The following is a 233825-nucleotide window of genomic DNA, read 5'->3' as shown; positions in this document are numbered from 1 at the left end:
TGGGGAACGGACCGCCGCCCACAATCGGACGCCAACCATGATTTCACACTGGCTGGCCGTGAAAGGCTCAGCGCTGCCGGGGTGGGAGTGGGAGGAGGGCGAGCGCTGAAGTCAGCACAGGCACTGGGGGAGCGCAGAATGAAAGTTCCCTGAAGGCAGAGAGCTGCCTCAGGGAGCTGAAGAATTTAAATTCAATAAAAACACATTTAAAAATCCGGAAATAAATGCCCATGCATCACAATGAGTCATCTAAACGTAAGCATGCTGAAATTTGTGTCCAAGCATTTTTATATTTTTAAAAATTAATCTCAGAAACCTCATCCCGCTCTTGGATGAGGTTTCCTGAAAAATGCAAAGGCTGCCTGGCCAATTTGCCCGTCCGCCAACCGTAATGCTGGACGGGCAGCAAAAAATAATAGTTAATTGTGTCATTAATGGGCTTAATAGCCCTCTTAATTGTCAGTGGGCGTGCTGCTGACTCTCGCGTGTGTCCGCCAACCGAAATATCGCACGAGTGCACGATGATGTCAGGACTCTCACCCAATTCTTCACCTTGAACTTAATCTGCCACCTATCTGCCCATTCCACCAAATTATCTATGTCCTTCCTAAATTCTACAATGCCCTCCTCACAGTTTACAATGCTTCCAGGTTTTGTATCATTTGCAAATTTTGAAAATATTACCTGTACACCAAGGTCTAGATCATTAATATATATCAGGAAAAGCAAGGGTCCCAATACCAACCCCAGGGAGCTCCACTACAAACCTTCCTCCAGCCTACAAAACATTCATTAACCATTACTGTCTGTTTCCAGTCACTCGGCCAATGTATCCATGGGGAAAATTTTCGCCCTGTCAGACAGGCCGGTTGGGGGCGTGTGCGTGCGGAGCCAATCACCGCCATTTTACATGGTTGGGCCAATAAAGGCTTGTCCAGCGTGATGCACGGCCGGTAGCGCTCAGCGCCACCTGTGCAGGCGGGGTGGGGGGGGGGAGAGGGCAAGTCGGAACCTGCACTCTTTTGCGCATGCATGAGAAAGAGCGCAGAAATTTCCCTGAGGCGCGGAGTTACCTCAGGGAGATTAAGTTCATGTTGAAATATTGAAATAAAGAAAGGTAAAAATTATTTAGACATGTCCCCTCATGTGACAGTGTCACATGAGCTGGGACATGTTTATGAAATGTGAATAAATTATTTATAGCTTTTATTAAACCTTCAGGTTTCCTGAAAAACGCGAAAGGCCACTTGGGCTCTTCACCTGCCCACCGACCTTAAGGTTGGATAAGCAGCGATGATAATTAGTTTAATTGTTTTTTAGTGGCCTTAATAGGCCTTTGACAGTTTGGCGGGCACGCACCACGCATCATTTTACGCGTCAGCATGCAGGATCCGTCCCCACATGCCGACATGAAAATTCTCCCCCATGTTGGTACAGTTCCTTTTACTTCATAAACTATAACTTTTCACAGCCATGGCTCCCTAGTGGTGCTGCTGACTTATTATAGGCAGGTGAAGTCATTGGTTGGTGCAACTTCAGTGTTGTGAAATAAAGTCAGAGTCATTACAGAATAGAAAGAAGAATCGCTCCCTAGTGTCGCTGCTGCTTAGAAAGGCATGGAGTTATGAAGGACAGTCAGTATGGATGTGTTTAGGGATGATCATGTCTGACTAACTTAATTGAATTTTTTGAGGAGGTAACAAGGAGGATTGATGAGGGTAGTGCAGTTGATGTGGTTTACTTGGATTTTAGTAAGACTTTTGACAAGGTCCCACATGGCAGACTGGTTGAAAAAATAAAAGCCCATGGGATCCAGAGGAATGTAGCAAGCTGGATACAAAATTGGTTCAGTGGCAGAAAACAAAGGGTAATGGTTCACGGGTGTTTTTGCGACTGAAGATGGTTTCCAGTGGAGTTCTGCAGGGCTCAGTACTAGATCCCCTGCTTTTTGTGGTATAGATTGATGATTTGGACTTAAATAATGATCTCATAGTGAAGGCATCCCTAGATAGCAGCGACCATAATATGCTTGAATTTTACATTCAGCTTGAGGAACAGAGGAGTGAGTCCAAGACTATGTTTTTAAACTTAAATAAGGGCAATTATGAGGGCATGAAAGCAGAGCTAGCTAAAGTGAATTAGCAAATTAGGTTAAGAGACAGATCAATAGAGATGGAGTGGCAAACATTTAAGGGGATATTTCAGAATACACAGAATAGATACATTCCAACGAGTAAGAAAAAGTCTAAGGGACGGACACACCATCCGTGGTTAACTAGAAAGGTTAAAGATAGTATCAAACTTAAAGAAAAAGTATATCATTGTGCAAAGATCAGTGGAAGGCCAGAAGATTAGACAGAATATAAGGGACAGCAAAGGATGACTAAAAGGCTAATAAGGAGGGAAAAATTAGAGTACAAGAGAAAGCTAGCCAGGAATATAAAAACAGGTCATAAGAGTTCCTATAAATATTTTTAAAAGAAAGAAATTAACAAAGTGAGCATTGGTTCTATCAAAAGTGAGTCTGGGGAATTGATAATGGAAAACAAGGAAATGGCAAATGAATTGAACAAATATTTTGCATCAATCTTCACTATAGGGGATACAAATAACATCCCAGAAGCAGCTATAAATCAGGAAATGGAGGGGAGGGAGGAACTCAGGAAAATTACAATCACCAGAGAAGTGGTACTGAGTAAATTGTTGGACCTGCGGGCTGACAAGTGCCCGGATCCTTATGGACTTCATGTTAGGGTCTTAAAAGCTAGTGAGATAGTTGATGCATTGGTTTTGATTTTCCAAAACTCCCTAGATTCGAGAAAGGTTCTGTTAGATTGGAAGATAGCAAATGTAACTCCATTATTCAAAAAGGGAGGGAGACAGAAAGCAGGAAACTATAAGCCAGTTAACTTAACATCTGTGATAGGGAAAATAGAAGCTATTATTAAAGAAGCTATAGCAGGGCACTTGGATAAGTTCAAGGTAATCAGGCAGGATCAACATGGTTTTGTGAAAGGGAAATCATGTTTAACCAACATATTGGAGTTCTTTGAGGAAGTAACATGCTGTGGATAAAGGGGAACTGGTGGATGTACTGTACTTAGATTTCCAAAAGACATTTGATAAAGTGCCACATCAAAGGTCATTGCCGAAAATGTAAATGCATCGGAAGCAGTTCAGAGAAAGTTTACGAGACTAATACCTGGAATGGGCAGGATATCTTATGAGGAAAGGTTGGACAGACTAGGCTTGTACCCACTGGAGTTTAGGAGAGTAAGAGGTGACTTGATTGAAACATATAAGATCCTGAGGGGTCTTGACAGGGCGGATGTGGAGAGGATGTTTCCTTTTGTGGAAGAATCTTGAACTAGGGATCACTGTTTAAAAATAAGGGGTCGCCCATTTAAAACAGAGATGAGGTAAAAATTTTTCCTCTCAGAGGGTTGTGAGTCTTTGGAACTCTCTTCCTAAAAAGGAGGTGGAAGCAGAGTCTTTGAATATTTTAAAGTCAGAAGTGGATAGATTCTTGGTAAGCAAGGAGGGATGTAAGGTTATCTGAGGTAGGCGGGATGCAGATTTGAGGTTACGATCAGATCAGCCATGATTTTATTAAATGATGGGCAGGCTCGAGGGGCCAAATGGCCTACTCCTGCTCCTTGTTCATATGTTCGTATGTCCATGTGTTGGGGGCATGATCAAGATGTTTGCAGACGACACAAAAATTGGCCGCATGGTTGATGGTGAGGAGGGAGGCTGTAGACTGCAGGAAGATATCAATGGACTGGTCAGGTGGGCGGAAAAGTGGCAAATGGAATTCAACCCAAAGAAGTGTGAGGTGATGCATTTGGGAAGGCAAAACAAGGCAAAGTAATACACAATAAATGGGAGGATACTGAGAGGTGTAGGGGAAGTGAGGGATCTTGATGTGCATGTCCATAGATCCCTGAAGGTAGCAGGTCGATAAGTGGTTAAGAATATATGGAATACTTTCTTTTATTAGCCAAGGCACATAATGTAAGAGCAGGGAGGTTATGCTGGGGCTATATAAAACACTAGTTAGGCCACAGCTTGAGTACTGCATGCAATTTTGGTCAGCTGAAGGATGTAACTGCATTAGAGAGGGCACGGGTGAGATTTACGAGGATGTTGCAGCTATGAGGAAAGATTGGATAGGCTGAGGTTGTTTTCCTTGGAGCAGAAGAGGCTGAGGGGAGATTGGATTGAGGTGCATATTGTTGTTAAGGGCCTGGATAGAGTGGATGGGAAGGACTTATTTCCCTTAGCAGAGAGGTCAGTGTTTAGGGACCTAGATTTAAAATGATTGGTAGAAGGATAAAGGGGGGAGGTGGAAACGTTTTTTCACCCAGAGGGTGATAGGGGTCTGGAACTCACTGCCTGAAAGGATAGCAGAGGCAGAAACCCTCAACTCATTTGAAAGGTGTCTGGATATGCACCTGATGTTCCATAATCTAGAGGGCTATAGACTAAGAGCTGGAAAATGGGATTAAGCTGAGTGATCTTTCTTCAAGCAGTGCAGACACGATGGGCAGATTGGCCACCTTCTGTGTCGTAAGTTTTTCTACATTTTAAAAATTTTCTAAATACTTGAAAAGTAGAAATGTGCAGGGATGTGGGGAGAGGACGTAAGTGGCAGTATGTGAATTGCTCTTTAGGAGAGCCACCACAGGCATGATGGGCTGAATGGCCTTCTTCTGTGCTATAATGATTCCATGATTCTATGAAATAACCCATGTTGACATCGGCCGAGCGTGCCAACGTCAACGCGTACCCTCACAATATTTCACTCGGTGGGCGCACGCGAGAGGTGGAGGCATGCTTGCCATTAATTAAGAGGCCAGTTAAGGCCCTTGACGCATCAATTGTTGCCGATTTTATGTAGCCTATTCGATTTCACAGCCATCGCATGGGCAAAATGGGCAGGCCACAATTTGCAAAAGCTCATCCACTGGCGGGATAAGAAGGGTCAGCATGATTGTTAATGTGAGTAATGAGGAGTTTTGGAGATCGTGTGCTGTTGGTTGCTTATGTGAACTAGACAGCTTCATCTTGCTTCAGAGCTGCATTCTGATCATTCCTAGGCTTCATTTCAGGTCTCATTGGTGTCTTCCAGGCCCTGGAGGATTCAGACTCTGTGGGCCCTTCCACATATCAGACAGCCTTCCATAATCCTGGTAATGGGGATTGTGGTCTCTGCTGGAGGCACCTCCTCTGAAGAGGAGCAGAAGGGAGAGGAGGCCAGTTGTCCCATTGCAGTTTCCAAGGGAGCAACCTGTGGGAGGAGAGGCGCAAGCACGGGGGTGGGGCAGGGTTGGTGGGGGGGGGGGGGGGGGGGGGGGCAGCTGGTAGTCCAAGGCAGAAGGAGCAGCAGAAGATGGCTCTATCGCCCTGCCAGGGTTTACAGGCGGTGATGCAGCTACCTCAATATGTCTGAGTTGCAAAGCCAAAGGAGGCTCTGCCTCTCCAGGGAGACTGTCAACTCCATTTGTCAGATGATTGGGCCTGAGATCATCTCCGACTGTGTGGGTGGACACCCTATGCCAGTGGCTCTGAAGGTCATAATGGCCCTCAACTTCTATGCCCCCGGCTCTTTCCAGAGCTCAGTGGGGCATCTGTGTGGAGTCTCCCAACCAGCTGTCCACAATTGTCAAACTGGTGACAGACACTCTGTTCAGGCATGAATTGACTTTCATTCATTACCGTATGAACGAGGCCAGCCAGGCTGAGCGAGCCAGAGGCTTTGCAGCGATTGCTGGATTCCCCCGTGACCAGGATGCCATTTACTGCGCACATGTGGCCATCAAGGCGCCAGCGGGTGAGCCGGGTGCCTTCATCAACAGAAAGGGCTTCCACTCCATGAACGTGCAGATAGTGTGTGATCACAATATACAGATTCAGCAAGTCTTGCAAGGTACCCTGCAGCTCCCATGATGCTTACATCCTGAGACGCTCCCAGGTGCCAAGGCTCTTCAGTGCTCCAGCCCGTGGGTGACAAGGGCTATCCCCTGAAAAGGTGGCTCATGACGCCTCTCCGCCACCCAAGAACAGCGGTACAATAGGAGCCATGCCTCCACAAGGGCGGTGATAGAGAGGACAATTGGTCTTCTCAAGATGCGCTTCCGATGGCTGAACCATTCAGGGGGCGCACTCCAGTACCCCCCAGAGCGGGTGTCACTAATAGTGGTGGCATGCTGCGCTCTCCACAATCTGGCACTGGCAAGTGGAGGAAGAGGATCTTGACACAGCTGCATGGGCAACAGATGATGAGTCCAGTAGTGAGTCCGAGGATGAGCATGGTCAGGAGAATGCTGAGGGCGTGGACACAGACCTGGGTAACCTCCAGGGAGGCAGGCACACCCAGGACACATCCAACGCCCCTTCAGCTAGCCTACCATATAAGAACCACCACCACATGCTAGGGCTGCAGGCTCCATACTTGATCCCAGAGAAGACCATTTCCTTGGCCACCAACATACACTCTGTGCCTGTGCAATAAAGTTTCAGGAGACACACGTCCATCATTACATACTAGCCTATCCTGCACCCACAGAACAAATGAAGCACACTGAGGCCAATAGCACAAAATAAAACCACACTTAATGTTGCATGTGACACATCACTGAACTAAATATTAACTGGTGTTGTTTATCACAACATTAAGAAACTCAAAGCAAAATGAGAGAACAAAATATCACCCGTGATAAGCCCGTCTTGTGCTTAAGTTGCTTTAAATTTAAGTTTGCGGGTGCTATGTCTAAGTGCTCCCCCCTCGCTGGCACCGGCATTGGAGACAGGCTGCTCACCCTGCTGTCCTGTTGGCCTTGATGACCTTGGCTGGTGTCCTCTGGCCAGTGGAGCCTGTGCTGGCTCCGCCTGGAAGGGAGCGGCCTGTGCCACGACTGGCATCTCCCTAGTCGCTGCAGCCTCATCAGATGCAACGGTCACTGGCAGAGGGGTGGAGGAGCTGCTGCCGTCATCTGTCACTTGAGAGAAGCCCGCAGAGATGACAGGCAGCTCATGCACCAATGTGAGGTTGCTCCGGACTTCCCTGCTCACCATTGATCGACGGGCACCTAGCTGGGATACTGGGTGCCCAATCCATCTCTCACACACACACTGACCGCCTGAGGCCATTGCCGGTTTGTGGGCTTATGGGTCCGAGCGCATCCCCAGGGACCCTGATTCTGTACCTGGTGTAGCCTCTCCATGAGAGTTGCCACTCTCTCCATGAAGGAGGCATTGTGCTCGGCCATGAGGGTCAATGCAGTGTTTATGCTCCACAGGGACTCCTCCCAAACGGACATCATGGCACGCATTGCCTCATGTATCTCCATTAGATCCTCCTGCACATCCTGCTGGACATCCCACATCCAGCATCTGCTGCCTAATGGATAACTCCAGAGGCCCATCATCAGCCATCGACTGAGCATTGTCCTGGTCTCCAGCAGTCCTCTGACTGCCGGCACCCTGGGCACTCTCTGCCTCCGCCTGCACCTCAAGCGAGTGTGAAGTGCCCTCACCGCTGTGCACTGAGATACTAGATGGTGATCTAATGCCCACCGAGGTGCTGGTATCTGTGCTGGTGCCTGCTTGACAGAGCGGGTGTGACGCAAGAGTGTGGGGACCATGGTGGTCCTCCGGGGTCAGGGGTGGCCCTTCAGGGTCCTGAGTGCGAACGCTTGTTGGCGAACCAAAAAGGGAGATGAAGAACATGTCATTAGTGAGAGTCATCACACTGTCACTGTGTATGCCAGTACCCTGGTGAGACAACAGAAATCTGCATCATGATGCCCTCGTCTTTCGATTATCAATGGGGACTCCAGGTTCGAGGCTCACATCAATATAGAGACTACACTAGAATGTTTGCACTATCCGAAATTCTCACCTCAGCGCACTGCACTCTTACCTTCGTCTGACAACCCAACTTCTCCGTGGTCAGTTGATCGAGGTGTATGTCGCCTCTCGAGCTCCAGGGCCTCCTGCACATAGCGGGAGAGGATGATGAGGTGTGGGGGTCCCCTGCCAGTCCACGACCTCTCAATATTGTTATGGGATGTCTTCTCTTGAAAGGATAGAGGAGCATTAATTAGTCCACTCTCTACCCACAGCGCCATTGCAGCCTGGCCAACCCTACCTGAGGAGCACCTCGCATGTCACATCCAATCCGTGGTCCTCAACCCGCAAGGTGCTCAGTCCAAGCAGCCAGGGCTCACCCCCTTGGTGAGTTCTGGCGTTATTGACAGTTGCCACTCAGAGTCTTACACCTCTGAGCTCTAGGGTGTGGGCGGGGGGTGATGGCCAGCCCTTAACTGCTCTCCAGACTGACCCATGCCAACATGGTACTTACCCTTCCTGATCGCAGCAGATCTTTGAAGCGCCTCCGGCACTGCACCCATGTGCGCCTCACCACGCTGTGGCTGCTCACTCGGGATGCCACCTCCTCACATGTCTTCTTGGTGAGTTCCGGTGGCCTGATTCTCCTGTCTCCAGGGCAACAGCATCCCTCCTGGCAGCCATCTCCTCCGGGAGGGCTGCGAGGCACTCGTCGGAGAAACGCGGGGCCGACTGCCCCATCGACCTCACCTCCCGCATGGGTTCTCCTTCCTGGATCGCAGCCATGTCGCTGTTGCAACTTCCACTCAGGCAGCCTCCCTGGGGCTGCCTGCTCTGCTTTTGAATCGGCCACCTGGTTGCCATTGGACCCGGTGGACAACATGCCCCTGCCCTCGCCCGCCCCTTCTCAGAGCTACCCCAGCTGCTTTTCACACTAGGTGGACCTTAATTGGCCCACCAGCATGAAATCGCCTTCTGGCCCCGATCGCGGGCAGCAGTCGGCTTCCTTACAGCCCCTGCCCGAGCTCGTCCACCAAGGGCAAAGTTCTGCCCTATGACTTATTACATGCAAATGAGGTGCGACTTCATCATTATGAAATAGAGTCAGAGCCATTACAGCATGGAAAGATTTGGCCCACCGAGTCCATGCATGCCGTCTGTAGAACAATCCAGTCAGTACCCTTCTCCTACTCAATCCCCGCATTGCTGCAAGTTTATTTCCCTCCAATTTCCTTTTGAAATCATTGATTTTCTTCATTTCCACCATCCTCATCGGCAGCGAGTTCCAGGTCATTACCACTTGCTGCATTAAATAAAAAGCTCTTCCTGTATCTCTTGCCCAAAACCTCAAACCTGTGGTTCCTAGTTGCTGTGATATGATGTACAGATACCTTTAAGGTAGGATATCTTAAACTGTTGTCAATCACTGCCACCTCGACACAGGATGTGATTTAGCAGTCCCATGACTTGTATTCAATCCAAAACAGCAGCTTGTGGATGTCAGACATGTATATTCAGTCTCCCAGTTAATATTGTATGTATACTGTCTTTAAATCTTCAAATAAAGAACCCACATCATTGCTAATCAATCTTTGTCATCTGATTGGCTGTTTACATTGAATAGAAGAATGTAACAGTAGTCACCCCTTTTTTCCCCTCTCAATCTTTCCTGAATACATTGCAGCCAGGAGTATAAAGTGCCTATTGCTCCCCTTATTTAAGCCAGAGCGCCATTACTGACTCTTGCACATGATGCTGACAATAATCAAGAGATTGCGCTGTAAATTCCTCCCTAGCTCCTGACTCAACCCTTTTCCTATCATTGGTTCCAAGTTGCGGGGGGTTTAAAGTATTTATGAAATTGCAGTAATGTATATAATATCTTAGGATGTACCAAGCATGTTAAGAACTGAATTTTCATTTGTGGGTCGCTGTTGGTGGTTGGAAACCTGCACATGCAGGAGTTGGAACCAAAGGACGCTCCTTGAGGAAGCGACAAATTAAGTGCCAATTTCGCACCTGCCACTACCCCCATTATCTGTTTGTGTGCATTTGTGCCATACCAGCTTGTGTTACCCTTTCCAACTGCACATTAATACCCACCAACATGAGAGTATTGGCACTGGCGAATGGTGGGCTAGACTGATGTGACACTGTCCACACAGCGAATGGTTACAATCTGGAATGCATTGGAGACACAGTCCCACAACATTACAATCTTATAAACTTTGTGTTTATAACAAAACATTTAGCAAGTCAGGCTGCATCCGTGGAAAGAACATAAACATTGACATTTCAGGTGTTAACTCTCTGTCAAAACTGGAAGAAATTACAGATCAACAGCATTTGGAAAGGAATAGTAGAAGGAGAAGGCAATGAGGAAAAGAAACATAATAGAGTTTCCTGCATATAAAGTCCTACACGACCAAACCATCAAGGGAACTCGGGTTCTGTGCCTGTCAATTAGACAGCTCCTTTTCACAGAAGAAATCATGTGGTTGTTGCACTCAAGGGCTGATTTTCTTTTCATTCATTTAGGGATGTGGGCTTCGCTGGCCAGGCCAGCATTTATTGCCCATCCCTAGTTGCCCTTGAGAAGGTGGTGGTGAGCTGCCTTCTTGAACCACTGCAGTCCATGTGGTGTAGGTACACCCACAGTGCTGTCAGGAAGGGAGTTCCAGGATTTTTACCCAGTGACAGAGAAGGAATGGCAATATATTTCCAAGTCAGGATGGTGAGCGACTTGAAGGGGGCTTCTAGGTGGTGGTGTTCCCGTCTATCTGCTGCCCTTGTCCTTCTAGATGGTAGTGGGTCATGGGTTCGGAAAGTGCTGTCCAAGGAGCCTTGGTGACTTCCTACGGTGCATCTTGTAGATGGTACACACTGCTGCTACTGTGCGTTGGTGATGGAGGGATTGAATGTTTGTGGATGTGTGCCAATCAAGCAGGCTGCTTTGTCCTCGATGGTGTCAAGCTTCTTGAGTGTTGTGGGAGCTGCATTCATCCAACCAAGTAGGGAGTATTCCATCACACTCCTGACTTGTGCCTTGTAGATTGTGGACAGGCTTTGAGGAGTCAGGAAGTGAGTTACTCATCGCAGAATTCCTAGAGTCTGACCTGCTCTTATAGTCACAGTATTTCACAGTATGGTCCAGTTCAGTTTCTGGTCAATGGTAATGTTGATAGTGGGGGATTCAGTGATGGTAATGCCATTGAACATCAAGGGACAATGGTTTGATTATCTCTTGTTGGAGATGGTCATTGCCTGTCAATTGTGTGGCGTGAATGTTACCTGACACTTGTCAGTCCAGCCTGGATATTGTCCAGGTCTTGTTGCATTTGTGTATGGGCTGCTTCATTAATCTGAGGAGTCGCAAATGATGCTGAACATTGTGCAATCATCAGCAAACATCCCCACTTCTGACCTTATGATGGAAGGAAGGTCATTGATGAACCAGCTGAAGATGGTTGGGCCGAGGACACTACCCTGAGGAACTCCTGCAGTGATGTCCTGGAGTTGAGATGACTGATCTCCAACAACCACAACCATCTTCCTTTGTGCTAGGTATGACTCCAAGCAGTGGAGAGTTTTCCCCCGATTCCCAGTGACTCCAGTTTTGTTAGGGCTCCTTGATGCTACATTCAGTCAAATGTGGCCTTGATGTCAAGGGCAGTTGCTCTCACCTCACCCTGGGAGTTCAGCTCTTCTGTCCATGTTTGAACCAAGGCTGTAATGAGGTCAGGAGCTGAGTAGCCCTGGCAGAACCCAAACTGGGCGTCAGTGAGCAGGCTATTGCGAAAAAAATGCCACTTGATAGCACTGTTGATGACCCCTTCCAATACTTTACTGACGACCAAGAGTAGACCGATGGGCCTATAATTGGCCATGTTGGGTTTGTCCTGCTTTTTGTGTACAGGACATACCTGGGCAATTTTCACAAAGCCAGGTAGATGCCAGTGTTGTAGCTGTATTGGAACAGCTTGGCTAGGGGTGCGGCAAGTTCTGGAGCACAAGTCTTCAGTACTATTGCCGGAATATTGTCAGGGTCCATAGCCTTTGCAGTACTAAGTGCCTTCAGCCGTTTCTTGATATCACGTGGAGTGAATTGAATTGGCTGAAGACTGGCATCTGTGATGCTGGGGATCTCCGGAGGAGGATGAGATGGATCATCTACTTGGCATTTCTGGCTGAAGATTGTAGCAAATGCTTCAGCCTTATAACTTTTCAGCCAGACAAGTTATTGCTCATGGAATAAAAGGGACAGTAGCAAAGTGGATACAAAATTGGCTGAAAAATAGGAAGCAAAGCGTATTGGTCAATGGATATTTTTTGGGCTGGAGGAAGGTTTGTGGTGGAGTTCACCAGGGGTTGGTATTGGGATCCTTGCTTTTCCTGATATGTATTAATGATCTAGATCTCAGTGAGCAGGGGACAATTTCAAAATTTGCGGATGGTACAAAGCTTGGGAATGTTGTGAGCTGCAAGGAGGACGGTGTGGACCTTTAAGAGGACATAGGCAAGTTGGTGGAGTGGGCAGATAGGTGGCAGATAAAGTTCAATGCGGAGAAGTGTGAGGTGATGCATTTTTTGTAGGAAGAACATGGATAGACAACATAAAATAAGGGGAGAAATTTTGAAGAGGGTGCAGGAGCAGAAAGACTTGGGTGTATATGTGCATAGATCATTGAAGGTGGCAGGACAGCTGGAGAGAGCAGTTAATAAAGCATATAGTATCCTGGGCTTTATTAATAGGGGCATAGACTACAAGAGCATGGAGGTTATGCTGAATTTATGTAAGACACTTGTTAGACCTCAGCTGGAGTATTGTGTACAGTTGTGTGTGTCACATTATAGGAAGGATGTGAACACATTGGAGAGATTGCAGAAGAAGTTTACAAGAATGGTTCCAGGGATGAGAAAATTCAGCTATGAGAATAGATTGGAGAGGTTGGGACTGTTCTTGGAGAGAAGAAAGCTAAAAGGAGATTTGATAGCGAATTTCAAAGTCATGAGGGGGCTGGGCAAAGTAGGTAGGGAGAAGCTGTTCTTGCTCGTAAAAGGATCAAGAATGAGAGGGCACAGATTTAAAGTGATTTGCAAAAGAAGCAAATGTGATGTGAGAAAAAACTTTATTCACATAATGAGTGGTTCAGGTCTGGAATGCACTGCCTGGAAGTGTGTTGGAGGCAGGTTCAATCGAGGCATTTAAGAGGGCATTAGATGATTATTTGAATAGAAGCAATGCGCAAGGGCATGGGGAAAAGGCAGGGCAATGGCACTAGGTCATAATGCTCATTTGAAGAGCCGGTGCAGAGACAGTGGGCTGAATGGCCTCCTTCTGTGCCATTAAAATTCTGTGATTCTGTCACCTTTTGCACTGATGTGCTGGGCTCCTCCATCATTGAGGATGGGATATTTGTGGAGCCTCCTCCTCCAGTAAGTTGTTTAATTGTCCACCACCATTCACAACTGGATGTGGCAGGATTGCAGAGTTTAGATCTGATCCGGTAGTTGTGGGATTGCTTAGCTCTGTCTATCACTTGCTGCTTATGCTGTTTGGCATGCAAGTAGTCCTGTGTTATAGCTTCACCAGGTTGACACCTCATTTTTAGATATGTCTGGTGCTGCTCCTGGCATGCCCTCCTGCACTCTTCATTGAACCAGGGTTGATCGCCTGACTTCATAGTAATGGTAGAATGGGGTGTATACCATGAGGTTACAGATTATGTTTGAGAACAATTCTGCTGCTGCTGATGGCCCACAGCGCCTCATGGATGCCCGGACTTGAATTGCTAGATCTGTTCGAAATCTATCCCATTCAGCACGGTGGTAGTGCCACATAACATGATGGAGAGTGTCCTCAATATGAGGATGGGACTTCGTCTCCACAACAACTGTGCGGTGGTCACTCATACTGATACTGTCATGGACAGATGCATCTGCAGCAGGCAGGATGGTGAGGATGAGGTCAAGTGTGTTTTTCCCTCTTGTTGGTTCCTTCCTCACCTGCCACAGACCCAGTCTAGCAGCTATGCCACTTAGGACTCAGCCAGCTCAGTCAGTAGTGATGCTACCGAGCCACTCTTGGTGATGGACATTGAAGTCCCCTACCCAGAGTACATTCTGCGCCCTTGCCACCCTCAGCGCTTCCTCCAAGTGGTGTTCAACATGGAGGAGCACTGATTCATCAGCTGAGGGAAGGCGGTATGTGGTAATCAGCAGGAGGTTTCCTTGCCCATGTTTGACCTGATGCCATGAGACTTCATGGGGTCCGGAGTCAATGTTGAGGACTCCTATTGCAACTCCCTCCTGACTGTATGCCACTGCGCTGCCACCTCTGCTAGGCCTGTCCTGCCGGTAGGACAGGACATATTCAGTGATGGTGATGATGGTGTCTGGGACATTATCTGTAAGACATGACTCCGTGAGGATGTTGCTTGATTAGTCTGTGAGACATTATTTTGGCACTAGCCAGATGTTAGTAAGGAGGACTTTGGAGGGTTGACAGGGCTGAGTTGCCTTTATTGTTTCCAGTGCCTAGGTCTATGCCTTGTGGTCCATCCTTTTTTGAGAATTTGTAGCAGTTTGATACAACTGAGTGGCTTGCTGGGCATTTAAGAGTCAACCACAGCTATGTCTGGAGTCACATATCGGTTAGCCCAGCATTAGATGGGTTTTTAAAACAATTGACAATGGTTTCATGGTCATTATTAGACTTTTAATTCCAGATTTTTAATGAGTACAAATTCCATCATCTGCCATGTTGGGATTCAAACCCGGGTCTCCAGAGCTTTATCCTGGGTCTCTGGATTTCTAGTCCAGCAACAATACCACTATGCCATTGCCTCCCCCATCAGCAGCGAGGTAGGCTGTTGAAGTGGCTGCAGCAACTTTCTTCTGCTTTTCCATGATTAATCATTTTAACCTGCCCTTTTAAGCAGCCGAGAAGGGTACTTCCTGGAAGGCCATGGGGTTCTTCTTTAAATACACATATTGGGACCTGATGACATCATCATGGCCTGACTTTTAACTTGGGGAAGGGAAGTCATGAGGTTCTCTTATCTACCTAATCTGGCAGCAAGAGGAGTCAGTGTTAGAAGAGGCCCAGAAAAATAGGTTACTCTTTATTACCATCCAGCAGGATCAGAACTACCACAGGGAATCCTCTCCTGCCCCTGGCTTTTCCCTCACCTTCCTCTGATTCCCAAACTACCCTCCTTCCCATCATGTACCTGCATGCCGGGGACTATTTCTTTGCTCCCTGGCAGTGGCCCGCTGCTGTGCCAATTCCCGACCAAGAGTTCTTCCCACCCTTATTGAACATGAGATTGATGGGCTCTATGCATTTGAGGCCTGGTAGTTAAAATCACCAGGTGGTTTTCCTCTGTCTCACCTCCCCCCCCCCCGACTACGTGACTTCTGCCAGGGAGTTAAAATGAGGACTTTAGTGTTTTTTGCTCATGTGATACATGCACATGGGATTATATGTCCTCTTTGGAGGATTGGAAGAATGCAATGGTGTGCAACTTCATGCTGTGGCAACTTCTCCTCCTATGGTTAAAAACTGTCCTTGTTCCAGGTGTTGTCTGCAGGTTATTCAACAGCAATTATATAGCTCTGTTGTAGCCTGTCCTGTGAAGTGGAGGTAGTGACAAGTCTCCTTTTATATTTCCAGGTAAGATTGTGAGAAGTATACAAATGTGGATCGTGTGGTAATGATAGGTGTGAACTAAACAACTCAAGTGTCAAAGTAACTGCTTATTTTGCCCCTCATGAACTCTTCTGTGCAGAATACCTACTGTCAACCTTTATATATAGTGCAATTTAAATGGCAGCAACACAAAGGGCAGAATTTTGCCCTCGGTGAGAGGGCGGGCCCCACCGGCTCGGCAGCAGGTGGGCAGCTGACCCCCGCCGCCGAAACGGGGCCCACCGCCATTTTGAGTGGGCGGGCCAATTAAGGCCCGCCTGGCGGCCTGCCCGACAGGAAGCGCTATGCACTTCCTGTTCCGTGGGGGGGGAGGGATTCCCCATCTGTCAAAGTGCGCTCTTTCACGCATGCGCCCGAAAGAGCGCACTTCTCCCTGAGGCAAAGTCCTGTCTCAGGGAGATCACTGAAAGTTTTTTAAACATCAGGAATAGACAAATAAAAAATTTATTAACATGTCCCCCTCATGTAACGATGTCACACAAGATGGGACATGTTAATAAAAAGAACATAAAGTTTATTAAACATTTTTAAAACAGACATGAAACCTCATCCTGCCAGTGGTTTCATGTTTTTTCAGAAGCCCGCCAGGGCTCCTGGCCTGCCCGCCAGCATTAAGGTTGGACGGGCAGGTCTTTAATTATCTTAATTGCTCTGTCAATGGCCCCAATTAGCCATTGACAGGTCAGTGGGCGGACAGCTGATTTAGCTGTCCGCCCGCCTTCCTCAATATTTAAATGGACCGGGATGACGTCGGGGGTTCCTCCCGACATCATCCGCGTCAGTTTCGCGTCGGCGAGCGGGCCCCGCCCCCAACTCACTGACGGAAAAATTCTGGCCACGTTATTTAAAGTCAGCTGCCCAGAAAAAAAACAACTAATAATGGGGAGGGTTTTTCCCTTGTCGGGCAGGCTCGGTGGAGGCAGTCAGGAAGCCGACTGTTGCCCACGATCGGGGCCAGACTGCAATTTCATGCTGGCAGGCCAAATAAGGCCCGCCCAGCGTGAAACGCAAGCTGCAGCGCTCAGCGCTGGCTGTGTGGAGGGGGAGGAGGGCGAGTGTGAGCTTCACGCATGCGCGGGGGTGCGCGCTTGAAAATCTCCCTGAGGAACTGAACTGCCTCAGGTAGATGAACATTTTTCAAAATAAAAAAATAAAGATTTCTAAAATGTTATAAAACATGTCTCTCATGCACATGAGCAGGGACATGTTATAAGTAAAATTTAAAAATTTTTATTTTATTTTTATTTGCTGTTGGACACCTCATACAGCCCATGGATGAAGCTTCCTAAAAAATGCAAAGGCCGCTTGGTCTTTTCGCCCACCCGCCAACAGTGAAGTTGGACGTGCAGTGAAAAGTTTCTTTCAATTGCCTCTTTAATGGCCTTTTAATTGACAGTGGTCGCGCTGCCAACTCCAGCGCGCACCCACCGACCGAAATATTATGCAAGCGCACAAGACTTCGGGACGCTCGCCCGACATCGTCGTGCAGAATTTTATGCTTGTGACCGCCCAATGAGCTAAAAATTCTCCCCAACATAGCAAAATTATAAAAAAATGCAAAATAAAGCCCCCAAAATTCCTGGAGTTGGACAGGGCAGAAAGCCAGTTAGGGTAGAAACTGATGAACTCATGCCTTCGTTATCCCTAGAGTGAACTTTCCCAATACAGTCCTGATGATCTCCCACATTTGACCCATTCTATACTTGAGGTCATCCAAAACTCTGCTGCCCATATCTTAACTCACACCAAGACCCATTCACCTATTGCCCCTGTGCTCACTGACCTACATTGGTTCCTGGTCAAGCAACATCTTGATTTTGAAATTCTCATCCTTGGGTGGAATTTAATGCCTACGACCCCCATTCCTTCCAACCCCCTTTCCTGGAAGCGAGTTCAGGGATGGGGGTTGGGGGTGGGGGGAGCTGTGTGATCGGGTGGGAGGGTGTGGGGTGGCAATCCCACTACCTTCCAACCTCCCTCCGATTAAGTCTGAGGGCGGGAGACTTGCTGGCAGCCTTCCCATCCAGATGCCAATTGAGGCCCTTAAGTGGGCAGTTAAGGCCGTCATCCCGTTGCTGCTGGTATTCAACCAGTGGCTGGTGGGGGACTTGCCATGTGGTGAGATTGCCAAGCAAGTACTGTCGGTTTGTTTGCGCCCAGTTGAGGAGGGGGTCCATTCAAAGGCGCTCAGTGCCTGATCAAGGGACCCGGTATTGGGAAGGTGGGGGGCTACTATGCGGCACCCCACTGCCCTTTCCTCCAATCCTAGTCCCCCACTTCACTGGTAAACCCCTTCCCACGACCCCAATCCTGCCCACACTTTGCCTTTTCCAGGGATACCTGGTGAAGGTTCAAGTGAATAACCAGCAGCAGCCGGCACTCCCGGTGGTGTTGCTGGGAATGGAGAGCTGCTGGCCTCAATTTGGCCAGCAGCACACAAGGGTGGGATTTTTGCCCTACTCGGAGAAGTATTCAATATTCAATAGAACCATAGAACACTACATCACAGAAAACAGGCCATTCGGCCCTTCTAGTCTGTGCCAAAATATTATTCCGCTAATCCCATTGACCTGCACCCAGTCCATAACACTCCAGACCTCTCCCATCCATGTATCAATCCAATTTATTCTTAAAACTTAAGAGTGAGCCCGCATTTACCACGTCAGATGGCAGCTCGTTCCACACTCTCACCACTCTCTGAGTGAAGAAGTTCCCCTTATGTGCCCCCTAAACCTTTCCCCTTTCACCCTAAAGCCATGTCCTCTCGTGTTTATCTCTCTTAATCTCAGTGGAAAGAGCCCATTCGCATTTACTCTGTCTATACCCCTCATAATTTTGTAAACTTCTATCAAATCTCCCCTCATCCTTCTATGCTCCAAGGAATAAAGTCCTAACCTGTTTAATCTTTCCCTGTAACTCAACTCCTTAAGACCCGGCAACATCCTAGTAAATCTTCTTTGCACTCTTTCAACCTTACTGATATCCTTCCTGTAGTTAGGCAACCAGAACTGCACACAATACTCCGAAGTTGGTCTCACCAATGTCTTATACAACCTCACCATAACATCCCAACTCCTATACTCAATACTTTGATTTATGAAGGCCAGTATGCCAAAATCTTTCTTTATAACCCTGTCTACCTGTGATGCCACTTTCAGGGAATTATGTATCTGAACTCCCAGATCCCTTTGTTCCTCTGCACTCCTCAGTGCCCTACCAATTACCCTGTATGTCCTACCTTGGTTTGTCCTTCCAAAATGCAACACTTCACACTTTTCTGCATTAAATTCCATCTGCCATTTTCTGGCCCAATACTCAATTCATTTATATTGTCCTATTGGAAATTTGCCGCAGGCACAATATTGCTCATGCATAATCAAAAGAAAGAAAAGAGAATTACGTCAGCAATACCACAACCCATGTCACTACATTGCAGCACCGACATTACAGCTGAAATAGAACAAAGAGAGATGGGAAAATAGAGGTCTTCATGCTCCTTCCTTGGCACAGATACTACCAATGGATACACAATGTGCTGTGTCCCCCGGAATATCTCCTGTATAAGGCATCGGTGGTGTATTGAAGAGAATGGAGATGAGACAAAGTGCAGAATTTTGTGAAGCTCCCTGATCCCAGTAAGACATAGTCCATCAGTAGACATTCGGCCATCCTTGAAATCCTGTTATTCCTCTACTTTGGAAAGCTCCATGCCAAGGAGACCGGTTTTGCTGGCCGAGCCAGCCCTTGTGCAGAGGTATTCTGCCCCAGAAACCACCTGCTAACAGGCAGCGACTCCAACACAGTGACTCTCATCTCCTATGCCATGCGGTCACAGGTATGGTGCTGACCGAAGAACCGATCCATAGAACTGGGCGGGGAGGGTTAGGGAGATAATTAATTGGCACGCATGAGTCAAAGTTGATGTAACCAAGCTGAAAGCAGGCTGCTCCCGCAAGACTAATCATTGTTCCGGAAGTTTCATCTCCCTGTCCATGCAGAGCATTTTTTCAAATCTCCACCTTCTTAAAAAGTCCTGAAATTAAATGTCCCCCATGGAGCTGGGAGCCCTGAAGGCAGGGATTTAATTCCCTCAGGGTTCCCAAGGATCAGGTCAGCAGGGTGCAGCCAGTTTTGGTGATGGATGTCAGACCCCACCCACCACCCTCACTAAACTCCACCTCTAGTTTTCAAATCCCTCCATGGCCTCACCCCTCCTTATATATAATCTCCTCCAACCACATAACTCTGGGATATACGATCTTCTAATTCTGGCCTCTTGAACATCCCCAATTTTAGTGGCTCTACGTTGGGTGACTGCACCTTCAGTTGCCTATAGGCTCTAAGCACTGGAATTCCCTCTCTACACCTCTCTGTCTCTCTACCTCACTTTCCTATTTTAAGACAACCCTTAAAACTTATCTTTTTGACCAAGCTTTTGGCCATCTGACCTAATATCTCCTTATGTGGTTCAGTGTCATATTTGGTTTTAGAATGTTCTTATGAAGCACCATGGGATGTTTAATTACATTAAATATAAGTTGTTGTTGTTTGTCCTACTGGGATTCTATCCTGTTTGCACTGCCCCTTTAAATTCCAGTGGGAAAGCCACAGGTGGATCTTTTGCCTGCCACTCCCATGTCAAAGGGGCGTGTCTGGGGAATTCCCGAGTGGGCCCTCAGGAATTTCAAGTCTCAAGACTTCTCCTAGAAACTAAAGCTGTCAACCTTATTAACAGGGATGGTGTTAAGACTATGCGTTGGGCCACAAGCCATTTAGGGGTCTGAGGGATCCTGCGATAAGGTTAATGATCAAGCTTTATTGATGGCAATCGCTCCAAACCAAACCCTTGCACAGGGCCTCCACAAAGCAAATATTAATTTTGTCTTGTAAGAAGCCTACTTGGAGGAGGCCCAAACATGGGCAAGGTGCATGATATGAGTTGAACTTTACTCAGCGCCAGATTGGTCCACCTGAGGCCTGTTTTGAATTATTTAAACAAGACATATGCATTTCAACAGCACAGCCTCATTTTTTTGATCCCAAATTGCCCATCAGGAAATACTCTGAGACGCAACTGTTGCATTTCGGATTGGGACTGGTTTTTCTAAACCTGTGCCTGCTACCAGTGAGGTGCTGCACAACAGACAGACAGTTGGAATAATAGGGCTTTAATGTTTTCAGTTAATGAATAACAGGAAAGTTTTAAAATTGCAGCAGTTGACCCTTGGCAAGAAGATAGTAATCAAATTAGTTGACATTATGCCAATTTACTAAGTTTCATATGCTATGTGCAATATCTGCTGCTGCTTGTAGGAGCAGTAAGGTGCAAACTGATTGCTATAAGTTCTTGTTGCTTTTTGGCTCCAAGATGTTGTTAATAATGACAAGTTCGGTTTGTAAAGATCAGAAACCCCTTGGGCAGGATTTTCCGTCCTGCGGGCGGGCATACACCCTACCTGATCGGGCGTAAAATAGCGCGCGATGATGTCGGGCGAGTGTCCCAATGCCATCACGCACTCAAGCGATATTTCGGTTGGTGAGCACGTGCCGACAATTAAAAGGCCTAGTCAGGCCATTAATCATTAATTTAAAGCAATTTTTCACTGCCCATCCAACCTTACAGTTGGCAGGCGGGTGAATCAGCCATGTGGCCTTTGGATTTTTTAGGAAACCTCATCCACAGGTGGATGTAGTTTCCATAATTAAATTTTTAAAAAAAATTTGGGGGCAGAAGTTTGCAGATATACATGTTAAGCTGAGTGCATCCGCTGTGTGTACATTTTTTCCGGATTTTTAAAAACTTCATTCAGTGGTTGAAAAATCTTCAGCCCTCTGAAGCAGCTCCCTGCCAGTGCGCGCTCCCCCGTGCATATGCAGACTTTTGTGCTCGCACTCTTCCAGCCCCCAACCCGGCAGTGCTGAGTGTTTCAGTGCGTGTTTCACGCTGGCTGGCCGTTAATTGGCCAGCCAACATGTAATCACAGTCAGGGACTGATCGCGGGCGGTGGGCTGTTTCCTGGCCGCTCCTGGGCCTGCCCACTGCGCCCACCTAAAGACCCAAAAACCCTGCCCCTTATGTTTAATTTTCCATGCTGTCTAGATCAAAAGTGAAACCGGATTGAACTGCCTCTGCACACATCACTTCAGCCTCTATTGCGGCTGTGAAAAGTGGCCCCCTGGAACACTTACACATACCATCTTAGTTCCTAGCTTTTCATAGATATTTACAGATAATACAACAATATATAACTGATGTTGAGAAGGAAATATAGATATTTCACAAAATCTGAAATGGTTATTTATTTAATAAACTGGTTTATAAAAGGCAAAGATATATGGCAGGCTTGTCCAACGTTTTTGCATGTGGGGGCCACATTTTCATTTTTATCTCACTCAAGGGGCTGATGAGCAGATTTTGGAAAGATACATGAATTTCAAAAAAAAGAAGTATGATAAAAAGAAACAACTTGCTGAACAAAGTAAAGCAACATCAATGCAATAAATTAATTTTTTTAAAAAAAGAGTAATGAATACAATGGCCATTTGAAGTTTAAGAGGGTGAGAGTATGTGCGTCCAGCTCATTCCTAGCCCCAGTGTTTACTCACTCACCCTCACCCACTGTGAGAGTGGGTGAGAATATGTGTTGGAGTGTTGGGGTGAGGGTGACTGAGAATCCTGAGGCTGGGTAAGCCAGCCACACGCACACACATTCACACTCTCCCCACCAACCCCCCACCCCCCGCACACAGACACACTCACTCACTCTCTCCTATACATATTGACCACGGCACCTTCTCCCTCCCACCCTGAGCCCCTGCACTTTCTCTTCCTCTTGGGCTCGCTGCACTTTCTCCCCCCTCACCCACCCGGGCCTGCTACACTTCCTTCCCTATGCACACCACCCCCCTCCCCACCCCCCGCCAAGGCATGCTGCACTTTCTCTCCAGCCACCAGGCTCGCCACACCTTTGCACCCCGACCCCAGCAGCCTTCAGCACACTCACTGCCACTGGTGTTTTTCTGCTCCTCCAATAAGGGACTGTTTCTCTTCGTCATTTGCTGCTGGTAGGCTCATTAGTGATGAAAGGAACGGCATGTGATTGGAGGAACAGCCACGTGAAAAATCTTGAATTTCACTTACATGTCTTACTGGCATTTTGAACAGTGGCTCAGAGGCCATATAGAGGGGCTTTGTGGACTACAATGTGGCCCATGGGCCACCAGTTGGGCAAGCCTGATATAGGGATGCACTCATTGCTGTCTTGCCAAAGCGGGTGAATCATGATTTTGAAAAGGGAAATGCCAAGAATTCATTAAAATCACAGGATCCCAAAGGGCGGTAAGAACGAAAACTGGTCCTAAAGCATAAAATATCCAAAGCACACTAAGGTGTTTTTTCCTCTTCCATGCCTAAAGTGACATGTGAGGCAATCCATTTCCTTCACTGCCTTTTATATCTTGCATATCATGCATATTTCCACATCAAAGACTGTGGACAGGTTGCTAGCCCGATTCACCACCACCCTCCCCAACGCTCCATCAGGAAAACAACCTAGATGCAATTGAAGGGGTGACTCCACTGCCATTGGATGAGAGTACCCTGACTGGTGGTTCCGGTTGATCAAAAAAATGGTACTCGGCTGGTTTGAAGAAAATCAGCGATGTGCTATTGCAAATATTTTCTTTGGGAGCATCCATCATTCCCAGAATAACATTAGTCAGATCAGTTAAAATATACTTTTTTGTCAAACGATCATCTAGTTCCATAAAAATTCAATGGAAAGAATTGTGTGGTACACATACCTTAACAAGAATGGGAATTTGCAGCACTCCAGTCTGTACACAGAAAGTCAGTGGTAAATATTTCACAGTAGCATTTCACATGCATAATTACTGTACACGTTTTACGGTGCTTGCAACTGCCAGACACCATTTCTAGTCCATCAGTACTGATTCTTTTCCAGAGTATATGGGGACAAGAGGAGCGAAATGAAGTAGTGTGAATGGAGTGAATACCTGGGTTACTACAGGTTTATCTCAAGCGTCCGTCAGACCTCCCCCCTAGGCTGGAATTTCTGGTACCGCTGCCGTTCAGGTGGTGTGGCTATCTGGTGAAACAATTCCTGGTCCCTTTGGCTTCTTCAGAAAGCGAACTGATAGTATATACTTCTAATTATCTTAATTACCTTACACTAAGTGCTAAGGAGTTAGGGAAGAAGGAACTAACAATGTAGGAATTTCTCTTCCCCCATGGGCACCCAACAACAGGGTCTATGTTTCGGGCAGACGGAGTTTCCACCCCAGACTAACCCCACCCTCCCTCCCCACCGCCCCAAGAAGCTACCAGCAAAGTATAGGTCCTGACCTATTTCCCAAGCCTTCTGCTACATTCTTGAGTTTTCTGGCTCATTGTGTGATATCTTGCCTAAAAATTCATACTGCCCATCACAGTCTCAAAATAAGGATGTGTTCCCTTAGCTCTGCTGCATCCATCCATATACATCTCAGAAAACTGTTTTGAGGCAGAAGTCAGATCGATTCAGGTCATGAAGACTTTTTTAACCAAAGACAATAAAACCATGGATTGATAACCACTAGAGCAGTTTTATCCAATAGGATGTTGTTGCTCGTAAAACTTGTAGTCACCACAAGGTGCAAAATATATGCAATATTAATAAAACAAATATGCAATCTTTTGAAAATGGCTTTGAGGTTTTAAACCATCAGCAAAAAAGACTGATACTGTGAGAGTCAGGAGGGCAACTTCAAAAGGGTTTTGCAATCCAACTGTTCCACAAAACAAGCCTGCAGTACACACTCTCAAAGGATGATGACAATCTGTTAACTAAAGTGCTCTGTTTCTGACTAAGTGTGGCCAATTTATTTTAAAAAAACAACAAATTTCTTCAAGAGTAATTGCCTTTTTCCCCTGAGTTAATAGATTAGGAAACCTCGGGAGAGAAAAGACTCAACAATCTCCATGTATTGGCTTCCACGCTTTGACTCTTGCCTTGCTTACGCTCTGTTGCTTGCCATTTCTGAACACAGTATCTGGACATTTAATAGATGTTTAGTCATGGCCAACCTCCTGTAATCTCTCCTTTAATGCCCATAGCGCCCTATTCCTTTAAATTATTCATTTCAACAGATCTATTAAGATGAAGGCTGATCACATTTGGAGGTTGGTGCACCATCCCAGCTTGCCAATATTGCACATTTGAACCTTCATCTGACAGCCGTGCAGTGCTGCACATTGCTCATGCGCCTCAACTGTTTTACAAAAACCACCAATTACCAGCTAAGCAAATCCAACTTCTTCAGTTAATAGCCTTGGTGCCACTAGATTCCCTAAGAAAATTTCGAGAGCAATTGGACCACTGTCTTTATGATAGCGCTTTTCATTGTGGTTCACAGGACGATCCTGCACATCTAAATGTATCATCGTTTGGAGACAGCCAGAAAGAACAGAAACAGAAAAGTTAACAAACAGCGGATTATTTTCCTCGTTTCATTGAACAAGTGGCCCTTCAGCTTCCAGGTCACTAGAAACCGAACTACTGAACTATATTCTGATAAACGTAGGAGCAGTCTACCCAACTTGTGACTCTTGTCCAACAGCAACGAGCTTGATTCTTCCTTGAATAATTAGGGATGGACAACAAACAGTGGTCTAATGAGTGATTTCTGGTATCCAGCAACAGTGATGTCATCAAATAAGCTAAGCAGCCAATCACATTGAAGAATTTTCACCAACAGCAAACCAGGCAGTAACAAGCAGGTTTCATTGTTTACTTTTTATAAGTTTACAAAAAGTAAAGTAAAGATTGGGACATAGACATAGACAGTTGATGCTGCAATGTCATAAATAATGTATTTTTTAAACTAAATATCTATGGAATATTTAGCATGGAATAAAGAAAATTGACATTCCACAGATATAAAATTAATTATCCGCAATTGGTGGACACCGCGGGGGCTGGGGTGCATCATCACCACCAGTAGTGATATTTTGGTTTAATTGGTTAAGTTTCCTCTCACATTTTTGTTTTATTACAGTGCCCCACCAGGAGCTGTTACCCCCTCTAATTTATTGTTTTTTTTTGTTTTACTAAAACTGTATAAGATTAATTATTCAGGGCTAAAGAGATTGTTCAGACTTAGTATGCAGTTGAAAACCCAGTTACACCTCATTCAACAAGGCATAATGTTTATGAGTTTTTATAATGAAACTGATAGCATAAAACATGTAAGTTCAAATCAAATCGTTTAATTCTAATTGATTTCCACCTACAAAGAATTCCCTGTGGAGGAGCAGAAAATCATTGACAGCAACTTCTGGATTTCCATGTTTAACTGCACATGTGTGGGCACCAAAAGTTGTTGTCAGCGAATTGAGATCTGGTTGCTTATACTGCCTTCTGCTGTTTCTTCGGATAGATGTGCAACCAAAGCAGACAAGTATGATGCTGCAAACGTAGCTTTGCTTTTAGCCTCAGATTCAAGTCATTTTTTATGTACGAAACAGCAATGTCCTCAGCCCCGTGGCACTCTGCCTACTGAACCCATGGCATGTCCACACAATTCCATTCACAATCTTCCTTTGGTTTAGCCAATTTTTGAGACGCTAGAAAGGTGGAAATCTGTCATAATGGATGTCTGCCTATTTGTCTGGTGACACCCATTTTATGCCCAGTAAATGTCTATGGATAATAATGATTGCAGAGGAGGTACACTATTGATGTTTTGCAAGTCATTGACAGATCCCTGTCCCTTTTCTGCTTCACACACAATTCTAGGAATTTCCAGGTTCAGCGCTCTCATTTGGTATATGTGCAAGTTTTTAAATACTATTCTAACGCAACAGAACTGACATCATGATGCAACCTGCCTTATTTTACTGGGGCTCCACTTGGCAGAGGCTCAAACACAGTAATGCATTGCCCCATTGCTGTTTGTACAATCTTGCTGTGTGCTAATTGGCTGCTACAATAGTTAATACATTTCAAAAATACTCATGGCTGCAAAGCACTTGTGGATGGCCTGAGGTCATGCAAGATGCTACATAAGTGCAAGTTCTTTCTTTTTTTAAAACTAGCAGTGGAGCGCAATACAAATTTTATTTATTCTTTCAAGGGATGTGGGCGTCGCTAGCAAGGCCAGCATTTGTTGCCCATCCTAAATGCCCTCAAAAAGATGGTGGTGAGGCAGCTTCTTGAACCACTGCAGCCCGTTTGACTTTTCTTTGGCTAAGTGGCTTACTTGGCCATTTCGGAGGGCAGTTAGGAGTCAACCACATTGGTGTGGGTCTGGAGTCACATGTATACCAGACCAGGTAAGAACGGCAGATTTCCTTTCCTAAAGTACATCTGTGAACCAGAAGGACTTTGATGACAATCGATGTGACTTCATGGTTACCATCACTGAGATTAACTTTCAGTGGGAAATGTTCTCTGTGTGCTATGTGTAACAAAATAGGAAACTGTTCACAAACTTGCCACACCTAAGGCACATAGAAACCTGCCCCAATGTGTTCATCTGGGTAATATTCCAGACATAAAATTGAGCCAAATTCTATCCTTACCTGATGTCAAAATATATCCAGTTGCCTGCTAAGAGTCAAGGCCTGGCAACCTGGAGCAGTAACTCTGTAGCTCGTGATAAATGTCCCCACTGAATTTTCATGGTGCTGGAAATAACATGGAATGACAACAGCACAGTAGGCCATTCAGCCCATTGTGTCCATGTTGGCTCTCTGTAAGATCTATTTAGTTAATTCCACTTCCCTGCTTTTTCCCCATAGCCCTGGAACTTTTGCACCTCAGATAATTATCCAATTCTCTTTGGAAGCCATGATTGAATCTCCTCCACCACACTCTCAGGAAATGCATTCTAGATCCTAACCATTTGCTGTATGAAAAGGTTTTTCCTCATGTCACCTCAGGTTCCTTTGCCATTAACCTTGAATCAGAGTCCTCTGGTTTTCAACCCTTCGGCCAATGGGAAGTTTCTATCCACTCTGCTCATGATTTTGAACAACTCTATCAAATCTCCACTCAGCCTTCTCTTCTCCAAAGAGAACAACCCCAACTTCACCAATCTAGCCTTGCAACTGAATGCTCTCAGCCCCATTCTTGTACATCTTTCTTGCATCCCTGCTAAGGCCTTAACATCCTTCCTAAAATTGGACATAATGCTCCAGTTGAGCTCGAGCCAGTGTTTTATGGAGCTTCACCATAAAATTCTTGCTTTTGTACGCCATGCTTCTATATATAAAGCCCAAAATCCCCTATATCTTATTAACTGCTTCCTCAACCTGCACCGCCACCTTGAACGATTTGCGCACATATACCCAGCAGGTCCCTCTGTTCCTGCACCCACTTTAGCTTTGGATCCTTTATATTGCCTTTTCTAACTCTTCCTCTCAAAATGTATCACTTCACACTTCGCTGCATTAAATTTCATCTGCCACAAGTCCACCCATTCTACCAGCCTATGTCCTCTTTAAGTGTCTCAAAATCCTGCTCACACTTCACAATAAGTTTTATGTCATCTGCATATTTTGAAATTGTGTCCTGAACCTTCCTCCAGTCCGAGAAACAACCGTTCATTATTGCAGTTTTCTGTCACTCAGTCAACTTTATATCCCTGCTACCACTGCCCCTTTTATTTCATTAGCTTCAGCTTTGCTGACAAGCCTGTTATGTGGCACTTAGTCAAATGCCTTTTGGAAGTCCATGTACACCATGTCAACTGTATTACCCTCATCAACCTGTTCTTTTACTTCATTGAAAAGCTCAATCAAATTAGTTAAACTTGATTTGCCCTTAACAACAAATCTGTGCTGGTTTTCCTTAATTAATCCACATTTGTCCAAGTGGCTATTGCTTTAAAGCTTTCTCACCACCAAGGTTAAGCTATCCTGTAGTTGCTGTGCTTATCCTTACAACCATTGTTGAACAGGAAGGTAATATTCCCAATTCTTCAGTCCTCTTGAAGTACAGCCATTTTGAAATCAATTTTAATTGTTCCTATTTCCCTTTGCAGTTATCACAGTAAAGTCTAGTTGTTCAATTGAATCTGTGAAATATAGAAAGTAATCTTTGAAAATGTTATCCAAATAGTCCCACTTCTCTTTTCCCATTGTTCAGCAATTTTTTCCCCTTCAATGATACACTCAATTCCCTTTGAAAGTTACTATTGAATCTGCTTACACCCAATGTTCTCTTTAGGCCATGCAGCAACACAGAGGTTCCCACACAGGCTGAGCACAACTCAGCCTCTTTAATTGATTACTTGTACATGGCCATGCAAAGAAAAAAATTGAAGGGCATGCACATAATACTGTAGCTAAGTATTTTTGTTGAGTATTGAACAGAGATGTCTAGACTGAACTTCTATCTGTTGGTTTCTCAATCATGTAAATGAAGCACAATTTAAACCACTAGACCAGTTTTAAAAAAGTAAACCTTTTTATTTATATATATATATGTATATATATATAAAAGAAATACAAAATTTCAACAATTAAAATGTAATTATGGCATTTCAGTTTTTTCTGAGCCTTCGACCTGTGTCACTGCTTCAGGTACATTGGAAGTAAGTAATGTCCTTCTGTTGTAGTGTCCTTTAATTATGCCAGAGTTGTTGTTTTCATTCAGAATTTGTTTTTGCTTTTGTCTGTTTAAAGACTGTACAAGTCCGAGAACAACAGCAGCTAATGAGTATTGGCCGGTTAGCTTTCTTGGTTGCATTATAAGTGGATTTGGCTGAACTCTTCCCAGAAGAAAGTATGTTTTGATCTTCCCTTCTTGTTCACTTATCCCTTTGACATATATTTCACCTCTGTACCCAAAGGCAAATCCTTTGTCCTTCAGGATAAGGTATGTATCTTCAGGCACTTGAATTTTGCCACTAATGCCTGTGCTATCCATGCGGCTTGCTAAGTTTACGGTTTTACCCCAGATATCATATTGAGGTTTCTTAGCGCCAATAACCCCTGCAACGACTGAGCCATGGCTAATACCTGGAAATAAATGTGCATTACCAAGTAAATTATTTATATACTTAAATTCATTAACTCCCATAGAGGTGCCATTTAATGTCCTGGCAACATAATTACATTAATCACTAACCCACCCCTACACCCTTTCACCTGATGAAACGAAAATTCGCAGGAACTAGTAGTCCTCCAATAACTTTGTCAAAGTGTCTATTCGTCATGATCCAAGATAATGAACATTGGCAGGTTATTTGACCATGGAACACATTAGAGCTGAGCTCTACCTAGTCCTGACCTGATGCCGATGCACACGTGCTTTCCAGCAGAGGTCAATGAACAGTAATCATGAGTAGGAACGTTGGCTGATGTGTTTAGCCCCTTGTAGTCAGAGACTGAGTCCAATTACTGTCCCCTGAGATCAGTAAATTCAGCATGGGCCAGGGATTGAACATAGAACATTCTTGGATCTGTATTGCTCAATATCCGAGTACGATACTGGGATAATACCTGCACCGAGTCATCAGGGGAACTTATTAATCTCTACTTAAAGAGAAAAAGGGATACAAATAAACTCTCATCTACAAATTTCTAACTCAGTAACATTCTCAAGGCACTAACATGTTTAAACTTACAATGAAAATAAATAGGTGTTGGACAAAATAGAACCATTTTACTAAGAATCAATGATTAAACCTTTGCTCTAAAACACATAGTAAATGCCTTCGATGTATATATCAACATATGGATCTCAGAGCATAGAAAGAAATGAATTGAAATAATTTATAACACAGTATACCCATTAATTTGAATTTATATTATATTGGAAACTATTTCAGTAATTAGAGCAAATACCCTCTTAATTCTGACCAAAAAAAAACAAAGGACAATTTGCTTTAGAGGAACACCTTATTACTAGCAGACATCCATAAAGCTTCTCACTCTGGAAAAAGCTGCATAATGTTGTTGATGTGTAAAAACAGGCCAAGGAATAAAAATACAATTTTTATCAAGAGTCAGGCCTTGTGACTTGTTTATAGTAATTGAATATGACAGTCTAGTTAGAAACTCTTTTCTCCTGAGTTGAAAAGGCAGGTTTACATCTGATGGGCTCAATATAATTCAAGGAATAAACACTCAATTTCCTTGAAATCTATCTGCTATAATTTCAGCATTTATCATTGAAGAAAAGAGCTTCCTAACTACCAATCTGGTTCCATGACAAACTCTTTGTTTAGTATTCAAATTTAATTAAAAGCAACATTATAACTGCTCCTTTCTGGAGTCTAAATTTGTGTAATGGCATGCCCACTGAAGTTAGACTGGGTAGAAACTCTGGAGGATATACACTGTTATCCTCTGCTTTCTCTTTAGAATCAACAGTGATGTTTTTGTTTTAATTCACCTGACAGCTTGACTAAAACTTTTTCATTCAAATCTAGTGAATCTTCAAAGAAAAGCTTTCGAATAATTTGTCCCTGCCATTTTGCCACACTTAGCCAATTCCATCATCTCATCCAATCCTCCCATGCGACCCCTCTCATGCCATCCCTTCCTCCCATGCCATCCCGATCCCATGCCATTCCATCCTTCCCATGCTGTCCCTCTCATGCCATCACTATCCCATCCCATTCCTTCTATCCCCCTCATGCCATCTCCATCCTTAACTTGCCATTCCCATCCCTCCCATCAATTCCATCCCATCCCCCATGGAAGTAATCTCTGCAGTCAGGTTAACTTTGTTGTTGAGCTCTGGTTACCTTCCCATGTTTTAGTTCTCCACCAAAACCCATTCCATTGCTATGAACCTTCGGCAGCTGTGCATGCATCACAAGCTCCAGTCCTCCACATACCCCATGCGCCTCCGCATGCCAGTGAAATAAACCCACTGATAGACATGCTCCTTAAACTGACCAATCAAAACAGTCTGGACAGCCAAAAACTGATTATTATTATTATTATTATAGATTGTCAAAAAGACATTTAATGTGGTACATATTATCTGCCACTTGGTGTCCCTGTAATGCTTTATAAATGACAGTGCAGATTGCAAATAAGAATCAAATGTGTGAAAAAATTGACTTAAGAAAACATTGTAATGGTAAAATTAATGCTACTAACATGTTTATATGTATTACTAGTGTTTAGTTACGTGGAAGATCTAAAGTCTGAGCAGCCATTAAGCCACTGCATAATGCAAAGGACATAAATATTTATTTTAAATGATGATGGATTGAGATTGCATTCTGAAAAAAAATCAACGTGAGACAGTGGAACAGATACCAGTTCAAGTGGGCATTTAAGTGTATGAACATGACTTTCTACATGGAATAATTATTTGGTCAGAAGTGGCATTTGATTTTAATAGGCCAGGTCCTAGATGCTCTGTAGAGGGCGGTGTAGTTTTTATATGGTTAAATGACTAGAAATTCCATTGCAAAAACTCACATTAACCACTTAATGGGCTATATATTGCAATCAGCAGTGAACGAATGGTGCCAGCCATGCGTTACACTTGCACTTGCCCAAAAACTTTTTATGAGTTTTCTCACTGGAAGTTCCTGTCATCTAATCATCTAAAAAGCACAGTGCCCTGTACAGAGCATCTGGGACCTATGCAAATAGGGCAAGCAACTGTGTATCTCCTTAACCAAACAAATGGTTAATGAGCAACACAGTGTATGAACCAGGAAGTGTCAGTTAGAATATTTAATTAATTGGGAAATCAGCTACGGAAAGCAAAGTAAAGGGAAAGAAAGATAGGATTGAGAAAGAAATAAAAAAGAAAAAGTAAAAAAAAAAAAATTTTTTATTAATATTTTTACAATACTCAACAATGATTGAAATCTGAGGCAACTAGACTGCACACTTGTTAAAGTTAACTTTTGGTGGTAGAGCACTAATTGAGATTTATTGTGCCATTAAAAATACTTATACCAGGATGGACAAGCACTAACTACTATTTCTGGTGAATTTAATATATTGGTGGGGGTGGGGTGGGGGATGGTAGGGGTTAGGGGGCTTTAACATCTAAGAACAGATGAGTCAGTGGGTAGAGGGTTACATTTCTTTTGATTTTTACAGTGGGAACGAAACCCAGCTCCAACACACACACTTTGGGTTTAATGGAGGCACGTTTGAATGCTGACAAGAGACTTGCATATAAAGTTGTAGATTTAATTGTTGCAAAATGTTGGGTACTCATTGACAGAATTAATATCCTTGGGATATGTTAATGAGGTCTATTTCAAATTGTTTTTAACTTCTTCACCACAGGTTTCCTGAGGTTTGGGAAACTGACCAGGGAAATGGAGGTGAGTTTGAACAGCAGTTTGTGTTAGTATTTAAACTTGTCATTATCTCATCTGAAAACAAGCTCACTTATTGCAACTAATGTCTCAGTTCCCTCTGGCAAAGCTTTATCAGGGAGCTCTTGTGTGGATAAAGCTTTTTACAATCTTGGAGGTCAGACAAAATCAGAATGGAAGGTGTGTTTGATGTGTTTGACAGCACATCAGAAGAGAAAGACCATCACAATCCATAGCAGCAACAAAATGCTGTGGTGAGATCAGCACTTGCACAGAAGGGCGGATAACATCACAAAAGGTACTACCCAGGTCACAGGGTTTACAGACAGAGGCTCATCTTCCTTGACCTCTTGGAAAAGTAATACTTCCTCAGGTTGAGGTTGTCATATTCGGTGATGGCAGCTCACAGTCTCCCACAGATGATCTGTTCACTGTTGGACCGAGTAGCCACAAATTACCAGGAGCTGCAAATTGACCAATGCCCTCAAGTTTTTCTTCCAGAGCACTACTGTAGAGATATCCAGGATTTCCCAGTAAGCTCCGCATAAATGTATTTGGCAGATTTGCCCGGGCTAGCCATTTTGTAAATTTGCCTTGTGATGACATTAGTTATCTCTGGTTGGATTCCTATAGGTACAGGGTGTCTGCATATTTGCCTGCATATAATTGACTGCATACATGTGGCAATCTGAGCATCACCACAGTAACCAGGATTTTTTATAAAACACAAGGATTATTTGCCCATCAATGTGCAGCTGGTGTCACCCACAATAAGAGATTCATACAGTTGTGCACCAGGTTCATTAAGAGCTGGCACGTAGCTTTCAATCTGGAGCAGTCCAATGTTCCTGATCCTTGTGCTCCAAGAAGCAGACTTGATGGCTGGTTTGTGATCCTATGAGCAACTTGACCAATGAGGTGCTGAAGTGCTGTTACCAGAGCCACATGCTCACCAGGTGTGTCACAGAGCAAACCACTGGAATGCTGAAGATGTACTTTAGTTGCCTAGAAAGGTCTGGAGATACCCTTCCATACTCACCTACAAGAGACTGTCGAATGATAGAGGTGTGCTGCGACCTGCCCAAGATTGTACAACAGAGAGGACTGCAGGTGGAGGAGGACAAAGGGATCTATCACTCATCTTTGGATGAGGAAAACGTAGAGAGGGAGGAGGATGAAGATACTCTGGCCTTGCAGCATGTCACGGATTTCTGCTAAGTTAGTGTGTTGCAGAGTGGAGGGACTGATGGCCCACAAGAGGGATGAATGTGGAAGGGGGCATGAAAATGGGATCTCCCCTCAAAGTACTTCCACTTCTTCACTGAGGAAACAATGATTTACATTGCTGCCCAGGATACCAGGGTGTAGTAATTATGGTTCTATTTAGTGTATTATGTACCTTTAAGAATAATACATGTTAGGGAAGATCATAAGATCTGTAGTAACCAATAGGAGAGTAGCGCGGGCTACTCCACAGTTAGAGATAGAGTTGGAGTTGAAAGCACACGTGTAGTTGCTGCTGGGTATGTTGTAAATAAACTTTATGTTTCCACCTAAGAAGTGTCTGCAGATCAACTCTATCACTAATAGTACAACTCGGCCACCCTACAACACAGGGATTCCTTGGTGTTGCAAAGTTTCACCTAGTGTGAAATAAAGAAAATGAAATCTTGCTATCCATTCCAACCAGGACCATTACCTCCCCTCCCTTTGTACTAAACAATCCATCAGCCACTCATCCACATGTTTGCACATCTACACAATAGGTCCCATTGTGTATTGACATTCTCTTGTCTTTTTTTAATCAAACAGTGAGTTGGCACCCGGGTTGCAATAATGGACAAAATGCGGAATTGGGGCTAATCAATACATTTCATGTGGCATCATGTGGCAACACCCACGAGTATACCTTTGGTGAATTAAATTGTCTTCAACTTACACTACCTTCTACTTCAATGTGTGCACTCTCTGTGGCTTCAGCGTCAAGGCAGGCTGCTCATATCTCTGCTCTAACTGCTGAGATACTTTTGACCTATGCCTGCTGGGATTTGGAGCCTTTGTAGGCCATGTCAAAAATGAGGTATCATGTCAGGTGCTGATTGAGGACGAGAAGTGGGAGTGCTTTGAGTGGAGTTCCCTTTTCCATGTCTCCTTTTGCCATCATTCCTTTACTGGGTTAGCATCACATCACTCCTTCCATTCTCCTGCACACCAGCTTGGCGGAGGTCAGTGACACATTGTAACGCCAAGATATGTGTCATCCTGTTTAAGGCAGTAAACATCTACAAAGCCATAACCACTGGATGCATGAACTCATTTGAGAGCTGTTTTTGAAGCTCCATGGAGGTGGGGTCTCTCCATGGCAGGCATTTTCCCACTTCCGTGCACCACCAATTCACTAAAAATCAAGTTGGACTCTCCGAATCACAGAATTGTTACAGCACAGAAGCAGGCCATTTGGCCCATTGTGTCTGCACCTACTCTCTGAATGAACAATTTACCTAGTGCCATTCCCCTGCCTTCTCCCTGTAACGCTGCACATTCTTCCTTTTCAGATAACAGTCTAATTCCATTTTGAATGCCTCGATTGAACATGTTTCCACCACACTCTCAGGCACTGCATTCCAGACCTTGGCCACTTGCTGCATGAAAAAGATTTTCCTTATGTTGCTTTTGCTTCTTTGCCAATTACTTTAAAATCTGTGCCCTCTTGATCCTTTCACAAGTGGAAACATTTTCTCCCTATCTACTCTATCCAGACCCCTCATGGTTTTGAACACCCCTCTTCTCAGCCTACTTTTCTCCAAGGAAAACAGTCCCAATTTCTCCAATATATCTTCATAACTGAAGCTCATCCCTGGTACCATTCTCGTGAATCTCTTCTGCACTCTCTTCAATGCCTTCAGACCGTTCCTGAAGGGCGGCGCCCAGAACTGGACACAATACTCCAGCTGAGGCCAAACTAGTGCCTTACACAAGTTCAACATAATCTCCTTGCTCTTGTACTCTCTGCTCCTATTAATAAAGCCTCAGATATTGTATGCTAGGTCATTTCAGGGGGCAGTTAAGAGTCAACCACATTACTGTGGGTCTGGAGTCACATATAGGCCAGATTGGGTAAGGATGGCAGATTTCCTTCCCTAAAGGACAATAGTGAACCAGATGGATTTTTACAACAATCGATGATAGTTTCATGATCACCATTATTGACAGTAGCTTTATATTCCATATTTGTTAACTGAATTCAAATTCTATCAGCTGCTGTAGTGGGATTTGAACCCATGTCCCCAGGGTCTCTGGATTACTAGTTCAGTGACATTACCTGACAATCTGTCCTGCCACCTGCAATGAATTATACCCAAGTCCCACTTGCACCCACTTTAGAGTTGTACCCTTTATTTTATATTGTCCCTCCATGTTCTTCCTACCAAAATGAATCACTTCACATATCTCCATATTTAACTTCATCTCCCACTTGGCTGCCCATTCCACCAACTCCTCCATCTTCTCCGGTATTGTGGAGAGTGTGTGCATGGAATATCTATCAATACCTGACTAAGTTGCTGATGCACCTCTTGCATTTTTCTTCTCAACAATAGTCCTTGGTGTTCTGCATCTGTGCCCAGATGAGCAGAGCTTGGAGCAGATTGTGCTCCCTGACCTGGATTCTCCACAGCCCTCCCTGGCACCACTGTCTGCTCAAGCTCACTTGTGGGATGTGAATCACCAGGTGAAAACCCACTAACAGTGTAAGTGGAACAACTGAAGTGTGAGTATCTGCACCAGTGTGTGGTTGCACATCTTGTAATGGTGCACCCTCAGGCGGAATGAAGTCTTCTGAGGACTTGTCCTCATGGATGTCCCATGACGCTTTTTGTACATGTGAAGGTTCTGGAAGACATAGCAAAGTTTAGTTGTGGCAAAGTCACATTCCTGACAATCACCAATCAGGCTGCTGATGGTTCGGTCACTAATGTAATGAAGTCAGTAAATGAGTGTCAGAGTTATTGTAATATTGTCTCCAGCTATTTACAAGTTCTCTGTCTCTCCATCTCCAACTGAGAGATTGGTTTTTTCATTCATGGGATGTGGGCATCACTGGCTAGGCCACAATTTATTGCCCATCCCCAATTGCCCTTGAGAAGGTGATGTGCCACCTCCAGTCCTGTCCATCTTCTTTGCCTTTTACTTTTTCTTGCCTCTTGTAGGAGAAGACAACAGATCTATGAGTGAGTGAAGCTCAGGTATTCACCCAATGGATGCAGTGCGTTCAGTGAGAGTGACTATGAGACACATGCATCACATTCTGCAAGGACTGGGCTGAATAGCAGTAATGAATAGATAAGCGGGGTGGGGGGTGGGGGGAGGGGGGTGGCTGATGAAGTACATAGAAAGTGAGGGCTAGGTGCAGCTGAAATTTGAGTGGATGTGAGTGATGTGATGGAATATGCTTAATATGTCAGTGGGTGTGGAAGGGTGGGGGGAGCTTAGAACATAGGATATAGCCAAATCATCAAACATACTCACTTTTCCTGACCTGGTTCAGTCATTAAACTGCTTCCTACATTGCATCCATGGCCTGGGTACCATATTCCTGCTGCTCCTTCCAATCACGTCTTCTTGGTGACAGCAGCAGGTTTCTTCTTCCCATCATTTGGGAAAAGTATTTCCTTGCTGTTCCTGACCGCACCCAGCAGTCACTGAATTTGAATGCTGCCCTTGCTCTATATCTATCGTCAAAGCTGAACTCTTCTAATTTACATTCCTGCATTGTTCCTTTAAATACATTGAAGATTGTGTCATGCGGGTGTGAATCATGCTTGCTGCACAGCTTTGGTATACAAAGCCTGGATCTTAAAATTAATTGGTGTAATTGAGTTTAGATTCCAACCTGATCTTTTGACTTCAGGGTTTTGCCCAATTTGCTGTTCGGTCAATCTTTCAGCCACCATGTCAAACCACATGGTGACTGCTGGGCAACAAGGGCTATCTACTTTACACCTGGATAAGGATTCCCCTCTGAACCCCAACCACATGTGGCCAGAATGCATATAATGCAAGCCATAGTACCACAGGAAACACCATCAACAGGGGATGTGAAGCAATGCTTCTGTTGACCACTCTCGAGGAGCCCTTCAGCACTGACTGTAGTGGGTGTCCCGATTCGTGGTGGTCAGCTGCAGAATCCACAAACTGGCCATCATAAAGTCGTAGCTCTTGCCAATAGGGATTTTGTGAAAGGAGGGAGGAGTAGGCTGGCACAAACAAACTGCTCGGCTGGAAGATTGGGACAGCCTAATTTGATTCTGGTTCCCATGAAGACAACCTCAGATCCTCATTGTACAAGATTGTCGCACCTTATCATCCCTCTGTTAAGGACCATCACAGTGTCTTCTTGGTCACAATCCTAAAATAAAAGCCACCATAAAACAACTATTCCAAACCAACCTTGTCCAACAAAACATAGAGGGCAGGTTTTCCTAGTGGGTTTTGAAACTCGCCATCAGGGTCAAATGTGGGTTGGAGGCCCTCACTGGCTGGAATTTTACACTCCCTGGGGAGAGGTGGGGGGAAATGGCAGGCGAAAGGGAGTAAATGGGGTACCATGGCAGCAGTGCTGTGCCTGTCACTTGCCCCCCCCCGCCCACCCCATGGGTATTCGACCAACAGAGGGGGAGGTGTCAGGTGGCCTGCTTGCCCATGGGCCAACTGAAGCCATTAAGTGGCCAATGAATAATGGTTTCCTCCCATTGCCACTGGGATTTTGCCTGCAACGGTGGATGCCTGCTCAGTGAAACCTGGTGGACCAGTGGCTGGGTGCAGGGTACCCTCCAAATTATTCATCCCAGTGTGTTTCTGCTTCCACCCCCCCTCCACTGCAGTATCAGTCCCAGTCCCCCATCCGCTCAACAGGCCCAGCCAGCCTGGACCTGGTGAGACCCTGGGCTTGTTCGTAAGTTCTGGCTCCTTGCTGTTCTCTTTGGGGACTGCCTGCTGTTTCAGCAGTAGCCACTGCTCCCAGTGGCACTGCTGATATGTGAGCTGCCAGGTATTTGATTGGCTGGCAGCGTCCAGAAGCAGAACTTCCTCTCCGATGGGGCAGACGTTCCACTTCAATCCAATGAACAGCCCAATGTCCCTAAAATGGCTTTGGGCCAAGCCAGCCAAGCGCAGTGTGCTCTCCCCCTGTGAAAATTTCAGCTGGTGACTAGCCGCCTGGCTGTGATGTTCTCCGCATCGGCTAATTAATGGTCAGAGGGTGGGCTTGCCATCCAAGTAAGGGTGATGAGCAGGATCTTGAAGTTGAAGGCCAATCAGAGGTCTTCCAGCACTAAAGGAGGAGTAGGCTGCCCTTTCAAGTAAGTGTGAGAGAGGGCACCCCAAGATGTAGGTGCCCATTTTAAAACTTTTAAATTTAAAAATGCCCTTAGCCACCTGACCGCCAGTGTCGAGGGGAAACAATTAACAAGCTAAATTTGCTACTCATCACTTGCAGGCAGGAAGCCCTGTCGGCCCATCTCCTTACAGGAAAATTGCCCAGTGGGGGGACGGGAGGTGGAGCTAGCAAACTGGCAGGTTGGCCAGCGGTGCGAATTTACCCATCCGCCAGCTTCCACACGCCCCCATTGGGGCCTAAATGTTCAGCCCACAATATTCTGTATGAAACTCAACAAATCACCCTTATACATCTACAAGACTGCAGATGACCTTGCAGGACAACTTCGAGCCATTCTGGACCTTGAGGGCCAGTTGTTGGGCTGCACCACTCAGCATGGACAGCAGCATTTTGGGCTGGCTGGTTGAGAGGCAACAGCAAGGGTACCGGCAGTGTGGCAGTGGTAGGTGCACAAATGCTGTCATGCTCCATGGAAGCACTTCCACTTTCCTGGAATGGTGATCTGCAATCCTGATAATCTGCTGTTAGTACTGATTTCATGGACTGTCCTGAGATCCTGCAAACCCCTTTGAACCCTGGTATCTGCAGCCATGGCAGCAAGCCAAGATTTAATGATGTTAGTTTGAGCTTCCACTGTGCACTCAGACATTGGGTGGCCTCTGCTGGAGCAATGGTGGAAGCCGAGACGTTGACCATCAGATGCTGCATCATGGCTAGGTCCACAAGTTTGCTAATGGAGTTAACCATCAGTTCCACAATGGGATGGATGGGCTCCAAGCTCCGTGCAAAGCCCTGTGCCAAGTTGGTGCTGGAATCCTCTAGGCTCCTTGTCACTGACAGCAGGCTTTCTGGCTGCCAATGCACCAAACATTTCTAGCTGCATGTCCATCAGCTTTTTTCCATTCACTGCTCCATCAATGTCCTCATCTGAATCTTTTGCAACAGAACTCATGTGCAACTCTGGCCTCTGGCAAGTTGGCACCTGTGCTACCCTTTCCCCCTGCCCAAGCTGCAGCCCACTCATGCCCAGTGACTCACCATGTGTAAATCTCACTTCTATGCTACCCTCTAAAGTACATGCAGTGCCAATATCTGAGCTGGTGGCTGCCAGCATGAGATTTGAGTGATGGTGTTTCATTTAGCATCAGTGCCCTGCTCCTCTTGGCATTCACGCGCCTGCACCAGTGTCTGATCAGGTGGCAGTTTTTGGGCATCTGAAAAGAGAAAGGCACAAAGGTAGCTTCGCGGGGAAAGGGGAAAACAAGAGTTGCATGCTTATATCATCTGCAGCTTATCAGAATTTATTGTGGGATGAGAGGAAAGTGGAGGGTGAATTAGGTAGGCACACAGCATCGTCATCTATGTTCTCAACGCTATCATTGGCCATGGCCTCAGCAATGGCTGCTCCATTTATGGAAACCGCCTTCTCCTCCATGCCCAACCCCGCTGGTTAGCTCCTGCTGCCTCTAGTTGTGCACCACCTGTTTATTTAAGAGAAGTGTGTAAGTGTAGTGCAATCTGTTTGGGTGATGTGGCCGTTGTTGTTGAATAGCTGGCAGTGTGTGCAAATTGTGAGGTGAGGGTATGAGACTTGCAGCAGTTCTAAGTGTATGAGGATGAGGTGTACCTATGAATGTAAAGCATGAGTCATGGGCAGCTGAATGATGAGGCTGTACTGCATTGGGTAGTGTGTGTCGCTCGTGGCTCAGTTTTAAGGACATGGCATTGAAAATGAATTTACTGACCTTGACCATGCATGTGAGGTTATTTAACTCTTTCTGGCACTGGAGGCAACACTGTTCACATTGACCTCCATGGTTGCTCCCATTCTCTGCTAAGTGCTTGTTTGGAGGGCCTCCTGGACCCTTATGAGAAGAGGATCTCCCTCCTTTTATTCACCTTCAGCACTAGGGCCTTGAGTGTTGCATCAGAAAATCTGGAAGCCCACTCTGCTAAGTTGCACCATCTTTTCTCTTCTGTGGGCCAGAGATTCTTCCCCAGCCGCTTCCAGTACCTGCTGCAGCCAAAACGCATCTCCCCATTAAGAGGTGCAGAGTGGCTTTCAATAGTGCAGGCTAGATTAAATGGTGGTAGCCTTGAATAAACTTGGGCCCTTTGCTGAGGCATGTAGCCACTCAGCTGTATGTTTACTGCTCGGTGGCATGTCACTATTATTCAAATAAGCGGGCAGCACAAAGACTGCGTGCTGCCTGCATTACTTTGAGTGGGTGCAGATTACTCGCTCATCGCAATCAGGACTCCTGTTTTCAAGGTTATCCAATTTTTAGCATAACATATTTGACATTAATTGCATCACTATATCATAATGCTCAGCAAACAATAAAAAATGTACTAAAACTTCTCATGATGAAAAACTGCTATTTTAAAACAATATATGTTCCATTGTAAAGAATGTCCTGAGATTTGGTCTTAAGTTTTCAGGTTAACTGTGCTGGAGCTGACAGTTGACATGCTGTGAAATCTGCTATTTGATTAGCAACTGTTAAATGTGGCTGGATTTAACAGGGTGCATGGTTCCCACACCTACAACGAAAATGTTGGGAGTGAGTCCGCCCAGGTTCAGTGGCTTGCCACACAGATATTTAACGCTCGGAGGGGCATTAATTGGTTTAAGGTGGGACTTCTGCCCCTCTGACATTGCCAGCCATTCAAATGGCTGGCAGCTGTCTGGTCCCAGCAACGCTATTGGGAGCAGTGGCTATTGCTGGAACTACAGCAGTCCCAGACATGAAGGAGCTGGAGTTGGAGTGTAAAGTAAGTGAGATGGGGGCATTGCGAGGGCCAGGCTAGAAAGCCAGGGTGAGGGAAGATGAGAGTCTGTTGTAAATAGGGCAAGGGGGTAGAGCAACTGGGGGGTGGGGTTGGGTAGAAAACAGCCTGGGGGGGGGGGGGGGGGGTGGGTGTGCAGTTCTCCCTGCCCACCACCAGCCAGTTCAGTGAGAACTGTCAGGCTGAAAGCTTGGCGTGGGCCTCTCCTGCTGTCAGTTAAATCCCTGTGGCAAGTGGCTCAAGTAGCTAATTAATCGGCCACTTAAGGGCCTCAACTGGCCCACGATGGGCAGGCTACCTGATGCCATCCCTGCCACTGGTATAACTGCACGTGCTGTGATGAACCCAAAGGTAAAAGAGAAAAAAAAACTTAAACTTCCCTTTTAAAAATGGAGATCGGGCCTCAGAGTTTGGGAACTACAGTTCCCATCAGGCCTCAGTGGTCTCTGCACATGCGCCTGCCGTACAATGGCCACACATGTGCAGATTGTTCTTTTTTAATGATCTTTTTACAGAAAAAATATTAATAAGGGGTATTAATGGAATTTATGAACCAGTTCCTTTGTGTGAAGTCAATTTACGAAGTTACTTCATAAATGGAATTCTTAAGGCAGGAATTATTTCTAAATCACCTATTGAAGGGGTAGATTTTAATCTGGGTAATGATTTGACTAGCGGAGACAGTAATGTGGCAATGACTGTATTGCAGGCAGGTAGTTGATCATGCTGATCTTAGCCAACTACTCAGGCTTACTGTGGCCAAAAGAGATGCTTATTGCCGATAACAAGCAACTGAAGGAAAACCTGATCAATGTAGAGAACAAACTTTCACACACAAAAGAGGAGTTTGCTAATGAAAAATGAGAACTGGTGAGAACAACTGAGCATCAATCACTTGACTGAACACTTGAATTGTCTAAATGATAAACTTGTAGAAGCAAATTTGATAAAGGTCAATCTTCAGTTAAAACTTGATGAACTTCATGCATCAGAAGTCTCTATGAAGTATTGTGAAAAATGCCTTGAAAAGGAAATGGAATTATTAGTGAATCAGAACAGTTGGTTGAATACAGTGTTAAAAACCAAAAATAATGAGCTGTTAGAACTTCATTATGAAAAGAGAAATGCGGTTTTTGAATCTCAATGCAATCTGGACAAAATGAAAGAGGTGTGTGGTATGGAGTGTCACAGTTCCGAAGTTCCTGTGAATAAAAACTCCTCGCCAAATTGTGATCCAATTGAGCAAGGAACTAATCCAATTAACATTACTGATCTATAAACCTCAGTAATGGGCAGTATGGAAGGAGCTGAAGTGCCTGCAGAATTGGAAATTAAGAATTGTCAGCAAAAAGGACTGAAACCGCAAAATGATCTGGAAGGGTCAATGACCAGAGGCATTGATTTACAGGTGCTTGCCAGTGCCAACACACAAGATGCAACAGCTGGAATCCAGGCAAGTGGACAGTGTGCAAAAGACCATTTGAAACCTGCAGAGGAGTGGAATGATATAGTCTGTGAGCTATATAAAAGAGTTGAAGTATTAGAACGAACAATAATACTCCAGAGGGAGGAAATGATTGACATTGCTCAAAGAGAATTGGAAAAGACACGTTTGAAATGGGATTGGAAGAAATGACAAAGTCATAAAATGTCCAGAGATCAAACCAAGCAGGAGTATGGAACTTGTTTCTGTGAACATAAGAAGCATCTCAATAACATCCTTAAAAGACCTAAAAGAGATTTTGATCAGAGGAGAAATGAGTTGTTAACACAAAAAGATGCCATTCTGACATTATCTCAAAATGAAAATTTACCACCTGAGTTCGAAAAATGAACTTGAGGATGAAATTATGCCTACAGCGAACAAAAAGGATGATTGGACTGTGGGACTTAAGTGAAACATTCTTTGTTGAGTTAAAGACTGGGAATAAGAGAATAAAGAAGCAAAGGTTGAGTTATGATAATTCTGTGATGCACACATTCTGCTAATATTACTTGTTACATTTGTTGATTTTTGTTTTGGTTAAATCTTTGTAATTGTACGATATGAAATGAGATGAAAAGTTTATTAATAAGCTATTTGTTAGAAGTTCATGATGTTAAATTCTTGTAAAGAAACCTTCACTGTTGGTTTCTTTTGAGGGAAATGGTGTGATTAATCCAAAGGAAAAAGAGAAAAAAAACCTTAAACTTACCTTTTAAAAATGGAGACCGAGCCCCAGAGTTTGGGAGCTACAGTTCCCATGGGGCCCCGGCGATCTCTGCACATGCGCCGGCCGTGGAATGGCCGCAGATGTGTAGATCATTCTTTATTTACGAACTTTGGCTTCTGCACATGTGCTGGCCGGAGAATGGCTGCGCATGTGCTGGCCGGAGAATGGCTGCGCATGTGCTGGCCGGAGAATGGCTGCGCATGTGCTGGCCGGAGAATGGCTGCGCATGTGCTGGCCGGAGAATGGCTGCGCATGTGCTGGCCGGAGAATGGCTGCGCATGTGCTGGCCGGAGAATGGCTGCGCATGTGCTGGCCGGAGAATGGCTGCGCATGTGCTGGCCGGAGAATGGCTGCGCATGTGCTGGCCGGAGAATGGCTGCCCATGTGCTGGCCGGAGAATGGCTGCCCATGTGCTGGCCGGAGAATGGCTGCGCATGTGCTGGCCGGAGAATGGCTGCGCATGTGCTGGCCGGAGAATGGCTGCGCATGTGCTGGCCGGAGAATGGCTGCGCATGTGCTGGCCGGAGAATGGCTGCGCATGTGCTGGCCGGAGAATGGCTGCGCATGTGCTGGCCGGAGAATGGCTGCGCATGTGCTGGCCGGAGAATGGCTGCGCATGTGCTGGCCGGAGAATGGCTGCGCATGTGCTGGCCGGCGAATGGCTGCGCATGTGCTGGCCGGAGAATGGCTGCGCATGTGCTGGCCGGAGAATGGCTGCGCATGTGCTGGCCGGAGAATGGCTGCGCATGTGCTGGCCGGAGAATGGCTGCGCATGTGCTGGCCGGAGAATGGCTGCGCATGTGCAGTTGGTGCATTTTCTCAGTAACAGAGTGCAGTTTGTTTCTTTTGTTTTTCCAGCTGGAAACTGTTCCTGCACGCCTGCGCTGAAGGGAAAACCGAGGAAAAAGTGAAACAGCGGGAAAAGATGTGACCTAGAAGAGAACGCCATTCCACAGAAAGTGCGAGAAGAGGCAGGACAGGAGCTGCTGGGAGCAGGTCCCAAAGAAAAGAAGAAAATCCCAAAAACCAGGGAATGGGACAGAAAGAGGTCCCAAGAAGACAGTGAAGTTAAGGGACGAGGTCAAGAATCTGAAACAGATTCTGTTAAATGGAATTGAAAGTAAGGAGCGGAAGATAAGTCTCTGAATTAAAGAGACAGAGCTGTGGGGTGCAGACTTGGAACCAGGTGGGTTTTCAAAAAGTCAGAATATCCAAGGAGATGGCCGATGGTTGGTGACTCCTTACTATAGGCCTTTAGAGTAGTGGTGTTCTGCTTGGCATAGCTGAGTATCTGAGAGTGTGTGTGGAAGGTGCAACTTGATTGGAGATCCAGAGCAAGAGAACCTTGGATAGTGAGGTTGAAACACTGGAGATGGATCCTTGTTGAAGATGTCTGAGAGAAAGTGCCGTTTGGGAGAGAATTTCCAGAGCGAGTTCTTCAAGCATGGAATTTGGAAATCCTTGTGAGAAAGACAGAGTTTCAGTGAGACCAGTTGGCTCACGGTGTAATAAGCGTCTTGGAGTTGTGGTTGGGGGGGGGTGTGGAGGTGGGGCAGTTGATGAGAAGTCCATAGAAACTTCGTTTTGGAGTGTGGTGTCCGACCACAGTTTGCCTATTAGTTTACATGGACTGTATACTTAATGCGAACATTAGCATATAAGATAGATTTTTTAAACTTGTGTTATCTTTACAAATTTGTATATATCTGTAAAGGTATTTTTGGGGTGAAGGAGTAGTGTAATATAGTCATCTTTTCTCATTTAATAAATGTTTTATTCCGTTACTGAAAAAAGAGACATGTCAAAGCTTTTCGTCCTGCACTCCACAGGACACCGCAAGAATACCAATATAAGGGGAAAACAACAATCTATATTGAATGTGAAGAGAGTGCTGATTGGTTGGAAAGCGGACTCTGATTGGTAGAGGCGAAGCCTTGGACCATGCACCAGTGTTGGTGACTGGCAGTTAACTGCCAAGCATTGTTTGAAATTTAAACCAGGAAGCTTGTTCCTGATTGGTCAAGGCATTGTCCTGAGGAATGAGTCAGTGAATGGCTGTCACTTATTTTGTTTAGCTGAAACAGGCACAATGTGTGTACATGTTCTTGATCAAGTCCACTTGCCAACCAATCAGCACTCTTTCAAATACAGTATAAATTGTTGTTTTCCCCTTAAATTGGTATTCTTGCGAAGTGTCCTGAGGAGTGCAAAGCGAAACACTTCAACGTCTCTTTTTTCAGCAATACTCAAGTTCTGTACTACCAAACAACTATTTTATTCTGTTGCTAAAAGTTCAGCAGACTCCTGTGACTCTGTTCAGCAGCCGTCCTCCACAAAACATAAAAGTTAGCATCTATCAAGCCAGGTTCCACCCTGGTATCTGACTTGTCCAGTAGTAACATAACATTAGGCAGGGGCAGGTGGGCAGGTGGGTAGGTGGTGAGCACGGTGCCCATAGCATTTTATGGGCCCCCTGCCTGCAAACTCGCTGGCGGAGGTTTGTAAAATCCAGTCCATAAATTCAACATTTACAGGCTGATCTATCATGCCATGGCTTAGAAGGAGAAGTTTAGTAATGCACTGTTATATAAGAGGTAGGAGTATTAAATCATGTAACACACAATACATTATTCCACTGCTAAAGTGCAATTGCGTGTAACTTGAAATTTCTTTTCGGCCACAGCATCTAATTGTTGGTTTTATCGAGTGGATTAGACTAATCTGTTTTAGGCAGAACACTGGTCAATTAGAAATCAAAAGAAACCAGCATGAGTGTTTTTTTTCTGAACTTTCATTCAAGTGTGACACAAAGTGTTCATTTAACAGTGTGATATCTTAAGCATGATATTTATATAGCTAATGTTATGATCTGAATATTAGCTATCTGACATTATACTTTGTTATTGAAACTTCCACATTCCCCATACACAAAATTTAGTTTAACATATGCATAAGCAAAGTTCATTTTCTGTTAATGTGATAAGATAATCAACCCTCAAAAGTTCTCAGCCCATAAATGCTTTCGTCCTGAGTCTTACTTTTTGCATTTGCCCTTTCTTTAGGTCTTCCACCAATTTTCATGGGGAAAATATTATCCAAGTCTGATTTTCCACATAATTTCATGGAGAGTTAAAATATAACATCAGAGGCGTGGCTTAGTAGAAGAACATTTTGTGCCATTCAGAGGCTCAAGGGGTTAAAAAAAGTAACATCATTTTTATAGCTACATCCAAAGAGACAGAATGGATTTTGATTTTAAGAGTAAGTAAGTCTAATCCATAATAATTGAGCTAGGAGAGTGGAAAGAATCCAGCCTTATGGTGCTCATGGATTTATTTGATCACAATCATTTGAAAGAAGGTAGCAGAAAGCCTTCACAGCCACTGTAAATGCCATCCCTGTCTTGCTCTGAGGGTGCAGTTGTAGTTGCAGCAGCTGGAAGATTTCAGTGAGGATGTCCATAGTGAAGTGGAGATATCTGACACATTGGGCTGGATTTTCATGTTAGAGGCGGGTGGTCAGGAAATTTCCTGGCTCGGCACATCCGCCTTGGGAAAAAGTGCCTCAAAAGATGCAATTTCATTCTGGAGGTGAGGGTGGGGTGATGGGTGCATGGTGCAGTCGGGTCCACTACCTCCAGAAACAGTTTGGGAGTGGCCACAGGAGTACCGAGTGCCAAGGTGGGCTGGTTAAAAGGCCCACCTTGGGTTCTCTGGGACTTTGAATCTGTTGTTTTATTCAATTTTAAGCCGTCTAGCCCTCACCCCTCACTCCCCCTCACCCTCCACCCACTCCCCATGCCCCATCCATGCCAACCCATGTCCCTCCACCCACCCACAATGGCCCCTCATACCCTCCACACCAACCCATGTCCCTCCACCCACCCACAATGCTCCTCATACCCTCCATGCCAACTCATAACACTTCCATGCCTATTCATCCAGTTGTCAGGAAAATACAGTAATTTTCATAACGTTGTTGGAATTTATTGTAAAATAGTGGTCTGTATGTGTCTATGTGTGTGTGTGTGTGTTTGCGTGTGTGTGTGATTTAATTGGATTAAAGGTAGCTGGTCTGAGGGCTTTGATGTAAACATGGTAAACATGGGGGAAGTTTAGAATGTAAGGTGGAAAAGGACATTTGCATTTTTAAATAAACCAGACCAGATTGTTTTCAAAGGAGGGGTGAAATGTGAAACCTAGCCAAGTGAAGTTTAAAAACAATGTGTTTATTTTTTCCCAAAGATCACTGACAAAATTAGTACTATGGTAATTTTTTATGATCAGGAAGGCAGCTCACCATCACCTTCTCAAGAGCAATTAGGGATGGGCAATAGAATAAAAAAAGTAAAACACAATCTTCCCTTAAAATTAATCTGTGCTTGATTAATCTGTGTTTTTCCAAATGTCTATCAATACTGTCTCAGAATTTTTTCCAAAAGTTTGCCCACCTTTCAGGAAGGTATAATAATTCTCATAATGTTATTGGAATTTATTGTAAAATAATATTATCTGTGTCCATATGTGTGTATGTGTGTGTGTGTGTGTGTGTGTGTGACTTAATTGGATTAAAGACAGCTGGTCTGAAGGCTTTTATGTAAACATGGGGGAAGTTTAGAATGTAAGGTGGAAAAGGACATTTGCAGTTTTAAATAAACTAGACCAGATTGTTTTCAAAGGAGGGGTGAAATGTGTCACCTAGCCAAGTGAAGTTTAGAAACAATGTGTTTATTTTTCCCAAATATTACTGTTAAAACTTGGTGCTATGAGAGATTTTTATTATCAGAAAGATAAAGTCCAAAGACATAGTGAAACAATAGGTACTTGCATTCAAAGGGGAAAATATGTATAAAGGAGCGAAGGCTGAGAGTGAGGGGAGGCATTTTTAAGATCTAACAAGGGTGAAAAGCCTTCAGCATCAATGCCTCAAACTGCTGTTTTCAAAGAGCTGATGTTAAGAAAACTCACTCTGAATTCGGCTGGTTCAGGGTAGCATGTGTCACTTTGCCTGGGTCTTTTAAAATCTATGTGTCTTACTGTTGCCTTAATGAAAGTGTAACTGGGAGTCAGATTGATTAGGGGATTTAGAAGTTATCATAGTAGTAATTTGTAGATCTATGTATGTGTTTAAAATCATTTCTCTTATTAATAAATGTTTAATCTAGTTTTATAAAAACCTATAAGACTTGGTGGTCTTATTGCTACTGAATTCAGGGAAAGAAGCTTGAAATTTATACAAATTGTAAATCAGTTGTGGCAGTTGTTTCAAGTTTCCCTCTGGGATTTGGACAACTCAGCATTTATCATCAGCTGTGCCATAACACAGTATACACTCTGTACAGAACTAATTAACCCTATAGTACCAATTGCATGTGTGGAAACAGCCATTCATAACTCTCTTAAAAATTTGCTGGTACTCCAACCTTAGAAAGTGTAAATCAACCAGACCTTTAAAGTATCAATAGCAGAAACTACAAGCACTTGACACTGTTTTAATCTTATGTAAACTAATGGATATCTGGGCTCTCAGCCAAGCCTCATTATGTGTGCATGGCTGAGAGCTCAGATTTCCATTAGTGTGTTGAAACAGGTGCACACAGGAGAAAACATTGCTTGATTGACAGCTTTTTTTAGATCTCTTTTGTCAATGGCTCAATGTTTATTTACATAAGATGATGATGAGTCAAGTGCTTGTAATTTCTGCTGTTGGTACTTTAAAGGTCTGGTTGACTGACACTTTATAGGGTTGTAGTAACAGCAGTTTTTTAAAGACAGTTACCAATAGCTTTTTTTTAAGCCACCCCCATACCCTTGCTGCAAGTCCTGTTCCCACCCCACCCCGCCTAGCGACCCCCATCCCGTCATCACTCAACTGTGCCTGGGTCTCTCCTTGGTCTGAGGCATCAGATGGGTGTAGTACTAGCAGCAGCCACCTTCTCCTCAGTGGCGCTGCTGAGTACATGCAAGCTGCTGGCCTTTGTTTGGCCTGCAGCTCTTGGTGGGAGGGACTCCTCTCCCCAAGGTCTTTGATCCCAGGAGCAGGATTGCCGCTACCCTGTTAAGTGCCTGAATGGGACAGGATGTGGTGGGCCTTCTCAAAAAGAGGCAACTCGGGGCTCTTGCCGGCTCTCCAGCTGGTGGTTGAGACCCTCGATCGCCTCCACAAGATTCTGCCCTATATTTTAGCACTGAAATTGTAGTGAAGTATGCAGAATTTTCCAGAACAAGTTTAAGTGAGAATTAACATGAATATTCAAGATATACTTACCAACACGAAGTTCAAAGTTATTGAAAGAATGTTTGTTTATTTCCTGTATACTTTCATTCAAAGCAATGGTAAAGTCTGCCAGAGCACACAGATGGCCCCATTTTTCTTCACAGTGCTGTATAAATGGTAGATGATAAAAGTAAAGTTTGTTTTTCTTAATATATTCATATGCTATATGTAAGATGCAAAAAATTGTACAAACACAGTTTAAACTGTTTCCTTTTTTACCTGCTTCTCAGGAGACAATCCAGAGACAGCCATGTAAGTGCTTCCAATTGTTTTAATCTTTTCAATGTCCTGAAATCGCTCTTCAACCAGTAACTGCAAGAATTATCAAGAAAAGAAAACATTAAAATATCAAAGGGCAGATGTATCATGCCAAAAATTATATTTACACTGTTCTGAACAACTCCCTGAGGAGAATTTTCTCCCCATCGGGCGGGCTGATCGGGAGTGGGCACGGGCGGGTGCGGAGCCGATCGCCACCCGCGGTCAGCTGTGCGCCGCCATTTTACGTGGGCAGGCCAATTAAGGCCTGCCCAGCATGACGTGCACCCGGAAGCGCTCACTGCTACCTGTGGAGATGGGGGAAGGAGTGTCGGGACCTGCGCTCTTTCGCGCATATGTGTGAAAGAGCGCAGAAATCTCCCTGCGGCATGGAGCTGCCTCAGGGAGATTAATTTCAATATCAAAAATTGAAAAAAACAATAAATAAAATTATTCAGACATGTCCTCTCATGTGACATTGTCACATGAGCTGGGACATGTTTATGAATTTTTCTTGAAACATTTTATTAAATTAATAAACCCTTCATGAAACCTCATCTCGCCCGTGGATGAGGTTCCATGAAAAATGCGAAGGCCGCCTGGACTCTGACAATTACTTCAATTAGATCATTAACCGCCTTAACAGGCCTTATGACAGTTCGGCGTGTGCGCAGCCTACTCCAGTGCGCGCCTGCTGAACTGAAGATCGGAATGACGCGCAGTGATGTCGGGATACATGCCCGACGTCACCGTGTGTCATTTTACACATCGGCGTGTGGGCCCGCCCCTGCGCACCAAACAGAAGATTCCGGCCCCTATCTCTGTGAGTTCCTCAAGCCCGACAACTTTCCAAGGTCTTTGTGGTCCTCTAATTCTGGCCTCTTGCTCATCCCCACGATTTGCAACCATACTTCAGCTGAAGGAGAAACTGGAAGAAACTGCTTGAAAGGATGGTGGAAGCAGGTTCAATAATAATTTTCAAATTTACATTTTTAATGTACAATTACTTATTAACAATGTAAGTGTTTCTTTATTTCTTTTATATTAATGAATGAAGACCAGTTGTGGTGTAACCCTGTGTGTGGAATGTCTTATTGTGGTAACATGGAACATTGAGGTATAAGAAGAGCCAGATCGAAGAAGATATGTAAAGAACTGTACTGAACTGCAATATGGGCTCAAAACACAAAGCATGATGGTCAATTTAGCCAAATCAAAGCCTTGCCAGAATTAGCAAGGTGTGCAAAATGAATTAAATTGTGCAGGAGAACTGACCTCGACCAGGGTATTGTGTTAATTTGCTGGATGTGTTTAAAATTTAAAATCTATTTTTGGATCATTGCCTTAAAGGGGGTGTAACTGGGAGCCAGGTTAATTAGGGATTTTAGGAGTTATTATAGTAGTAATTTGTAGTTCTATGTATGTGCTTCAAATCTTATCTTTTGGTAATAAATATTTTAATTTAACTTTTTAAAAAATCTCTGAAAGTCTTGGTGAACTTATTACTTCTGAATTTAGGCCATGCATCTCGAAATAAATACAAATTGCAAAATTATTGCGATAGTGCGATCAAGTTTCCGTTGTGGATTTGATCCACCTGGCACACATCATTTGCCGCATTATAACAAATGAGGGCCTTTTGCAGGATATTTGAAATTTCTTGATTGGTTTGGAGTTGGTAAATCTTAAGGTCACAACAATGAGAAGCACTTTGAACTCAGGAGTTGGTGTGAGGGAATTTAAAGTGGTGAGACTGCTAAAATGGCTGTATCCAGCGCTAAAACTTTTTTAGAAATAGAAGATATAACTCTGATTGGGTTACGAAAAGTATTTAAGGGTAAGTTAACAGAGTTGGCGGATAAGTTGCGGTTGAGGTTACCTGTAGAGGCAGAGAAAGCAGACATATTTGAAGTGGTATCTGACACTACTGAATCACAGCTGGAGGTAGTGAGATTTCATGAAGAAGCTTGAGTTTGAACAAGCCATGGAAATGAAAAAGCTTGAACTAGAGGCAGCAGAAAAAGGAAGGGCAGAGAAAGAGAAAGAAAGGGAAGAGAGAGTATTTCAAAGAGAAATGGAAATGCAAAAAACTTGATCTCCAGAGGAAACAGTTAGTGATAGAGGAGAGGGTGAAGGAAAGAGACAGCAAGTACCAACTTAAAAAGCTTAAAAAAGAGACCTCAGATGCTAAGGAAGGTTCTGATGATGAAAAAACCTTCAACCTAAAATCCAGTGGGGTGATGTTTAAATTTGTGCAAGCTCTTCTGAAGTTTGAAGAAAGAGATGTGGAGGCGTTTTTTATTTAATTGAGAAGATAGCTAAACAGATGAATTGGCAACAAGAAAACTGGACATTGCTTTTACAGTCTAGGTTAGTGGGTAGAGCTCACGAGGTTTATGCTTCACTGACAGAATAAGTGTCAGTGGATTCTGATGTCGTTTAAAAAAAAGGCTATTTTGAGTGCATATGAGTTGGTTCCTAAGGCATACAGGCAGAAATTTAGGAATATAAGGAAACAGCCTGGGCAAACTTATACTGAGTTTTAAACAGTAAAACAAAGTAAATTTGACTGGTGGATTAAGGCATTAAAGGTAGAAACAACATATGCAGCTCTTAGAGAAGTAATTCTTTTGGAAGAATTTAAAGACTCATACCTTTGGTAGTGAGAACTCATGTGGAGAAACAGAGAGTTAAAATGGTAAGACAAGCAGCAGAGAGAGCTGATGATTATGAGCTAGTTCATAGATATAAACCTTTTTTTGTCACCTTTTTAAGTCAGAGAAGGATAGAAAGTGGGAAGGTGAAAGGAAGGTAGGTAGTCAGGGAAGAGGAGTAGGTAGAAATTGCCAAGTTTTTTTCTCAGACTAAAAAGGAAGGTGCTAAGGGTAGAAATGACACTTGAAAATTAAGGTATTTTCATTGTAATAAAATTAGGCACACAAAGTCAATATGCTGGGAATTATAGGGAAAATCTTTTGGAATTATTGGGATGCAGAAAACTTCTGGAAGTAAAAGTACTGTGGGTTCTGAGATTCAGGCACAGGAAAAACAATTGGTTTGTGTACAGGTAAAGCAGGAAGAATCAGTGAAAGGTAAAAAAGTGGGAATGTGTTCACACAAGGGAGTTCTGAGGAGCAGGTTGCAGAAACATTTAAAGATTTTGTATGTGAAGGGAAAGTCTTTTCATGTGTTCAGGGTGGAGCAGGTAAAGATATTAAAATTTTAAGAGACACAGGGGCTAGTCAATGCTTAATGTTATGGAATAATGATATTTGTTGTTCAGAGGAAGTATTGCAGGAACAGGTGGTAATAAGTGGGGTTCATGGAGATGTTAAACCTATTCCATTGTGGAAGGTTAATTTAAAGAGTAAGTGGAAAACAGGTGTGGTGATTGATGGAGTAGTGGAAAAATTGCCCATTACAGGGGTTCAATTTATTTTAGGTAATGATATAGCTGGCTCACAGATGAGGTTGATGCCTAAGGTAGTTGAGCAGCCTGTAGAGATGTTTTCAACAGAAGTGCTGTAGAAAGCGCATCCTGGATTGTTTCCAGATTTTGTGGTAATAAGATCACAGGTTGAAACAGGAAGAAGAGGAAGTTAATTTGCTGGATCTGCTTAAAGTCTATTTTTAGACATTTGCCTTAAATGGGGTGTAACTGGGAGCCAGGTTAATTAAGGATTTTAGGAGTTATTATAGTAGTAATTTTATACATGTGCTTGAAATCTTCTCTTTTGTTAATAAATATTTTAATTTAGTTTCTTCAAAAAATCTCTGAAAGTCTTGGTGGACTTGTTATTTCTGAATTCAGGACACGCATCCTGAAATAAATACAATTTGCAAAATCGTTGTGATAGCGCAATCAAATTTCCTTCGTGGATTTGATCCGCCTGGCACACATCAACTGCCATGTCATAACACTGTCAGAAAGATAGACCCTTTTTATGTTCGTTAGAGGTAGTAAGGATATATGTCTGTACCAGCCTGGGGATTGATAACAGTGTAAGGGATAACAAAGCGGAGTCAGGCTAGTTCTATTCCTTCAAGCATGACCTTGTGATAGGACCAGGACATAAGAACAAGGGAAAAGACACTGCTGAAATTGAAAACCAATTAAGCTAAAAGCAGGCTTGGCTTTATCTGGCACAGGGCCATAGCAAAGAAAGGTATAAAGAAAAAGTACCACAGAATCATTTCTACTGCATTGGTTAGAGCAATTTGGTCAGATGCTCAGAAGACCCGTATGGAGGATTCGTCATCAGATTGATCACCGAGATGGATTCTGGCTTGCAGGGAAGTAAAACAACAGGTATTATCATGAGTATGTACTATTGCTTAGTGGTTTAATAAAGGTGTATCATCTTTGGTGAAACTTCATCCAAGTTGTTGTGTGCTGTTGATATCCAAGACAAGGACCTTTAGGCCAGGGAGAGGGTCTTACAAAAAAGGAATTGGACAGATGCTTGAAAAGGAGAACTTGCTGGGATCTGGGGAAGGAGCAGGGGAGTGGAACGAGATAGCTCTTTAAAAGAGCCAGCATAGGCACAATAGGCCAAATGGCCACCTTCCTTGCTGTATTATTCTCTGATTCTATTCAACACTTTTGTGCAGCACCTTGGGGCATTAAAGGCACCACGTAAATGCAAGTTGATGTTTATTTTCAATTATATTAGCTCATGTATGTCCAAACTGCAGCCCACCTGTAACTCCCGAGCTTTGCCAATCTGACCCAAGAGGTGCAGACAACCGAGTTCTTATTTTCTGTTTTGTCCAGTTTGAATTATTTAGAGCTAGAGATTTGGAAAGAGCTAATCTTATGTCTCCTGCTCCAATTTAATCAGAAAACAATATTGATTATTATCAATAGGTTGAGATATTTAAAAATGCTTGAGAGTTTAGATTTAAACTTTTTGTGGCTCCTGCGGTTTTAATTTGGAATTTACCAATGCTCAGAAGATGGGCTGGGAAGTGGATGAGCTGGGAGGCGGGAGTGCAGGTTAAATGGTGGCAGGGGACCTAATGCTTTTCCGTCACCATGGGATAGTACCAGCGGTGGGAAGCTCTGTGGCCAATTAAGCCAGTTAAGTGCCCAATTAAGGGCCACTTCCTGCCTCTGCTTGGCATTTTACCAGCATTTGGAGGTGCCTCTGCCACATAGGGAGACTCATGCAAACCCTGACAGCCTCCTAGTAGGTTCCTGGGGGGCGGGGATTGTGGGGGAGAAGGCACTCCTTTACAGCCACTTCATGGCCCAAGCAGGGGAAACCCCCCACCCCACAGCTACTCACCACCGCTGGAGGGTTTACACCTCTGATTGCTGGGCCTTGCCTGCCTGGCCCCAGAACAGTATATAAAATCTCTTACCTGGTCCCAGCATGTAGACGCCCTCTGCTTCTTCCTACATCCTCAGCAGTGGCCACCTCTATAGGTGCTACTGCTGCTGCCGGCCATCTGATTGGGCTGGCACAGGTTGGTGGCCCCGGTGGAGGCCAAATGTCACCCAGGGTTCTGCTACCTGCCCACTTGAGGTTGCATCCTGCTTTCAGTTTCAGCAGCAGGACTACTTAACTGTTGAGAAAATTCTGGCCAATGAATAGGATTCCCTATCATTTTGTTTGGGTGAATGCAGTAGATGCACAATCTTCTCCCATTGTTCCACCAGTACCACTCTGGGTAGTATTCAGAGAGAGAGATATCTTGCATTTCTTAAGTGCCTTTCACAACCTCAGGATATCACAAAATGGTTACAACATTTGAAGTCCTTTTGAGTATAGTCACTTGTAACATAGGAAATTTAGATGGAATGGCACAGCAATGTAGGGGAGACTCCCTCTGATCTTTCCCCCACCCCCACTGTGCTGTGCTTGTGTCATTCAAAAAGTATAGTCCCTATGTAAAGTTGGGACAGCGCCAATTGTGAACATGGCAAAAATGATGCATAGCCATTGTCCTTTGTCAAAGCAACAAAGATTTGCTAAGTGCTTTGTTATAAAGACGATTTATCTTTATACTTCAAAAACCAACAGAAGAAATAAAAGCACAAGATTTTAAATTGTGTGTGGTTAAAACTTTAAGGTTACCTCATCAAAATCTGCAATAATTTCATTCAGCAAGCGTAAACATTCTACTCCTTGGTTATTCATCTCAGTTTGAGAATAGAAATCTGCAAATCCTGGAATTGAGGCGAACATCACAGCAACTGAATCATAAGACTGTGAATAAAGTTCCTGATGAGAAAATAACAGTAAGAGTAATAAAGTATCAATGAAAAATCAATCATCAACATGTCAGAGTTACAGCTCTGAAGAAGAGCCATACGGACTCGAAACATTAATGCTGTTTCTCTGTCCACAGATGTTGCCAGACCTGCTGAGTTTTTCCAGCATTTTCTGTTTGTATGTCAGAGTTACATGGGGAAGTTAGTTCAAAAAATTGAACTATCAGATAAAAGCAGCAAGTGTAAATTATCAGATAATTTGAATTGGCCAATTCTGAATTGAAAAGTATTTTATATATTAAATTTTCAAAAATCATTTCCAGATGTTGTGCTTATCATTTGTCTTCACTATGGTAAAAGGAATTAATGTGAAGGAAAAAAATCGATTCACAGCAGATTTCATAATGATTATCTCACAGCACTGACCAGCTTCTATTTTCTTGCCAAGGCTAGAGAGTGGACTGAATATTACATGCCCCGGTGGACATGTTTCCTGCGGGGGAGGGCATGTAAAATGGGGTGAGTGACCATCCCACCACCTTCCCGCCCACCCCCATAATACAGGGAGGAGGGGGTGGGGGGGCAGGCGCCAAAATCGGCAGCTTGTCCGCCATATTTAAATGAACAATTAAGGGTCAATTAGGCTTGTTATCAAACCAATTGACCCTGATAATATGCTGCCCATGTCATAAAACCAATTTTTAAACTGAAATGTTTAAAGGAAGGGGGGTTTGTTTTTTGGGGGCTACCCTTTGCCAATCGTGGGGTGGCTCCCCTTTGACTGAACACCCCCTTCCTTCCTACAGATTCCTTCCCTTAAACTCACCCCCTCTCCACCCCATTGCCCCTCTCCCTAACCTTCCCAAACCTACCCGGCCCAAGACCTTGGACTTACCTGCTCCAGGGATCCAAGGCCTTGGGGTCCTTTCTTCTCTGGCTGTCTCCGCTGCGGCCACTGACACCTTCCTGGTGCTGCCAGGACTGGTGGAGCTGCTGGTCAGCAGCTCCAGAGGGCGGGGCTTCTGCCCCATTGAGGGGCAGAAGTCCCACTCGGCCCTTGTTAATGATCCCCACAGCGCTTTATGGCTGCGTGACTGGCGTATTTTTTGGGAGGAAGGTGTGCCATCTGCCACCCCCCCCTCGTATTATTCTGCGCAGTCAGTCTATTCGGTACAGGTAATATTGCCATCAACACCAAAGCTTCCATTTTTGACCTACTGTCTTACCAGTGTATAATCACAGAATCAGTGACGACAGCATTTCTGGAAACAAACAATTCTTAATTGGCAAAGGTGTTTTCCAGAATCTTCTTCACTAATCTTAATTAATCCCATTCTCTTTCTGTATCAAGAATTCACAAAGGGTGTTGGGGGTGGGGGTTGTGGTGGAAATGGATTAGCGTCTGGGCAGTTGGCCAATCACCCAAAAGCTGCACTGAGAAACTCCGTCCTTTTTAAGGTCATGAGCATCCATGTGGACGGAAACTGCCCACATTATTCTTGTGGGGCATTCTTGCTTTCCTGGCCACAGGGAAATCATTTGATCTCTTTGGGCTTCTTTGTCTTTCCCTCCAGGTTTTACTGAGATGCTCTGCCCTGCAGGCTAATAAAAGTCAACATCAATGTTCTATTTCTTTAGGCCTCAATTTGATTCATGAAACTCCCACCTGATTTGCCTTAGGTACCCATGAAAACATCACACGGAATGTAACTGCAGATGAGAAGTGAGACAGTGGGCTGAATCTTGTGCCCTCCCCCCTGGCGGGAGTGGTCATTTAATTGGGCAGGAGATTGGTGGGGACACTGCCACCTTAAGTCTGGAGCAGGAAGGTCCGTGGACAGCTTTCCCGCTCTGCCGCCAATTGAGGCCCATTAAGTGACCAATTAATACCCATTTAAGGGCCTCATCCTGCCACCACTGGTCTTAACCCAGCTACAGGCGGGGTCTCGATATGCAGGGAGTACGACAAGCAAACCTGTGTGGCATTGCTTGCTGGCACCTGGGGGTGAAGAGGAGGCCCTCGTTCAAAGGCGCTCAGTGCCTGATCGAATGTCCCAGCATTGGGAAAGGGGGAGGCTCATTGAGAGGCAACCCCCTGCCCTTGCTGCTGACTCCTCAAACCCCTGACCCCATGACACCCAACCCGCGAACCCCCTCCCGCTGTCACTCGCCTGTGCCTGGGTCCCTCCTGGGGCTTCGGGTGTGGCGCTGAGTACAGGAGAGCTGCCGGCCTCTGATTGGCCAGCAACTCTCAGCAAGCAGGACTTCCATCCCTGGAGCCCTTGACCATGGGGTCCCCCATGGGTGGAGTGGGGAGGCCCGCCACAGGCTTGTCGAATGCCTGAGTGGCACAAGATGCAACGGGGCTTCTTGAAAAGAGGCAATGTGTGCGCCTCACTGAATCTCCAGCCAGCGGCTCAGATCCCCCTTGCCTCCATAAAATCCCACTCCGTAAGTCCACTGCTACGATTTTAACTCTATTGCACGGATTCCACCACGTGGAGGGAATTAAAATTGCTCCGACATAATTGACCCTAGATGATTAATGCCACATTGATATTGATGGTATTGGAATTATAAAGGATTCTCATTTTTATTCTATGGAAAAGTTTTTAATTGACAAGTGTAGTGGTCGTATAGATATTTTTAAGAAATGTTAAGCAGAAAATCATAGACTGGTGAACACAAAAGTGGAAAACCTTAACTATAGATTCAATTAGTTTTAAATTTAATGTAATTTAGTGAACTTACATCATTGTCTCTATCCTTTTCCAAGAAATGGCGTGCAACGTGACTTGGTAGAATGTTTCGAAGCATATTTTCATTATGCTCTCGTAGCTCCCTCATTTCATTAACTTCCTCTTTTGCCTGGACACGCCATAGGAAGTCCAGTCTTGCAGTGTATTCCAGCTGAACAGTTTTATTAAAAATGAAAGGTTTTTTTCATGTAGGTTTTCTTGAAAAATTCAAAATTTCCCTCATGCTTTGTCCGATTCAATTTATACATTTTTCGCTTCACAGAATCTCTCCTTCAACCCCATCGCAGCATCCAAGAGAGCTTAATGCCATCATGTTTATTTCCTATCTTATTATGTTGTCCAAACCAATAGAATTGTAGAAATGTACACCATTAAAGAATTACAAATACATCAACTCTTGGAAACAACTAATTGAACACAAATATTTTCTTAAAAGGCAGCCCAGTCTTTTATTATATAGGACGTTTTTTTTTCCATTGTTCATGAGGTTGCTAGCAAGGCCAGCATTTATTGTCCATCCTGACTTGCCCTTGAGAAGATGGTGGGGAACTTTTGGAATAGAACTGAATGGCTTGTTAGGCCATTGCAGAGGGCAGTTAATCCCATTGCTGTGAGTCTGGTTACATACAGGCTAAACCATATAAGAATGCAGGTTTCCTTCCCCAAATGACATTAGTGAACCAGTTAGGTACATACAACAATTTGGTAGTTCTACGGTTACTATTACAGAAAATTAATTTTTTATTCCAGGTATATTTAATTAACTGAATTTAAATTCTCCAACTACCATGGCAGGCTTTGAACTCATATCTCCAGATCAATAGTCCAGGCTTCTGGGTGGCTAGTCCAGTAATTTGACCACTATGCTACAGTACCTGAAAATGCCTTCCTTTCTTTATTTGCTCTCCAAGAATATACATTTCCTTATGTTAGAAGGAGGATAGATGTGTCAAATGCTTTTTTGCAAAGACCTTCAAATCTTTTCTTGGGAGTTGAAAGGAAATCATTCCCCTCATTTACAAGTAGGAAAACAATTCAATAGATATTTACCTAGATACCAGTGTAACCGATTCACAGTCCTCATGATTTGCCAGCTATTCCTATGAATGGATATAATGTCATGCCGGCTGTGAATCAGCTGTGCTAACCTTCATGTCTGAACAGCGAATGCTGGCAGAAAATAATGCTCAACTGTGCAAGCCACCAAAATCAAACATGATCCTTTTCTCATCTGACACAATGCATTACAAGCAGGAGGTCCTGGATAGTTATCAGAAGTCAACGTGAGAACATAAGAAATAGGAGCATGAATAGACAATATGGCCCATTGAGCCTGCTCTGCCATTCAATATCATCATGAGAGGTCTTGGACTTCAGCTCTATTTTCCCACCTGCCACCCATATGCCTTAATTCCCTGAGACACCAAAAATCTGCCTCTCCCAGCCTTGAATGTATTCAACAATAGAGCATCCACAACCCTTTGGGGTAGAGAATTTTAAAGATTCACAACCCTTTGAGTGAAGTGATTTCTCCTCATCTCAGTCCTAAATGTTTGGCCCCTTATCCTGAGACCATGACCCCGTGTCTTAGATTCCCTGACCAGCAGATACAATCTCTCAGCGTCTACCCTAAACAGAAAGTTTGGCCAGATGACACTGAAATCAATTGCAGCACTCCACCATAGAATTACTGAACGGTTATGGCACAGAAGGAGGCTATTCAGCCCATTAAATCTGTGTTGTCTCTCTGCAAGAGCAATTTAGCTAGTCCCATTAGCCCACCCATTCCCTGCAGCTCTGAAAATTTTCTCTTCAAGGACTTATCCAATTCTCCTTTAAAAGCCACAATTTAAACTGCCTCCATCACACTTGTAGGCAGTACATTCTAGATCTTAACCACTTGCTGCATAAAAGGTTTTTCCTCATGTTGCCTTTGGTTCTCTTGCCAATCACCTTAAATTGCTGTCCTCTGCACCAATGAGAACAGTTTCTCTCTATCTACTATACCTAGGCCCCGAGGTTGCAGATGGCCCTCTTGCCCACAGGCCAATTGAGCCACTTAAGTAGCCAATTAAGGGACTCTTCCCACCACCTTAATTCCCATTTTCTAATGGTGGTGGGGTGGGACCTTCTCCCATATGGAGAAATCACCAGGTAAACACTGGAGGCCTCTCAGTGGGTTCATGGGGAGGGGATGGTGTAGTGGTATTGTCGCTGGGCTAGTAATCCTAGGGGAATGCTCTAGGGACCTGGGTTTGAATTCCGCCACAGCAGATTTGTCCTCCATAAAAATCTAGAATTAACGTCTAATGATGACCATGAAACCATTGTTGACTGTTGTAAAAACCGATCTATTCACTAATGTCCTTTAGGGAGGGAAATCTGCCATCCTTACCTGGTCTGGCCTACATGTGACTCCGGACCCACAGCAATGTGGTTGGCTCTTAAATGCCTTCTGAAATGGCCTAGCAAGCCACTCAGTTGTATCAAACCGCTACAAAGTCTCAAAAAAGGAATGAAACCAGATGGACCCCCAGCATTGACCAAGGCACTGGAAATGACAACAGCAAACTTAGCCCTGTCGACCCTGCAAAGTCCTCCTTACTAACATCTGGGGCTAGTGGGGAGAGCTGTCTCACACACTAGTCAAGCAACAGCCTGACACAGTCACCCTCACAGAATCATATCTTACAAAGAATGTCCCAGACACCACCATCACCATCCCTGGATCTACCCAGCCGGTGGGGCAGGACATAGCAGAGGTGGTGGCACAGTCAGAAGGGAATTGCCCTGGGAGTCCTCAACATCGACTCCGGACCCCATGAAGATTCATGGCATCAGGTCAAACATGGGCAAGGAAACCTCCTGCTGATTACCACATACCGTCCTCCCTCAGCTGATGAATCAATGCTCTTCCATGTTGAACATCTCTTGGAGGGAGCACTGAGGGTGGCAAGGGTGCAGAATGTACTCTGGGTGGGGGACTTCAATGTCCATCACCAAGAGTGGCTCGGTAACACCACTACTGACCGAGCTGGCCGAGTCTCAAAGGACACAGCCGCCAGAGTAGGTCTGCAGCAGGTGGTAAGGGAACCAACAAGAGGGAAAAACATACTTGACCTCATCTTTGTCCACCTGGCTGCCGCAGATGCATCTGTCCATGACAATGTCGGTAGGAGTAACCACTGCACAGTCGTTGTGGAGATGAAGTCCCGCCCTCACATTGAGGATACCCTCCATTGTGTTGTGTGGCACTACCACTGTGCTAAATGGGATAATTTCGAACAAATCTAGCAACTCAAGACTGGGCATCCATGAGGCACTGTGGGCCATCAGCAGCAGCAGAATTGTACTCAAATACAATCTGTAACCTCATGGCCCGGCATGACCCTCAATCTACCATTACCATCAGCTATAACACAGGACTATTTGCATGCCAAACAGCTTAAGCAGCAAGTGAGAGACAGAGCTAAGCAATCCCACAACCAATGGATCAGATCTAAGCTCTGCAGTCCTGCCACATCCAGTTGTGAACGGTGGTGGACAATTAAACAACTCACTGGAGGAGGAGGCTCAATAAATATCCCCATCCTGAATGATAGGGGAGCCCAGCACATCAGTGCATAAGATAAGCATTTGCTACAATCTTCAGCCAGAGGTGCCGAGTGGATGTTCCATCTCGGCCTACTCCGGAGGACCCCAGCATCACAGGTGCCAGTCTTCAGCCAATTCGATTCACTCCACGTGATATCAAGAAATGGCTGAAGGAACTGGATAGTGCAAAGACTATGGGCCCTAACAATATTCCAGCAATAATACTGAAGACTTGTGCTCCAGAACTTGCTGTGCCCCTAGCCAAGCTGTTCCAGAACAGCTACAACACTGGCATCTATCCGGCTATGTGGAAAATTGCCCAGGTATTTCCTGTACACAAAAAGCAGGACAATTCCAACCAGGCCAATTACCAACCCATCAGTCTACTCTCAATCATCAGTAAACTAATGGAAGGGGTCATCAACAGTGCTATCAAGTGGCTCTTGCTTAGCAATAGCCTGATCACTGATGCCCAGTTTGCATTCTGCTAAGGCCACTCAGCTCCTGACCTCATTACAGCCTTGGTTCAAACATGAACAAAAGAGCTGAACTCCCAAGGTGAGGTGAGTGACTGCCCTTGACATCATGGCCGTATTTGACCAAGTGTGGCATCAAGGAGCCCTAGCAAAACTGGAGTCAATGGGAATCAGGGAGAAAACTCTCCACTGGTTGGAGTCATACCTAGCACAAAGGAAGATGGTTGTGCTTGTTGGAGGTCAGTCATCTTAGCTCCAGGACATCACTGCAAGAGTTCCTCAGGTTAGTTTCCTCAGCCCAACCATCTTCAGCTGCTTCATCAATGACCTTCCTTCCATCATAAGGTCAGAAGTGGGGATGTTTGCTGATGATTGCACAATGTTCAGCACCATTTGTGACTCCTCAGATTAATGAAGCAGCCCATACACAAATGCAGCAAGACCTGGACAAAATCCAGGCTTGGGCTGACATGTGGCAACTAAATTCGCACCACACAAGTGCCAGGGCAATGACCATCTCCAACAAGAGAGAATCTTACCATTGCCCCTTGATGTTTAGTGGCATTGCCATCACTGAATCCCCCACTATCAATATCCTGGGGGTTACCATTGACCAGAAGCTGAGCTGGACTAACTACATACATACTGTGGGTACAGGAGCAGGACAGAGGCTAGGAATTCTGCAATGAGTAACTCACCTCCTGACTCCCCAAAGCCTGTCCAACATCTACAAAGCACATGCCAGAGTGTGATGGAATACTCCCCACTTGCCTGGATGAGTGCAGCTCCCACAACACTCAAGAAGTTTGACATCACCCAGGACAAAGCAGCCCACTTGATTGGCACCACATCCACAAACATTCACTCCCTTCACCACTGATGCACAGTAGCAGCAGTGTGTACCATCTACAAAACGCACTGCAGGAATTCGCCAAGGCTCCTTAGACAGCACCTTCTGAACCCACGACCACAACTATCTAGAAGGACAAGGGCAGCAGACAGATGGGAACACTGCCACCTGGAAGTTCCCCTCCAAGTCCCTCACCATCCTGACTTGGAAATATATCGCTGTTCCTTCACTGTCACTGGGTCAAAATCCTGGAACTCCCTTCCTATCAGCACTGTGGGTGTACCTATGCCACATGGACTGCAACGGTTCAAGAAGGCAGCTCACCACCATCTTCTCAAGGGCAACTAGGGATGGGCAAAAAATGCTGGCCCGGCCAATGAAGCCCACATCCCGTGAGTGAATAAAAAATAAATCCATCTTATTGGGCATTCTTTTGTCCTTGGAGGGGCCACCAGTAACAGTGGCCTCCCACCATGGCAAAGGTGCTGTCTATCCTCATCAACCCCCCCATCCCTTCCTGGGGCCTGCTCGACTGTCCCCGGCATCTCCAGATCCCATTTACCTATTTAGGGGGGCACCGTCCTTCTATGGCATCCTCTTCTTCCAAGTGCTGTCCCAACACTGGCCACCAGTCCTGTTGGCGGTGCTGAGCTGCCTGCCTGCAAATTGGTCGGCAGCTCCTGGTGATGTGGGCTTGTCCCTGCCAATTAGTTGCCTGTCGCCCATAAAATGTGGCATGAGGGATCTCAGAAGGGCTGTAGGAGGGTTGTCCAATCACAGGGCAGGCGGTTGGGTGAAACAGGTAAACTGGATCCAGCAGATAAGTGGAATGACCAATTCGCTTGCTTTGAGTAGGTTGGTTGCCCGTCCACTGTCCCGCCTCCGTTAAAACAGGAAGTGGGCAGGTTGGAGGCATGTTAGGGTCGGATTGCAGATTTATTTCAATTTTGAATACCACCCTCCCCAAACCCACCCATTTTAGGATTTAAAATTTGCCCCATCATTTATTTGACAGCAGACTGCTCCACTTGTACATTGGAAATGGGAGCCAGGAGTTATACCTCCCTGCTATCCACATAGTCACCTTGGTCTGAGCACAAAGAAGCACTGACATTGCAGCAACTACTGTGTTTCTATGGAGGGAATATGCTGATGGTCAGGTAAACCATAAAGAGAATATAGGTAAGGAATAAAATAATTGCACAATTCTTTGCAAATTATTTGCTTATAAATTAATTCACAGTAATCTCACAGTTAGGGAACCTTTACCTGTTGTCCGTGATAAAAAACAGCTAAAAGAAACATTGCCATTAGCAGCAAGGAGGTCTCCTTCGTGCTTAGGAAGTCTCTCCTACAAAAGAACAAATAGGAGCATTCATTAGCATTATAGACTAACACTACAGAAGTCTCAGTCTTACAGCTATTGACTTTGTAGCCACTTTACACATTTTGTGTAAAAAAAAGCAATGTAAATTCAGATGACAGCAAAAGAAGTCAACAAAAACAAACTTTCATGAATCAAGTTTGAGGAAATTCTTTCCTTTGCCTGCCAAAACTCCGTGGAAGGCTGAGGGGAAAAGTGGTGAAGATCCATTTGCTTGCCATGTGAAGGTCAGAGCCTCCAACTGCCCCTTACAGGGAAGGAGCCAGGGGAAGTGATTCACTGTGCTGTGACTTCATGCTCCATTGGCTCAGTCAAGGCCTGTCATATCTGAGCAGGCCAGTACTTTCATTAAGATGTACCATGTGTGGCCCTTACCTGTAGGGTCCAGGCCAGGAAAACATGAGTACCAGGATTGTGACATAAGGAATTTTGGCTTTTATCTCTTTAGAACCTACTCTTATTTCCAAGTTGGCAATCCATTCCCACGCAAAAAGTCTTGGAGGATAATTTTTGAATCCCACAACACCACTGTTTTTGGATTTTTAAAAATCTATTCTTTCATGGGATGTGGGTATCATTGGCAAAGGCAGCATTTGTTGCCCAACTCTAATTTCCCTTGAACTGAGCGGCTTGCTAGACCATTGTAGAGGGAAGTTAAAAGTCAACCACATTGTTGTGGGTCTGGAGTCACAGGCAGGCCAGACTAGGTAAGGATGACAGATTTTCTTCCCTAAAGGACATTAACAGACCAGATGGGTTTTAAACAACAATTGACAATAGTTTCATGAACTAGTTTATAACTCCTTATTTTATTGATTGAATTTAAATTCCATCAGCTGCCATAGTGGGACTTAAACACATGTTCCCAGAGGATTAGCTTGGGCCTCTGGATTACAAGTGCAGTGACATTACCGCTACGCCACCATCTCTCCCATAAAATGAGATGCACACTGCACCCGTCTGTGCCTAAAAATTACAAACAAGGTCCCACAGTTGGTGGCACACCCTGATTTGTGTAAACAGTCTCCCACAGGAAGCAAGCTGGCAGGCAGTGTGTTTGCCTGACAATTGCACCAGGCAGGCCTTGAGTGTTAACATCCACTAACACCCCCTACAATTTTCAATTGCCAAACACCCATTTTAAGGTGTGAAATGGAAAGCCTGCTGTTGAAAAATCAACCTCTTAATCTTTGTTTCTGTTAGTCAGGAATATCTATAATCAATAACTATTTCTTAGAAGAATATAGAATCAGGAAACAGTTGCTTCCTCTGTTAATACATTAAATTATATATTGTAGGGTCCCTGAAAACTCTGATTCTGTAACCAGATTTTTAAAAAAAAATCAGTCTCTTCTTGGGTCTCCTGATGAATCAGTAACTACACCATGATTCCAGATTCGATCCCTGTTTGGTGCCGAGTTACCTAAAGTTTCTTTTTATTTATATGTTATTTTTGTAATACTCTCTTTTTCTGTAATTTTTTTCCATTCTTCTTCATTTACCCAGCCTGCTACCTCTGTAACAGAGAGCCCACTCTCAGGTTGCTGCCAGTGCCTCCTGCAACTGAATGCTCAGAGTACCAGAGGTTATTCACATATGACTACCCCCTTCAAATTCTTCTATAGCCTGCTGGACCATGCTTTGGACACGGCTTGGGCCCTCGCTATGCATTGAGGCTCAGGGGAGTCAGATTCATACTGTATCTATTCCTGCTCCTGGCACTGGACATTACCGTGTTACAGGTCAATGCTACGTCCTACCACAAGTCTAAGTCATACAGTTAGTACTGAGTGAGGTAGAACATTAAAGACTTACGCTCCATTTTGACGGAAGCTGTCGTATCTAACAAAGAGCGAGCTGTAGATTGTTTCAGTCAGCAGTGAGTAAACTGCAATCATTATCAACAGCACGGCAAGTTTCAAGATGGAATTCAGACGGAGAAACACTGCACAAGTCACCATCGCTAGCACCCCAGTAAACACAAAATACTGAACAGATAACACACAAGGGTTAGGTTACACAGCTTCAACTGCATAATGGGCAGAGATTCAGGCTTTCTGCAAATTTATTACAAGAGTTTAACCTACTTAGTTATTGTAGCAACTATTCTCTTCATTTTTACTTCAGTCCTTCCTTTTAGCTCTCCCTATACAAAACAGTGTCCTCTGTTTAATAGAGCCAACATGCCACCTTGCCCTCTGCCATGGTCATGCAGCTGACCTCAGTGAGCTGCATAAATTATCTGGGATGCCTCAGTGCAATTTGCTTTCATTCCAGTTGATGAGCACCCAATTTCATCTCCGCACTTACTCTCTAAATGTACCATTGAGATAATGGAGTGGCTGTATGAGGGATCAGGGCACCATGTGCGTTTTCCATGATTCAGAATGTTGGTGCACCAACGCATTATGCACCAGGCTGCGAGTCATGCTATGCAAATCATAAATAATCAGAATTGTGCATCCTATTTCATTTCAGTGAAATAATTCAATAGCAATCCCAAAGCTAGCATGTAAAATCTTGTTTGAAATCTCAGATAATAAAAATAAAATCAATGAGCCTGGGGCAGCATGTTTGAGATACCTGTTTCTGGCACACTGAGCAGAACACCTGAAAATAGTTCAAGTACATTTATAGGACATGTTGAGTTCTCTTTACTAAATCTTAAAAGTCTTTTTCCTTCCTTCAAAAAGAAATGATTCAAATACTTGAGAGAGGCAGAATAGAAATTTACTGCACTAAAAAAAAAAGCTTGCGTTTACAGAAAGAAAAGAAAGACTTGTATTTATACAAAATTAGAACAGAAAATGCTGGAAGTATTCAGCAGGTCAGGCAGCATCTATGGAGAAAAAACAGAGTTCATGATTCAAGTAAACGGCCTTTCATCATTTGCTCTGTATTTATACAAAACTTTTCACACCCGCAGCATGTTCCAAAGTACTTCACAGCCAACAAAGTACTTTTGAAGTGCACTGTTGCATTATAGCAAATTATCATACTCGGGATACTCAAAAGCATCTTACAACTTTTTTCTTGGCTGTTCCTGGGCCAATCTTTTCTCCTCTCTATCACCAGGCTATACCATCTTTCATTTCTTCTCTCAGGTACATTGATTTCTCCCTCCTCGACCGTTACTACTTTTCTGTCTCCCTAGTGTTCCACCACTGTCCATGGTTTGAATCCCCTTGAATAAGCCTAAGCTTCCCTCTGTACCTCTCAATATTCCCTGATGGGCCTATTGAAAGTGCTCCCTTATGAACAGTAACCCCTGCTCCCATTCTCTTCCTGAACCTCCTGCCAAATATATTCAGTGGAGTTAACCTCACAACCTCCTTCCCACTCCATCTATCCCATCCACCGCCTCCTACTGAGCTCGGCCGCACCTCTCTACATTTTCCTTCAGAATGTTCATTCACTCATGAACAAAGTACTTGCCATCCAGGATCTGGATTGCAGTAACATCCTGGCTTTGACTCAAAAGTAGCTCTCAACATATCCCGCCGCTGTTCTTCTTTATGCAATTATGGTGGTGTGTGTTTTGTTTAGCACACTCAATTTTCCAGACTGGTCTATAAAACTGGTGTTAGGCTCTGATTTGCATTTGTAGGGTGACTAAAGATTGGTTTTAGGCAGTCACCAAGGAGGCCTGAAAACTTGAATGACCTAATATGGGGTCAAACATGTTTCAGGCAACCTTGGCACACAGGGCATTGCCTCCAGAAACTGATAACGTTTATGCCCATTTACTAGCTGCAACAAGGACTAATTTCATCCACTCTGACTCAGAAACAAGACTGCTAACAAGTGATCTAAACTTACGCGTACACCAATTCCACAAGATAACGTATCACTGCTATGTGAAACCTCAGCATAGGCATGTGTGTATTTACAGTTACTTTTCTTTCCTGAGGAAGGGCAGCAAGCATATTATCAAGGATGAAATGCTCCTATTGGCTCTAACAGGTTCCACACAATCAGGGGAAACATCTGCAAAGTGAATAGTTGGTTTTTTATTGTTCATTCATGGGGTGTGGGCTTCGCTGGCCGGGCCAGCATTTATTGCCCATCCCTAGCTGATCTTGAGAAGGTGGTGGTGAGCTACTTTCTTGAACCATTGCAGTCCACGTGGTGTGGGTACACCCACGGTGCTGTTAGGGAAGGAGTTCCAGCATTTTGGCCCGGTGAAGGAACCGCAATATATTTCCAAGTCAGGATGGTGAGTGACTTGGAGGGGAACTTCCAGGTGGTGGTGTTCCCATCTATCTGCCCTTGTCCTTCTAGGTGGTAGTGGTTGTGGGTTTGGAAGGTGCTGTCTCAGGAGCCTTGGTGAATTCCTGCAGTGCACCTTATAGATGGTACACACTGCTGCTACTGTGTGTTGGTGGTGGAGGGCGTGAATGTTTGTTGATGTGATGCCAATCAAGCAGGCTGCTTTGTCCTGGATGGTGTCAAGCTTCTTTATATACATATTTTTAAAAACAAGGGTCACCAGGAGCACTGCATTGGCATTGCAAGACCAACATGCTGTGCCAAGCTAAAGCACAAGTTTACTGCCAAAGTTACCCATTAATAAAATAGAAATGAATTAATACTGCTTTGTGATTCTTTTATTAACCACAGAACTTGAATGGTATTGTTGCCAATTGTGACATGGTGCACTTGGGACCGAATAAACTTTACCCATGCAGTTCTGAAGCGAACAGATTCATTTCAATTACCTTGGGAGTTGCTGCAGCAGTGACCGCGTATAAAATCTGCATCACAGTCATTAGTAAACCGTATTAAAGTACATTTTTATTGGCTGAAAAGTGCTTTGAGAGGTCATGAGGGCACAATAAAGTGCTTATAAATACAATTTCTTTTAAAGTAGTATGTTTCTGTTGCATCTCTCTAGAGACCCTCAATTTATTTTAGGTGTAATTTTTTCAAAATCTGAAGATAGAAAGACCTCCCAATTTTGTAAAGAAAACTCAGTGAACAAATGTAATATTCAGAGATCATTGCATTATGCAAAGGTAATGGATCAGTTCCATTGGCTTTGAATATTACAGTCTGGAAAGGACTGTGAATATTATGATATGCTCACTTAATGCACTTGCATCAAATTCCTCTTTTTAAATAATTAGTGCCTCATTAAAATATAGGAGAGAAGAATTTGAAGTCCATGCTTTAACTGGGAGTAATTTCCAGGTTTATTTAAAGTTAAGTAATTTATTCGAAAGAAGAAAGTGGTTTGAAGTTTATTTCAGGGCGGAGAGATGCATCTGGCAGGTTGGCTGATTTTGCTGAACTGCTCAAACATTGATGTCATGGTTGTCATAATCATCAGAATCCCTCAACCAGCTCTGTAGCACACTGCCAGCTATCTATGTTTTGAATGGTTTGGGAATAATTAAAGCATCCTCAGTAGTGATAATTTATCCCCCCTGGAATGCAAACAATAATCATATAGGCCCATAACTTCCGAGCTCCCCAGCATTGGATTTGGGGGCTACCCCAAAGATGCGCTGGGGATTCCTTCTGGGAAGTTCCCAGGTAAGGGTTTGCATGGCAATTGCCCAGAAGTGCACGCTTCCTCTCGACAATTGCGCCCTGCTGGGAACCATCCGAAAAGCGGTTTAAATCGCAAACTTCAGGTGGTTCCGCCTGGGTTATACCAATAGTTACCCAGAAAAAGCTAGAAGAATAAAAACATCTTCTAACTTCTGAGTAGCTATTGTAAAGACCCAGACCGACCCCACAGGACACCATCCCCCCACCACACCCCCAACCCACCCCAGTGCTGTAAAAAAGGGGCGTGGCCTCCTTGAATACACTGTAGCTAGACTTCGCTGGGGCCTGCGAGGAGTCTTTCAATGCAGGCCCCAAGCAACTCTGGCGAGTGGAAGTAACAACGTAATTTTTAAGACCAGGTAAGTAGGTTTATTATTTCTTCTAATTCCTGTGGGCCAGCACTTTCCGATGCTAGTTGGAAGCTAGAGCCCATAAATGACAGAGGTATTGAAAGTTTGATTCTGCCAACTATATTGGTCTGATCTGTATTAAGTTTGGGTAGCTTCAATCCAGTTGCTAACCGATTTGAGTCTAAATCACATTGGCCAGGATTTGTCGCTCTGGGCCGTCCTGTGGCGGGGTTGGGAAGCGTGAGTGTTGTCTGCTCAGTGGGAAATCGCGCCGAATCGCATGATGCTGGCCTCATTAATTATGCAGGCGGGGGTTTCCTGATATTGTTTGCAGCGGGATAGGCAGGAAGTTGCACGCCTCACTGTCATTTCCGGTCACCTAATTTAAAAGGCGCCAGGACAGATACTGCTTTATTGCGCTCTCAACTACAGACCAGGAAATGGAACGCAGAGCCCAAGGAGAACCGACACCCAAATTCAATGATGCTTCGCTGGAAGTGCTGCTGAGTGCAGTGGAGGAGCAAAGGGACATTCTCTACCAAAGGGATGGAAGGAGGAGTCTGCAGGGTAGAGAGGCGACTGCAGGTCTTTAACTGTGCCACAAAGAGAGCTCATATTGTGTGGGGGGACTGGGGGGCACGGTTGGTGTAGAGGACAGATGACAGATGCATTAGCTGCTGATGCCATGCCTTTGTTGCCTTATCCTTCTATCTGTATGAGCTCACTGCTCTGGAGGGTGCTGCCAAAGAACCCTTGTGGACTAGCTGCAGTGCATCCTTCATATGGCACACGTAGCCAGTGGGTCGCTACTGAAAATGGATCATTGCTCTCAAATCACTTTCCCTCCTTGTACAGGACAAGTTAACGCACAAGTGCGAGAGAGAGAGGACAGGAGGGGGCCCTCTGGCACCTCACACTATTCAAAGAGCAGGCTGCCGAGCTGGCAGGGGAGGTTTGGGACCGTGATTGTGCAGATGGCATCGTCGGCGTCCAGCTTCCATCCAGTAAGGTACCATGCTTACTGTTCTGACAAAGAATCCTAAGGGTCATGCTCGGTGCCGTGTTGGAGGCAGCCCGTGCAGTCACTCACTCTCTCCTCCTTTGATTACAGGTGGGGCAAGAAGCCTGACCCCGAAACCGAGTCCAGCACAAGCTCCAGCATGCAGAGGACCGAGGAGGTTGAGGAAGATGAAGACATTGCACCTATAGAGCTGTCACCGCAGTCACCTGCACCCTCCACCAGTCCAGAGACACACACATCGGTGGGAAATAGATCAAGTTCAGGCAGGATCTCACACTCCGATGTCACCTCACTGACATGTGACCGCAGCAGGAGGAGGTAGGGACAGCCAAGGTCACCGGCATTCGGAGAATTGCTGGGGGAGAGGCTTCAGCTAAGTCTGAGCCAGATGATGACCCTCTGGGAGCAGTCCCAGACAAGATGCTGGAGATTCAACGAGAGGTGGGGGACCATCAGGTAGAGATGTTGGAGGCCCTCAACAGAGTGGCATGTGAGGTGGAGGAGTCCATCTGCCTGCTCTCTGATGAAGTAGTACTGACATGTATACGCATCGAGGTCTCCATGGGGAGGGTGACAGATGTCATGGAGACCCTGGTCTAGCAGAACGCCCAGTTTCTGCTGGAGATGTGCGCAGACCTGCACTCCTTTGCCGGAGCCATGAGCAAGCATTTGCAGTGGCTACATGAGAGGGAGATAGGGCATCTTGACCTCCCTCCAGGTGCCCGTTTCCCTCAAGGAGTCAGGGTGGAGCCCTCGGGCACCCAAAGGGAAGAGGACCATCGGTGTGACAACCCTGGGACTTTCACCCAGGACTCTTCAAGAGTGCCTGGCCATTCCAATTGCCTTTGTATGGGACCCCATCAGCTCTGGCCTCTGGGAGCACAGAGGGTGCACCCGCCCCAGAGCAGTAGACCCAAACTATGCTGGGGTTCTCCAGGCTTTGAGGCTCCAGATGACACCCACTAAAGCCATCAAAGACAACTGAGCGTAGTGGAGAGCAGGCTGCCTCCACCCGTGCTGTGGATGTCGGCGGAGCACATAGACACAGTTGCAGGAAATGTAAATTAAGAAGTACTGATCTCACTATGGTGGCATTGGTGCAACAACATTGCTGATTGTTTTTGCAAGCTAGTTAATATATGTATACAGTTACACTTTAAGTAGGTCTGCTGTCTTTTCATTGTGTCTGTTCACTTTAATGTCTGTGTGCACCCCCTATATTCAAGAGGACAACCCTGCCTAGGTCTGTGTCCCTCTGGAATCATGTGTGCGCAGGGAGGCATCGATTTTTGCCAGGGCTCTTATGAGCCTTGGGTGAGAAGCCTCCCACGCACGCTGCTTCTTGGCCCTTCACAGCCTTTTCGATGCAATTGCCTTTGCCTGGTCAGAACGACATGTTGGGGTTCTCCTTTAGTTGTCCAGTTGAGCTGACCTGCAGCTCCACCCATCCGATGACTCTACTTCCATCCAGAATTTCCATAGCTGGACTTTGAGGCTCTGGGTAAGTCTGGAAAAGCCATGGTGCGTGTTAGCTCCGAGGCTCACATAAATACCTTTTACCCTTCCACTGTTACCGACACCATCCTCCCCCATCATCACTAACACCCCTCCGGTGTCACCGTCAACCTCCCCACTTGAACCCCCCCACCCCAAATCATCCTTCAAGCCATTACAGTGTAAGTCCACGTCCCCTTCCTCCCCTAAGAGCCCACCTCAGTCACCGTTCCAATGCCCTCCCTTATTGTTCCCAGCCCAAGGATCCATGTTTCTTTTTGTCCACCCTCCAACAACTTTAACCACCATTGCAGGACCCTCACCCTCCCACCCTACCGCATACCACTGCCACCTTTAACTGTAACTATTCCATCATACCGCCAATTCCCTCGCTTAGCCCACCAGGATTCTTCAACTGATACCACAGACCCCCTCCCTCTGAACCCTCCCCACCTCTTCCCCTTGCAACATCCCCTCATGATTCTTCCCTGCCCTACCCCCAACTCACAGTCCCATTCTTCCCCCCCCCCCCACCACCCGAGTCCCCCCACCCACTCACGGTCCCATTCTTCCCCCTGAACACCCATATTCATGGTCCCATTCCTCCCCCTGCACACCGCCCCCCCCCACAACTCATAGTCCCATTCTTCCCCCCGAGTCCCCCCACCCACTCACGGTCCCATTCTTCCCCCTAAACACCCATATTCATGGTCCCATTCCTCCTCCTGCACACCCCCCACCAACTCATGGTCCTATTCTTCCCCATCCAACCCCTGCCCTCATGGGGTGGAATTTTACGGCAGCAGGATTTTACGTTCCCGCCGAAGTCAATGGAGTTTAGAATGCTGCGCTGCATTTAAAGACGCCGTCCCAGCCACGATGGGGCCGTAAAATTCCGGCCATGGTCTCATTTTCCCCCATTGCCCATCCTTCTCTCCCGCTCCATTTCCCCACTGTACCCATCCAAGACCCCCACATGACATCCATCTCCCCGCCCCTCCTCCACTTCTGGCATCCAAACCCACCCCACCTTTGTGCCTCTCTTCCCCGTCTTCTTCCACCCTCCACCCAACCCCCAAAGGCCCTCGTCGCGCACTAATACCTGCTGCAGATGTACACCCATTGCTGGACGATCCACTTGGTCGAGGCTCCACTGGCTGCGCGAGGCTCCACCTGCAGCTCCTGCCCGGACATCGCGAGGCTCCACCTGCAGCTCCTGCCCGGACATCGCGAGGCTCCACCTGCAGCTCCTGCCAGGACATCGCGGGGCTCCACCTGCAGCTCCTGCCCCGACATCGCGAGGCTCCACCTGCAGCTCCTGCCAGGACATCGCGAGGCTCCACCTGCAGCTCCTGCCCCGACATCGCGAGGCTCCACCTGCAGCTCCTGCCAGGACATCGCGAGGCTCCACCTGCAGCTCCTGCCAGGACATCGCGAGGCTCCACCTGCAGCTCCTGCCAGGACATCGCGAGGCTCCACCTGCAGCTCCTGCCAGGACATCGCGAGGCTCCACCTGCAGCTCCTGCCCCGACATCGCGAGGCTCCACCTGCAGCTCCTGCCAGGACATCGCAAGGCTCCACCTGCAGCTCCTGCCCCGACATCGCGAGGCTCCATGTTCCACTAGTTGCTCCAGGCATCCTTCCAGGTGCACGCCGTGGTTGTCCAGATGTGCTATGGACTGGCTTGAAATTCCGTAACAAAAACAGAATTACCTGGAAAAACTCAGCAGGTCTGGCAGCATCGGTGGAGAAGAGTTGACGTTTCGAGTCCTCATGACCCTTCAACAGAGTCATGTGGACTCGAAACGTCAACTCTTTTCTTCTCCACCGATGCTGCCAGACCTGCTGATTTTTTCCAGGTAATTCTGTTTTTGTTTTGGATTTCCAGCATCCGCAGTAGTTTTTTGTTTTTATCTCTGTGTTGAAATTCCGTTGGTGGGACGGTTGATTGGATGGGAGGAAAATTCCAATCGGACGTTCATTTGAATCCTGACCGTGAGATGCAAACCGGCTTCCCGATGGCCTCTGGCGGGAATAGCGACTCGCCATTATCCCCTCTCCCCCCCCCCCCCCATGACTATCAGGACTGCAAGTTCCTCCTGTCATTTCAAGCCGTCGGGGAACCGATTTTTCAGCTCCCGACGTATTGCCCTTCCCCGCCCACCACGAATCTCGCCACTGGAAAATCCTGACCATTGCTACGAATAGAAAATCTCACTCAGAAAGCCCAGAAGGTCGACTGGTTTTGGAAAAATTGATACTTGTAAATTGAGATGCTCTTTGATGTTAAAGGTTGAGGCAGAATAAAGGGAGCTTTGCCCTGTATCAGGCTGTCATTGCAGGAAGGCATAATGGCCCAGATCTTCCGAGCAGAGGCAATGATCATCGGCTTGCCACTGTGCTCCTAAATTCCGACTCCACGCTGCTACGCATTTCTATCTGAGTCTTTCAATCACAGCTGTCACAGAAATGCACAGCAGTGTCCCCCGGGGAACTCTACCGGAGTGGAGTAGAGTCGGGGAAGACAGGACATGCCCCCTTTTTACGGCACTAGCTGCTGTATAATAAGTTTAAATGTCCAGTTTGAATGATGAATGAATGGGTGAGTGCATAGGTGAGTTGGGTGGGTGAGGTGGGTAAGTGGGCAGTCCAGTTGGGTCTGCTTGGGAGGTTAGTTGGGTTGGGTCAGGAGTTGTCAGGTTGGGGGAGGTTGTCAGGTTGGGGGAGGTTGTCAGGGATATTTTAGGGGATCAGAGTGGAGTAGGCCGGTCTGGTTGGGGGGGGATTAAATGGATGGTCGTGATGGCTGAGTGGGATGTTGGGTGTATAGTTGTTAGATGTTAGACTAGTTTTTAACCTGTCCAACATTTCCTAGGTTACCATCCAGGTAGGTCGTGTGGGACTATCCCAAGTTTTCAACTCTAGAGACATTCCGAGATTTAAACTTCCTGAACCATTCCCACATAGGTCCGCACATCAGGACTTCCATAGGATCCTGACATGCATCCTCAGTTATACGTCCAGTCTCCGATAATCCGGAGACTGGGAGATTTGGCTCAGTTTAGCAGAATGGGCCAATAGGTGGCAGATACAGCTCAATGCAGGAAATATGAGCAAATATGTTTTGGCAGTAAACAGCAAAAGGAAATATACGCTAAAAGGTAATGTGCTTACCAAAATGGAGCTGCACCCATATAGCTCTTTAAAGGTGAAAATGCAGGTAGAAAAATTAAGTAGAAAAGTACATAAGAGACTCTGGTTCTATATCTAGAGGTTTTAAATACAAAAGCAAGGAAGTGATGTTAAATTTGTGCAAGATGTTGGTCAAGTCGCAGTTTGTGTGTTGTGAACATTTCTGGGCTCTCATTAAAGGAAGGACATTATTGCCACGGAAAAGGTGCAGCAAAGATTCACCAGTACGGGGTTATAGTTATGAAGGAAAGCTCAATAGTGCTTTTCTTTTCACTGCAGTGCAGAATATTGAGGAGGATTTAACAAGTTTTCAAAGTTACGAAAAGTTTTGAGAGGACAGATAGTAAAAGCTTGTTTCCAATGGTTGACAAATCGGTAACCAGTGGGGATTAGCAACAACACGTTGTATTTATACAGCATTTTTAAGATAGCAAAACACCCCGTGGCACTTACCAAGAGCGTAATCAATAAAAATGTTGATAATGAGACACAAGGAATTATCAGGACATATGAACAAAAGTTTGGTCAAAGAGGTAGGTTTTAAAGTGCATCTAAAAGGAGGAGAAAGAGGTAGAGAGGCAAAAAAGTTTAGGGAGAAAATGCCATTGGCTTGAGGCGAAGGCAGCTGAAACCATGGCTGCCAATGGTGGAGTAATTAAAATCGGGAATGCGCAAGATACCAGAATTGGAGGAGTGCAGAGATACCAAAAGCTTGTTGGGCTGGAGGGGGTTTACAGAATTTGGGAGTGATGAGGTTATGAAGGTATTTGAAAACAAGGATGAGAATCTTAAAATTGAGGTGTTATAGGTTAGAAAGCCCAGGGGTGATGGATGAATGGGACTTCCTGTGAGTGAAGATATGGGCAACAGAGCTTTGAATGAGCATAAGTTTATCTCGGGTAGAAGATGAGAGGCCGGCCAAGACGATATTGGAATTGTTAAGCCTAGATGTAAAAATGGTGTAGATGAAGGTTTCAGCAGCAGATGCGTTGAATCATGGTTAGAGATAGGTAACATTACAGAGATGGCAGAGGTGCATTGGAGGGGGTGTGGTGGATGTGGTGAGATGGTGGCCAGGGATCAAGATATTAGTGAATGGGTGAGATGGTGGTTGGGGGACATGGATGGTCATCAGGTGGTAAGATAGTGGTTGAGACGGGTGAGGTTGGGGGTGGGAAGATGGTGGTTGGGGGGTGGGGCAGATGGTGACTGGAGGGGAGATCATTGGGAAGGCAGCAACTGTAGAGCTCAAAGCGGGTCGGGCTGGAAGGAAGCTATCCTGCTCCTCCTGGCCCACAAGCAGCGTTATAAAGACACTTACATAATGGATCCAGTACTTCTTGCTTCCTTTTACCTAAAGGGTGAAAAAAGCTTGTAAAAAAAAAGAGGTGCATACCAACTGACCTACCTCCTATGGCAAAAACAGAAAACGCTGGAAAAACTCAGCAAGTCTGGCAGCATCTGTAGAGAGAGAAACAGAGTTAATGTTTCAAGGCTGTATGATCTTTCTTCAGAACTGAAGAGGGGTCATATGGACTCAAAACATTAACTCTGTTTCTCTCTCCAGAGATGCTGCCAAACTTGCTGAGTTTTTCCAGCATTTTCTGTTTTTATTTCAGATTTCCATCATCTGTAATATTTTGCTTTGACCTACCTCTTAGGCTGGTTGCCTGCCCTTTGACTTGCCTCTATTAAAACCAGAGGTGGAAGAGTTTGAGGCCGATTAGATCAGGACTGAAATTTTTTTAATTTTAATTTATTTTCCATCCAAAACCCATGTAAGCTTGGGAATAAAAATTAACACTCTGCTTTCTTCTAACTCTCGCCTCTTGTTAATGCCCCAGTTCCTTCATCAGCCCAACATAGGTGGCCATGCCTTCAGCCACCTCCATACTATGTTCTTGAATTCCCTTCCTAAACCTTTACATCTCTCTATCACCCTCTCCTCCTTTAGGACACTCCTTAATATTCACCTCTTAGACAAAGCTTATAGTCACCCCAGTTATTATGTCCTTTGGTTCTGTATCCATTTTTATCTGATTACACTTCTGTGGATACCTTGGAATGTTTTTCAACATAAAAGGCACGCTGTAAATACAAGTTATTATTATTGTTAATCTGCACGTGCTCAATGCTGACTTCTGAAGGCAAAGTTGGCAAAGAAGTGTTCCATTTCCTGGTACTGACATTATTCACTTTGATGAAAGCATAAAGTCACCCAAAGTGGTCTAGGTGGATTTAATTCAAGCTAAAAGGTCCAACTAGAACAACCTCACAACTGAAGACCATGTTCAATCTTCACGAGAAAGATCTTGGTAGTTTATATGACCACGGCAACTAGTGAGTTACTGCATGTGTCTGTGGGTGTAACAGGCTTAGATGCATGTGCTTTTTCATTCATACTGTATTTAGTCAGACTGGTGATACTTATCAAAAATATATCTGGCATACTTAGATGGTGATTAAACAAAGACACACATGCTGAAAATAGTATTTAAATACCTCTGGATAGAAGCATATGTCTGTACACTTGTCAGTGGAGTTGAATGTCTGATTCTTTACGGTTGTCGATTTTTCTGAATCACACCAAAACTGAAAAAAGAAGCTCAAGTGTTAGGTAGGATATACATAATAGTTACATTCACAAATCCCAACTCTACTAATTTTGAAATGGATTTGATCTAAATATTTAGGGAAGGTATCAAGATGTCAAAGCACATATTTAAAAAGCAATCTGCTAAATTACAGGTGTGTATTTTAATCTCTCAAAATAGGCATTATTGCATGATCATCTGCCTTTTGTGTAGATAAAAATAATCTCTGTCAAATATCTAAAGCAGTACTCTTCACTACAATACTTTTTTAACTTATAGATTTCACCATAATAATGACTAAATGGAAGAATTTGAAGTACATAGTTTGATATTTCCCATGTAAACAATGGGAGGGTGGAGTTAACAATACATAAGAATGAGGCTGGAATTTTCTCATAGCACTCCATCTATTTTTGCTGGAACTGCACCTTAGACCCTGTTTACATGTATAAATAAACCCCATTTCCAACAGAGTTATGACAGTGGAGCAGGGGCCATTCTGAGGAAATTCCCATCCCTAATCTTACTGGTCTTTGGTACCAGGACAGGCTCAAGTAACCGGAGAATTTTGTCATTGGAAAAGAATAGGCTTCGAGGGGAAATGACAGCTCTTTAAAATGATGAAGGGAATAGACACTGTTCAGTTTAATATGTTGTTTGAGCTACATGGGGCGGGGGGGGGTGGTGCGGAGGTGCAGGGAAGACTAGGGATCATAAGAAAACATAGATTGGAATTTTATGGCCTCGTCACAGCAAGGGTAGGGCCATAAAATGTGGTGAGCCATTCTAAACTTCATTGACTTCGGCGGGAATGTAAAATCCTGCTGCCGTAAAATTCCACCCATAGTGTTAGGTTAGATGCCAGTAAGTGCTTCTTTTTTTGATCTCTGGAATAAGTTGCCACTACATGCGGTGAGCGTGGATTTGCTACAGATCTTCAAAAGGGAGCTGGATGAATTCCTACATGTGGAAAACATCTTGAGCTAAAAGATAAGCAGGGGTGAGAGGTCACTAATGTTATTAGTTACTGCAGTGTCCTGGAGACCTGCTTCATCGCATTTGGAGGTCAGAGAGGAAATTTTCAGAGCTTTCGCCTTAGGAATATCATTCTCATTTTAAAAATTTTGCCTCTCCCAGGAGAAGGTGTGCCTTTGAGGATGTATGTTTAAGAATTTTTCCCTGAAACTCTCATTGAAACTAGAAGTTTAACATCAAATTTTACCCAAATGACATAACAAAGTAATGAGATTACATAAATTAGAATTATGGTATATTTAATTATGAAAGAGTTGGTTTTAAGTCTTATTTCATTGTATGTGACTAATAGCCTAACGTTCTTCAGAAATTTTGATGGCAAGCTATAGTTTTTCTGCCTTTGTAAACATTTGCTTTGGTTTTCTGAATATCAAAATATATCTGACTGAGAAATCATTGAACCTGTAGTTCTATGAAGTTTGGTACTAGATTGCAGTATGTTCAATAGGACTTTCAATACTTCAAAAGACATGGAGCCCAATAGCCTTCTACTTAAACCTGCATTGAAGTTACTTTAGACATACCTCACCAAAAACAGCACAATAATGATTTAATACGTACTATATTTATTATAGCACCAAGAAAGTTTATCATAATGGAGGCAAATATGATGACATTCCTTGCGAAATGCGTTTCGTTGATCCAGCAGCATGATTTCCGAAGCACTAAAGGCAGACATTTATAATCCTCTGCAGTAGTAAATAGTACCAGTGCAGCATGCAACATAATCAGAATGGTAAACTGGATCACCATTGGCACTGTTCTAAAGAGAAAACATAGTAAGGTGATTTTGTTTAACCATATACAGTCACTCAAAATAACATTGCATTTGAAAAACTTTTCAAGATAAGATCACATATTCTATGAACTGTACTTGTCTGGCCAAACACTGAACCACGATAGATTGAATTTTCACTACACAGGTTTTTCACTGGTAGAAAAAAAATAAAAAAATGCTGGGGCCAAATTTCCCACCTCCATTATTTGGTAACAGGATGGTAGCTTCCAGAATTCAGGAGGTTGATATGACCATTCTTGTTTCTGATCATTAGCCATTATTTTGTTTGCGGACTTCACATAGGTGACCCTGGGTGCTTGCCTGTTTAAGGTAAGAATGTACTTGTAACTTGAAAGTCAGAGTCCTTTGACAGACTATGGGGCTCCAGCGTAATTTTATAACACCAATGGATAGCTATGACAAGGGCCAGTTCTTTCAAAGATTGTTGTACAAGAGGAGCATGAATGCTCCTGACACCATAAAAATCTTCCCATATGTTGCTGCTGCTCCAGGACCACCTCCTGCAATTGCCATCCCCCACTACCCCACTTTAAGTTATTTCTTCAGCCTCAGCTCTGTGTAGAAGCTACAATCTCTCCTGCCCCTGTTGTTGAGCTACCTTTGAGCACTAGATCAGTGCCTGCAACAAGCCATGCATACTGAAATGAGGTCTAACCATTAAATTACTTCAGGCTCTTGGCAAGGACATTAGGCAGCCTGCCTGATGTCCACCCAAAGTTAAAATTGGCCCTATATTTTCATGTTTCAACAATGCCAACAAAATCACAATATTCAAATGGCTACTGAACAGACTGTGCATTGAGGTTGCTAGTTCATGGTTAGTCTTAGATGAGCTGCCCACTTGAGGAGTTAAATTCATCAATGAATTGAAAATCAGGTAGCTTCCATAACACATGGGCAAACTGATCAGTCCATTTAATGAAGATGAAAATTTACCCCATTTGTGGTCCTTTTACTGTTAATGTGGACTCTTAGAATGTGCTAGGCTTCCTTTCCTTTGTATTAGTGATACAGAACCAAATGCTATCACCAAATGTTTGAACTATTTTTAAGCTATTGTCCACCAATGTTTCAAGATAATTGACAAGCTGCCAGTTGGTAAAATTCACATAATTTGGAAGGGGACAAGTGTACTCATGAAAACTAATGATCAGCTCTTGTTCCTGATTCTCTAGAGTTTCTGCTTGTGTCAATTAATCTTTGGCATGTTCTTATTTTATGGCTATTAATGTCTTGACAACTCTTTGTCCTGTTCATAGTGTTTACATCATCATTTTAATACTGTGCAAATACATCTTAGTGCAGCCAGTAGTGGTGCTGGTTTAAGATGATGGATAATGAGTCCAGTAGCAGGTGTGCCAATCAAGCAAACTTCTCTTTCCCAGATGGTATTGGAGCTTCCTGAGTCTTGTTGCAGTAGTAACCATCAAGACAAGTGATGAGTATTCCATCATATTTCTGACTACAGCCTTGTAGATGGTGAAGAGACTGAGGAAATGAGGCAGGAGAGCAGTCGTTGGGTGGAATCTTTCGCTCTGGAGTATAAATTGAGTGGTGGGAGCAGAAATGAGAATGACTTCTGCTGTGGGGGATGAGGGAGGAACGCTGGCCCCCTGTCATCGCGCACTGTTCAGCTCATTACGTATACATGCGCAAGGAGCACGGCGAATCCTGCGACAGGAAGTTGCTGTCCCTGCCCTTACCTCAGGGGGTCGATGGTCCTGGAGCCATATTTAAGGGGTACCGGACAGAGAAGACAATGTGTGGCCCCACAGTTCGGCGAAGCCTCCCTGCAGGTTCTCCTCTAGGCCACCCAGGAAATGCAGGAGGTGCTGTTTCCCAGGGATGGATGCAGGAGGCCCTCCTGCCTGACCATGGCAACCTGGGCAGAGATTGCAGCAGAAGTTAGCGCCCATGGGGCCCACAAAAGAACAGGCGGGCAGTGCTGAAAAAGGATGAATGATCTGCTGTGCTGTGCCAAGGTAAGTGGCACTTTGTGCTCACTTCAAAGTGACATTCATAAGGGCATCAGGCAGTGTAAATGTGTGAGTGCGCAGGGATGTCAGACAGGAGTTTGGATTGCAGGACTCCAGCAGATGGACATGTGCACTGAATGTGTGCCAGACACTTCACACTCAATGTTCTATCAGTGCAGGACTTCCTGCTTGTTATTCATTTACTGAGGGCTCAGGAACTGGCATAGGCATGCATGCTCCTAAACTGCTCATGTTCTCATTAGGATGGCACTTAATCCTTCTGTCTGTCAGCAGGACAAGAACATTCACGACAGGAGGCAGCATGCCAGATATTAGAGTCTTCACCACTTTTGAGGAGGAGGCCGCACAACTAGCTGGGCAGATCAGGGACTATGCCTGCACTGAAGGCGAGACAGAACTCCCGCATGCAGGCTGTGAGGATGCCTCCTGTTGGCAGTTGTCAGATTCTGTTCACAGAGTGAGATATTGGGCGGAGTTGTCCCAGATTTGCACTAAGTGCAGTAGCAGGTGGAAAAATTATGTCCTACCTGCCGGCCACAATGATGGCTTCTCACGCCATATCATCCCAATCCCGCCGCATTAATTATGCATTCCTGGGAAACACGCTCTGATTCGTCTGCCACACCATCACCTCGCAGCTTTATCACGCCGGGCGCCACATTTAAAGTACAGCCGCGTGCACACCTCTCAGTGCTTCCAGCCCAGGACTGTTGCACAGAAGACACGACCTCAAAAGGCAAGTAGACTGCGACCCTTGAACACCTTTTGGATGCCGTGGAGCCCCGCTGTGATGTCCTCTACTCCTGCTCTGGCTGCAGCAACATTACCACTCCAGCTTGGTAGGCGATGGCAATGATGATCAGTGCCAATGCTGCACAAAAGAGGCTGGCCATCCAATGCAGATAGAGGATGAATGATCTCACCCATGCAGCCAGGGTAAGGCAACCATCTCATTACTCTAAACTCACACACTCAAGCCCATCACACATTCACTGGCATCTCACTCTCACTGCCAGCTCAAGGGACATCACCACCCATTCTCACACACATACCCTCACATGTCCATCTGGCCCTATCTCCTCTGGAGACTGCCTCCTCAGCCCTCACCATCTTGAGGCCATTTGGATAGATGACCATGTGCCCCCACACACACCCTGGGATACCCTCCTTCCCCAGTACAGCCCTCACCCTGCAGCCTCTTCCCTTGCCTGAGGCCACTTCTCCCCCTTCCCCAAACAAGCCCTAGCCCTGCAGTCATTGAAAAGCCACCCCCACGTTCTGGTAGGTAGAGCTGCCCATGGAGCCCTCCTAAAAGTGATGTCTTTGAAGTCCTGAGCGAAGTGCAGCCCACCAACTGCACCCCTTATATGTGCTGTTGTGAAACACACGGTGGGCGATCACGGTAATGTACTCGGATGATCCAGCGTGGGGGTGGGGGTGGTGGTGGATGATTCTGGCGGGCTGGGCTAATAATGATATGCAGATACATTACAATGAGGTTCTTGATGTCTGCCAGCAGGAAACATGGCCCGCCATTGACAAGCAGAGCGGACGATTGCAAACTGGTTTCACAACGTCGTGAAACCAATTTTTGGACTTCTTGCCATATTGTCCACTCATGCCGCCAACACACCTGATGCCAGTGGGCATGGGAAATTCTGCACTATTTTTAATAAAGGAGCATGCTTAAGCATCCACTAAATCTTTCTCTTGTCCACTCCAGGCACCAGCAAGAAAAGAGGGAGGAAAAGAAATCAGCCAACACAGAACTCCAGCTCCTGCTCCGCCAGCACCTCTGAGGATGACGACTCAGAATCCTCAGAAGATGCACTGTCACGGCATTCACCTGCACTCTCCACCAGCACAGAGACATTCACATCAGTAGGTGCACGTTCTAGAGTAGGGTCAGGGTCAAAAGCTGGCGAGTACATCACAGAAACAAGTCCACAGCTGACAGAGGGAGTGACAGCTGAGGTCTCTGACACTTGAAGGACTGCTGGATACCAGACCCCTACTCAGCCCCATGCAGACGATGAGCCTCTGGGCTCGGCCCTAAGAGACATGTTGGAGGTACAGAGAGAGGCAGGGGAACATCAGGCAGAGATGCCAGGCGCCATGCTCAGGCTGGGCTCAGTCCTAGTGGAGTCCGTCCACATTCTGTCTGCTGTCATGGCTCCGCCAAGTGAATGTTTGGCTGCCTCCATAGAAAAAGAGGCGGCCGCCTTGGAGACCCAGTTCCAGCAGGATGCACAGCGGCTGTCGGATATGCACTCAGACCTGCACTCCATCGCTCTAGTCATGAGTCCAGTGCAGCAGTGGCTATGCGAGAGGAGGACGGGGCACCTTGATCTCCCTCCAGGTTCACCTTCTCCTCAATGAGTCAGGGAGGTGCCACAGCACACTGACAGGGAGGTGGTGAGCCAGCAAAGCACCCCAGGGGCTGCAGCCCAGGACACTCCAAAGGTGGCCCAATTGCTTCCCAGCAGGTTAGGGTGAGGAGGGTGCACTGAATAGTGACCCTTAGCAGGCCGGAGTCCTCTAAGCTTCGAGCCACCAGAGGATGTCCGCCAAAGTCATAACAGTCAACAAGGGTCCCACGCTCACTTTAGCCACTCTCTTTTTATATACCCATAGAAGCTCTTGCTGTTTGTTTTTATATTTCTTGCCAATTTACTTCTGTAATCAATTTTCTCCCTCTTTATTAGCTTTTTAGCCATCCGCTACTGGTTCCTAAAAAACTCCCAATCTTCTGGCCTACCACTAGTTTTCGCCACATTGTATGCCTTAGTTTTTCATTGGATACTCTCCTTGACGACCTTTGTTAACCTCCGGTGTTTCATCCTTCTCATCGAGTCCTTTTAACCGGGATAAATTTTTGCTGAGCATTATGAAATATCTGCTTAAATGTCTGCCACTGCTCATCCACTGACATTCCCCTTAGTCTATTTTCCCAGCCCACTTTAGCTCTTTCTTCATACCTCTGTATTTGCCCTTATTTAAGTTGAGGACATTGGTTTGAGACCCGAGTTGCTCGCCCTCAAACCGAATTTGAAATTCTACCATATTGTGATCGCTATCCCCTAGAGGATCCTTAACTATGGGATCACTTATTAATCCCACCTCATTACACATTACTGGATCAAAAAAAGCCTGTTCCTGGTAGGTTCTGATGCACTCTACAAATTCGTCTTCCATATTACCCCTGCCAATCTGATTTGTCCAGTCAATTTGCGGATTAAAATCACCCATGACAATTGTAGTGCCCTTCTCACACACCTCCATTATTTCCCGATTTATACTTTATCCCACAGTGAGGTAACTCTTTGGGGGCCTGTACACAACTCCCACCCATGAATTCTTCCCTTGCTAATCCTTACCCAAACTAATTCCACATCACGATCTATTGCACCTATATCACTACTCACCACCGTATTGATACCTTTCTTTATTAACAGTGCTACCCTGCCTCCTTTTCCTTTTTTCCTATTTTTCTGGAACATCAAATACCCTTGAATATTGAGTTCCCAGTCTTGGTCACCCTGCAACCACGTCTCTGTAATAGCTATCAAGTCATATTCATTTATTTCTATTTGTGCCGTCAACTCATCTACACTTTGATTATTGTTTGCCTCTTCACTACCCTGCACCTCTGCTCTCTTGTTTCTTTTTGTTTTTTTAAACTTCCCTCCAATTGAGCCCTCCCCCCAACTAAATAGGTTAAAGTCCTATCTCCAACCCTAGTTATACAATTTGCCAGGACACTGGTCCCAGCATGATTCAAATGAAGCATGTCCCAACGGAACAGCTCTCTCCTTCCCCAGTACTGGTCCCAGTTCCCCATGATGCGGAATCCATTTCTCCCACACCAATCTTTGAGCCACACATTTACCTCTCTAATCTTATTTACCCTATGCCAATTTGCACATGGCTCAGGTAGTGACCTGGAGCGTATTACCTTTGTGGCTCTGCTTTTTAATTTAGCCCCAAGCTGCTCATAGACCCTCAGCAGAACCTCTTTCTAGTTCAAAAACAGAATTACCTGGGAAAAACTCAGCAGGTCTGGCAGCATCGGCGGAGAAGAAAAGAGTTGACATTTCAAGTCCTCATGACCCTTCAGCAGAACTGAGTATAGTTAGGAGAGGGGTGAAATATAAGCTGGTTTAAGGTTGGGGGGGTGGGTGGGGAGAGAGAAGTTGGGGCGGTGGGGGGGGTGGGGGGGTGGGGGAAGGGGGTGGTTGTAGGGACAAGCAGGCAGTGATAGGAGCAGATATTCAAAAGATGTCACAGACAAAAGGAACAAAGAGCTGGTGATATTATCTAAGAAAATGTGCTAATTAAGAATGGATGAATGGATAATATCACCACCTTCAACACCTCTTTGTTCCTTTTGTCTGTGACATCTTTTGATTATCTGCTCCTATCACTGCTTGCTTGTCCCTACAACCACCCCCCCGACAACTTCTCTCCCCCCACCACCCCCCATCCCCCCACCTTAAACCAGCTTATATTTCACCCCTCTCCTAACTATACTCAGTTCTGCTGAAGGGTCATGAGGACTCAAAACGTCAACTCTTTTCTTCTCCGCCGATGCTGCCAGACCTGCTGAGTTTTTCCAGGTAATTCTGTTTTTGTTTTGGATTTCCAGCATCCGCAGTAGTTTTTTGTTTTTACCTCTTTCTAGTTGTTGATACCTATATGGACCATGACAACTGGATCCTTCCCCTCCCATTCCAAGTTCCTCTCCAGCCCAGACCGGATGTCCTTAACCTTGGCACCAGGTAGGCAACACAGCCTTTGGGACTCTCTGTCTTTGCTGCAGTGAACAGTATCTATTCCCCTAACTATGCTAACCCCTATTACCACTACATTTCTCTTTTCTCGCCCCACTTGAATGGCATTCTGTATCATGGTGCAGTGGTCAGTTTGCTCATTGTCCCTACAGTCTGTGCCCTTGTTCACACCGGGAGCAAGAACCTCGTACCTATTGGACAAGGGCACTGGCTGAGGCTCCTCCAAAGCTAAATTCTGATTCCCGTACCTGCCTCACTTGCAGGCACATCCTCCTGCCCCTGACCATGGTCCAAATTTGATGTAATTAATCTAAGGGGTGTGACTGTCTCCTGAAACACAGTGTCCAGGTCACTCTCCCTCCACTGAGGCTAGCTTTATATTCCAGATTTACTAACCAGCTGCCATGGTGGGATCTGAACCCATGTCCCCAGAGCATTAGCCTGGGTCTCAGCGATATTACACCATCATCTCCCTGGTGTTCTGAAGAAGTGTCATATTGAACTCAAAATATTAACTCTGTTTCTCCCTCCATAGATGCTGCCAGTCCTGCTGAGATTTCCCAGCACAAAGACACATTTCAGATCTCCAGAATCCGCTGTATTTTGCTTTTATTTTCATATAGGACTGAGGTTTGTAGGACTCTATACAATAGGAGGGTGGTGAGTGGTTGGACCTCCACACCCCATAGTGCAGTTAAGACATTGTCATCGAGTGGACTCCAAAGTTACTTTGATACTTTTCTGGATGATAAAGATGTCAAGGGATATGGGGTTACTGAGGGTGATTAGCGATCAGGGACCAGTTACAAGAACTCCCCTGATCAACGTGCATGGAAGAGCAATCTCGAGGGGCCAAATGGTCTACTCATGCTGTTCTTCCATGCGCACCCATGTTTCTGGTTCTGCCTGAAACAGCTCTCTGCAAGTCTACCCCCCATTGGAAGCAGGTGTGAGGATGACATGCGTGCATCCCTGCCAAGGTAAGATTTCATGTTGCTTTCAATGTGCCATGCATACATACGGACTTTATGAGGGCATGGGAAAAATCTCATTTCTACTTACAGGTGCCTGTGGTGGCAGGAGAACAGAGTGGTGCGCAGGTTCTGGTGTGCGCATTTGGCACAAGGGGTCTGTATGCAAAGCATCACAACAGCAGGGCAGGCGTTTAGTGGTGCAACTTACTTCAGCTGTTATAAATCAAGGTATACGAGAATAAACTGCAATGTGTGTTACAAACAAGAAGCTGCGGCCTGCCAGCCAGCAGAAGATTTTTTAAAAAGGTAAAGACTAAGTATCAACAGCTAATTTTGCCTGGAATCTGTTAGCTATTATATTGTCATAGGCCTGTTGACTGCATTGTACCCTTTCAATGTCCTCTGCACGTGCCTCCCCGTCATCACCATTGCCTTCAACATCCTCATCATTGGAGGAGACATCTCAGTCCTCCATGTCTCCCTCTGCCTAGACATCCCAGCTTTGTTTCATGAGGTTGTGCAGGGCGCAGCAGACAACAATGATTCGCCACTCTGTGGGGAATATTGGAGACCTCCGCCTGAACAGTCCAAACATCTGAACCTCATCTTTAAGAAGCCTATCATCTGCTCATTGGTGGGCCTTGCAGAGGCACGTGCAGCATTGTAGCTCTCCTCAGCACACTCTGCGGAGGACGAACTAACATTTTCAGCCAGGTTTTCTGAGGAATCGCTTGTCCTCAAGGAGCTAGCCCTGCAATCACCAAGGTCCCACAAGGATTTGTGGCACCTGGGAATGTTTCAGCATATAGGCATTGTGAGAGCTCCCTGGGAACCGTGCACAAACATGTACGATTTGTCTGGTGTGATCACATATCAGCCACACATTCAAAGAGTGGAAACCTTTCCTATTGATGAATGTAATTGGCTGTTGCCAGGGAGCTCTCAGGAAGCAGTCAATAGCCTCTTGCACTTGCAGGAATCCTGAGATCGCTGCAAAAACCTCTTGTAGCCTGGCTTCGGGATTGAAGTGGAATTGGACAAATTGGTGTGCTCTCCTGAAGATGCAATCTGTCATCTGTTGCTGACTGGGACATGCTGCACAAGTCCCCATTGGAGCCCTGGATGGAGCCTCTGGGTAAAGAAATTTAGGGTGGCAGTGACCTTTAATGCCACCAGCCATGGGATTGCCTCCAAGTCCTTGTGGACACACCTCTTCATGGAGCAGCTAGCATTTGTGAGCAACCACATTTTGGGATATCCTAAAGAACCTCCGGCATTGCCTTTTGCTCATCTGTAGATAAGTGATATACGCAAATTTGGGCAAATTCTTGCCATAGCACTGGCCTCTGGTCGCATCTTGACCTTCCTGAGGCCCCACTGCCTCTTGCTTCTCCGGCCATTGCTCCTCCTGGCCCTGGGCTAACCTGCATCAGTTCCCCCTCATCTGGATGAGAGCCAGTAGAAAGGCAGTGTTGCCTGGAGACTCCATCATCTATGCCTGAGTGGATTTGTGAACAAATTGCAGTGATCCATCTAGTTAGCATTTTCTTTGCATATTTGCCACCATCTCTGAGCCTTTAAACCAATGCTAAGCCTTGTGCCTGGCATCTGTCTAGACATGGACTCCCCACCCTATGGTGAAGGATTTCCCGGAGGACCACAGATGAATGTTCTTCACCTTTCATACCTCAATGTGGATGGAGATATTGCACATTGACCGAGACCCCTCCATCAGACACGATTCCACTTGCCTCCATTACCCTCGAGACTCTATAGAGAGACCATTGCCTTGGCATCATAGAAAGATTTACTACATAAGCCTTTGTCAGACATGACCATTTACCTGGGATAATAGAGGTTTGGAGTCAAGACTTTGCTGCCATCCATCACCCGTGCCCCTTGGAGGCATCCACCTCCTTCCCTCCCTTCATCCCTGCCTCTGACAGCAGCAGATGCCAATCAGCACACAATGTACAGCAGCTCCAGACTTTGATGGGTTCTGGCTGGAATGCGATCCATTAATCATGGAGCAATGCTGGTTTATTGGGAGTTGGAACCATTGGAGGAGATCTCGGCTGAGCCTGGTTCTCCATGGAGTGGAATAATTAATAGGGTGCACCTTTCCTCAGCCCAAAAAATGAAGCATTACTTCCTCCCTGAAAAGAGACTCCTCCCATATCGAATGCTTGAGAGGTCTTATGAAATGCGCAACAACCTTGAGAGCTTCAGCATGGTGCGTGTGAGGTTTGCCAGTGTGTCAAGCACCTTCTACCCTCCCTCTTAACCCACCAAAATGCTCCCATCCTCCTACACAATCACTGCCTTGGTTATTCCCCTCTCTCCTGTAACTCTTCAAGCTCCTCCCCATTACCGTGGACCCTATTGTTATCTATGTGGACATTCTTGCTCCCTCCCTGAGCCCACAATCGTCGACGTGCCCTGACCCCTCCTGTTCTCGAGGCCAAGTGCACCGTGACTTTCCACGACCCCCCCATGAGACCATCCACTATCCGCACTCCCACCCTACCTGATCCAACTCTCCCCACTGACTGTGACTGTACCCTCTGCCTCCCTGTACCTAATTTAAACCCCTATAACCAAACTCTTGAGATCACCGACCCTACCCTTTAGACCCATCTCTCCACGATGTCCACTGCCCTGAGGGGCCATCCACTGCCCTACAACGAGACCAAAGCAAGACATGCTTATCCTCCTAACAAGCCCCGAACAGTCTGGCTTCTGACCCCAGTTACCCTCCACCATCCCCCACTGATCCTGCTTCCCTTGTCCAGCCCCAGCACAGCTTGGACTATTGACATCCAATCTCAATTAATAGGTTGACAATTACAAGTGGTCCCCAAGAAGGGCAAAGCAGTAGCTACTCACTCCAAAGTTAGAATTCTACCTTATCTCGCCAGGTGTACACCATTTATATGCAGTTTGTAAATCTGAACGTGTGAGCTTCTCATTAGCGGAGAACTTAATTTGGAAGGGGCACTTAATTTTGGTGAGCTGGCCTTTTAATGAGCATTCATGACATGCTAATGCATGCAAAAAGGCTTCCTGACATTTTTTGTCGAGAAGCTCAACCCACCTTTAAAGTTCAGAGAACATAATTGCAAAAGTTCATCCCACTGTCGGGAAACTTATTTTTGGCCTCCTGTTAAAGTTCCCCTGCCCGCCAAGCTTCCTGCCGCAGGTGGGACCAGAAAATTCCATTCATTATATTACAAAGAACAAAGAACAAAGAAAAGTACAGCACAGGAACAGGCCCATTGGCCCTCCAAGCCTGCGCCGATCATATTGCCCGTCAACTAAAACATTTTGCACTTCCGGGGTCCGTATCCCTTTAATCCCATTCTATTCATGTATTTGTCAAGCTGCCTCTTAAACACCACTATCGTACCTGCTTCCACCACCTCCTCTGGCAGCGAATTCCAGACACTTACTACCCTCTGCGTAAAAAACTTGCCCCGCACATCTCCTGTATAGTTTTCTCCTCTCACCTTAAATCTATGTCCCCTAGTAATTGACTCTTCCACTCTGGGAAAAAGCTTCTGACTATCTACTCGGTCCATACCACTCATAATTTTGTAAACTTCTATCAAGTCGCCCCTCAATCTCCGTCGCTCTAGTGAGAACAATCAGAGTTTCTCCAACCTCTCCTCATAGCTAGTAACCTCCAGACCATATTGATAGAACTTGTCCATTATGGTTCTGGTCAGTGGTGACACTGAACATATTGATCAATGATAATTGGCAATGATAGTATAATTGATGATCAGAGGGTGGTGGTTGAGTTTTCTCTTGCTTGAGGAGATGGGCACTGTGATGTGAATGCTGCCTGCCATGTCAGTCCAAGGCTGAATGATGCTCACAGCCCATTATAGGTTGGCATGGCCTGCTGGATTATTGGAGGAGCTGTGAATGCAACTGAAAATTGTGGAATCATCAGTGATCAGCCCGACTGCTAGTCAGGGTTGAGGATGCTTTCCTGAGGTACTTTCCAGTATTTTCCAGGAGCTGTGATGATTAGTTTAGGAAAATCACAACTTTGTGAAAGAAATTAATCCAGAAACTGATTTTCCCTTTGACCTCAGCTTTGTTTGGATGATGTGGTTCTTCGCTTGGTTGAATGTTGCTTTGCTGTCGAGGGCAGCGGATCTCATTCCTCTTAAGGTATTCAGCTCTTGTATTCACACCCGGATTAGGTGTGATGAGACCTAGACATAAGTATGAGTGTCATAGCTCAACTGGAGCAACTTGATTAGGGGACTAGCTAGCTCTCTTGCACAGATTTTGAACATCACCACTGGAATGAGGGCCCATAGCCTTCATTGTGGCCAATGCACTCAGCTGCTTCTTAATATCACATGGAATGGACCAAATTGACAACATTGGCTCCTATGATGCTATGGACCATGGACCTTAAGAGGAAACTGAATTGGATCGTTCACCTGACAAATTTTGACTGAACTTACTTGCAAGTACTTCAGCCCTGTCTTTAACATGTTGGGCTTCACGCACAGTTGAGAAAGGGGAGGCACATGAAGCCTTCTCCTCCTTAACTAGTTCTCCACCAGTATTCTTGACGGGATATGGTAGAGCTACCGAGCTTTGCTATGATCTGTTGGTTCTATAGCCGTACCATATTACATCAAGGATGATGGATGGATTTAGCCCTAATTTTGCCTAATGCTTTTGGTTTTTACCATGCAGGTACTCTGTCATAGTTTCATTAGACTGATGCCACATTCTAAGTGTCATGAAAATATAATCATTTTCATAATATTATTGTGACTTATTGTAAAGGTAGGTTAATAGCTGGGTTTGGTTAGTTTCTCTGTGTAGATGTGTGTGTGGGGGATTTAATTGAATTGGAGGCAGTTGGTCTGGAGCTTTAGAGATATCAAAAGGGAAGTTCAGTTTGAAATTCTAAATACATAAACGTGGATGAAGTTTGAGAGTGTTAAGTGTGAGGAAAATTTGCATTTTTAGATAAATTAGGTTAGTTTGAATTTCAAAGAAATAGTAAGATGTTACACCTAGCCATAAGAAGCTAAGCCAAACAGTGTGTTTATTTTTCCCAAAGGTTACTGATAAGATGAGTACTATGAAAGATTTATATTATGAGAGAAGTAAAGTTGCAAAGACATATTGGAACAATGGAATTTACATTAAAAAGGAAGAAACGTGTATAAAGGAGATGAGGTTATGTGTAAGCAGGAAGGCATTCTAAGATCTAATACCAAGTGTGAAAAGCCTCGAGCCTCTATGCATCAAGTTGCTGTCTACAGGAACCAAAGCTAAGAAAACTCATTTTGAATATCACTGTCCAGGGTATTGTGTGTTTTGCCTGGGTCTGTTGAAATTTATTCATTCTTACTGTTGCCTTAACGGAGGTGTAATTCAGATTAATTAGGGGATTTAGGAGTTTATAGTAATAATTTGTAGACCTATGTATGTGCTTAAAATCTTTTCTTTTATTAATAAAATTTACTGGAACTCAGTGGGCTTATTACTGCTGAATTTAAGGCACACATCTCGAAATAAAATACAAATTGCAAAACAGTTGTGGCAGATGTTTCAAGTTTCCCTCTGGGATTTGACCAGCTCGGCATTTACCATTCGCTGTGCCATAACATAAGGTATAGCTGGTGTCACTCCTGCTGCCCTTCCAGAGCACCCATTGAACCAGGCTTAGTCTCCTGGTTAGGTGCAAATGGATGTGAGATTGGGATGTGCCAGGTCAAAATGTTACATGTTATGGTATACAAGTCCACTGCTTGTGATGGCCCATAGTGTCTCACAAATGGCCATTTTTGAGTTGTTAGATTTGTCCTTAGTCTATCCCAGTTATCACGATGGTAGTGCAATACTACACTAATTTTTTTTCTTCATACGTACCAGGATTTCTTTTGTTTTTCACTTTCCTCCATATCTCTTCCTCTTTCCCTTTTCGATTTTTGCTGTATGCTTATCTGGTTTTTGAGGCCTTATCATTATACTAGGCTTGGCTTGAAAAAAATGTTAAATGTATTTGCAAAGACGCTTTTTAGCTACTGAATAATACTAAGATAAATGAATGACAATGCTGCCCCCTAAAAGCTATGGAATCTAAAATAAAAAAGTTTCATGTTACGCCACACCAAGCAGGAAAAAAATACACAATTCATCATTCAAGAGCGGATGGCAAGGTATATTTACCTTGATGTAGGAAGTAAACTTTGTATTGCTGTGATAAATATAAGAACAATGAAAGCACACACCAGATTTGACTTGAAAACTTCATCTCGCATCTGTGAATACTGGAAGAAAGAAGCACAAAACATTAACAGACTATGTGTTGCATATTCCACAGTGCTTTGCAGTGATTTATCTGTCTCTATGGGGGTTCTGGGAAATTAGCAAGATTATATCCTACCAGAAGGATGGGCTGTGTCAATTAAAAAAAAACAATACTAAATTTCTAATGATATTGTCAGGGTTACTTTACAGGGAGTTTTTAAAAAATGATCTAAGTAACCAAATCCAACGGATGAACTATTAAAATAACCAGTCTTGATTAACACATTAAAATTACCTTTCTCTTTTAACTATCTTTCCTTTCACAGTTTTAATCATGTCTCTATTCATTTTATCAACCACTTTAAAACTTTCTAGTGTGAAAGATATGCAATAATAGAAATGTTTACTTTTCAAATTTAAAATTTTGTGATGGAATCTTTTTCCCTTAAAGCTTTTACATCTTTGCTTCCACTTAAAGTGTCCTATTTGCTAAGGCTGCCAAAATGTGTATTTGTGGGCCAGCTACCTTTTCCTCCAGGCTGGAGTCTTTAAACATCAGTGAGAAAGGCTTGATATGCTCTCTTCTTAATTTATCCCCACTCCTTAAGTCGATGGTATGTTCTATTCGCTTGTTAATTTCCTCAGGCCCAGACTGGACATGCAAAGCTTGTGCAAGGTGGTTTGGAAGCAGATTTATTGAATTTCTTGTTAGGGCAGCCAGAGTCTAGGGAAAGCACATGCAAACAGAATAAACCCCGCTAGACCTCTGTTCAATTGCATTAAGAGTGAATAGTTAAAGGACATGTGACAAGGTGGAGATGATCTCTTACTGAGACAAGAATTTGTTTTCACTACAAGCTCCCTGTTCTACAGGCATTGCATCCTCAATATTTTGGATTAATCACTTGCACAGCATGTCTGCAATTTATCCGCCAAACCACATAAACAACATACCATTTTGTCAAAGCTGCCTTCATGATCCCTGTAGGTTATGTTAATGTGTCAGGGCAGCTGTAAGATTTCAATGCCTCTAATTTTATCTTCCAATATTTATTATCCAAATTTACAGAAATAACTTTTGCCAAACTTTAATGGCCGAACACATTACGTTGTTTTGAAATGGTGTCTCTCAAAACTCAAAAGCATTAAAGGTTAAAAGACCAAGTTGGGGCAGGGTGGGGGGTGGAGGGGGGGTGGGGGTGGGGGGGGGGGTGGTGGCAGGGGAGGGTGTGGGTTATATAGTCTTATCTGAAAAATTAAAAATAAGATAAAACAAATGACACTTATACATTTTTTAAAATTATAGTTTGATTTGATGCAAATTACATGTGTATCAATCAGACTGATTAAACTTTTTTCCCAGCAGCTTACTAACTGAAGAAGCCAGTGACTGAAATGCGGTAGAATATCTTAACAACGGTCATTATCTGTTTGCAATCAGTGTTGTTCAATATATTTATAGAGACTGAAATTAATCTTTGGTGAAAGTACAAAATGGCCATCCGTTTAACACTGCCTTCCATTTTCTTTTCCATTGAGTCATTGTGTTCTTGGGTTTCATTTCTTGCACATTGCTCTGCATTATTTGCAAAAAAGATGGCAAAGCAGACATAGAGTACATCCATTTTTCCAGATTAGAAAGGGAAATTAATGACTGATCCACCGTCTTCAAAATGAACCGGGCAATATTAAGCGCACTTCTCCTCCCCGACTAGGAGAAACTGTGCCAAATAATGGTATTTTAATTTCAAATTTTATTATTTTAATTAACTACTCATAATTCTTCAGTCGATTGCTTTTTGAGTGGTCCAGAACAGTGGCTTTAATTTATCACTATCAATAAAGCTAAAAGGTTATTATTCCATATTTTTACCAGCAAGGAGTTAAAGCTTTGGGAATATACAGCACTAGCCATGACCTCAATGGAGCATCAGGGAAAGCAAATATAACTAAACGTATTGACAATTTTTCTTACTTTAGAGATAGTTTTGCTTATTTCATGGTTGAGAGGATAAAATGTATACACACCAGCCATTTAAATTAACCAGTGGAAAACCTTGTCAAATGACCTTTAAGCATGTTACAATGCTTAGTAAACGTGCACTTTACAAACTCAGTCATGTCTTCAAACTGTAATTTGTGAAACATACACTAAAGATTGAAGCTGCAATATCCCTTTTCATAGGTTTGTTGAAATGGTTTGCTGTTGAAATCTTTTACAGTACCTAATCTATAGTATAACAAACGTCGCCATTTCAAAAGGCTGATAGCTCAACATATAATCATTTCATCTCTAGGCCTTGTGTTTGAACCCAATTACGATGGAGGTTTTAGACAGACCGTTCCCTTTGACTGCTGTGGGTAGTCCCAAAATGAGTCAAACTGAGACCCAGTAGACATAAACCCACAATACAGAAATGGTTTCAAATCTGGCGTTGATTTATTTTGATCTAGTGATCTTGTTCGGAAGCTGTAAGAACAGAGAGAGAGTATGGGAATGGAAATGTGACACTACTGGAGCAAAAGACTTTCTGAAGTTGGGATTGTGGCATATTATTAGATGGAAGGAGGAAGCTATGCATTGTGGCCATTTAGCCTGTGACCTTGCAGCATGACGTATTGAGTGCAAAGTTGAAGTCTCAAGCCACTCGACTGGGGAGCACAGAAATAAAAGGATAATTAAAGCAACAGAAAACTTACCAAAGTGGAATAAAGCTCCAGTAGTGAAGTCATTCCTTTTATTAAAATACTCGCGTTGCTCTCCATTTGATTATTGTGAATGTTTCTCAGCTGCTTCTTATCCTTCAGATAGATGCATTGTGTGACCACTTATTTAGGTTACCTGCATTTCTAGGACATTGCTTTCCTGCTATGGACTATGGTTAAGTCACACAACAGCTCCTGTGTAAAGTCAGAACGACATCACTTTAATCACTTAAATAAGAATAAATCCATGGGGCAGGGATTCCGCAGGAGATTGAAGTCCACTGTGTTATAAAATGCCAATAACGGGCAATTCACAGTTCATAAGTAGGGTGATTTCCCATGTCAAACCCAAATCAGTACGATGAAAGGAAGATGTGATCCGGCAGTCCGTACTATCAGTTTTTTTTTAATAAAAAGTATTAGAATAATTTCAAGTTTGTGTGGAATTATGTGACCAAAAGAGTACTAAATAGCTGAGAAATATTCACAACAATTATAAAGGAGAGAACTACTTCACCCCAGGGATATAAGTTCCATTTTTTTCAAAAAATGTATGAGCAAGAAGTCTACGTAATCAAATAAGAGTTTTATACAGTGATTATCGTAAACCACTTTGCAAACAGCAACAAAATGAGATAATGCAGTTATTTACATTGTTAAAGAACTTTTTAAAAAGAAACGTAATGCCTATAATAACAAGCCAACTTAAAATTTGGAGCGGATACTATTATGTCAGTTATAGTTAATACATAATGTTGTTCTTTGAATAAAAGCCTTTGAACATGCATGGCTATTTTTACTGTTGTAATAATTGACTGCAAAATTGAACATTGAAATTGAACATTGTCAGGCACTGTAATATAAATAATTAACTGAAAGGCATGCAGAATTTAGAAACAATGCAGATGTTTCATTCATTGTAATGTAGTTAAGCATGATCATTAGGTGACTATTGACCAACTATATCTACTGAAAATGTTGCAAGCATGGTTCCATGTTACAAATGCAGGAGCTGTTTATTCAGTTCTATCCCTTCAGTGCTGGACAGCAATATCATCAGTATCCAGGTTCATTGCCAGAGCCCAGCTATACCTCCACAGGCACTATCAATACTGCCTTTTGATCAAGCTGTCGTGAGCAACATTGCAAGGAATTCTACTTCCTTATCAATTTTCTCTCCCTTTCCTCTCTTATTCTCAAATTAACCAGCCATCACTAGCAGGACTGTTCTTTCTTTTCAGAAGCTCACAAAACATCACTTTCTATTACACATTTTGATATCACACAATGACTATTTCTCTCTCATTAATAAAAGCAGTTTGCATTGTAACACACTTCTTGCACCATTCTGCAACATGTTGGTTTTAATCGCCTGTAAAGACAGCCCTACAGCAAGGTTTTACTAGATCAGATTATGACCAGCCTTCAAATCTTTTTTTTCCCTCTTTCAGATGCTGACTGCTCTCAATAGATTCTAGTTATATTTCAGATTGCTAGCATTTTCAGTTTTCCTTTCTATTTTACCATATCATGATACTTTTGAAATTAATGTTAATTTGAATTAATTTACCTTTAACAGCAATTGAATAGTGAGTGAATAACTGGGTCCATGAGCAATAATCAAATCATTATTAGAATAGCTTTCAGAAACAGTGTCCCAGGATAGAACAATAAAAGGCACTTATCCTTTGATACCATGCATCGAAGACAATTCTCTTTTGACCTGCTTATGGCATGCTGACAGTATAATCAATTTGATTACATGCAGATAAATGACAAGGTCAATGTAATAACAAAAGAACCACTGATTGTAGTTTTAACAAAAGGTTAAATCATTTTTCCCCCCTCTTTCCTGGTTTGCACACACAGCTGTCACTGTAAAACATTTCTGTAAATCAATCTGGCAGAAGAACCAGGGCACTATCAGCAATTATTTAAAAATTTTATCCTAACAGCATATGGGTCCCTCAGATTCTGCAACGCTCTAGATGCTGAAACTTTGGCCTTAGCCAAAATGGTGCCGAAACCCCAAATCCAAAAGTCATGCCCCCATAACCGGCACCCGTTATTTTCACCAGTGGGGGATGGGGGCAGGTGTGGTGGAGATGGGGGACAGGGGCAGTGGAGATGGGGGACAGGGGCACAGCCATGGTTCATGGAGGCAGTGGCACATTTAAAAGTGCAGCTGTCTTCACTCAGAAGCAATCTTTTGTCACCCAGGTTTCTGAAGCACAACCAATGAGCTTTAGAGATTTGAGGATAAGGTCTAAATTTCTTTGGAGAGGTCAGGTACTCTTGAGATTAAGAGTAGACGTTAATGTGCATAAAAGGTGAATACGGTCTGTAGAACTGTCAGGTTGTCAGCTAATTTAAATCCCCTGCCCGTTAAATTTTGAAAAGAATAGCCTACTGTATCTCTCAGTTGAAAGAAAATGGTGCTTGCAATTTCAAAAGCTGCTTGTTGACATTAACTTGAGGGTTATCATTGTACTCTTAGTCCTGCTTGACCACTTCTACAACCACTCCAAGTGATTAGAAAAGGATTTAATATGGGGCTATGAATACAAATGTTTGTTGTAGAAATGATTAAGTACTTGAAGTGATTTATGGGCTTTTATCAATGAGTTTTTTTTATATAGTGATGTCTTTAAGAGATACTTAGAACATTTTTTATTTCATCTCATTATGGCTTCTGACGTCTGCCCATGGTGGATACTGGGTGAGTTGGTTTGGTGGGTGTAAGGGAAAAGGGTGGTGGGGGAGCATGGATTGGCATGAGTTGGCACTAAGTTGGCATAGGGACTGTAAGGGGACATGGGGATGTGGAGGGTCATGCATTGGCATGAGTTAGCACTACATTGGCATAGGGGCCCATAAGGTGGCATGGGTGGTGGGATATAGGTTGACATGGAGGGTATGAGGGACCATGAGGGTGGGAAAGGGGCATAGACTGGCATAGAGGGTGTGAGGGCCAATGGGGGGGTGGGGGATTGACATGGCATGAACTAACATGCATGGGGCATGGGGAGCATGTGGGGGTGAGGAGGTATGAATAGTGAGGGCAAGAGGGGCATACTGTCTTTATTATAACTGGGAGAAAGTCCCAGAGCACCAAGGTGGGCCTTTTCACCAGCCCACCTTGGCACTTGGCAGCCCTTGTGGCTGCCTCTGAACTCTTTCTGGGAGCAGCGGGCCTGACTCCAGTTAACACCCGCAACACCCCCGGCCCCATCCAGAACGGAAATTTGACCATTTGGAGAAGTTTTTCCTATGTCAGGTTTGGAGAGTTGAGAATGAAAGAGGGAGAGAGAGGGGGGAAGAGAATTGGGAGAAAAGTAAGGGGATGAGGATGATAAGGGGATGTTGTAAGGAGGGTAGGGTGAAATGGAGAAAGGAGAGGAGGGAGGGAGGCAAAGGAGAGTGCTTAATCAGCAGCACCTCATCTATCAACTTAAACATTTACTCCCCCTACCACTGGTGTACTGTGGCAGCAGTGTGTGTCATCTACAAGATGGACTGCAGTAACTCACCAAGCGAGTTGGAATATCAGATCAGCCATGATCTTATTGAATGGTGGAGCGGACTCAATGGGCCGAATGGCCTACTTCTGCTCCTATGTCTTATGGTCTAAGCCTCCTTCAACAGCACTTTCCAAACTCACAACATCTAGCTGCTAGAAGCAAAGCAGCAGCAGGCGTATTGGGAACACCATCACATGCAAGTTCCCCTCCAATTCACATCCTAACCTGGAACTATATCACCGTTCCTTCACGGCTGCTGGACCAAAATCCTGGAACTCCCACTCGAACAGCACTGTAGGTGTACCTACAACAGATGGACTACAGCAGTTCAAGGTGGCTCACCACCTCTTCAAGAGCAACTGAAGGTGGGCAATAAATACAGGGCTTGTCAACAGGGAGGGGAACAGGGAAAGAGGCGCAGTGGAGAGGGAGGGAAATGGAGAAGGGATAGCAAGGCTGGCCCACCCACCTTTGTCTCAATTGAGACCTTTCAGCGGGCAATTAAGGATCGCTTGAGGATCGTTTCCTGCCTGGCCTCAATTCTGAGGCTGGCAGGATTTCAGGGGTAGGGGGAAACCTGGTAAGCCACCCTGCTCAGGCCTCGATGGTGGGGGGGTGGGAGGCACCTCCTTCAATGGCCTCCTTTCCACATCGGGCATCCCTCGTCACAAGGTCTGGTCCCCCATGGGTGCTCCCTCCCCCTGAGTCTCTCCATCAAGACCCACACCTCTCTCTCCCCACCTCCCCAGGTATCACCTCCCCACCCCGCCGTGAGACCACTGGGTTTAACTCGTCCTGGGCTCCTGGACTTTGAACCTGGAGACTGCTTGCTGTTCCAGTCCTTGCCACTGCTGTTATTGGCATTGTTGGGATTACAGAGTTGCCATTCAATCAGACTGACCAACGTCATTTTAAGGCGGGACTTCATCCTGAGTGAGGGACACAAGTTCCATTTCCAGCAAATTGGCTGCGGGGCAGCTGGTACTGGCAGGGATGTGTTCCCCGCTGACTCTGGATGGCAGGCAGGAAAGCCTGCAATCCAAAAAATCCTGGCCCAGATGGCTACTGTTGTCTTCATAAAGGGGTTTAAAATGTGAGTCCCAGATCAAAGAAATGTTTGAAAGCAAAGGGTAAACAAGAAGAGCTCTTAAAGTATCTATATACTTTCAGATCAAAGGACAAGTTTAGGAATTCAAGTCGGTTGAAATCTCTATCTGGCACATCCTAGGTGTGCCATGTTACCATGTGGATAGATTGCAGGGAGGCCGTCTGTATTGGGTTTATCCGAGTCCTTTTCACACAGAAACACCAGTCCACTTGGAAGACTGTGACAAGACAGTTGTGTATCTGCCAGCAGCCAGAACAAGGAGTATAGCGACCGTTAGGAACCAGGGATGTTCCTGAGATAGAGCCACTAAGCAGGAATCACATTAGGGCTCATGGTTGGAATGAAAAGTCCAAATTCATGAGGAATTTAAATTGTCATATCTGTCTTGTAAAACTAATGGAAGAGACAGACAATGGAAAATCCTTGCAAGAGAGAGCGCAAGCTCTGGAAGTCTAAGTGCCAGACTGGGATTTGGATTTTTGCTGAGTCCGGATGACTCAGGAGCCATTTAAAAAGAGTGTACCGGTCTGATTCTGGGATTCCCAACCCTATTCCTGGGATTTCCAATTTTCACCAGGGCCTTTTGAGTGTGTGGGCTGATTCAGGTTGGTCCATGGCACCTCAGAGGTGTCATTAACCATAGTCTACATGAGTAAACCTGTTGAAAAGTTGAAAAATCCTCCTCATGCCGCTTATGCCAAGCTATGCCACTCTAACCACCCCCCTCATTTCTATAATGCCTCCTATGCTAAGATGTGGCACTTCTATGCCCATTGACCCATACACCATTTAAAATTCTATAGTGACAATAGGATGTGTAAAAAATAGCTTTAAGAAAGTCATTCATTCATAACTTTCCACTATGTTAAAAATGTCTTTTTACTACAGGGCAATAAAAGTGTCAATCATCCTGACCCTTTAAAGTATCAATAGCAGAAACTGCAAGCACTTGAACCATCTTAACCTTGAGTAAATAAACATTGTGCAATTGACAGCAGAGATCAGAGAGCCAGAGCTATCAATCAGCAATGTTTTTCCTGGGACGCAGGTGTTTCACCAGGCTAATGGATTTCCACTACTGGAAAAAGAAGCCAAGAAAACGGCTCAGGATGAAGCATCAGCAGACAATGAGCCCAAGACCTGGCTTCAGGCAGAATACCAATGACATGATAAACCAGAGATATCCTCTGCAGCACCACTAGATAGCAGGTATGTACAACAAAACATTTGGTACAATATAAATCCGAATTGAACAGGTTATTGAGATACTGAAATCCTGCTTCAGGTGTCTGGATAAATTTGGAAAAGCACTGCAGGACAGCTTTTCCAGCATTCAAGAATCATAGTGACATAGAACTTGCTGCATGATTTTGCAATTTGCAAAAATTTTATTTTTTCCTTTGCGAATGGGGAGGAGAAAGAAAGATAAGGAAGAAAAAGGAGGCACTGACTGCCTTGTCACCTCTTTCCATTATCTACATTATCTTCTTGTTAGGCTTTCTATTCTCTGTTACCAGGAGCCAGTCTTACCTTACCCTTCTATCTGCTGGAAGAACTTCCATTTAGACATCAATAATTTTTTTCAGGGCACCAGAAATTGCTCCTTCTTCAGACTTTGCTGCAGTTTAAATATGTCCATTGATAGGTTTTCCAACAGCCCCCTTTTCCCTTAAAGCAGCAGCTATGATTTATATGCTGCTGTTACGCTACAACTCAATATCAGTTGGCCCTTATCAACAGAAACACGTCCCTCAGCCTTCCTTAAATATTAAGTTGGCCCTGCCCTATGGAAATAAGCTGCAACAGGATAATATCAGTGGATGGAAATTCCACCCAGTCACCAATTCCAGTGGGAAAATCAGAGTTGGAAGAAAATTCAGGCCCTATTCTTTGGGCAGAATTTTATCCTTGACGTGTGGGTGTGCCCCCGACACGCCTGTGCGTGAAATAAAGCGTGCTGACGTTGGATGAGGATCCCGGTGTCAAAGCGCACTCTCGTGATAGTTAGGTTGGCGGACGTGCACCGGAGCCGGCAGCGTGCCCACCGACAATTAAAAGGTCTATTAAGGCCATTAAGATAACAATTGTCCTGAATTTTTCACTGTCCATTCAACGTAATGGTTGACGGGCAGGCGAAAAGTCAAGCAGCCTTTGCATTTTTTAGGAAACTTCATCCATGGGCGGGATGAGGTTTCCAAAAGCAAATGAAAATAAAATAAAAATTTAACACTTGAATTAAAATCATGTCCCTGCTCATGTGACAGGGTCACATGAGGGGACATGCTTTATGAAATTTTTATTTTGTGCATTAGTTTTGTTAAACTAATCAAAGCACTTTTTCTCGCGCATGCGCAAACTGTGCACTAGGCCCGCTCACCCTACCCCCACCGCCTGCACAAGCAGCACTGAGCACTGCCGCTGGCATTTCATGCTGGGCAGGTCTTAATTAGCCCTCCCACGTAAAATCACAGTATGGTGGTCAGGACCGAGCACCCCTGAAAAGGGCAAAATTCTGCCTTTCCATTTCATTGATCGCTGCTCTGCAGTAATTGGATACATTCAACCAAAACCCCTCAACTGCTTTCATTTCCTTAGTCGTTTCAATATTATTTATAGAACGTTTCCATCAGAATTTTTTTCTTCCTGTATTCAATACCTTCCATTTGTGTAAATTTAATGTTGTTTGTGCATTTATGCGTGTAACTTATTTTGTGATTCCAATTTACCTCTTCAGCTTCAACCAAGCCTCATAGCTTGATATTATTTCTGGATTTCAGCATTGAACCTAAACTGATATCATAGATCGGAGACAGAGCATGTCAAGGATTTATCTGTAGGTTAGTGCAACACAAAATTGGAACATTTCTAACTGTTACTGTTGTTCATGTTTCCTAATCCTGTCATTCCCTTGAAGGAATTTTTGCTCTTCCTGCCATTGTCCTGTGTGACTTCCAAAATCTGCCTAGTTGATTACCTAAGGAACTATTCAAACACAAAGTCTACAGGTCTATAATCTGGTATAAATTCATTCAGGAAAGCAACAATTTCAATGTTCATTGCTTATGATACATTTAACAAATGGATCTTTAAATATGATGAGTCATTTTCTCAGCTATTAAATTAAATGTAAAAGCAATTTAATCATTAAATGTAGTCAATAATATAGTTATGAAATTCAGTGATTTATATTAATGAATTAATTACTTTAAATAATGATAACATTTAATAATTTTAAAAAATTATCAAATAAAATGAATAACTTAGTTCTAAAATGGAAATAATTCCTTTTCCTCTCCCTGCCTCCTTTGACATCATGGACCATGCTTGAGACTGATAACAGTTCTGTCCCAACCCATTCCTGATAGTAGCTGACATCTAGGGTATGTCAGTCCTGATTTCCATGATGCTATGCTGCACTCCTGATCAACCTATGCTACGACTTGACACTAGCCCAATAGAAATTCATGGCATTATTGACTTGGACAATCAATGAATAATTTGAGTAGGTACAGGAGGGCAAATTATGCCAATGCGAGATAGAACCTAAGCCAAGCAAAGAGTTAACACCTTTAGGAGAAGGTAGGCAGAGAATTGTCAGTGAAAGGACAAATGGAAGGAAAAAAGATGACTTTATGTTAAAAGTAATTGATCCTAGATTACAAAGGACTCATAGGGTGGATTTTGTGGTCCCAAAACAGAACCAAATGAAGGTGGAATGGCAAAAAAAAAATGGTTGCCAAGTATGACCGCCAGAAATCCTGCCTCCATTTCCAACCAGCTCCATTTTGTGTGGCATGGACGGAAACCAGACCCCACCTATCAATGACCCACTTAACATTGTTGTGGGCTCATTAAGGTAAGTTTTGACATTTTGATCAATGCTTCTGGATAAAAGTCCATGGGAATCATGGCAGCCAGAAGGAGGTGGACACTTTCAAATGGTAAGTGAAAATGGCCTTTTCTGTTTAAAGGGCTTAGCTATTTTGTGATTTTTGTACAAGAACAACCATATCCCTCTGTACTGCAGTATTCTGCAGTCTCTCCATTTAAACAATATACTCTTTCACATTTCCCCACATTATACTCCATCTGCCAAATTTTTGCCCATTCATTTAACCTATTTATATTCCTTTGCAAACTATTTGCTCCCTCCTCACAACTTGCTTTCCTACCTATCTTTGTATTGTCAGCAAATTTGGCTGGAAATCAATCAGTTCCTTCATCCAGTCATTAATACAGGTTGTAAATAGTTGAGGCCCCAGCACTGATCCCTGTGATACTCCACTAGTTACTGTTTGCCAATCTGAAAATGACCCATTTATCCCAGCTCTCTGTTTCCTGTCCATGTTAAAATATCACCCTCAAACTTTTACATGACGCCTTATCAAATGCCTTTTGAAAGTGCAAATGTATTATATCTACTGGTTCCGCTTTATCCACCTTGTTTGTTACATCGTCAAAGAACTCTAATGAATTGTCAAATATGATTTCCCTCTCACAAAACCATGTTGACTCTGCCTGGAAGTATTATGATTGTCTAAGTGTCCTCCTACTACCTTATTAAAATGGATTCTAGCATTCTCTCAATGACGGATGTTAGGCCAACTGGCCTATAGTTTCCTGTTTTCTGTCTCCCTCCTTTCTTGATCAGAGGTGTCAAATTTGCAGTGTTTGCAGTTTGCCAGAATCTAGGGAATTTTGGAAGATTACAACCAATGTATCCACAATCCCAGCAGCCATTTCTTTGAAGACTTGAGGGCACAGGCCATCAGGTCCAGCCTCCTGTCCTCCACTTGTCAGCCTTTAGTCCCATTATTTTTTCTCTAATGATGGTGATTGTTTTAAGTTCCCCCCTTCCTTTTGCATCTTGATTTTCTACTATTCTTGGAATGCTTTTTCTGTCTTCTACTGTGAAGACAGATACAAAATACTTGTTCAAAGCATCTGCCATTTCCTTATTTCTCATTATTAATTCCCCAGTCTCACCCTCTAAGGGACCAATGCTCACTTTAGCTACTCTTTTCCTTTTTATACGCTTGTAGAAGTTTCTATTGTCTGTTTTTATATTTCTTTCTAGTTTTCTCTCATACTCCAATTTCTCCCTCTTTTTTTTTAGTATTCTTTGCTAATTTCTAAAGCTTTCCCAAACTTCTGGCCTACCACTAATCTTTGCAGCATCGTATTCCTTTTCTTTCAATATGATACCACCCTTAACTTCCATACTTAGCCTCGGATGGTGCATCCTTCTTCTTCAATGAATTTATCCTTGTTGAGAGTTATGAAATATCTCCTTAAATGTCTGTTGCTGCCTCCCTACTGACTTTACTTTTAATCTATTTACCCAGGCCACTTTAGCCAACTCTGTCTTCTTACACTTCTAATTGCTTTATTTAAGTTTAGAGCACAAGTTATGGACCTACATTTCTCACTCTCAACCTGGATGTGAAATTCCATCATGTTATGATCACTCTTGCCTAGAGGATCTTTTACCAAGAGGTATTTAATTAATCCAGCCTCATTACACATGACCAATTCCAAAATAGACTGGTCCCTGGTAGGTTCCAGAAAGTAATGTTCTAAGAAACTGTCCCAAATACACACTACAAACGCATCCTCCAGGCTACCTTTGATAATTTAATTTGTCCAATCAATGTGAAGATTAAAATCACCCATGATTATTGCAGTACGTTTCTTGAAAGCCTCGTTATTTCTTGATGCATATCTGTCCTATTGTGTAGCTACTCTTAGGAGCCGAATAAATTACTCCCACCAGTGACTTCTTTCCTTTGCTTTTTCTTATCTCCATCTGAACTAATTCTACACCTTGATCTTCTGACCAAGATCACTTCTCACTATTGTACTGATCTCATCCTTTATTAACAAAACTATCCCATTTCCCTTTACTTTCCTCCGGTCCTTCCAAAATGCTAAATACACTTTAATATTCTGATCCCAGCCTTGGTCATTTTGCAACCACACTCTGCAATGGTTATTATACCATACTCATTTATTTCTATTTGAGCTAACCATTCATCTGCCTTGTTATGAATGCTGTGTGCATTCAGATAAAAAAGCCTTTAATTCTGTCTTTTTACTGTTTTTTTGCCCACTCTGTCTTAATTTGCTGGTGCACTCTTATGTTTGTATGCTCTGACCCTAACTCAACACCTACCATAGTCCAAGTTACCACCCCACCCTGCAAACTGCCATAGCCCAGCATTCCACTACGATCCCTGCCAGACTCTTGTTCTCAGCACTGTCAAACATCATCACCATTATTTCCAGTGTTTCTACTTCTCATGCTCAATGCATCCAAATCCAGGTTCTGGAGACTTGGGAGAGATATGATGGTATGTGGAACCATTAGGGAGTGCATTGTTGGCTGTAAGTTTCCAGGGAGAAGAGTTTCAGGGTGCCAGTGATGATGGCAATTTCTCAAGGGCATGTTAACAGTGTAAATACATGAAGGTTTGGTCTTCTAGGGTTTAAGACATTGTTCTCTAGAAAATTTCAGGAGTGGACGCTATGCCAAATAGTAATCTATTGAAAAAATAATGACCGAATCGTATTATAAAAGTGGACAGCAATCTGGATTCTTTGTCCAGAGGCAACTGCCAAAATCCACTGTTTGCATCCAATTTAGTGAATAGAGTACTCTTGGCTAGTTTGGCAAGACTCTCATCCACTGAAGCCATTGGGTGGATCTCACATTCCACTTTTGTCTCACATTCCACTGATTTGTTTAGTTGAGTTAAATCCTCGCAGATTCTTAGACAGCCTCTAGACTTTGGGACCGTAATCATTCCTGGACACCTTTTTGTTGGCATGGTGACCGGTGAGATAACCCCTGCTGTTGCATCTTTTCAATTTCATCCTTCACTTTGTCCAAAAGTGGGTGAGAGGCTTTCCTTGGTGTTAAGAGGCAAATTGGTTTAGGATCAGCTCGTAGGGTGATATGGTACTCAGTGTTTAGTTTCCCTAGGCCTGTAAATAATTTTGGAAATTCATTCTTGAATGTACTGCTGCAGTTCTCATCAGCAACTTTACCCACTTTATAGATTAGCTCAAATTTTAAACATACCTTTCTGCTTAGTAGAGAGCACGCTTGATTTTGAAAGAGATAGAAAGGTTTAACAATTTCCCTATCTTTATACTCATTTTAGCCATGAATTAGCCTTTGACTTTCAATGTAGTCCCATCAGGACCCTGTACTTTGATAGATGAGGGTTGCAATGTAATCTGCTTGAGCTATTTGACTTCACCTGATAAAACAGAAACCTCTGTTCCTGTGTCTAATTTTTAAACCCTGTGTTCTGTCCATCCACTTTGCAGTATGATTTACCTCTTTTAGGAAGGTTGCTTCCTTTGTTTGTGGTACTTCCACTTCTCGTATGTGGCTTTGGTTAAAAATGTTCTCCCTCTACTCACAGGTTGTCAGCATTTTTCAACGACAATTTTGAAGTGACCTATTCTTCCACAGTTGTGAGACTCTGCATATTCTTCTCACTTGTGCAGATATTCCTGCCACACTGCTGACATTTCAAGATGGCAGCTGATTTGCTATTCCCCGTTTTTGTGGGCTTAGGCTTTGGCGTGCTTTCTTTCTTATGGCCTACGTACTGAATGGTCTTGCTCAATCTTCTCCACAGGACCTCTCCCTCTTCGAGAACAAACGCCCAATTTTGTCTTCTAAGTTCAGTTTGCCTCGTGATTTGTACTGCTTTTGTTAATGTTAAATACTCTCTTGTCTGTAAGAGATCCAACTAATGCTTCATCAAAAACTCCTGCAATGATTCTGTTATGAATCAATTCGCTCCTTAAGGTACTGTAAGGTGCCTGCCTACATAGATCTTTGATGGACGAATCGATGCTTTCACCTAGTCTTTGCTTTCTCTTGTTACAATTAGCTCTTTGAAATATTAGGTTCCAGTAGATTTTCAAATATGAATCAATAGCTTGCAGGACTTCTTCTAAGAAGTTGAAGTCTCATCAACCCCTTGCTTTGCTATGAAGTCATCAGCAACAGATCCAACTACATAAAGCAATGCACTGACCTGGTCTGTTTGATCTTTATTGTGTAAGCCACAAGTGGTTCTGTACCTTTTTTTGTTCATTCATGGGATGTGGGCTTCGCTGGCTGGGCCAGCATTTATTGCCCATCCCTAGTTGCCCTTGAGAAGGTGGTGATGAGCTGCCATCTTGAACTGCTACAGTCCATGTGGTGTGGGTACACCTTGTAAACCATTTTCTCCAGTTGACTCATTTCTGGGCCTATCAAGTGCCTTCAGAGTTCCAAAATGGTTCTGGAAGTGGTAGTATGGATTCCATGCTTCTAAAGCACCCTGGAATTGTTTCTGCTTCTGTGCTGCTGTTTGCTGCTTCAGGCCTGTGCTCACTGTTGTCTGGACTCCAGATCTGCATCTCAGCTTGAATCTGCTGCACACATGATGCTCCAACTCCCTGATGAGTGTCAAATTTGTTCCTTTTGTCGTTCTTTCTAGGACTTCTTGACTTACCAGGTGTGTAGTTTTTTTCTTGAGGTTTGCTGGGTCCGTTACTCGTTGTCTACAGCCACCATGTTTTGTCATGTGTTCATGGTCTAGACGGGGTCCTTCGGGGCTTGTCAATTCGCCCAAAGTAAGTTGCTCGAGACTGTAGTTTGTTAAAACCATTACTCTTCATTTACAGCTATTATGTACATAATGGGACCTCTGCATGAGGCTGGGATGTCTGGTCCTTCCAGATCTCTATCTCTCACTCATGTGATGTTACATCATCATTACATCGCATCATGTGCTTCTGATGTTAATCCTTTACTCTACATTTTTATACTCAATACATCTATTTCTGAAGCTCAAGATCCTTTGCAAACTACTCTCTCAATCTGTCCTGCCACCTTCAAAGGTCGATGCACATGAACTCCCATGTAACTCTATCCCTGTATACTTTCAGAATTGTGCCATTAAGTCGACATTGCCTCTCCCTATCCCTTCTGCATATCCCTCACACTTATCTGTAGTAAATTCCATCTGCTATTTGTCTGCCATTCTGATAGTATATGTCATGTTGCAGGCATTGGGTATCATCCTCACTGTTTGCCATACCCCCAATTTTGGTATCATCAGTGAATTTTGAAAATTTACTCCATATTCCAATATCCAAGTCATGTATAAATTTAAAAAAAGTGGTCCTAGCACTGGTGGGAACAACAGTCTACCATCCTCCAGTCTGAAAAACAACCATTTCCCACAACTCATTTTCTGCCCTTAAGCCATTTATTTTTACCCAAGCTGACACTGATCCTCCTGTTCCATGAGCCTCAATTTTGTTAACCAACCTTTTACGTGGTACCTTGTCAAACGCATTCTTAAAATCCATTTTGACAACATCTATTTGCCTGTCTTAATTAACTCAAACCTCTCCGAATGTCTGTTGATTTTTTTTCCCTTAGCATTGTTGCTAAAACTTTACACACCACTGATGTTAAACTGACCAGCCTTAGCTACTAAGAATGTCCTTATGCCTTTTCTTGAATAAGTGTCACATTTGCCACTCGCCCATTCTCTGGCACCTCCCCCTCTATCAAGAGAAAATTGGAAGATTATGGCAAGCCCTTCTGCTGTCTCTGCTCCCGCTTCCTTAGCCACCCAGACCAGGTGGTTTATATCACTCTAACCCAACTGTTCCCCCACAGACACTTAGCACACTTGGCTCACCTCATTTCCCAGCACCACATCCAGCAATGTCTCCTTTCTAGTTGGACCAAGTGTGATGAAATATAGATAACAGTTAAGTGGAATAGAGATATAATTAGGTGGAATATAGATAATTAGGTTGAATTCATACATAATTAGAACATTACATTATAGTTAAAACAAATTTATTGAATAAGTGATCATTCTCTTTTAAGAAATAGAAAAAGGTTAAAGTTTTCACCCAGGCATCTTTGCACATGTAGGTACATCCCTGATCCTGACTTAGAACATATGGCCATTACTTAATGATCTCAGAATTCACTGGGATTTCTTTAAAAGCCTTTTTTGAATGCAGGTACCAGATACAGGCTCATCGACTCAGATGTTTACAGCACAGAAGGAGGCCATTCAGCCCATTGTGTCCGTGCTGGTCAACAAAGATCTGACTACACTAATCCCATTTTCCAGCGCTTGGCCCACAGCCCTGGAGGCTATGACAACACAAGTGAATATCTAGGCAGAATTTTTCAGTCGACGTGTGGGGGCGGGTCCGACACGCCGATGCATAAAATGATGTGTGATGATGTTGGGCTTGTGTCCTGACGTCATCGCGCTGAGTTGCGATGTTTCGTTTGGCGGGTGCGCCCCGGAGTCGGCTGCGCGCCCGCCAATATGTAAACGGCCTGTTAAGGCCATTAAGGATTTAATTAAGGTTATTGCGAATGCTGCCCGTCCAACCTTAAGGTTGGTGGGCAGGCGAAAAGGCCAAATGGCCTTCGGGTTTTTTTAGGAAACCTCATCTACAAGCAGGATGAAGTTTCCTAAAGCTTTTATTAAATGAATTTTAAAAAAATCACACATATAAAAACATGTCCCATCTCATGTGACACAGTCACAAGAGGGGACATATTTAAATAAATTTTTAAACCTTTCATTTTATAATTTCGGAAGCCCTTCAATTTCCTTGAGGCAGCTCAGTGCCTCAGGGAGATTGAAACGTTCTTTCACATGCATGTACGAAAGAGCGCTGGCCCTCGCTCTCCCTCCTCCCCCGGCCTGCACAGGTAGCGCTGAGTGCTACCGGTCGCATCTTATGCTGGGTGGGCTTTAATTGGCTGGCCTGTGTTAAATGGCGGTGCGGAGCTAATCGCAGGTGGCGATTGGCTCCACGACCGCCCCCACCGAGACCGACTGAAAAATTCAGGCCTCTAAATACTTCTTAAATGTTACAAGAGTTTCTGACACAACCACCCTTTCAGGCAGTGAGTCCCAGACTCCCACCACCATCTGGGTGAAAAAAATTCTCCTCAACTCCCCTCTTAGCCTTCAATCTCTTACCTTAAACTTATACCTCCTGGTTATTGACCCCCCTACTAATGGAAAAATTGCCTTCCTATCCACCCTATCTCTGCCCCTCATAATCTTATACACCTCTATGATGTCCCCTCTCAACCTTCGCTGCTCCAAGGAAAACAACCCCAGCCTATCCAATCATTTCTCATAGCTCAGACCTTCCTGCCAAGGCAGCATCCTTGTAAATCTCCTCTGCACCCTCTCCAGTGCAATCACATCCTTCCTATAAAGTGGTGACCAGAATTGCACACAATACTCCAGTTGTGGCCTAACCAGTGTTTTATAAAATTCCAGCATAAACTCCCTGCTCTTGTATTCTACACCTCGGCTAATAAAGGCAAGTATCCCATATGCCTTCTTAACTACCTTACCTACCTGCCCTGCTACCTTCAGGGATTTGTGGATATGCACACCAAGGACCCTCTGATCTTCAATACTTTCCAGAGTCCTACCATTCATAGTGTAACCCCTTGCCTTGTTAGCCTTCCCCAAGTGCATTATCTCACACTTTTCCAGGTTTAATTGCATTTGCCACTGCTCTGCTCACCTGACCAGTCCATTGATAATCTCCTGCAGTTTATGGCTATACTCCTCACTATTTACCACCCTACTAATTTTCGTGTCATCTGCGAACTTCTTGATCATACTCCCTACATTTAAGTCGAAATCATTTATGTACACCACAAACAGCAAGGGCCCCAGCACCGAGCCCTGCAGAACCCCACTGGAAATGGACTTTCAGTCATAGAAACATCCCTCTACCATCACCCTCTGCTTCTTGCCTCTCAGCCAATTGTGCATCCAACGTGCCACTTTGCCTTGGATCCCATGGGCTCTTACTTTCTTGACTAGTCTGTCATGAGGGACCTTATCAAAAGCTTTGCTAAAGTCCATTGTAGACCACATCAAATGCATTACCCTCATCAACACTCCTGGTTACCTCCTCAAAAATTTGATCAAATTTGTCAAACGTGACCTTCCCTCAACAAATCCATTTTATGATCCCTGATTAATCTGCTTCTCTCCAAGTGCAGATATATTCTGTCCCTCAGAATTCTTTCTAGTAACTTCCCCACCACCAAGGTTAGGCTGACTGGTCTGTAATTTCCTGGTCTATGCCTTCCTTCATTTTTTAATAATGGGACAACTTTAGCAGTCTTCTGGTATCTCACCTGTGGTCAGAGAGGATTTGAAAAATACTGCTAGGGTCCCTGATATCTCTCCCCATGCCTCCCTCAACAGTGTGGGATACATCTCATCCAGCCCTGCGAATTTATCCACTTTTAAGGCTGCTAAACCCACTAGTACCTCCTCTCTCTCTATGTTAATTTCCTCTAATATTTCACAGTCCTCCGCCCTGATGTCTATACCTGCATCGTTCTTTTCCATTGTGAAGACTGACGCAAAGTATTCATTGAGGACGGCACCCACATCTTCCAGGTCCACATACAGATTACCTCTATGGTCCCAAATTGGCTCTACTCTTTCCCTAGTTATTCTCTTGCTCTTTATATTTTTTAAAAATCCCTTTGCATTTTCCTTTATTCTACCCACCAATGCTTTCTCGTGCAGTCTCTTAGTTTTCCTAATTTCCTTTTTAATTTCCCCCCTGCACTTCTTATACTCCTCTAGGGGCTCTGCTTTATTGAGCTCTCGGTATCTGCCATAAGATTCTCTTTTTTTCTTAATCCTAATCTTAATGCCCTTTGATATTCAAGATTCTCCGGGCTTGGTCTCTCCCTTTGACTTTACGGGAACATATTGGCCCTGTACTCTCGCTATTTCCTCTTTGAGTGCCTCTCACTCCTCTGACACAGTTTTTATCCGCAAGTAGCTGTTCCCAGTTCACTTGGGCCAAATCGTATCTCATCTTAGCGAAATTAGCCTTTCCCCAGTTTAGAACTTTTATTCCTGGCCCAACCTTATCCTTTTCCATAACTATCCTAAATCTAACTGAGTTATGGTCACTATCTCCAAAATGCTCTCCTACTGATACGCCTTCTACCTGCCTGGGCTCAATTCCGAATATTAGGTCCAGAACTGTCCCCTCCCTTGTTGGGCTTTCTACGTACTGGCTAAAAAAGTTCTCCTGGTTGCAACTTAAGAATTTAGCTCCCTCCCTACCTTGCACACTAAAACTATCCCAGTTAATATTTGGGTAGTCAAAATCCCCTACTATTACTGCTTTATTATTCTTACACTTCTCTGAAATTTGATTACATATTTGATCCTCTATTGCTCCCTGACTGTTTTGGGGCCTATAGTACACACCCAACAGCGTGTTTTCCCCTTTTGTGTTTTTGACTTCTACCCATATGGCCTCATTTGATGAACCTTCCAAGATATCATCCCCTCTCACTGCTATAATTGATTACTTGATCAATATTGCAACTATTGCATTCTATAAAGCATTCTATACCCCTCTCTATTTCATCTGAATACCCTATAACCAGGAATGTTGAACTGCCAATTCTGACCTTTTAGTCAAGTCTCGGTCATAGCTATGATATCATACTCTCATGTGCCTATCTGTGCCCTCAGCTCATCTATCTTATTCCTCAGGCTGCTTGCATTAAAATATATTCCATTTAGCCTTGCTAAACTCACTTCTTTCTTATCTTTGCCTTCCAGACTCACTTACTAGCCTTTTAACTTCTAATTCCATCTCAGCTTATCTCCCCTCTGAACTACTTTTCAGGATCCCATCCCCTTGCCAATTTAGTTTAAATTCGCCCCAGCAGCATTAGCAAACCTCCCCGTGAGGATGTTGGTCTTGTTCCTGTTCAGATGTAACACGTCCAACTTGTATAGGTCCCACCTCACCCAGAAATGGTCCCAATGCCCCGGGAATCTAAAGCCCTCCCTCCTGCACCATCTCTCCAGCCACGCATTCATCTGCTCTATCATTCTGTTCCAATACTCACTACTGCGTGGCAACGGGAGTATTCCGGAGATTACTACCTTTGAAGTCCTGCTTTTTAAATCCTACCTAACTCCCTAAAGTCTGCTTGCAGAACCTCATTTCTCTTTCTTCCTATGTAATTGGTCCCAACATGGACCACGACCTCTGGCTGTTCACCCTCCCCCTTCAGAATACCCGGCAGCCGTTCCTATTACAAGGCTATTACAAGAAAAACAGAATAATCCTAATTATATCTCTTTTAGCAAAAGGAATGTTAAAAGAGTATTAATATTTACCAATATCAATTTTGTCTGTAATATGGCGGCATGTTTTAAGTTTGAAGAAGGAATTCTTAAAAGTGCTAGGTATCACGGATGCCTTATGGACTCTTATCAATCAAATTAAACAGAAATGGAACATTACATATCACCCTTACAAAAGAACAGGTCCTATGGGGATATAGCCTTTGGATGACCTGATATAAAAAATGAAGGAACTTTTTTAACTACTCTTTGAAGAAGTTTAAAAACCTTTTTATAAAATATAATTCTAATTTTAAGAAACAAGTAAATAGAAGTTACACGAATTGCTGTTGTAAGGCACTACAAGCATTTATTGACCAGAAAAAGCTCACACCTCATAAGATATTTCTCAACAATTAAATAATTTATCAACAATAAGGAATGATACAGCTTTATAAGGATAATAAAATGAAACTTGCACAAAGAGGCAACACCCACATTTGCAAAAGATGATCTAATCCAATTAGAAACAGCATAAAGATAGGAGCTTCACCACTGAAAACGCAGAAGTGTTGAAATTTTCATTTCAATGCTTCTCATTAAAGCCAACTGCATAGTTGGACACTTCTAATCTTAAATGAGGAGAGGTGTCTTGCTAAGCAGGCAGCTTGCTGCTTGGGGCATTTACGGTAATATTTTACTTTAGATTTTCTTGGATATTCCAAGATATTTTTGACTGTAGCATTATAGAGGTTTAACTTTTGGATTCGATATTAGAACAAAGAATATGTTTTCCATCTTTTTATAATATTTCATGTTGCGATGCACTTGGCCACTTAAAGTGTATTGCATCCTCGGTTATTTAATAAATTTTTAAATAAGTTAGCAAAATATAATGTCTTACGTAATATTCTGTATACAGCTCCAAAGAACCCCTCTCTGTATACTCCAAAGTGGGGAAATGCATTTTTTTGAAGAGACCCTCCAAACCCTTATAATATCCAGGTAATTGTAACCCAGCTGATGCTTATTAAAGATGGCTATCGGGAAGAAGCTAAAAATTGTCCTCCATGAGGGAGAAACAGATCATCTCTTCAGACCCAAACTAGTGTCTGTGAGGGCTGGTTGTTTTAAACTCAGTGAGGGTGATTATGAAGAAAGTGCTCACCATCGAGAAAGCTCCAAAAGGGGTTAAGGTTACAATCCACTTCACAAGAACATACTGGTCAAGGAAGTTCTTCTGAACACATTTCATAAATTCCTCCCCCCGCCTTACCCTTTACTCTAACACTAACCCAATCGATATTTGGGTCATTCCCACAATATCATCACTCTTTAGTTTTTGCGCATCTCTGTGATTTCCTTGCAGATTTTCTCCTCTCTCTCTCACTTTTTGGAGGCCTGTAGAATACTCCCAGTAGCATGTTCATTTCCTTTTTGTTTCTCAACTCTAACGAAATGGATTCTGTTTTTGCCCCCTCTAGGATATCCTCTCAATCCGAAATTACATTGTCTTCCCTCATCAGTACTGCCAACCCATTTCTCATTTTTCCTTTCCTATCTTTTCTGAACACTTTGTGTCCTTGAATATTAGGTGCCCAGCCCACATAATTTTAAACTACATTTCCGTTATTGCCACTGTATCATATATCCACATGATTATTTGTTCACCACACACCACACCACATTTTGTGGATTTACATACATGTATTCTAAACCTGCCTTGCATTCCTCGTAGTTCTTCTTAGCCAAGTCCTATCTAACATGGTACTACTTCCTTCTCCAGTACCAACCAAAAACTCTCACACTCCTTTATGTACCTTATTCCTCTTTTCTACTTCTACACATTGGTTCTGTAAGAATATGCTTAAGAATTCCTGTATAAGTTCGCTTAAAAGCATGTCTGAGATTTGCTGTTTAAAAATTTATTGAAGGAGCTTGCTGTAACTCTTTTCGAGTCAAAACAATAAACTAAATTAACAAAAACAAGGGAGAAATCAAGCACAGCCCCTAAGTCAGGTCAGCTGTAAAATCAAGGAAAAACTTTAAAGGAACCTTACAAACATCAAACTAAGATGTGATTAAAGGGGTCAACAAAACACCCCAGTCCCCACGGTGCCCACTGGGCACGGAAGGAGGAGCTTGCTGTAACTCTTTTGAGTCAAAACAATAAACTAAATTAACAAAAACAAGGGAGAAATCAAGCACAGCCCCTAAGTCAGGTCAGCTGTAAAATCAAGGAAAAACTTTAAAGGAACCTTACAAACATCAAACTAAGATGTGATTAAAGGGGTCAACAAAACACCCCAGTCCCCGCGGTGCCCACCGGGCACGGAAGGAGGAGCTTGCTGTAGTTGTATTTACCTTTCATATATGCAGATATCTCATGACTCATGGGTGGGCACACAACCACTTGCAAAAACAAATAAGACTTTGAAGTAACAACAGATGGAAAACCAGACATCCAGTGGCTAAACAATTACATGTAGGAGGGTCACGCGATAAAACAAATTATATGCACTAAATCCAGTGGGACATAGACCAATCAAAGATTGATCACTCAACCTGGAAACCAACGTGGACCAATCACAGACTGATCATGCCCCCAGGAGACCAATCGACTGGCTCAGAAGGATCAGGTGCTCTGCAGTCAAATTATAAAATTAGGTTGAAAGCCCTCATCAATACATTGTTGTCGGTAACAAGATCATTAACAGGTGAAGTGCTGGAAATGGAATGGTCCTTGTCAGATCAGATCCAATCGGCCTGTCGTCAAAACTCTTGTCTGACTAACTGGGGGTAACTGTACGTTTTAAATCACTCTGCATTGTTTTCTAGTTTAAGTTTTTTTGCCAGGAAAGCTGTTGGGTTTGTGGTGAAATTGTCAGTTGTGATTCTCAATCTCTTGGATGTTACATGCCCATGCCCCTGCCAATTTAGTTTAAACCTTCCTGTTGAGGTGCAAACCCACCTTTTTGAATAGGCTCCTGGCCCAGAACTGGTCCCAATGCCCCAAGAATCTGAAGCCCTCCCTCCTGCACCAAAGCCTTGCATTGAGCCTCTGTATTTTCCTATTTCTACTCACCAGTGTGGTATGTAATAGCACTGCCACTGGCTGGAAAGTGTAATTACAGCATGTTTACATAGACACTTTCCATTCTGAATGTGAACACAGGAATTTATAACGGGAAATCACGGTAGGAAGCACATAGTGGTAGATTTTTGAAAAATAAATATTTAGAAAGTAAAACAGATCTCCCATTGATCACAGTTAGCCTGGGATCTGGGTAATGATAGTGCTGCTTAGCTGATATTCAGCCCTGTTCCTGTGAAAATCCAGGTAATTATTGCTGTTTGTAATTGTAACTAATTATAGCTGAGGTCAATTAGAGGTCAATAAATTGCTTGTAAATTTTAGGCTCCAGGTCAAAAGCTGGCTTTCTTTTCATAATGATTATTTTGCAACTGTAACAAAGTGAGATCCTTTGAAGTGTATTTCTGGTGTGTAACATCTGGAGAGGGAGGGACACTGATTGGCCTTAACACACAATTAATGAAAGGCCTTGCGAAATACACTGTAGCTCCAAAAAGCAAAACTCTTTTATAATAAAAACCTTATTTTCAAGGCCATATTATCCATTGAGATACATCAGGTTAACCCCATGTTGCTAAATCTGCCCTGTCATCGATAACAGATTAACTCCTAGTATAGCAGCTACACTATCACAGTATTACAGATGGTGAAATAATTAAATGTCTTATCAGAATTGATCCAAGTACCAGTGAAGTTTACTGATTTGGAACGGACCCTTTAAGTACCATAAAGATTTAATTTAAGTAAGTTCATTAATATGAAGCATTTCATTCCTAATGCTACAATTCATAGAATCAGACGGTCATAGAATGGTTACAGCACAGGAGGTCATTCGGCCTGTCGTGTCTATGCTGGCTCTTGGCATAAGCAATTCACCTAATGCCACTCCCCTGTCTTTTCCCCGTAGTCCTGTAAATGTTTCCTTTTCAGGTAATGATCCAGTTCCCTTTTGAATGCCATGATGCAGCATTCTTCAGAAAGTACACCAACATCTGTTGGTCAATGGAAGCCTTATTATTATAAAATGGAGGAAGTCAGAATTCCATACATTTACATGGTAACATGTGAAGGGTGCTGCGGGAAAGCTTCTCACTGCAGCTGATGTTTTATTCAGTGACTACTGACTACAGGCGGGACGATCTAGTTCAGTCCTTCGAAAACTATATTGGTTTGGAATTTGGAAAACTTTAAAGCAATCATGTTTGAGAAATGAGCTTCATACCAGCTGTAGCTATATCACACTAGAACAAGACTATCTGTTGGACATAATCTCAGTCATGCTGATCCCAAACCACTGGTTTACTGACCGTCTGGCACCAGCAGTCAAAATGTTGACCTCTGCCATATATGTAGCATAATTGCAGTGCACGCTTTAACAAATGTACTGTAAAAGCATGAGAAATTGTATATCATGGCTCACTTTGACCATCTAAATATCAGAAGTTTAAATCCTGAAAGATCATGGAGATATTTGCCTCCAATCCTGCAATGATTAGACCATTTTAGATCATTAGCACCTTGAGTTGTTACAGGGTTGTTTATTTGTCACTGTTATATAACAAACGTGTCCCAAAACACTGCAGATATCTTAAATGTAGTTAGGTATTATCCTCGGGTGGCAGACTCTGGATTTCTGTGAAAGAATTAGCTAGATGGAGCAAATGGACCCCCAGGCCTGTACTAATTTTTGAATCATTTTATTATCTGAATGTAATCTTTGTGATATATATACATAATTTAGATCCTTACAGGTTGTACATCACCAATTTAATATTAATGTCATATCTGTAAAAATCCTTCCATGCTTTCAATTCAATTGTCATGGGATAAACTGTCTTCAGTGTGGTTCCTGAGGCTTTGATGAAATAATTTCTGTTCTATTGCAGATGCTATGTTCAGGCTGTTTGCAAATATTGAGACAGCCTCCATTTTGTTTCAAATTAAACCATCTCCCCAGGAGATCAACTTGAATGTGAATTACTCTTTTCTGCTAACTCCATTTTTGTTTTTTCTCTTGTATAAGTGCTTTCTCTTCACCAACTTATTCCCTGTGACCATCTTAGCTTCTTTGCTGGATTGTGCATTTCCAAGGAATGGGCATCAGAGTTCCTCCATTGCTAATCTGCCAGGAGGCACACTGAGATGTAGGATAAGACCCATTTGTCGCCCACTTTGCTTTCACCCCCAGGTAATTTGGCTGAGAAATACTGATTCCCTTACAGGATCCCAAGAACTGGATTTAAATGTTAGTCTCTTCACAGACATGCCAGCGCACTCCATATCACTATTGAAGTTGATTGGACACATCCCAGTTATCTAGAATAAAATGCTTATTATTGATTTTACAATATAGCCTTAAGAAAGCTGAAATATGGCCTATCAACAATTATCAAGCATGTCTACAAAAATCCGTACAACAATATTGAGGGGAATGTCAACCCAGCAAAAACAGTTTGGTCTGGTTCAGGTGGAATATTAAAATGTTAAAAGTTACAAAACCGAATCAAACTAACTTCGAACCCACCCGCCCCCAGGTCTAACAAGGACAAGATAGGGTTGGAAGTGAGGATGGGATTGGGGAAGTGGAAGGGGTTGGGTGACCAATCCACCGGCTGGAGGTGGGCCACTCTTTAATATTTTAATTAGGCTCCCTTTGTTCTCCATTTTAAATTTAACCCTGTTCAGCCAGGTCTCCTAGACCTCAGGAAAGCTGACAGCTAGAGGATGACGAGGACTGGTGTGTGGAAGAGTAAAGTGTCATCTCAGCACTGCTTGTGAGCAAGGGAGAGCTGGAGTGCTTCCCCTCAGTCCACCAAGCTAATCTACCTCCACCCTGACCTGGCCTTTCTGATTCCATCCCCCTTCTCCCAGTCTTACCAATCCCTATCCTTCCCTCCTCTGAGCTCCCCAGCTGCGGCTTCCAATAACCCCCAGACTTTCCTGATTTACCCCCACTGTCACCAGCCGCTGCTGCTCCTCCCTGTAAATATTGGAGCCACAAGATGGAAATGGAAAATAAACTGGTTAATCTGCACAGTCCTTTACTGCTTTATTATGCCTCCAATTATAAAATTGCTGGGTCATATTTTCATAAAAACAAGAAAAACCATTTCAGTTAGTTAATCATTTTCATGTCATAGACCTCCAATATACTTCACTTTGGTTGCAGCCCTTTTTTATATTGTTGTGATGTTTACTCCCGAGTACGTAGGGAGAAATGAGCCTGTGCATGTAATAGGTGTCTCATTTTCATAGAGGTGCCTCAGTATAGGGGTCCCCAGTGAAACTTTGCACTATAAGCCTGCCCCAAGCTGTAAGGGGAAAATGAAACATCCAAAAATATAACAATAATGGATAGGACAAGATGCACTGGCCCATCCAGCATGTCCAACATAACTACAATGCCTTGTGCATCACAACATATCCACTCCATACATGCTACCCAAATGCCATGTAATAAAAGGTTTGCAGAAAGTGAATGAGGACAAACTGCTTTGCACAGGTAAAGCCAGATGACAATCTGAAAGCACTGAGACTTACTGAGGAAACAATCATTGTACCATTGTGTCAACTATTACATATGTGCAAGACTTAAAGGGTATGATTTTAGAAAGTGAATGCATGATGATAGCAGCAGGATTTCACGGGAAGATTATCATTTCTAATGACCAGTAAACAACTACCTTACATGAATTACACTAATTTAAGAACACCTGAGAAGGTGGATCAGATAAAAGTTGTCTTACGTTCTGCTTTCCAACAATATTATCAAATGGAAGTTCAGGACTCCAGGAACCTTCAGTAAATGTTGTGGCACTATTATTTCTGTCACAAGTTGTACTGGATTCTTTCATAATGTCTTCAGGCAAAGTCAAAAAGCTTTCTTCTGGTTGCTTTATCAGATACGTTTCAATGTTGTGCTTTCTCAGAAACTCATTTCTCTCTTTTCCATGCCCTTCTTCTACTTCATAATCACCATTTAGGCAATCCAGCGTTGCCTTAGAAATATGAATCCTCCTGCAAACAAACAGATGAAAGGAAACACATTCAGATCCCAGCAAGAAACCATCCCTCCCACAAACCTTAATAACAAGAGCATTTATTTTAAATTTATTATTAGAGGAAGAATAAATTGCTTATGGCTTGTGTAAATGTCATGGTATCTACCCAGGGATTCCGCCAGACTCCAGTTTGTTTGCAATATCAACATCCCAGGACCAGACGTCAAATTGCCATTTCCGAAGCCCAAGCACTCCACAAAGCACAGATCCGGAGTGTATTCCTATACGCATATCAATCTCATGTTTCGTATGGACTCTCACATATCTACCCAAACAAAAAGAAACAAAAATTACAGAAATTTTCAATCATTAAAAGAAGCAAGCTGCTGTAACCTTAAAATGATGTTTATGCAAATACAAATGGGGTTAACACCTTCATTAAGACAGCTGTCAGAACAATATGTTAAATCTTCATGTGCTAATATTCACAGCATAATTTTGACACCATCCTAATTAAGAGTCAATCTACAAGTGCATAAAAGCAAAATATTGCGGATGCTGGAAATCTGAAACAAAGACAGAAAATGCTGGGAAAACTCAGTAGGTCTAACAGCATCTATGGAGAGAAAAACAGAGTTAATGTTTCAAGTCCTCTTCCTCCTCGTGCCCGCCCTCCCTCTGAAGAAGAGTCATGCAGACTTTTTCTCTCAACAGATGCTGTTAGACCTGCTGAGTTTTCCCAGCATTTTCTGTTTTTGTTCCTACTTGCGCACCCTACTTTAAAATCATAGGCTACACACTAGCAGAAAATGCACCTTGTAATCTCTCTGCACAGACCCTGCCTGACCTGCTGAGTATTTCCAGCATTTTCTGTTTTATTTCAGATTTCCAGCATCTGCGGTATTCTGCTTTTCCTTTTAATCTCAAATATTTAAGAGTTTAGGCTTGCCTTTTATAAAATTTGCTTCAAAAGTGCTGTTAACAAAGTGCTGAATATTTACCGCAGAAAATTTATGAATTTCTGAACATTCAGTGTCCTCTTAAACGTTCCTGATGTCTTAACTGCAGTACCTTGCTGCACCATTCCAGACAGCACAAGCTCATAAGGTTTTGAAGACGCAAGAGGGTTTTGAATCAGCAAATCATTACAATAACAAAAATGCTTAACCAGTTGCATGTGCCATTTAAAATATAATGGTGACATTTTGTTTCATTTAAGCACCAGTTCTTTTCTTAAGGTTAAGAAGAACCTTAAGGTTAAATGTCAAAACAATGACAAGATTAAATGTCAAACAATGAATCTTATGAAAAGATCTTGAGGCAACTGTCATCCCCTAATCTAATAGCCACAGACCTGAGAACAGAATTTGCAGGTCTTGGTAAGGTGATAATGATGTGTCTCATCTTGGTGGAAGCTCGCATTCATATAGCTCACCTTGTCATCTCTGCAAACACATCTGTTGTCTGAACTTGGAAAACCATTAGCAAAAATTTTGGCAACATTTGGAGACTGGACTATAGCATGTTTTTATCTGAATAATGCACATAAATAAGGCTTTGACATATAGCACCAGAAGGGGAACAGCTGGAAATAAGGAAGAAATATAAATATTTTAAGTATTCCAACATGCTTTTTTTTGTCTAATCTAGTCCTTTCAAATCTATGCACTAAAATAATATATCCATACTGGGATCATTTTCAACTTCATTGTTTGGGTGGTAACCTGGCACAGCAGATCATTTGCTCATTATAGAATCAGTCTGACTTGATTCTGTTTATGTCACACCTTTAATATCAAAAGTATTCATGGTGAAGGAGAGAAATAGACATGGTGCTAAAAATTGGCATTTATCACGTTTTGGGGTCTCAATTTGCAACTTGTTCATACTAGTTCTGCTGGAGGTGGGCAAAGGATATAACTTTGGTGCTGCTGTCCCATTATCTTGATTATAGCACAAAGCTTAGTGTCTGAAATGCTGCTAGCTGGCTCTGCACTCTATAGAGGGCTGTGCATGGCTGATGTGCTAAAGCATGTGGTGCAACCAGCCTTCTGTTCTTAAAGGCAGTCTGTCCCCTTTAAAGGGAAGCAGCACAGAATACTATTGCTGCAACTTAAAACAAGAACAATGAAAAACCAGGGCAGAGAGAAGTTTGCAATGTAACAGTTGTTGCAGTGGAGGTATTAATAGAAGTGGGCAGAAGGAGATACACCATGGTTCCATGGCAGGCTGGGAATCCCTTGTGAACCACTCCAGAAGGGATTGGAAGCAGGTGTACAGGGAGGTCAACTCACAGCATCTGCACCTGAGAACCTGGCAGCAGTGCCACACAGTCCAATGACCTCACATGGGTGGTCAAGGTCAGTGAATGCATCTTCATTTGACATCTCCTACCCACTACAACACTGACCTTTCATGCTTCGTAATGTACACAACCCATGACTCACTCATTCGCTGCTCCCAATGCGGTCTCCTCCACATTGGGGAAGACCAAATGCAGACTGGGTGATCGCTTTGCGGGACACCTTAGGTCTGTCCGTAAGCATGACCCAGACCTCCCTGTTACTTGCCATTTCAACACACCATCCTGCTCTCATGCCCGCATGTCCATCCTTGGCCTGCTGCAATGTTCCAGTGAAGCCCAACGCAAACTGGAGGAACAGCACCTCATCTTCCAATTAGGCACTTTACAGACTTCCAGCCTTAACATTGAGTTCAACAACTTCAGACCATGAACTCTCTCCTCTATCTTCACCTCTTTTTTTTAACCCGTTTTAAAAAAAATTTATTCAGTTATTTTTATTCATTTATTGTTTTATCCCCTTTTCTATCCTTTCTATATCCCTTTTTCCTCAACCACCACTCCCTCCTCCCACCCCACACCCAAAAGGGCCATCTGTTACTTGCTCCATGTTGTTCTTTCACAGAGTGCTGACCCTTGTTCTGCTATTCACACATTCTGCTTTTTTACCTTTTATGCCACTATCAGCATCTTCTTCAGCCCTTTCCACTACCATTAACACTCTCTTTGTCTTGTGTCCATGACATCTTTGTCAATCTCTCCTTAGCCCCCACCTATCACTGACCTTCTATCCAGCCTCACCTGCTCCACCCTCCTTAAACAGAATAAATTTCATCACATTTCTACTTCTCTTTATCTCTGAAGAAGAGTCATATGGACTTAGAACGTTAACTCTGTTTCTCTCTCCACAGATGCTGTCAGACCTGTTGAGTTTTTCCAGCATTTTCTGTTTTTATTTCAGATTTTCAGCATCCACAGTATTTTGATTTTAACTCACTCATTGGCATTCCCTGGCAGCCAGGGCACATGCCTAACATCCAAATACTCCACCCTACCCTCACAAACTTACCAATGCAGTCAGACTCACACTTAAAAGTCACTGGCTCCACGTGCTTCCAGCTATTGAGCCATGTTCAGTACATCACCCAAACACAGTGCAACATCATCACTAACATTCTTCGCTCTCTCTTGCAGCACAATGTGGCACACAATGGGAAGAAGCAGAGCAGAACCAATGGAGGACAAGAATGCCTGCAACTCCTGAGTCCAACAGAAGAGATGGCTCTCCGCATCATGGGGCTCACTACGACAGAACTTGTGTCATCTGGTATTGCTGAGATCATTATGAATGGCGGCATGTTTCAGTCTTATGCCCCTTCTCAACTCCCAACTAACTCTTATCCTGAGATCTGATTTGATGAGCAAACTGCTGATGGTATGACCATGGGCCTCTTGCTATCCGCTGCACCCCTCTTCCTTCACACTAACCTATCCCTTTTTATTTTTTGTTTTCAGATACTCAGGCACAGTAGCCCCAGGAGGGAGAGAGAGAACAACAGCACAGAATTGAGAAAGAGGCCCTTTCACTTTACACTATCCCCCAAGCTGGTGATTAGGTTGAGTTGGAATCTGCACATGGTGAATCATCCAGGCATGAGTGGGCTGCAGTTCACAGGATGAAGGGGTCGCTGATGAGTTCTGCTGCAGAGGACTCAGATGAGGACCTCGATGGGGCAGCACACAGAGGTGAAAGTGGCCGAAGACAAAAAGGTCTGAAAATTATTGACCAAAGAAAATGTTTTGTGACAAGGAATCATGTATTTACAGCACTTTTTATCTGTAGAGAAATGCAAATGCTTCTGGGCAACTTCAAATAGGTGGATTATTAGACTTCAAGTAGGTAGAAACATTAGTTTTCCCTTGTTTATTTGTTATTACTGTCAAGACTGTGGAGCAGTGCCCTTGTATCAAATCACTTAAGTGATCTCAACATTTCAACATTCAATACAGTTAGTGCATGTAATACAGAATGAAGTCCATACTAACAGAACATTGTTGTATTTCTTTGTTTGCTTTACACAAACTTACCAACCTCATACAGGACTGGTAAACTAAGTGTAGGTTCTGTTTATTTAGCTCCAACAGCTATTACTCACAAGGATGGCACAGCTGCAATTCTTACACCACACACTGCATGTATGACTAGTTGCTGGTCACACGCTACTCTCCATCCTGGCTACTTGCTCATTTGCATTTTCCCATAAAGTGGTGTCACAACAAACGTGACCATGTTGGATTATACACTTGTGAAGTGAAACAAAGGACTATAGCAGTGCTTTGCAAAGTAGTTCCTAATGTAAGCCCATTTTAATTCACCACCAACCTCTCAAGGGCAATTAGGGCTGAGTGACAAATGCTGGCCTTGCCAATCACTGGATCACACCCACACCCACACCCCATGAATATATATATAAAAAAAAAGCTCTTGAAAATTAATTTGATCCCAGACATCAGTAAAAACAAAATAGCACTGAAGCATGCACAGTAACTTTCAGCAGATAATTATTAAAGTTTGTATATTATAGATCAACATATAAACATGAAAATTGTGTTTTAAAGCACATTGTAAAAATTATATTATTTTATGAACTCATATGTTTCAGCTAAGCTCTCTGTATTCCCTGCTGATAGAGCACTTAGGGCAGAATTGTCCCAGATTTGCACAAAGTGGGCAGGAAAAAATAAAATCGATTTACCAGCCGGCCGCAATGGTGGGTTTTTGTGCTGTATTGTCCCTTTCCCACCTCATTAATTATTCACTCATGCAGAGCACGCCATTTTGCTGGTGGGTGGCCTCTGATTCGCCTACTATGCCGTCACCTCGCCGCTTCCTCACGCCGGCAGCCATATTTAAACCACAGCCACGCGCACATCTCTCAGTGCTCCTAGCCCAGGACTGCTGCACAGAAGACATGGCCCTGAAAGGCAAGAAGACTGCAGCCCCCCAATTCAGTGATACATCCTGAAATATGTTTTGGATGTTGTGGAGGTCTGCCATGATGTCCTGTACCCCGCTCTGGCTGCAGGAGGGTCAGCAATATCACCAATCCAGGTTGGGAGGCGGTGGCAGCAGTGGTCAGTGCCAACGCTGATGAAGGATCTCACCTATGCTGCCAGGATAAGTCAACCATCTCATCACTCTAAACTCACACATTGACAAGCCCATTACACATTCACTGGCATCTCAATCACTGCCAGCTCAAGGGACATCACCACTCACTCTCTCACACACACCCTCACATCTCCAATAGGCCTTATCTCCTCTGGAGAATGCTTCCTCATTCCATCCGTGCCTTCACTAAGCACACACGTGCACAGCTAGCATCATTCTCACTTGGCCTGGCATGTGCCTTGGTCACACTCTCTCCATCTGTCTTTACGCCAGACAAGATCGTGCACAATAAAAGGGAGAAATTGCAGACCTGGGGTGGAGTGCGGACATCAAGGTCCTCTCTCCCTTTGAAGACCTCATATTAGAGGCTGGCCGGAGACTATGTGCTCCGTTCCTGTGGCAACTACAAGTCAACGCCAAGCATACAAGTGAGGATCATGCACCAGATCATCCCTCTGGCAACTCAACTGTGAATCCACTGTTCTGTGTACCATGATGGCCATGCGCAAATAATCCCCACGTTCTCTCATGGGCACATCTGCCATGTCACCCTCAGGCAACCTTGACCCAGACTCAGCATCGACAGCACCCTCGAAGGCCCATCACAGCGCTCACCCACACCCTCCTCGAGCGCAGCGACAAACACCTCGATGGGACCTACACGTACAGCAGGCTCGGGTTCACTATCTGGTGAGCACAGCACATAATCTGTCCCACAGGAGGCGGAGGCACGGAGACCGAGGTCACCGGCACTCGGAGGACTGCTGGAGGCAAGGGATCCGTTGAGTCCGAGTCAGGTGATGAGCCTCTGGACCCAGTCCTCAGTCAGTCGTTGGAGTTGCAGCGACAGTCACGGGAACATCAGCAAGCGATGACAGCTGCTCTCCTCAGATTGCAATGTAAGATGTAGGTGTCTGTCTGCCTTCAGTCCGAGGTGATCACGCTGTCATGCCAAAGCACAGAGGTCAACATTGGCAGAATGGCGGCCATCATGGCAACCTTGGTCCAGGACATCAGTCCTGCTCTGCTGCGTGGGCTCAACTCCATCGCTGATGCCATAGTTGGCCTCTAACAGTATCAACATGAGACAGGTGTGGGGCAGCTCGATCACAATCCAGCTTCTCCTTCCCCTTAGGAACTCAGCCAGGGGCTGTTGGCAACTCGAGGGGAGGAGGAATGGCAGCTCAACATCCCGGGGCCATCCAATCACATGACTCTGGGAATGTCCACCAATCCAACTTCCCTCTTCCTGCGACCCCCATCAGCTCCAGCTCCACAGGCTGAGGAGGGTGCACCTGCCACACAGAAGGAGACCCAAAGCAGGCCTGGGCCCTCTACATCTTGGCCTTCCAGACGGCACCCACCAAGGTCATCACAGACCTGTAGCAGTCAGCAGGCTCCATCTCGCTGTGGATGTCTGGGAAGCACCAGGATGTAGCGGCAGGGTTAGGACGATTAAGGAAATGTAGTTTCACTGCATGAGCACTTGTACATAACATTGACTGTTGTAAATAAACTCCCAAGAATGTCACCCGTCTATTGCTCCTTGTTATGATGAGCAGAGTTCATGTCAGTCTGAAGTGAAAGCTTTCTGTTCCTGCACAAGATAAAGGCAGGTGTCTCAGTGCAGGGCTTCCTTCCTGTGCTCTGTGCAGCCTTCCCAGCACACTGATGATGCGTCTTCACTTTCACTGGACACATCAATCATGCCTGCACCTCGATGGGGTTTATTAACGCTGCCAGAATATCCTGGGCCAGCGGCACAGAGTTCTGTCATTCTCTCTGTTTGATCTCAGCACCTTTTGAGGTGCGGCTGACCCCCCATCTCATCAGCATTTGTGTCCGGTGACAGTGTGGTCCTGAAGGGTTCCGCTCACAAAGGATGCCATAGGATCAGGAGAAGTTAAAGTTTCCCCGCTGCATCTCCATGATATGACCCTGTTCACCGAGCACATACGAGGTGCCATCAGCCAGACAGGAGTCAAACATTCACATAAGCTATGTGAGGATCTATGGATTGTTCCCACTGCATGTCGTCATCATCATCCTCCTGTAATATAGTTAGGGAGTATAGGCACCTGCTGTGTCTCCATGACAGGAGCCTTATCACAGAGGCTAAGTTCCCTGCCATCAGCGACACAGGAGCCAAACGTTCATAGCTGCAATGTGAGGATTTATCGATTGTCCTCACTGCCTGTCGTCATTAACCTCCACAAATCTAGGTGCTATGAGGGACACCCAGCCATGCCTGCCTCGCCTGGACAACGTAATGGCCTCATCGCCTTCGAGGACCTCATCACCTTCATCCCTGTCAACTTCCTCCTCATCAGAGGAGATGTGCACTTCCTTCATCTCCTCCTCAGATAGCTCCCCTCCCTGTTGCAGTGCCAGGTTGTGAAGGGTGCAGTAGGCAGCCTCTGTGGACTGTATTGCAGGGCTCCACCAGGCCGATCCAGGCACCAGAACCTCATTTTCAACATTCTGATGGTTTGTTCCTCCAAGTTGCGAGCTGCAGCATGAGTCTCGTTGATCATGAGCTAGCTGAAGCCATGTGTCGGCAGTGAAAGGAGCGCGTGACAACCCAGGCACCCCACCCACCTGTTCCCCCTATCACCATCTGCCCCACCTGTGACAGCGACTGTAGGTTGCGTATTGGGCTCTTCAGTTATCTGAAAACTCATTTTTAGTGTGAAAGCAAGTCATCCCCAACCCCGAGGGACAGCCTAAGAAGAAGATCCTCATTGTACCTTCTCTCTGCTGCACTCTGAGGTTGCTGCACGGGTGTCATGAGCCACATCCTCTGTGGGTAGCCCTTGTACCTGAGGAGCCAACCCTGTAGCCTCTCTGGACCCTGGGAGATGTCAGGAATCTGAGACCTACTGAGAACGTAGGAGTCGTGGACAGTCCCTGGGAATCGCGTGCAGACCTGAAGGATGTGTTTGCCATGGTTGCAGACCAGCTGAACATTCAGTGAGTGGAAGCCCTTGCAGTTCACATACTGCACTACTTGTTGTCATGGAGATCTAGGCGCCATGTGAGTGCAGTTGATGGCACCCTGCATCCATGGAAAACCAGAGGTCTGTGCAAATCCCAGTGCTCTTGCTTCCCGGCTTGCCTGATCCTGGTCAAAATGCACAAAGTTGTGTGCCTTCACGAATATGGCATCCATGACCTCTTGGATGCACTTGTGTGTGGAGGCTTGTGGGATCCCACAGAGGTCACCTGTGGAGCTCTGGAAGGAGCCACAGCCACTGGCAGCGGGTGTCCTTCATGCCCCCATGCGCCAAATCCTGCAGCCAGTGGCATATGTGACCGACCAGTTCCCTGGACATGCACAGTCTTTGATGACACTGGTTCTCGGTCATCTGCAGGAATGACAAGCACTGTCAGTAGAACCTGGATCTAGCTAGGTGCCGACCCGCAACAGCTCACTGTGGCTCCTCAGTGGCATGCGAAGGAGCCCCAGCCACCCCTTCCTCTTGAGGGTGCTGCTCCTCCCTCTGCCCAGCTAGGCATATTCGTCACTGTCTTCTCCTTTGTCTCCGCTCTCTGTAAGCTATGAGCTATACAGCTAGGTCACAAGGCTCCCTGCTCCTGATGTACTCCTCCTGCAGAATGAAAGAGAGAGAGACATGTGGGTTAGCTTGGGTGTTCTAAGAATCTCTCTTGGTTAAGTTGAAGGCCCCTTAAAGCATCCCGGAGAATGTTGGCCACTACTTGGATGGCCAGAGTTTAGTGCGCTGCATGGCTGCCTAAAACCCCACCCATCACTGCCCCTCTCCACCTGACCAATTGGCAGCAGCTTTCCCAACTCGACTGCATGCTGAGGTCTCAGATCAGGTGCAGGCATTCTCCTAACCTGCATTGCAAGGCTGCACTGTTAGCTTAAACCATGGAGGAGACTGGTCTAAACTGAGATGATGACATTGCAAGGGGCTGTGAGCACCTCCACCAGTGAGCGCTTCATGGACAGCTTTAGCAAGGAGATTGTACAACGTGTCCAGTCATCCAATTGTTCTGCAATCCACTAAAACGCCCATTAATCTGCAGTCTGCGCCTGAGGGGTGAAAAGCTCAGGAGCTTTTGGCAGTACTTTCATGCCTCTGCATTGCTTGAGTGGGTAGGTAAGTTAGAGGCCCGACTCCAATCATACCAATGCGGCTGTGCCTGAACTGTCTCAGCTGTAAAAGAATGCTCACCTTATACAAGGCTTCCCTAATGCGTGGCCACTTCCCTCCACCCAGCATGTGCTTGTGCACTACCATCAGATAGTGCTGCCTTGCCCCCCGCCCCTCACCCTAACCACAGGGCAGCCCTTGCACCGCATTGCCAGCCAGCTGGGAAAAAGCGACTCGCCTGTGCCCTCGCCTGAATGCACGGCACCTCTTCCTTGAAGTGGAACGGGTGATCCTTGCAAACGCTGCGCAACATCAGTGTCCACTCACCTCTGAGTTCCCCTTGAAGTTCAGCTCACCAGGTGCACGCCTTATAAATGCTGTTGTGAATCATGTCGTTCTGAAGACATGCGACATGGGAGGTAAGTGTGACGTGGGGGTTTGATTCCGGAGGGCAAGCAAGATGATGAGATGCAAATGCATTGAAATAACGTTCCTGACATTGGACAGCAGGAAAGGCGGCCTGACATTGACAGGCGGAGCAGACAATGGTTAACTGGTTTAACGACAACGGTTTTTAGTCATCTCACCATATTGAACCCCACCTGTCATGATGCCTGCCACTATTGGGAGAAGATGATTCTGCCCTTAGTGAAACCCCTCTTCACACACACACATACACACACACAGACACCTCCACCCCAGTCACTTGCTCAACAGCCCCTCTTCCCCAAGCATGGCTTTATATTTGTGTCTGCTCTGTAGTTATATTTTCACAGTGTAAACTTTGGATTGCTCTAAGCCAGATGCTATCACAAGCTCTATTATTCAGTCGGCTAGCTCTACTGCTGTGAAGTTGCAATTCCTGCATCTACGTAAGAATTGGTCAATGGTCTCTGTCGGAGGACATGAATCCCAGTTGGTATATTCTGAAGTTAAGCCTCACTCGTAATTGATCTTCAAGTGTTGACCATATTTTTTCTGGATTCTTAAGATGGTCATTGGATAACCTAATGTGCTTGTCTGTGCAGGCCTTCACTGCCTAGAGCAATTTTAATTTCAATGGCTTGTTTGCCTGGTTTGGAAATATTGAGGTCCAGAATGCGTTGTCAGAACAAAGTAAACTCTGACAGCAGATTTGTTGCCTTCCAATTCCGTGTTGGAAATTTTGTGGTCATCTTTGAGATTTTTGCAGCATTTTTAATGCTTTTGGAAGTTTTGACATCTATGCAAGTTTCTTCCAGCTCTTTTAGAGCTTAAGGCAGTGCCTTTAGTAGCCACTGCTTTAGCTAATTATAGGTTACTGCTTGACCTCAAATGGTGGCGCAGTTGAGCTCTTTCTGATTTTTCCCAGTTTTAGCTCTAAGCTCCACCCATAAAGCAGTAATTTTGGGAGGAACATGGCTGCAGCTTCACAAGTGAAAGCAACCAGAGAAAAAAGCTTTTGTACAGGCTTCTTTTAGCTGTTGGAAGCTGTTACTGGATAGGTTCTTCTTCCCAATCCAGTCTGCAGTATTTAGCTTCAGCAGTTTCGAATTCTCCTGTCTATGGAATTCTACCTGTGGTGAAACCACCTGCAGTCTGCTGTTTAATTTCTGTTCCTGCTTAAACTTGCTGCAGTTAGACTTTTACGATTGAAGCTCTCCCAAATTTGAACAATCTGACCACTTTCCAGTTTCAGCTGCCCGGAGCAAGGTGTGATCCCAGAATGAAGGTAGGGCGTGTTGTATGTAGAATTCTTACAAAGCTGCAGAACCCTTACACGCGGTGAGTCTTGATTGTCATGCCATGCCCAGTACAGGCATGAAAATATTATAAACTTGAAAGCTATATTTTTAAAAGTGGACACCAAAAGCTGTTTGAGGTGGCTGCACATATCATGTGACTTGGCAGCATTCAGCTACAGAGAGTCCTGAAACTCAAGCACATGCCTAATTAAAATAGAGACAATCACAGCCTCTTGTGAGATTCACACATCTCATTATTTAAAGGGTTTGCAAACAACTCGTCTCCATGTTTTACTCGGGCCATTGAAACCCAATGGGTGGTAGGCGTGAAATGGATCTCATCATCCTTTCACTGTATTGTGATGGCTCCTCATCCCAACCAGAATGACTTTGGCTGTCTGAAACTTTCTGGATGTGAAAAGCCACAACACAGAGTGTTTGGAAAGGGCTAGGAATCTAACTTCAAGCACATCATATAAAGGGACGACAATGAGAAAGGGGACGGGAAATACAGGACTGACGGTGTTGTATCTGAATGCACGCAGTATACGAAATAAGGTAAATGAGCTTGTGACGCAGATTGAAATTGGCAGGTATGATGTGGGCACCACGGAGACATGGCTGCAAGGGGATCAGGACTGGGAGCTGAATATCCAAGGATATACATCCTATCGAAAAGAAAGGCAGGTTGGCAGAGGGGGTGGGGTTGCTTTGTTAGTAAGAAATGAAATTAAATCGATAGCAAGAAATGACGTAGGGTCAGATGATGTAGAATCTGTGTGGGTAGAGTTGAGGAACCGCAAAGGTAAAAAAACCATGATGGGCATTATGTACAGGCCTCTGAACAGTAGTCAGGATGTGGGGCACAAGATACACCAGGAGATAGGAAAGGCGTGTAAGAAAGGCAAGGTTACAGTGATCATGGGGGATTTCAATATGCAGATAGACTGGGAAAATCAGGTTGGTAGTGGATCCCAAGAAAAGGAATTTGTGGAATGTCTACGAGATGGCTTTTTGGAGCAGCTTGTGGTGGAGCCCATTAGGGAACAGGCAATTTTAGATTTAGTGATGTGTAATGAGGCAGATTTGATAAGGGAGCTTAAGGTGAAGGAACCCTTAGGAGGAAGTGACCATAATATGATAGAATTTACCCTGCAATTTGAGAGGAAAAAGCTGGAATCAGATGTAACGGTATTACAGTTGAATAAAGGCAACTACAGAGGCATGAGGGAGGAGCTGGCCAGAATTGACTGGGAGATGAGCCTAACAGGAAAGACAGTGGAACAGCAATGGCAGGAGTTTCTGGGAGTAATTTGGGAGACACAGCAAAAATTCATCCCTAGGAAGAAGAAGCATACTAAAGGGAGGCAACCATGGCTGATGAGGGAAGTCAGGGACAGCATAAAAGCTAAAGAGAAAGCATACAATGCGGCGAAGAGCAGTGGGAAACCAGGGGATTGGCAAGCTTACAAAGACCAAGAGAGGACAACTAAAAAAGAAATAAGAAGGGAGAAGATTAAATATGAGGGTAAACTAGCCAGTAATATAAAAAAAGATTGCAAGAGTTTTTTTTGATATATAAAGGGTAAGAGAGAGGCAAAAGTGGACATTGGGCCGCTGGAAAATGACGCTGGAGAAGTAGTAGTGGGGAACAAAGAAATGGCGGAGGAACTGAATAGGTACTTTGCGTCAGTCTTCACGGTGGAAGACATGAGTAACATCCCCAAAGTTCAAGAGAGTCGGGGGTCAGAGGTGAGTATGGTGGCCATTACCAGGGAGAAGGTGCTAGGAAAACTGAAAGGTCTGAAGGTGGATAAATCACCTGGACCAGATGGATTACACCCCAGAGTTCTGAAGGAGATAGCTGAAGAGATAGTGGAGGCATTAATGGTGATCTTTCAGGAATCACTGGAGTCAGGGAGGGTCCCAGAGGACTGGAAAATCGTTAATGTAACCCCCCTGTTTAAGAAGGGAGTGAGGCAAAAGACGGGAAATTACAGGCCGATTAGCCTGACCTCGGTCGTTGGTAAGATTTTAGAGTCCATTATTAAGGATGAGATTTCAGAATACTTGGAAGTGCATGTTAAATAGGGCAAAATCATCATGGTTTCATCAAGGGGAGGTCATGCCTGACAAATCTGTTAGAATTCTTTGAGGAGATAACGAGTAGGTTAGACAAAGGAGAGCCAATAGATGTTTTCTACTTGGACTTCCAGAAGGCCTTTGGTAAGGTGCCGCACAGGAGGCTGCTCAGTAAGATAAGAGCCCATGGTGTTAGAGGCAAGGTACTAGCATGGATAGAAGATTGGCTGTCTGGCAGGAGGCAGAGAGTGGGGATAAGGGGCTCCTTCTCAGGATGGCGGCCGGTGACTAGTGGAGTTCCGCAGGGGTCAGTGTTAGGACCATAACTTTTCACTTTATACATTAATGATTTAGATGAAGGAACTGAGGGCATCCTGGCTAAGTTTGCAGATGATACAAAGATAGGTGGAGGGACAGGTAGTATTGAGGAGGTGGGGAGGCTGCAGAAGGATTTGGACAGGTTAGGAGAATGGGCAAAGAAGCGGTAGATGGAATACAACATGGGGAAGTGTGAGGTCATGCACTTTGGTAGGAAGAATAGAGGCATAGACTATTTTCTAAATGGGGAGAGAATTCAGAAATCTGGAGAGCAAAGGGACTTGGGAGTCCTAGTCCAGGATTCTCTTAAGGTTAACTTGCAGGTTGAGTCGGTAGTTAGGAAGGCAAATGCCATGTTGGCATTTATTTCGAGAAGACTAGAATATAAAAGCAGGGATGTGCTGCTGAGGCTTTATAAGGCTCTGGTCAGACCACATTTAGAATATTGTGAGCAATTTTGGGCCCCATATCTCAGGAAGGATGTTCTGGCCCTGGAGAGGGTCCAGAGGAGGTTCACGAGAATGATCCCAGGAATGAAAGGCTTAACATATGAGGAACGTTTGAGGACTCTGGGTCTACACTCGATGGAGTTTAGAAGGATGAGGGGGGATCTGATTGAAACTTACAGAATACTGAAAGGCCTGGATAGAGTGGACGTGAGGAAGATGTTTCCATTAGGAGGAGAGACTAGGACCCGAGGGCACAGCCTCAGAGTAAAGGGAAGACCTTTTAGAACAGAGATGAGGAGAAACTTCTTTAGCCAGAGAGTGGTGAATCTATAGAATTCATTGCCACAGAAGGCTGTGGAAGCCAGGTTATTGAGTGTATTTAAGACCGAGATAGATAGATAGGTTCTTGATTGGTAAGGGGATCAAAGGTTTACGGGAGAAGGCGGGAGAATGGGGTTGAGAAACTTATCAGCCATGATTGAATGGCGGAGCAGACTTGATGGGCCGAATGGCCTAATTTCTGCTCCTATGTCTTATGGTCTTATGGTCTAACACAGTTTATCAGAATAACACATCACCTTATTTGGAAAAGGACTTTGGACTTGAAACATGTTACATGGTAAAGCTGCCATGTTTGTTACCTGCTTTTAAAATATAACAGCAAAGCTGTTAAAAGACAGATGCCATCAGAAACACCATTCTAAGATACCAAACCAGCTGCAGGACAACTATGCAGCCAAGGTATTAAGTGGGAGAAGTGTCTCCTCCCCAAACTCTTTCCAACTAAAAGTTCACCTAAGAGCTGACCTTCTGGCAATTCAAATACAAGAAACCTCACAGCTTACTGAGAATCCTCTGCTTTTACAAGACCTCCACTACAGCTAAAGCATCAACTCATCCAAGAAACTACAGGCCTACTATAAATAGACTAAAATAATTCCAGATTGCAAACATATCATTTTTTCTTCATCTGTATCTAACCTTTATGTGTGTGATAGCGTGTATACGATTTCACATTTAAACCTCCGGGGCAAGTATTTGCTAATTAATAATTTTGTTTATTTTTAAATTCACAAAAGCTTACTTCTGGAACTCATTGGGACAAATCACTCTGGGGATAAGAAAACACACTAACCTCACACATTAAAACACTTTGATCATGGTCAACAATAAAACATATAAACTCAGTTCATGGCAGTTCTTTCACTTTCACACCAGCGCTTTCTTTTTCTGGAGGGGTTGAGGCTTGTATTCAGCTCAGTCAAATCTTCAAACCGTACTACCACCCTGCCACTATTTTACATTATTCTTCTGTTCAATGTAAACGTACCAACCATACACAGATTGGTGAAACAATAATGTGTGTTTTTTAAAAGCAAAAAAACTGCAGATGCTGGAAATCCAAAACAAAAACAAAAATTCCTGGAAAAACTCAGCAAGTCTGACAGCATCTGCGGACAGGAACACAGTTAACATTTCGAGTCCGAATGACCCTTCATCAGAACTAAGGAAAAATAGAAGAGGTGAAATATAAGCTGGTTTAAGGGTGGGTGGGACAAGTAGAGCTGGATAGAAGGCCAGTGATAGGTGGAGATTGCCAAAAGATGTCATAGACGAAAGGACACAGAGGTGTTGACGGTGGTGATATTAGCTAAGAAATGTGCTAATGGTGACATTAAAGGTAGAAAGCAGGACGAGCAAGTTACAGATAGCCCTAGTGTGGGTGGGGTGGGGGGAAGGGATCAAAATAGGCTAAAAGGTGGAGATAAAACAATGGATGGAAATACATTTAAACATAATTTTGTTTTTTAATAATAATGTTTTTTATTTGAAGATAAAACTTAATACATATAGATTTACTAGGAGGCTAAGTTTGGTATATCTGATCTCTACCCTGCTGCTTGCAGACTGCCTACAGTCCTGGGACTAATACATCACAACCTGTTTTGATGTGGTAGTGATTGACAGTAGTTTAAGATACACTTTATTAAAGGTTCATGCACATCATATCACAACAGTATTCTGAAATCGAAAACAGAAAATGCTGGAAAGACTAAGCAGACCTGGCTGCTCTGCCACTGGTACTGGGTTCGGAGGATTCATGCAAGGCAAAAGGGTAGTTTCCATATGTGGCTTGACAAATTTATTTGAATTAACAATAAGTTATATTTGATTGACACACTCTTGGATATGCATTTACAAACAGGAGTAGCTGCATTGAGCCTCACTCTGAAAGCTCAACTAGAGCAACTATTCCTCAAAATTACTACTTTTTTGTTGTTGTTTATACTTTCAGATAATTCAATGCCGTTCCATGGCAGATCTGAAATGGTTCGCAAAGCCAAGAACCCTTGTTCTGTGGTGCCAGCAAATCTGTGCTGAGACAACTGATAGTGTGGGCAGGCTTGGGTCAAGAGTATGGAAGGATGGCCATGCCTGATTTTGTGGCCAGTGACCTCTATTAATTTTAATAGGCTCCTTGTAAGTAAAATTGCAGCTACATGCAAAAGTACTGCATTAATAAAAGAAGTAACTGAAACTCTTATACTGCAAAAAAAATGACTTTCCCTAGCAATAAGATTTATGCATAAATCAATAGGCAGAACAAACTAAGTATTTTTAAAAATCAAATTTTGCAACCAATATTCAAAACCACTATACAATTTAAAAAGCTTACGTAAGCTAAGATAGCAAAATATGAAATCTTACCAGTTTTGTTCACATCCCCAATGAAGCTTCACAAAATTGTGAAGAAATTACATATGAACATATGAACTAGGAGCAGGAGTAGGCCACTCGGCCCTTCAAGCCTGCTCTGCCATTCAATAAGATCATGGCTAATCTGATTGTAACCTCCCACCTACCCTTGATAACGTTTCACCCCCTTGTTAAGCAAGAATCTATCTAGCTCTGCCTTGAAAATATCCAAAGACTCTGCTTCCACCGCCTTTTGAGGAAGAGAGTTCCAAAGACTCACTACCCTCTGAGAGAAAAAAATTCTCCTCACCTCTGTCTTAAATAAGCGACCCCCTATTGTTAAACAGTGACCCCAAGTTCTAGATTCTCCCACAAGAGGAAACATCCTCTCCACTTCCACTCTGTCAAGACCCCTCAGGATCGTAAAGGTTTTGAACAAGTCACCTCTTACTCTTCTAAACTCCAATAGATACAAGTCCAACCTGTCCAACCTAAGACAACCTGCCCATTCCAGGTATTAGTCTCGTAAACTTTCTCTGAACTGCTTCTTATGCATTTACATACTTCCTTAAATAAGGAAACCAATACTGTATACAGTACTCCAGATGTAGTTTCACCAGTGCCCTGTTCAACTGAAGCACAACCTCCTGACTTCAGGATTCAATTTCCCTCAAAATAATTAAAAAATAAATAAAAATAAATAGTGCTGTTTGTGACCTCAGGATGTCACAAAATGCTTCACAGCCAATGGAGCTGATACCTTTGTGCTATTCTCATTGATGCAATATACAGACATGTGGCAGCCACCTTGTGCATAGCAAGGCCCCACCAATAACAATGGGGTAAATGACCAGAGACTCTGTTATTTGTGATGTTGGTTGAGAGATAAATATTGGCTAGGATATCAGAACTCCCCAGCTCTTTTTCGCATAGCACCATTTTGCGTCAACTTGAGGGGACAAATAGGGCCTCATTTAACATCTCATCTAAAAGCCCCACCTGTGGCAGTGCAGCACCACCCCAGTACTGCACTGATATATGAGTCTAGTTTATATGCTTAAATTTCTGGAGTAGGGCTTGAATCCCTGATTTTTTAACTTAGAAGCAAAGGCACCACCACCGAGCCAAGACTGACAATTGCTAATAGCTCTAAATATATCTAAATGAGCTGAATATATCTAAATGAGAAGAATCACAGAATTATTACAGTGCAGAAGGAGGCTATTTGGCCCATCATGTCTGCACCAGTTCTCTGAATGAGCAATTCACTTAGTGTCATTCTCTGGTGGTAAGCAAAATAGATGTTTTATCAATTGAATGTGCTTGTCTAATATAAAAAGTATCTCAATGTTGCATAATTTAACAAGAGGAATTTCCACTAAATCCACAACTAGAATTCTCTGGCTAGAAAATGTAAATCAAAAGAACATTTATTCCGGATTTATTGTTGACTGCACATTTAATCAGTACTCCCTACCATCTTTATCATTACAACCTTACTTTGATATTAAATTGATGTTCAGTCCAGTGAAAATCTAAAATCTATTTAAATCCCCAGCAAAAACCTATATTTAGTATGTTTAATCACTTCAGTAATAATCACTATTAAACTCACAATTTCCAGTGCATTATAACAAAAGAAAGTCTTGTATTTATACAGCACTGTTCATGACCTCAGGACATCCCAGCCTGCTTTACAGCCACTGAGGTATTTTTGAAGTTTAGTCACTGTTGCAATGTAGCAAACAAAGTGGCCAGTTTACACATAAACTCTCACAGACAGCAATGTGATAACAACCTGATAATTTTTTCTGTGATGTTGACTGAGGGTTAAGTGTTGGCCAGGGACACCAGGCATAACCTCCTTGCTCTTCTGTGAAATAGTTCTTTAAAATGGGATCTTTTGCATCCACCAAGAGGGCAGTAGGGTTTAACGTCTCATCTGAAAACAGCATCTCTGACAGTGCAGCTCTGACTCAGTACTGCGCTGGATGTATCAAACCTTGATTTTGTGCTCAAGTCCTGGTGAAGGACTTGAACCCACAGCCTTCTGTCTTAGAGGTAAGACAGCTACCAACTGGGCCACGACGGACATTATTTAAGTTTATTATATTATGTATTTATGATGAAAGTTTACTACTTTAAAGCTATACTTTAATGAGCGTAAAGAAACTTGTATAATTGTGATGAAATTACCTTATTGCCTTGATCATGTTAAGACCCATTTCCACACAGCAGTGTGCGTGGTCTTGACGTGGCTCAGGGAGTCCAGATACACAGTAATAACAATCTCCAAGGATCTTAATTCGAAGACAGTGATGTTCCTAAAACGTTATTAGAAATGCATTATTTTAATTAATATACTACACTGCACAATTGTGTTAGTGGAACTCTTTGCATGCACACTATAACAAGAAATATTCATTGTCTTACAGTACACTTGTCAAAGTTGCTACTAAATATGCATTTACTGCGAAGAGAATATTGTTGCACATTTTCATACTTTTGCATTTATATTGCCTTCTGATGGCTATATTTGCTGAGAGAAAAAACAGAAAACAGTCATTCCTCTTTAGTGATTACACCTATCAGAAGAATAGGAGTCTGGGAAAAGCACTCCAGGCACTTTACAAAGTGCTCAAACGTAACACCTTATTTAGAGTGACCAGGCTACATGGAGTTTCTATAAATGTATTTAAATTTAAATAAGTTAAATGTTTTCTTTTACTAAACACTGTGACACAATGCCACAGGTCAGATAATAATAATGTATTATCCTGTTTAGAAAATATTATATAAAATTGCAAGTAATATGTAATGTAAATAACTCTTTAAGCTAATTGATGAGTTCCGAGGGGCTGTGACCTATTCTAATTAGCATTAGCTCTCTGGGGTATTATATTTCTGTGCCAATTTCATTATAAAACACAGTGCGGATAAAGTTAGTCTTTGCCAGTAACATAAGATGGACTCAAAGCAAGTTGGCATCAAAGAAAAAAATGTGATTTGTAATGCGCTCATCAGCTGAAATATTTATCGATATCATAAACAACTGTTATCTTAAACAACATGCCAGCATAAAACTAGAGCTAAATAGTCACTTGGACAGCAGTGGTCATAATATTATTAGAATTAATTTGATCAACCAAATCAAGAAAATGTACCAGATGGCAAATGACATGAGTAAAATTCATTAAGAGGTTCTACTGAAGAAACATTGAAAACAAATGGAAAACTTGTAGAACCATCCTCATACTTAAGGAAGCAATGCAAGTCTCCAGGATTAAAAGCAATCCCAATAGTAAAATGAAACTAAATTGGTTAACTGGATATGTCCAAAGATGAATTATAGTTTAAGGAAAATAACTCACAGGGTAACAGGAATAGGTATTAAACTCAGTTGAGGGCAACAGAAGCTGCTACCAGACCAGCCAACAGGATGTTGGCAAAGAGGATAATATATTAAGTGCTAGCAATAACAAAGCCTTTTTTTTTCAATCATGTTAACCAGAGGATTCTATAGAGCCACTGAAGGATTTCACAGGGCAAATTCAGACGGACCCCTAAACTTTAGCTGAGATTTTAAATGGTTGCTTTGCATCAGTCTACATTAATGAAGAAAGTGCTGTGTTATCATTAATATAGAATAGGGTTGATATTGTAATTGAATGTATTAAATTAGATGTGCATATAGCCCTAGCTAGAACTAGGTTTTTCAAAATAGATTGGGGATTGGGTTTCTCACTCAAGGGCGCTCAAAGAAATGGGAGCTGCACTTTGTGAGTGTCTTGCTTATATTTTTCATAGCTTACTGAAGAGTTTGGGATCATTCCCAAGGACTGGAAAAAGGCTGGCGGTAAGTCAGAACCATAAGTTTGACTTTGTTCCGAGGCATTGCTAAAGGGATTGCTGGAGCTGCTGAGGTTACACTGTATCCATTGACAGAAGTGCCTTGACAGAGAAAGACTTATTCAAGAGCCTTAACATGATCGCTGGAAAAAATCTCTCACAAACCTGGTTGAATATTTCTGAGGAATTCAAAAAGCTGGTGGAGCAGAACTCAGCTTCAGAGCACCAGTGGCTTCAGCGTTACAGCAATCAGCTGAGTTTAAAAATAGGAAGGTGGAGATGTTTTGGGGGGTGGGGGGGCGCATGGGGTTGCTGCTTTCCTGACCTCATCTAGTGTGGTCTGTGCCGATCATCACATTATAGAGGATGATAGCAAGGGTATTCTGTGCATATATCCAGAAGTATGAAAGTGGACAGATTGTGACATCAGTCAGCACCCAATGCTCATTTGACACCCACCTGCCATTTGGACCCCTCCGCTCTAGTTAACATGCTCTCTTAAACATGCATAGCCGAACATATGCACGAGGGACCCTCAACCAGAGCTATTTAAAGGCATCAGCATCCAACTTGCGGGTGAGTTGACAATCGACTTGCTGTTGCAGAGTTAGTAGAAGTACTGGGTTGTTGAAGGAGTTCTGAAATGTTGGTTAAAGTCAGCATGGAGTGGTGCTGGATGTTTGAAAGGAGTTGTGTGATTCAAAAAGGCTTCTTGAGTTCAGCACCTGCCCCCAGTTATGGGGGCTTTATTGTGGGTCCACTTGGGGTGCAGCATCAGAGGGAAATGGAGCAGAAGCAGCAGAGAAGACAAGATGCTCACAGAGTGAGGGAAGAAGAGTTCTCAGCAGGAAGCCTTACCTACCTAGGGTCTTCAGGAGCACTTGTCCTAACTGCAGAGAGAGAGAGAGAGAGAGAGAGAGAAACCGGAATTGGAGCCACCAGGAGGAGACCACCAGTGGGAACTGGGAAGAGGAGCAAAGAAAGAGGCTCCATGCAGTAAAAGTGCTGTGGTTGACAGGCTTCAAGTAGTGAGGGCTCAGAAGAATCCCTGGAGAGCTCAAAAGGCAGTGGAAACTTGGTGACTCAATGCTGCAGGCCATTGCGGCAAAGGTAATCCTTTGGTGGCTGAAGAGCTGAAGTTGAGCCTGTGAGTTGGTGCTGGAGTGCAGACTCGGGAATCCAGGGGAACGTAGTTTCGGGAGATGACATTGAAGCCCTGCAAGGTGAGCTGTCATTGAGGCCATCCAAGTTGGAACAACCTTTGGAAGGATTCTGAGGCTACATCTTCAAAAGGGAAGAGTGAAGACTTGCAACCCCTCATAAGTGAGACAGAGTTTAACTGAGATTGTGTAACTCATAATGAATTTGGCTTTTGGGTGGGCTACTGAGAAGTTCATGGAATTTGTCTTGGTCGTATCTGACATTATTTGTGCAGTGTAGTGTGTTCAGCCACAGTTCACCTGTTAATTTACATGTACCTTATGTTAATTCTGAATGTTAGAGTATAAGATAGATATTGGAAATTGTTTTACTTTATGACTTTGTATAGTAAGGTTTATTTTGTATGTTCAGAAACTGAGGAATCTTGTGGCTTTATTCTCTTAGTGAGTACCTTGGATCTCAAACGTTGTCTACTTGAAACAAAAAGTTACTGGTCCCTAACCGGATCATACCAAAAGCTTAGCGTTCCGGTCCAGGATCATAACAAGTGAAACTCACCTCCCCTTGGCAGTTAAATTTCTCCACATTATAGATAAACATAGCGTTATGAATTTGGGTAGTTGCAGCATAAAGCATATATACATCCGGCTGAATGGTAGTGCTCAAAGTTGTTGGACAGGGCAACAACCACAGTTTAGGCAGCATGAGCCATTAAAGGTCCATGACCAGTGCCAAGAAGCTATTATAAATGTAAGTTGGATATTAGGATGTCTTGCCAGGATAGTTAAATACAAAACAAGAAATATTAACCTTTTGTTGTGTGAGGCCTTGGTCAGGTCACACCTAGATACTGTGTCCAGTTTTGGTCTCTTCACATGGTAGGTGATATAGAGGCAATGGAACGGGCACAGAGGGTTTTGCTAGGTTGATACCTAGTATAAGTGCTTTCACTGAATTGAAAAATAATGAAAGAATAGACTAGTTGAACTAGAAAGGGTTGTGAGGGAACATGCATAATTTATGAAAACTTAAAAATAGGCTAGAGGTTTGGAAGTATTTCTCTTGACAGGAATAACCTCTGGAATAATTTGCACATGAAGTGAGTGCAGATTCACTGTAAGTATTCAAAAGTGAGCTGGTGAGTTCCCTAGAGTGACGATCGTGTCTATATGTAGAAGGCAAATGAGTCTCTGGGGTTGTGTCGCATATTTATTGTGTTTCCAGAAACTGGTTGATCAGCTTCAGAGGTCAGAAATTAATTTCACAGAGATTTTTCCTGGATCGGTCAAAGATTTTTTTTTTGGCCTTTCCATTGGATTGCATGCTTGTCGTGGTGCATGTTGGGATTGGGGGTGGAGCCGTCTGTGCCTGCTGGCGTCTTGTGTGCTTGGCAGTGTGAGTGGACAATATGGTGAGAAGGCCAAAACTCAGTTTCATAATGTCATGAAACCAGTTTGCAAGCGTCCACTCAGCCCATCAATGGCGGGCCGCGTTTCCCGCCATCGAACATTGGGAACCTCATTGTAATACCTCTGCATATCATTGTAAGTCTAGCCCGCCGGACTCACCCCCTATGCTAGATCGTCCACCCACATCAGCGTGATTGCATGCCGATGTGTTTCACAAATGCACATAAATGACATATACCTGGCGAGCTGCACTTCGCTTGGGGCTTCGAGGTTTGCTTACCTATCTTGCTTCGTGCAGCACTCACATTATCAATACCAGGTCTTGCACACAGCACCACAGCACATCCAGGGGGGCTCATGGGCAGGTCTCTACCTACCAGACCACCCATAAGGTAGGAGTGGCTTTGTATGGTTGCAGGGCTAGAGCTTGCTTGGGGAAGGGGGTGAAGTGGCCTTAGGTAAGGGAAGAGTGCTGCAGGGTGAGGACTGTACTGGGGAAGGGGGTAACCCAGGGTGTGTGTGGGGGCACATGTTGATCTGTGCAAGTGGCTGCAAGATGGTGAGGGCTGAGGAGGCAGTCTCCAGAGGAGTAAGGCCAGATGGAGATGTGAGAGTGTGAGTGGTGATGTCCCTTAAACTGGTTGTGAGAGTGAGATGCCTGTGAATGTGTGATGGGCTTGAGTGTGGTTAGAATAATGAGATAGCTGCCATACATGGCGGCATGAATGAGATCATTCATCCTGTATCTGCATTGGATGGCAAACCTCTTCTGTGCAGCATTGGCACTTATCACCACTGCCATCGCCTACCAAGCTGCGGTGGTAATGTTGCTGCAGCCAGAGCGGGGGTAGAGAACATCACGGCGGGCCTCCATGGCATCCAAAAGGCGCTCGAGGGACAGGTCGCTAAACCTGGGGGCTGCACTTTTCTTGCCTTTTGGGGCCATGTCTTATTTGCAGCAGTCCTGGGCTGGAAGCACTGAGAGGTGTGCACACAGCTGTACTTTAAATGTGGTGCCTGTCGTGATGAAGCAGTTTGGTGATGCCGTGTTGGGCGAATGGGAGCTGGCCTGCCATGGAAACGACGTGTTTCCTGGGAATGCATAATTAGTGCGGCGGGTTTGGGACGATACGGTGTGAGAAGCCGCCATTGCAGTCAGTGGTTAAACATCGTTTTACCCGCCTGCTACTGCACTTAGTGCAAATCTGGGATGATTCCGCCCTGGGGGTAGAGGGTGGGAGGTGGGGATGGTTTTCAGAAATTACACCATGTCTAGATAGGACTTGTTTGACGGACCAGTTGGTTTTTGTCATTTCCTCTGGTATCTCCTTATGTGGCTTGGTGTCAAATTTTGTTTGTGAAGCACCTTGGAACATTTTACTACTTTAAAGGTGCTAAATAAATGCAAGTTGTTGTTGTTGTTTGCAAATACCCAGCAGTCTATTTCTTTAGTAATACATGAATTTCAGCTGATGAATATACACTTTGTCATGTTTAGCTGTAAGTGTTAATTGCTAGTAACTACTTAAAATTAACTTAGCTTTCATCATTTTTCAAAGCAGTTGTTACATTATAGCCACATTCTTTGGCTTTTAAGTCATCCACCTGGCTGTTTTGATTATAAATTCAGATTATTAGAGGACCCTGACTGATTCTGAGAAGAACCTCTTAAACAGGCCCTTCCTTATTATGATGCCATGATCAACAGATAAACTGATATCATTTAACCCTTTAAGCACTGACATCATCAAAGTGCTAATGTTAATTTTGTAGCCCTCTAATGAACGCTTTACAATAACATGATATCACTTTGGAAATAGGGTTTTAAAAGTGGACACAAGTGATGGAACTTTCAACTTTGGCACGATCTAAACAGATGATATCTGATCAGCTGCTCTGCCCAACCGATTTTCATTTCCATTTCCATCAAAGTCAGTGAAGAAAATTGGGCAGGGCTTCCAATGGGTGGCCAACTGGATATCACCCATTTTACAGCCCATGGAAGGTAAAAGTTCTACCCAGTGTCAATGTCTTATCAATTACATGGTTAAGATTGTTAATGTCAATTACATTGTTAAGGGAAACAGGTGATGGGTATTTGAACACATATGAATAGAGGACAGCTGGGACACTGGGTGTATGTGAGGAGTGTTGACACTGAACAAATCCAATAAACTCATTCAGCAAGGAAAGGCTCTGTGTCTTGGTTTTTGACTTCACCAACCGGTGTGGATCCTATTAACGTCCACTAATCCAGATGCAGTCTCACCAAGGAAATGGAATATTTTAAAATAACCTGCTTCAATTTATATATATCCTTTGCTATATAGTCAAACCATGTTGTCTATTTTCTTTGCAACCTGGGAATACTAGACATTGCTGAGCTGTTCCAATATTCCGCAATGCCCCTCTGGCTCTGATCCCTTTACTATGTTCCCACTGAGTATATGTCTCATATCCCATTTTTTGCCAGATCATACCACTTTACATTTACCTACAGTAAATACGTTTGCCATTTTTCTGTGCATAAAGCAATCAACTTTCTGAATTTATGAACGGTGATTCTTAATACTTGCCACTGTTCCTAATTTGGTGTCATTCTCAAACTTAGACAACTTTGAACTGATTCAGGTCTCTAGATCATCTATGGAATTGACAAACTGCAGTGCTGAAACAATATTAAAAATATATTTGAATAATGAAAAACATTAAAAGACGCAGCTGTTCCAGCATGGCAACAACACTGACATCTACCTGGCAATGTGGAAAATTGTCCAGGTATGTCCTGTCCACAAAAAGCAGGACAAAGCAAAGCTGTCCAATTACTGCCCCATCTATCTACTCTCGACCATCAGCAAAGTGATGGAAGATGCCATCGACAGTGCTATCAAGCAACACTTACTCAGCAATAACATTGTTCACTGGCACTTAGTTTGGGTTCCACCAGGGCCACTCAGCTCCTAACCTCATTACAGGCTTGGTCAAACATAGGCAAAAGAGTTGAGCTCAAGAGGTAGGGGTTGGGTACTGGAGGGGGAGGAGGTAAGCATATGTAAGGCTCACACAGCAACTATTTGTACCTGAAAATTGCAATCAGGGTCCTAAATTCAGAGTAGGCTGCTAATTTACATATTTAAGTAGCCTGTTTCAGGTGGGCAATGTAGGCTGCTCACCCACGTATAGACCCATCTGAAAATTGTGTTAGGCAAACCATGGACATAAGTGGGACAACAGTGCTTCCCTAATTTTCCAGCCTTTTGTTTTTAGGTGAGGAACAGGCAACCAGTAGTTGAAAATTGCCCCCATATTCTTTGTTCTCAGACACTGAAATGATGAATAAAAGCTCATCAGTATTTTGAGAATTTTATTGGTAAATGGAACACTTTTATTTCTATCAAATACTAAATCCAAGCAGATTATGGGTATGACTCCCTCATTATATTTAATTAAAACATTAAGTTATGAATTTATAAAGCAACGGAGGCAGGTAAGCACGCTGGGTGAATTTACAAAGCAGCACAATTTGTGGACATCCCACAGCGTTTATCATTTTAATTTATCTGTCAAATGAGAGAAAGTTGTAACAAATTGAAGACAAAAAGCAATAAAAATGAAAAAAATGAAAGTTATTGAAACAATAATCAGAATTTAGACAATTGCATCTGTCAAAGTAAAATAATTGACTTAAACCCTCAAGATCCTTTTTGGACTCAGCATAGTACCAGATTTTACATATCGAATTCAGTTATAAAGTCCATCCACTGCATTTATGTTTAATTGAACTTACATGTGCAAGTCGATCAAATCTTGCAAACAGTTCATTCAGCATCCTCACCAGTTCCTGTGCAGACAGGGTTGTAGAGAGGTTGGTAAAACCTTTCACGTCCGCAAAGAGAATGCTAAATAAAACATGGAAAATATTGTATTAACATTTCCTTGTTTGGTAAATAAGGTAGCTATATTTCAATGCTTAATACAATCAATTCAGATTATTTTATTCACATTTTGTTACCATCAGGTAGCTTTTCAGTTTTACTGGATGTCCATTTCAAAATTTGCATCCATTTCAAAATTTGCTTCTTCCTTATTTCTGGAGCTTTCTATCTCTACTGCTGTGAACATGCAGCTGGGAGAGCAGGTAATTGGGTCTGTACTCTTTATCATGGATTGCATAATTAAAATGTTGAGGACAAAGGCCAAACATCTCTATTCCTCACAGCCAGCCATCAATGGTGACAGGCCTACTTCACTAACTGTTTAAGCAAGTCTAGTAGCTGAAAAGACTATGCAAACCTCAATAATGTGATAGACAGATATTAAGAGTCTAATCATTTTCAATGCATTTTATCTCCTTTGTAACTAATATGCTGGATCATTTTAAAAAGGAAAATAAAGGAAAACTGTTGGTTATGATCCTGTATGGAAGATTTGATCTCTTTGGGTAAAATCTATTTAAATCACATAAAAAGCACTAAAAGCAAACAAATTTCTTACCTCACATTTTCATAGCGATGTATGTAGATTTTATGAAACTGGTGCTGTAAATGTTCATCTTCCACGTTTGACATGTCATTAATCATCTCCAATACAACAAATTGTGGCAAAACTGAAAGAACCAGCCTCTCCTTAATTATGTAAAAAAAATACGCACACATGGATATCATTAGCAATTATAGGCAGTATTTTCACAGAGGATTCTTTAGATTTGGAAGAAATGTAGTTAATACATCCATAACTATTCTTCTCCAGTCTCTCAATTCTGGCTGTAAAGATTAGACCACCTTTTCATTAACTTTCATATAGTGGTTTAAATTCTGCTTTTCTTCTACTCAATACACTCTTGTAAAATTAATCAATATAATAATTGACCCCTTTTGAATCTTCCCATATTTTAAAAAAATTGTTGAATCCTCTCACTTTCTTTCAGCATCCCAGCCTGTGTTTCCAGTGACTGAGGGTCATTTTTCTCTCTTTTTACGGGGAAGCCCTTGACATCCACTCAATATCTTTTTTTGGATGATGGTGTAAAATGCAAGTGGGGGGTCATATGAAATTAGATGCTCATTATGCACTGCCCCATTGAAGTCAATTGAAAATTGATTGGGGAATATAATGGGCAGCAATTTGAGACTGCCCATTGAGCCTCAGTGTTTTCTCCAGACAATATAATCAAGGTAAGAAACTCACAGGTTGCAGGGGAGAGAGGTGGAGTAATTATAACCTTGGGGAAATTGTGTCAAATGGGCAATATTGACTTAATAGTCCTTTAGAGGTCTCTTCTTGATTTTGAGTTCCAGGGAAATGAAAATTGAGAGAGATGTATAGCACATTTATTTGCTTAAAAACCTTGTCTCTAACTTTTCCCAATTCTGGCGAAAGGTCATCAACCTGAAACTTCAGGCTGGAATTTCTTGACCCCATGGATATAGGGTTTGAGGTGGGGGTGGTGGGTGTGAGTCAAAGAAAATGAGAGGGAACCATGTTGGGGTGGCTCCCCAAAACATTCCTGACACTGGACTGGGAACAGAGAGACAGACTGAGAACAGGGTTGGCTGTCCCCTGCACAAAGGCAGGAAACAAATTAGTCCAACTGAGATGAGAGTGACTGCCCTTGGCATCAAGGCAGCATTTGACCGAGAGTGGTATCAAAGAGCCGCCTTAATAAAACTGGAGTCAGTGGGAATCAGGGAAAATTCTCCACTGGTTGGAGTCATACCTAGCATAAAGGAAGATGGTTGTGGCTGTTGGAGGTCAATCATCTCAGTTCCAGGTCATTACTGCAGGAGTTCCTCAGTGTAGTGTCCCAGGCCCAACCATCTTCAGCTGCTTCATCAATGACCTTCCTTCCATCATAAGGTCAGAAGTGGGGATGTTTGCTGATGATTGCGCAATTTTCAGCACCATTCGCAACTCCTCAGAAACTGAAGCAGTCCATGTCCAAATGCAGCAAGACCTGGATAATATCCAGGCTTGGACTGAGAAGTGGCAAGTAACATTTGCGCCACACAAGTGCCAGGCAATGACCATCTCGAACAAGAGAGAATCCAACCACCGCCTCTTGACATTCAGTGGCATTACCATTGCTGAATCCCCCACTATCAACATCCTGGGGGTTAATATTGACCAGAAACTGAACTGGACTAACCATATAAACACTGTGGCTACAAGAGCAGGTCAGAGGCTAGGATTCCTGTGACGAGTAACTCACCTCCTGACTCCCCAAAGCCTGCCCACCATCGACAAGGCACAAGTCTGGAGTGTGATGGAATACTCTCCACTTGCCTGGATGAATGCAGCTCCAAAAACACTCAAGAAGTTTGACACTTTCCAGGACAAAGCAGGCCGCTTAATTGGCACCACATCCACAATATTTACTCTCTCCACCACTGACATAAAGTGGCAGCAGTGTGACCGTCTACAAGATGCACTGCAGGAACTCACCAAGGCTCCTTAGACAGCACCTTCCAAACCCACGACCGCTACCATCTAGAAGGACAAGGGAAGCAGACGCATAGAAACATTGCAAGTTCCCCTTCAAGACACTCACCATCCTGACTTGGAAGTATATCGCCGCTCCTTCATTGTCGCTGGGTCAAAATCCTGGAACTTCCTTCCTAACAGCACTGTGGGTGTAGCTATACCACATGGACTGCAGAGGTTCAAAAAGGCAGCTCACCACCACTTTCTCAAGGGCAATTAGGGATAGGCACTAAATGCTGGCCCAGCCAGTGATGCCCATATCCCGTGAATGAATTTGAAAAAAATTAAGGCCCCACCTTTTGCACAGGTGCCTGTACTTTACCAATGTCAGAGTGGCCCCCATCATTTGTGGAGGCTGCTATTGAATCACACCCCTATAATGGGGCCAAGGGGATAAATTGCTGTAGCTCTGTCCATCACTAGCCCTGCAGAGAGGTTTCCTCTCTACCCTGATGTGTCTATCGGCTTTGGGTCTCTCTATTTGATGACTTCAGTGCAGGCAACCAAGGGTGCCTCCATCTTGAGATGCCATGGTGCTTGGCTGCTTGACTTGCCTGTTGGGCTGTTAGCCTGACATTGCTGTGAGTCCTCTGACTGGGCCTGTAGCCTCAGGAGCCAACTGTTGGCCTCAATGAAAAGGTGAATACGGAAGCGAGCAATTTGGAAGCCACTTCCTGGCAGTGCATTGATGGCAGCACTGATATGATGGGTGGGCTGGGGGTCCCCATATGGGCCAGAAGTCAAGGTCCCAATCCTTGGTGGAAAATTCAGCCCATTTACTCTGTTTCTCCCTACATGAATGCTTCCAAATCTGCTGAGTATCTCTAGCATTTTCTGTTTTTATTTCAGATTTCCTGCATTCGCAGTATTGTGCTTTTGGCTGAATCAATATTGTCTGTTATACATTATTGCTCAGAGCTAAAGTTAGTGAGGGTTCACTGTGTGTAAAACAAAGCAATGAATGTCCAGTTCTTTTTTTTATTCATTCTTTCATGGGACGTGGGCATAGCAGGTAAGGCCAGCATTTGTTCCGCATTCCTAATTGCCCTTCAACTCAGTGGCTTGTTTGGCTATTTCAGAGGGCAGTTAAGAGTCATGCACATTGCTGTGCATCTGGAGTCACATGTAGGCCAGACTAGGTGAGGAGGGCAGATTTCCTTCCCTAAAAGACATTAGTGAACCAGCAATTGAACATGGTTTCATGGCCACCATTACTAAGATGAGCTTTTACTTCCAGATTTATTAATTTTTTCATAGAGCTCTTAACCTTGTGGCAAAGGTGAGCCTTATATTATTCAGCTTTGACAATTATTATGAGTTCTGCATATTTTGGGCAAGTATTCTCTGTTTTGCCAATTTCAGCTGCTTGAAACACCATTCTGTTATGTTCTCATCAAGAATTGTTTGTAACTGATGCATTTTAGGCCTCATAGTTCCTATGTGGGATCAGCACTGTCATTGACCTTTGTAAGTTTTATTACTAAAGGAGAATACTGTATATGAGCTAAGTTGAATTGCTCACTGATGTCACTTACTTAACATTCTCAGGAGAAAGTAAAAACGGACCTAATGCAAATCTTGGCTGTCTAAATAATTGAGGACAGAAGATTTTGCATGAACAAATAAGAAATAGATGAGGAATATTTACAATAACTAAAATGAAAAGGTTATTAAAAAAGAAAACAAAAGGAATGGAGTTGCCACTGAAATGTAGTTTCCCATTAATAATGTTCTTAATAGATCAACATGCATATGAATTTGCATTTCAAAGTAAGGACAGTATTGACTGCCTTCAGCTAAATAATTCTTGTTCTATTATAGATTAAATGAGAAGCAAAGCTGAGGTGCACCTCTACTAAAAATGTAGAATTCTTATCCTTACATATCTCTGCAATTTTAATTGAAGACAAAATAAATTGAGCAGAATGCCTCATTAACCTTGGTAATGTGATGCATGTACATCAGGTATGATTGGAGAGAAGGGTACATGAGTTATCAGTGATTTTACTTCCTTGGCTACAGCATGTTAACAGATACCCTTTCATCTGACCTTCACAAATTACATATAGCTTTAAAGAAGTTTCTACCTGCATGTTATCAGTGAATGAATATTAGCATACCAATTTTCCTCATTAGTTTGCAATTGAAAATATCAACATTTGAATAATACTCTTGAATGTTCACCCTCCCAACACTTCATGGAATAGGCAATTTAAAAAAAATCAGTTTGAATAAAAATTGTGTCAGACAATATTTGGAGTGGGGGGACACAATGCATTCGAAGATTATGGTATCACATTGTCTTGAATGATTGTGCAAAACAGACAATAGCAAATTCCAGCCATTTCGCACATTGCTGGATTTGTGTTTCCAGTGATTTCAATGCAAATGATAATTGGATAAAGTGCTATCACCAATTTACACTACAGCCCAATATGAATTTATACCCCCAATGATCTAATGTATATCACTGTATTTGGAACATGGCTTTGAATCAAGATGAAACAGATGTGATCAAAACCTCCGCTTTCTAATATCGAAATAAAATATAATTTAAAATATAATAAAAGAAACTTAAGATCTCATTGCCAAAAAACAAAACAATCCTTCCCTTGAATTTTTGTGCCATGAGTCACTTTCTAGGGTAGAATTTTAGGAGATGTTGTGATTACAACTCCACACTCGGCAAATTCCTGTGGGAAGTGAAACATATTTCATATTTGAGCCCTGCACACACACCTTTCATAAGTTGTGATCAGCAGAAGCCTGTGAGCACTTTGTGCATTCACCCTTTCAGCCAGGGAACAGTTCATGTTATAGGATAGGGGTAAAATAAAAGTGAACAAAAATGTAAAAAAGCTTAAGAAATAGCAGGTTAGTTATTATTACTTGAACAGGGATATACTGTTAAAGGAGCTTTGCAAAACATTGCATGGTAATTGCACCACATTATAGGAGTGATCACAAATCCACCATGTGTATTTTCTCCTACGTATGCGAAGGAAGTATAATGTAATATGTGGGCACATACAATTAGGGAAACAGCTTTAAGGTTACACTGAAATGGTCATGAACTTTTGCTTCCATCACCACACAGATTGCAAACACACATAAGCACTGAATCATATCAAGACACCACAAGCAGATTGTGAAAGTTTGTATTCCTTCAATACATCAATCATTTGGTTCTGAAAAGCACAAAATGATGCTTTGAAAGACAGCTTCAACCAAAGAAAGGACAAATTGTTTACTATTTGTGACACTAGACTTTTCAACATAATCAGTATTTGGTTATGCTCCAGTATCATTTTAAAAACAGATATCCTTTTTGTAACACTGTGAAAGGTCCTGTTAAAATGTTTCCAGGAAGTTCTATGTATCACTGGAATACTATATTTACTAAATAAGTGCTGTTATATTTAATGGATCTATTCCAAATGCTTGAAGTGCTGAGCTATTAATGCAAACAACAATATACCGCTGGAGAAGTAGTCATGTATATTCTATTAGTATTGGTAAACAGTAGCTGCTTTCCCTACTAGTGGCATAAGGGCATAGTTAAACAGCATCTGGACATTCAGGAACATGATCTGTTCAACTCCAAATTCAGAAAATTTACCTTTGAAGTGATAATATTTCCAAATAGTCAAATGAAAGGTGATATTTTAAACCTCACTTCAGTGATTCATCTTCTTAAGCTGATGCATACATGGTAAGTCAGGAAATAATAATTACATATATGATGCATGTGTAAAATGCATAGTATTCCCATTTGAGTGGCGAAAAGTCATGAAGTCATTCAAATAACTAGGGTCATTACAACACAGAAAGAGGCCATTTGGCCCATCGATTCCATGCTGGATAATAGCTAATATGAATCTAGTCAAGTATGCTACTAATTTCAGAACTAATCTTCATCTTTATAGGTGCCATGTTCAGTAAGCCCTCATCTTAAACTATTTAGTGTCGTTTAGTTTCATGTCGTTGGGAATGGTTAAAATCTGATACACGGACCTTAACTCACCATTTGACTTACTGCTGACAAGAGCTCCACCAAACAAAACTTTGACTTGGTCACAAAAGAACATTCTAATGGTGTTCATACCCCAAGAGGGAGCTTTAACTTGTAACAACTGTGAAATTACTACAGGTTAACCGGAGTGCACAAATACTGAATAGAAAATCGAGGCAGTTTTTATCATTACACAGGCTTACTGTCTGCTGAGCCTTTACTGATTCTTTATGTGTGATCTCTTTTCAAACACAATTGGAATTATTCATCACCGCTGCTTAATGTGAGAAATGGACTCGGAATTCCTTCTGCTTGAAGTACAAACCCCAGCATGATTTAAAATGAAAGCATTGGTTATTGATATCATACAGTTGAAAATATAAATTAAAAAGTAACCCGCAGTAATGCAGCAAATTACATGCACTTTTTTATTTGTTTCTACCGCAAACTTTTAGAATATATTTATTAGACATTATATTAATGTTAGATTTTGTGGTTATGCGTACAATAAGTCAAGCCAATTGCGCCTATTTCTCTGATTCCGCTCTTACCTGTCTTTGATTCTCTGTTTCCAACCGAAGTCTGGCTTCTATACATCGCCTGGTTTCCAGGAAAGCCTGGCGCTGAGCTCGGTCCGCCAGGTAACTGATAAATATCCCGGCCGTGTTCATACACATGAACAACACTGACTGGGCTATCACCTGAAACGGCAAAAAAACCAATGCACTTCATTCTTCCACAGAAATAGTTCTTTCCTTCGGCGCCATCTCGCCTCCTCAAAAGAATAGCAAGGCACAAAGCTGGTCAATACTATCACTCTGTTTCATTTGTAGTGAAGTGAATATTGATTCTCATTACTGTTACTAGCACAGAAATATATGAAAACATGCCGAAGATAAATAGTAAGTCAGTCAGCATCTGTAAAGAGAAAGAACAGGTTAATACCTTGAGAATAAAAGCCTTCCTCAAAATTACCGCTGGTACTGATGGGTACATGTCTTCTGAAAATCTTAACAGATAATGCCTCCACTAATTTATTGCATATTACTGATTCACTTTAAAGTGTTGCAATTATCCAAACGTTGCTGTTAATTGAAAAAAGATGTAGAATGGTATATCTTAATTTCTCATTAAACGCGAGGGCACAGTGTGGCGAAATGTTAAGCATTTGATCGAGTTAAACGGCTTCAAGTTACAATAAAAGCGGTGAAATCAGATTTATCGTGCTGTTGATAGCCACCGTATTCTGATCTGACCTGCCGAGGCGGTTTCTATCCGGCTCCTCTTATGAAGAGCCGAATACTCATCTCGGAGAATGTTACTGCCAATACTATAATATAAACAGAGAGAGAGAGCAGCTTGGATTCGGAACAATTTACTCTGACTCTACAGGAACAGGACACAATTGTTATTGGGTTAAGGATTAAACCTAATCTCCAGCAGTTAGTCCACATCCAGAAAAGATTGAACCTTCGATGGGTTGTAGGAGATACATTTTTATAGATATTTTAAATACATTACAAAATAAGTCTCACTGATACGTCTACTTAATAATTATTTATTTAAACCGGATTCAACATTATTCCTATGGTTGATAAACACCTATTTTAGACCGTTTAAAGTGCTGGAACATTTGAAATGTAATATTGCCATCGCTAGAGGGAGTGTGGTCTGACCTCTCCGATCAATAGACTCAGTCCCAAGGCTGAGCTCCAACTCCAAATTGGTGAAAGGACAAACATAGGGAAAGGGGAGCTACAGTGATTGCTTCTGGCTTTCGAGAGATCCTTATTTATCCTCATAAAAATAACCACGCCGCAAAGCTGTGCTTTCTTTTTGGTAGTAACAATGTTATTTTTCAACAATGTGCAAATGTCATGAAGATCCTATTTACTGACCGAGCAACTTTGGACTGGGTAATGTGAGCCCACCATCCCGCTATGCACTTGTCCAGTGTGAGGCGGGCGGTGCTAACACAGTGACACACCCCTCTCTGCATATAACAAAAAACTTGGTGTGCGTTGGTTATCGACAGATTATCTGATGCCAGACCATTGCCAAAGACATGTTCCCCATTGTTGATGGTCAGCAAGATTTGCGTGTACATCTTCAGCCCATCAGAGCTGGTGTAGCACGAAACACTAGGCAACATTCTAACAACAAACCCAACCTACTGTACATTAACATTAACATTCATCAGACATAAATAGTTAGATATCAGCGCTGGCTTAGACAGAGGGGAGGACGGAGTGTAGAAAGATGAGACAATGCGGGATCTGAACAGTTTCATTTCATTTCCCAATTGCACAGATACAGCTGGGTAAATATCCCAATTACAAAGACAGAAAAAACATGCCTGGCAAATGGTATAGATTGACGAGCTAGGCCAAAGCTAAATAAATAATTTTCTGGCTACATGTATATTGCAAATCGCTGTGTTTCGTTCCTCTGGGCCGTATTGCACGAGTATACGCCGCTTGTATAAAGTGTAAGGGAACTAATAAAAACAGTAAGTGCTGGAAATACTCAGCAGGTCTGGCAGCATCTGTGGAGAGAGGAACAGAGAGGTCATGACCTGAAACGTTAACTTGGTTTCTTTCTCCACACCTGCTGAGTGTTTGCAGCACTTTCTGATGTGAGTTCAGATTTCCAGCTTGCAGTATGTTGTTTTTGGATGTATGACAGCTACCTGGTTTGTGGTTGGGACTGAAGCTCGGGGGATGAGTAATTGGAGCACAAGGTGAAGCACGGAGGTCAATAGGCCAGCCAAGATCGCCCAGGTTAAGGGCAGAGGAAGCATGCTGTATGTGGCAAAGAGGGTGAACAGCACATAACCGATGCCGCCTCCCAACAGTCCGTAGCCGAGGCCGGTGGCCAGAATCTGGGTGATCATAACCACCCAGGTCACCAAGCCGCTGTACTGCAGGTAACTGTGCGAAGTTGTGTCCTTCTTCACCACCACCAAGGCACAGATAACCACCTCGATGCCAGTGAAAAATCCCAACAGGATGCCTTTGACTGGGTCCATGGGGGTCGAGGCCAGGGTTAGGTGAAGAATCAGGACAGTCAGTTTGGTCAACACATCCAAGATGTTCATCACCACCACTGACTTGCGCCTCTGACCCAGGAAGTAGCGCTGGTAGAGTCTCTCCAGATCTCTGGATTTGAAGGAGTTCTTCAGAGTTGGAAAGATGACCCCCCGGTAGGTGTAGCCCCAGTTGAGAAAGAAGTCGGAATTACTGGGGGCGCAGTCCAGTTGCAGGAAGCCCAGATCATTGCTTGTGCGCTCAGGGAAAACCTTGGTGCTGCCGTTGTTGTGTCCGCTTATGGACATCCTCCCCGCAGACTGCTTCCTTCGGCTGGGACTCCATGAGTCTTCGGAAGATGAGATGGTTTTGGCTTTGCTTTGCTCGTTTATGAACCTCTGTTCGGTGATGTGGCGAACAGCATTTTGCCAAAGCAGTCTTTTGGGTCTGGTCCCTGGGGTCCTGTTGATGGTGTAGAGTTCGTCGCTTGGGCTGGAGCATCTAACATCAGATAATTCCATGATTTTTATTTCCTTATTAGCAATACACACTACAAAATGACCTCGAGCGTCCTTTCATTGCCCATATTTCGCCAAGTAGACTTTGTAACAGATTAGCGAGTGCTCAAACCTCACACGCTCGGTCCCAATGATCATACTCACGAGAGCTGCTTCCCCCCCATTGAATTATCGCATGTTTTAATCGGGGAAGCCCAAGTATCTCTAACCTGCCGATCTTTCATCCCGTCTTCAATACAAAGGTCGAGTCTGGTGGTGGTGGGGGGGGCACGGTACGAGCTTCACTTCCCCGGTTGTCGCCTCCTCTCGGCTGCGGATCACAAGCAATAAATGGATTCGGGTCAGAAAGAGCGTCGAACATCCCACCAAGTGAAAAGGCTGGTGAAAGTGTTCAGGGCCAAGTGTTTTTCTGCTGGAGACTGGAAGGCGGGTGGGTGCAGAGCCATGGAAGCAGATTAAAGCCCCACTGAGAGTCGGTGCCGAGAAGAGCGAGTAAGCCCAGGCAGCGCACAGCTCCCGGCTTCTCTCGGAGTCTTGCTGCTGGCATTAATGCTGCTGCTGGCGTCTCAGTGCTGGCTAAGGAATGGATTAAAACACGAACAGGCTCTGAAACGCCGAGGGTGGGGGTGTTGACGTCAAGTGCTCTCAGCAAATATGCATAGGGAGGGTTTAGAGAGAGAGAGACAGAAAAGGATACAAGTAGAGGGAGTCAGAGGGATGTAAAGACAAAGATGTTATCAGAAACGAATGGGCAGATCGGCAGACATAAACGGGACGGAAACAGATTGAGACAAATACAGATAGTGACTGGAGGGAAGGATAGAGAAACAGACAACGGGGAGAAGAGAGGAACAGCGAAAAGGGCAGAGGGAACAAAGAGACCAAACCACTGCAAGTTAAAGATGGGGATAGAGAAAGGCAAACCAGCGAAAGTCATCGGCAAACAGTTCACAGCTCTGACTGTAAACCTCGAGCTCTGATTGAAAAGGATAAAGATCAGAGTGGAAGACAATACCAGGAGAGAGAGAGAGCGAGGGGCTGAAGAAAAAATAGGATGAGTGTTGTGGACACAGTCTGATTGAGGCAGTGGGGATACCATAGATAAGGACAGATTACCAGAGAAAAGGGACTCTAAATCACACGAGGGGGGTAAATGGAGAGGTGATGGTGATGGAGAAAAAGTTAAAGGGAAGAAGAAACAGGGACAGAAGTGAGACATGTAAGAATGAAAAGGAGGAGGACAGATTGAAAATGCGAGATAAAAGCGCAAGTATCAACCAGAAATATGACACGGAAAGACATTGAGAGAAAGGACATATGAAGAAAGCTACAGAGAGAAGAGGCTTGCATTTTAATTAGTTTAACTAGGTTTTGTGTATATACCGTGCATATATTTATTGATAAGCACAATGCCCACATATTTATGGGTAAAATATATCCTTAGTGCATATACTAAATAGTTCTATGTATAAACTGTGTGCTCACGTGTAATCCTATATATTCTAACTGTTTTACATATGCATGCATACATTATACATGTAAACACGGTATTTGTATATTTCCTTCATACACAAACATTTATGCAGCCTCCATAACATATTTGTACAGAGAGAAGACAGTATTGTGCATGGTTTATGTATCGTAAATATATACATTCACATTCACATTCGTCTATAGCTGTTTGTAATTACAATATATATGTACATTTGTACATCTGCTCTCTGTATATATTGGTATGAAGTCAGCATATGTATTTATGCATTATGGATCTGCACTTTATTCACGCGCTTGCTTTTACACTGTGTAAGTCATTAATGTACTCCAATCCTCAGGTTTCATTAAGCAGCGCGACAATGCCTTTATTAATCGCACTTGTTCGGGCTCACTTCTTCCTCTATTTCTAATAAAATACTGGCGGCCTCATACAGTGGGGGCCATTTAACCAGGTTACTGGATCATTCTAATCATGGGAAACAGCGTTCAAGGCGCCGCTACCTTTTGCTATCATCTCCATAAAGTGTGACAACTACACGGGTTCATGTTTTAAATCCTCTATATAGATCATGCATTAAAAGCGACAATGAACAGGTCTATCGAAGAATGGGTGGCGATAGCCATAAATATTTTCTAAAGTCCGATAACTGATCCCGTAAAGTGGCTCAGCAACTGGATCTCTAAGCCTCCTGTACATATTAGCTGTCCCTTTACCAACTCAGCAGCAAAGGTCCAATAAAATCTTCGCAAATTCAATTAAGGATTTCATCAGAAGAAGTCCAGCCCAAAGAATGATGATGAAAAGATTTAATTGATGGCTGACTTCGGACCCTCTATCGCTTGGCTCTCTAACTTCCAAAAATGACCCAGATTAACTCTTTGGTGGGTTGCATTTTCATTACTACGTAGATAGAAACTTAATATCGCTCAAAATCGATTATTCTCTAAAAAAAAATTAGCTGACTTACAACTCTGCAACAATTCTTCTTCCAATCTCTGCAGCAAACCTGGTTCTATAAGACGGGAGACTAATGGCTCCATGTGCAGTGAAACATTGGGACGTCACATCAAATCTTGGTACTGTTCAATTCACGTACACATTCCTGCAGTTCAGTTCTATTGATTGAACCATTTGTTAGTGACCTCCTGTTCTGAGTGTAACTGTGACATACATTGTGTTGTAATTCTGCGGGAAAAGAAAACCTTGCATTTATTTAGCACCTTTCACACCTCCCACCACCCCAAAGCATTTTACAGCCGACAAAGTATTTTTGAGGCTGTCGCTGGTGTGGGAATCACACCAAGGCCCGACAAACAGCAATGTGACATTGATCGGAGGGGATTGAGCTGGACATGGAATCTTTTAAACCTGAGAGGGCAGGCGGGGCCTCGGTTTTATATCTAATCTAAAAGGGCAGCAGTTGTTCAGTACTGCACAGGAAGGCCTGCCTAGATTTTGTTTCCATCTGTTGTTGTCATGCAAGAACTTGGATTTATACAATCGCACAAGCTCCAACATTCCTTATTGTGATTATACCACATCAAGCCAAAAGACTTGAAAATGCCAGGTGTAAAATTCGATTTTTTACTGAGCTACTGCTATACTTTGCAACTAAATGGTTTTGCAATAAATATTTAGGTAAGAGATGTTAGTGCTGGGAGTGGAACACCTCCATTTATCATCTCAAGCTTTCATAGTGAGACTGAATGTAGAGCAGGTCACTATATTCTTTTACTATAATGTACTTTATCGCTAGCTTCATTTGCGTCATCCCTCCCCTGGTCCCAGTTTATTCTGATTTTGCTCTCTTATGATTTCTCTGGGCGAAATTGTCAAATTAATGTCAGTCTGCACCAAATTAGAAGGACTCCAGTACTCTGGAGCATGTCCATTAGGAACTAAATCTTGTCAGCCATTAAGCACTAAATGATATGCTAGAACACTTACTATCAGACAACCTGCATAAATCAAGCAACTATATTATCCTCATCACTCTTTTCTCACCAATTCCACCGATGCTTTCTGTCTTTATCACCCAGTTCAATCTTCGGTGGCACTACACTTCTACTAGTTCTGTATTGGATTCAGTCCACCTGCAGTAATGCCAAACTGTTGTTGAGATATTGCAAACTTCCTCAAATTTGAAAATCTGGTAACACATTTCTCTTACATAGAGAAAAATATACATTTATTGTCAAGGAGATATATGTGCATTTTAACTACTTGATTTTGATTTAAAAAACCTAATTAATTTAGTTACAAGAATACAGAGAGCATTTTTATTAATTGAATTTAAATTTCACCAGCTGCTGTGGTGGGATTTGAACCCCTGTCCCCAGAGTATTTGCCTGGGCATCTGGATTACTAGTCCAGTGACATTATCATTATGCCACCATCTCACCAAATTAGCAAGTCATGCCAAAGTTTATTGAACATAATCAAAATAAACAATACACTTATCAATTAACTAATTAAAGAAAACAAAAGTATACTTATAAATTAAACACTACAGACTCAATCCCTATGCTAACAGGAAAGTGCCCCTGTCCCTGGAGACCTGTCAATATCAATTATCTTGACCCTTCGCCTCCCACAGTTATTCATCTCCACGTCCGAAGGAAACTGCACTATCCAGGGTCCATGCTGACAGGAATTCTGCCTCTGTCCCTGGGCCCAATGCTACACTCACAATCCCCACGCTGACAGGAAAACTCCTCTGTTCCCAAAGATCAAATCGGTTTCCCTTTACTTGGTGTACACAAACAAAATGGCTCCTGAAACCCTCTCTTATACCTGATCCTGGTATTACTCAGCCCACATTTGTTGTTAATGGCCAATTGGTCAATAATGTTGTCAGGGTTAATTTCATTGATTCTAGCTATTTGCGCATGTTGCCTTAAACATAAAACAATGGATTATTTCAAGATGCATCCTTTATCGCAATACCACACAAATGTCCCATTCATGACCAGCACTGAGCCAGTCAAGGCCGTTGTGTACTTGATAGGGGTGCATAATGGGTATTTCTGATTCCCTCTCTCACATCTCCTTTAACAGCACTTTTAATCCTAACATAGGAGGCATGAGTAGAAAATATAGAAATGAATATAATTTGACTCTTATTAAGTATCTGATTATTAATTACTTATCCTTCAATTACAGGCTAGTTGAGGTACTTCTATTAAAATTATCTGTTGCTGGTTGGTCACTATTTCACAGTGCTATATTAAATTAGCTTGTTGTCTAAGGTTAACAACATGCCTTATTTTCTAATCACAGTACAAAATGGCGACTTGATCTAGTTAGTTCATTGCAGAATATGTGTTTGTAAAAAGCCTTTAATAAAAAAATGGTCAAGTTAAGCAAGCACACTAAATCTCACTAAAATAAAATCTAAAATCTAGGCCAGTTTACAGGAAGATTCTCCTACCTGAACCTGGTGAGGATCAGTGTTTCAGATATCTCCACTTCACTAAGGGGGGGGGGTCTTCATTCAAATCTGCCAGTTGCTGTAAGCCACAATGCCAGCTTTAGAGCAGACTGGGTAGCTGGCAGTGTGTAGCTGTGACTCTGGGTGAGTTGAGAGATGTGAGTGTGAGGCTTGCAGCAGTACTAATGGTGTGAGGGTGAGGTAAAGCAATGAATGTGATATGAGTTGTGACTTGTAGAGATTGTTGGTAGGTAAATGTTAGAAATGTGGTGCATTGAACAGTGTGAGAGGCTGGTGGCGCAGTTACTGTGATATGGAATTTGAAGATAAATTCACTGTCCTTTACCATTCCTGGGAGATGATTGAACATCTTTGGGCACTGCATCCAGGTTCTCTGTACTTGACTCCTGGCATGGACCAGTATGGCTATCTGCCCTCAATGACGGCACACACTTTTTGTGGAGGACCTCCAGGCCCCTTATAGATGGAGGACCATTCTCATGCTGTCCATCCCCTGCACTAAGGAGTTCAACGCAGCATTAGAGAACTGTAGAGCTTGTTCTCTGCTCTGTTTTGGCATAATTCAGTCTGCACCTGTCCAGCCAGGGTGCACCTCGCTTTTAAGAGATGCAGGCTCATTTTAATGTCCCATCTGAAATACGGCTTCTTCGATAATGCAACTCTCCCTCAGTACTGTACTAAAATGTCAACCTAGATTATGTGCTCCGAAGTGGGACCTTGAACCCATGATGTTCTGACTCAGAAGTGAGGGTACTGCCACTGAACTGTGCCTGATACAGGCCAGTTTTGTGTAGTGCAGACTAGCTTTAAGTGGTGGTAACCGTTGCACCAACTTAAGTCCCCTGCTGAAGTTTAAAGGTACAAGCACTACTAATTCAATAAACATTTAGTTCACTTGTTGCTCTTTGCACAATCCCAGCAATATAAGGGTCTCACAGATTTCAAATGTTTCTTAGATCTAGCAGAGTGTTGTTAGTGACCCTGAGAGAACAGCAACTACCTGGGATGGGTCATATATGGACAGTAGCATCAGTGTAAGGGTTAAAAGGGTTTTAAACAGCTTTTCAGGATTTGTAAAATGCTGTCAGTGATCTACTGTGCTTAGAATTTGAAAAGCCTGCTGTCTGGATCAGGAGATGACATTTGATATGAAATTTAGCAATCTAATCTGTCAATGTTTCATTTTATTTTTAATGGTGTGGAGTGGTTGCATTTCTGATTGTTTCCCATTATCTCACCCCACCATCATGTTCCAAGAACTAATTAAACAAAATATTTCTTTTCTATTTGTGGAATGTTGCAGAAGAGTTGCTATCTTTGCTTATGAAGCACTGTCACAGCATTTTAAAAAGTAATTATATATGTGAAGAGCATTAAGATTTTTCAACATAATAAGATCTTATGCAAAATTCAAGTAAAATGGATATGAAATTTCCAGAGAACCCACAAACCAGGAATCCTTCACACTCAGCAGTAGAACGGTTTTTGATTCTCTAGTTCCCTGACTGTTCCGTTATATGGGTTTTTGCGTAGAATGTGAATAATTATAGAATTTAAAATGCAGCTGATGGGCATGTGCTGCAGGTGGCCCAAGATCATATGATGCTATTGGCAATGCTTCTGAATTCTCAAATAAAAGAAAATGGATCGTGCGTTATCAGAGGGCACAATGAGAGTATGCCACACAAGAGTATGGCACTTGCTCTAGAGATGACACTTCAAACCTACATTGGACAACAGCTTGGTCATTTAAAATATTTGATAAATAAGCCTTAATCAAAAATATTAATGAATTATTAAAGGGATCACTTTGAGCTATTGCAAAGCACTTAAATTAGCTTGAGCTCAGGTGCAGAATATTACAGAGATTACCAGCTAAAATAAGCAAAAACTAATTTGTACTGGAGTCTTCAGTGTTAGTATCAGTGCAGCGAGATTCTCTGGTACACAACCCCGAAAATAAGCAAAACAAGAATAGAATCCAAAAACCAGCCTGCCTCACATATTTTCCTGTTATATTTAGCTCCCCTAAGTTACAATCATGTCATAGGATAGATCTATTTGCAAAATAGCTGAAAGGCTGCCCTTACCAACTACAAAATCCAGAGAAGAGTTACTTTGACAAACTTTTTCTCCCTCACCAGTTTTCATTATTTCATCGGCCCTCTTCTCTTGATGGGATATTGAGTTGGAAGAAAACTCATCAGAAAGGCCACTTCTTATTATGGTATTGTTGCATGAGTCTCAGTGGCAGAGAAGGGGAAGAGAGATGAATTAGGAAATGCCATGCCAATTAGTCTAAAGTCAGTTCTGGGAGAGTTACTGGAATTTGTTACTGGGGATAAAGGGGCTGAGCCAGTATGAGCTGGTCAGGTTAGCCAGCATTGATTTATAAAGGGTCAGGCATGTCCAAAAAACTTAGTTGAATTTTTTTGGGAAGGAAACAAGGCAGATAAGGAAGTGTCTATGGATCTTTTTTGGATAGACTTCCAGAAGGCATTTAACAAGACTTTACATAAGAGGGGGCAGAAGTTTATGAGCTTTCCTGCCCTGCCACTCAAAGAGTCACGGGGAATGGATCCCTGCCAATGCCAGCTGCCCCGAAATCATTTAACACTCCAAGGACCATTAATTGGCTGAAGGCAAAACTTCCACCCCTCACTTGGGAGGAAACATTGCCTCAGAGAATTGCCGGTCAGTCAGATTGTCCGGCAGCTCTATTGTCCCCAGATTCTACGCCCTGCAGCTAGGTTGGGAGTAAATGTGGGGTCTTGCAGTGGGGACAGCAAGGGAGGCCTGGGGCTTGGGGGGGGGATGGGGTGGGGGGTGGTGCAGAGGGGGTGGTGGGTGGTTGTGATGGATTGGCCAGGTGGAAGATCTTGGAGGAGGGCACATTTTTTAAAAATTCATTCATGAGATGTGGGCTTCACTGGCTGGGCCAGCATTTATTACCCATCCCTCATTGCCCTTGAGAAGGTGGTGGTGAGCTACCTTCTTGAACTGCCGCAGTCCATGTGATATAGATACACCCACAGTACTGTTAGGGAGGGGGTTCCAGGATTTTGATCCATTGAACCATAGAAAAGTTACAGCACAGAAGGAGGCCTTTCGGCCCATCTTGTCCATGACAGTGAAGGAATGGCAATATATTTTCAAGTCAGGATGGTGAGTGACTTGGAGGGGAACTTACAGGTGGTGGTGTTCCCATATATCTGCTGCTCTTGTCCTTCTAGATGGCAGTGGTCATGGGTTTGGAAGGTGCTGTCTAAGGAGCCTTGGTGAATTCCTGCAGGGCATCTTGTAGATGGTACACACTGCTGCTACTGTGCATCAGTGGTGGAGGGAGTGAATGTTTGTGGATGTGGTGCCAATCAAGGGGGCTGCTTTGTCCTGGACAGTGTCAAGCTTCTTCAGTGTTGTGGGAACTGCATACATCCAGACAAATGGGGAGTATTCTATCACACTTCTGAGTTGTGCCTTGTAGATAGTGAGCAGGCTTTGGGGAGTCAGGAGGTGAGTTACTTGCCGCAGGATTCCTAGTCTCTGACCTGTTTTTTTAGCCACAGTATTTATATGGCTAGTCCAGTTCAGTTTCTGGTCAATGGTAATCCCCAGGACGTTGATAGTGGGGGATTCAGTGATGGTAATGCTATTGAACATCAAGGGGCGATGGTTAGATTCCTTCTTGTTGGAGAAGGTCATTGTCTGGCACTTGTGTGGTGTGAATATTACTTGCCACCTAACAGCCCAAGCCTGGATATTGTTGCTGCAGTTGGACATGGACTGCTTCAGAATCTGAGGATTTGTGAACAGTGCTGAACATTGTGCAATCATCAGCAAACATCCCCACTTCTGAGCTTATGATGGAAGGAAGGTCATTGATGAGGCAGCTGAAGATGGTTGGGCCTAGGACACTACCCTGAGGAACTCCTTCAGTGATGCCCTGGGGCTGAGATGACTGACCTCCAGCAACTACAACCATCTTCCTTTGTGCTAGGTATGACTCCAACCAGGGGAGAGTTTTCCCCCTGATTCCCATTGACTCCAGTTTTGCTAGAGCTCCTTGATGCCACACTCAGTCAAATGCAGCCTTTAGTCAAGGGCAGTCACTCTCACATCACCTCCGGAGTTCAACTCTTTTGTCCATGTTTGACCCAAGGCTGTAATGAGGTCAGGAGCTGAGTAGACTTGGCGGAACCCAAACAGGGTGTCAGTGAGCAGGTTGTTGCTAAGCAAGTGCCGCTTGATAACACTGTTGATAACCCTTTCCATTACTTTACTGATGATGGAGAGTAGACTGATGGGGCGGTAATTGGCCAGGTTGGAATTGCCCTCCTTTTTGTGTACAGGACGTACCTGGGCAATTTTCCACATAGCCGGGTAGATGCCAGTGTTGAGGCTGTACTGGAACAGCTTGGGGTTAGGGGCACGGCAAGTTCTGGAGCACAAGTCTTTAGTACCATTGCCAGAATATTATCATGGTGTGGAAAGGGGGCTTCTACTCCATGCCCATCCTTCTGGCCCAAGGTACAGCAGGGTGACCTGCTGGGCTTCCCCTCATTCCTGACCACCTCCTGCCGTCCTCAACATTTCCCACCCTGTAAAATTGAAGACAGTTTGGGGCGGGCAGGTGGATTTTGGGAAAGCAACTCAGGGAATTTTACCAGCTTTCCTGTCCGCAAACTTGCTGATGGGGTCCTGTAAAACTCTGCCTGATATTGCTAATGAAAATGAGAGCGCATGGGATTGGAGGCGACCTGTTGACTTGGATAGGAAATGGGTTAAGAGATAGGAGACAGGGAGTAGGGATAATGGATATGTACTCAGATTGATAGATCTTGACCAATGGTATTTTCCAGGGATTTGCACTGAGGCCTCAGCTTTTCACTATTTCTCAATGATTTGGATGAAGAAATCAAGAATTGTATATCTAAGTTTGCTGATGACACTAAGTTAGGCAGCACAGTAAATAGTGCAGAATCTTGCAGAGGATGTTGGTAGATTAAGTGATTGAACAAAACTGTGGCAGATGCAATTTGACATGCATAAGAAAGAATACTTTAGAAATGTTGTGTAGTTAAGAACTGAGGGCAGAGAGATCAAAGAGTTCCAGTACAGTAATCACTGAAAACTAATGGTCAGGTAAAAAAATAATTTATAAAGCTAATGAAATGTTGACATTTCTCTCAAGAAGTATTGGCATACAAAGTGTTGGAAGTTATGGTCCAACTGTACAGGGCTCTGGATAGACCACCCTCTGGATGACTGCATTCAATTCTGGGCATTACAATTCAAGAAAGATACATAAACCTTAGATGGGGTGAGCACAGATTCACCTGAATGATACTTGTGTAGAAAGTTTGAAATATGAGGAGAGGTTATGTAGACTGAACCCATACCCTTGAGTATTAAGGGGTGTTCTAATTGAAGTGTTTAAGATGATCAAAGAAGTTGATAGGGTCGATAAAGAGAAACTATTTCCTCTGGTGGAGGAGTCCAGAATAAGGATCCATTACCCCCTAAAACTAGAGCAAGTTCATTCAGGGGTAATGTCAGAAAACACTTCTTTACACAAAGGGTAGTGGAAATCTGGAACTCTCTCCTCCAAAGGCTGCTGACACCAGTCAATGGAAAGTTTCAAAGCAAGGATGATATATTTTTGTTAGATATGGAAACAAGGTAGATAGATAGTGTTAAGATAATTTCAGCTATGATCTAATTAAATGTCAGAATGGGCTGAAGGGGTTAAATGCCCTAATCCCATTCCTATTCTACTGAAGTCATCTAATTCTGCCCCACATTAGACAGGAGAGACTAGGAATCCTAACTAATTTCCTCCCCCAGTCCAGCAACATTGAGGCCAATATGAACAGCCATTCTCACGCTTGGTAATTACTGAGACCAGTTAACTCATCTCAGATGATATCAATTGTGGGATGTTCCTGCTTTGTATGTCACTCACTGGATAGACATGCTGACTCATCAAGGCTTTAGAAGGAGCATTCAAAGTAAGCAGTTGCGTTCATATTTCTTTTTCAGGGCAATGTGCTGTGACTGTAACTGTGGTCTGACTGCACTGGGCTTTTCAACAGATCTAAGCTGTTTGCCTCCTAAGATTTCATTGCTGTCTCAGTAGTGAGTAGAAAATCAATTAAGAGTATTGCTCATTCTCATGCAGGAGGCATCATTTTGCTTGTTTATGTAGATAGAATTTTTAAAACTCTTAATCAGGTTGAACACAGGTTTATGCAGAGATTGAAAGTGAGCCAGCTATGCCTGGCACTCCAGCAGCAGCGCCTCGGCACAGGGTTCTTGACAATGAAACAAAAACAGAAAATGCTGGAAAAACTCAGCAAGTCTGGCAGCATCTGTGGAGAGAGAAACAGGGTTAATGTTTTGAGTCCGTATGGCTCTTCTTCAGAGCTGAAGAGAAGTGATGAAATTTATACTGTTTAAAGGGGGTGGGACAGGTGGAGCTGGATAGAAGGCCAGCGATAAGTGGGGACAAAGGAGGGATTGACAAAGATGTCATGAACTAAAGGACAAAGGGAGTGTTAATGATATTGGTTAGTGCTAAAAAGGTGTTGATAGTAGCATAAAGGTAAGAAAGCAGAATGTGACAATAGCAGGACAAGGGTAGCATTATGTGAAAGAACAACGTGGAACAAGTGACAGATGGTCCTGTAGGGGATGGGGTGGGGGGGAGGGGGCGGTGGTGGGGGAAAAAATGATAGAAAATGGGATAGAAGGGGGGATAAAAAGGGGTATTCTCCAGTATTCTCCCTCCCTCCTTCTCTTGCCTCTTACCTGCTCTTGACCTTTTCATTGAGAATTGTCTGTGTGACATCGGCTGTTTCAATTTCTCTGCTCCTCTCACCCACTCTAACCTGTCTTCTTCTGAACTTGCTGCACCCTTGGGTCCAACCCTGACTTTGTTATCAAACCTGTTGACAAGGGTGGAGCTGTTCTTGTCTGGCGCACTGACCTCTACCTTGCAGAGGCTGTGCGCCAACTCAGACACTTCCTCTTACCTCTCCCTGGACCATGACCCCACCACCGAACATCAAGCCATTGTTTCCAGGACTGTCACTGACCTCATTGCCTCTGGAGATTTTCCCTCCACAGCTTCCAACCTCATGGTCTCCCATCCTCAGACAGCCTGCTTCTACCTCCTTCCCAAAATCCACAAACAGGACTGTCCTGGTAGACCAATCGTGTCAGCCTGTTCCTGCCCCATGGAACTCATTTCTTCCTATCTTGACTCTGTTCTCTATCCCCTTGTCCAGTCTCTTCCCACGTACATCTATGATTCCTCTGCTGCCCTATGTCATATCAGCAATTTTCAGTTCCCTGGCCCCAACCGCCTCCTCTTCACCATGGGCGTCCAAACGCTCTACATCTCCACCCCCCCACCAGGATGGTCTGATGGCTCTCCGCTTCTTCCTCGAACAGAAGCCCGAACAATCCCCATCTACCACCACTCTCCTCCATCTGGCTGAACTTGTTCTCTCATTGAACAATTTCTCCTTAAACTTGTCTCACTTCCTTCAAATAAAAGGTGCGGCTATGGGTACCTGCATGGGTCCCAGTTATGCCTGTCTCTTTATGGGTTATGTGGAACATTCCTTGTTCCAGTCCTACTTATCCAACAACTCTTTTTTTGGTACATCTATGACTGTTTCAGTGCCGCTTCATGCTCTCGTCTGGAAAAATTTATCAATTTTGCTTCCGATTTCCATCGCCCTATCACCTTCACATGGTCCACCTCTGACACTTCCCTCTCCTTCCTTGACCTCTCTGTCTCCATTTCCGGTGATAGACTGTCCACCAATACTCATTACAAGCCCACCGACTCCCACAGCTACCTCGACTACAGCTCCTCACATCCTGCTTCCTGTAAGGACTCCATCCCATTCTCTCAGTTCCTTCGCCTCCGTCGCATCTGTTCTGATGATGCCACTTTCCAAAACAATGCTTCTGACATGTCTTCTTTCTTCCTTAACTGAGGTTTCCCCCCCACCGTGGTTGACAGGGCCCTCAGCCCTGTCCGATCCATCTCCCACGCCTCTGCCCACACACCTTCCTTTCCCTCCCAGAACCATGATAGGGTCCCCTTTGTCCTCACTTTTCACCCCACCATCCTCCGCATTCAAAGGATCATCCACCGCCATTTCCGCCAACTCCAGCATGATGCCACAACCAAACACATCTTCCCCTTACCTCCCCTGTCAACATTCCATAGGGACTGTTCCCTCCGGGACACCCTGGTCCACTCCTCCATCACCCCTAACACCTTATCCCCCTCCCACGTCACCTTCCCATGCACTCACAGAAGGGGCAATACCTATCCCTTTACCTCCTCCCTCCTCACCGTCCAAGGGCCCAAACACTCCTTTCAAGTGAAGCAGCGCTTCACTTGTGCCTGCTTCAAATTGCTCTGCTGCATCCACTACTCCCAATGTGGCCTCCTGTACATTGGGGAGACCAAACACAGACTGGGTGACCGTTTTGTGGAACACCTCCGGTCTGTCCGCAAGCATGACCCAGACCTTCCGGTCGCTTGCCATTTCAACACACCACCCTGCTCTCATGCCCACATATCCGTCCTTGGCCTGCTGCAATGTTCCAGTGAAACCCAACACCAACTAGAGGAACAGCACCTCATCTTCCGATTAGGCATTTCACAGCCTTCTGGGATTAACATTGAGTTCAACAACTTCAGGCCATGAGCTCTCTGCTCCATCCTCACCCCCTTTTTCTAATCCCCTTTTCTCTACATTCATTTTTAGCTTTTATCCACTTATTTTTATTTTTATTTTTATTCATTTATCTGTGGTTTCATCCCCCTTTTTATCCACCCTTCTATCCCATTTTCTATCCCTTTTTTTCCCACTACCGCAGCCTCCCCCCACCCAATCCCCTGCAGGGCCATCTGTTACTTGTTCCATGTTGTTCTTTCACATAATGCTACCCTTGTTCTGCTCTTATCACATTTTGCTTTCTTACTTTTATGTCACTATGAGCACCTTTTTTAACACTAACCACTACTATTAACACTCCCTTTGTCCTTTAGTTCATGACAACCTTTGTCCCCACCTATCACTGGCCTTCTATCCAGCTCCACCTGCCCTACCCCCTTTAAACAGTATAAATTTCATCACATTTTCACTTCTCTTTATCTCTGAAGAAGAGTCATACGGACTCGAAGCATTAACTCTGTTTCTCTCTCCACAGATGCTGCTGAGTTTTTGCAGCATTTTCTGTTTTTGTTTCAGATTTCCAGCATCCGCAGTATTTTGCTTTTATCTTAGTACGTGTTAGTGAGTTGGTCCTGTGGCTCCAGGAATCATTGAGTAACAGGCAAAACAGTGAGGTAAGCCAGAAATGAAGTGTGACTTAGCGGAGCTGCCAAAGACAATGGTATCTTGGCTGAAGACGAACCTGAGATCAGCGGGTTGGTCATCTCAGGGAGAGGGGATCCTGACCTTCTGAGACTAAGGATAATTAACAGTCCAAAGAGATGCAAGAGGAGGGAGAAGAAAAAAAGGAAGCAGACACTAAATCAACAAATAAACTATATTACAAAGGAAAAACAGAATTACCTGGAAAAACTCAGCAGGTATGGCAGCATCGGCGGAGAAGAAAAGAGTTGACGTTTCGAGTCCTCATGACCCTTCAACAGAACTGAGCAAAATTAGGAGAGGGGTGGTTTAAGCTGGTTTAATGTGGGGGTGGTGGGGGAGGCGGGGTGGGGGGAGAGAAGGTGGGGGCTGGTGGTTGTAGGGACAAGCAAGCAGTGATAGGAGCAGATAATTAAAAGATGTCAAAAACAAAGGAACAAAGATGTGTTAAAGGTGGTGATATTATCTAAGAGAATGTGCTAATTAAGATTGGATGGCAGGACACTCAAGGTACAGCTCTAGTGGGGGTGGAGTGGAAAGACTGACAGGGCATTACAGGTATAGATTTAAAAATAATGGAAATAGGTGGGAAAAGAAAAATCTATATAAATTATTGGAAAAAACAAAAGGGAGGCGGAAGAAACGGAAAGTGGGTGGGGATGGAGGAGGGAGTTCAAGATCTAAAGTTGTTGAATTCAATATTCAGTCCGGAAGGCTGTAAAGTGCCTAGTCGGAAGATGAGGTGCTGCTCCTCCAGTTTGCGTTGGGCTTCATTGGAACAATGCAGCAAGCCAAGGACAGACATGTGGGCAAGAGAGCAGGGGTGGAGTGTTAAAATGGCAAGCGACAGGGAGGTTTGGGTCTTTCTTGCGGACAGACCGCAGGTGTTCTGCAAAGCGGTCGCCCAGTTTACGTTTGGTCTCTCCAATGTAAAGGAGACCGCTTTGGGAGCAATGAATGCAGTAGACTAAGTTAGGGGAAATGCAAGTGAAATGCTGCTTCACTTGAAAGGAATGTTTGGGCCCTTGGACAGTGAGGAGAGAGGAAGTGAAGGGGCAGGTGTTGCATCTTCTGCGTGGGCATGGGGAGGTGCCATAGGTGGGGGTTGAGGAGTAGGGGGTGATGGAGGAGTGGACCAGGGTGTCCCGGAGGGAATGATCCCTACGGAATGCCGCCGGGGGGGGTGAAGGGAAGATGTGTTTGGTGGTGGAATCATGCTGGAGTTGGCGGAAATGGCGGAGGATGATCCTTTGAATGCGGAGGCTGGTGGGATGTTAAGTGAGGACAAGGGGGACCCTATCATGTTTCTGGGAGGGAGGAGAAGGCGTGAGGGCGGATGCGCGGGGAGATGGGCCGGACACGGTTGAGGGCCCTGTCAACGACCGTGGGTGGAAAACCTCGGTTAAGGAAGAAGGAGGACATGTCAGAGGAACTGTTTTTGAAGGTAGCATCATCAGAACAGATGCGACGGAGGCGAAGGAACTGAGAGAATGGGATGGAGTCCTTACAGGAAGCGGGGTGTGAGGAGCTGTAGTCGAGGTAGCTGTGGGAGTCGGTAGGCTTGTAATGGATATTGGTGGACAGTCTATCATCAGAAATTGAGACAGAGAGGTCAAGGAAGGGAAGGGAAGTGTCAGAGATGGACCATGTGAAAATGATGGAGGGGTGGAGATTGGAAGCAAAATTAATAAATTTTTCCAGGTCCCGATGAGAGCATGAAGCAGCACTGAAGTAGTCATTGATGTACTGGAGAAAGAGTTGTGGGAGGGGGCCGGAGTAGGACTGGAACAAGGAATGTTCCACATACCCTGTAAAGAGACAGGCATAGCTGGGGCCCATGCTGGGAGATATTACAAAGGAAATTGACAAGTAAATAAGCACAAAAGAAAACAGAACGAATATCTCAATGATATAAGCAAAATGATAACCCTATCACTACTTCATAAGACCATAAGACCATAAGACATAGGAGCAGAAGTTAGGCCATTCGGCCCATCGAGTCTGCTCTGCCATTCAATCATGGCTGATAAGTTTCTCAACCCCATTCTCCCGCCTTCTCCCCGTAACCTTTGATCCCCTTACCAATCAAGAACCTATCTATCTCGGTCTTAAATACACTCAATAACCTGGCCTCCACAGCCTTCTGTGGCAATGAATTCCAGAGATTCACCACTCTCTGGCTAAAGAAGTTTCTCCACATCTCTGTTCTAAAAGGTCTTCCCTTTACTCTGAGGCTGTGCCCTCGGGTCCTAGTCTCTCCTACTAATGGAAACATCTTCCCCACGTCCACTCTATCCAGGCCTTTCAGTATTCTGTAAGTTTCAATCAGATCCCCCCTCATCCTTCTAACCTCCATCGAGTATAGACCCAGAGTCCTCAAACGTTCCTCATATGTTCAGCCTTTCATTCCTGGGATCATTCTCGTGAACCTCCTCTGGACCCTCTCCAGGGCCAGAACATCCTTCCTGAGATATGGGGCCCAAAATTGCTCACAATATTCTAAATGTGGTCTGACCAGTGCCTTATAAAGCCTCAGCAGCACATCCCTGCTTTTATATTCTAGTCCTCTTGAAATAAATGCCAACATTGCATTTGCCTTCCTAATTACCGACTCAACCTGCAAGTTAACCTTAAGAGAATCCTGGACTAGGACTCCCAAGTCCCTTTGCACTCCAGATTTCTGAATTCTCTTCCCATTTAGAAAATAGTCTATGCCTCTATTCTTCCTACCAAAGTGCATGACCTCACACTTCCCCATGTTGTATTCCATCTGCCACTTCTTTGCCCATTCTCCTAACCTGTCCAAATCCTTCTGCAGCCTCCCCGCCACCTCAATAATACCTGTCCCTCCACCTATCTTTGTATCATCTGCAAACTTAGCCAGGATGCCCTCAGTTCCTTCATCTAGATCATTAATGTATAAAGTGAAAAGTTGTGGTCCCAACACTGACCCCTGCGGAACTCCACTAATCACTGGCCACCATCCTGAGAAGGACCCCCTTATCCCCACTCTCTGCCTCCTGCCAGACAGCCAATCTTCTATCCATGCTAGTACCTTGCTTCTAACACCATGGGCTCTTATCTTACTGAGCAGCCTCTTGTGCGGCACCTTGTCAAAAGCCTTCTGGAAGTCCAAGTAGATAACATCTATTGGCTCTCCTTTGTCTAACCTACTTGTTAACTCCTCAAAGAATTCTAATAGATTTGTCAGGCATGACCTCCCCTTGATGAAACCATGATGATTTTGCCCTATTTTACCATGCACTTCCAAGTATTCTGAAATCTCATCCTTAATAATGGACTCTAAAATCTTACCAACGACCGAGGTCAGGCTAATCGGCCTGTAATTTCCCGTCTTTTGCCTCACTCCCTTCTTAAACAGGGGGGTTACATTAGCGATTTTCCAGTCCTCTGGGACCCTCCCTGACTCCAGTGATTCCTGAAAGATCACCACTAATGCCTCCACTATCTCTTCAGCTATCTCCTTCAGAACTCTGGGGTGTAATCCATCTGGAGGGGTTCAGAGTGGAGGAGGCAACAAAGAGAAGGGTGCTTTGGAACTGCAAAGAGCTGTGATGGTAAAGAAGGCTGTCAGTTGGAGACTGGAGAAATATAATACCCCCACACCAATGGACCAAAGAAAAAAAAAAATCAAGTGATAAATATTAGGGAGCCAGCAAGAAGGACAAAGCAAGGAAGTGATCCAGCAACAGCCCAGCAGATGGAGTGCTTTTTAAATTTTAAACAATATGAAGTAAGTGGCACTTGATGAGTAAACATCCATTGGCTAGTACCATCCTGTACAGTTATAACTAAAGCATAATGGTAGGTGTATGAAGAGATGAAAATTTCATATCAAACGTCCAACACTATAATTATAGATTTATCCTTCCAAACTTAGGCTGTCTCTGAATTTTTGCACCCTGGGACTGTATTTCAAACTATGTAATACTACCTAATACTAGGGTCAAGAACCAATGATTGCAGGTCTGAAGAAGAGTCATACAGACTCGAAACATTGTCCCTGTCTCTCTCTCCACAGAGGCTGTCAGGCCTGCTGAGTTTTTCTAGCATATTTTGTTTTCATTACAAGTCTGCCATTGGTAGGGTAGCAGCGGCAACAATTTAATCAGCACTCAAGAAATGTATTCTATTGGTATGTACCCATGGAGGTGCTCTTAAAGTGATATACCTCCTATAGCCATACAGGTTATAGCTCACACTGGGGTGACTATAGGTTAGTCACAGTTCTGTGGAATCTAGTTTAGCCTTCATTATGGGTGTGTTGCATTTTCTGTGATGTTGTTTATTCGGGGAAGAGTATTGCATGTACCAACTGTTCTGATACACTCCACTTAGTAAAGCAGACACTTCCTGGAACACTGAAAGGACAGGTCATGTGCCTGTCTACTCGAGTTCATTATTGAAAGGCATTGATTCCTTATATTGTTTGATTCACATACTTTTAAAAAAATTTATCCTGCAGGTTTTAGGAAGGAACCAGATTTTGTAGAACTTGGCAATAAAGTCAGTGAGGAGGAAACAATTCTGAAATTTAAAAAAAAATTGTCCAAGACTTCTAAGCAACCTCGGAATAAAAATTAATGAGGGAGGCACTGGAGTAGTGGTAGTGCCACCGGACTAGTAATCCAGAGGCCCAGGCTAATTTGCGGGGGCATGGGTTTGAATCCCACCCTGGCAGCTGGTAGAATTTGAATTTGATTAATACATCTGGAATTCAAAGCTGGTCCCAGTAAATTTTTCTATATTCATTTAGGGGATGTGGGCTTCGCTGGCTGGGCCAGCATTTATGTCCCATCTCTAATTGCCCTTGAGAAGGTGGTGGTAAGCTGCCTTCTTGAACCACTGCAGTCCTTGTGGTGTAGGCATAATGGGGAGGGAGTTACAGGATTTTGACCCAGTGACAGTGAAGGAACGGCGATATATTTCCAAGTCAGGATGGTGAGTGGCCTGGAGGGCAACTTCCAGGTGGTGGTGTTCCCATCCATCTGCTGCCCTTGTCCTTCTAGATGGCAGTGTTTGTTGGCTTGGCAAGTGCTGCCCTAGGAGTCTTGGTAAATTCCTGCAGTGCATCTTGTAGATGGTACACACTGCTGGCACTGTTCGTCACTGGTGAAGGGAGTGAATGTTTGTGGATGGGCTGTTAATCAAGCAGCTGCTTTGTCCTGGACGGTGTCAAGCTTCTTGAGTGTTGTTGAAGTTGCACTCATCCAGGCAAGTGGGGAGTATTCCATCACACTCCTGACTTGTGCCTTATAGATGGTGGACAGGCTTTGGGAAGTCAGGAGATAAGTTACTTTCTGCAGAAATCCCAACCTCTGACCTGGCCTTATAACCACAGTATTTTTTTGGCTGGTCCAGTTCAGTTTCTGTTCAATGGTAACCCCTAAGATGTTGATAGTGGGAGATTCAGCAATTGTAATGCCTTTGAATGTCAAAGAGCGATGGTTAGATTCTCCTTTCTTGGAGACGGTCATTGCCTGGCACTTCTGTGGTGTGAATGTTATTTGCCACTTGTCAATCCAAGCCTAGATATTGTCCAGGTCTTGCTGCATTTGGACATGGACTGCTTCAGCATCTGAAGAGTCATGAATGGTGCTGAACATTGTGCAATCATCGGTGAACATCCCCACTTCTGACCTTATGGTGGAAGGAAGGTCATTGATGAAGCAGCTAAAGATGGTTGGGCCGAGGACACTACCCTGAAGAACTCCTGCAGTGATGTCCTAGAGCTGAGATGATTGACCTCCAACAGCCACAACCATCTTCCTTTGTGCTAGGTATGACTCCAACCAGCGAAGAGTTTTCCCCCTGATTCCCATGAAACCACTGTCAATTGATGTAAAAATCCATCTGGTTCATGATTGTAATTTAGGGAAGGAAATCTGCCGTCCTTACCTGGTCCAGCCTACATGTGACTCCAGACACCCACAGCAATATGGTGGACTCTTAAAAGTCCTCTGAAATGGCTAGCAAGCCACTTAAACTGCTATGAAGTCTAAAAGGAATGAAACCAGATGGATCACCCAGCATCATCCTAGGCACCGTAAAAGACAATAGCAAACCCAGCCATGTTGACCCAAATCCTCCTTACTAATATCTGGGGGCTTGTGTCAAAATTAGGAGAGCTGTCTCACAGACTAGCCAAGCAACAGCTTGACATAGTCATCCTCACAGAATCATATCTTACAGATAATGTCCCAGATACCACCATCACCATCTCTAGGTATGTCCTGTCCCACCGGCAGGACAAACTCACCAGAGGTGGGAGCACAGTGGTATACAGTCATGAGGGAGTTGCCCTGGGAGTCCTCAACATTGACTCCGGACCTCATGAAGTTTCATGGCATCAGGTCAAACATGGGCAAGGAAGCCTCCTGCTAATTACCATGTACAGCTCTTCCTCAACTGATGAATCAGCGCTCCTCCATGTTGAACACCCATTGAAAGAAGCACTGAGGGTGGCAAGGGGGCAGGATATACTCTCAGTACTCTGAATGGGGGAGTTCAATGTTTATCACCAGGAGTGGCTCAGTAGCACCACTATTGACCGAGCTGGCCGAGTCCTAAAGGGCATAGCTGCTAGACTGGGTCTGCGGCAGGTGGTGGGGGAACCAATAAGAGGGACTCAACTATCTGACCTCGTCCTCACCCATCTACCTGTCGCAGATGCATCTGTCTATGACAGTATTTGTAAGAGTGACCATTGCACAGTCCTTGTGGAGACAAAGTCCCATGTTCACATTGAGATCACCCTCCATCATGTGTGGCACTACCACTGTGCTGGATGGGATAGATTTTGAACAGATCCAGCAACTCAAGACTGGGCATCCATGAGGCACTGTGGGCCATCAGCGGCAGCAGAATCATACTCAACCACAATCTGTAACCTCATGGCATGGCATATCCCCCACTCTACCATTACCATCAAGCCAAGGGATCAACCCTGGTTCAATGAAGAGTGCAGGAAAGCATGCCAGGATAAGCATCAAGCATACCTAAAAATGAGGTGTCAACCTGGTGAAGCTACAACACAAGACTGCTATGCATACTAAACAGCATAAGTAGCAAGCGACAGACAGAGCTAACCAACAGATCAGATCTAAGCTCTGCTGTCCTGCCACATCCTGTCGTGAATGATGGTGAACAATTAATCAACTCACTGGAGGAGGAGATTCTGCAAATATCCTCATCCTCAATGATGGGGGAGCCCAGAACACCAGTGCAAATGACAAGGCTGAAGAATTTGTAACCATCTTTAGCCAGAAGTGCTGAGTGGATGATCCACCTTGGCAACCTGCAGAGGTCCCCAGTATCACAGATGCCAGTCTTCAGCCAATTCGATTCAGTCCATGTGATATTAAGAAATGGCTGAAGGCTCTGGATACTGCAAAGGCTATGGGCCCAGACAATATCTGGCAATAGTACTGAAGACTTTTGGTCCAAACTAGCCGTGCCCCTAGCCAAACTGTTCCAGTTCAGCTACAATACTGGCATCTGCCTGGCAATGTGGAAAATTTCCAGATGTGTCGTGTCCACAAGAAGCAGGACAAGTCAAACCCGGCCAATTACCGCCCCATCAGTCTACTCTTGATTTTCAGCAAAGTGATGGAATGTGTCATCGACAGTGCTATCAAATGCAATTACTCACCAATAACCTGTTTACTGATGCTCAGTTTTGGTTCTGCCAGAGCTACTCAGCTCCTGACCTTGTTACAGCTTTAGTCAAAACATAGTCAACAGAGCTGAACTCAAGAGGTGAGGTGAGAGGTGAATGCCCTTGACATCAAGGCTGCATTTGACTGAGTGTGGTATCTAGATGTTCTAGCAAAACTGGAGTCAATGGGAATCAGGGGGAAAACTCTCCGCTGGTTGGAGTCATACCTAGCACAAAGGAAGATGGAATAAAAACAGAAAATGCTGGAAAAACTCAGGTTTGGCAGCATCTGTGGAGAGAGAAACAGAGTTAACGTTTCAAGTCCATATGACTCTTCTTCAGAGCTTAAGAGTAGAAATGTGATGAAATTTATACTGTTTAAGGGGGTTGGAGAAATTGAAGCTGGGTAGAAGGTCAGTGATAGGTGGGGGCTAAGGAGAGATTGACAAAGATGTCATGGGCACAAGACAAAGGGAGTGTTAATGGTAGTGGAAAGGGCTGAAGGTGCTAATAGTGAAATAAAGATAAGAACACAGAATGTGTGAATAGCTGTTCCTCCAGTTTGTGTTGGGCTTCACTGAAACATTGCAGCAGACCAAGGATGGACATTGGACATGAGAGCAGGATGGTGCGTTGAAATGGCAAGCGACAGGAAGGTCTGGATCATGCTTGCGGACAGACCAAAGGTGTTCCGCAAAGTGGTCACCCAGTCTGCATTTGGTCTCTCCAATGTAGAAGAGACCACATTAGGAGCAACGAATGCAGTAGACCAAATTGAAGGAGGTGCAAGTGAAATGCTGCTTCTCTTGAAAGGAGTGTTTGGGCCCTTGGACGGTGAGGAGGGAGGAGGTAAAGGGGCAGGTGTTGCATCGTCTGCGATTGCATGGGAAGGTGCCATGGAAGGCGGATGAGGTGTTGGGGATGATGGAGGAGTGGACCAGGGTGTCCCGGAGGGAATGGACCCTACAGAATGCTGACAGGGGTGAGGGGGTTAGTGGTGAGGGGAAGATGTGTTTGGTGGTGGCATCATGCTGGAGTTGGCGGAAATGGTGGAGGATGATCCTTTGAATGTGGAGGCTGGTGGGATGCAAAGTGAAGATAAGGGGGTCCCTATCATGTGTCTAGGAGAGAGTGGAAGGTTTGAAGGCAGAGGCGTGGGACATAGGTCAGACATGGCTGAGGGCCCTGTCAACCACAGTTGGGGGGGAAACCTCAGTTAAGGAAGAAGGAGGACATGTCAAAAGCACTGTTTTGGAAGTTGGCATCGTCAGAACAGATGTGACTGAGGCAAAGGAGCTGAGAGAACGGGATGGAGTCCTTCCAGGAAGCGGGGTGTGAGGAGCTGTAGTCGAGGTAGCTGTGGGAGTCAATGGGCTTGTAATGAATATTGGTGGACAGTCTATCACCAGGAATGGAGACAGAGAAGTCAGGGAAGGGAAGGGAATTGATGGAGATGGACCATGTGAAGGTAATAGAGGAGTGGAAATTGGAAGAAAAAAGGAAGATGGTTGTGGTTGTTGGACATCAAATATCTCAGCCTCAGGACATCATGCAGGAGTTCCTCAGGCTAGTGTCCTATACCCAACCATCTTCAGCTGCTTCATCAATGACCTTCTTTCCATCATAATGAGAACCCTCTCCACATCCACCTTGTTAAGACCCTCAGGATCTTGTGTTTCAATCAAGTCGCCTCTTACTCTTCTAAACTCCAGCAGATATAAGCATAGTCTGTCTAACTTTTCCTCATAAGACAGCCGTCCATTCCAGGTATTAGTCTGGTAAACCTTCTCTGAACTGCTTCCAACGTATTTACATAGGTGACCAATACTGTACACAGTGCTCCAAATGTGGTCTCACCAGTGACCTGTGCAACTGAAGTATAACCTTCCTACCTTTGTATTCAATTCTCCTTGCAATAAATGATAACATTCTATTAGCCTTCCTAATTACTTGCTGTACCTGTATACTAACCTTTTGTAATTCATGCACTAAGACACCCTGATCCCTCTGCACCTCAGAGCTCTACAATCTCTCACCATTTAGATAATATGCTTCTCTTTTATTCTTCCTGCCAAAATGGACAATTTCACATTTTCTCATATTATACTCAATTTGCCAGATCTTTGCCCACTCACTTAACCTATCTTATTTCTTTTTGTAGCCTCCTTAAGTCCTCTTCACGACTTACTTTCCTCCTTATCTTTGTGTAATCAGCAAATTTGGCAACCATCCCATCCATACCTTCATCCAAGTCATTTATATATACGTAAACAGTTGAGGTCCCAGCACTGATCCCTGCGGCACACTACTCGTTATATCCTGCCAACCTGAAAAAGACCTATTTATGCCTACTTTCTACTTCCTGTTAGCCAGCCAATCTTCTATCCATGTTAATATGTTATCCCCTATACCATAAGCTTTTATTTTCCGCAATAACCTTTGATGTGGCACTCTATCAAATGTCTTCTGGAAATCTAAGTACAGTACGTCCACTGGTTCCCCTTTATTCACAGCACCTGTTACTTCCTTAACCAATAAATTGGTTAAACACGATTTCTCTTTCACAAAACCATATTGACTCTGCATGATGACCTTGCGCTTATCTAAGTGCCCTGCTGTAACTTCTTTAACAATAGCTTCTAACATTTTCCCTACGACAGATGTTAAGCTAACTGACCTGTAGTTTCTCACTTTCTGTCTCCCTCCCTTTTTGAATAGTGGAGTTACATTTGCTATATGGAAATATATTGCCATATATTGGAAATATATGTTGGAAATATATTACCGTTCCTTCACTGCCGCTGGGTCAAAATCTTGGAACTCCCTTCCTAACAGCACTATGGATGTTCCAACAACACATGGACAGCAGCAGTTCAAATAGGCAGCTCACCACCACCTTCTCAAGGGCAATTACGGATGGGCAATAAATGCTGGCCTGACCAGTGACACCCACATCCCATGAATGAATTTTTAAAAAACCCTACAACTAGCACTACTTAGAGTAATCACAGCCCGACAAAGCTAGTCATGATGCCCATTAGCTGTAAACACATGCCAATAAGGTTTTTTGTCATTAGAAGGGTTGTGATGGTGGATAGATATTCTAGAGAAGTGAATCATATTGTTAATTATAGAAATTAAGGGTAAGGATAAACAAGTGGAGGGCATTCATTATCTGAGCACAGATAAAGAGACACTTATGAGGGGGTCGTCTGGCCTGACTGACTTCCTCTCATCCGTGGCTAAGTTCATGGCTGGGTGGCCCTGGACAGGGAGTACATGGAGTGCACTTGTATGCTTGAGGCCTACCATGACTGGGTGGGCACTGTAGGGACTGAATCCACCGTCAGCCCTGGAAACACTATTTCAATTTAATTAGTTAAGTTTGCTTTGAAAGTTTTATTTTTGTTACAGTGCCCCATTAGGGGCTGTCAACTCTTTTATTTATTTATTGTATTGATTTATTTTTTTTTGGAAGATCATATAAAGAGACACTTACTGATACTGGGCTGGTGAGTAACATGAGGGGCTATACACTTGTTTCAATTTGTGAATAAATCTAAAACTGAGTAAAAATTGACTCCGGGCCTTCTCCTCCACCAAATGGCTATTGTAAGTTTAACATGGTAGCAGAGAATGGTTGCCTAAAGGTGGAAGTTGGAAAATAAGAAAAAGAATTGAAGTCAGAAGATTATAATCTGAGCAGCTTTTGTGAAGAATGGCTAAAAGCAAATGTAAATTGTCTTGTGATTTAAGACATTACATTATGATTACCCGCCGATGTTCTCAGAGTCCAAACCTCATAACCAGTGAAATAATGAAGTGGAAATGTGGACACAGGTTAAGTTCCTACCAAAGACAAAATAAGTTATGGCCTTGGCATTGGTATTCTTGCGAATTGTCCTGATGAGTGAAGACAAAAAGCTTTGACAAAAATGTCTCTTTTTACAGCAATAGTCAAGTTCTGTACCAGCAGAAGATTGCAGAAATTAAATTTGGAGATTCCTTGTTCGGTGCTGTGATTAAGTTTCTGGATTGTGCTAAGGTGTAGCATGTGGACAGGCTATTGGCCTTAACTGGTGTTTGGTTCTCGAAAAGATTTCCTTAGGAGTCTGTTGCCTTGAAAAAAATCCCTGGGAAAGCAATCATTTTCAGCAGCCTTGATTTCACAAAGGATGGAAGACTCGATTGTGGCATTGAGATTACCCAGATACTGGACACATTACAAAGGAAGAGTAACAGAAAGAAGGAATGAGGATCAAAGCACTTTTAGCAGATCCAAATACCACAGCAAATGACAGGATTGAAGCAGCAATAGTAGGCGCATGAACGCTGTAAGGCATTTTGATATTTTGTGTATTTCTGTGATGCTGTGAGGCCTCCCTTTTGTTTATTTTTAATAAGTATTATCTCTATACTTGTGTCAAAGTAGTGAGGTGGACCAACATCCTGAGCTCATAACCAGGTGGTAGGAACATGGAGTACAGAGGGGATCGGACGAAGGGAGACATCAACTCTGGAACTTTAAAAAAAATAAAGACTGGACAAGGATACACAGGCATAGACATGTCAAGGCATGCCACCAGGCGGTGGCTAACCACCCGACACCCTGATTACAGAAATGGACCTAGCCTATCGGATATGTGTGAGTGGCTTTCTTCCTGCCTTACCAAGATACAGAAATCACGTCCATTGCTGGCAGTTACCTGGAGACACCTGCTAAGAGCAGGAAATTACCACATGCAGGTTGTCTTTGCATGGCCAGGGTGGGATTGATAATCCGATCAGATGACTCGATTTAAGACATTACATTATATGCTGAGGAACCAGGGTCAGGAAAGGGTATAAAGCCATAGCTCCCAAGGACATTGGGGCTGCAACCAGGAAGTGTGATTTGGTCAGTCACGGAAAGTTGTGTGGAGGAATTTGTTCAGCGTATCGACCACCTGGGAATGAACTCCTGTCTGCGAGTCACACTAAGCAACTGTTGTTGTAAGTATATACTATTGCTTAGTGGGTTAATAAAGGTTTTCCACATAAAGTGGAAATTGTATCCATAGTTTGTTTCATGTCATTGATATAAGTACAGAGTGAGGACCTTAGAGGGTAGTGAGACCTCTGGTTAAGAGTCTAACAACCCAGGAATGCCTGTGGAAGAATTAACAGGTACTTCAGGTGTGACTCAAAATATCACTAGGTGATGAACTGCCCAAAGTGGAAAATCAGGGTTCTTGAAGAGACAAATGACACAGTATTCGGAGGTTGAAGATCATAATCAGTCTAAAGGAATTGTACTAGTTACAAAAAGCTTTAGTCCGCTGATGAATGTACTGGTCATGGATTCATTTTAACTGTATGGTGTCAGGTAATGGTTGCACATCAATAATGTGCAGAACAGATTAGCTCAAATGTTATCTAGATTCACTCAGTATTGAGGATTGATGTAAGGTTGGGAGTATGAAAGTTCTATTTGTTTTAGGTTCGTGGATAAGATATTGAGGTCACTAAAACGAGTGGTGGTTACATACAAAATAGCTGGATCATGCCATGTTAATACTACTGATGTAGCCTCTAGTAAGGTACCTTTGCTGTGAAGGAAGCCTTCCGTGAAAAAGGCACAATGAAACTGGACATGGAGCATGATTGGATAAACCACTGACTTTCCAAAAACAATCAGGCATTATTGCATCCCCTTAACAAAACCTGATGCTAGAGAAGTATCAATGGCATCAGGTGATACGAATCAGAGAGGAAAAAAACAAATCATCTTAAAGCTGCACAAGATAATTTGCTCACCCTTCTTGTCAAAGATCAAAAATCCTGCTAAAGGATGCAGGTGAGGTTAGTAAGGTAATAGGATGTGATGGTAAGACATTGGTTATCCAACATGGTAATCAAACTATTAAGGTTCATTCTTAGCAGTTAATCAAATTGATTGCAAACTCTCAGAATATGAGCAGCTACTTCATCAATGACCTTCCCTCTATCATAAAGACCGAAGTGGGAATTTTTGCTGATGAATGCACAATGTTCAGTACCATTCATAACTGTTCAGGTACTGAGGCAGTCAGTGTCGATATGCAGCAAGACCTGGACAATATTTAGACTTGGGCTGACAAGTGGCAAGTAACATTTTTGCCACACAAGTGTCACGCAATGACCATCTCCAACAAGAGAGAATCTAACCATCTTCCATTGGCATTCAATGGCATTACCATCACTGAATCCCCCATGATCAACATCCTGGTGTTTACCATTGACCAGAAACTGAACTGGGCTAGCCAAATAAATACTGTGGCTGCAAGAGCAGGTCAGAGGCTAGGAATTGTGGCGAGTAACTCACCACCTGACTCCGCAAAGCCTGTCCACCATCTACAAGGCACAAGTCAGGAGCGTAAAGAAATACACTTTACTTGCCTGGATGTCTGCATCTGCAACAACGCTCAAGAAACTCAACACCATCCAGGACAAAGCAGCCTGATTAATTGGCATTCACTACCTTAAACAGTCACTCCCTCCACCACTGGCACACAGTGGCAGCAGTGTGTACCATCTACAAGTACCTTCGAAACCCACAACCGCTATCATCTTGAAGGATGAGGGTAGCAGTCCATCTATCTCCTGACCCAACCCAAATACCAATCCTGACCTGAACCGTCTACCTCCTTTGACCTTCCAATTACCCTGCTGAACAACTCCTGACCCAATCCAACTACTCTTCCTGGCCATGCTAACCCCTGACCTCCCGAACTGACCCAACTACCCCCGACCAGATCGCTACCTCCCTCCACCCAACTCCACCCCCACCCGACCCAACCTGACTAACCACCAACCTGATGACCCCTCCTGAGCTGACTAGACTAACCTCTACCATCTACTCACCTCACCCACTTACCCATCTACCTCTCTGCCCACCTGTCACCCTGCCCATTTAACTCACCCGCCCTACCCACTTACCCACCCACCTACCTACCATACCACCCTACCCATTCACTCATTCATCTACTCACCCATTCACATGTTCACTAACATTCATCTATTCACCCATTCACAAACATTCACTCGGGACAGTTAAACTTACTATATGGTACCTGGTGCCATTAAAAAGGGGGTTTGTCCAGTCTTTCCCCTAATGTTACTCCATTGTGATGGGATTCTCTGATGGACTGTATGCTCCACATTTCTGGAGAAGCTGGGCTTAGAAGAGCTGACCAGAAATGAGCAGCTGTGTCGGGTGCAGAGAAGTCCGGTCAGAGCAGCAATCCGACGATTACCGCTTCACGGAAGAGCCGGCCCACAGCTCTTGTGGAAGCCGTGGATACGGGATTCTATTTGTCAACTATTTTAGGGGAAATTCTGCACAATTCTACATAGTTTATCTGTTGATTGTTACATTGATTATTGTTCCTTGTGGAATAACGTTCATTCGACAAAAACTGTAAGTGAAAAAAAAACATTAAGCATAGACCCTGCTAGCATAAAACAAATATTAGAGAGAAAAGAAATCTCCAAGATCAAGATGGTTGTTGCAAGTCATCAATTATCTGATTGTTTTGCGAACAGGAGTGCTCGTACCAAGCTATTGAGGGTCCTAGAAGGACATCTTGTAATGTAATAGTTTATATATAGAATATGGAAAATCATTATTTTCTTTCTTTCTTGAATTGTTTTGAAATACAATTGTGAACATTAACTGTTACATTTCACTTAAGGAAAAGAAAGGGATCTGATAATTGTATAAACTAAGGGTAAGGATAAACAGATTGAGGGCATTCATTTTTGAGCACATATAAAGAGACACTTATTGACACTTGGCTGGTGAGCAGGGTGAAGAGCCATACGCTTGTAATGTTTCACTTTGTGCATAAATCTAAAACTGAGTAAAGATTGACTTCTGGTCTCCACCTCTACCAAATGACTGTTAGAAGTTTAACACATACTGCAGGTAAATTTGTGACAAGTCCTGACAAAACAATAGCTGGCTTGGAATCCATTGTTGGGGAAGTCATATCTGAAATCCTATCCACGAAACTGTTCTTTTTTTCCCCCCGGAACACAGCAAGATAAGAAAGGTATTAGATTTTTGTAACCATATTGTCATACTGAGGTAGAAGTTTGAATTTCTTATCCACCCAAGGTAATAGGAAAATAACAATATTATGGGAACCCAGAAATAGGAGTAGGCTATTTTACCCCTGAGGCTGCTCCATCAATCGTTTTCCGTCAAGTTCTGCTGGTTTCCACTTGGCCTTTGCTGGACTTTCCCAGTTACGGAGAGAAACTGATGGAATCTTTGGGGATGTTTTATTTAAATTGCTCACTCTGTCTCCGTGTGTCTTCACATATTTCAGTGATGATCCCAGTAATGAGTCATGCCTGTTGGGAGTGTATTTTGAGAATTTTTGGCATACGGTTTTCCAGGATATTCCAGCTATTAATTTAAAAAACAAAATCTACGGGGTTACAAAGACTGTTTTGAAGAATTTTGCCACTGGGGACCAAGCAAGCGGAAGAGCATAAATGCAGCTTGGCCCTATGACAAAGATAGTCATTTTTACATTTGACCTCCTTTCATTGCCCTATATTAATGGATACTGAAAGAGCGGAGTGCTGCTCAGTCACATCAGGCGTCCTTTTTAAAATACAGTTTGCGGAATCAGTGGAACAACACCTAATTTGTAGAGGGCGGGCAAATGGAAATGTCACTTGTGCACATCTCTGTATTCACCTGCCCCATGCAGCTGGAAAATACGATGTCTAAACCTAAAGAAATGTTAGCCAGCCTTCACCCCATCCCTAACCCAACCATGACCCCATGTCATAGGGCACTCAGAAGCATGACCCTACAGCAACCATCATAACCATTGCCGGTTTGGCATTTTGTGCTAATGTTCAATGAAGTTCACGTTACAGTTCAATGTAATTGATACAGCTGTCTGTTGCTTTCTATTTTATAAAGAGGGTTAGTTAGGACTGTGTCTACAGTCTGTCATTGTTTTTGTTCACATCCATTTATTATTTAGTAAATCTGTCTGCAGTTTTTAGCCTAGACCGCAGTCTGGCAATGTGTTTACTCCACCACTATACAATGTCAAGGAAAATCATGTAAAGGCACGTGATATAACCAGCTGCTGAAATACAGTGACTAAGATTTTACCCTTCAAATTACTACAAATTACTTAGATATCGAGCAGAAAAAGATACACTCCGGGTCAATGAGAACTTGCTTATAGGAATGGATTAAGGTGCTGAATCTGAGAAAATATCTTCAGCCAAGCTACAGAAATATAACACTACAGTCTTCATTAATGAAAATAGATTCCATTGCATGAATATGCAGCAGCCCTATACTGAATTTTGCATATGAATCCTCACCATCCAAGCATTTGCCATAATACAGTTTATGCCAGCCCATACCACCACCAGCATATTGGGATGAGGAAGAATGTGTAATTGCTGAAGGAGCAGGGCTCTCCACTACAGACATGACTACTTGTTTTTTTAAGCAACCCAAGGACAAGACCTTGTCTAATGAGGTCCATGCTGCTAATCGAGTCTTGGTGAAGCAAAGGTTCAGTTGACTGGACTGATTATGCTGCAGTCCAGGCATTCAAAATTATTGTTTCCTGTAACGTACACAACATCAGACTACCACATGCTATAAGCAGGAGAGGACAAGCAGCAGCAACCAGGGGCAGAAGACAATCTGAACCAAGATCAGCTACAGCAGTATGTGTCCAGTCCAACAAGAAAGGATGCACTGCTAGACCTGGTTCTTGGAAATGAGGTCGGCCAAGTAGATCAAGTGTCAGTGGGGGAATATTTTAGGAGACAGTGATCATTATATCATAAGGTTTAGGATGATGGTAGAAAAGGACAATGGGTAATCCAGAGTAAGAATGATTAACTGGGGGAGAGCCGACTTCAATGGGGCAAGAACGGAGCTGGGCCAGATAGACTGGTACCAAAGGATGGTGGGAAAATCTGTATCTGTACAATGAGCTACCTTCAAAGAAGATATGGTTTGGACACAGTCAAGGTATATTGCCTCAAAAAGGAAATGTAGGGCAAACAAATCTAGAGCTCCCTGGATGAAAAAGGAGATAGAAATTAAAATAAAGAAGAAAAAGTGTGCGTATGACAGGTATCAGGTAGAAAATACAATTAAGAACCAAGAGGAATACAGAAGGTTCAAAGGAGAGGTGAATAAGCAAATAAGTGAAGAGGGATTATGAGAAAAGACTGGCAGCCAACATAAAGGGGAATCCTAATGTCTTCTATCGGCACATTAATAGTAAAAGGGCGGTAAAGGGAGGAGTAGGGCCGATTAGGGACTAAAAAGGGAAATTACACATGGAGGCAGGGAGCATGGCTGAGGTGTTAAATGAATACTTTGCATCTGTCTTTACCAAGGAAGCAGATGCTACCGAGGCCACGGTGACAATGGAGGAAACTCTGTCACTAGAAGGGTTCAAAATTGATAAGGAGGAGGTATTGGATAAACTGTCGGCACTTAAAGTTGACAAGGCACCGGGACTGGATGAGACGCATCCAAGGATATTGAAGGAAGTGAGAGTGGAAATTGCAGTGCTCTGGCCATAATCTTTTGGTCTTCCCTAGAATCAGGGGAGGTTTCAGAGGACTGGATAATTGCAAACGTTACTCCCTTGTTCAAAAAAGGTTGTAAGGACAAGCCCAGCAATTACGGACCAGTCAGTTGAACTTTGGTGATGAGGAAGCTTCTAGAAACAATTATTCGGGATAGAATTAATAGTCACATGGAAAAATGTGGGTTGATTAGGAAGAGTCAGTATGGATTTCTAAAGGGGAAATCATGTTTAACTAACTTGCTGGAGTGTTTTGAAGAGGTAACAAAGAAAGTTGATGAAGGTAATGCTGTTGATGTGATGTACGTGGACTTTCAAAAGGTATTTGATAAAGTGCCGCACAACAGACTTGTCAGAAAAGTTATAGCTCATGGAATAAGAAGGACAGCAGCAACGTGGATACAAAACTGGCCGAGTAATAGGAAAAAGAGGGTAGTAGTTAATCGGTATTTTTCGGGCTGGAGGAAGGTTTGTGGTGGAGTTCCCCAGGGGTCGGTATTCTGACCCTTGCTTTTCCTGATTAATGATCTAGATCTTGGTGTGCTGGGGACAATTTCAAAGTTTGCAGTTGACACAAAATTCGGAAGCATTGTGAACTGTGAGGAGGACAGTGTAGAACTTCAAAGGGACATAGACAAGTGGTGGAGTGGGCAGATGGGTGGTTTGAAGTTCAGTGCGGAGAAGTGTGAGGTGATTAATTTTGTAAGGAAGAACATGCAGAGACAACTTAAAATAAGGGGTGCAATCAGCAGGAACAGAGAGACCTGGGTGTATATGTGCATAAGTCATCAACGATAGCAGGACAGGTGGAGAGAGACATTAATAAAGAACAAACTATCCTAGACTTTATTAATAGGGGGATAGAGTACAAGAGCAAGGAGGTTATGCAGAACTTGTGTAAGACACTAGGTAGATCTCAGCTGGAGTATTGTGTATAGTTCTGGGTGCCACACTTTGGGAAGGATGTGAATGCAGGAGAGAGTGCAAAAGAAATCCAAAAATGGCTCCAGGGATGAGAAACTTCAGTTATGAAGATAAATTGAAGAAGTTGTGGCTATTCTCCTTGGAAAGGAGAAAGCTAAGAGGAGATTTGATAGAGGTGTTCAAAATCATGAGGGGGCTGGGCATAGTAGATAGGAAGAAACTGTTCCCACTCGTAAAAGGACCGAGAGTGAGAGGGCACAGATTTAAAGTGATTGCAAAAGAAGCAAATGTGATGTGAGTTAAAACTTTTTCACACAGTGAGCGGTTCGGGTCTGGAATTCACTGCCTGGAATTGTTGTGGAACTAGGTACAGTTGAAGCATTCAAGAGGGCATTGGAGGGTTATTTAAATAGAAACAATGTGCAGGGTTACAGAGAAAAGGCAGGAGAATGGCACTCAGTCATAATGCTCATTTGGAGGGCCGGTGCAGACACAATCAGCCGAATGGCCTCCTTCAGCACCGTAACAATTCTGTGATTCTGTGTAGAGTTAAAAGACATGTCTCCACAGGGAAAAGGCCACTCAGAAGGTGTCAGAGACACATGGAAAACATATTGAGACTGCGAACCTGTGGATCTTCATGTTCACCACCTCCAACACTCTGGCTGGAGTCTGGCACAAGGGCTGGAAACTTAGCCTGGATCTATCTCTCTCAAAACCATGATGACTGTTAACATATAGGGCAGAATTTTTCCCCCCGTTGTGGGGAAGTTTAGGAATGGACGTGTGGAGGTGCGCCTCCCAGGCCCTCTGCCATTTTACGCGGGCAAGCCAATTAAGGCCTGCCCAGTGTGGCATCTGCAAGGAAGCGCTATGCGCTCCCTGTGGCGGGCGCGGGGGGATAATTCCCTGAGCCGAGAGTGCGCTCTTTCACACATGCGCACGGAAGAGCACACTCATCTCCCTGAGGCTAAGTGCTGCCTCAGGGAGATCGGCTCCACAATAAAAAATCTTAAAAATAGAAAAAACAAAATCCCTGACATGCCCGCTCATGTGACACTGTCATGTGAGTTGGGACATGTCCACCACTTTCAAATACACTTTTATTACATTTTTAAAAACCTACATGAAACCTCATCCCACCCGTGGATGAGGTTTCATGCTTTTTCTAATGCCCGCAGGGCTTCTGACCTTAAGGTTGGACGGGCAGGTCCACTAATTACTTTAGTGACTCTGTCAAGGGCCTCAATTGGCCATTGACAGGTCGGCAGGTACACAGCTGATTCTGCTGAGCCCCCATCTACCTGAAAATGGAAATGATGCAGGGTGACGTCGGGAGTTCTGCCTGACATCATCCTGCATCATTTTACACGTTGCCGAGCGGGCCCCGCCCCCCCCGCTCGCCAACTGGGAAATCCTGGCCGTAAACATACGAATTAGGAGCAGGAGTAGGCCATTTGGCCCCTCAAGAATGCTCCGCCAATCAACAAGATCATGGCTGATCTGATTATGGCCTCAACTCTACATTCCCACCTACCCCCAATAACTTTTGACTCCCTATCTACCTCTGCCTTAAAAATATTCAATGACCCAGCCTCCTCCAATCTCTGAGGAAGAGAGTTCCAAAGACTTATCCTCTCTGAGAGAAAAAACATTCTCCTCATCTCTGTCTTAAATGGGAGCTCCCTTATTTTTAAACCCCTTATTTTTATTTTGCATCCCCTAGTTCTATCTCTTCCACAAGGGAAAATATCCTTTCAGCATCCACCCTTTGAAGTCCCCTCAGGATCCTATATGTTTCAATAAGACCACCTCTCTATTCTTAATTGGCTTACACTTTCCTAAATTCTCCCTTATTCTGTCCCCAAAAATATATTCTAGTAATTTTCTTATTACTACCGGTTGTTATTGGCTTGTAGTTACTTCATTTGTCTCTTCCTTTTTTAAAATAAAAGTATAATGCTTGCTATTAGGTACTATCCAGTGATTTGAATGAGTCTTACTAAAGTATTAGCTATAGACATTTAAATACAAATTTGTCATTTATTCCAGCTATATATTGTCTGATCCCAGAATGATTAATGAGAGATGCATTGGATTCAAGAAAGGTGAGGATGATGCAACCAATGCATACGTTTTTCTGTTTGTGAAGGGAAGCCAAAACAATATTAGCTCAAATTTTGTTATTTCCAGTGAAGTTGTGGGAACTCACCGCGGATGTTGAAGAAAGCTGGCCACCAAAGATTTAGCAGGCTCCAGAATGTTGGTGTCCCCTGTTTCAAAGTGATGGTAAGTCTAGCACCATCTCTAGGGGATCTGTGGCGTCCAGCAGCAGTGAAGTCATTAAATAGAGTGATCATTAATTCTCATAGACAGCAAATCAGGAAGTTAAAAAGCATGGATTATAATTAACTTCTTAATCGTTTTTACAGAAAGTGAAATAATGATTGGGATATACACATGAGTAAAGTGAAATATCATAGACAAACTTTAAAAATAGAATTTTTAAAATTATTTTAGAAATCATGGAATTTTTAAACGTTAATTGAGGGAGTGAGACTCACTTGTGAAATTAATTGACAAGGGGCAGAGAGATGATTTGGTGGTAATTATGACATAGTGTGCTGTTAAAAACTAAGTTCTACCCCATTCAACAAGGCTTAACATTTTCAATGGCTTTTTACAGTGAGTATAGTGCATATAAAGTTGAAGTTCGTGTCAAATTACTAATTACGTGTTGATTGCATCTGCAAAGTGTGCAACAGCGTATCCTATGGAGGAGCGGAACATCTCCAGCAGCAACTTCCGTATTTCTGTCTTTAACTACGCATATGTGGATGCCAGAAGTTGCTGTCAGTTTTACACAGTAACAATGACAAATGCTGACATTTTCACCATCATTACAACCACAAATTCTGGGCTATTATAAACTCGGTCTCGGTATGACAAGAAGGCGGAAAAATGGACGCGAGCTTCCTTTTGCAGAATTGTGAATAACATCATGAAATGTTGGAGGAAAAATATTGCATTATGAGAAAAACATAACAGTTTTGGAAATTTTGGTTTTCATTCATAGCACACAACTGAAATGGATTCTATTAAAATCGTGATCTGTTTGCTCTGCGTTATGAGGTGACTGGTCAGGTTGAAATACATGGAAGTTTTTATGATGGCTGTCTAAACTGTTTTTGTGGTAATTATTAACTTGTGTATAGGAAAGAACTCCATGCAAGGACACGCAATGACAAAGCTATGGAGTTCAGCCACACATCCCGAGAGACCATTTTTGCTAAGCTGATTACCCCAATACTGCAATTTTCTAGTCACAAGAAAAGTAAGCAAATGTTTTTGAAAATTCCAACAAGATCACTGTTGTGCTAAAATTTTCTATCAATCAGTGCAATGTCTTTTCAAAACAATAAGAATTCAACTATCCTAGCTCTCAGTGAATATGATGATGAACCTTCACCAAACCTCACCTCCTCCAACAGGAAGCATCAGATAATCAGCCACACAGATCCCCTCTGAAAAATTAAGGCAAATACCTAGTGACTGTCAATTAATTGGGGAGAAATGCAAAGTTTGATGATGATGCAGAAAGATTTCTGTGTTCAATCATAATATTTGTATGACCTTATGTTATGTAAGTTATATTCTGTCCTTCACTAAACCCTGCATCTCTGCATATGGATATTGACTATGTTCAAGTTGTAGTGCTCTTCTGCACAAAGAGCAGCATTTTACTGCACTGTATTGCCATTATTGAATGAACCAATAAAGAGTCAGAAATTATGCAAGTTGAAGAGAAATGCAACAATGATAGCAATGGCTAATTCCAAATATTAGAGTCATTTCAGGACCATGTTATTTCATAAAAACATATTTTTGCCGATATTTGTTGAATGTCAGCCATGGTTGTTTCAATCAACTGCGGTTTCTTCAAGGTGAAGGCAGCAATTCTGAGCTCTGTGGTACTTATATTGGTAACTCCAATAGCTTTGAAGAGTTTGACACAGCTGTGGAAATGGAATGCAAGGTGGATCAGTGCTCCCATGGAAGATCATCCAGAGACAGTACTATTATTTTGATATTACTACACTTGAATTTAGTTTTATATATTACATAAATGCTATTGTGTCAGAACTATCGGAGTATGCTGCCAAAAAACTTAGTAATATGTTTTTCTCTTATCTGAATAATCCTGAAGCTCACTGGAAAGATCAGCCCAATGATTCCACTGCCTGGGCTGGTCTGAGGGTTTCCTACCATACAGAGCTGAGAAAGTGTCATGGATAATGCTGGTGTGCTGCTTCCTACATAACCTTGTCCTGTAGAGGGGGGAGGTACTATTGGGAACAGACGAAGAGTAGTAAGCTGATGAATTGGAGGATCCAGCACTGACAGGAGGTCTGTATCATTAGCCTAGAACCAGAGCTGTACACCAGCCAGAGCTACACTGCACTGAAGTACCAGCCTAGATGTGTTCAAGTTTCTAGAGTGGAACTTGAATCCACATTCTTCTGACTCAGAGGTGAAAGTGCTACCACTGTGCCAAGGCTGACAGCTTGGGTGAGGAAGAAACAAGAATTCGTGAATATGATGGGAATGTGGTAGTGAGGAAAAAAGGGACATTAGTGTGAATTGTGAAAACAGCAGAAGAGTGCAACACGTTCCAGTTGCTATCAGGTAAAAACAAAATGCAGAATTTAAATCAGTTGATTAAAATTGGGTGGATCTATAGTGATTTGCTCTGCCAGATTACTGCCTAGGTGGTGAAGAAAAAAGGATATCCCTATATTTCATATATCCAAAAAAGATTAATAAAAACATCAGTGATAAGGACCAGTTATTGGAAGAATATTGTAATGTATTGATAAACTCTTTGGAGCTGGGAGTCCCTTTCCCTCATGCTTACAACATGTAAAATTGGCCATTGAATTGATTATACTGCCTACAGACAATTTCAATTTATGACACTGTTGAAGAGAGGATTTTATACAACAATTCTGCTTGAAAGCATGCCCTGATTGTGGTTTTAAAAGATAAAACACAAGTTACAAAGGAAGGATTATGGTAAAAGTGCATTTTTATATGGCAACTCAGATGACATAATCAACTGACATAATCAATGTACAGGGTGAGAGGGCAGTGTCTCAAACTTTAATCCTTTGAACCACATTAAATTACAAACTTGAATTGTGCAAACTGGTATTGTACAATCTTGGAAATGGTGCAAAAAAACAATAAATCTCACATATGCCAATGTATGCCAGGTGACTCATTTGCCTTGTCTGGACAAATTCCAGTATTAATGTTTGGAAAATGTGGGCTTTTAAGAGGCTTTGATAACTTCTTAGCAGGGTCTGTTTTCACCAGAATATTTGTGGTAGGAGCACTGGGAACAGCCTGAGATTTGTGGGGTTAAAGTATTTTAATCTTGAGCCCAGAACATTGCTGCACTGTGAAATTTACCTCTTAGCTTAATATAGTAACAATTTTGTTTTTCATAAGAACATTAGGAAACATGAAATGAAAAAGGCTCATCACCCTATTTAGCCCACCTTCTCTTCTGGTATCGTATAATCTGCTCTATCTACCCTACTCCTTTTAATCTCCTGAGGGAAAGTTCTGTATAAATATTTCCTGAGCCCCAGTGATAATTATGTATAATTCTAGAATAGGCATATTCTAGCACACTCCTGCTATTCACCATTGTAACTAAACAACATTCTCTCCCTTACCACTTCCCAGCTGCAAAAGTTGTAGACGTAAGCATTCAGTAAACATCCCTAAAATCTCCAGCCGATCTATTTCATTACATTATACTTCTAAAAAAGGAATCATCGCAGGGTACAACCTCCAGATCAGATGAACTCAAAAGACTAAGAAAGATGAGATAGAGAAATGACGATAAACTTGCTTGCAGACAAGATCCCAAGTTCAATTCCCAGCCTGTGTTGAGATTGATGATCTGAGTCTGGGTGGAAGTGGGGCTGCTGTAAATAACCTCTGTATCCCTGAGTTAGGCACAGGAAAGTCAGACAGGATTCATACTCCAGATCACTAATTCTGCAGGAAATATGCATATGGGGGATGCTGGCAAGAATAGCTATCAGCTTGACCTTGACAAATCCCACATTTGAAGAGTCTGCTGATATTCATTGTCAAGGCTCGTACTCAGGCTAAATACTGGAGAACAAATAGCCATGTGGTACTATCCCCCAGGAATGGGTTAACATCTTTAGGAGAAAATCAGGGAAGAAAAGAAAAACAAAACCTGAGATTTAATTGTACTTTTACTCTCCTGTTGCTACATCAATCATTGTATTATTATTAGATTTTTAATACAACATAGCAGATGGTACAACATAATTTGTGCATCCTGACAACTGTAATGAAACATTCTGTGGATCTGGTTTAACCTTTCTAAAGCTGAGCTGATTGGGATTGTTCAAACCCATTCATTAGTGCAGATGCTGGCATTTGTGTAGCTGCTGATTGATGAGCTGATTTCATTTTGCTATTTGATTTCATAGTCTTACGTCAGACTCCCATCAATCAGGGTTTTAAAGCTGAAGCCATGTGGTATTTTTCTAGAATTTTATCTTTATGGGGCATGTTATTGTTAGGAAATAAAAATGAAAAACTTTTACGTCGAATTGGTTAGAATGTACAACACTGAAACAGGCGGTCTCCTCTACATTGAGGAGACTAAACGCAGACTGGGTGACCGCTTTGCACAACACCTTTGTTCTGCCCACAAGCATGACCCAGACCTTTCTGTCACTTGCAATTTCAACACACCATCCTGCTCTCATGCCCACATGTCCGTCCTTGACCTGCTGCAATGTTCCAGTGAAGCCCAACACAAACTGGAGGAACAGCACCTCATTTTCTGATTAGGCACCTTACAGCCTTCTGGACTTAACATTGAGTTCAACAACTTCAGACCATGAATTCGCTCCTCCATCTTGACCCCTTTTTAAAATCCAATTTTTTTCCCCCAACCCCTCCGCCCCCCCACAGGGCCATCTGTCACTTGTTCTTATGTTTTGCTTTCACAGAGTGCTGACCCTTGTTCTGCTATTAATACATTCTGTTATCTTACTATTATGCTACTATCCACACCTTCCTTAGCCTTTAACACTACCACTAACACTCTCTTTGTCTAGTGTCCATGACATCTTTGTCAAATCTTTCCTTAGCTCCCTCCTTTCCCTGACTTTCTATTTTGCTCCACCTCCTCTTAAACAGTATAAAATCTGTTACATTCCTACCTCTCTTTAGCACTGAAGAGTCATATGGACTCAAAATGTTAACTGTTTCTCTCTCCACAGATGCTGCCAGACCTGCTGAGTTTTTGCGGCATTTTCTATTTTTATTACAGAAACGGGCCCTATGCTCCAAGTAGCCTACACCAGTGTTTATGCTTCCACCCTAATTCATCTAATCCTATCTTCATATCTTTTTTTTTCCTTTCTCCCTTGTATGTTTACCTAGATTCCCCTTAAAGGCATTGTGCTATTTCTCCCAACTACTCCTCATGGTGGTGTTGGGCCACCATGAGAGTGCGTCAGGGAAATTGATAATGGAAAGTAGGGAGATGGCGGATGAATTAAACATGTATTTTGCTCCGGTCTTCATTATAGAGGACACAAGTAACATTCCGGAAATAGCTGTAAGTTAGGAAATGGAAGGGAGGGAGGAACTCGCAAGTGGTATTAAGCAAATTGTTGGGGCTGCGGGCTGATAAATCCCTAGGCCCGGATGGACTTCTCTCTAAGGTCTTGAAAGAAGTGGCTAGTGAAATAGTTGATGCACTGGTTCTACTTTTCCAAAATTCCCTAGATTCGGGGAAAGTTCCATTAGATTGGAAAATAGCAAATGTAACTCCATTATTCAAAAAGGAAGTGAGACAGAAAGTGGGAAACTACAGGCCAGTTAACCTAACATCTGTCATAGGAAAAATGTTAGAAGCTATTATTAAAGATGTTATAGCAGGGCACTTAGAGAAATTCAAGACAATCAGGCAGAATCAACATGGTTTTGTAAAAGGGAAATCATGTTTAACCAGTTTAATGAAGTTCTTTGAAGAAGTCACATGTGCTGTGGTTAAAGGGGAACTGGTGGATGTACTGTACTTAGATTTCCAGAAGGCATTTGATAAAGTTCCACGTCAAAGGTTATTGCAGAAAATAAAAGCTCATGATGTAGTGGGTAACATATCGGCATGGTTAAAAGATTGGCTAGCTAATAGGAAACAGAGAGTAGGCATAAATGGGTCTTTTTCAGGTTGGCAGGATATGGTGACTGGTGTGCCACAGGGATCAGTGCTGGGGTCTCAACTTTTTACAACTTATATAAATGACTTGGATGAAGAGACCGAAGGAATGGTTGCTCAATTTGCTGAGGACAAAGATAGGTAGGGAAGTAAATTGTGAAGAGGACGTAAGGAGGCTACAAAGTGACATAGATAAGTTAAGTGAGTAGGCAAAGATCTGGCAAATTGAGTATAATGTGGGCAAATGTTACATCATTTATTTTGGCAGAAGGAATAAAAAAGAAGCTCATAATCTTAAATGCTGAGAGATTGCAGAACTCTGAGATTCAGAGGGATCTGGGTGCATGAATCACAGAAGGTTAGTATAGAAACATGGAAACTAGGAGCAGGAGTAGGCCATTTGGCCCTTCGGGCCTGCTCCGCCATTCATTATGATCATGACTGATCATCCAACTCAATAGCCTGCTCCCGCTTTCTCCCCATACCCTTTGATCCCTTTCGCCCCAAGAGCTATATCTACCCCCTTCTTGAAAACATACAATGTTTTGGTCTCAACTACTTTCTGTGGTAACGAATTCCACAGGCTCACCACTCTCTGGGTGAAGAAATTTCTCCTCATCTCAGTCCTAAATGGTCTACCCCATATCCTCAGACTGTGACCCCTGGTTCTGGACTCCCCCATTATCAGGAACATCCTTCCTGCATCTACCCTGTCTAGTCCTGCTAGAATTTTATAGGTTTCTATGAGATCACCCCTCATTCTTCTGAACTCCAGCGAATATATTCCTAATCGACTCAATCTCTCCTCATTTTTCAGTCCCACCATCTCAGGGATCAGTTGGGTAAACCTTCGCTGCACTCCCTCTATAGCAAGTATACCCTTCCTCAGATAAGGAGACCAAAACTGCACACAATATTCCAGGTGTGGTCTCACCAAGCCCCTGTATAATTGCAGCAAGACATCCCTGTTCCTGTACTTGAATCCTCTGGCTATGAAGGCCAACATACCATTTGTCTTCTTTACTGCCTGCTGCACCTGCATGCTTACCTTCAGTGACTGGTGTACAAGGACACCCAGGTCTCGTTGCACATTCCCCTCTCTCAATTTATAGCCATTCAGATAATAATCTGCCTTCCTGTTTTTGCTAGCAAAATGGATAACCTCACATTTATCCACATTATACTACATCTGCCATGCATCTGCCCACTCACTCAGCTTGTCCAAATCACACTGAAGCATCTCTGCATCCTCCTCACTGCTCACCCTCCCACCCAGCTTTGTGTCATCCGCAAATTTGGAGATGTTACATTTAATTCCCTCATCTAAATCATTAATATATATTGTGAATAACTGGGGTCCCAGCACCAATCCCTGCGGTACCCCACTAGTCACTTCCTGCCATCTGGAAAAAGACCCGTTTATTCCTACTCTTTGTTTCCTGTCTGCCAACCAGTTTTCTATCCATCTCAATACACTATCCCCAATCGCATGTACTTTAATTTTACACGCCAATCTCTTATGTGGGACTTTGTCGAAAGCCTTCTGAAAGTCCAAATAAACCACATCCACTGGCTCCCCCTCATCAACTCTACCAGTTACACCCTCGAAAAATTCCAGTAGATTTGTCAAGCATGATTTCCCTTTCATAAATCCATGCTGACTCTGTCTGATTCTGCCACTGTTTTCCACATGCTCAGCTAATTAAATATTTTATAATGGACTCTGGAATTTTCCCCACTACCGACATCAGGCTGACTGGTCTATAATTCCCTGTTTTCTCTCTGCCTCCCTTTTCAAATAGTGGGGTTACATTAGCCACCCTCCAATCTCTAGGAACTGTTTCAGAATCTATAGAATCTCGGAAGATGACCACCAATGCATCCACTATTTCTAGGGCCACTTCCTTAAGTACTCTGGGATGTAGATTATCAGGCTTCGGGGATTTATCGGCCTTCAATCCCATCAATTTCTCCAACGCCATTTCCCTACTAATACTGATTTCTTTCAGTTCCTCCCTCTCACTAAACCCTGTGTTCCTCAACATTTCTGGTATGTTATTAGTGTCCTCCTTTGTAAAGACAGAACCAAAGTATGTATTTAGTTGGTCAGCCATTTCTTTGTTCCCCATTGTAAATTCCCCTGTTTCTGACTGTAAGGGACCTACATTTGGCTTCACCAATCTTTTTCTCTTCACATACGTATAGAAACTTTTACAGTCAGTTTTTATGTTCTCTGCATGCTTACTCTCGTACTCTATTTTCCCCTTCTTAATCAATCCCTTGGTCCTCCTTTGCTGAATTCTAAACTGCTCCCAATCCTCAAGCCTATTGTTTTATCTGACCAATTTGTATGCCTCTTCCGTCCATCTAATATTATCTCTAATTTCCCTTGTAAGCCATGGTTTGGCCACCTTTCCTGTTTTACTTTTGCGCCAGACAGGAATAAACAATTATAAAAATACCTGGAAAAACTCAGCAGGTCTGGCAGCATCTGCGGAGAGGAACACAGTTAACGTTTCGAGTCCATATGACTCTTCAACAGAACTAAGTAAAAATAGAAGAGAGGTGAAATATAAGCTGGTTTAAGGGGAGGGGCGGGGGGGCGGGGGGTGGGACAGGTAGAGCTGGATAGAGGGCCAGTGATAGGTGGAGAAAACCAAAAGATGTCACAGACAAAAGAACAAAGAGGTGTTGAAGGTGGTGATATTATCTTAAGGAATGTGCTAATTAAGGGTAGAAAGCAGGATGAGCAAGGTACAGATAATCCTAGTGGGGGTGGGGTGGGGTGAAGGAATTGAAATAGGCTAAAAGGCAGAGATAAAACAATGGATGGAAATACATTTAAAAATAATGGAAAAAAGGTGGAAAAAGAAAAATCTATATAAATTATTGGAGAAAAAAAAAGAAAAAAGGGGGGGATCGGAAAGGGGGTGGGGATGGAGGAGACAGTTCATGATCTAAAATTGTTGAACTCAATATTCAGTCCAGAAGGCTGTAAAGTGCCTAGTCGGAAGATGAGGTGCTGTTCCTCCAGTTTGCGTTGAGCTTCACTGGAACAATGCTGCAGGCCAAGGTCGGACATGTGGGCATGAGAGCAGGGTGGGGTGTTGAAATTGCAAGCGACAGGGAGGTCTGGGTCATGCTTGCGGACAGACTGAAGGTGTTCTGCAAAGCGATCACCCAGTCTGCGTTTGGAATAAACAATTGTTGCAGTTCATCCATGCGCTCTTTGAATGTTTGCCATTGCCTATCCACTGTCATCCCTTTAAGTAATGTTTCCCAATCCATCATAGCCAACTCGCGCCTCATACCATCATAGTTTCCTTTATTAAGATTCAGGACCCAAGTCACTCTCCATCTTGATGAAGAATTCTATCATATTATGGTCGCTCATCCCCAAGGGGCCTCGCACAACTAGATTGCCAATTATTCCTTTTTCATTACACAATACCCAGTCAAAGATGGCCTGTTCTCTCATTGGTTCCTCAATGTATTGGTCCAGAAATACATCCCGTATACACTCCAGGAATTCCTCCTCTACAGTATTGTTACTAATTTGATTTGCCCAATCTGTATGCATATTAAAGTCACCCATAATTACAGATGTTCCTTTATTACATTCGTCTCTAATTTCCTTTTTAATGCCATTCCCAACATCACCACTACAGTTTGGGGGTCTATATACAACCCCCACTAACGTTTTTTGCCCCTTAGTGTTTCTCAGCTCTACCCATACAGATTCCACATCGTCGGAGCTAATATCTTTCCTCACTATTGCATTAATTTTCTCTTTAACCAGCAACGTAACTCCACCACCTTTCTCTTTTTGTCTGTCCTTCCTAAATACTGAATACCCCTGGATGTTAAGGTACAGCAGGAAATTAGGAAAGCTAATAGAATGTTATCATTCTAGGGCATTGATGAGACCACATCTGGAGTAGTGTGTACAGTGTTAGTCTCCTTATCTAAAGAAAGATGTAAATGCGTTAGAAGCAGGTCAGAGACGGTTTACTAGACTAATACCAGGAATGGGCGAGTTGTCTTATGAAGAAAGGCTGGACAGGTTAGGTTTGTATCCATTGGAATTTAGAAGAGTAAGAGGTGACTTAATTGAAACCTTTAAGATCCTGAGGGGTCTTGACAGTGTGAATGTGGAGAGAATGTTTCCTCTTGTGGGGGAATCTAGAACTAGGGGTCACTGTTTAAAAATAAGGGGTTGCTCATTTAAGACAGAGATGTGGAGAAGTGTTTTTCTTCAGGGGGTTGTGAGTCTTTGGAACTCTCTTCTTCAAAAGGCGGTGGAAGCAGAGTCTTTGAATTTTTTTAAGGCAAAGCTAGATAGATTCTTGATTAACAAGGGGGTGACAGATTATCAGGGGTAGGCAGGAATATGGGGTTGAGGTTACATTCAGATCAGCCAAGATCTTATTGAGGGGTGGAGCATGCTCGAAGGGTCAAGTGGCCTATTCCTGCTCCTAATTCATTTGTTTATATGTGTGTTCCACGTTCTAACCATTCTCTGGGTAAAGACGTTTCTCCTGAATTCTTTATTGGATGTAACAGCAACTCTTTTATAGTTATGGCTCTTAGTTTTGGACTCCCCCACTGGTGGAAACATCAATACATCTACCCTATCAAACCCTTTAATAGCTTTAAACACCTCCATCCTATAAGGAGAGATTAGCGAGTATAGACCCAGCCTGTTTAGTTCAAAAGAATGAGAAGTGACCTCATTGAAGCATACAAAATTCTTACAGAGCTCTACAGGGTAGCTGAAGGAAGGATGTTTCTCCTGGCTGGGGTGAGGGGGTGGGTCTCAAACTAGGGGACACAGTCTCAGAATAAGATGCTATTTAGGATTGAGATGAGGAGGAATTTCTTTACTCAGGGTGGTGAATCTTTGCAATTCTCTACTCCAGAGAGCTGTGGAGGATCAGTCATTGTGTATGTTCAAGACAAAGATCAATAGATTTCTAGATATTAAAGATATCAAGGGATATGGGGATAGAGCATATCAGCCATGATCTAGTTGAATGGCAAAGCAGGCTCGAGGGGCCAAACCACCTACTCCGGCTATTTCCTATGTTCATATTAGGTAACCCCTTAGCCTTCTCTTTTCTAGAGAAAACAGACCCAGCGTATTCTGCCTTTCCTGGATCGTTGTACCCTCTCAGTTCTGATACCATTCTCATAATTTTTTTGCACCTCCTTAAGTGCTTCTATATCCTTTTTGTAATATGGTGACCAGAATTGTAGCCACTACTTTAAGTGTGGTCTAATCAAAGATCTATTATACAAGTTTAAATTAACCTCCCTGCTGTTCAATTCTATTTTTCCAGAAACACACATTTATATGGAACTTTTCATGTCCCTAGGGCATTTCAAAGCACTTCACAGCCAATGAATGACATTTGATGTCATTTGTTATGTTGGCAAATATGGGAGTGAATTTGCACGCAGCAAGATCCCATAACCAGCAATGAGATTAATGACTGGTGAATCTATTTTGATGGTATTGATTGAGGAATATATTTTGGACAGCGCACTGGGGGAATTCCTCTGCTCTTCTACATATGGTTTTATTTTAATATAGAGATATGCGAGACAATTTTACAAAGTCATGTTTCATTTTAATGGACAAAAAAATCTTGGGATGGGTATCTGAAATTCTGAAATGCACCCATGGTAAATGAGACCCAGCAGAAATATGATTTCATTAAATGACCCTTCTGGGTTCAATGCTACTGAGTTGGTTGTGTTGAATTTTTAAACTACATTTGCTGATAATTCTCAAACCCTATAGTAAAAAAGATTTTGCAATAATTTTGTCATCTCCCCACAGAATTTCATCGTATTACCTCACTCATGTGTTGTTTCAAAAATTAGCTCTATCACAAATCACAGCACTAGCTTCAGTTGTTTGCGACCTCTAGTGAAATAGTCATTAAGAAATAGATAGGGTGGCAACTGCATGACCTAAATTCACACATTCACACTTTACAATTGTTGAATAATGATCAACTGAAGGAATTCTGGCTGAGATTAGGTATTTCACAGTAGACTGGGAATTAAACCTTGAACTTTCTGGGTCTGTGTGTTCCAGTATTACACTATGTATTTATCAGTTAGTTATCAGTAAGTATGTTATTTACTGTTCCTGGTGCCCAGCGATGCTAGACCATTAGAGACAGTTTAAATTTTTTAAGAAGTGTTTCCTTTCTGTAAATGGGTAATTTTGTTTCTTTAAATCTCAGATTGGCCAATTTACCTTGCAGCCAAGTCTTGTTAATTTGATGACCTCCCTGAGCAGGTAGGCTAGTTGTTGGTAGAGCATTTAATGGCAAATGCTCCTTCTTGGGCTTGTAATTTGGCACAGGCTTAGGGATGTATCCATGGTGTGAATGAAGGTTCTGCACCATGCCAGACCTACTCCAAAAGCTTCCACTGGAAGTTCAGCCCCATAGTCCAGGCATGTTAAGGGTACATTTACATAGTAACAGACATATATACCCATCTGTAGGATATCTTTGAGCTTAGCATCATAGAACTAGGTTGAGCTACAATGATTTAATGTATGAAGATTTTTGAAGATGTGAGGATGACTAGACTTCACAATTGCAGCTTGAATATGCATCTGTTGGAATATGGGATGCTTGTGTCAAAAGGAGAATAGGCACATTGACTTTCCATATGAATTTAGTCAGTTCATAAAGACACTCAGCCTTAGAACATTTTGAGACAGAGCTGTACTGGAATAAAGGCAATGGGGCAGAACCCACATCTGGCCTTGTCCAATGCTTGAATCCCTCTCCCAATTTCCAAAGATGAGGTCATGTGCAAATCTGGGCCATCACCATCTGCCTCAGTTGTGTCTGCTTCACCTTACAAGGCAAAATGCTGCCTTATTGCTGACTCAGATCCCCTTGAGGCCTAAGTGGATTGAAGAAAAAGTGTTTTTTTAATCTTTGACTCCTACTGGGGCAATTTGATTAGTAAAGGTAATTTAATCCTTTTTATTTAGTTGGAATGTGCATCTCTATTAAGGTCTGTGCATGCATTTGAAATATCTCTGTAACTTTAATAGGCTCTATATGCAGAACCATGATGTGTAAAAGGACAGCTCAGTGAAACAGAAATGGCTGCCCAGTTCTCCTTCTTAACCAAGTGGGTCCTAATGTAACTTTGTGCTTTGTAATTTCTGGGAATAGACAAATTAATGCAGGCTGAGAAATGGCCATTCATGTTTCTGCAGAAGCACAAGGTTCATCCCCTCTTGTGGTGAGAAACTCTGATGTAGTCAAGAGCGAATGATCTACTGGAGCACAAAAAAATGGACTTTTATGAGGTGCTTCAATCCCTCCTGCAAGCTCTGCGCTTGTCACGGAAAATCAGCCATCAGCCACATTCCCCATTAATGGGCTCCTGATTTCTTAGTGATTAACACTAATCATTAGAAAACATGAGGTGCTGAGACTCGAACATGATGACCTCCACACCTGCTGATACCTTCTGTTGAGCAAGGTTCCACACCAGGACCCTTGCATTATAAAATTGATGCTATGGCTGGAATTTTCAGCTCACGTTGGCATCAGGCATCACAGTGGGCATGGGGAACAATATGGCAAGAAGGCCAAAAATTGATTTACGCCATTGTAAAACGAATTTGCGATCATCCGCTTCACTATCAATGGCAGGCCTTGTTTCCTGCCACCGCTTGCCGGTAACCTAATTTCGATACTTTAGCATCTCATTATAAGCCCTGCTCACTGGAATCATCCCCCTCATGTCAAATTTACTGGCCATGTCGGTGTGACTTCAGAACTGCCTTTAAAAGGTGTGCACCTGGTAACCTGAACTTCGAGGAGAACTTGGAGGTGAGTTCACACAACCTTGCGCAGGGCTCGCGAGCATTGCCCATAGGACTTCAAGAAAGAGGTGCCGGGCATTCGGGAGGGGCACAGGCAAGTTGCTTTCTCTGGCTGGCTTTCAGTGCAGTGCCAGAGCAAGGTGGTTGGGGTTTCAGATAGCCAATGAGCGCACTATGCACTGGCCATCCAAGTGGTGGCCAGCACTCTCCTGCACGTGTGAAGGGGCCTTCAGACTTAACCAAGAGAGGTTCTTAGGACATATATGTTAACCCACTCGTCTCTCTCTTTGATCCTGCAGGAAAAGCACATCAGGATCACGAAGCCTGGTGATTTAGTGGTATGCCTCAAGGCTTAAAGGGAGTGGAGACGAAGAAGAGAGCGGCAGAGGTGCTGGCTCTGCAAAGGGAGGAGCACTTTCCTCAAGATGAAGGGGTGGCTTGGCCTGCTATGCATGCAGCTGAAGTTCCACAGAGAACCATTGCTAGTAGGCATCTTGCTAGACCCAAGGTCTATAGACGGCACCTGTCATTCCTGCTGAAAACCAGTGTCGTCGAAGACTGCACATGTCCAGACAATTGATCAGTCACATAAGCCACCTGCTGCAGGATTTGGCGCCACCGGGACATGGAAGGTATCCACTGCCAGTGGCCGTAAAAGTGACCGCGGTGCTCAATTTTTATGTCAGTGGCTCCTTTCAGGGCTCTACACGTGACCGGTGCGGGATCTCACAAGCCTCCATACACAAGTGTATCCAGGAGGTCACATATGCCATATTTGGGAAAGCACACAACTTTGTGCATTTTGTCTGGGATCAGGCAAGCCAGGAAGCAAGAGCGTTAGGATTTGTGCAGATCTCAGGTTTCCCGCAGGTGCAGGGGGCCATGGACTTCACTCATGCGGAGCTTAGATCTTCGTGGCAACAAGCGGTCAACTACGTCAATCACAAGGGATTCCGCTCGCTGAATGTTTAGCTGGTGTGCAACCACCACAAACACATCCTACAGGTCTGCGCATGATTCCCATGGAGCATCCATGATTCCTACATCCTTAGCAGGTCTCAGATCCCTGATAACTTCCAGGGTCCAAACAGGCTGCAGGGTTGGCTCCTCAGGGACAAGGACTACCCACAGAGGACATGGCCGATCATGGTCGTGAGGCAGCCTCAGAGTGAAGCAGAGCAACTCTATGAGGCTCATGTCGTGACCTGGACTTTGGTGGAGCAAACGATAGGCATTTTGAAAATGAGGTTCCGGTGCCTCGACAGGAGCACTGCAATACAGTCCAATGAGCGTGTCGTGCATCATCATCGCTTGCTACGCACTCCACAACCTGGTGCTGCAAAGTGAGGAGGATCTGGCTGAGGAGGAGGTGGAAGAGTTGCATACATCCTCTGATGAGAATGTCAAAGGGGATGACAGTGATGAAGTGCCCAAAGGCGAGGATGCCGGCGATGAGGCCATCGCACTGGCCAGATGAGGCAGGTGTGCTTGGGAGACCCTCATAGCTGCAAGATTCGTGGAGGCTGATGTTGAGATGCAGTGAGGACAGTCCTGACATCCTCACCTTGCATTTGTGAATGTTTGACTCCTGTGTGGCTGATGGCAGCGCACATACCCTCATTGTTCAGGCTCATGTCGTGGAGATGCAGCAGAGACTTTAATAGTCGCTAGATTCCAGGAGGATGGTGATGACATGCAGTGAGGACACTCCTTAGATCTTCACATTGCCTCTGTGAATGTCTGACTCCTGTCTGGCTGACCACAGTTCACTTGTGCTCTGTGAACAGGGTCATACCATAGAGACACAGCCGTGAAACTTTAAATGCACCTGATCCTTTGTCAGCCTTCAGCACCTGTCCCCTTCACGAGCACAGCATCAAAGATGTAATGAGAGCACACCGAGAAAATGACGGAACTCTGTGATGCCTGCCCACAACATTCTGACAGCAATGACAAGCACCGTCGAGGTACAGGCATTAGTAATATGCCCAGGGAGTGAGAGGCTGGACCATCACTTTGATCTGAAGGTTACACACTGCACAGGGAAGAGGCCCTGGACTGAGACACCTGCCTTTATGTTGTGCAGGAACCAAGATTTCACATCTCAGTGACATGAACACAGCTCATCATTAACAAGGAGCCATAGGCAAGGAGACATTCCTGGGAGTTTATTTACAATAGTGAACATTATGCACAAGTGATTAACACCCATGCCCAGCCTGTGGATCTACATCTTCTTTGCCTTCCTAACCCTGCTGCTACATCTTGTTGCTCTCCTGACACCACAGCGGAGGTGGAGGCAGCTGCTGACTGCTACGCCCTGTCTGTGATAACCTTGGCAGGCATCCTCTGGAGGGCCGAGATCTGGAGGGTCCCAGCCTGCTTTGGGCGTTCTGCTGTGGGCCAGCTGCACCCTCCTCGGCCTGTGGAGCAGAGATAATGTGGTCACAGGAAGAGGGGATTTGGATCGGCCGGATGTTCCCGGAGTCACCTGGGTGGATGGCCCCATGGGTGTGCCTGCTGATCCTCCTCCATATGGGCGCCTGAGGGCCCCTGGCTGACTCCTTGAGAAGGGGAAGCTGGAGTGAGATCGAGCTGCCTCGTGTTGACACTGTTGGAGGCCAACTATCGCGTCAGTAATGGAGTTCAGCCCACGCAGCAATGCAAGACTGATGTTTCCATGACGGCCGCCATCCTACCAGTGTTGACCTCCGTGCATTGGCATGCCGGCGCTAACACCTCAGCCTGAAGGTGGACGGACTCCTCTATCGTGTCTTGCAACCTGAGGAGTGCAGCAGACATCCCTTCCTGATGTTCCTGAGCTTGCCTTTGCAGCTCCACAACTGTGACATGACCGAGTCCAGAGGCTCGTCATCTGACTCAGACTCAGCAGGTTTTTGGCCTCCAACAGTTCTCCGAGTGCCAGGAACCTGGGAAATCCCTGCTGCCGCCTGCTGTGGATCAGATAGTGTGATGTGCTCACCAGATTGTGACCCCAAGGCTACTCTAGAACTAGGTCCCACTGAGGTGTATGTCTCTCTGCTGGTGCAGGGTGTGGGTGAGCGCTGTGATGGGTCTTCAATTAGGATGTCATCAGGTTCTTCTTCTGAGGTGTCTTTGGGGTTTGGGTCGAGGACCTGGCTTGTGGACCCCATCAGCTGCTTCCCAGATGCACCTGCAAAAGCAAGGAGAGGTAATTTGTGCATGGCAGGGGGCATTCCTCCACCAGCCTGCGACCTCTCCCTTTTGTTGTGTGCCAGCTTGTCCTGCATGAATACAGATGGAGAGAGTGCAAGCAGGACGCCTGCCTGGCCAGATGATAGGTATGTCTGGCATGTGTGGATGGTGAGTGGTGCCATGGACGGGATGAGGATAGGGCAGAAGCAGGGCAAATGAAGGTGTGTGTGAGAGTGTGAATGGTGATGCCCCTTGAGTTGGCAATGAGTGAGATCCCTGTGGATGTGTGATGGGCTTGTGAGTGTGTGAGTTGAGGGTAATGGGGAGAGTGACTTACCCTGGCGGAATGGAGGAGATCATTCATCCCCTTTCGGCGCTGAGTGGCTGTCCTCTTTTGCAGGGCATTGGTGCTGACCACTGCTGCCAGTGCCTCCTTGCTGGATTGGTGACCTTGTTTGCTGGTCTTTGCACAGAGCGGGGTTAGAGGACATCATGGCGGGCGTCCACTGCGTCCAGTGGGGTGCATGGGAGGCATTGCTAAATCTGGGGGCAGCATGTTTCCTCCCTTTGGAAGCCATCACTTTGCAGCAGCTTTTGATCCCATAGAGAATGCTAGCTCTGTGAAGGGGTGCCCTTTAAATATGGTGCCCGGATTATTGAAGGCCTGAGGTGATGGAAGGGTGGGCGAATCAGAGAATGCCCTGTCAGCGATTCGGCGTGTTTCCCGTGAATGCATTATTAAAGAGGTGGGATGGGCTGGGACTGGGACAATACAGTGCGAAAACCCGACATTGCGGCTGACGGGTAAAACGACTTGTTTCACATCCACTACTGTCCTTAGTGCAAATCTGGGATGATTCCGCTATCATGGTGGCTGACTTCTTGATGTGTTTTAGACTGTCAGTCCTCAGGCTGGAGTAACCCACTGTGATTGCTTAAATTTTTTTCTTTTAGGCTGCTTGACAATTTATACATTCATTCATGGCATCTAGACCTTGCTGTAAAAAAAACTTGCCAGGGTACCAAAATTGATGGATCACACACAAGAACCAGCTCCTCTTTTTCAAAAGTGTTCACTAAGGTATCTCCTCAGGTATGCTCAGGGAGATTCTGGGCCTTTCCGAAGCCTTTCTGAAGACTTTTATAGTCAGTCTCTCACCAATAGCGTAGCTACCTTCATCAAGCAACATCAACTGTTGCTCTCTATCCTGTCAATTAGATGATACCAGACCTCGAAAATGTGTGCAGCAGAAACATGTTACATGCTCTTTATTCTACTCTTGGAAGTATCAGTGACCAGATTTGTGAACTAATCATTTGTGAAGACTGCAAATGGGACAGGATAAATATTACTGTGCAGTCATGGAAGTATATGCACGAATGCCTTTCTTCACTGCCTGGATGCTCTAACACTTGACAGCCATGCAACAAAAAGCACATGGTACGTACAAAGGCATACCCATACCTTGGTGGGACTGTGGGCTCTCTACTTTTTTTGGGGAGGGGCTGTGGTTGAACTATTTCTATTAAGGCCATGCAGCTGGTAAACTCATACTTACCTGTATGGAGAATTTTATCCGAGAAACAGCCCTTCCATTGCCACTTGTGACTACTATTGCAAGTCAGCTTGGTCAAGAAAAAAACACAAACCTGATTTAAACAGATAGAGCTGATATTGAATGAAGCAGTTATTTAGCTGTTTGATCGTCATGAGTGAATAAGAGAGCTTAGCCCATTTGAATCCAAGAAAACATAGGGACATAGGACAGAGGAACATAGGACTTAGGAGCAACCTCAGTGGTGGGGAAGTTACTAGAAAGAATACTAAGGGACAGAATATATCTGCACTTGGAGACACACAGATTAATCAGGGATAGTCAGCATGGATTTCTTAAGGGAAAGTCATGTTTGACAAATTTGATTGAATTTTTTGAGGAGGTAACCAGGAGGTAACCAGGAGGGATAAGTTGTTTTCTGGCAAGGTTGTGTTCAGTAAGTGGAAGGCATTCAAAGGCGAAATTTTGAGAGTGCGGAGTTTGCATGTTCCTGTCAGGATTAAAGGCAAAGTTAACAGGCATAGGGAACCTTGTTTTCAAGGGATATTGGCGATCTGGTTAAGAAGAAGAGAGAGGTGTATAGCAGGTATAGGCAACAAGGAGCAAATGAGGTACTTGTAGAGTATAGAAAATGTAAGAAAATACTAAAAAAGGAAATCAGGAAGGCAAAAAGAAGACATGAGGTTGCTTTGGCAGATAATGTGAAGGTAAACCTGAAGGGTTTCTACAAGTATATTAAGAGTAAAAAGATAGTAAGGGACACAATTGGTCCCCTTGAAGATCAGAGTGGTCGTCTATGTGTGGAGCCTCACGAGATGGGGGAGATCTTAAACAGTTTTTTTGCATCAGTATTTACTCAGGAAACTGGCATAATGTATAAGGAAGGAAGGGAAACAAGCAGTAGTTTCATGGAACATATAGAGATTAAAGAGGAGGAGGTGCTTGCTGCCTTACAGCGAATAAAGATAGATAAATCCCCCGGGCCTGACATGATATTCCCTCGGACCTTAAGGGAGACTAGTGTAGAAATTGCAGGGGCCCTGGCAGAAATATTTAAAATGTCCTTAGCCACGGGTGAGGTGCCGGAGGATTGGAGGGTAGTTCATGTTGTTCCGTTGTTTAAAAAAGGCTCCATAAGTAAACCAGGTAATTACAGGCCAGTGAGCCTGACGTCAGTAGTAGGTAAATTATTGGAAGGTGTTCTGAGAGATCGGATATATAATTATTTGGACAGCCAAGGGCTGATTAAGGATAGTCAGCATGGCTTTGTGCGTGGTAGGTCGTGTTTAATGAACCTTGTAGAGTTTTTCGAGGAGGTTACCAAGAAAGTAGATGAAGGAAAGGCTGTGGATGTTGTCTACATGGACTTTAGTAAGGCCTTTGACAAGGTCCCACATGGGAGGTTAGTTCAGAAGGTTCAGACACTTGGTATCCATGGAGAGGTTGTAAATTGTATTCGAAATTGGCTGTGTGGGAGAAGACAGAGAGTGGTAATGGATGATTGCTTCTCAGACTGGAGGTCTGTGACTAGTGGTGTGCCTCAGGGATCTGTACTGGGACCATTGTTGTTTGTTGTCTATATCAATGATTTGGATGATAATGTGGTGAATTGGATCAGCAAGTTTGCTGATGACACTAAGATTGGAGGCGTTGTGGACAGTGAGGAAGGCTTTCAAAGCTTGCAGAGAGATATGGACCAACTGGAAAAATGGGCCAGAAAATGGCAGATGGAATTTAATGTGGAAAAGTGTGAGGTGTTACATTTTGGAAGGTCAAACCAAGGTAGGACATACACAGTAAATGGTAGGGCACTGAGGAGTGCGGAGGAACAAAGGGATCTGGGAGTTCAGATACATAATTCCCTGAAAGTGGCGTCACAGGTAGACAGGGTTGTAAAGAAAGCTTTTGGCATACTGGCTTTCATAAATCAAAGTATTGAGTATAGGAGTTGGGATGTTATGGTGAGGTTGTATAAGACATTGGTGAGGCCAACTTTGGAGTATTGTGTGCAGTTCTGGTCACCTAACTACAGGAAGGATATTAGTAAGATTGAGAGAGTGCAGAGAAGATTTACTCGGATGTTGCCAGGTCTTAAGGAGTTGAGTTACAGGGAAAGATTAAACAGGTTAGGACTTTATTCCTTGGAGCGTAGAAGAATGAGGGAAGATTTGATAGAAGTTTACAAAATTGTGAGGGGTATAGACAGAGTAAATGCGAGTAGGCTCTTTCCACTTAGATTAGGAGATATAAACACGAGAGGACATGGCTTTAGGGTGAAAGGGGAAAGGTTTAGGGGAAACATTAGGGGGGACTTCTTCACTCAGAGAGTGGTGGGAGTGTGGAACAAGCTGAAGTTTTAAGAATAAATTAGATCGATGCATGGATGGGAGAGGTCTGGAGGGTTATGGACTAGGTGCAGGTCAATGGGACTAGCAGAATAATATTTCAGCACAGACTAGAAGGGCCGAATGGCCTGTTTTCTGTGCTGTAGTGTTCTATGGTTCTATGGTTCTATGGACTGTTGATGAGGGTAATGTATTTGATGTGGTCTACATGGATTTTAGCAAGGCTTTTGATAAGGTCCCTCAAGACAGACTAGTCAAGTAAGTAAGAGCCCATGGTGTCCAAGGCAAAGTGGCACATTGGATCCAAAATTGGCTGAGAGGCAGGAGGTAGAGGATGATGGTAGAGGGATGTTTCCGTGACTGGAAGTCTGTTTCCAGTGCGGTTCCGCAGGGCTTGGTGCTGGGGCCCTTGCTGTTTGTGGTGTATGTAAATGATTTGGACTTAAATGTATGGGGTATGATCAAGAAGTTCGCAGAATACATGAAAATTAGTAGGGTGGTAAATAGTGAGGAGGATAGCCGTAAACTGCAGGAGGATATCAATGGACTGGTCAGGACAGCAGAGCAGTGGCAAATGGAATTCAACCTGGAAAAGTGTGAGATAATGCACTTAGGGATGGCTAACAAGGCAAAGGATTACAGGTAAGGCTCTGGAAAGTATTGAAGATCAGAGGGACCTTGATGTGCATATCCATAGATCCCTGAAGGTAGCAGGGCAGGTAGATAAGATGGTTTAGAAGGCATATGGAATACTTGCCTTTATTAGCCGAGGCATAGAATACAAGAGCGGGGAGTTTATGCTGGACTGTATAAAACACTGGTTAGGCCACAACTGGAGTACTGTGTGCAGTTCTGGTCACCACATTAAAGGAAGGGTGTGATTGCACTGGAGAGGGTGCAGAGGAGATTTACTAGGATGCTGCCTAGGCTGGAGCGTCTGAGCTTTGAGAAATGATTGGATAGGCTGGGGCTGTTTTCCTTGGAGCAGCGAAGGTTGAGAGGGGACCTCATAGAGATGTATAAGATTATGAGGGGTACAGATAGGATGGATAGGAAGGCACTTTTTCCATTAGTACAGGCGTTAATAACCAGGAGGCATAGATTTAAGGTAAGAGGTAGAAGGCTAAGAGAGGAGTTGAGGATAAATTTTTTCACCCAGAGGGTGGTGGGAGTCTGGGACTCACTGCCTGAAAGGGTGGTTGAGTTAGAAACTCTCATAGCATTTAAGCAGTATTTAGATATTCACTTCCAATGCCATAGCCTCCAGGGCTATGGGCCAAGCGCTGGAAAATGGGATTAGTGCAGTCAGACCTTTGTTGACTGGCACAGGCACAAAGGGCCAAATGGCCTCTTTCTGTGCTGTAAACGTCTGTGAGTCTATGAGCAGGAGTAGGCCATTCAGTCCCTCAAGCCTGCTCCACCATTCAATAAGACCATGACTGATCTTTAATGTGGTCTTAACTCCACTTTGCCGCCTGCTCCCCCCGTAACCCTTGACTCATATCATTCACTCAAATTATGCGCAGGATATGCCACTTCATTCCCATCATTTCAAACAAAGGATGTGAATGTCCCACCCTCTGAACTTTCTATATTCAGCCTGGTTCTCCCTTGTATTATCTACCTGACATTGGTCATGTGCACCTTTTTGCCACTTCATTATGATCTCTATCTCTTTCGTCAGCCAGGGGATTCTGACTTTGGTTGCCCTACCCCTTATGGGAATGTACCTCGACTCACACCTTAACCATCTCCATTTTAAAGTCAGCCCATTGTTCTGTTATAGTTTTGCTTGCAAGTCTTTGATTCCAATTTACCTGTAATAGATCCCTTCCCACCCCACTGAAATTGACTGTCCGCCAATTAAGTATTTTTACTCTAGATTGCTCATTGTCCTTTTCCGTAGCTAATCAAAACCTGATGATACCATAATCACTGTTTCCTAAGCATTTTTCTACTGATGCTTGATCCACTAGATTCCCAGAACCAGATCCATATTCATACCATATTTGTATCATGTTGTGAGGACATCAGGGGCACCAAAGGGGTAAATTTATGAATTTGCATTCCTGAAGCCAAGCTTCACCTGCCCAAAGTGAATGTTGGGAATTTAGGCACACAGGCTTTGTGACTTTCCTTTTAATATTGCTCTCTTTCAACCATCTAATTCTTTTTAAAAAGTGATGGTACTCATTACCAATAGAAATGGTGAGATTTCACCTGGACAATTGACAGCATTAATGAACCTGAATAAATTGTGTTAATCATACTCTGAGAGCCAGGAGTAAGTAAGAAAGATAGGAAAAGTCCTAATAACTAAGAGCTTGACACTTGTGAAAAGTTTTGACAGTGGGGGTTTGCAGCAGCAGAAACTGAGTTGAGACTCCATCAAATGCAGTTCACTTATAAACTAAGAGCCAGGTGAGAGTTTTATGCCACCAGTCTGTTCTGGACTGAATGTTAGGACTTGAGTGAAACATCAGTATTTTTACTTAAAAGTTCTCCTTACTTGCCATCCAGCACAAATTTGTTCCCTAAAGGGCACCTCTTAATTTTGCATTAGGATAGAAACTATAGATTGAAGCAATATGCAAGTTTCTATCAGTCTCTGTACTGTTGCTATGGAAGTTAGGAATGAGCTAGTGTGAAGGTAATCAGTGGTAGCATTGGATGGTAGGTGACATTAATGAACGCCTTGTGTTGCAGCTTTGTTAGGCTGATGCTGCAATTACCTCTCTTACCTACCAAAGTTTTTCTCCTTCAATATTAGAAAGCAGATGTTATTTAATAGTTTGAGACAGTGAAGATATCAAACAAATGAGGCATCCAATATATATGTCTGAACCTTCAGTCTTAAATTAGCTTTACATCTACTTAGCACAGCTGTGTTGAAAGCTCTGTGACATAATTGAATGCATCTTGGGAGGACTGCAAGATTATAATTAGGAATTACCTCACCAGTGAAGTATTACAACTAGATTCACCCAGGAAAGGTGGGTAATGATGATGGTACAACAGACAAGCAACTCCAATGAGATTAGGTAACGCCATTTGAAAATTGTCAGACAAAAACAGTAGGACAGGCTAATTGCACAAAATAATTTTATTTAGGGTAATTTTCTTAACTCATAAATGTTACCATCACAATTCTAAATACAGCTAGTGAAAGTGTAATTTGTTTTATCTTAGAATCTGGGAAGAGAATTCATTTCTGAAGTGCTTCACTTTAATTAGACCTGTCATATTCTTTCGAGGTATGTAAATATGCAGTTTATCCCCTCAAAGAGCTGTTGCTCTTGGCAGATTGTCTGTTATGCTTGTGTAGGAGGCATAACTACTGTTGCATGTACGCTGAAACTAGCTAATAATACTTTAATGACTATCTAAAGACATTGTCCACAAAATTTGGTTGCGGAGCTTCTGCATTTTCGATACTGCAAGTGCCATTTGAGATCCAAGATGGCATCAACACCATACACGTGCACTGGATTGCATTTTGGGTAGGTCAGTAGAGCTGGCGCTGGGAGTGTGTGCCACAAGTATGCAGGTTGTGACGTCAGTCAGCATGTAATGCTGATTTGATTCCAGCAAGTGCCATATTCAAGCTGAATGCTCCAGCTAAAGCTGTCCCTCAACATCGCACAGCTGAACATTTGTCCAATAGTAGTATTTAAAGGGGTCATCAGCTACTTTCAAGTTAATTACTAATTGCTTTCTTTTGGCTGTTGCTGAGCTAGTAGAGAGCTGGACACCATGGGAAAGGCCTGAGATATACACAGTGCAGCAGCAGCACAGTCAGCATAGCACAGAAAATATAAACACCCAGAATTTGGAGAAGTGATGTCTCAATAAGCTTGGAGGAGGAGAGCATCACAGCACAAGAAGGAGCAGTGGGGGTAAGTGGAAGGTAAATATTTAATTTAACTTAAGATAGATCAACTAATTAGCTCTCAAGTTTATTTCTGGTACATTTAGCTACTTGCCTAATTAGTAGATGCAGGGCACTTCAGTCCCATCAAATGTATAACCTGTGCCATGTGGGAACTCCAGGCTGATTTTCGTGTCCTGAACAACCACATGTGCAGGAAATGTCATCAGCTGGAGGAGCTTGAGCTTGGGGTTTTGGATCTTGGGCTGCAGTGCATCGTGAGGCTGAGAGCTATGTGGATGCACATTTCTGCAGGTTGCCACCCCGAGTGTGAGAATTGATGACTGCTCGACACACAAGGAAGCCCAGGCAGATGATGCAAGAGGCCCCCAAAAAAATTCTGAACTGAATATCAGTTAGATAATGATATATAAAATCAAGAAAATTCCAAAGATGTTTTAAAAATATGTATTGAGCAAAAGGATAAATGAGGAAGAATTGAGCCTGTTAGAGGTCAAAAAGTTAACCTGTGTTTAGAAGTGTAAGATGTTGGCATAGTGGTTAATGAATACTTTGCATCTGTCTTCAAAAAGAGGGGAATGAAGAGGAGGAATGTGGATTATTGAATGGGATAAACATAGTGAGAGAGAAAATTTTAATGCATTTAGCATCTTTGAAATTGGATAAATTGCCAAGGCGGCATGAAATATATACCATTTTGCAAAGAGAAGCAACGGAAGAAATGGCAGAGGCTCTGATCGTCATTTTTTAATCCAACCTGGGTTCAGATATGGTGCCGGAGGACTGGAGCATTTTGCTGTTGTTTTAGAAGGGAGGAAGGGATAGATGAGTAATTCCAGGCCAATCAGCCTAGCCTCAGTAGTGAGCAAATTTTTGAAAACAATTCTGAGACAGTATTGATAGTCATTTAGAAAAACACAGATTAATCAAGCACAGTCAGTGTGGATTTCTTAAGGGAAGGTCGTGTTTTACTTTTTTTAATTCTTTCATGGGATGTGGGCATTGCTGGAAAGGCCAGCATTTATTGCCCATCCCTAATTGCTTTTGAGAAGGTGGTGGTCAGCTGCCTTCTTGGACTGCTGCGGCTTTAGTCCATCTGTTGCAGGTACACCAACAGTGTTGTTAGGGAGAAAGTTCCAGGATTTTGATCCAGCAACAGTGAAGGAAGGCTTGGTGGGGATTTGCAGGTGATGGTGTTCCCATGCATCTGCTGCCCTTGTCCTTCTAAATGGTAGAGTTCATGAGTTTGGAAGGTACTTCCTGTTGAAGGGGGCTTGGCAATTTGCAGTGTATATGGTCCACACTGCTGCCACCGTGTGTTGGTGGTGGAGGAAGTGAATGTTTAAGGTGTTGCAAAGAGTGCCAATCAAGTGGGCTGTTTTGTATTGGATGGCATTAAGCGTCTTGAGTGATGTTGGAGCTGCACTCACCCAGGTAAGTAGAGAGTATTCAATCACGCTGCTGACTTGAGCCTTGTAGATGGTGGACAGATTTTGGGAAGACGGGAAGTGAGTTAATTGCTGCAAAATTCCCAGCTTCTGACCTTCTCCTGCAGCCGCAGTATTTATGTGGCTGGTCCAGTTCAGTTTCTGGTCAATGGTAACCCCCCCAAGATGTTGATAGTGGGGGATTCAGTGATGAAAATGCCATTGAATGGAGATGGTTAGATTCCTGTTGCATCAATGTTACTTGCCACTTGTCTGCCCAACCCTGAATGTTGTCCAGGCCTTGTTGCATTTGGACATGATCTGCTTCAGTATCTGAGGAGTTGCAAATGGTGCTGAACATGGTGCAGTCGTCAGCGAACATCCCCACTTCTGACCTTATGATGAAGGCCATGGCCTCATTTGTGGCCGCTTCAATGAGGAAGTGAACTATCTGCTCCATGGACTAAGGACATGCATTTATGCCTGTTTCCCACCAGTTGGGTTCTGCTGCCTGCAGTATTCTGCCACCTTGTCCTGCAGAAGGGAGAAGGAAGTATGTCAGTGAGTGTGGTGCAATGCATTTGGATGATGTGGCTGTTGTGTTGAATAGCAGGCAATGTGAATAGGTGTGCAATGTGGGTATGAGACTTGCAGCAGTGCAAAGGGCAGGGTGAAGCTCTGACAGTAAGTTATGAGTTGTGATTGATAGAGAAGCTGGGGTGGTGAAAGGACATGGTATTTGAAGATGAATTCAATAACAACTTGCATTTGTAGAGCACCTTTAAAGTAATAAAATTACATTTTTCTCAAGAGCTTTATAAAACAAAATTTCACACTGAGCCACATAACTTGATAATAGGGCAGATGGCCAATGCTTGGTCAAATGGATAGGTTTTAGGTGTTTCCAAAAGGAAGAAAGAGAGGCAAAGAGATGGAAACGGGATGGAGGCAATTCCAGAGCTGAAGGCATGGATATCAATACCAATTGAAATTGGGGATGTTGCAGAGACCAGAATTAGATGAGTGCCGAAATCTCAGATGGTTTTGGGGCTGGGGTATGACAATGATGGGGAGGGGTGAAGCCATGGAAAGAGTTGAAAACAAGGGTGAGAACTTTAAAATTGAGACATTCCTTGACCAAGTGTCAATGAACGTCAATGAGCACAAGGGTGATGGGTAAATAGGATTTGGTGTGAGTAAGTACGTAGGCAGTAGAACTTTGTATGACCTCAAGTTTATGGAAGGTAGAATGTGGGTAGAGGTAACAAAGGCAAGAATGGTGGTTTCAGCAGCAGATGAGCTGAGGCAGGGGTGGAGTCAGGCCATGTTACAGAGATGGGAGTAGACAATCTTAGTGATGGTGAGCTTTTTAAAAATTTGTTCATGGGATGTGATTATCGCTGGCTAGGCCAGCATTTGGTGTCCATCCCTAAATGTCCTTGGGAAGGTCATGGTGAGCCACCATCTTAAACATGTGATGTAGTATATGTGTTTGGAAACTCATCGTGGGGTCCACAGGTTGTGAACAGTTTGGTTCAGCCTCAGCCAGTTGCCAGGGTGTGGAATCATGTTGGTAACTGGGGAATGGTGTTTGTGGTGGGGGTCGAAGACAATTTGATTGGAGGAAATTTCTGCTCATCCAGTACTTGATGTTGGATAAGAATCTAATAGCTTATTAACAGTGGAGGATTGACATCAGCATACATGTGAAAACTGACCTTAACCATGGCACTATTTTGAAGAAGAGCAGGAGAGTTATCCCTGGCTTCCTGGCCAATATTTACCCCTCAGTCAAAATCACCACAAAAACCAGACTATCTGGCTATTATCACATTGCTGTTTGTGGGAGTTTTGCTCTGTGTAAATTGGATACCATGTTTCATAGACTACAAGATTAGGCTGAATAAGATGCTGGGGCGACAAGGCCGGGTTCTGCACCCGAAAGCCAGCGGCCTTTCGTTTTCGGAACACGCCCGATAAAACGTCAGTTGGGGCTTGTTAATTTTTAGGGTGGGCTTGAGGCCGTCATCCAGCCCAGTCAGTGTTGGAGGGTGGGATGTCTGGCCTCCAAGGTCGTTGGCCTTGCCCCAGAACAAGGTCACTGCCAGTAGTTTAAAGGGCTGCCTGGCATGGGACAGTGTCAGGGGACCCAGCAAGTGCAGGATTGCTTTAAACTCTACAGGATAATTTGTCATTGAGCAGTTTTCAGGCTTCTAAGGTGAGTGCATTTTATTTTGAGTTCTGCTGTCTCCAGACCTTGGCACTGATCAGAGGTGGCATTCTTTTTTAATCTGACTTTAACCACTTATTTACATGGAGGGGTTGTCTAGTTGTTGCATGTTTTCCTCCAGTGATATCTGTGCCATTGGAGCAATGGGAGAGGTGGGAGCAAAGGGCCAAACCATCCCCTAGATTCAGTGAGGACTCCCTCAGAGCCCTCCTTGGTGTAGTCTCCAACCGACGTGAGCAGCTGATGCCTGCCCCTGGTGAGAGGAGAAAGCCGAGCCAGACAAATGCAGCCTGGGAGGAGGTGGCCAAGGAGGTCAGCAGTGTAGGGCTGGTCAGAAGGAAATTGTCCCAATACCAGAAAAGGCTCAATGATCTAATGAGGGCAGCCAGTGTATGTAAGGCCTCAGTATGTGCAATCTTGTACAAGTGTGCTAGACGGCACACTCACGAATGTAGGAGAAAAGTCAGTTTGGCTGGATCTCAAAGGCAGCATGATTCAACAAGGACACCAATGTATTTGATGATTTGAAGCTTTGGTCCAGTTGTAGGGTGGGTAGTTGGCAGAATGTGCATATGACAGATGAGCACAGCATCCAGGCTGGCATGCACTTAGCTAATAATGGGTAGGCAGCATGCCATAAAATAATCTGAAACTGTTAATCAGTGCACTCTTACACATCTTTTCAGGAGAAGCGAGACCACAATGCTCATCTCTCTCAGATACTCATCTAGCCCTGGGAAATGGCCAGGAACAAAATATAGCACTCAGCAGCCGAGAAAAGGCCTCTAATTCATATGATTATAGAATGGATAGTCTGCTGATCCAAATAAGCAATCCCATGTGTAACAGAATGACTAAGCTGAGACTCAGAGCTTAGCTGTAGCTTTTAAACCCACCCTAACAAGCTGCCAGTTTAAAAAAAAGGAACCAGACATGGCGTGACTCTAATGGCATACTATAGCATTCACACAATATTATGGCAGCCAATCGGGTCATTAACGACCTTAAATACACTATTAATTAACATTTACATAACGCAGACAGGGTTCTGACTTTTAATCCCGCCCACCTACCTTATTATACAAAACTGGTGTGATGGTCCTTGGAGCTACACTGTTTACACTGATTGCAAAGGATACCGACTTCCACTGAATTCTGAGAGTTTGTCTGGAGGGATCGTGCGGGTAGAGGACATCCCTCCTCCAGTTCTCCTCCTGCATCAAGGCTTCTAATTCTATATTTGAGAGCTTTGGAGCACACACTCTGGCCTGCTGGGTCATTATTTACTCTTCTTGCAGGTCAAACCCTCCTATCCAATCACTTCCAGATGTCAAACCGAAACCCCACCTGTCTGTTCAGGTGGTTGTAAAAGACCCTATGGCACTATTTCGAAGAAGAGCAGGAGGGTTATCCCTGGAATCCTGGCCAACATTTATCCCTCAATCAACAGCACCATAAAAAGACAGACTAGCTGGCTATTATCACATTGCTGTTTGTAGGAGTTTGCTGTGTATAAATTGGTTGTCATGTTTCATAGATTATAATAGTGCCTACATTTCAGAAGTACTTCATTTTGAGACATCTGGTGGTCATGAATACACAATATAAATGAAAGTCTTCCTTATTAATACCTCTGTAATTTTATGCTTCCACCTATACAGTGCTACCTATCTTTGTGTCACTGACAAATTTGTATACGTGGCTTTCTATCACATCGTTAAAGTCATTAATAAATATGGTGAATAGTTGAAGCACAACATAGATCTTTGGGGACAATACTAGTCACATCCTACCAAATAGAGTGCCTGCCCATTATCTCTACTTTCCATTTCCTGTCACTCAGCCAATTTCCTAATCAGGTCAATATTTTGCCTTCAATTCCATGAGCTTCAACTTCAGCTAATAGTCTCTATGGGGGATTTTATCAAGTGTCTCTGGAAGTTATATAAATGACACCTATAGATTTTCCCTTGTTCACTTCAGCCATGTCTTCAATAAAGTTAGTCAAGATTGTCAGGCACAACCTACACCTAACAAATCCATAACAAAAATACCTGGAAAAACTCAGCAGGTCTGACAGCATCTGCGGAGAGGAACACAGTTAACATTTCAAGTCCGTATGACTCTTCAACAGAACTAAGGAAAAATAGAAAAGAGGTGAAATATAAGCTGGTTTAAGGAGGGGTGGGACAGGTAGAGCTGGATAGAGGGCCAGTGATAGGTGGAGATTGCCAAAAGATGTCATAGACAAAAGGACAAAGAGGTGTTGACGGTGGTGATATGAGCTAAGAAATGTGCTTATGGTAGAAACCAGGACGAGCAAGGTACAGATAGCCTTAGTTGGGGTGGGGTGGGGGGAAGGGAGCGAAATAGGCTAAAAGGTAGAGATAAAACAATGGATACATTTAAAAATAATGGAAATAGGTGGGAAAAGAAAAATATATATAAATTATTGGAAAAAGGGGTATCGGAAAGGGGGTGGGGATGGAGGAGAGAGTTCATGGTCTAAAGTTGTTGAACTCAATATTCAGTCCGGAAGGCTGTAAAGTGCCTAGTCAGAAGATGAGGTGCTGTTCCTCCAGTTTGCGTTGAGCTTTACTGGAACATTGCAGCAGGCCAAGGATGGACACGTGGGCATGAGAGCAGGGTGGTGTGTTGAAATGGCAAGTGACAGGGAGGTCTGGGTCATGCTTGTGGACAGACTGAAGGTGTTCCGCAAAGCGGTCATCCAGTCTGACTTTCTCCGATCAACTGAAAATTTTCAAGGTGTCCAGTCACTGTATCCTTAATTATAGACTCTCGTAATTTTCTGACAACAGATATTAGCCTAATTGGTCCATTGCTTTATCCCTCTCATCTTTCCTAAAAGGCAAAATGACATGCAGAATTTTCCAATTTAAAGAATGGTTCCCATATCAGGAGAGCTTTGGAAGATTATATTTAGGACATCTGCAATGTTCCCACCCATTTTCTTTAAATTCTGGGATGGAAATCATCTGCTCTTGGTGATTTGTCACTCTTTAATCCCATTGTTTTCTTCATTATTGTTATTTTGCTTATGTTAATCTTGGTACCTCCCCATCTGTGATTCAATATTCGATTCCTTTGGATGTCTGGCATGTTAGCCTCTTTGTCTACTGTTAATAGTGACAAAAATAACAAAAACTCAACATGTCTGCCATTTCCTTATTTTCATTAATAATATCACTATTCTCAGTTTTCAAGGTACCAACTTTGCTCCTGACCATTGTCTTTTTCCTAATATAATTGTAAAAAAAATTGTGTTGATTTTGTTTTTGTAGCTTATTTTTGTAGCTCTTACAATTGTTTATCACTCTTTGCTTATCTTTGTAACTTTGATTCACTGGGATCTGTTTTTTTGTTTACTTTTTTTTAGTTTTATGTTTTCTTTTACCCCTTTAGTTTCTCATGTCTTTTTTTTGGCAAATAGAGCTCTTGCCCTTGAAAGGTATAAATCAGTTTGGCGCCACATTAAATTCTTTTTTCAACACCTACCACTAATCGCTATTATTTTACACATTAACAAATTGTCCAGTTTACTGTGAACAGTTTCTGTCTCATCCTATTGAAGTCAGCTTTACTTAAATCTAGAACTTTTGTAGCTGTTTCACATCGCTCTCATTCAAATATTACATTGAAGTCTATCATTTTATCATTGCTGTTAGATAAATGTTCAGCCTCCATTAGGCTGTTAACTAAATCTGGCTCATTACTCATTACTCATTATTAAATATATGACATACCCCTTTCTGGTTCTAGGATATAGTGCTGTAAAAAACTATCCTGGACACACTCAAGAAACTCACAGCCTTTCAAATATGTTCTGATCTGCACAGGTAACCCCCGCCCCCTTAAAACCAGTCTGCCTTTGCTACATGTCAGGTCTCTGCATTTACACATTCTATCACTCCATAGTTGCTAACAGGGGACCTATACACCTTTGTCGGCTGTCCCACGATTTGAGGATGATGTCTACTCAGGTTTATGAATTTCTGCCATGAGTCTTCATGTGGCTAAAGGGCCAATTCTTGACCCACAGATCTTTGGGCACATGGGGCACGACGTCCTATGAGTTACGAGGATCCAGAGTGCAGGATTTGCTAACTTTTCTTTCCTTCTCTGCCGCTGCTCTGTTTCATCATTAAGGCATTTGGACTCAGTGTGATGCAGCTTGATGGACAAGCTGTTGCCAATTTGAACAATTGATAGCAAGCTCCTCCCATTCATTAATGTTAATGCTGCCGTGCTTCAAGGAGAGCTTCAGAGTGTCTTTGAAGCGTTTACTTTGTCCTCCCCTGGAATGCTGACCATTTGATAGTTGAGTATCAAATTGATACTCAATTGAGTTGAGTAACTCAGGACCTGGCCAGGGCGATATTTTTCAGTCTTGGACACAGTGTCCAGTCCATCGTAGTTGATTTTGCAGGAGTTTTGTCTGAATGCTTTTGCGGCTGGCCTCAAGCAGGACATTAGCGTTTGTTCCACAGTCCTCCCAATGAATATGATGGAGGCATTGCTGGTGGAATTTCTCTAGTACTCTTATGTGTTGCTGGTACTCAGTCCTGGTCTCATTGCAGTACAGGAGTGTGATGACAACTGCTCTACAGGCCAGGGGTAGAATTTTATGCCGGTGGGGTTTTAGGGTCCCGCCGAAGTCAACGGAGTTTTGAATGGCTCGCCACATTCTACGGTTCTGCTCCCACCGCGATGGGGCTATAAAATTCAGCCCTTAGACTTTTGCCAACTTGCAGAGGACTTTATTGTCAAGCAATTACTCCTGTAGTTTGTAGTTGGTGTAGCTGATCCGATGTTGGATCTCCTCATCAATCGTGGACTTTTGAGAGAGGTGGCTGCCAAGGTATGGGGAGTGGTTAACATAGACAGGTAGATTGGGGGCTATCACCTAAACATAACTCTCACCAACAATCAAAAATTAATTTCTATTTCTCAATTCTACTCATAAAGTCTACCAATGATCTGTCTATTTCTGATTATTCTGAAAGGGCATAAGAAATTTATACGTTCTACAGTAACTGTAATGTAGGAATGGTGTATGGGTTTGTAATTTCAATATAATTTCAATTCAACATTAATCTTCCTTTAATATCCCGTCCACCACTTCCCTGTTAACTGCTGAATTTGTTTGTCTATTTTTGTTACTACATGATTGTTACATGTTTGCATGTTTTTAACCTGATTACTTTGGCTCTATATGAATTTTCTGATCTAAGCCACACTGCAATTCAGCTTTCAGGCTGCAAACATGTGTCTTGAATACAATATCATTATTATCATTATTATTATTATTATTTCATTATGACTGTCTTGCAGCCATGTCTCAAAAATGGCCAATATATCGGATCCACCAAATTGAATTTGTGCTTGCAGTTCATTCAATTTGTTCCTTATATCCGTGTATTCGTATGAAGAATGCTAATTTAGCCACATACACTAACCTGTCCTTCAGTTAGAATGTTTTAGTCATACATTCTTATTTTGTTCTCATGGTTTAATTGCTTCACAAATGTTATTTCTCCCTTTACCTGTGGTGCATAAAGCACAATTTCTGACTGTTATTCTATCACCTTCTTGTTTGTTTGTTCTCAAACTATTATTTATATCATGTTTTCTACCTAAGCCCTACGCCATCGTATCAGGTCTCCCTCCACAACCACCCCAGCTATTTGCTAGTTTAAAGTCCTCATGACTTCTCTATTTAAACTTTCCACGAGGACCATGGTACCAGCCTGGTCCAGTTCCTTCCTGTCCCAGTACTGATGCCAATGTTCTATGAAATAGAACCCCTCTTTCCCACACCATTCTTTCTGACACGTGTTCACCTCCCTGATCTGCTAGTCCCTACGCAAGTACGCACATGGTTTGGGAAAGAATCCAGAGATTATAAACCTTCAGGTCCTGTTCTTTTATTCAGTCCCTGGTTCCTGATACTTTACAAGCAGGACCTCTTGCCTACTCTTCCCTATGTTGCTAGTCCCTACATGGAGCACAATGATTGGAAATTTTATTTTTATTCTTTCATGAGATGTGGGCAACACTGGCTAGGCCAGCATTTATTGCCCAGCCCTAATTGCCCTTGAGAAGGTGGTGGTGAAGGTGAGCTGCCTTCTTGGACTGCTGCATTCCCTGTGGTGTAGGTATTCCCACAGTGCTGTTAAAAAGGGAGTTCCAGGATTTTGACCCAGTGACAGTGAAGGAATGGCGATATAGTTCCATGTCAGGATGGTGTGTGGCTTGGAGGGGAACTTGCAGGTTGTGGTGTTCCCATGCATCTGCTGCCCTTGTCTTTCTTGGTGGTAGAGGTCGTGGTTTTGGTTCTGTCAAAGGAAACTTGGTGAGTTCCTGCAGTGCATCTTGTAAATGGTACACACTGCAGCCACTGCGGTGGAAGAGGGAGTGAATGTTGAAGGTGCTAGATGGGGTGCCAATCAAGCATGCTAATTTGTCCTGGATGGTGTTGAGCTTCTTGAGTGTTGTTGGAGCTGCACTCATCCAGGTAAGTGGAGAATTTTCCCCTACATTTCTGACTTGTGCTTTGTGGACAGGCTTTGGGGAGTCAGATGAGTGGCTCTCTGCCAAATTCCCAGCCTCTGACCTGCTCTTGTAGCTGCAGTATTTATATGGCTAGTCCAATTCAGTTTCTGGTTAAAGGTAACTCCTGGGAGGTTGATAATGGGGGATTCAGTGATGGTAATGCCATTGAATGTCAAGGGGAAATGGTTGGATTCTCTCTTGTTGGAGATAGTAATTGCCTGACAACTTATTGGCGCGAATGTTACTTCCCACTTGTCAGCCCAAGCCTGAATATTGTCCAGGTCTTGCTGCATTTGGACATGGACTGCGTCAGTATTTGAGGAATTGCAAATGGTGCTGAACATTGTGCAATCATCAGCGAACATCCCCACTTCTGGCTTTATGATGGAGGGAAGGTCATTGATGAAGCAGTTGAAGATGGTTGGGCCTAGGACACTATGCTGAGGAACTCCTGCAGTGATGTCCTGGAACTGAGATGATTGACTTCCAACAACCACAGCCGTCTTCCTTTGTGCGAGGTATGACTCCAACCAATGACTCTCCCTTTCAACATCCTTTTAAGCTGATTTAATATGTCCCTCACCAGGTAGGCAAGATACCATGTGGGACGATCAATCCTGCTTACAATAGATGCTATTAATTCCCCTATTTATTAAATTCCCTGTAACTACCGTATTACACTTTCTTTGCTTCTCCTCCTCCCCATCACCTGCTCCTCCCACCCAATCCCCAGACAGCTTCCTGCTCCAAGATGCCATGGTCAGCATTCTGGCTGTCCTTTGGACAGTTTTTATCCTTATCCTCATGGATATCAAGTA

The 233825-nt window shown here is 43.7% G+C and overlaps 1 protein-coding gene across 5 annotated transcripts; it reads right to left on the bottom strand.

Moving 5' to 3' along the window:
• Positions 1-29008: 29008 nt before the first annotated feature.
• On the bottom strand, positions 29009-162712 carry adcy8 (adenylate cyclase 8 (brain)). Of its 5 annotated transcripts, none has more exons than XM_078540594.1 (19): positions 161252-162712; positions 159114-159263; positions 152565-152695; positions 151858-151969; positions 143848-143975; positions 124956-125114; positions 124535-124805; positions 96694-96891; positions 96087-96187; positions 81881-82082; positions 80193-80282; positions 79012-79044; positions 67896-68068; positions 65966-66047; positions 59769-59927; positions 56881-57027; positions 50762-50854; positions 50534-50648; positions 29009-29585 (listed from the first exon to the last, which is right to left on the bottom strand). In XM_078540594.1, the coding sequence occupies exons 1-19, from the start codon at positions 162107-162109 to the stop codon at positions 29098-29100; spliced, it is 3690 nt and encodes a 1229-aa protein (XP_078396720.1). In that variant the 5' UTR covers positions 162110-162712; the 3' UTR covers positions 29009-29097. The 5 variants fall into 5 exon arrangements, with proteins under 5 accessions (XP_078396720.1, XP_078396724.1, XP_078396721.1 ...); XM_078540598.1 differs by having other exon boundaries at positions 162316-162710; XM_078540595.1 differs by lacking the exon at positions 79012-79044 and having other exon boundaries at positions 161252-162711.
• Between the last annotated feature and the right edge of the window lie 71113 nt (positions 162713-233825).

This window comes from Cetorhinus maximus, chromosome 4 (genome assembly GCF_964194155.1).
Source record: "Cetorhinus maximus chromosome 4, sCetMax3.hap1.1, whole genome shotgun sequence".
In the NCBI taxonomy this organism is placed as follows: Eukaryota; Metazoa; Chordata; class Chondrichthyes; order Lamniformes; family Cetorhinidae; genus Cetorhinus; species Cetorhinus maximus.
This window is presented reverse-complemented; position numbering and strand designations above follow the sequence as displayed.

Coding starts and splice junctions, on each gene's coding strand:
- adcy8 (XM_078540594.1), bottom strand. CDS start 162,109: ATGGAATTATCTGATGTTAGATGCTCCAGCCCAAGCGACGAACTCTAC. Junction 82,083..96,086: donor AGTTTACTTCCTACATCAAG/GTAAATATACCT, acceptor TTTTCTCTTTAG/AACAGTGCCAATGGTGATCC. Junction 50,855..56,880: donor TTATTGCAGATTTTGATGAG/GTAACCTTAAAG, acceptor TAATTCTTGCAG/TTACTGGTTGAAGAGCGATT.